Below are 210,095 nucleotides of genomic sequence, written 5' to 3' on the forward strand. Positions count from 1 at the left end.
GTTCCTTGCACATGCCAGTAAGGTGGATGAGGTAGTACACACATATAATCCTAACAGCTCAAGAGCTTAAGGCAGAAGGATCACAAATTTGAGGCCAGTCTCAGCAACTTAGTGAGACTATGCTGGGGATGTAGCTCAGTGGTAAAGTGCCCCTGGGTTCATCCCCAGTACCAAAAACAAAACAAAAAACATGCCAATAAACTCTGAGCTAGTAACAGACCCATAGCAATGCGCCAAGGAAGCAGGGCTGCTGCCCATAGAAAGGACAGTCCATGAGACTAGATGACTGCCTTCCATGCTGATGACCCTGATACACCATAGCATGAAGAAAAACCCCGGGTGGAATGAGATCATAATATGGGGCCTTCCTGGGATTGAGTTGTTGGGTTGACCTCTGCTGTGATTTGGATATGGTTTGAGTGTGTCCCCCCACAGATTCAAGTGTTGGAAGCTTGGTCCCTTGTGAGGTGTGGCCTAATGCAAGGTAATTAGGTCATTGGGGGTACTGCCCTCATAAGGGGATTAACATAGTCAGGCTTGGTGGCACACACAGGTAATCCCAGTGACATGGGAGGCAGAAGCAGGAGGATTGAAAGCTTGAGGCAAGCATGGGCAATTTTGTGAGACTCTGTCTCAAAAATAAAAACAGGGCTGAGGATGTAGCTCAGTGGTACAGTGCCCTTGAATTTAACCCCAAGTACTGGGGGGGGGGGGATTAGTGTGGTTCTCTTGGGACTCTGGTAAATTCCCACAAAAGCAGGTTATAGAGCTGGGCATGGTGGCACACACCTATAATACCAGAAATTCTGGAGACTGAGGCAGAAAGTTTGCAAGTTTGAGGCCAGCCTTAGCAACTTTGAGATAAAAGGATAAAAGGACTAGGGATGCATTTTGGTGTTAGAGCACCACTGGGTACAATCTTCAGTACTACTACAAAATATAAAAATAAAAAATGTTACCACATCCGTTTTGTTTTTAAGTGCTGGAGACAGAACCCAGGACTTTCCACAGCTAGGCAAGGGCTCTACCACTAAGCTATGTCTCCATCCCTCAATCATATTTGGGGTGGGGGTGGTTCTGGGGATTGAACCCAGGGGTGCTCTATCACTGAATATATCCCCAGCCCTTTTAATTTTTTTTATACTGAGACAGGGTCTGGCTAAGTTGCCCTTGAACCTGTGATCCTCCTGCCTTAGTCTCTTGAACCACTGGGATTATAGGGTTCTGCCACCACCCCCAGTTCCTCAATCACATTTTTTTTTATTTATTTATTAGTTATTGGCAGACACAACATCTTTGTTTGTATGTGGTGCTGGAGGATCGAACCCGGGCCGCACACATGCCAGGCGAGCGCGCTACCACTTGAGCCACATCCCCAGCCCTCAATCACATTTTTAAAAGTATTTTCACAACAACATCCAGACCAGTGTTTAGAAATTACTGGGTACCATAACCTAGTCAAGTTGGTACATAAAATGAACCATCTTAGGGAAGACTGGATTCCTCTTGATGACTCAACATTGAGAGCTTGAAATAAAAAGCTCATCTAAGTCTAGCACCTAAAAATATAAACTGCATCCTCCTCTGCTAAGATGAATAATTTTTCAGTAATATTTTCAGATCTTCCTTTTTTGGGGGGGTAGGTTATGGGTAATTTAACCCAGGGGTACTTAACCCTGAGCCACATCCACAGCCCTTTTTACTTCAACATAGTGTCTCAATAAATTGCTTATGGCCTCTCTAAATTGCTGAGACTAGCTTTGCAATCCTCCTGCCTCAGCCCCTGGACACTGGAATGACAGCCATGCGCCACAGCAACCAGCTCAGATCTTCCTGGAAACATAAAATCACTTTTTTATTAACCAATCATGCATGTATTTGTGAAACATATTGGCCTCGTGCACACACAAAAAAAAATGTTCCCTAAACTGACTATTAATATGTAAGGTTCAAGGGCAATTACTAAGGACTGAAACTGACTCATGTTAAATATATTCAGGAATATGTCAGAATCAACCCCACTATTAGGCATAATGATAATGCACTAAGAAAAACATTTTTAAAAAATGTTTGGTGCCCAAACAAGAAGTCGTCCTTCCAAAGCAGAAACTCAGGGCAATAGATTTCCCTCAACATGTAGTTGTAGTTTTAACACAACTCAGTAGAGAACTGGCATGTCACACTGTGTTTATGCTAAAGCACCCTATCCCACCACCCACAGGTGAGTTGAACTAGCTGGCCCAACAGTCATATATTTTGTAGCTGTTTTTTTAATGTTTTTTGGGTTCTGGGGACCAAACTCAGGGCCTTGTACATCCTGAGCACACACTCCACCAGTGAGCTTCCCCTAGCTGTAGGTGTTTTATCTTAATTCTACTATGTTTTATCTTACGTTGAATTTATTAAGCACTTCTAAGTCACTAGTTCTGATATGACACTTTGGGCCTTCATCAAGAGTAAGCAAAGCTGCTGGGGTTGTAGCTTGCCTAATATGTGTGAGGCACTAAGTTCAATCCTCAGCACTACATAAAAACAAAGGTACTGTGTCCATCTACAACTAAAGAAAAAAAAATTGTTTCCTAAAGTAAGTGAAGTTGAATGCAATGGTGCATACCTATAATCCCAGCAACTTGGGAGGCTGAGGCAGGAGAATCACAAGTTCCTAAAGCCATCCTCAGCAACTTATCAAGGTTCTTAGCAACTTAACAAGACCCTGTCTCAAAATATAAAAGAGGGCTGGTGTTGTCAGTGGTTAAACGCCCCTGGGTTCAATCCCTGATACCAAAAATAAATAAATAAAACCAAAAAAGTGAAATTTAGCTATGTATAAGAACACACAACTCGGCTGGGACTATAGCTCACTGGCAGAGCTCTTGCCTCACATGAGTGAGGCACTAGGTTCTATCCTTAGCACCACATAAAAATAAATGGAGGAGGGGGCGTGGGAGGAATGGAGGAACTTTGGATAGGGCAAAGGGATAGGAAAGATGGTGGAATGAGATAGACATCATTACCCTAGGTACATGTATAATGATACAAATGGTGTGACTACTTTGTGTACAACCAGAGAAATGTAAAATTGTGCTCCATTTGTGTACTATGAATTGAAATGCATTCTGCTGTCATGTATAACAAATTAGAACAAATACATAAAAGCATTCTGTCCATCTACAACTAAAAAAATTAAAAAAAAAACAACTGTAATTTTAGCTACTAAGGAGGCTAAAGCAGGAATATCACAAGGTCAAGAAGAAATGGGCAAATTAGCAAGACCATTTCTTAAAATAAAAAGTAAATTAAAAGGGCTGGGCTTGTAGCTCAATGGTAGAACACCCCTGGGTTCCATCCCTGGTCCTGAAAAATAAATAAAATTTTAAATTATATAATAAATATTTTATAAATAAAAATATACATAGTAAACATACACACACTTTGGCTAGACTTTATACATTTAGGCGTTTCACCAAAGAGTATAGACAGATGGCAAATAAGTACATGAAGTGATGTTCAGCATCATCAGCCACTGGGAAATGCAAATTAAACCACAATGAGTGGAGAGAGGTGGTCACACTGTACTCCTAGCTACTCAGGAGGCTGAAGCAGAATGATTGAAAATTCGAGGCCAGTCTCAGCAAGCTAGCAAGACCCTATCTTAAACGTAAAAACAGCCAGGCGGAGTGTTGCATGTCTGTAATCCCAACCCCTTGGGAGTCTGAGACAGGAGGATCGCAGGTCCAAAGCCAACCTCAGCAACTTAGTGAGACTCTGTCTCTAAATAAAATACAAAATAAGGCTGGGGACATGGCTCAGTGGTCGAGTGCCCCTCAGTTCAATCCCTGGTACCATAAATTAATTAATTAATTAAATTAGAAATTAAAAGTTCTGGGCTGGGGATGTGGCTCAAGTGGTATCGCGCTTGCCTAGCATGCGTGCGGCCCGGGTTCAATCCTCAGCACCACATACAAACAAAGATGTTGTGTCTGCCGAAAACTAAAATAAATATTAAAAATTCTCTCTTTCTGTCTGTCTCTCTCTCTCTCTCTTTAAAAAAAAAAAGTTCTGGGAATGTAGCTCAGCAGTTGAGTACTTGTCTGACATATACAAAGCCTTAGGTTTAAGCCACAGTACTGCAAATAAAAACAAAACACAATGAGCGATCATTATACACCTATCAGAATGACTAAAATAAACAATTTAGTTGAATGTGGTAGCACCAAACTATCCCCGCAATGTGAGAGGCAGAGGCAGAAGGATCACTTGAGTACAGGAGTTTGAGGCCAGTATGGGCAACATAGCAAGGCCCTGGCACCAAACCAAACCGAACAAACAAACAAATACAACAATGCCAAATACTGATAAGGATGTGGGAAAACTGGAACACAAATAGAATACATTGGGAGATTATAAAATGGTACAGCCACTCTGGAAAATACTCTAATACTTTCTGGAAAAAACTAAACCACAATTATAGCAGGATGCAACAATTGAACTCTTGGGCATTTATCCCAGAAAAAAGAAGGATTTTTTTTGTTTGTTTGTTTGTTTTTTGGTACCAAGGACTGAAGGCAGGGGTGCCTAACCACAGAGCCACTTCTCTAACCCTTTTGTTTTCTTTTGAGACAGGGCCTTGCTAGGTTGCTGAGGCTGGTCATGAACTTGTGATCCTCCTACCTCAGCCTCCAGAGGTGCTGGGTTTGTAGGCATTCATCACCACACCCAGCAGTAAAGGGAAAACTTTTTATTTTTTGGTGATGGTGCTAAGGATTGAACCCAGAGAGTTGAGCATGCAAGGCAAGCACTCTACCAACTGAGCTATGTCCCCAGCCCCAAAAAAGGAAAACTTAATGTTCACACAGAAACCTGCATATGAGGGCTGAGGTGATCACTCAGTGGTAAAGCACTTTCCTCACATGTGTGAGGCACTGGGTTCAATTGTCAGCACTGAGTGTAAATAAATGAATAAAATAAAGGTCCATCAACAACTAAAAAAAAATGTGCATATGAATACCCACAGCAGCTTTATCTGTAATATTCAAAGCCTGGAATGAGTCCAGGTATCCTTTAGTAGGTGAATGGTTCAACAAATCAAGAGCCATACATTCCATGGACTACCATTCCAAAATAAAAGGGAATATTGAGACACACCACCACCCAGGTAAATGAATTGCTGTGGAATTTTGCAGAGGGAAAAAACAAATAAACCCTAAAGGGTTACATACTATCTGACTACATCCATATAACATTTTTGAAATGGTAACATTTTCAAAACAAGACAGAGCAGGGCATGGTGGTGCAGGCCTGTGATCCCAGTAACTTGGGAGGCTGAGGCAGGAGGATCGTGAGTTCAAAGGCAATGAGGCCCTAAGCAACTTTGCAAGACCCTGTCTCAAATTTTAAAAAGAGGACCTAAATAGAATAAGTTATACTTTATGTAGGTATATTCTGCTAAAATACATTCTATTAGGGCTGGGGATGTGGCTCAAACGGTAGCGCACTCACCTAGCATGCGTGAGGCCCGGTTGGATCCTCAGCACCACATACAAACAAAGACGTTGTGTCTGCTGAGAACTAAAAAATAAATATTAAAATTCTCTCTCTCTCTCTCTCTCCCTCTCTCACTCTCTCTTTTAAAAAAAATAAATAAGGGCTGGGGTTGTGGCTCAGTGGTAGAGTGCTCGCCTAGCATTCATGAGGCCCTGGGTTCGATCCTCAGTAACCCGTAAATGTAAAATAAAGATGTTATGTCCACCTAAAACTTAAGAATAAATATTTAAAAAATAAAGAAAGAAAGAAAGAAAATACATTCTATTGTCATGTATAACTAAAAATATTTTTTAATTAAAATTTAAAAAAAGGGCTGGGGATGTGGATCAGTGGTTAAGAACCCTTGGGTTCAATCCTAGTAACAAAACAAAACAAAAGATAGAATAGGAATTGCCAAGAGGGAAATGGGTGTGGTTGTGAAAAGGTAGGAAAGTGATCTTTTTAAATTTTCCTATTATTTATTTACTTATTTTTCCTGGGAGTTGAATCCAACAGCACTGTACTATAGCCTGATCTCCAGTCCTTGTTAGTTTTTGAGACCAGATCTTGCTGATTTGCTTAGGACCTCGCTAAGTTACTGAGGCTGGCTTTGAAATTGTGATCCTTCTTGTCTCAGCCTCCATAATTGCTGGCATTACAGGCATGCACCACCATGCCTAAAAGGAGAGTGATTCTTGAGGGGTTGGGACAGTGGTATTTTGACTATGATGGTGAATATGCAAACCAATACAAATGGTTAGATTATAAAGAAGTTTACACGTACATACATATACAAATGAGAACAAGTAAAAATGAAAATATCTGAACAAGATCAGTGAATTATATCAGTGTCAATATTCTAACTCTAATACTATACTATCATTTTGCTAATGATCACCACTGTTGGCTTGAACAGATACATGAATATGTTATACATGGAAGAAGCACACACCTGTAATCCTAGCTTCTCAGGAGGTTAAGGCAAAAGGATCAAGTTTGAGGCCTGGGCAACTTAGCAGGAGCCTGTCTTAACATAAAATTTATAAAAATTAAAAAGGACTAAGGGTACTGGGTTTGTAGATCAGTGGTAGGGCAGTTGCCCAGCATGTGTGAGGCACTGGGTTCAGTCCTCAGCACTGCATAAAAATAAATAAGAAAAATGAAGGTATTATGCTATGTATAATTTTTAAAAAATTAAAGTAACATTAAAAATAAAAATAAATAAATAATGGGGAGGCTAGGGATGTGGTTCAGTGGTAAAGTGTCCCTGGGTTACATCCCCAGTACCAAAAAAAAAAAAAAAAAAAAAAGAAGCCACCCATGTGTCTATTAAGGATGACTAGATAAATTCCAAGTGGGAATACAACTCAGCATTAAAAAGGAAGGAAACCAAATGGGTTTTCTTCCATTGATACACAATTATTGTACATATTTATGGGGTACAATGTGATACTTCAACACATATAAAAACAGAGAGAACAAATCAGGTTAATTAACATATCTACCATCTCAAAAAGTTTATAATTTGGTGGGCATGGTAGTTCATGCTTGTAATCCCAGCAGGTCGAGAGGCTGAGACACAGGATCGAGAGTTCAAAGCCAGCCTCAGCAAAAGCAAGGTGCTAAGCAACTCAGTGAGACCCTGTCGCTAAAATACCAAATAGGGCTAGGGATGTGGCTCAGTGGTTGAGTGCCCCTGAGTTCAATCCTGGTAGCCCACCCCCAAAAAATGTTTATAATTTATTTTATTTGTTCTGGGAACATTCAAAATCCTTTCTTCTAGCTGTTTTGAAATATATAATAAGCTGCGGGAGCAGCTCAGTGGTAGAGCATGTGCTTAGTATGAACCAAATGGTAGGTTCAATTCCCAGGGCCAAACAAAACTAAACAGAAAAGAATGTAGCAGAGTATAAACTGAAAACACCTAGAAATGTAGCTTTTCTCCCATTCTGTATAGAGAAAATATTTAGGAGTTGTGTATGAGATTTGACCCACATTTCCTACATTATTTTCCCAAGGGTTGGGTCTGAGAGGATCTAAGGACAGGTTTTTTCCTTTCCCCCACATCTTTTTTTGGTACATTATAGATGCACATAATGGTGGGATTTGTTGTTACATATTTATATATGTATTCAACATAGCAATATAATTTGGTAATGCTAGGATTCTTTTTTTTGGGGGGGGTACTAGGAATTGAACTCAGAAGCACTCGATCACCGAGCCTCATCCCCAGCCCTATTTTGTATTTTATTTAGAGACAGGGTCTCGTTAAGTTGCTTTGCACCTCACCGTTGCTGAGGCTGGCTTTGAACTCACAATCCTCCTGTATCAGCCTCCTTAACCACTGGGATTAAAGGCGTGGGCCACCACCATCGTGCACAGTATAAGGCCAGGGCTCTTAACCTCAGTACTACTGATAACTGGGGACAGATAATTTGCTGTTGTAGGCTGTCCTGATCATTGTAGGATATTAAGCAGCCACACTGACCTCAACTCCTCAAAGGACAGAAACACCATCCCTCCTCCAAAAAAACCCATTGTGCTGTAGTTTGGATATAGTTTGAGTGTGTACCCAAAGGGTTCATGTATTGGATGTTTGATCCTTAGTGTGATATTAAGAGGTAGGGTTTAGGGCTGGGGTGGTGGCTCAGTGGTAGAGCACTTGCCCCACATATATGAAGCACTGGGTTTGATTCTCAGCACCACATATAAATAAATAAAATAAAATAAACGTCCATCAACAACTAAAAAAAATTTTTTTAAGAGGTGGAGCTTAGTGGGAGGCCCTTAAGTCATTGAGGTTGTGGCCTAGGAAGGGAGTAATGTGGTTTTCGTGGCTCCTCACAGAGTCCATGGTGTCACACTGTGGCTTTCTGTCTTGCTCATGTGATTTGTCCTTCTCCACTGTGAGATCCTCACCAGAGCTGAGGGGATGCTGACACTGTGCCCTTGGACCTCTAGAACTATGAGCTCAATAAACCTCTTTTCTTTATAAAGTTCCAAGTATTTCATTATAGTAATAAAAAGTGGACTGGTTCAGGTTGTGACAATCTCCACACATGACCGGAAATCCCCAGGAGGGCAAAATCACTCAATCATGATTTAAGTTACTTTCTAACCCTGCTACTACTTTACCCATTTCTGGGAAGGCCATAGCAAGAATGATTTGTCACCTAGCCCAGGGTTTGAATGGACCCACACTGATGGCAAACAGATCCTGAAGTAGGATCTGGGCATGATAGAACCCAGCGCTGTCCTACCCTCTCTCTCTGCCTCCTCTTTTGTCTCCCCTTGTACATTCTCCTTCCTTTGTCCCTCTGACCCCACTCTGAAGCACAAGTTAAGCAAGCCTGGATGGTTTCTGTGAAATTGTGGCAGAACAGGTTGTCCAATCCTGAACTAGAGTAACGAGAAGTTGTCTCTAGCTAAGCTGGGGTTCTGTAAACATCACCTTCAGATTTGCTCCCTTCAGAAAGGGGAACTCAGCCAGTCTGGGCTTCAGTGTTTCTGTTAGTCCCAGAAGAAGTTATCTTGTTCTGGGCTCATCTGGTTGTTTCTTTCCCCTGGGGCTGATCACCAAATTTTCTAATGACTTTACAGACACAAGATACACTTCTAAGAAGGCAGAAGCAACCTCCTAAAACTCATGTATATCTTCCACCTCACACCCTTAGGATGTTCACTATTAAAGGTAGAAAAGCCAGTGTCTGTGGTGTAGCTCCTCAGGAGGCAGGAGGATCACAAGATTGATATCATCCTGGGCAATTTAGTGAAACCCAGTCTCAAAATAGATAAAAAGGGCTAGGAAACATGGCTCTGTGAAAAAGCACTCCTGGATTCAGTCTCCAGTACCACAGGAAAAGAAAAAAGGGAAGGGAAAATAGAAAAGGGAATGAAAAGGAAAAGCCAGGTTCTGTAGCACATGCCTGTAATTCCAGTTACTTGGGAGGCTGAGGCTGGAGGATAGCAAATTTGAGGCCAGCCTGAACCATGTAGCAAGTCACTGTCTCAAAATTTAAAAAAAGAAAAAAAGTCCTAAACAGCAATCAATCCAGACCATTCTAATTTCCACTGTTGCTTAGGTCCTCACCACCAACCCCAGATGCCAACTGAGAGATGGTACTAACTTCCAAATGGACATAATCCACCCAAGATAATAAAAAATTGACTGTTTATCTGATCACCCTGGAAAATTTGGAAAACTCGTGTGTGTGTGTGTGTGTGTGTGTGTGTGTGTTTGTGTGTATGTGTTGGTTTTGTATTTATTTTTGTACTGGGGATTGAACCCAGGAGCATTATGAGCCATAACCAGTATTTTTGTTTTCTTTTTCTTTTTTCTTGAAGCAGGGCATCCTTAAATTGCTAAGGCTGGTTCCAAACTTGCGATCCTCCTGAGTAGGTTCTGAGTCACAGAGATTACAGTTGTGCACCATTGCACCCTTCTTGAGAATTTTCATCTGTCCAAGATCATGACATCAGTATTTATGGGCTGTTTCAAAATCGAGGGGATAGGGAGATCCCTATTAAGACATTCTCCTCCTTAGCCCTTTGAGGTCAGTTCCGGGTTCCATGTGACAGAATGGAGTTAAGACAGCACGTGTGGTCATCCCTGGCAGGACTGCTGTTTTTTCAACAGCTCAAAGACTTCTTTCCATGTAAGGATCATCTGCTGGTCCCTTTGTTGTGGTGGAATTGAATATCACAGAACTGCTTTTCAGACTCCCTTAGAAGCCCAGATCTAGATTTTTCTTTCAACTTAAAATTTCCAATAGAATGGAAAAACAAAAATATATGTATGCTTTCATGTATGTATATTATTATTATTATTATTATTATTATTATTATTGCAAAAACAGCATTTCTTGCTTCTAAAATCAGAGCTTCAATGCAGACACAGTGGTATGTGCTTGTGATACCAGCGACTTGGGAGGCTGCAGGAGGAGGGTCACAAGTTGGAGGCCAGCCTCAGCAATTTGGTGAGACCCTCGGCAACTTAGCAAGACCCCGTCTCAAAATAAAAAGGATTGGGGCTCAGCAACTCAGTGAGACCCTATTTCTAAATAAATATAAAGGGGATGTGTCTCAGTGGTTAAGTACTCCTGAGTTCAATCCTTGGTACAAAAAAAAGATTGGGGATGGTGGTCAATGGTAACATGCCCCTTAGTTCAATGCTCAGTACACCAAAAAAAAAAAAAAAAAAAAAAAAAAAGGTTTATTGTAAGTGGTCTTCACTTGCCATCTTCTCTCAGCAAATAGCTGCACCTGTGCATCTGGGTGTGTTAGGCCCAATCTGTGACCAAAGCCCAGTGCAGGTGTACAGTTCTATTACACATGGCCAGTGGCACGTGCATGTAAGTCTCTCATTTGGTCTTTGGGTTTCTGATTGTTTTTGTGGTGCTGGGGATGAAGCCCAGCACCTGTGCATGGTCCCCTGGGACACACCCACAGCTCCTTGTTCTGTCCCCTACATTTTTCTTGGTGCATAAAAGCTGTATATAATGAAGGGATTTGTTATTACATATTTATACATGCACACAATATAACAATAAAATTTAACCAATATCACTCTCCAACACTTCCACCCTCCCTCTCCTCCTTCCACTCCTTGAGTTCTTTGGGTTTCTATTTATTTATTTATTTTTAGTTTGTTGATGGACCTTTATTTATTTATATGTGGTGTTGAGAACCAAACCTAGCACTTGCTAGGCAAGTACACTACCACTGAGCTACAGCTCCAGCCCCTGGTTTTTTGTTTTTAAGAAAAAAGCCATGCCTCAAGGAGTTGAGATAGATAATCAGCAATGTGAGCATCACTGTCATCTCTGATGACGATATGTGACCATCTATTATACAACTTTGGAGACTTCTCTGTAGTCTCAAAAGAACGCTCAATTTAAAAATATTTTCTGGGGTTGGGGATGTGGCTCAAGTGGTAGCATGCCCGCCTGGCATACGTGCGGCCCAGGTTCGATCCTTAGAACCACATACAAAGATGTTGTGTCTGCCGAAAACTAAAAAATAAATATTAAAAAAATTCTCTCTCTCTTTAAAAAAAATAAAAATTAAAAAAAATATATATTTTCTGACTGCATGTTGTGGCACATGCCCATAATCCCAGATACTCAGGAGGCTGAGGCAGGAAGATTGCAAGTTCAAAGCAAGCTGTGGCAACTCAGTGTGATAACATAGGGAGGCCCTGTCTGAAAAAGCACCCTTGGGTTCAATGTACAAAACAAAGCAAAACAAAACCCGAAACCTGATCAGTATCTGTAAATATCTGCATTACAGTGCTTTGGTGCTGGCAATGATGAATACTGCTCAGGTGGCTGTGCATACCCATGTCTGAGGCTTCCTGAGGAACACTCCCTATACACTAGGAGAAAGTTCCATCTTCAGCTGGCAACAACTGCTCAACACATCACTGGGGAGCTGGAGTTGGGGCTCAGTGGTAGAGGGATGCCTGGCACGTGTGAGGTCCTGCGTTTAATCTTAAGTACCACATGCATATAAATAAATAAATAAAAGGTCCATTGACAACTTAAAAAAAATTAAAAATAACAACACATCACTGGACAGGGGATACATCCTCTTGAGGTAAGTCCCTCTGACTAGAGTGAGAAAGCATGTTTCCTAAATACTGATGTTTGGGTATGGTTTGAGTGTGTGCCCCCAAAGTTTCACATGTTGGAAGCTTGGTCTTCAGTGTGGTGATGCTGGGGGTGGTGGAGCTGGGGAGAGGTTGTTAGGTCATTGGGATGCTTACCTCAGAAGGGACTGTGGGATCCTATTTCCTTCTGGCTTCTGTCTTGGCATGTGATCTCTTTCTCTTGTACATACTTCCACCATGATGCAATTCAGCCAAGGAGGTCATAACCAAAGGATGAATTGATGGGGTCGCCTGATCCTGGATCTTGGCCTCAAAAACTGAGCTAAATAAACTTCTTTTATATCTTTTTAAATTTTATTTGGTAGTAGGGTATGAACCTATGGGCACTCTACAACTGAGCCTCATCCTCAGTGCCAACCCCCCCCCACACACACACATTTTCTGGAGACAGGGTCTCACTGAGTCACTTAGGGCCTCACTAAGTTGTTGAGGATGACATCAAACTTGTGATCCTCCTTCCCCAGTCTCCCAAGTTGCTGACATTACAGGCTTGTACCATGATGCCCAGCTAAATCTCTTTTCTTTATAAAGTCTTCAGCCTCAGGTATTTCATTACAGTAATGAGAAATGAACTTAATACACCAAGTGATTCCACTTTGTACTGAGTCCCCTGGTTTCTCATTCAACCAGGCCAAGCATGCCTGGGCAAGGGGCTGCCTGGCATTGCCCTCCTAGTAAATCAGGACTTAGGGCAGCTTTTTCTCCTTGGTGTCCGCACTCTCATCCCTATAGCTAAACAGTCCAGCTGGCATTTCAGTTAGCTTCTTTGGGACAAGTTGTTAGTCTAGACAAGCTCAATAAATGATGAAGTAAGAAAACTGTAGTCAATTTCAAAGAAACATCTAGTCATGAAACCCTGGTATTTACATCAAAGAAAATCAGTCCAATTTATCTTTTTCCCACAAATGTCTAGCTCAGAGCAAATACCAGATCAAGTCTAGATCAGCAAGAAATGGCTTACATTTGCCAGGCACGTTGGGATTACATACTGTAATCCCAGCAGCTTGGGAGGATAAGTTAGGAGGATTGCAAATTCAAAGCCAGCCTCCGAAACAGCAAGAAACTAAGCAACTCAGTGAGACTCTATCTTTACATAAAAATGAAAATAGGGGTGGGGATGTGGCTCAGTGGTCAAGTGTCCCTGAGTTCAATTCCGGGTAAACTCTCCCCCTACCACCACCAAAAAAGAAAGAAATGTCTTACATCTACCAGAGTAGAGAGAATGAGGGACTCTGTTGCCCTCTAGTGGTCACTACCTGCTACAGGCCCAGCTGGCTGTGCCCTTTAAGAGCCATCTGCCAAACCAATTCAGCTCCAAAGTAGTCGAGATGGCCTTTCATATGTGAATGGGTAAACAAACTGAAACATCCAGACAATGGAATATATTCCAAAATAAAAATAAATGAACAAGGGCTGGGGTTGTAGCTCAGTGGCAGAGCACTTGCCTCGCATGTATGAGGCACTGAGTGTGATCCTCAGCACCACATAAAAATAAATAAAATAAAGGTATTGTGTCCATCTACAACTAAAAAAATATTTTAAAAAAATGAACAATAGAGACACAAAAAGACATGGTGGAATCTTTTTTTTTTAATATACTTTTTTTTTAAAGAGAGAGAGAGAGAATTTTTTTAATATTTATTTTTTAGTTTTCGGCGGATACAACATCTTTCTTTGTATGTGGTGCTGAGGATCGAACCCGGGCCTCACACATGCCAGACGAGCGCGCTACCGCTTGAGCCACATCCCCAGCCCGACATGGTGGAATCTTAAATGCCATTTTGCTAAGTTCAAACAGCCAATCTGAAGTCTATGTGCTGTATAATTCCAACTATATGACATTCTGGAAAATGCAAACTATAGAGAGAATAAAATGACCAGTTTTTTTTTTTTTAAGAGATGAGAGAGAGAGAGACAGAGAGAGAGAGAGAGAGAGAGAGAGAGAGAGAGAGAGAGAGAGAGAGAGAGAGAATTTTAATATTTATTTATTTATTTTAGTTTTCGGCGGACACAACATCTTTGTATGCAGTGCTAAGGATCCAACCCAGGCCGCACGCATGCCAGGCGAGTGCACTACTGCTTGAGCCACATCCCCAGCCCCAGACCAGTTGTTTCTGAAGGGGACGGAGGGAAGTATTACTAGGGGGTACACAGAGAAGCTTAGGGCAGTGAAACTATTTTATACCCTACAGTCATGGATACCTAAAGTTATACATTTGGCAAAATCCAAATAATATACAACACAGAGATTGAACTCCAACAAATTTTGGACTTTGGTTGTGATGCTATGTCAATCAATACTGATTTATCAATTGTAACAAATATTCCACATATATTAATAGAGGAAACTAGGCTTGGGTGTAGTTCAGTAGTAGCATGAGCTCACTTGACTAGTATGCATTCAATCCACAGTACCAGCACCCAAAATAAGAGAAAGAGAGAGAGAGAGAGAGAGAGAGAGAAGGAAGAAGGAGGAGGAGGAGGAGGAGGAGGAAGAAGAGGAGGAGAAAGAAGAAAAGGAAGGCCTCGGTGGTAGAGGAGAGGAAGAAAAGAAATAGGGAAAATTGTGGGAACTGGGAAGGCAATATATGAGGATTCTGTATGGTTTTCTCAGTGTTTCATAAACCTTTGGGGGCTGGGGTTGAGGATCAGTGGTAAGCATGCTCACCTAGAGCATGCAGGGCCCTGGGTTTGATCCTCAGCACCACATAAAAATAAATAAATAAAATAAAGGGGGGGCTGGGAATGTGGCTCAGGCGGTAGCGCGCTCGCCTGGCATGCGTGCGGCCCAGGTTCGATCCTCAGCACCACATACCAACAAAGATGTTGTGTCCGCCGAGAACTAAAAAATAAATATTAAAAATTCTCTCTCTCTCTCTCTCTCTCTCTCTCTCTCTCTCTCTCTCTCTCTCACTCTCTTTAAAAAAAATAAAAAATTAAAAAAAAAAAAGATACATGTAGGGGAACTTTTGTAGATTATTAAAAGGGACATAAGAGGCTGGAGATGTAGCTCAGTGGCAGAGTATTTCCCCAGGTTATGTAAGGCCACGAGTTGGACCCCCAACATGGTTAAGAAAAAGAAGATTCTAGGGGTAAAATGATGTGATTTCTGATATTTGCTTTAAAGCACTCCAGTCAAGAAAATAAAAATTTAAAAAGGACAACATAAGCAAATGTGACAAAATTATAATAACTGTTTAATTGGGTGATCAGTATATGGGGATCAAACCCTATTAGAATTTTTCACACAAAAATGTTTTAGAATGTTAGCTACTCTCAAACCTTAAAGTCCTATTGCTCCTCCCTCATCATTCCTGTAGCTCCCAAATACAGTCCTTCCTCAGTATCCATAGGATTGGTCCCAGGACCCGGGAAGACACCAAATTCACTGAGGATGCTCAGGCTCTTCATAGAAAATGGTGTAATTTTTTTGCATAAAACCACACACCCTCCTGTAGACATTTTTTTTTTTCAATATTGGGAACTGAACCCAGGGACATTCTACCACTGAGCTACAACCCCAGCCCTTTTTATTTTGAGATAGAATCCACCAAGTTGCCCAGGTTGGCCTCAGCCTCCCAAGTAGCTAGAATTACAGAAATGTGCTACTGGACCCAAATTTTCCAAATATTTTTGATCCAAGGTTGCCTGAATCCACAGATGCAGAACCTGCAGATATAGAGGACAGCCTCTACCTGTCATGTGAGCAAACCTGGAAAATGACTGGCTGAGAATTATAAATCTAGTCATCACTGGAGGGTTTCAAATACTTGTTCACAAAATGCTTATGGGTGAAGAGCAGGTCTGGATGATCCTGCCATGCATATTCATGTGACCTGGCTGGGCACAAAGCAAGCAAGGCTAGCACTCGGACAGGCCCAGGGAGGTGCCTCAGGGACGGAATCTAAAGAGGATCTCCTTCTCAAGGGCACAACTGCCCTTGTACAACCCTGAGAAGTGCCTCCTTCACTCTTGTGCCCTAGGCACTGGACTGGCTTTATCCTAATTCCTGTCTTATTTGGTTGGGCACTTAACACAACTCAGAAAACTGGGGAACTGGATAAACTTTCAAGGCGAAGGTGAGCCTACCCCTCTGAGATATCTGGGAATAAAGGTCTATGTGGGGTGTCCTGTCCAAACAGAACCTCTCCCAGCCTTCTTTGCTTACCACTAATGGTACAGATTCCAGGGATGGAGGTGGCTCCTCCTTATAGCAGTGACTTCACAATCACATACCAATTTTAAAGTGTAGTAAATGGATACATACAGCAATTATAGCACACTTGCTCCCTGTTTCATAGGAATAAAAGCAATTTGGGGCTAGCCATTCCCAAAGAGGTTCCATCAGCAAGGCCAGCAAAAGCCAGCCAAACTCTTGAGTTTCTGGTGCCCTCTGCTGGTGTTTCCAATCACAACAATAGGGAAGAGATTTTTCCATAAAATATGCCCAGGACTGGCCTAGAAGTTTGAGATTAAAGCTAATCAAGAATAGGGCTGGGGGGCTGGAGATGTGGCTCAGCGGTAGCGCGCTCGCCTGGCATGCGTGTGACCCGGGTTCGATCCTCAGCACCACATACCAACAAAGATGTTGTGTCCGCCGAGAACTAAAAAATAAAAATATTAAAAATTCTCTCTCTCTCTCTCTCTCCTCTCTCACTCTCTCTAAAAAAAAAAAAAAAAAAGAATAGGGCTGGGGATGTGGCTCAAGTGGTAGCGCGCTCGCCTGGCATGCGTGCGGCCCGGGTTCGATCCTCAGCACCACATACAAACAAAGATGTTATGTCCGCCGAAAACTAAAAAATAAATATTAAAACTCTCAAAAAAAATAAAAAACAAAAGGGTGAAGTTTATGGTATGTAAATTAAAAAAAAAAAAAGCTAATCAAGAATAAATTTGGTGGGGCTGGGGTTGTAGCTGAGTGGTAGAGCGTTTACCTAGCACATGTGAGGCAATGGGTATGATCCTCAGTACCACATATAAAGATATTGTGTCCATCTACAACTAAAAAAATTAAATAGACAAACAAATAAATTTAGTGCCAGGTGCAGGGGTACACACCTGTAATCCCACCAGCTCAAGAAGCTCAGGTGGGAGGATCACCAGTTCAAAGCCAGCCTCACCAACTTAGTGAGGCCTTAAGCAATATAGGGAGATCCTTTGTCAAAATAAAAAGAGCTAGAGATGTAGCTCAGCAGTTAAGTGCCTCTGGGTTCAATCCCCATCACCAAAATACTTCTTTCCTTAGAGGCCACCAAGGTGCTCAGTCTTTCTAACGAAACTAAGGCCATGTTGGGGGTTGAGGCCCTCACACTTCATCTGGCAACCAGAACCACCCCCAGCAGCCAGCACCATGGCCTCTATCCCTGAGCTGGCTTGCATCTTCTCTGCCTTCATCCTACTTGATAATGAGGTAATTTTCACTGAGGATAAGATCAATGCCATCATTAAAGCAGCTGGTGTGGTGTAAATGTTCAAACTTTTGACCTGGTTATTTGCAAAGACCCAGGCCACTGTCAACACTGGGAGCCTCATTTGCAACAGAGACTGGTTGGCCAGCTCCAATAGCTGGTGTAACACCAGCAGGAAGTCCTGCCCATTCCTCCATTGCTGCCCCAGTTGAGAAATAGGAGAGAGAAGAATCCAGAGTCCAATAATGATGAAGGCTTTCATCTTTTTGACTAAAAATCTAGTAATATACAATAAAAACTGAACTTTGCTGATAGTAAAAACAAACAAAAAACCAAACAAACAAACCCCCCCACACACACAAAAAAAAAAGCTAATAAATTTTAAAGGACAGAGTGGTAGCTCAGTGGTAGAACACTTGCCTAGCATGTGTGAAGTCCTGGGTTCCATTCCCAGCACTGCATAAAAAAAAAATTTAAGAAAAGGGGAGAACTTGAAAATATTTATATATTAGATACAAGTCTCTTTGGGCCCTGAGAAACAAGCACACCTTGGCTCTACTGCTATGATATTTACTGAACCCGCCCTACAAGGGAAAGGCACAGCATGGACTCAAGAGCCATAATCTTTCTCACAATCAGGTGCAGCGGTACAAGTCTGTAATCCCAGCAGCATGGGTGGCTGAGCCCCGAGAATCACAAGTTTAAAGCCAGTCTCACCAACTGAGTGAGGCCCTGAGCAACTAAGACCCTGTCTCAAAAATAAATAAATAAATAAATAAATAAATAAATAAATAAATAAATAAAACAAAACGCTGGGGATGTGGCTCAGTGGTTAAGCACCCCTGGGTTCAATCCCTGGTACCAAAAAAGCAAAACCAAACACAGTTTCACATAGTCACATTGTATGTTCTGTGAATGCCTACAATGTACCAAATGCTTTCAAAGGATTTCCAATTTTTCTAATAATTCCACTTACAGATAAGGAGCCAGGATGGAGAAGTCACTTCATCCATCTGAAGTCACTGTATGGATTCAGTTTGACATGACTGCAGCCATCTTGAGTAATAATTGCGATGATTACCCCCGAGTAACCCCAGCAGGTTTTTCCTAGTTTCCCAGCAAACTATAAACAGACCAAATCATCAAAGTGATGTGTGGAGCTTTGCAACTTGGTGCTAGGAATGTACCTAACTCTTTTGATATTGGCTCAAGAAAAGCCAGATACACTCCAGCCAGGATGAAGTCATTTTTGTCCTGAACAATACATATGTTCCTCCTTCTAACCTAAGTTGGAGGCATCCACTTGGTCTTGCTACTGCCCACAACTATGCTTGTCAGTAAGTCCCCAATAAATTGCACTCTGTGCAATCCTGGATCTGTCTGCTTCTTTCTTTGGTCTTGACATCACTGAGTTATTCCAGAACATCACTTTACTACAAACCCTGAGATAGATTCAAATCTTCCCTTAAAGTCCACTTTTCCCTTACAAAAACACAAACAACATGTTCACTTTGTTATTCCAGTTTTGGGAGCAGGACTTAGACGAGTTAGTTTCTTTCCTTAGGCTAGTTAAAGGTTGAAGATTCAGGCTCCATTTGCTTTCCTTCCCCGTCAAGACCATACCAACTTGTATCAACAGTGTAAACATGTAGTACTCTGTTAACTTTCTCAACATTTGCTGAGGCCCACACTAGGCTGAGTCCGGGGATGCTAGGAGCTCATCACTGAACAGACCTAGATCTACCTTCAGGAAATAGTGTATAGCCCAAGATGCACAGCACCAAGCCCACCTAGTCCTGTGTCACATCTAACAGCTCCTCCTTTGATATGACTGGTGAAGGGGCCAAAATACAGCAGGACTCTCCTCTGAGAAAGGCAAACCCTTCAGCAAAAAACAAGTCACAAGGATTTCAGTCTGACCAAACTCCACAATTTCTATCCACAGATGAGTGTTCCTTGAGTTTGTGGCCATCCATTGCTCTCACCTTTGTATCTGCCTGAAGATTTTGGAGGCCTTCATGAAAGACACCCAAGTAGAAGTCAGAAATGGCATTTGATAATTGATTCAGGCAGGCAATGAAGGTGCACAAGACTCTTTCACAGAAAACACATCTCACTTTGGCCATCTCGAACTTGTGATCTTCCTGCCTCAGCCTCCTGAGTGGCTGGGATTATAGGTGTGTATAGCACCAGTGTGTCTTAAACCCTCTCCTGATGTTGGCTAATCTAATAAAGAATGCAGGGGTTTAAGTCCAGAGTCTGCCAAATTAACAGTGTAGGATTAGAATTTTGAATCATTTGTTTTTTTGTTTTCATTGCATCTTTCTTATTTATTTATTTCTGTATTCAAATTGTATATAAGGCAAGTGATGGCAGAATTCAATAATTTCTGGCAAAGAGGGCTGTGGGTATAGCTTAGTGGTACAGTGTCTGCCTAGCACGCATGAGGCTCTAAATTTAATCCCCAGTACCATACACAAAAATTCTGGCAAGATGTTGTTAGGAACAAAGATAATACTGTACCACAAATCTTAGGCTAAGTCACAGGATTGGCAGTTGTGCAGTTGGCCTGATGATGGACCTATCATACCCTTGGCAATAGTAACTTTGTATATACCACAACTTTTCTTCAGTAAAATGGAGATGCAGATACTCCTCTGACCCCAAAATAAGAATTTAAGAACTATTATGTGTTCAGTGCATCTACATTTTAAATGGTAGGTTCAAGTGCTAAAAATTAGAAGTGGCAAAACATACAAAAGCAAATATCACAAGGGCTGGAGGTGTAGCTCAGTGGTAGGGTGTGTGTGTAGCATGTGTGATGCCATTGGTTGATCCCCAGCACTACAAAAATAAAACAAAAACCAAAAACCCATAACAACAAAGACCACTGTTTCATCTCCTGGTTTTATTAACTAGCTACAGGCACCAAGGTGACAGAGGTAGTCACATTCCCCAATATTTTAGCTTAAGAGGTGTGATTATCATAACCTAGCTAAGTACCAACTATATAATTTAACTTATTCTTTTCCAAAGAATTCTGTTTTCAGGGTACCTGAAGTATGACATCAACAGGATTTACAATTAGATATAGATTTTGAGATTAGGACCTATTTTTCCTTCCAAGCCACTTCCAATCATTGTCAATACACATACGGTAAAACCAAGTTGTTTTTACAAAAACACGTCCCTTCCAAAACCAAACAGTCATACTAATATCAATATCCTCATTTAGTATTAGTTATGTAAAACAATACCATTTAAGGGAAACTGGGTAAAGAGTATTCAAAATGTATTATTTTGCCAATTTCTTGTGAGACTATAATTAGTGTTTTACTTTATTTTTGGTAATGGAGTTTGAATCCAGGGCCTCACTCACACTGCCAGTGCTCTACTACTGAGCAACATCTCCAGCCCTTTTTATTTGAATATGGTGTCATTAAGCTGCCCAGGCTGGTTTCAAACCTGCAATCTTCCTGCTTTAGTCTTTAGAGTAGCTCATGTTACAGGTGTGTACCACCACAGCTGGCTCAACGTATTTTAAAAATCTAAACAAAAATGTTATTCATAAAAAAACAAGAAGAGCTGGGCATGGTGGCACACGCCTGTAATCCCAGCAGCTTGGGAGGCTGAGACAGGAGAATCGTGAGTTCAAAGCCAGCCTCAGCAATGACAATTCACTATGCAACTCGGTAAGACCCTGTCTCTAAATAAAATACAAAATAGGGCTGGGGATGTGGCTCAGTGGCCAAGTGCCCCTGAGTTCAGTCCCCAGTACCCTGCCCCCAAAGAAAAAGAACAAGAGGAGGAAAACACACAAAGAAATAAAGCAAAATATGCATGCTCTTGGAAGAGAGTTTGGGAGTCACCAGACCAATGTAGTACCACTGTCAAGGGACTTGTGTCACACAGTGAAAAAGGATGAAGTATTTTTCTTTTGTTTTTGTGGCAGTGGGGATCAAACCTAGGGCTTTAGGGATGCCAGGGGCAAGTGCTTTACCACATGAGCTACTACATTCCCAGCCTAAAAAGACTTATGTAAAAGGCTCATTACTAGCTCTGGCAGTGAAAAACATTAGTCAACTCTGCTCTACCCAATTCCTAGACCAAAAAGACTGAACTAGCTTCACTAATAAGGAACAAAGAGATAGGGAGTATGGCTCTCCAAACTTGTTTTCAACAACAGCAGTTAGAGAACAGTGCATATAATTTACGTCTCACTCTCATCATTCCACAGTCTGCCAGGGCTCAGACCCCAGTCTGGCCTCACGCTCTTACTGGGTTTCATCTTGCGACCTGCGACTGCACTAGCGAGTCGGCCTGGCTCAGGACAAGCCTGTCCTTTTTCTCCTTTTGCAACACCTGCTCCTCCCAAAGCGCCTGGTCCACCTGATCGTCGGTGAGCACAACAGGCTTGTACTTCTCATCGAAGAGCCGCTCATTGGCCTCGGAGTGCAGCTGGTGGGGTCCGACCACGCGCAAATGTGCTGGCAGGTGCAGGAACTCGTCATCGTTGATGTCGCAGTCGCGCATCCGGGTGCTCAGTATCCACCAGTGGCCCACGAAGCCCACATCCAGGATTCGGCCGGGGAAGTCCACCCAGCGGGGCTGCAGATAGCGGCAGCGGGCCTGGTAGAGGCTGGCCTGGGAGTCGAAGGGCGCCTCGTACACGAGAGAACAGAACCCCAGATTCACATGGCGCAGACGACCGCGGCCCCGCAGCCAAAGGAGCCGCTGCAGGAAGCTTTCGGAATCGCGGTTGCGAGTGGCTGGCGCTAGCAGCAGGAGAGTCCCAGACGCATCGAGCAGCGCCTCCTCGAAGGCCTCCTCGCTCGGCGCCAGAGCGCAGCAGGCTGCGGCGCCGCCCAGCAGTCCCATGTACACTGCTGCGCGCCCCGGCCGAGCCCGCGCCGCAGCCACCGCGTCCCGGCAAGCCTCTGCGTAGTCCCGGAGCAGCGCGCGGGCCCAGTCGCCTGAGGGAAAAGAAACGCTGTCGGAGCCGTTCAGCCGCTGCGGGCACCCATCCCACTGCCTTCCTCCACTACTCACCCAGCCGCGCCCACACGCTTGGCTTCACCGCCACGGCAGCATTTCCAGCCTCAACGCCCCCTTCTCCTCGGCCACGGGACCAAAATCTCTTCAGAGCAGCAGTCGCCATCCTCTTCCGGCCTAGGGCCCTTAGTCCGAAGAGAAACACCTCATACCTGAAGTAAAAGGCTCCCCCTCACGGGGGAGTGGGGAGTAGGGTCTCTTCTGTGAGTTTCCGGACATGGCTTTCCACCGGAGGAGAATAGAAAACGGACCAGCACCGGATGTTGCTTTCTGATCCAAGCTGGGTTGATTCTGACGGGTAGGCATCCCGCGCAGGCGCAGAGAGCCCCGGCCACGCCGGCTAAGGTAGCTTCAGGTGAGGAGGGCGGGGTACCACTGAGGGACCGGGCGGCGAGCTTAAGTCCCGGTGGGTGTTGTTAGCCACGAGGCAGGCCTCGGGGCTGAGGAATAGGGTTTGGGAGGGGCGCGAGCCTGATCGGCCTCTGTCTTCAGAGCGGGATGCGGTGACGCCCCTGAACAACCATGGCAGCGGCTGACGGGTTGGTCTTCCACGGTGAGTGCGGACCCTACGTGGCGGGAACTTCTGCTCCCGCCCCTGGCCAGAAGCTCCCGTGCAGCTTCCATCTCTTACTTAACCCGAATCCCACGCGGCTGTGTACACTGACCCCAGACCGGAAACCTGCCTCAAGAATGAGCCCCATCCGCATTCGAACCGCGCTCCCGTCCTGAACTTAGACTCGGTATCCCGAGGCCCTGAGTCTGTCCGAGGACCAACCCTGAGTTGCATTCCCACGTTAGGAGTAAGGGAACAGTCTTACTTCCCATGCCCCGGAACTGAGGAAGTTGTGCCCTGTCTCGGGAGAGAGTTGAGGTTGCCGCTGTTATAACCTCAGCCCCCGCCATGAGCAGTGGACCATGCACAATTGCCTCAAAACGCGCCTTGTCCCATTTCTCCTTCTCCATAGAATTTGAGGAAGCTACTAATCTTCTGGCTGAGACCCCAGATGCAGCTACCACCAGCAAAAGTGATCAGCTGACCCCAAAAGGGCACGTAGTTGTGGCTGTCGGCTCTGGTGGCAGCTATGGAGTAGAGGAAGAGGTGGAGGAAGAGGGTGACAAGACAGCGGTGAGTCACCTAAGTCCCATTCCCTGACTCTGACCACCCCTGGCTGAGGTAGGGTGTAAGAGCAAGCACTGAAATCCCACACTCTGCAGCTTTTACAGGAGGAGAAGCCACAGCCGGGATTCTGGACATTCAGCTACTATCAGAGCTTTTTTGATGTGGATACCTCACAGGTGAGGCCTGGAAGCTGATGGGAGGGGCTCAGAATCATGCTGGCTGTTCAGCCAGTATCCACTGAGCACCAAGCTGAGCCAGAGTGCTGGTAACAGCTACATGGGAAAACAAGTGCTTCTACCCAGGCTAGTAAAAGGAATGGTGGTATTTTCTAAGGATTTTGGTGATGGGCTGTGGGAACAAAAAGGGGGGACCCCCCTACATGCACATGATCTGGTGAATAGGGAAAGGCCTCCAGGAGGAAGTGAGGAATTTGCTGAGACCTAACAGAGAAAGGAGGGTTACCCAGGAAGGGTGGATGGGAGCACAAATTATGTTCCAGACACAGGAAACAGTATATGCGAAGAGTAAAGGCGAGAGGAGTCATGAACAGTAGTAGAAACTACCTATCACTAAATCTGGTGGGAGAGTGTGAGATGGGGGACAGGCAGAAGGCAGATCACAGAGGACCTCATACGCTGTTTTTAGTTTTTTTGTGTTTACTGTTTTGTTTGAGATGGAGTCTGGTCTTGTTGCCCAGGTTGGCCCCAAACTCATGGGCTCAAGAGGGTCTCTTAGCTCAGCCTCCTGAGTAGCTGGGACTACTCATGTGCTAACTTGCCCAGCCATGAGCTGTGTTAAGGAGTTAGAGTTTGGGTTTTATTCTGAGGGTGTTGGGGAGTCAGAAGGGTCAGAGCAGGAGAGGAATGAGATGACCAGATGTGCACATGGATCAGGGCTCTAGACCAGGCTTTTTTTTTTTTTTTTTTTGCGGTCCGTGCTAGGGGGATACTTGGGATTGAACCCTGGAGTCCTGTACCACTTGTACCGCTTGAGCCACATCCCCAACCCTCCAGGATTCAATTTTAAAAAATAATTTAGGGCTGTGGATGTGGCTCAAGCGGTAGCGCGCTCGCCTGGCATGCGTGCGGCCTGGGTTCGATCCTCAGCACCACATATCAACAAAGATGTTGTGTCCGCCAAGAACTAAGAAAAAATGAATAAATGTTAAAATTCTCTCTCTCTCTCTGTCCCTCTCACTCTCTCTTTAAAAAAAAAAAATAATTTAAAAAAGGCTTAGAGGCGAGGGCAGGGAGTATAGCTGAGTTGGTAGAGTGCTTGTCTAGGATGCATAAGGCCCTGGGTTCAATCCTCAACACGCCCCCCCCCCCCCCCGCCAAAAAAAAAAGGCTTAGAGGGGCGAGCTGAGCTCTTTCAGGTTGGGCATGGAGAGAGGAGAAGAGAAGAGGTCATTGGGGAAAGAAACTCCCAAAGTACAGGAGGAACCCTGGGCAGCCTTCCATCCTGGACTGTGGCTTGTCTTTCAGGTCCTAGACCGGATCAAAGGCTCGCTCCTACCTTGGCCTGGCCACAACTTTGTACGGCACCATCTGCGAAACCGTCCAGATCTGTATGGTGAGTAAGTTTGTGCATTTGATTATTCATTCAGCACGTGTGGACCAAATGGCAGGTGTTGCTGTACAGCTGAGAACAAAGTAGTCACCAAGAGTGAAACTTGTGTTCTGTTTAGGGAGACAGAGACATAAGAGACGGTAGTGGATGATGGGGCTGAGAAGAGAAGGGAAGCAGTGTAGAGTGGAGGGTGATGCTGTTGTGTCTGTGTGGGTCAGAGAAGGTCTCTGAGGAAAGAGAATGAGCCTTATTGGCAAGTATTGGTCAGGGGTGGACAGATCTAGAGGAGGAGGGTCCCAGTAATGGCCCAAGCCTTAAGGTAGAGACATCCCTGCACTGGAGGGTTGCACTGTCACTGAAAACAAGTGAGCTGTTGGGATGTCACTGAAGTGCTGGGACAAGTGGCACAGGCTCCCATACTGTGGTGAGAAAGGATCTTAATGAGGTGTTCCTAGGTTCCCCTCTGGCCACATCAGGGGTAAGGTTGGAAGATAGGAGACCAGGCAGGAGACAGCTCATGGAGGCTGAGGACAGAGAGTGGTTGGTTCTGGGATGTGTTATAGAGGCAGAACCAACAGGATATTGCTGACAGACTAGTCAGGGTGGTGAGGGAAGCAAAGGGTACCCCCAAGGGTTTTGGCCTGGACCACCAGCATAGTTGCTGTGGGTGGATGGGAAAAGCTGGGCAGGTTGGAGGGGAAGGAGCAAGTTTGGGATGGAGATGGAGACACCTCAAAATGTCCACCTTGAAAAGTGAACATGTATGAGTATACAGTTTGGGACACTCTACCATCTGGGAATCATCAGTATAGAAATAACAGGGAACCCTGAGGCTGAACAAGACTATGCCAGGGGTGAACAGGGACATGGAGCAGGGCCAAGGACTGAGCCCTACCTGCTTTCCATTAATGGCTTTATCAGAGTTGAAAAAGTTGAGGAATTGCTGCCAGTGATGTGAGACAAGAGCTAGAGCACGGGGTTCTAGCCATATGGAGCCTTCCCAGGCAGAGAAGGATGAACTAAGAGGCAGCATTAAATCCAGCCACCAGAATGTCCCAACTGAGAGTCAAATGAGTGGCTGGGGTCCCCCTGACCTACCCAGCAATAGAGACAAGACACATTCACCCCCTCTGGGAGCATTGAGCCCGGGATTTGGACTATGACTTCCTCACAGGCCCTTTCTGGATCTGTGCCACCCTGGCCTTCGTCCTGGCAGTCACTGGCAACCTGACCCTGGTGCTGGCCCAGAGGAGGGACCCCTCTGTCCACTATAGCCCCCAATTTCACAAGGGTAAGTAGAGTGGATGGGCTCAGCTCCTGGCAGCCACAGGCCCCAGGTCATGAGAGGTAACTGCTGCCTTGCCTCCCAGTAACTGTGGCAGGTATCACCATCTATTGCTATGCGTGGCTTGTGCCGCTGGCGCTATGGGGTTTCCTGCGGTGGCGCAAGGGCATCCGGGAACGCATGGGACCTTACACTTTTCTAGAGACCGTGTGCATCTATGGCTACTCCCTCTTCGTCTTTATCCCCACTGTGGTGAGTATGGCCTGGTGATAGGTAGATGGTAGGAGCCAAAGGGATCATCTGGTACAGTCACTAACAGCCCCTGTCACCTCAGGTCCTGTGGCTCATCCCTGTGCCATGGCTGCAGTGGCTTTTTGGTGCACTGGCCTTGACCTTGTCAGCTGCTGGGCTGGTGTTCACCCTCTGGCCTGTTGTCCGTGAAGACACTAGACTGGTGGCTGCAGTGCTACTGTCCACTGTGGTGGTGCTCCATGCCCTCCTGGCCATGGGCTGTAAGGTATGGTTCCAATGGCCCCAGGCTGGGTTGTGGGGCAGGAGTGGGTTGCTTGCCTGCCTTTATCACTGACCCCAAGGGTCTCTTCAGCTGTACTTCTTCCAGCCGCTGCCTCCAGAACACGTTGCACCTCCATCTCAAGCCACATCTCTGCCCCCAAACATACTGCCGACACCCACCATGACCCGGTCCATGGCAACCTCCTAGGAAGGCCCATCCTATAGGTAAAGGACCATTTCTGCTTTGTCTGAGGGGGTACCTTCCCTTCTCTCTTGGGCTGCTTCTAGAAGTCTCTCTCTTTCAGGCAAAACCTGAAGGGACATGCCTGTCCTGTTCCTGGTGATGACTGAAGTCTCCCTCGACCGCTTGAGACCGCTCTGCTACTTTCCAGACTTTTCTTACAAAGCAAACACTTTTTATTTTCTATGCAAAGGTGATCCAGAGAATTCATATAAAGGTGGGGGAGGGGCAGCTGAGCAGGGAGCTTCCAAGGTGGCTCAGGCAACACAGCTGCAGGACAGGACTGGACTCCCAAGCCCTCCAGCCTGCCAGTGGGCCTTATGCTTTCCCTGACAGCTCTGCCAAGGACAGGAGGAAGGAGGGCAGCCTGGCTAGTGGGAAGCCCAGCCCTTCCCTGGGGACACAGAGTGGGTGTGAGGCCTAGCCTGAGCTCCAGCTTCTGAGGTTGGGGGTGCTAGGAACAAGGGGAGCAGAAGTAGAAGAAAATTGCCTGTGCTGAAACATACATTTCCTTGTTTATTTTGTTTTCTTTCTTTTTTGGAGGGAGAAGTCCCTTCAAGGTCCTTTCCCAGGATGGAGAAGGACCAAAATGCCATGGTGGTAGGGACTGGATTATCTATGAGTCTGGAGGGGAAATACACAGGCCTAATGTTAACTACAAGGGAAAAGGACGCCTTCTCTGACAGATCCTTGAGGTTTCTGTCTGTCCAAAGCAACCCACAATAACCTTCCCTCCAGGCTGCCTATTCCAGCTTTTGGTGGAGGCTGAAGGGGGACCTGCAGGAGCTCAGGGACAGAACAGCAGCAAGAGGCAGGGGCAGAGGACGGAGGGCCTTCAGACAGCTGGGGTGGGTTGTACATTCAAGTGTGAGGTGAACCCTTTGGTGGGGAGGGGCCTGAGGCCTGGCCCAGGGTTGCCCCCACCACTGAACCTCTGAGCCTGGGGAGAGGGGCTGCTGGCTGGGCCCGGCCGGCCGGGTTTCTCAGAGGGTCTGTGGATTGACACTGGTTCTTTTCGTAAAAAAATAAAATTAAAAAAAGCAGCATGTCACGCCCATGGTGACCATGGTGGCCTGGTAGTTGAAGGAGAGGTCCTGCCCAGCTGGGCTGCCTTCCCACTGGAGACAGGTGATGGGGGCAGGGGCTGGGGGCCTGGTGGGGCAGGGCAGCCTGGGCCATTGTGGCAGCTGCTTCCCTCCTCCTGCCCAACCAGGGTGCAGCTATTGGCCCCAACACGCCTGTTACAGCAGATGTCAAAGCCAGGTCAGAGTGAAGAGGGCTGGAGGGGGATAAAGGCTCCCCCGACATGATCTTGTGTAAAATGTGGCAGCGACACTCGCTCAGGGCCAAGGTGTGGGCAGGGTCAGGTAGGGTCAGCGGCAACATCGTGTAAAAAAAGTGTCCAAGTTCCCATAGCAAAGAGGGCTGTGACGGGGTGTTTGGGCTTCTCCAGTACAAGGGGACAGCCGCCCGGGCGAAGGTGCTGGGCGGGGGCTTCATTTGGTTTCCTGGTGCTGTCAGTCTGTCAGGGCAGAGTGCCTAGCTCCCGTAGTGCATGGTGTTGGTCGGGATGGACATGGGCGAGGCCATGGAGATGGCAGGACCACCCATGGTGAACTGGCTGTTGACTGCATAGTGGGCACTGGAGCCGCCGCCGCCGCCGCCGCCCTGGGCACCCGAGGAGCCTGTGGGGCAGGCAATAGGTACTGAGGGCCAGCTTGACCCCTGTGCCTACCCAGCTCCCCCAAAAGTGAGAGCACGCGTGCAGGTGAGGCAGCAGGTGGGCCACACTCCCATGCTAACGCGGCCCTGCCCGAGGGACCCCAGACCCCTCCACCCGCCATTACCTTGGACAATCCCCGTGCTCATTATGGAGCCCATCCGGGAGTGGGTGTGATTGACAATCCCTGTGTTGGCTGCGCAGCGACAGGGAGGAAGGAAGGAAGGAAGGGAGACAGCGTCACCACCCCTAGCCTGCCCAGCCCACTCACGCTTTCACAGCGGGTGTGGGAAGGGCAGATGCAGCAGTGACAGAGCCAGGCAGAGAGGAACAAACGAACGAATGAACGCAGGGCTTCAGCCAGGAGCCCCCAGGAGGAGGAAGAGGCAAGGATGGAGATAGTGGTGCTGAAAGACTAAGCACTGATCAACAGACTGGCCACCAGCCCTTCCCTGCTTCAGGGTGGTCCTGTTTGCCCCCTCCCCCAGCCATTCCCTGGACCCCAGGGGACACTTACCTAAAGGAATCAAGTTGTTGTGGCCCACACTGGAGCCGCCGGCAATAACACTGCTCAGGTCGTAGGCAGTTGGCATCCCTGTGCCCAGAGAGGGAGATATCAGGGGTAGGACACAGTGTCCCGGATGCCAGTGCTAGAGGCAGGCTTGGGAGCAGGAAGAGTCCAGGCAGGCCACCAAAGTCAGCAGCTATGTCAAGGGCATGGTGGACTTACCTGCCACAGCCATCCCGCTGCTAAGGTTGTAGGTGCTGCCTGTGTTCCACATGTTTTCAGAGGGAGAGGTGTAGTGCGAGCCAGGTGGGGGTGAGGGAGTCGTTCCTGTGTATCTGTGGCAGAGATGGACTGGTGGGCAGGGCTGAGGGACTGGGGGGCCCAGGGTACCCCCCACATAGGCAGAGGCCCTCTTACCTGAAGAAGGGGTTCTTTAGATCCAGGAGGTTACTGGATTTGGAGCCTGTCTGGTCCACCTGGGCCACAATACTGATGTCATAGCTCTGTCTATAGAGAAGTAGAGGAGGGCAGTTGTGAGGTGGCCAAGCTGACAGACCCCTGCACTCCCAGCCCTGGGCAGCAGGTCATACCTTTTGTTGGCAATAAGCAGACATGTCCCTGATAGTGTGTCCCCAGCCTTGGCAAAGAGTGGTGACTGGAATAGGCACCGGACCTGGTACCAGTGGGTCAGGGGTTCCGTTGGGGCAGTGGATAGCCACACGGTCATTCTGTCAAGCAGGAACAGGCATTTACTTGACTGGGTTGGTGCCACCACTTGGGTCATTGCTCTGTATCTGTACCTTGGGCTCTCCAAAAGTACCTGCCCCCTCTGATTGGTCCCTTGGGCCCCATAACCAAGACAGGCTGGAACTCCAGCAGCCTAGGCAAACACATGTGAGCTTAAACAAGTGCACAAGGGATCTGCAGCCATGGGGTGCCTTCTCACCGTGACATCTACATGCAGTGAGACAGACAAGGGCCCATGAGGGACAGGTACTCCGAACACAGGAGATATGCACCTCCCTCCCAAGGGTCTTTTGTTCAAAGACATGTTCTCACTGCCTTTTGAATGGGACAGAGGAACCTGAGGAGTTGTGTCCTACCCTCCCAGCCCCCAATGCAGCGACTGCACAGCCAGGTCTGGGGTGACCACAGCTGTAGGGAGCCCAGGGAGTGCGTTGGGGGGGTAGCATGGTCTACCCTGCTGAACTCACATAGAGCCGATGAAAGCAACGTCAAACCAGAAAGCCAGGCCGTGGACCAGCCCTGAATGCAGCATGTGGAATTTGAATGGGATTTCTATCCTGGAAGGTAAAGGACAGTGGTTTGCTGGGGAAGCCAAAATGAGCTGCAGGGGAAAAAAGGAGTGGCCAGGTAGAGAGGCTGGGATCCCCTGCCCACCTGCCCCAGGGCAACATAAAGTCAGCAAGAGCCAGTAGTGGCCCTGATCTTCAGTATGAGCCAGGCTTGGGGGAATGGGGTGTGGCTTCTGGTACCTGTGCAAATCTCCTTCTTTGGCTTCTAAGAAATTCACTGTGTACTTGACAGACTTGGCCATCAGGATCCGGATGTCAAATGTGTCCTGAGAAAGACCACAGGCATGACCTGGTTTCTACTGGAGGGACCAGGGAGAAAGGAGAGCCCCAATGCTTCTCCTAGTCTGGCCATAGCCTATAAGCCATTTGGCTAAAATGCCTGCCCTTCTTAGAGATGCTAGGGGAAGATGTACTGGCACAATACCATGGAGAGCAATTAGGTAACAGCTCTCAAAATGACAAGTGTCCACACACATTAAAGACTTGGCAGTTGCATTTCTGTGAATTTAGCCCATAAGCATACATGGATATGTACAAGCTACATGTATAACTATTTGTACTAGTGACACTGGAAACCATATAAAATAACAGATCATCCATAAATGATGAACAAGAATGAAGAGGGTCTTTGTGGCTAGTTGGGGAAAGATCTCCAAGATAAACCATTAAGCACTTAACAAAAAAAGTAAATTAGAGAACTGAGTGCGGACATCCACTCCTACCAAGAACTGAAGCAAATCCAAAGGAAAAAAAAATCAGTGTTTAAAGCCTCAGAGAGTAACCCCAACAGGCAGATATTTGGGGCCAAGATCCTAGAGACAAAGGAAATGTGTTGAGAGCCCATTTTTTAATTTTATTTTTTATTTTTGTGGTGTCAGGGATTGAACCCAGGGTCTTATGCATGCGAGGCAAGCACTCTACCAACTGAGCTACTCAGCCCTTGAGGGGAGCCCATTTTGGCCCATGCAAAACATCTAGGTCTTTCAGCCACCTGCAGGGAGGGGGAATGGGAGATCAGAGTAACCAAGTCAGCTAGGACTCAAGAAGGCATAAAAGCACAGGAAAATGCAAAAAAGGAGTGCATGTTGTGCTTGCAGTTTCACTTTGTGGCATTGGTCAATTCCTAAGCCATGTGTGGGGAGGAGATTATAGGCCAAGAATTCAACTAGAAAACCACTCCTAAGAGACTAAATAGGTCCATTAGAGAGTCCAGTATCAAGACTGCTGGAGAAGGGCTGGGTTGCAGCTCAGTGGTACAGCACTTGCCTAGCATGTGCGGGGCCCTGGATTCCATCCTGACACCACAAAAATAGAAACAATCCCCCAAACCAAAAATGGTCACTAAAGGCTAGTCCTAAAGCAGTGGTTCTCAAAGTGTAGTCCCATCCAGGGCACCCTTTAGCTTTGGGTCAAGGGTATTTTCTTTCTTTTTTTTTTTTTTAATATTTATTTATTTATTTATTTTTAGACAGACACAACATCTTTGTTTGTATGTGGTGTTGAGGATCGAACCCGGGCCGCACGCATGCCAGGCGAGCGCGCTACTGCTTGAGCCACATCCCCAGCCCCAAGGGTATTTTCTAATAATGCTAAAATGTTTTCTTTCTGCTCATATATGATGACAACAGGCTGAAGGTAGAAGCAGAGTCCAGATGCCTTCTATTAAGTCAGATACTAGATTTGCAAACTAAGATGCCATTATTTTCACTGAAGTTTTTTTTTGAAAATAGTCTCTTTTTAATAAAAATACTTTTATGTTAACATGGAATGGGCATATTAAATCAATTGGTTAGCACATTTTAAAATTTATGGGGTTTACTTTTTAATACTATTAGATAGTGAGGCAGAATACACATAAACAAAAGCTCTTGAGGATCTTCGATTTTTGTGGCTTCAAGAGGTCCTGAGATAGGGAAGCCAGAGAAGAGGTCAGCCAAACAGTCTACAAAGCAATTTCCAAATATCTCAGATTCATGATAGGACTGTGATTGATCTGTCCATACAGCTAACTGCCCAGAGGAAAACAAAAACTTGGAAGGAGAAACACCATCCAAAGCCACCTATTTTTCTTTCTGGCATTCAATGATCAGGCATATGAAGAGCCTGGACTAAAGAAACAGGACTCAAAACTAAGGGAACAAACACAGAAAACATACCTTTTTCCATATACTGAAATGATCATAGACTCATAATTAACATTTTAAAAAACTGAAAAGGGCTGGGGTGTAACAGCAGCTCAGTGGTAGAGCATTTGTCTACTATGCAGAAGGCCCTGGATTTAATTCCAGCACTATGTAAAAAATTTTTACAGAGAACTAAGATGACAATAAAAAATAATCCCACAGTGGGTGCAGCAGTGCACACCTGTAGTTCCAGCTACTTGTAACACAAAAACAAAACAAAATTTTTCACATTTTAGACCTGAAAAATTACAACTGAAATTAAGAATTAGAAAAGCAGATTAAACAGTGAAGAAAGGATTGCAGCTGGAAGATGAGTCAGTTAAATGAGCAAGTACAGCAGGGTACCCCTGTAATCCCAGAGACACAGTAGGCTGAGGCAAGAGAATTGCAAGTTTGAGGCCAGCATGGGCAACTTAAGGAGACCCTGTCTCAAAAAGTTAAAAAGGCTGGGTATGCTGGGGTGGCTCAGTGGTACAGCGCTTCCCTAGCATGTCTGAGGCACTGAGTTAGATCCTCAGCACCACATAAAAATAAATAAATCACATATTGTGTTCATCTACAAAGAAAAAAAAAAAGGCTGGGGATGTGGCTAGGCCCAATCTGTAGCACACACACATAAAGTAAAAGAATCACCTGAGACATGGCAAAGAGATCTACTGTACACATGATCAGAATCCCAAAGACAGACAGAATGTCAAAAAGATGCTGTCCAAGAATATCCCCCCAAAAAGTGAAAGACATTGAGGGGACAGAACAGTAAAATAAACTGTATGGAGGTCTGCATTAAATTAGATGTAAATGGTCTAACATTCTAATTAAAAAAAAAAAAATCAAGCTACATGCTGCTTCCTAGAAACTAAGGTTAAATAGAAAGGATACAAACAGGTTTAAAGTAGAAGAACAGAAAAAGTTATATTGTATAAAGATTAATCAAAAGAAAGCAAGTGTATCTGAACTGGTACTATCAGAGAAGTACTATCAGGGAAATAAAAACAAAAAACTTTAAGACAAGAAATAGTAATAGAGATAAAAAGAGAGATTTCATAATGACAAAAAGATCTATCCAACAGGAAGATAATAATCCTAAACTAGGGCTCATGCTAATTCACACTATTAGTTATGAACCTAACAACACAATGTCAAAATATATAAAGCAAAAATAAATATAATGAAATGGGGGGAAAAAAACCAATTCCACGATGTTATACATAGGAAATGCAGATTTAAAAAAAAAATCAGTATCAAGCTGGGTGTGGTGGTGCACACCTGTAATTCCATCTGCTGGAGAGGCTAAGGCAGGAGGATGACAAATTCAAGGCTAGTGAAAAAAAGTAATAATAGAGATTTACCAACATGATGACAAATGTGACCTAAGTGGCATGAGTATAACACTACTCAGCAAGTGATCAGCATACATTTTTTTCAAGTGCACATAGAACATTAACCAAGAGAGATCACATACTGGACTTAGAGCAAGTATCAGCCAATTTCAAAGGACGGAAATGTACATTGTATGTTTTCTGACCATAAAGAAATTAAGACAGAATAGTATTGTTGACTAAGCTATATTTTATGAGTGGAAAAAAGTTTCAAAAATGTAATTTAACATGCACATCTAGGTGTGAAGCCTTTGGAAGGACAAGAAGAAATAGTTTGCCTGCAGGAAGGGGAACTGCAGCTAGGAACAGATTAGGAGGCTTTTTTCTGTTATACTCTTTATTTCTGAACTATGGACCTATGTATCAATTTACAAATCTCAGCAAGTAAAATCCATCAGTATAAACCAGCTCACCAAGGATCAATTTACCAGTCCCCATGTCCTCTGCATGCTATGTACTGAGTGTGTCTGTAGCTTCAACATCTCTGAGAGTTCTGTGTTGGGCAGAAGTGAGCCTAAGAGAGGCAGTAGTACTACACAGCCTGGACAAGGCCTGATGATGAAGCCCATGCCCCACTCAGTCACTCCAGAGGGGCCATGCCCAGTAGTAATGCCATAGCATTCCGTGTCCCCTACTTACCACTACAGGCTGGCGGAAATATTCATCCACAGCAGCGCCTCGGAGGGCCGACAGGTCTACTCCGTGAAATGATGGCTGGTACCTGCAGAAAGCCCCCACCCCCACCGGCAAGGTCACCAGCAGCAGGAGAGGCAGGTGAGATAGCACTGCCTTCTCTCCCAGCTGGCCCTTGTCGAGCCCAAGCTCTTCAGGTCCTACTGAGGATGAGGAGAAAAAGAGGAGAGGTGGGGCCACCTGGGGGCTGGGGGTTATCCCCGAGCAGGCAGGCCGTGGGGCCCGGGCAGGACACCCAGGGCGCACTCACCAGAAGTTGGCCTTGGTGAACTGCTCCATGTAGAGCTGTTCATCCGTGAAGGGTGCGAGGTGGACGTCACCAATGGTGGGGAACATGTTTCCTGGGAGTGGGGGGCAGGGAGGGGTGCTGGTGTCAGGGTGGCACATCCCACAGGGCCAGGCAGAGCTTCCAAAGGGCCCCAAGAACCCCAACCCTGGCCTTTCCAGCTGCTTGTTCATTCATTCATGCATTCATGTGACACACAGTGTAGAGTGCCCACTCTGTCAGTGGCCACGGAGGAGTGCTTGACCTGTACCATCTCACTGCATCCAGACTGAGGGGTAGGAGGTTCTTTTCTTTTATACTCTTGATTTTTGAACCATGGATCTATGTATCAATTCAAAAATCACAATATGTAAAATCAGTAAATCAGCACACCAAGGATCAATCAATCTACTAACAGTTCACCTTTCCCAAATGCTTGTTGTGTGCTGAGTGCTGGGGAAGCCATTGGCCTGCACAAACCCTAAGAGGTAGATGGGCCTGTCCTTATGTCCCATTACTTGGGCTAGAGGACAGGAAAGGACCAGTCAGAGCCTCATAATGAGCAGGAGTGGCTGGGATGCAGCCAGCAGTGCCTCTCAGGCAGTCACATGCACACATGCTGAGTGTGCACAGCTGGCAGGGAAGTCAAGCAGGGTCACTCTGGCCAGAGTGAAGGTGGCCCCAGGTTGGGTCTAGGTTCAGCTTCATCCTCGCCACCAGTATTGCCCAGGCTCTGGCAGACACCAGGCAGACAGGGTGGACAACTTCGCCATCCTGGTTGGCATATGGCCCTCATCTGTGATTCAACAAACAGATGAGTCAGGACCAGCTGCAGGGAAAGCCAGGGTTCCAGAGGCTGTTCCTGCTCTGGGAGAACACCTGGCCTCCAGATGTGGGCTTCAGTCTACCCTTTCATGCAGGGGGAGGGAGGAAGGGAGGGATGAGTTGAGGTGCCTCCACATAGCCTCCAGCAGGCTAGCAATGCTCAGCAGGGGACAGAGGCCCACAGCTCTAGCTCATGGGCCATAGGCTAGACCACCTGCCCCAGAGGACTGAAGCGTCATGGGAAGGTGCCCTAGCCTGGAAGGCACCTCTGGCTCTTGCAGGCCAGTAAGCATATGGCTGGGGGAGGGTTGCCTATAATCCTCAAAAGAGGTTTTGTTGTTATTGTTGCAGTGGTAGGGGTGAAATCCATGCTATCACTGAGCTACAACCGTAGCTCAAAGGAGATTCCCTCCCCTTCCACCACCCCAGTACTAGAGATTGGAGCCCAGAACACTATACCACCGAGTTACATCCCTAGCCTTTTTATTTTTATTTTTAGACAGGGTCTCACTAAGTTTCCAAGGCTAGCCTTGAACTTAGAATTTCCTGCCTTATCTTCCTTAGTAGTTGGGATTATAGGTGTGTTCACAGCACCCACCAGCTTCAAAGAAGTTTCTGATGTGGATGGAAGGCCCATTTCTTTTTCTTCTTTTTCCTTTTTTTTTTTTTTTTGAGGGTGTGGGGGAGGGTAGTACCAGGGATTAAACCCAGGGGCACTCAACCACTGAGCGACATCCTCACCCTATTCTGTATTTTATTTACAGACAGGGTCTCATTGAGTTGTTAATTGCCTTGCCATTGCTGAGGCTGGCTTTGAACTCAAGAATCTAATGTCTGAGCCTCCCCGAGCTGCTGGTGTTACAGATATGCACCATGGCACTTGGCTTGGAAGGTTCATTTCTGTAGGCTGGCCCCTGGCCTCATGTTGAGCAGGGGAGTAGTTCCTTCTGCTGGGGCCTGTTCCCACCCCAATGCAAACTTGGCCACCAGCAGGGCAGAATGGAAGGAAAGTAGGACTGGGACAGTCACTGGGGCAGCCTGGAGTCCCACACTCACACCTGGGGCAGAAAACACAGCTGTTTTAGCTGCCTCTGGAAGTGGAACCCATGGCAGGCCCCAAGGAAGAGACTCAAGTAGGAATTTCCCCCTGCAAACCCACCAAGCCCTGCCCACAGGGCAGTCTGACTGCTTCCCATGCTCCATCCATGGCTGCTGCCCTGGCCAAGGCCCTTGCCTATGTTCTATACACTCCTGCACAACTCCCTGCCTGCTTTTTTATATGGAAACATTCAGACATGGATACCCAATAGAGAAATGGACACACACTTCAGATGCTCAGGGCAGTGAACAGAACCCAATACAGACAGGTTGATATAAAGAGCTGCCCAGTGACTCCGAAGCTTGTACACAGAGGCACGGACAGGCCAGTCCAGGAACACAGGTGATGACAGATGGGCTCACCAGAGAGCCACCTCCTCCACTCACTCCCAGGCAGGTGCCTACATGCCTTCATACATGTACACATGTACCCATTCATCCTCACTTGCACACATGCATGTCTGTTCACTTCCCAGGCTCTGAGGAGAGCAGGGCTTGTCAGGGCATCTGCCCAGAGGAATGTTTCCAGGCCTAGGACTGAAGCCCTTAGAGAACCACCAACTACAGGACCAAGTTACAGTCTGTGTGCCTGTCCCAACCCCTGCTCCCAGAAAGAAGTAGTCCTATTGTATAAGATGCAGGTGGTGGAGGTGCCAGACACTCTCAGGGAGCCCGAGGGGATCCCTCTAAGCCCAGTAGGGTTGGTGAGCAAGTGGATGCCTGGCTTTCTTTGGGACACAGGACTCCCAAAGCCTCAGTCAGCAGGGGCAAGATTGGGGTAGGAAGCAGGGCAAAGATCAAGATGCCCTACATCCTAGGCCACTGACACTGGCAAGCATGGAACTGAGCCATCTATGGGCAAACTGTATGGCAGCCTGGGAGCTTGACGGGGGGCAAAATACTTGGTTTGGTGGATACTACCCTGGTGTCTGTGCCAGAAAAGCCCCTGCATGGTGGCTGGCCATACAGTTCATAGCTGCAGGCACCTGGCCTGGCCCTGCTCTCCCTGTATGTAGGAGGAGACACTCACCGCTGGGCTTCAGGTACTTCTTGGCATGGAGGTAGCTCTCGAGCATGCGCTCATTAAAGAGCATGTAGCCCATGGGCTCTGAGATGATGATGTCCACTTGTTCAGGGAGGGAGACCTCCTCTACCTTGCCAGGTATGACAATGATACGGTCGGTCAGGTTGTTACTCTTCACCAAAACCTGTGGGCAGGCAGGCAGGCAGGAAGGGTCACTTGGGGTTCCCTGCACCTACCTGCCTAGTGCCCTCATTGGGTCCCTTCTCAAAGAAGGGCCTCTGTCCATATACAATTACCTAACGCCTCTCTGCCTCCTCTGTCAGCATCCTAACCACAGCAATGACCACTTAAGAGCTTACTGAAGCCCAGACCTCTCTTGGGGCTGCAGCATCCCTGGTCCTCCCCCATATGCTATGAACACAGGTGCTAGTGGGTGTAGAGATGTGGATGAGTCAACTTTGCAACAGCCATCAAAGCAGGAATTGGACATCCCCCAATCCAGTGACTCTAGCACCAGGAATTTGTCCTCTGGATACAATCATACATAGGAAGAGTGATGTGTGCTTAAAAGGGCTCAGTGTGACCACATTTATGATGAAAAGATGGGGAAGAGTCAACGGCCCAAGAGACCAAATGTGGGTTCCTATATAGCAGTCCGCCCACACACAGTGATGCTCTGCAGCTATACAAAAAGCAAGAACGTTAATTCCATAAGGACAAAAACAATTCCAGATCTACTCTAAAAGGTAAAGCAAGGAGCAAGGCGGTGATGTGTCTCCATTTGCACAAGAATTGGGTAGAAGTAGTAGAAACACATGCTTGCTTCCATCTCCACAGAACAGCTCTATAAGGATCTAGAAGGTATCTTTCTCTCCAGTGGGTAGAGGTTGGTACTCAACTAGAGTAGCCCATGAATGTGTCTCAGAAGTTCCACCAGGGTCTATGTGACTTCATGGCCCAGCCCCAGAAGCATGAAGCCATCCAGCCTCTGTAGGCCCCAAACCAGCCTTTGGCTGGATGACTAGTTTCATGGAGGAAAGACTACCTCAGGCCCAGCAAGCCCCTCCCATCTACAACCACCTGGTCTTAGGGACAAAGCACAGAAGAGATATATCCTCAGGTCCTCTGGACCCAGGGGTCAGGTCTCCTGAGAGTTCCTAGCAGGCAGAGATGAAGGCTAACCATGGGGTGTAACCAGGATACCAGGGGACACTGACCTCAGCATGCTGGGCCATGGTGCTCGCCTCCACTGCATAGATTTTCCTGGCTCCAGCTTGGGCAGCGAAAAATGACAGGATCCCAGAGCCACATCCAACATCAAGAACGATCTGAAGAAATGACACATGTCTGAGGTGGTGGACATGCGAGTCACTCTGACCTAATCGTATATTATAACGTACTGAAATGCAACGCTGCACCCACGAATATGCAATTACTATGTGTCACTTTAATTTTTTTTTTTGTACCAGGGATTAAACCCAGGGGCACTCAACCATTGAGCCACATCCCCAATCCTTTTTACTTTATTTGTTCTTGTTAGCTGTACAGGACAGTTGAATGTATTTTAATACTAAACATACATGGAATATACCTTCCCTTTCTTATGATTGTACATGAGGTGGAGTTACACTGGGCATGCATTCATAAATGAACGTAGGAAAGTGATATCCAATTCATTCTACTGTCTTATTATATTTTTTTTTAATATTTTAATTTTTTTAGTTGTAATGTACACAAATACCTTTATTTTATTTATTTATTTTTATGTGGTGCTGAAGATCAAACCCAGGGCCTCGCACATGCTAGGCAAGCGCTCTACCGCTGAGCCACAACCCCAGGCTCCTTATTATATTTTATCTTGAGAAAGGGTCTTGCTAAGTTGCTCAGACTAGCTTTCAACTTTTCATCCTCCTGCCTCAGCCTTCTGGGCTGGGGTTACAGGTATGTGCCACTGAGCCCAACTGAAATATATTTTTAAATATAGGCACAGGCCTATAATCCCAACTACCCAGAAGACTGAGGCAGGAGACTCACAAGTTCAAGGCCAGCCTGAGCAACTTAGAAAGACTCTGTCTTAAAAAAAAAAAAAAAGGAATAAAGAACAATCTGGTAAGAAGCAGAGGTTAGCTACTGGACGAAAGGTGCATGTCACCAGAACTCACTCCCTGTGTCCAGTCATGGGGCACAGAGAGGCACAGTTACCTGTTCGGAGATGTTGATGGGTAGAGCCAGAACTTACACCAGATCTGCCCTCAGTATGAGTATCTGCCCTTCACAGGCTCTGAGTACAAATGAAATTAGGGCTAAAGGTGGCTCAAGGAGCCATGGTCTAGGCTTCTGAGAGAAGACTCCAGAGGCTCCCACTCAGGGAGCCATCTAGGCCATGGACCTACTTACAGTCTATGTGCCTGTCCCAACCCCTAGGCTGTGAACCTCCCTGGAAACCTGGGCAGCACTAACAGTAACCTCTGAGACCTTTGCAGCCCTTGCAGGAAGGGAAGGGGCCTGGGAGTACTGGAGGTAGCATCTCCTGGCTCCATGCTGACTCCGACCCCAAGAAGCAGCCAGTTCATTGGTGGGGGCAGATCAAGTCCTGAGCGCTACAGCCCAATGGGTTCTCCCAATGTCCCACACACTGACTCTTGGCAGAGTCCATGCCAGGGTATTCTTGATTTTTGTGGCTGCTTCTGCCTGAGTAGAATGAGGACTTATGTTTCTGGGGTGATGTGTAAGTTTCCTGGGGAAAAATACACTTGGCATGATGATGGACCCAGAGAAAGTGCCCAGAGGAGAGCCTTGGTGCCTCCTGGAGCCCTGGAGGAACCGACAAATGGATCTCAGTCCTGGGAGAGTCAGAAGGGATATCACCAAAAAATGCATGGACTTTCAAGGCCCCAAGCACTGCTTTAGCACAGCTCAGGCCAGCAACTAGGAAAACACTCAGAATGGCTCATCGAGAAGCCAGCAAGGTCTGTGATGACTGCCCCATCAGGACGATTCCTTCCTGGGATCCAGGCCCAGTGTCCTAGGGCATGGCTGGCAATTTCAGGAGGCATGACAAAGATGCAGATGAGGCAGATCCACACAGACCCAGGAGGAAAGCATAAGACATGCTGAGGGGAAAACAAAGGCTTCCAACTGACTCAAAAGGGAACAAAGGGGCTGGGGCTGGGGCTGAGGCTCAGTGGTAGAGCGCCTGCCTAGCATGTGTGAGGCACTGGGTTTGATCCTCAGCACCATAAATAGATAGATAGATAGATAGATAGATAGATAGATAGATAGATAGATTATGTCCATCTACAACTAAAAAAAAGGGGAAAAAATGCTGGGTATGGGATGAGAAGAAAGCATGTTTCCACTGTGAAATACACAGGTGTTCTTCAACTAACGAAGGGGTTCTGTCCCTTTAAATGGGAAATGCATTTAATACACCTGTCCCACTATACATCCCAGCTTAGCCTACCTAACCTTAAATACTCAGAATACTTCTAAGTCTACAACTGGGCACAATCATCTAACACAAAGCCTATTTTATAACAAAGTATTGATGATCTCTTGTAGTTTATTGAATAATGTACTGGGGGAAAAAATGGTTGTAGCATAGTGGTAGATCACTCGCATAGCATGCACAAGGCCCTGCGTTCAAGCCCTAGCACTAGAGAAAAAAAAGGGCTGGGTGGGGGGGAGCTAGGAAAGTGACAAGATCAATCTCAATTAAATCTTTGTGCCTAAAGAGCACGTCCCAAGGAGTTCTAGGGACCTGAAGTGCAGCATGGTGGCATTAGTTAATGGACTGAACTGTGCACTTGGATCTGGCTCAGAAAGTAGATTGTACAGGTTTTCACTTGTGATATTTTGATATACACATCTTGGTTTTCATCCGAAGTTTCTGGCTTCTAATCCCTTTTTCCAGCAAGGCAGGCCATAAAATGAGAATTTCTCTTCCCTGTGGTGGGTCAAAGAACCTCTACTCTTCCCCAGTCTGTCTGCTCTGGAGCTAGCCCTAAAGAAACTGAACCACCCTTGTTCAACAATCAGTCATAAGACACTCCTCATTTCAGAGGGTCCAGACCTGTACCCTGGGGGGGAATAATGCTGACAGAGAGGCCAAGAAGAATCTAGACAGGACTGGCTGGGTTTCCGCAGCCAGTCTCTCAGCATTAGATATGCAATGAAGTCTCCACTAACATCCAGAAGGACTGGGTTCAGAAATCTTCTAGACAGTTGAACTCATGAGCTTCCTGGATCTTCCTACACACCTCACCCCATGAAGCTTTTCATTTGTATCTTCTGTAATCCTCTATACCACACCAACAAATGTGTTTCCCTGAGGTCTGTGATCGGCTCAAGAAGATTAACTGAACACTGAGTGAGAGCCTGATTTAGAGCCAGTCCCTCACAAACACAGGGAAATCCACCATGTGCTGTTAACTAGCAAACTGGCATTTAAGTGTGTGAGGAGGTACAGAGGGGTCTAAGGACTTAGCCCCCAACTTATGGGGTCTAAGGCTATCTCCTGGAAAGAGTGATACAAATGAACCGGAATAGAGGACACCCAGCTGGTATCTGCTGCACCAAAATGGCTAGCTTGCTGGTGGGGGAAACCCCCACCTTTAGAAGTCGTTTATGGTGTGAGAAAAACAACAACAAAAAAAGGCACTGTTTTTCTTACACATCACTATTCCTTTTTAAATTTTTTTTGTGTGTGTGGTTTAGATAGACAGAATATCTTTATTTTGTTTATTTTTATGTGATGCTGCTGAGGATTGAACCCAGTGCCTCATGCATGCTAGGCAAGCATTCTGCCACTGAGCTACAGCCCCAGGCCCACATCACTATTTTTAAAAAGTAACTAGGTGAGCAGCTCAGGAGGCTGAGACGGGAGGAACCCAAGTTCAAAACCAGCCTCAGCCTTGGTGAGGGACTAAGCAACTCGGTGAGACCCTATCTCTAAATAAAATACAACATAGGGCTGGGGATATGGATCAGTGGTTGAGTGGCTGAGCACCCCTTAGTTCATTCCCCAGTACCCCCATGCCAAAAAAAATTAACTAGGTGAGGTGATGGATGTTAATTAGCTTGACTATAGTCATTATTTTATAATCGGGTTTTTGTTTTTGTTTTTTGATACTGGGGATTGAACACGGGGGCACTTAACTATTGAGCCACATACCCAGCCCTTTTTTATATTTGAGTCAGGGTCTCACTAAGTTGCTGAGGCTGGCTTTGAACTTGTGATCCTCCTGTCTCAGACTCCCAAGATGATAGGATTAAGCGTGTGTGGAGGTGCAGAGGGGTCTAAGGACTTAGTCCCCAACTTATGGGGACTAAGCCACACCCAGCTATGGATATGTATCTTAAAACATCACTTTAGGTATATACAACTTTTCCCCCGTGTGCTGGGAATGAACTCAGAGCCTCACATATGCTAGGCAAGCACATATGCTAGGCAAGCACTCACCACTGAGCCACACCCCGGCCCAGCATATACAGTTTTATTTGTCAATCATACCTGAATAAAGGGGGAGGGGATAGAATGTTTTAAGCCATATCATTAAGCGATAAAGAAGTTTTCTAGCAGTAGGTAAATTACAATTTGAATTAAAAAGAAAAAAGGCTGAAATAATTCTAAAATACATGTTGATACATGTATGAGGAACATTTCAGAAGAACTCCTGTGTGTGTGTGGGGGGGGGTGGTCTTGGGGATTGAATCCAGGTGTCACTCTACCATGGGGCTACATCCCCAGCCCCTTTTCTTTTTTTTTTTTATCATTATTTTTTTTATTGTTAGTTGTACATGGACATAACACCTTTATTTTATTTATTTTTATGTGGTGTTGAGGATCGAATTCAGAGTCTCACATGTGCTAGGCAAGTGCTTTACCACTAAGCCACAACCCCAGCCCTTCTTTTTGATTTTGAGACAGGGTCTAAGTTGCCCAAGTTGGCCTTTAACTTGATATCCTCCTGCCTTAGCCTCCCAAGTCACTGGGATGACAGGTATATGCCACCACATCCAACTTGGAAAAAGAGACCGTAAACAGTTGGCAATGATTGTTTTGAAGGGAGATGATAGAGGCCTTTCATGCCAATACTGTACATATGTATTGTATTTATACATTTGATTTCACTTTTATAATAAAAAAAAAGTTTAAGATAAAATTAGTGAGCTAAAAATAATAAATAAAGAAAAATTAGAGGCAATATAAATAGGGAGGTGAGTCTAGGACCCGAGGAAACAGACATATGGAGAGGGAGACAGGCTACTGCTCCTCTCAGCCTCTCTAGGCACCCACCAGCCTCCCTTCTGATTCACACACTACCTCGCCCAGAGGAAGTAGAGGTCAGCAGCCACTCACCTTGTCCTTGAAGTCAGTGTGGTTCTGCAGGATTGCACGCTGGTAAGTGCCTGTCCGCACATAGTCCTGCATCATGTTCTGCTGCTGTGACAGGTAACCATAAAACTGGAATAGAGATACACCAATGACACAGGGCACATAGCATGATAGATGGTCAAGGCCCTGGCCAGCCTTGTGACAGAGTGACAGGCCCTTTCAGGCATAAACTTCCTCTAGGAGGCTGTATACCCTCAGCTGGCCTGGACCTGCTAATACCCGCCAGATGCTCCAGAAAGACGGGGAGGGGCCCAAAGGGAAGCCCCCAGGAAGGACACCATCACCATCACCATGGCAAAGGACACATTAGATGCCACCTAGACTTGGGAGCTACCCAGAAGACTGCAAGATGTGCCTGGGAGGGTTCTTTTTTTTTTTTTTTTTTAAAGAGAGAGTGAGAGAGGAGAGAGAGAGAGAGAGAGAGAGAGAATTTTTAACATTTATTTTTTAGTTCTCGGCGGACACAACATCTTTGTTGGTATGTGGTGCTGAGGATCGAACCCGGGCCGCACGCATGTCAGGCGAGCGCGCTACTGCTTGAGCCACATCCCCAGCCAGGAGGGTTCTGATATCAGGGGCCATGTGCCCCATCTTAGGGACTCCAAAGAAGAGGAGCAGGTGGAACAGAATGCTAGAGCTCAGAGTACCAGGCAGATGAGGTACAGTGTCTCTCTGTGAGACAACAGGAAGGCAGTGTGGCACCTGGGCAAGGCCTCAGGCTTTGGCATCAATCAGACCTGGCTTCTCATCTTGGCTCTGTGGCATAAGAATAACTTACTTAACCTCTCTGAGCCTCAGTTTTCTCATTTGTAAAATGGGGACAATAACAGCACTTACCTCCTCTAGTTGTTGGGAGGGTCTGAGTGTTTCTGGGCATGTATAGATACTTAGACTGGGAGCTGGGGTTGTGGCTCAGCAGTAGAGCACTCGTCTAGCATGTGCAGGGTGCTGGGTTCAATCCTCAACACCACATAAAAATAAATAAAATAAAGGCACTGTGTCCAACTACAACTAAAAAAATATTTAAAAAACAAAACAAACAAACAAACAAAAACCAACGATACTTAGACTGTGCCTTGATCACACAGAGGTTTTAGGACATTGCAAGCGTTCTATCATTATTCAAAACACCTGGGAACCTGGGGTTCACGCACACTCAGATCCTTCCAGCAATCCTCTCAGGCCTCACAGATGAGGAAACTGAGGTCCAGCAAACAGAGGATACCTGCCCAAGATTACATGGCCAGTAGGGGACAGAGCCAGTATGTGCACACTCATGGGCCTGCCCTGTGCTACATTGCTTCCCATGGTTCAGAAAGATAGGACAGGGCCACTCAGCAGAGGCGGCCTGGCCCAGAATGGGCGCCAACCTACCTGAAAGTACTGCACAGCTGAGGACTCCTCCGTCCGCTCGCTGAATACGGACCGTTCCAGGGTGTGCCCCCGGCAGGTTTTCAGGATGTTGTAGAAAGAACAGAAATCTGAAACGGGGAAGCTAAGTCACCAGGAGGTTGCAAACAACCCATCCCAGAAGGCTGTGCACTCAGCCATTTGAGGGGTTCTGAATGAGCCATGGCTGACTTTGTCAGGATGCATGACGTATTTTTTTTTGCATAGGAATTGAACCCAGTGGTGCTCTATCACTAAGCCACATTCCCAGCCTTTTTAATTTTTTTTAATTTTGAGACAGGGTCTTGCTAAGTTGCCTAAGCTGCCTTATTAAATTTACAATCTTCCTGCATCAGTCTTCCCCATTACTGGGATCACAGGTGTGTGCCACTCCACCTGGCTCCACCATCTGACTTTTGTACCTTGAACCTGTGTGATTTGATGATTTCTTTTCTACCTGAAAAATGTACAAGTGTAAAAGAAAAGAAGAGCCTGGCACAGGCACACACTCCTGGAATCTCAGGTTACTTGGGAGGCTAAAACAGGAGGATCACAAGTTAAAAGGCCAACTTGAGCAAGACCCTGTCTCAAAATAAAATATAAAAATGGCTGGGAATATAGCTCAGTGGTACAATGCTTGCCTAGCATGTATGAGGCCCTGGGTTTGATCCTCAGCACCACACACAAAATTAAAAAAAGAAAAAGGAGCAAGTCAACTAAAAATACCACTTGGTGACCACCATGAGGAGATGGCGGGGTTGCCAGCACCGAGAATGGGTCTGGGCATTTCCTATCAAGAAAGCAGCTTGGGGGTCTGGGGATGTGGCTCAAGCGGAAGCGCGCTCGCCTGTCATGCGTGCGGCCCGGGTTCAATCCTCAGTACCACATACCAACAACGATGTTGTGTCCACTGAGAACTAAAAAATAAATATTAAAAATTCTCTCTCTCTCAAAAAAAAAAAAAAAGAAAGCAGCTTGGTGAAGCTTTCAGAGTCATAGGCCACTCACCTCAGTGTCACATCTCCAGCAAGCAACCCCACATCCACCCAGGAGCTGATGGCAGTGTCTACATGTGGCAGTTGGCACAAGAGACACCACTTTGATACCCAATAAAGTAGATAAATTCCGTGGACCCATAGAAGCACAGTAGAGAACCTGTCACCACCCTCCCTCCCTGGGTGTGATGTTCTGTAGTCCTTTAAAATGAATTTATCAAGTGTAGTGGCAGAGCACTTGCCTAGCCTGCAAGAGGGCCTGGGTTCTAGCCCCAGTCCCATCTAAATAAATAAGTATATCTACAAACAAAAGTTATTGATATAGAAGTAGAAAAATTACCACTAAATTTTTTATGAGGTTTTTTTTTTTTTTTAAGAGAGAGTGAGAGAGGAGAGAGAGAGAGAGAGAGAGAGAGAGAATTTTTAATATTTATTTTTTAGTTCTCGGCAGACACAACATCTTTGTTGGTATGTGGTGCTGAGGATCGAACCCGGGCCGCACACATGCCAGGCGAGCGCGCTACCGCTTGAGCCACATCCCCAGCCCACCACTAAATTTTATCAAACAAAAAAATACAAGAGAGAACATATTTATAAAACATCTTTTTTTGGAGGTACTGGGATTGAACCCAGGAACACTTTACCACTGAACTATATAAATCCCCAGCCTTTTAAATTTTGATACAGGTCTCATTAAGTTGTAGATGCTGCCCTTGAACTAGCCATCCTCCTGCCTCAACTTCCCAAGTCACTGAAATTACAGGCATGCACCATTGTACTTGATTTATAAAACCATTTCTTACACGGGCTGGGGTTGTGACTCAGTGTGAGGTACTGCCAAGCATGTGTAAGGTACTGGGTTTGATCCTCAGCACCACATAAAAATAAATAAATAAACAAAATAAAGGTATTGGGTCCATCTACAACTAAAAATAAAATAAAATACAGCCAGGTGTGTGGCACATTCCTGAAATCCCAGCAGCTCATAAGGCTGAGGCAGGAGGATTGTGAGTTCAAAGCCAGCCTCAGCAACATAGCAAGGCCCTAAGCAACTTAGTGAGGCCCTAAGCAACTTAGTGAGACCTTGTCCAAAATAAAAAAGAAAAGGGCTTCATGGTTAAAATGCCCCTGAGTTCAATCCCTGGTACCAAAACAAACAAACAAATAAATAAATAAATAGGGGCTGGGAGTGGTAGCTCAGTGGTAGAGTGCTTGCCTCGCACGTGTGAGGTACTGAGTTCAATCCTCAGCAGCACATAAAAACAAATAAAAAAATAAAGATATTGGAATAAATAAATAAATAAATAGGGGCTGGGTGGTAAGCTTAGTGGTAGAGCACTTGCCTAGCATGTGTGAAGCACTGGGTTCAATTCTTAGAACCACATAAAAATAAATAAAATAAAGGTCCATCAACAACTAAACATATATGTTTAAAAAATAAAAATATTTTTTTAAAAATTAAATAAATGAAATACACAGTGTGAAGCTGGGCACAATGGTGCATCTTGTAGTCGCAGCTACTTAGGAGTCTTAGAGAAGAGGATCATTTGAGCCCAGGAGTTTGGGGCCAGCCAGGGCAACATAGTGAGACCCCAACTCCTAAAAAAGAACAACAACAAAAATAGTTTGGAAAGATGAGAAAATTCTGGAGACATAATAGTCATAGTTACACAACAATGTAAATGTACTGAATGCCGCTGACCTACATATTTAAAAAGGGTTAAAATGATCAATTTTTGTCATGTATATTTTACCACAATTTTAAAAATCCTAGCTAGAACTGAAAGAACCACTTTAGAATATAGTCATACAAGGGGACTGAGATGTAGCACCAAGCTGGAATTATTTTTGACAGTGGTGGAACACTGGCTGGGATGGACAGACCACTATTTCACTGGACTCCAGGCCCCCCACCCACCATGGCATAGACACGTACCGCTCGGTGTGGCGAACTGGATGAGAACACTGTTGCAGCCCAGGGTGATGATGAAGGACTGCTTGCCCACACGGCTGCACTCTGTCTCTCGGGACACTGAGCACTTAAACACACACACATCTTCATCTGCAAGAGAGAGAAGCTGGTATGAGCAACAACACCCTGTGGGCTTCCTTTGTTTGATTTTGTGTCCCTGCCACCTTCCCACTCTGTCTTCCCAACCTGGAAGTGCTGCCAGGTGCCCTGCCAGTCCAGCCCACAGTGAGGATGAGCTGGAATCAATCAGGAAGGAGAACATAGCCTGTGCCCTCCAGGACTGTGTCAAGTGGGAGAAAAAGCAGGCATCCACAGGGGAAGGGCCTGGGCGCCAAGGGAAGCATCCTGACCCCGTGAGGGCTGAGACAGGCAGACGGCCACTTGGCAAGGGCTCCTCCATGAGAAGACATAGTAAGGCACAACAAGAGCAAGGTTATGGGGTCATTAAAACCTGGCAGGGTGCCCTGGACTCAGCTGACCAAGAGAGCTTTCATTCAGATCCTCAGGGGTCACTGGCCTTCAATACCTTCACAGCCATCAGCCTGGAAATGCTCTGCCCACCCTGCTGAACCCTTTCAGGCTGTGGTATAGTCATTGTGGAGCCAGACCTCCTGGGTTTATGCCCCAGCCACACCTCTTAGTGTGATATGGGCAGGTCACTTAGCTTCTCAAAGCCTCAATTTTCTCATCTGTTAAATGGGGCTGATGGGGGTGGGGTTATTATGTGTCCTTAGAGGGTGCAGCACAGAGGAAGCACCACATTCCATGCCCATCAACACTGCTACCATTCTACAAATGAGCAGTGTGCCCCCTCCTTGGCCAAAGGATGAAACTCAGTGTCTTCAGGAGCAGAACTGAGCAATCGAATGACACTGTATTCCTGCCATGTTGTAGCAGGATAGCCAGTGTCTGTGTAGTTTTGTTCCATCACAAGGGGACAACAGAGTATGTCAGATCGTGGCACAGTCTGCAAGAGAACCAGTCTGGTATCCCCAAACAACCCATGTCAAGAGAGAGAAAAACTGCTGGGGGCTATTCCAGAGTGAAGGAGACACAAGAATGGAGGATAACAAATGCCAAGTGGATCCTGAACTGGGGCCTGATGAAAGGTTCTTTAAAAACCTATAGGTAACCAGGCACGGTGGCGCACGCTGAATCCCAGCAGCTCTGGAGGCTGAGACAGGAGGATCATGAGTTCAAAGCCAGCCTCAGCAACGAGGAGGTGCTAAGTAACTCAGTGAAATACTGTCTCTAATAAAATACAAAAATAGGGCTGGGGATGTGATTCTGTTGAGTGCCCCTGAGTTCAATTCCTGGTACCCACCCCTGCAAAAAAAAAAAAAACCTATAAACAACCATTGGGGAAATGCAAGCACGGACTGTATGTGCAACAGTCTGAAATTATCTGGATATGACAATGGCACTGTGGTTTTCAGAGGAATGCTCTTATTAGAAGATACATGCAGAAGTGTTTAGAGTGAATTTGTGTGATGTCTTGCCCCTTGCTTTCAAACGGCTCATCAATAATAACTAAATTTATAGAGTGCTGGTGTTGTCAAAGAAAATGTTTCCAAATGGGGTACAGTAGCACATTCCTGTAATCCCAGCTACAAGGGGGACTGAGGCAGGAAGATCACCAGGTTCAAGGCCAGCCCTGTGAGACCCTGTCTAAAATAAAACTAAAGGGGCTGGGAATGTGACCCAGTGTTAAAGTGGTTGTCTAGCACTAGTGAGGCCTTAGGTTTAATCCCTGGTATTGGGGAAAAAAATGTTTCTAATCACCCCCAGTAGCCAAAATAATGTTGAAAAACAATAACAAAGTTGCAGAATTAACACTTTTCAATTTCAAAACACACTACACAAAGGTACAGTAATCAGTGTACTACTTGCAAAAGAACACCTTCCACTTATGGCCAGTTGATTTTAGATCAAGATGCCAAGAACATTTAAAGGAGAAAGAAGTTTCATCAACAAAGGGTGCTCTGACAACAGGGTATCCACCACTTGGGAAAAAATGACACTGGATCCTTACCTCATGCCATACCAAAAACTAACAGGCTCAGGATTTATATCAGTATAGAGCACTTACCTAGCACATACAAGGCCCTGAGTTTGATTCCTAGCACTGGGGGTTAACAAAGAAAACCTCAAAATGCATCAATAACCTAAATATAAGAGCTAAAACTATTAACACTGTTAGAAAAAAAACACAGGAGTAAATCTTTTTTTTTTTTTTAAAGAACCTTATTTTTTTTTTAAAGAGAGAGGAGAGAGGGAGAGAGGGAGAGAGGGAGAGGGGGAGAGGGGGAGAGAGAGAGAGAGAGAGAGAGAGAGAAAGAATTTTTAAAATATTTATTTCTTTTTAGTATTTGGCGGACACAACATCTTTGTTGGTACGTGGTGCTGAGGATTGAACCCGGGCTGCACGCATGCCAAGCGAGCGCACTACCGCTTGAGCCACATCCTCAGCCCCAGGAGTAAATCTTCATGGCCTTCAATTTAGCAGTGGATTCCTGGGTATGAAACTGCTGTAGTTTGGACCTGGAAGCCCAAAGGCTCATTATATCTTTAAGGCTTGATCCCTAACGCAGTAATATTTATAGGCAGGGCTTTTGGGGAGTGAATGGATCACAAGGACTCTCATCTGATCAATGGATTAATCCATTGAGAGGTTAGTAATCGAATGAACTATAGGGAGGTGGCAGAAACTATAGAGGAAGGGGCCTAGTGGGAAGAAGGAGGTCACTGAGGGCATGTCCTTCCAGGGCATATCTTGTCCCCTTATTCTCTCTGCTTCCTGGCTGCCATGAAGTGAACGGCTTTCCTCCATCATGCCTCAGGCCCAAAGCAATGAAGCCAGATGACCCAGACTGAAACCTCTGAAAATATAAACCAAAATAAATCTTTCCTCCTTTATGTTGTTTTTCTCAGGTATTCTATGAAAATCACACACACACACACACACACACACACACACCCAAAAAAACCTAACACATAAATCAAAATGAAAGCAATGAAAGGAAATCAAAATGAGCAATGAAAGGAAAAGATGTAAATTGGATTATATCAAATTTACAAACACTTGGGTTCTGAGGGTATACAGCTTAGTGGTAGAACCCTTGCCTACCATATGTAAGGCCCTAGGTTTGATTCCCCAACACTACAAAACAAACAAACAAGCCAGGCACGGTGATGTGGCTCAGTGGCTCAGTAGTCAAGTGCCTGAGTTCAATCCACGGTACCAAAAAAAAAAAAAAAAAAAAAAAAAATACAAGCATATTATTCACAGTCACTTAAAGAATAAAATAGACTATAACTTGACCAAGTCTTGAGACCTGCTACAACCTGGAAGAATCTTAGAAATATTATGCTCAGTGAAAGAAGATCACAACAAGGTCACAACAAGGAAATTCATAGAGACAGAAAGCAGACTGGGGTTGCTAGGCACTGCAAGAAGGCAGGAATGGGGAGCAAGTGTTTAACGGGTGTGGGGTTTCCTTTTGGAGGAAAATGTTTGAAATGCATGAAAATGTTTGGCAGCTAGACACAGGTCACAGTTACACAACACTGTGAATACACTAAATGCCACTGAATTGTACACTTTAAAATGGTTTATTTTAGCCAGGTGTAGAGACAGAAGTCTGTAATCCCAGAGATTCCAGAGGCTGAAGCAGGAGGATTGCAAATTCAAACAGCCTGGGGTAACCTAGCAAGACCCTCAGCAATTTAGCAAGACTGCCTCAAAATGAAAAAACGTGTTGGAGATGTGTCACAGCTTTCCTGCCCCAGAGTTCAAGCCCCAGTACATAAACGAATTAAAGAAAAAAAAAAAAAAAAAAAAAAGAAAGCAAAGGAAGAAAGGGAGGGAGGGTTATGGGAGTTCTACTTCCATAGAAAAAGAGAAATGTTACCAATTGAAGATTCCAGATCTGTGACTGGACTCAAGAGCCTACAGGTACTCACAGGCCCTTGCTCTAGGTTGATGCTATGTAGCCTGAGCAATGGAAAGGGCTAGGAGGAGGGCTCCCCATACTCCGGGCCCTGCCACACTCCCTCCCATAAGCAGAATGGAAGAGGGTATGGATCAGCCACTGCCGGCTCTGGTCCCACTATAGCCACAGTAGACCCAAGACAAGGTGCTTCCAAATTCAGCTCTAAGTGGGTCCAAGGAAGGGATCTTGGCATGGTGCCTTATAAATGCCTCTCCTGAGGTGAAGATAAATCTCATCTGCCAGCTGTGCCTAGCTGACAGTAAGGAGACCCAGGGAGAGCCTCTGTTTATGAGGCAACCTGGCAACCTAACCGGTTGTCCTAGGTGCCCCTCTGCAACCTGGCGCCAGGCAGGTGACCACAGCACCTGCGGCTAAAGGACGCTTGGCTTTGGCCAGCAATAGGAGCTGGGCTTAGGCCAGGGAAGTCTGGACTGAGGGAGAGAGGACCTGTCTCCTCATAGCAGCAGCAGCTAAAGCCCATGCCAGCATTTCCTGACAAGTCACAGCTGGACCTCAAGCCAGTCTCTGACACACAAGAGGCACCAGGAAAATATCTGACAAACCAACACTCAACTGTGTCCCTCCCTGCTTTTTAAAATTTTAGTTGGGGAGGGGACTGGGGGATGGAGCTCAGTGGTACAGCACTTGCCAGGCGTGCTTGAGGTCTTGGGTTCAAGGTCACAGCACTGTAGGGGCGGGGTGACCTACCTTTAGGAGACACCTGAGCTCTTGAACTGGAAGTCAGGGTCCTACATGATTTGTCCCCTCGCTCACCCAGCCTCTCCCCACTGCACCCCTTCCCCAGGGCTCCACACAATCCTCCAGCTCCAAAAAGCCATATGAACAAGCTGCCCCTCCTTCTCCTTTTTTCTCCCTCCCTTGGCCAAAATGGACCCTCTGGACAACTGCATTCCTGGGCTGATACTCAGCCAATGGCCAAGGAACACCTGTGGCCAGAGAAGACCCCCCTGCCTCCTGGATGGGCCCCAGGGCAAAGACATCCTGCAAGGGCACCTCTCCTCCCCACAGGCTTTAGGGCCTGGAAGCTTTAGGGGTCTGGATCTGTCAGTGGAGTTAAGATACACACACACACACACACACACACACACACACACACACACACACCCCTAGGCTCTGTTCCTCAGGAAACTCCTGGTACACTGCAAGGTTGTCAACTGCCCTCCCACTGACTGGCCATTCAGCCATCACAGTGTGAAACATGGAAGGAACAGGGCCTCAAGGGCCCTAAAGTTGAAAAGGTCTTCTGTGTCAGCTTCTAGAAACCAATCCAGAAGGCCCCACAGTTGTCACACAAACTGGATTATTTGCACATGGGCTAGAGAGGTAGGGGCAATTAAGGGTGTTAGGGATGACTCAGTGGGATCTCTCAGGTGAGGTGGTTGTGCTGGGTTCCAGCCAACCACAACCAGGTCAGAGCCGGGATTTCTCTTCCCATAAATAAAAGGAGGGGGTGGGCCACAGCTGTGAAGAGGCCCTGTCTGGGCAGCCTCTCTAGGGAGGAATGGAAAAAGGAGCACGAGGAATCAAACCGGACTGAGGATGAATAATGCTGCAGCGCCCTCCCCCAAAGTCTGCCGTCCTACTCCTGGGTCTAGCCTGGCACTACTTGCTCATCTACCGCACAGCAGCCTGTCCTATTGAAGTTTTGGGGCCAAAATGGCAGGCGACAGCTCCATAAGGCAAGTACTGCTCAGGCAGATTCCTAATGAGTAGGAAAACCACCCCACCTTTAAGGCATCCTGTCTTGCTCCCCAGGAAGCAAGATCCCTGGTCCCATGTCATAAACACCCAATTTCTATCATGAGGCCTCAAGCCCCTTCACACCCCGCTGAGACTGAGATCTGGGGCTAAAAAACAAGTGACAATCCTTAGCAGAGGCCAGGCTCTGTTTAGCTTTTCATAGGGCCCCTTGTTTCCCCCTCACCTCACTAGAGTGCTTAGAAAGGTGAAGTCTCTTACTCAAGGTCATATACCAAGAGGGGGCTGAGGCTGTTGCTCAAGGGTCCCTGCTTCTAACCCCTGTGCCCTATGAGTTCTCTGTGCACCCTGGTGCAGGACTAGGCCAATGTTCCCTATAAAGGACCAGACAATAAATATTTTTGGCTTTGTGGGCAGTATGATCTCTGCTCCAGTGACTCAATTCTGCCTTGCGGCAGAAAATAAGTAAATGAGGGAACATGGCTATGTGCCAGTAAACAATCTACAAAACCATGCAAGGTCACCATGTCTGGAATTACAGGTGCAGAAACTAGGAGCTCCTTCACTTGTTCACCAGGCATTGGGCAAGAGGACATGCTTCCCATTCCCAGAGGAGTTAAGGATAGCCAGGTAGCAAAGTGACAAGTATCCCCAGGTGAGGGGCTCATGTGTACTATGAGAGCCTAAAGGTACACCTGACCCAGCCTGGGGAGCAGACTGAGCACAAATCCTCCAGTGAGAGGAAGGAGCATACGAAGGGTAGGAAAGGGGCACACTGGCCAGGGAGACCGCTGACAGGCCTCCACACAGGACAGGCTGATGTATGAGCAAGCTGCTGCGGGTCCCAGGAGGCTCTGGAGGGCTCCTGGACAAGAACCTAGCTGCTTCCTCAGGCATGAGCAGCCCCAGGAGTGTCCACATGCTGTGAGACAGGTGGAAGGTGTGGGGCTAGAGCTGGAGGGGCTAAAGCAGCTAGGCAGCTGGCAAGAGGGTAGCTCCCGCAGGACTCAGGCTGCTGCTCTGTACCCTGCAGGCCCTTTCCTTGTTGGCTCCCCAGGGCAGCACCATGGGATCCACCACAGAAGAATCTGGGAACCCTGAGATATAGGGGGCTCCATGGTTCAGAACTTTAAACACACACACACACACACCAAAAAAAAAAAAGCTAAAGAAAAAGGAAACAGTGGTTGTGGCTAACCGGAGGCCATTCACTGGCATGCCCTGGACCTGCCCCAGGGCTTGATACCCAGAAGGGCTTCAACAAACAAAGAGACCTGTCTTGGGGCACTTGGACCATATTGTGCAAGGGAACACGCCAAGCCCTAGTCATCTCCTGGTCCACCCTACAAGTCACACAGTATCTAACACAGCCCATTTGCTTGGCTCTCTCCTCTGTTTAACACCCCTCCTGCTAGTGCATTCCTATAGCCCCTGCTACTTGTGAGGCAGAGGTAAGAGGATCACTGCCCAGGAGACCAGCCTGGGCAACACAGTGAGATGCCATCTCCTAAACAAAAATGAGCCGGGCGTGGTGGTGCGTGCCTGCAATTCCCATGACTTGAGAGGCTGATGCAGGAAAATCCAAGTTTAAATCCAGCCACAGCAACTTAGCGAGGCCCTAAGCAACTTAGCAAGATTCTGTCTCAAAATAAAAAAGGACTGGGGATGTGGCTCAGTGGTTAAACACGGGGTTTTTTTTCGCTTTGATACCAAAGCAAACAAACAAATGAAAATCAAAACAAAAACACTCAAAAACAGTTCTCTATGGCTTTCCAGAGCCTTCCAGAACAAGTTCCAACCCCACACAGGGTCATACCCCCTGCCAGCGTCTGCAGCCTCAGTGCAGCGCCTTGTCCCTCCTGCAGTCACACTGGTTTTGCCACTCGCTCAGCACCCCCAGACCACTGGCAGAAGTTATTTCTAGCCTCTGAGGCTCCTTAGCCAGGAACACCCTCCCCTCTTCCCCTGCCTCTTTGGCACCTCCACCAAGAGGTGCTCCAGCACTTTCTGGATAAGCTCTAATTGCATGGTGACTCCTCATTTGATGCCTGCCTTGCCCATCCATACCTGACCAATCTGTGAAGTATGGACTCAGGCTCTGTACATGGCTAGGATGCTGATCTGAATGGTGTCCCCAGGCCCTGACTCTTCTCCTAAGCACAAGAGACAGAGGGTATGGAAGCCCAGGGACTCAAGTCCAAAGCCAGCCTGTCCCTGCCCACAAGTATGGCCTTAGCTGGGGGCCCCTCCACTACTAGGAGATGGTGGGCAGCAACAGAGCAATGCTCCCTGCTGTTCTGCCCTCCTTCCCTTCCTCCTTGTTTCTAGAAAGCAGTGAAAAAGTAAGGGTTGTCTGCACCCCAGGCTGGGCAGACCTGTGTCAGAGGGACCTAGCAGAAGGGGGACAGTTGGACAGACTGGAGTTAAAGCTTTTTCCTCCTGTGGAACCTTCCAACCTTGCACAAGACAGAGGATGTTGAGGATGAGACCGAAACACAGTCACCAGCTCAGGGGGAAACAAAAAGGCTACATCTCAAGCCTTTGCCTCTCTAGTGGGACACTATTACTGCCACCAAACAGAGGAATAATTACGGCTATTTATCTTGGCAGACCTGTGGGGGGAGAGACGTGAAAGGCTTGTCCAAATGTTAGGTCTTTTATTAAATCACCTCCTACTGCCAAAAAAACAGCCTGCATACCTTCCAGAGGAAAACATTCCACGGCGAAGGAGTAGGTGAGAAAAAGAAAGACCCCCACCCCTTCCCAACTGAAGACAGGTGCCTTCCTAAACTCACCCAGGCACACCCTGCTCCATGCCAAGGTGGGGACAGGGGCCCAGAGGTGAATATGAAGGCCAGGCCCTTCCTGAGAGCTGAGGGTGAGAGGCAGACAACTCTGCACACCAGTGAGAACACAGGGCAGCAGGAGCTGGTGGTAAGTGCTGGAAGGAAGCAAAACAGGCTGATGCATAGAGACAGTGTGAGAGTCACACTAGAGTAAAAGAGAGGAGACACTGGGAGTCCCCCTCCACCCCCACCACCACCCCTGCAGTGAAATTCTTGCTTCCAAACCAGTCAGCATCAGAAGCTTCCTCTGTCTCGCATGGTTTAACATCCCAGTGGCCAGAAGGAAGAGATCGCTCTGGGGTCATCCAGCAGGGATGGAGTTAGAGTGATGGCTTTTGGAAACTAAAAAGACCCTTCTCCAGCTATATGACCTTGGGCCTTAGTTTCCTCATCTGTCCAATGGCATCCTGACATATCCCAAGGGTGGGATGACAACCCACGTGGAAGGCCTGGCAGCCAGCCCAGTGCACTCTCCTGGAAATGCTCTAGGTCACAGCTGGCAGGCAGCAGAGCCTGGAGAACTGTGCTGGTGTGGGATTCCTAACCTCCTGCCTCCCCACCCCAGTTCTTGCCTCCACCGGGCCTCAGGAGCTCCCCTGGAAAACTGGGCATAAATTAAGGATGAAAATCCTCCCCTGCTTCTAGGATTCCACGATAATGGAGGTAGTAGTAATTGTAACAAGGGCTTAATAAATGGAATCAGTCACTATTACTGTCATCAGTGACAGATCAACGCCTATCTCAGCAAAAAATCCCAGCCACAGGAATCCTAACCCAGCCTAGCCTCACTCACCTGCCATAACCTAAGCTCCATTCTCTAGTGCTGTCCTTAGAGAAGATCCAGAGCAGCTGCTGCCACACTCTGTCCTTTCTAGTAGTATTTAAAGACCATGAAGTCACCCTGGGCTCCTATGGCCAGGCCCCACTCTCTGGGTGAATCCCAGCCCCTCCCCTTGGTCATGCAGACTTGGGGGCCCTGGTCTGGCACTGCTCCTGGTACACTGAAGCACCAAATCTGGGCAACTCTTCCAAGAGCAAGTGACCCCAAAATCCACCTACAGGGCTTGACCCTACAAGGCCCTACTTGTAAACATGAGGAAAGACTTACCTAGATATTATGAATAAGTCCAAAGCAGCAGGAAACTTAATATCCATTGAATGAATGAAGATGCAGCCAATTAAAAGAAGCAGGTTTCAATCTGTAGACACTGATGTTAAAGTGACCACTTGTATCATATGAGTAAAAATTAGGGTACTAGCAGAAGAGCTGGTCTAGAAACAATAAAATGACTTTAGGGACTGGCTCTGGGAAGGCAATAATCTTCCATCGCCCCCCCCCCCCATTGTTGAAATGTGCATAACTTCAAGCCAAGAGATTTATGCATGTGGGCCTAAAAAACCCAAGGGAAGCTGGCAGCAGTGTGCAGGGAAGATCACGTCACTCTCCAGTAAGCTGAATTTCTACCCTATACATAAAAAGATAACCAGACAAAAGGCAGTTGCCACAGCAGGAGAGGCCTGACATCCATTCCAGTCCACTCCAGAGTGGGCAGGCCTGACTCTGGACCCCAACCCACCCACCCTTTCAGACCCTGCCCAGGTGGGAAGAGCAGTGAGGACAGGCGTGGGCCTCTGCTGTGCCCCAGCTGGAGGAGGAAGGTCAGCTCTATCTTCTCTGCACAATATCTTCCAAAGAAAGCCCTGCACCCATGCCATGGCCCCCAGTCCCAGGGGATGTGATGGAGGTGAGGTAGCAGGCTGGACCACATCAGCTTGCCCCGGGGCAGCAGAGCTTTGGCTTGCATTCCAGGCAGCTGTCACCTGGGAAAGCCCTTCTCCTTTACTGCCAGGAAGACCAAGGCCAGGTGCAGTTACCAGAGCCTGGCTCTAGACTTAGTCAGACCCACATCTGAACCTAGGCTTGGCCACGTGCAAGCAAGGGCCCTTCCCCTCCCTAAGCCTCAGCTTTATTGTCTAGAAAAATAAAATGAAGCATGGCTCAGGCTGTTAGGATGGACACACCCTGTGCCCACAGGCACAAAGCAGGGTGGTGCTGGTACAAAACATAGGTCCCAGCCCCCATGTCCCCAAGGTGCTCTAGGGTGAGGCAGAGCAGGAACCCCAGAAAGAATTCTGAACACAAGTTCATGACAGGTCCAGTCCAGGCATCTGACCCTATTCCCCAAGTAGCCAACCCCAGACCCATCTGCCTGGAAGCCCCTCAAGAGTCAATCTTTTCAGCCAGGGAGTGGCCATCGGAACACATGGCTGAGCCTACAGCCAACAGAGAAATTGGTTTCCCATACCACCCACACCATTTGAGATCTTTGTGTGTGTGTGTGTGAGTGTGTGTGTGTTTTGCTAGGAATGGAAGCCAGATTGGACATGCTAAGCAAGTGCTCTACCACTGAACTATATTCCCAGGCACCCCCCCGCTCTTTTTATGGTGCTAGGGATTGAACCCAGGGCCTTGTGCATGCGAGGCAAATAATCAACCAACTGAGCTATATCCCCAACACTCTTCATTCTTCATTTTAAGTTTCATAGGTTACAACTTAAGTTTTCAGGTCATTTCAAAATGACCCCCTAAAGGTTGATCCTCAGCAGAGATGTGGGAAGTTAGAGTTGGAAAGTCCTCTTCATTCTCCATTCTCTACTCAGTGTTTTAATTCTATTTATTTATTAAATTTTTTGGATACTGGGGATTGAACCCAGGGGCACTTAATCACTGAGCCACATCCCCAGCCCCCTTTTATATTTTTATTTTTTTTAATATTTTATTTTTTAGTTGTAGATGGACGCAGTATCTTTTTTTTTAAGATATTGAGCATTTTTTTTAAAGAGAGAGAGAGAGAGAACTTTTTTTTAATATTTATTTTTTAGTTCTCGGCGGACACAACATCTTTGTTGGTATGTGGTGCTGAGGATCGAACCCGGGCCGCACACATGCCAGGCGAGCGCGCTACCGCTTGAGCCACATCCCAGCCCAGTATCTTTATTTTTTTTTTATGTGGTGCTGAGGATCGAACCTAGGGCCTTGCACGTGCTAGGCGAGCACTCCACAGTTGAGCCACAACCCCAGCCCCCCTTTTTTTATTTTGAGACAAGGTCTTGCTGAGTTTATGGCCTTGCTAAATTACTGGGGCTGGCCTCAAACTTGTGATCCTCCTGCCTCAACCTCCCAAGCTGCTGGGATTACAGGTGTGAGTCACCACACCCAGTGTGTTTCAATTCTGTTAAGTGGAAATGAGAAGCACAGAGGCTCTAGGCATATTGGCTTTTTTTTTTTTTTTTTTTGAGAGAGAGAGAGAGAGAGAGAGAGGGAGAGAGAATTTTTTAATATTTATTTTTTAGTTTTAGGCGGACACAACATCTTTGTTGGTATGTGGTGCTGAGGATCGAACCCGGGCCGCACACATGCCAGGCGAGCGCGCTACCACTTGAGCCACATCCCCAGCCTGGCATATTGGCTGTAACATGCTAAATAATCTGACAGCCCCAAAAGCCCACTCTCCAATATAGGGCTGGCAACTCAAAAGAGTTTAATCTATTTTAGGAGAATCCCCAAGAACATAAGTGTCCAGAAGAATGGCAACAATTCTGAAACCACTCAGAGACAGGACTTGGCCAAGAGGTAACCAATTGGGGATGGTGACATCTTCCTCCAGGGTTCCTGATAGCATCTCCATGGCCCCAGGCTGACCTATCCTCACCCCACCCCCACCAGGTCTGATTTCAAGACACTTCTGCAGGTGGCATGTGGAGAAAGGTCAAGTTGCCTCTGGGGTGACCATGGGATAGAGAAAACGTCCCTCACTGGGGACATCCAGACCTCACAAATCAGCTTTGGGAGGTCAGAGGCCTGGGGAAAACACTGGGCAGGAGGTTCCTAGCAAAGGGCTGGTCCAGAGGAGGTAAGGCCAGCCCTGCCTTCAAGGGTAAAGGCTTCTAGGCGGCCATGTGGAGACCCTAAACAGGAGTCTAATTGTGGGGTGTGTAGAAGAGCAACCCCAAGAATAGGACAAGACAAAGAAAGGACTTGGCTTTTCTGAAAAGAACACTAGGGGCAATTACATGCAAATGTCTCCCTGGCCATGCTAATCAGTTGCTGTGACTGGCCCCTGCTTTGTGGCTACAAAAGGGATGGCAGATGTGCCTGGGGAGCTCTGCAGCCCTTGCAAATGTGAAGCTTAGTGGATAATTATGAAAAAGGGGGGCAAGGCAACAAAACCAGCCTCCCCAGCCCCCTCACTCCACAGGCTGGCCTGTCCTTTCTTCTCGGCTGAGACTTTGAAGCTGTGATTTATAGAACACCAGGCAGTGGAGCGTGATCTGTGCAGAGTCTCATTGCAGGCACCAAATCACCCTCTGCGCTACCTTAGCCCCATTTTCAAGAGCAGCGAGGCTTGGGGACCCAGCAACTGGTCCAAGAGTAAACAAACTCTATCCCAGCCTCTGGAGTCAAAGGAGAATCTGGCTGGGAAGGCCACAGACACCATGTCCAGGATGGCAACGACACAGACCCCTGCCCTCCCCACTGCATGGAGGTAATTGAGCCTGCCTCGTAGGGTCACCATAGCCTGGGACACATGGCTGAGGTAGCAGTGCTTTGTGAGATCCTTAGCAGAGGGGCCATTTTCAGAGTCCCCAAAGACCAGGATAGAATGAGGCTGAAAGGGGAGCAGCAGGAGTACCCCAAACTGCACAGGGAAACCGGCTCTCAGAGTAGCAGCACACAGGCCACTCAGGGGCCTCCAGCTGAGGACCAGGGCCGGCTCCCAAGAGGCCAAACTACACAAGATAAGAGGACAGGCCAGGGCAGCTTTAGCAGGGAAGAGGCACGGGGGGAACTGGAGATGGGCAGGAAGAAGGTGCCAGCAGCTGAGGCCCACTCAAAGTTCCTGGCCAGGGCCCATGTTGGAAGAAAGACTTTTGACCATGGGCCCAGAAGAGAAACAGGATGTCCCAGGGCTGCGTAGCCATAGGAAGGGCCTCTGCCAGGCCTCTCAGGGTTCCCAGAGCCTCTCCGCCCCACCTCAGTTCCGAAACAGGATGTTTGAGTTAGGAGAGCCACGTCCTGCCCAGAGCCTCAGACTGCCTCACCAGATGTGACTCCAGATGTGGCACAGACAACAAGGTGCCAAGGCTGCCTGACCAGCCATGGAATCACCACACAGGAAAGCTGGGAGTTTAGTGAGTTTTTAGTGAGTTTCTAGGAGCCTTCCATGACCAATCCAGTGACAAAGGATAAGGACCAGAAGGGGAAAAGGAACAAGCCTCAGCTGAGACCTCCTCCAATCCAAGTGCTAACTTGACTTACATGGCTCTGACCTGAGGAGCATCAGACCCTGGGAGAGGCAGGGTGAGGGTTTGCAGGGCTGGTGGCTGAATAAGGCCTCCTTGGCCCAAACACTACCACCAAACCTTCAATGCCTCAGTTTCCTCATTTATAAAAATGAAGGGAGTGATCTGTGGCCACTGTGGCGCCCTGTGAAGACCTGCCAACTTTCAGAGATGTTATGATTGGACCAGTCGATAAATGAAAAGCACTTGGAACAGGGCCTGCAGGGCACTTTGGACATGCTTAACCATAGTAGGGACTGCAAGCGCTGATAAGCAGGGGCACAAGCATGGGGAAGGGGGAGTAGGAGCCAGGTGCCCTGTCCCCCTCACCCCAGGGCTCAGAAGCAGAGGACACAAGTCAGAAATCTGGAGGCTCCAGTCTGGGGTCAAAAGGACCTTTCACTTTCCCATATAGCTTCAGGAAGAATGTGTTGAATTCTCTGGAATGTGCCTCTTGGGTCCCTCAATATGCCTTTGATTAGTTATTCATGTGACAAGGGCATCCCTTTTTCACTAGAGCACTGATCAGCCAGGGCCCTTTAGCAGGCCCTGAGTCTCACCCACGCCTGTTGTCAAGCAGGCTGCTATACATAAAACCATTACACTCTGACATGAGTGAGGCACCCAGTGAAAAACGAACCCCACCTCCAAGAACACAATTAGCAGGAGGAGAGACCTGCCAACAATGTTAAAGAAAAACAGCCCAGACCGCTCCTGCCAAAACTGTGTGTAGTAATGAATCGCTTTAAAGAGACAGACAAAAAGATGGAATAAAAGGCAAAGGGGCTTTCAGGATCTGTGCAAGAGGCAAGGTGGGGGAGCACAGCCTCCCAAAACCAGTCTGGACCTGTTTTCAAGAATGGCCAGCCTGGCAGTAAGGGACAAATGGCCCATAGAGAAAGGAGCAGATGTGCGAAGGAGGGACTGCTCAAATAAACAAAAATTACCCAGAGAGTGAAGGACAAGCTGGCTTTGGGTGGCAGAACATGGGTTACACAGGTGACCACAGCTGTCGGATGCATCAAACAGGACACCTAAGGCCCAGACATGTGCCTGTGTTGCCTCAACAGCAATGAAAGAAGTAATAAAAGAAAAGAACCACCAGAGGAGGCCTGGAGCTCCTCGGAATCTCCAGGCCCAACTCCTCTAGGCTAAGTCTGCTTTCAATTTCCTTCATAAAACTGGTTATGGAGGAACAAAGGCGGGGGTGGAAGTCAGGGCCTCCAGATTCTTCAACTCAAGTCTGAGCTGGACAGTGTCAAAAGCACAGAGCAGGACCGAGGCTTCTGTGGGTAGACTGGAAGGATGCTGAGGGCCCTCTGCTGGTTCCTGGGGCTCTGGATCCAGGAGCAGTTTAGCCAGGTCCCCAAAAGAAGGTCTTAGGAGGATTTCCAAAGCCCCTCTGTACCCCTTGCAGCTCAGCTCTCCCTAGTCTTGGGGTTTAATGATCACCCTCACAGTTGAGCATTGCAGAAGCATTTCTCTTTCAGGCTTAGGAGTCAAATAATAATACCATCCATCACTTACTTACCGAACTAGTCACTAACCTCAGAAAAGCCTTCCACGTTACAAGAAGAAGCTGAAAGGAAAGGAAGCAGGGTGGCTCTGCAGCCTGTGTTCTCAGGCACCAGCAGCTTCTGGCCCAGAAAGGGAGAAGGCAAAGGCAAACCAGCCGGGGAAAGCCATTTTGGCCTGCCACAAAGGGGACCCAGGAGTGCAGTGGGATTGGAAACTGAGACGCCGCACAGTCCTGCTGCCACTCACTCAGTGGTCAGCTGCTGCCCCATCCCAGGAGTTTTCTTTGGTCAACTCTCTGGCCAGGCAGCCTCTCCCCAAGCCCTTCAATGCCATTCTCCACAGGGGACTCCCCAGGCCCCAGCAGGGAGGAGACGGAGTCCACATCTCTCTGTTCTCTAAAACTGGACTGGGCTGGGGTTGGACGCTGTGTCTGATTTTTGAGGGGCTGTGTCCAGTCACAGATGTCCACCCTGGCCAAAGCCACCTTCCACCAACAAGAAGGCTGAGGCACTCGTCCAGGACCACACCACTCAGAAAGGATGGAGGGCAGAGCCAGACTTAAGCCCGACCTCCACCATGGGTGTCACTTCCTCCCTGTCACTGTTGGAATGAAAGCCACTACACACTCTGCTGCCCTTGGCTATGCCAGGCCCGAAAGTTCACTCCCAGAGCAGGTCTTCCCACTGCCAGGGAAGTACAGCGTTCCAGACACTATTTTAAGCACTTGACTTCTGTCAGCTCACCGTTCCCAACAACCTCTAAAAGAGAAGCGTCAAGTTCCCCACTTTATAGCCAAGGAACCTGAGGCACAGAGTGGTCATGTGGATGGTGACAAGTGGAGTCAGGACTTGGTGGCTGGCCACAAGCCCCACTGTGCCTCCTGCTTTACTTATTCTTCTTTAGTGAGCTTAATGCCCCTTCCTGAGCAGGGAGGCCTTGTGACCAGCCCTCCCCTCAGATTTTATGTAGAGACCCTCCCCCAGCATCCTTAAAAATACCCAAGGCAGGGGCTGGGGTTGTGGCTCAGAGGTAGAGCATACGCCTTGCTCAAACTCAGTGAGGCACTGGGTTTGATCCTCAGCACCACATAAAAATAAAATAAAGGTATTGTGTTCCATCTACAACTTAAAAATATTAAAAAAAAAAAATACCCAAGGCACTAACCCTTTTGAGTGATGGCTGATTTAGTACCTGTGGCACCACATTCTCAGACCTGCAGGTATGGGACCACGTGTTTACCTCAGGTGTCACCATACCCCCAGCTTCTAAAACAGCAACTGACAGACAGCAGTTTCTGCGGACTGTCCGAAGCTGGATAAGTGGTGACCTCTGCACCAGAGACAGTGAGGCCACTCTCCAGGCCTACTTCCGGCTGAACGAATGAAAGGGCGAGTCTCCAGGCCCCAGGTGGGGGAAGGTTAGCCTCCCACCTCACTCCCTAGCTTCACAGGCCTCTCCCCAGCTGCCAGTTGGCTGGGCCCAGCCCCCACCGGGTCCTGCAGGATGGGGACTGCTATCGAGGTTGCCTGTGCCCTCTGGATCGGAAACCCAGTGTCTTCCCTTGGCTCTGACTCTCTCTGACTTTTTTCAGCACCTGGAACCGCTGGCCTCTCCTTCCTTTCAAGTCTTTTCCCCACATCTCCCAGGACACCCAGCCCCTTGCAGGGTCCCAACCTGTCCACTCACAGCACTTGCAGCTGACCAGCCAGGGCCGACTGAGTCACTCCTAGGGATGGTTCCTCCAGTGGTCGTCACCCTTTCTTTCTCAGGTCACAGATCCCTCTAAGAATCTGCTGGAGGGGCTGGGGTTGTGGCTCAGTGGCACACAAGAGGCCCTGGGTTCAAACCTCAGTACCACATAGAAATGAAATAAAGATATTATGTCCACCTACAACCAAAAAATAAATATTAAAAAAAAAAACTGGGGCTGGGGATGTGGCTCAAGCGGTAGCGCGCTCGCCTGGCATGCGTGCGGCCCGGGTTCGATCCTCAGCACCACATACCAACAAAGATGTTGTGTCCAAAGAAAAGAAACTGATGGAAACCAAGGGAGGCTCTGCCCAGAAAAATGGGCTAAGAACCCACAGTAACACCTAAACCCGTTTATGGGGTGCATACACAAACCCTGGCACACAAGGAGGGGTGGGTGCCTTAAATGTACTTTCTTCACACCATACCAGGAAGATGTTGCTGTGAACCCCTTTTCAGTCTGGGATGGAAAGAGAATCTCACAGGCTCATCTGAGGTCACAGTCACTGACACTTCACCTTTTACCCTGAAGCAAACAAACCTGTGATCAATTTCTAGGGACTCCTGAGCGGGGGTTGTGACTCAGTGGTGGTAGAGCATTTGCCTGGCATGGACAAGGCCCTGGGTTCCATTCCCAGCACCACAGAAAAATAATAAATAAAAAATATATAATTTTGAGGGGCTTATGTGAGCCCCCATGCACACCAGGGGCCATCTACAGACCAGATGCAGAATGCCAGCTCTGAGCGGCTGGAAGCCCCTCAGAAGCCTCAGTCCTCCGCCTGGGACAACTGGGCCTGTCCTTCCATCCAGCCCTCTCTCCTCAGTGGTGTTTCCCTGATGTCCTGGCAAACTCACCACCTCCCCAGGTTCTTGAGCAGATCCTAGAGGCAGAGCAGACTTCCCTGGAAAGAGCTACACATGCCTTCCAGAGTCCCCTAAGCTAGTCTCAGCTGGTACCTCCAAGTCATTGGTGAGTTTGAAAGGCCCTGCCTGTCCACCACATCCAGACCATGACATGGGAGCCCAGCACTTGATGCCTGTGCTGGCCACTCTCCACTCACAAATTCATATAAGGGCCCCCAAACCCCGGCAGGTTGTACACATCACAGTCCTTCACTTCCACAAGGGCCACTTTGTTTCAGATGACAACTCTTCTGGTTTTTAGAAAGATGATAATGTACAGGAAACTTATATTACTCTTCTGTAGTCTCTATAATACTCATAACCAAGCATGTCTTTTTAATAGAATGTATGACTCAGTGCCACTAAACTGGACACAGAAATTTATAAAAAAAGGCCCACATGGCAGCTCACAACAGAATATGCTGTCAAATAAGTAGTAAAAATAAGTTATATTTTCAGAACTTTTGAGTTTCCAAACTGCACATGAGGCTGTGGGCCTATGCAGGGACCAGATATGGGTAAAGAAGGAGAAGGGCCAAGAGGCCAGGACTTTGCAATCAGGGTGGGAAGCCAAGTCTACTTTACTGGAACTGCAGCGCAGTCTCAAACTCAGATGCCTAGAAAAAGGGGCTGGGGGCCTAAAGAGGTAAGAGACTTCTTTTTTTTTTTTGTACCAGGGATTGAACACAGTGGCACTTTACCACTGAACCACATCCCAGTCTTTTTTTTTTTTTTTTCCCAAAATTTTTTATTTTGAGACAACATCTTACTGAGTTGTTGAGGGTCTCCATAATTTGCTGAGGCTGGCCTCTAGCTTGCCATTCTCCTTCCTCAGCCTCCTGAGTCACTGGGGTTACAGGTGTGAGATGAGAGACATTTATCCACACTTGATGGAAACCTGGGTTCAAAAAACTGCTTCTTAGCCTGGTATAGTGGCACATGCCTGTAATCCCAGCTACTCAAGAGGCTGAGGCAGAAGAATTGCAAGTTCAAGACCGAGTCTGGGTAATTCAGTGAGAACCTGTCTTCAAATAAAAAGTTAAGGGGCTGGGGATGTGGCTCAAGCGGTAGCGCGCTCGCCTGGCATGCGTGTGGCTAGGGTTCGATCCTCAGCACTACATACCAACAAAGATGTTGTGTCCACCGAAAAACTAAAAAAAAAAAAAAAAAAAAAAAAAAAAAGAAAGGAACTGGGAATGAATTAGCATATTAAAAAAAAAGTTAAGAAGGCTGGGAGTGGGGTGTGGTTGTGCATGCCAGTAATCTCAGCAATTCAGAAGGCTAAGATAGGAGGATCATAAATTCAAGGCCAGCCTCAACAATTTAACAAGGCTCTATGCAACTCAGTGAGAGCCTATCTAAAAAAAAAAAAAAAAAACCGAAAAATAAGAAGAGCTAGGGATGTGGCTCAGTGGTTAAACACCCCTGAGTTCAGTCCCCAGTAGAAGTGGGGGGCGGGGATTTTAACTGCAAGGAACCCTGGGGCAGGTCATTTGTAACTCCTGCACAGGGTTTAAAGCTTTACAATCTAGTCCTTGAGGCCCCTTTTGTTCCAGAATACAATTCCTGAGCTCTGACCTGCTCTGAAGCAGGCTGAGGGGAGGCCGCTCTGCAGCCACATTCCGGGTCCATTCTCCAGCCTAGGAAGCTCCCACAGGCTTCTCTGCCCCTGCTCCTGTAGACCTGGTGTTTTGCTGCTAAAGCAATCTTCAGAAAAGACCCTTTTTGTCTCCTGAAGGGTACACATCTCCTGACCACACAGTGAAAGGCTTGTAAAAGGCAATTCTGGCCAGGTGCAGTGGCACACACCTGTAATCCCAGCCACTCTGAAGGCTGATGAAGAAAATCAAAAGTTCAAGATAACCTAGACAACTGAGTAAGATTCTGTCTCTAGAAAATAAAAACGGCCGAGAATGTAGCTCAGTGGAAGAGCACCCCTGGGTTCAATCCCCAGTACAAAAAAAAAAAGCAATTCTGAAGCAACCCCGTTTTCCCCTTTTGCTACTCCATTTCTTAAAGGGGACCCCCCTTTGTTTCAAGTTGTCCCTCCTCACCATGTACTTGAGCACCTTTCCATAAGCCAGAAATGTCCTGGCAAGGTCCACATCTTCCCATGGCAGCCAGGGCAACTCTGCCAGTTACGTTCTTCCTTTCCCACACAGCAAAAAGCAGCCCTGAATCTAGCTTAGCACATGGCTACTTGGGCTAAAGTCTACATTTCCCAGTCTCCTTTGCATACAACTGACATTCCAGTCCATGGGATGGAAGCAGAAGTGCCCTAAGCCATCTTTCAGAAACCTTCCTTAACAGACATTTGCACCCTTCCTCACTCATCCCTTCCTTTACCCTACTACTGGGAAACCAGAGTGTGAAGACTGGACTCCAGTAGCCATGCTGAACCATGAAGATAGACCTCACGCATGTTTCTTTCTTTCTTTCTTTTTTGGTACCAGAGATTGAACCCAGGGGCACTTAACCACTGAATCACATCCCTAGCCCTTTTTTTACTCTTTATTTTGAGACAGTATCTTGCTAAATTGCTGAGGCTGGCCTTAAACCTGTGATCCTCCTGCCTCAGCTTTCCCAAGCCACTGGGATTATAGGCATGCACCAGCAAGCTAGGCCAAGACCTCACTTTAGAAGTGGTAGCTATTAAGGGTCTGGGTCTGGGGACTTCTATACCATCCAGCCCTAGAGACTTGGGTACCTGCCAACCTTTGGATTTAAGCACGAGAGCACAAAAAATTAAATACCATCTTGTTTAAGCGCTGCTACTTTGGGTATCTGTTCCACACAGATAAACTGAATGCTGCTTATTTTTCCTTTCTGAAACACACACACACACACATACACACACACACAGTAGGGTGGGCATCTGGCAGCCCTGGACTTCAAAGCCAGCTCTGCTGCCAGCCCACCATGTCATTTCAGCTGGTCAAGCCCTTTTACCTGTTTTTCCACCAATAAAATGGGATTAGAATCAACTGATTCCCAGGACTTTTTAAGGACCAGTGCTAACATAAAGCAAGGGCCACAACCTGCAGGCCAACCAGCCCACATAATCCAGAAAGTGTGGTGCATTTGTGTTGAGCCATCAGGACACTTCACAATGAAAAGAAAGAAAGGATATCTGGTTTGTCTGACTGGGGCCATCTTCCCTACTGGCCCCCCTTCTCCTACCGGCCTCAATCTTTTATCCCAGGATTTGCCATCTTTTTCTGTCAAAAAGGGCCAACAAGTAAATATTTTAGGTTTTAAAGGATACCATGGTCTCGATTAAATATTCCTCTTTGTGGGTCGGCTTTTTTTTTTTAATTCAATGCTTCAAAACTATAAAAGCCTCTCCCAGCTCTGACTGTATAAAAATAGGCTGCAGACTACATTTGGCCCACAGGCCTGGATTTATACTGTCCTTTCCCTCGCTGCCCCCAAGGTCAAGCACTTGAGACTGTCTATACAAGTTTTTACACAGCCTGGTGCACAGTAAGTGCTCAATAAATGACAGCAGCGGTTAGCAACATATAGATACTACTGAAACCACAATGCCCTTCTGCTGTTACCAACTTTCTCAATTGTCAGTCCAACTTGACAATAAAGTGTCTTAAGGGCTGGGCACATAACAAACACCCCAGCTGTCAGAGGGGTCCCAAGTCACAAGGGCTCCTGGTTCTGTGGCAGCCAGCCTTTCTTCACCTTTTGACAAAAGGTTTTCCTCTGGGCTCTGCACACACTGGCATCCCCCCCCCCACCCGCCAAAACCGAAATTTAGTCCCTTTCAAAGTTTGTCTCCCCTGTCTCTTCTTAAAAACAAGCATCAGGGAGAGCACACAGCACTGGCCAAACTGACCTGTGCTGATCAAGAAAGAAAAACCAGGGCTGGGGATGTGGCTCAAGCGGTAGCGCGCTCGCCTGGCATGCATGCGACCCGGGTTCGATCCTCAGCACCACATACCAACAAAGATGTTGTGTCCGCCGAGAACTAAGAAATAAATATTAAAAACTCTCTCTCTCTCTCTCTCTCTCTCTCTCCTCTCTCACTCTCTTAAAAAAAAAAAAAAGTTAAAAAAAAAAAAAAGAAAGAAAAACCACACAGCTATCTCCTGAAAGGAAGCCGTGAAGCTGAGGGATTGAGAGTCTGACCTGCTCTCATCCCAGCCCGCCCCACCTCCTCTTCAGGAGAGCAGAGCTGCCTCCCAGAATGCCCAAGGCTGTGCCAGAACTTCCTCAAGACTCAGAAGGACCAACCAGAGGACCTCTACCTCTGCCCAGGGATAACGGTGTGGATTTAGTAGCTGCCTGCCATTTGGTCAATCCCATGGATAAAAGCCAGGGTGATCAAATGGCTAGAAGAGGCAGCGAGGGTTGCCTGGGGTTGAAGCAGGATGACCACAGCAGGATCTTCTGCAGCTGTCATCCTTCCCACCAGACAAGGTACAGGTGTCAAGAAACAGGGCCCACAAGTCTCTCTCCCAACACCAGGGGTATAAGACAGTTGGGCAGGCCTGCAGCATAAGGAGCTCTGTCCTAGAACAGCCAGGTCTTTCCTAGGCCACAACAATGCCATCACTCTCAATAACATCTATGAAAAACTTACTGTTTACTGAATGCTTGCTATACGCTGGACACCCTGCTTCACACACCCAATCAACTTCGCCCACTTTCCTGGGCCCCAAGTAGCATGATTCCCACTGCAGAGGAAACAGAGGCCACGCACAGATAAGTGTTGCTACAGGTGAGAAAACAGGCTCAGGGAGGTCAAATAGCTAGTTCAGAACCACACAGCTGACCAGAACCTGTCAGACTCCACTTTGAAGACCCTCCCTAGCACCCACAGAAGACTCTGGACCACCACAAATATTAAGGTAATGGAAGATTTGTGCCCTGGCCAATCCTGACTATTCCTCCCTATGTCCCCACCTACACAGATGCAATTCTGGGAGTCTAGAAGCACAAGTGGGTCACAGCATCTGTGAGGACAGGTCATTGTCAGTGCTCCTGATGCTTACTCTCTGGGACAAAACATTTAGGCCCCAGAAAGGTCCAGGTGGAAAAAGACTGAAGCCAGGAAAGGAAGTTCATCCCAAGAGAAGGCCCGAAGCTCCCAGCAGCCTGCTTCAACCTGGAGGCGTAGAGGGAGCTCCCCCTTGGCCCACCCAACTGCCACATCCCCCTCCCATACCCCAGACTGCCTGCAGTACCTCAGACTTCTCCCAGAGGATATGGGCCAGACCTACTCTCAAATGGGGTGCATGTAGCCACATACCCCAGCCCTGGGACCATATTCAGAGCATACTCAGAGCAGTTCCTCCCTATGCTCTTTTTTTTTTTTTTTTTTTTGAAGGAGAGAGAGAGAAGAGAGAATATTATTATTTATTTTTAAGTTTTTAGCGGACACAATATCTTTATTGTATGTGGTGCTGAGGATCGAACCCGGGCCGCACGCATGCCAGGCGAGCGCACTACCACTTGAGCCACATCCCCAGCCCCCCTCCCTATGCTCTTACTCTGTCCCCACTGTTCAGGCTATTTTACCCAGAGCAGCAGTCCAACCCCTCTAAGGCCACTGCCAGCCCCTAAGGGGAGGCAGGTACCACTGCCAAGGAAGGCTTCATTTATTAAGCAAAGGGCTACAACAGCCTGAACCATGAGGAAACTGTGACACAAAGTCCCACAGCTAGTAGTAAAGTGGCAGGGCACAAGATTAGCCTATACCGTATGACACAAGAAAGCGATGTCAAAGTCCTAATCCCCAGAATTAGGAGGGTGACCTTATTTGGAAACGGGGTCTTTGACCATATCATTAAGGATCTCAGGATGACACTGTCCTACATTTAATTTAATGCCAGGTATCATAAGAAAAGATGAGAGCCCAGAGAGAGATTGTGTAAAGACAGAGGCAGAGAGTGGAGTTTTGCTGCCACAAGCGAGCAGTGCCTGAGCCACTGGAAGCTGGAAAAGTGGAGAAAGCATTCTCCTGAGAACCTCCAGAGGGAGCGAGGCCCTGTTGACACCTTGATTTCAGACTTCTGGCCACAAACTAAGAAAGAACACTTTCTGTTTTGTTTTGTTTTGTTTGTAGCTGTTGATAGATCTTTTATTTTATTTATTCATATGCAGTGCTGAGAATCGAACCCAATGCTTCACACATGCCAGGCAAGTGTGCTACTGCTGAGCCCCAGCCCCAGCCCCAACACGTTCCTATTGTTTTAAGCCACCAAGTTTGTGTTCATTTGTTACGGCAGCCCTGGGAAATTATTACACCCAGCTCTGTCTGCCTCCAGAACCCATGTTTTTAACTCTCCACTAATGTTAATGTTACTAAAGTGTAAAGGGGAAGAAATTCTTTCTGACCCCTGAGAATATTATCTGGAATTGAGGATTTCCGTTTGAGAAATCTGGACTTTTTCCCTCTTTAAAGACATTTTGCTTATGGATTACCTCTCATAGAAGATTGCCTGTGTAACTCATGACACTTCAGGATTATCTTTTTTCTTTTTGGTTCCTTCTCTCTTTTTCCTGGGGTGCTGGGGTTCCAATGCAGGATCTCACACACGCCGATACCCCAGCCTACTTTCATGATTATCAACATCAAAAACACAAAATGTAAATACTCTTCTGAAATGAAATGCTAAGAACAAGGGAAAGTGTGGGGGTTATTTGAGAATTGCCTGTACTATGTTCCTAATAACTTTATAAACTTAAAAACTGTTCTAAATTTTCTTCTTAAAGTTTATTTGAGCAGTTGCAGTGGCACATGCCTATAATCCCGGCAACTCGGAAGGCTGAGGAAGGAAGACTCCAAGTTGGAGGCCAGCCTTGGCAACTTAGTTGGACCCTGTCTCAAAATAGTAAAGGGCTGGGTGTGTAGCTCAAGAGAGATAGAATGCCCCTGGGTTAAATCCCCAATACCACACACACACACACACACACACACACACACAACACACACACACACTCACAAGAAAAGAAAGAAGACCAAGCCTCCTGGAATTCTTTTCGAGTGTAAGGCCAGGGACACTAGCTTGAGAAACTGCTTATTAATGCTTGCCAAATGAATGGGCTTCCTTAGGATCTGAGATCCTGCTGAGCTTAGATGTCTGTCCTGAGCTCCCAACCCTTCTTCCCTCTCATCTAGTCCAAGAAGACCCTAGCTCCTCTCCAGTGTGACAAAAGGTGTCACACTTGGGTGACAGACACACTCCTTTAATCTATTTTCAAAGTCAAGGCGAAGGGAGAAGCCCATGTGAACCTACTGCTCCACACACTTCCCTTCAGAACACCCAGTTCCCAAAGTGGCAAAAAATTCCCACGGGGCCAAAGCTAGTAAAGGCCTTCTCCGCGGCTCCCTAGAGCATCAGTGCAAGAGATCCCATGAGACAAAGGCGAATGAAACAGAATAGCAAAATGTGAACGAGGAATCTGAGAGAAGAGAGGAGAAAAGAAAGAGTAACAAGAAAAAAGAAAAAGGATGAATTACAAAGACTAGGGCTGGGGGACGTCTTGGCAAGCACATTTGCGATTTTCCCCCTACTGAAATGTCAGTTTTGAAAGCAGCTTCTGAAAATGCAACTAGATTCTCACATCCCCAAAAAGGCGACAGCAGGCGCGTGGTGAAGGAGGTGGCTGTGTTACCTCTTACTTCTAAGCCTAACAGAAAGCGGCCCTCCCCTTCCACGTTTCCATCTAGAGCCCCTTCGGTGGCCCGCACCACCCTCACATGGGCCCTCTCCCCAGCTCTAGAAGTTTCCCACTCGGAGGGTCCTGGAAGCCAAGCCCTCCATAGAGGAGGCACCCCGTCCTCCTGGCCGCCCCAGACTGGGAATTACTTTTCAACTGTCCTTAGTGGTCCAGGGGGTCCCCTGAGATGGCCAGAGGCCGCCCACACCCCACCCTCCTCCCAGCCTGGGCGGCCACACCCGCTCCCGACACCCCCTCGCCCGGCTTCCTCCGAATACCCCTACCACTGTCTGTCCCCCACTTCCTGCCCACAGCCCCCTCCCAAATCTCAGGCCCCTCACTCCCCATTTCGCGCTTCCCTCTTTATTCGGGGCACCTCTCCCCTCTGGCCACCACGCACGCCTTCTTTTCTCTCTCTCTCTCTGTCCCTAGACGCCGGCTCTCCACACCCCCTCACTCCCAGCCCCGACTCAGCCCCCGGGACCCCCAGCCAGGTGCCCCCCAGGCTCAGGGCCTCTCCGGGGTCCCCAGACCCGCCAGCCTCGTGCACAACCCCGCGCACTGCGCGGCCCTCGGCCCAAGCCCGGGGCCCCCACTCACGGCTGTAGAGGGCGATGCCCGCCGCGTCCGGGCCGGCGCGCACCTCGAGGCGCAGCGCCTGCTGCTCCGCGTGCCGCTGGATCTCGCCGTTCGCGTCGCCTATGGTGAGGAGGCGGGCGCCGGGGAACACGGACACTGTCGCGCAGGGCCCCGCGCCTCCTGGGACCGCCGCCCCCGCGCCGCCCGCGCCCGGCCCCACCGCCGCAGCCGCCGCTGCCATCTTAGATCCGGCTCCAGGGCCTGCCGCCGCCGCCGCCACCGCCGTCGCGCCCGGGCCCAGGCCGCCGCCGCTGCCGCCGCCGCCGCCGCGCAGGCCGAGGCCGAGGCCGAGCCGGGCAGCGCCACCTGCCGGCCACGCCACGCCTCGCCGCCGCCGCCACCACCGCCGCCTCCGCGGCCCGGCCCCGTGGCACAGCGCCCCCTGCTGGAGGTCTTGGGCGCGGGGAACGAGAGAATACACCCGGGGGCGGGCCGGCCCCGCCCCGCGCGAACGGTCGCCGCTTTGTGAGGTGGCTCCGCCGCACAGGGACGGCGGGGACGGGAGCGTGCGTCAGGGGGCGGTGCACAGTCGCGCGGACACGCCTCTAGGAGATCTGGGCCCCGCCCCCAGGCCGGCGTGGCGCGAACGGCCGCGCTTTGTAAAGCGGTGCGATAACTCGGGGAGCGGGACAGAGCGTGCTTCACGGGGCGGCACCGGGTCGCGTGGACACGCCCCCAAGGACCTGGGCCCCGCCCCTACCCCGCGTCGCACGAACGGCCCCGCTTTGTAAGGAGGCGCTGATGCTAGGCGCGGGCGGGGACGGCACTTGGCCGCGCCGACACTCCCCGGCCCCGCCCCGTAGAAACGGCCGCCCTTTGTGAGGCGGCTCCCCTGCCTCAGGGATGTCAGGGGTGGGCTTGGAGCCTGGACGGCTCGGACACGCCCCTGGGTCCGCGCTCCACCCCTTGGTCCCGCTCGATTTAGGGTAGCGTCTCGCGGAGGCCAAGCCCAGCTGCCACCAGGGCCCGCCCTATCCCAGCCACGCTCCCCTCCCACTGAGACTCCGCGAGGCTCCTGGCTCTGCAGGGGAGCTGAGAGAAGGGCGTGGCCACGGCCTAGGGCACGCCCCCACCCCGTGGCCCGATCCCGGCTACCCTAATGGGAAAGCGGTTTGAGATGCTCCTGGGCCTCCACCTTTAACCTGAACTCCGTCATCAACTGCTCCTTTCTTTCCCATTATCTCTGCCCCGCCCACTGCCCCTTCCCCAGCCCTGGCCCGTCTCTCTTCTACACAAAACGTTCCTCCTCCTCTCCCTCCGGGCCTCGCCCTTTCCCTAGTGGTGGGTAGCGACTCCAACTGTGGCTGCTCCTGTCTGCATTGTTCTGGGGCTCATTCGTTTTAGAGGGCCCAGGAGCCGGCTTCCCCCTTCCGTAAGGATGGCCTTAGGCCTTAGCCTAAGCAACTCCATTTTAAAAACTCCACTTTGAAACCTGCAGTCTCACCAGGCACACCTAGGAGCCCTCTGATAATGATTATCAGACATAGCCCTGACATAAGTCACTTCTCCCCACCCAGACAAGCTCAGAGTGAAGTTTCTGTCACGCTGTCCTTGCCCTGATAAGGGAGAGAGGCAAGAAAATCAGGGTGGGGACCACCAGACCAGATGCTGTAACCCCAGGGCAAATGATGTCACTGAGAAATCCCATGGGAGCTGGTAGGGATTGAAAGGGTGGTCAGAAGCCCCAAATTTTAGTATAAAAAAGCAAATGAACAGACATTTAGCTAGCCGACACTGATGCCCTCGTGCTGAGAGCCTGATGAGAAACTGGACTGACATCCCAACTCTTCTCATCTTTTGCCTGATCCTCAGCATCTCCTTCACTGTTCTCAAACTCTACAGCCACATCTTGATGGTGAGAGCCACTTCTTCTCCCTAGGACCCTATCCTCAACTGGCTGTCAGCTCCACCCTAGGAGAGTCCTGCCTTGGGTCCTGACCTGATCAGGGCGGTGTGAGTGAGTGTGCATCTGCTAGACTTTTGATCTGACACTTGAGCTTAGCTGCAGATGGAGTGTCTGTCATGAGCCTGTCATGATTAAGTGTATTTGGTGTGCTTAGAATTAATCTAGAATTGTTTGCTGTGAATTGATTGTCTTTTGCATTAAGGATTGTCTTTTTTTTGCGTGTGTGTCGTGCTGGGAATTGAACCCAGGGCCTTGTGCATGCAAGGCAAGCACTCTGCCAACTGAGCTATAGCCCCAGCCCTGTTATTTTCTTGATTAAGAACCTATAGAATGAAATGGTGTTGAGTGATTTGAGTTGAGTGAATAAAGCATTGAAAAGGGCAGAAGCGCGTGGACATTCTTTATTTCTTCCCCTTGACTGCATAAGTTGTGACACCTTTTCTGGTCCTCATTTACACCTCCTTTTCCCCAATACCCCTTTACCCCTACACAACATCATTCTACCTCCTGTTCCCCCACAGTTGAAGGAACCTAGCAGGGGACAACCTTGTGTTGTTGTCCCCTCTCTTCCCAAACTCCCTCATAGGTCTCCTACACCATTCTGACTCAGTTCAGGGGTACCTTAAACATCATGGATTTGGGCATGCTACCACCCTCAGCTGTCCAAGAGTTGGATGCCGAAGGTCCCAGGTTTGAAGGATTACACACCAGAAAGACCTTGGGAACACCTCAACATGTGTTATAATTAATAACTTAGGCATGCCAAAAGGGGAACACACAGAACACCCCCCCAAACCTGAGCTCAAAAACCCAGTTGGGAAGTCAGGTACCTGAATCAGAGTGACTGAGAATGGAAGAACTGGGGTCACAGCGTGGAGAGTGTGGACCTCTTATGCCCAGCTGGAGGGCCAGAAGTAATCCAGACATCTTCCCTGATGGTCTTGAGAAGGAGGAATCCACAGAAGGGCTTCCTGCTTTGGGCTCAGCCTCCATGCCATTGCCTTCACCCCCTCTCCCACTCTTCTATGAGCAAGGTCCCAAGGCCAGAGGACCCCTTCATCTCTGTTCAACTCCCTGAGAAGGCAGCAGCCAGGGAACATAAACCCCTGTCACCCCTGAAGTAGCTGAAGGAACCTCAGGCCCCCGAAAGGCCCAGGCAGGTGGAGGGACAGGGCTGAATAGAAGTGTTCCCCAATCCTCAGCCTCACTGGCAGGCCCGGAAAGTGCTGAACTCTGGGGGCTCTGGTGAGGATGATGTGGAGGTGGGCCTCTTTCGGGGCCCACAATTGCCAGCGCAAGCATCTAGGGTGGCTGCTGGGTCTTCTTCTGAAGTCATTTTCTTGGTCCATGAAAGAAAAACATCAGAAGTGAGTGATTTGGAGCATCAGAATCTAGGATTCCCCCATGTTCTGAACCTGAGACTACTTCAGCCCATCAGGTCTCATGTCAGCTCTTCTACCTCTCTACACCTGAGCCTCAAGGACCTGCTCCTCCTGTCCTGGTCTTCTGTTCTCCAGGGTTCCTCCCTGCTGAGTAGAGGACCTGAGAGCAGGAGTCCAAATCCCAGTTCGGTCACTTCTTGGCAGTGTGAACTCTTTGCTTCAGTTTCCCCTTTTGAACGTGGAGAGAATGCTAGTACCCACCTTCTAGGGTTGCTATGAGACTTAAAGAAGTACAACAGATAAACAGTGGCTGACACCTCTAAGCTTTGTTAAAGGATGAACACATCCATTGCGGCTCTCCTTTGTTTCTCCCCTTCTGAGTACCTCAAGATCTTCAAGATCCACCCTCTTCCCTATCTTGAATACTTGAAATTCTAGTCAAGGACAAATGAACTTACTAGAACTAAAACCAAGTGGTTGAGAGCAGGTGGGTTCCAGCCCGCCTCTCCCTAGCTGGGAGACTACAGTAATGTCCAAGTCCAACCTCAGGGAACTTCTTTGTAAAAAGAAACTGTCAACCTCACTTAGCAGGCTGTTATAAAGTTGCATATCAGGCCCTCTGCAAGGTAACAGTAAAAACTAGAGTCAGCTACTTCGTAGTCATTTCAGCCAAAAGCACAGCTTTACAAAGCTTCAAAAAGAAACTAAAACTGACTGTGTTGGTGCAGCAGCCTGTAGTTTCAGCTACTCAGTTGGAGACAGGATGATCACAAGTTTTGAAGGCCAGCCTGAGCAACTGAGAGGGACCCTGTCTCAAAATAAAAAGAGCTGGGGATATAGCTTAATGGTAGAATAATCCTGGGTTCAATCCCAGTACGGCAAAAAAAAAAAAAAAAAAAAAAAAAAAAAAAAGCCATTTATATTACCTACCCTTAAATGACCATTTGAAGGGACCATTCTTTAAGCAGAGGCTTAAAGAATGACAGGCTAAAGTTCTGAGGTGGTCTCTCTGTGGTCCTTCATATTGCCTTAGAACAATGTGATGTATTTGGGGGTTCACTCTTGACTTACTCTTGTTTAATTTCAGGGACTTCACCTTTAGTGTCCCACTGTGGGTTTCCATGTAGGGGGAGGGTCAGAACCCCCTACTTCTCAAGAGGTGTCTACTCCCCTGTCACACAAAAAAGCTTTTTCTTTTCTTTTCTTTTCTTTTTTTTTTTTTTTTCAGTGTTAGGGATTGAACCCATGGCCTTGAGCATGGGAGGCAAGCACTCTACCAACTGAGCTATATCCTCAGCCCAAAAGCTTTTTAAAAAGGCTTTTCCACTGGGTGTGGTGGCACACGCCTGTCATCCCAGGGACTCAGGAGATGAGGCATGCAGGAGGATCTCAAGTTTGAGACCAACCTCAGCAACTTAGCAAAGCCCTAAAGACTTAGTGAGACCCTGTCTCAAAATAAAAACATTTAAAAAAAAAAAAAAAAGGCTGGGGATGTAGCTCAGTGGTTAAGTGACCTCGGGTTCAATCCCCAGCACCAAAAAAAAAAAAAAAAAGTGTGGGGGTATGTGCCCAGATGGCGTCCTGAACATTGCAGATTCTCATGGAGTTTTAGAGCCTGCCTGGCCTGCTGTGTTTGTCTTCATGGCTCAGGATTTGTTCTAGGAACTGAGACCTCAGAGAGCTTAACCAATCAGGGCCAAACCCCCCTCACCATCTGTATATCTGAGTCCTTATCTCTAGCATTGCCCTCTCTCCTGGCCTCCGTGCTCAGGCTCCACCTGCTCTCGGGCACCACCTGGTGCTGATGCGGTTGCAATATCGCAATACCGGTTCTTATCCCTCTCAGCCTGCCCTTCCCCAAGGCTTCCTCCTTCTCTTTTGGACCGTTCGTTTCCCATCACCAGGATCTACCATGTTGATTCTTCCACCTCTCTTGCCAACCCTCGGAACCAAACCACCACTCTTTCGTGGGCCTTGACCACGGTAGTTGCCTCGTTGCAAGCAGGTCCCCGAGCTCCAGCCGCCTGCCTGCCACAATCTGTTTGCCCGAAGGAACCACCAGAGGGCGCCTGTGCGCACCCGAATCCAGTCAGTACTCAGAACCCTCCAGGGCTCCCATTTTACCTGAGCAAAGTCAAAGTTCTGTAACATTCATGTGTCCAAATGGGACGTCTGAGGCCCCCTAGTGGAGCTCCCTCTGAACATTTCCTTGATCCGTGGAGTTCATGGGTCAGATATCGCAAATTCAGTTAATAATAATAATAAAGTTATAAGTGCCAAGACCACCCCCAAATTTAACTATGCAGAGGAGTCCTATAGAGCCAGTTTTGAATCCCAGCACTGGCACTGCGTAACAGGGGAGGAGCGACACCTGTTGAAAAGTAGGAGGTTCTGACCCTCCCCTACATGGAAACCCACAGTGGGACACTTAAGGTGAAGTCCCCGAAACTAAACAAGAGTAAGCCAAGAGCCAACCACAGAATACATCAGATTGTTTAAGGCGATATGAAGGACCACAGAGAGACCACCAAGTTACCTTGACTACTGTCACCATTCTGACACATTTTCCTAAATCCAAAGGGAGCACTGACCATGACAGTACACACCCCCATATGATAACCTTGTCCCTGGGAATTTCAGTCAATCCTGGGCTCACTGACAAACCCCACTTTGGGGATTCTATGCTTTTTCCTCACCCCAGAGCTCAGAGTCCAGGGTAGACCCAGGCTGAGGGTGGCCTCCACCTGACCAGGTAGGATGGTCAGCAGGAAAGGGGAACCAAAAACAGGGGCCACTCACCGTGGAGATGGCAAACAGGGAGTTATCGAAGGACATGTCTGAAAAAGAAAGGAAAACCAGGATTGGAGCCAGTTTTCACTGTGCACCGCCCTAATCCTCTCACCTCTGCTCACATTCCCCAGTTCAAAGTCTATGGAGGGGCAAGGGTAGGACCCATCTCCCAGCAACCTCTCCCACTCCCTTCCCACCCATTCTGCAAGTGAGCAGTGAATCTAAACTACATTTTGAACCATGCCTCTGTCCCCAAGCCTTCTGTCAACTCCCACCTTTCAGAAGGAGCACTTATCAGCCCACGCACTCCCCAGCCCACCCCCATTGCTAGATGGCCCTCCTTGTCACCCAGGTATGCCATGCTTCTCTTAAACACTCCTCTCTGCTTAAACATGGCTTCCTCCAGGGGCTGCCTGCCTTTTCCCAGTTGGCTCGGACAGGCCATCTGCTCTTTCCCCAATGGAGTCTGGGCTGTCTATCTTGGTCATCATAGTAGGCGCTCAATAAACGTGTCATGCAGTTAATCAAGCATAGAGAATGAAGTTTTCTGCGCTTGGGCCCCTTTCAGAGAGCATCGCACATCACAGACCAGCTGGTCCGCAGGGCAAGCAGGCCATTCACTGAAGACCCTCGGGACCCAGGCTTAGGCGGTCCTTCCCGGTGGAGCTGGCCATTTAGCAGTGGAAGCAAGCATCCAGAGATTACTTTTTTTTTTTTTTTCGGTGTTGGCAATGGAACCCAGGGCCTCTCGCAGGCTGGGTAAGCACTCTAGCATTGAAACTCAGACCCCGAAGATGATGTCATTGGGTTTCTACCAGGGGTAAGAACAACAAGGTAGTAGAGGCAGGTAAGTAGCAAGCACAGACCCTGTCTAGAGAGCCTGGTGACCAAGAGGAGGTGACTGAGACCCAGGAGATGGAGAATATTCTAGGCAGTGGGCGGAGCCAATGAAAGGCAGGCACCTGGGACCCGGAGAGAAAGTGAGAATCCAGGGAAAGGAGGGTGAGGGTGTGTTTTGACCCTAACAGGGAACAAACAGCTGCAGAAAAGGTTCAAGTCACCATAGCATTTTGAAGCAGTGACCTCATCCTGTGGAGGTCAGGAGCAAGGAGCACAGACCTGAGGTGGTGAAGTTAATCTGGGCCCAACAGGATTCCTGTTCTCTGCAAAGAGATTCAGAAGAAAGGTTGCCTCATGAGACAGGAGGCTTCTGGAAAGTCCTAGACCCAAACCAGGCACAATACTGGGTCTTTGACCCCCTGCCCATCTACACATCCTACCCACAAAGTGACAAAGCAGTTAATGCCCTGATTTCCAGAGCTATCACCCTGTGCAACAGTCCTTGGCTGTCAAGAACCAGGCCCACTTCTAGTGCAATTTGGCACTGCACAACCCCAGCGGGATCCAGAATAGCACAACAATTCCTGGCAGCTGACTGTAAGGGGAAGACTAAGCCATTTGCTCTCTGTGTGACTAAGCACTGAGCCTCTGTCCTCTCATCTGTAAAATGGGGTTATTCATTCTTCCTACTTCCAGGGCTGTGAGGATAAGGTGGGATCACTTCTAGCACAGTGCCCAACACCTAGTAGGTGCTTAACAAATACCACCTGTCTTTGTTCATCAACTCTCCCACCAGAGGGTGCTGTTTGCAATGGAAAGCCCACCCAGCCAAGGGAGTGCCCTTCTGATCCCAAACCATTCCATGAGGGTCCCTAGGGATGGTCTTACCGTTTTCTCTGTAAATTTTTTATTTTCACTGAAAAATAAATAAACAAGCATTTGTTAGATTATGGTTCTGATTGCACCAAACAAGTTTCTACACCCAAGAAATCTAAAACTCCTTTTTACCTTTGTAACCCAGTCTTGCCTCTCTGTGGCAAATTTGTGAAACTTACTGCTAACAAACACTTTTGTTTCTTTTTTCTAGATGGGGTCTCACGGTTGCCCGTATAGTCACCTCCAACTCACCATTCTCCTGCCTCAGTCTCCTGAGTAGCTGAGTCACATGTTCACCATGCCTGAATCCTTTTTTTTTTTTTTTTAAATTCTTCAATTACAATAGTAATGTATGTTGATAAAAACTTTAAGCAAAGGGCTGGGTCTGTGGCTCAGTGGAAGAGTGCTTGCCTAGAATGTGTGAGGCACTGGGTTCAATTCTCAGCACCACATATAGATAAATTAATAAAATAAAGGTGCATCGACATTTAAGAAAAATTTTAAAAAATAAAGAAAGAATAGGAAAATAAAGTATTTAAAAAAACTTCAAGCAAGGCACATCATGTGACATTGTTTTTCTTAAAAGAAATGGGGATGCACACCTTTAATTGAACTGATTTGGGAGGCTGAGGCAGAAGGATTTCAAGTTTGAGGCCAGCCTGGTCAACTTAGCAAGGACCTGTCTCAGAGTTATATATATATATATATATATATATACACACACATTTGGTACCAGGGACTGAATCTAGTGTTTAACCACTGAGCCACATCCCCAACCTTTTTAATATTATTTAGAGACAGGGTCTTGCTGAGTTGCTTAGGGCCTTAATAAGTTGTTGAGGCTGACTTTGAACTTGTGATTCTCCTGCCTCAGCCTCCTGAGCCACGGGTATGTGTGTGTATGTGTGTTTGAGTTGCTATAAATATATTTGAGTTTCAGTGGTTGCCAGGAGCTGAAGCTGGAGGTGGAGAGAATGGGAAATTATTGCTTAATGCGGATAGAGTTTCAGTTTGAGATGATGAAAAAGTTCTAGAGATGGATGGGGGTGATGGTTGCACAATAATGTGAATGTACTGAATTGCTATGGAGATTTTACCACAGTCAAAATATCATGGCTATGCGACTAGGTGCACATCTGTAAGCCCAGCAACTCAGAGGGCTGAGACAGGAGGATCACAAGTTTGAGGCCAACCTGGGCAATTGTTTATTTACTTATTAGTTGTCAATGGGCCTTTACTTTATTTTATTAATTTATTTATATGTGATGTTAAGCACTGAACCCAGTGCCTCACACGTGCTAGGCAGATGCTCTACCACTGAGCCACAACCCCAGCAGCCCCTGGACAACTTACTGATGTCTCTAAATAAAAGTCTAAATGGGGCTGAGGTAGTGGAACATCTCGGGGGTCAATCCCCAGTACATATGTACACTCAAGTTGTTCCAGTACCTGTGGGAATTGATTCCAGGAACCCCCAAAATATATTAAAATCCATGGATGCTCAGGTTCCTTATATAAAATGTGACTAGGTTATTCACACCCTCTGTAGACTTATTCTACATTTAAATTTTTTTTGTAGTTGTAGATGGACAGAATGCCTTTATTTTTTAATTATTATTATTTTTTTTTATGTGGTGCTGAGGATCGAACCCATTGCCTCATGCATGCTAGGCAAGTGTGCTGCCGTTGAGCTACAGCCCCGCCCTCATTTTACATTTTTATTTATTTTCGATACATCATAATTCTGTTTGCAGGTAACTGTTTGATCAGTCTCATTCCCCAGTTCCTTTCTTTTCCCTTTTTTCCTCTCTCCCCCTACCTGCTTGCTCGAATCTACTGATCTCCTTTTTATTATTACTATTATTATTTTAATTAGTGCATAAGAATTGCATACATATAAGTAGGATTCACTGTGGTATTTCATACATGGATGTAGCATAATTTGTAGATTTCATTCCCTGTACTTCCCCTTGTCCTCCCTTCCTCCCTCCCTCTTGATGATCTTACTCATACTCTACTGGTCTCCCTTCTATTTCTCCTACAGACTTCAAATCATCTCCAGATGCCTTATTTTCTATATTTTTTTTGGTACTGGGGATTAAACCCAGGGGCACTTAACTATTGAGACACATCCCAGTCCCTTATATTTGTAAATTTTGAGACAGGGTCTCACTCAGTTGCTTAGAGGCTTGCTAATTGCTGAGGCTGGTCTTGAACTTGCAATCCTCCTGCCTCAGCCTCCCAAGTCACTGGGATTATAGGCATGCACCAAAACCACACCTGGCTCTAGATGACTTACAATACCTAATAAAATGTATACACAATAAAAAGAATTGTTACACTGAGAATAATGACAAGAAAAAAGAGTCTGCACGTGTTCACAAAGATGCCAAATGTTCCCCTTTTGCAGTGCTGGGGATGGAGCCCAGGGCCCTGCACATGGAAAGCACCTGATCTGCGGTTGGGCTGCACCACTGCCCCTAAACACAAATTTTCCCTTCAAATCTTTTCAATCCATTATGGGTTGAGTCTGCAGATATGGAATCCAGGATATTGAATCTGTCGATAGGGAGGACCCATTGGACAAAGCCATTCTACATAAGGGACTTGAACATCCATGGTTTGGGGTATCCATAGAGGAACCTGGAAACAATCTCAAGAACAGTCGTGCATCGGTTTGCCCTGCTCACCACCAACATCTCTCCTATGGACAGTTCCTTCACTGCTAATTTGCAGAATTTAGACCTCCCCAAATGGCCTGTCTCTGTGCGTGTCTCTGTGCCATGTGCTTACGGGCACATACATGGGTATGTGCCCGTAAGCACATGGCACATTCAGAGTTGCCAGCCGGGGCCCTGTCTTCTTTAAGCACTCTCACCTCTCCTGACCACCACAGCCAAAGCAGCCAGACCAGTGAGGAGCAGGAGGGCTCCAGCCAGGCTCAGCGAGAGGGCCAGGATCCAGGTGGGCACTAGAGGAAACAGGAAGAGAGCAAGTGGGCAGGTCAGGAGCTCTCCAGGCTCTGTCATCTCTCCAGGCTACTTTGAGGTGCCAGCCCTCTGCAAGAGGACCTCCTCCAACCATGAGATTTGGGTGTAGCTGGACCCTGGGAATCAGCCAATTGGCATATATCTGGCCAATGCGCATTAGCATATTTCCTCCCCCTGTCCCTGTGATTGGTTCAGACCTGGAGTGTGGCCCAAGCCAAGACAATGAAAGGTAATCCTGGGATTTTGCAGGGCCACTGAGAGAAAAGGATTATTCCTTTGGCTTGTATTGTATCCCTCTGATTGGAGATTTCTCTGGGGCTTCTGGGCATGATTTCGCTACCATGATGTTGGGGACCTGCCTGAAAATAAACCTAGAACAAAGCCAAGTTGAGAGGTGGCAAATAATTCCTGACAACTTCAGGCTTCTGGATTCAGCCGCGCCTGAAGCCCTAATATGAACTGACTTCAGTTCAGTAAACCAACGAAATCTCCCTTGGTTTCTGAAGCCAGTGTGAGTCAGGTTTTCAGTTACTTGCCACCTGAAGAGCCCTGCTTGTCCTGGCTATGAAGGGGTCAGTTGACATCCACCCCAAGCCACACGGAGATTCACACAGAGGTCAGCGGCCTGGAAACAGAAGCCAAGTAAAAGACTCAGCTTCCCTCCTGGAAGAGAGAGAGGATCTCTTGAGGACCCTGGGAGAAGGTCCCCTGACCCCAGTGGAGGTCGGGAGCTGTGGAGCCGGGAGGGGAAGGAAAGATGTACCGGGGAGATTCCAACAGTGGTAGGCCTTGTCCATTCATTCACCTGGGTGGGAGGGCTGTTGTCACCTCCCCACTCTCAGACCACAAGGCTAAGGTGAGAAAAGGGAGCCTTTGACAGAGGAGCTTGAGGCCAGAAAGGACACAGAGAACCCTCTGTCATCACAGCTCGAAGACTGGCTGGTAACAAGTTCCTCTTTGCAGTGGGAAAGTCCTGGTGATGGTGGGATGGAGACACTCCCTCCTCCCTCTGCCCCCTCCCCTGCCCCCCAGTCTCCCCGCCCCTCCCCATCTCCCCGCGGGGTGGGGGGCTTGCTGGGAATTGAGCCTAGGGCTTGTGCATGCCAGGAAAACACTCTACCACTGAGCTACCTCCTTAGCCCCATCCCTTGGCCTCTTGATCCACAACCCGTGCCCAACCCCCTTTCCTGGAAAGACCACTCAGATGGAAAGCTGAAGTCCTTGCTGCAGCCCACTAAGCTCTACGTGATCCTTCTCACCACCTCTCTTCCCTCCTCTCCCCACACATTCTTCCTTGTTCACTGTACTTAAGCCATTCTGGGGTCCTCTGTGCTTCTCAAACACACAAGGTATGCTTCAGCCTCAGGGCCTTTGCACAGCCTATTTCCTCTTCTTGCTATACTCTTGCCATAGAAATCCACATGGCTGGCTCCTTCTCATCATTCAGATCTTTCTTTTCTTTTTTTCCAATATGGGGTCTCATGATATCACCTCACCTGGCCCCAAACTCCTCAATTGAAGTGATCCTCCTGCTTCAGCTTCCCAAGTAGCTGGAACTACAGGCAAGCCCTACCACAACCGACTTTATTCAGATCTTTTCTCCAAATAACCTCTTCAGACAGGTCCTCCTTGGTCACTCTACTCTCCCCTTAAAATGACACCTTCACCAGGCTGTGTATCATCCTTGGGCACTTCATTGGCACACTGAATATTTATTGGATCCTGGGTTTATCATCTGTCCCACCCCCTGGGAACATCTGTCGAAGGAGGTCAGGAACATTGTTTTGCTCCCTGCTGGACCTCCAGTGATACGGAGAGACTCTGATGCACAGTTGATGAGCAAATATGTTGGGTCCAGGAAGGGGAAGGTGTGCTGGACGGTGGAGATTTTTTTTTTTCACTGCTGAGCATGGAACGCAGGACTCCCGTGTGCTAGGCAGGTGCTCTGCCCCTGAGCTACTAGCACGGAGGCCCAAGGTCTGGAGTTTGAGGGGCTGCTGGCCTCCCAGCTCTGCTACCTGTGTGCCTTGGGCAAGTCCTTGTGCATCGTGTGCTTCTGTTTCTTATCTACAGAAAGAACAATCACTGCGCCCACCTTGGAGGGAAGCTATGAGAACAGACAGGGAAAGGTGAGTGACCCCTGGCCAGTGGTAGGCCTGGCCTTCCTGTGAAGACCTCCCAGGAGAGGGAACAGCATCTGCTGCAGCTGGGTGAGCCCAGGGGAGGGCTTACCTGGGAAGGAGACGTGCAGCGGCTGGCTGAGGTCCGACAGCTGGGGCTGGCTGTGCTCGCCCACCACACTGTACTGGCACCAGAATTTCCCTCCAGAAGCCGTGCCACCGCTGCTCAGGTTGAATGTGACCCCCAGCTGGTTGGCCGGGGCCTGCAGGAGCTGGACAATCTGTCCCTCTCGGTACAGCGTGAAATTCACCCCCAGGAAGTCCTTGGGGGCTGTGCATGAGATGTGGATGGGGTCCTCTTGGCTCTTTGGGTAGGGGGGCACCAAGAAGATGGCTGGTGCTGGGATGGCCAAGGAACCTGCAATGCAGGATCAGGGGAGGTGGCAGTGTGGGTGCATGGTTGGAGAGCACTGTGTGATCTCTAGCAAGCAGGTCACTTCTCTGGACCTTGTTTTGTTTTCATTTTGGTTCTGGTGCTGGGGACCCAACCCAGGCCTTGTGCATGCTTAGCCTGTACTCTACCACTGAGCTGTACCCCCAGGCCTTGGGCCTTGTTTTTTTGGGCACCAGGAGGCGGGCAATCTCTCCCCATTGCAATGTTCAGAGCACTGGGTGCCTGGCGCATCACGGGGGTCACAGTGGTTGAGTCTTTTGTAATGATGGCCTTGGTTATTATATAGTGTCCCAAGTACACTACTTCAATCAGCAATGCTACGCACCAGGCCCTGTTCAAGGTGTTGGGGACAAAGTAATGAAGGAGACAAATGAAGAGACATGCTCGTCTCAGGCAGCTGATGTTCTTTCAAAGAGACCAAGAGTTCTAGGCAATGGGAGAGTTGCTTGGGCTAGAGGGCTTCCTGGAAGAGGTGTCATGTGAGTTGAGTTGTAGCAATGAAAGAGTGGCATGAGCTGGGTGACAGCCTCGAAGGCCAAGGTAATGGTGAGGGCAAAGGCCCAGAGGATGGTTGGACATGGGGTGAGTTTAAGGGTTTAATGGGGGTACCATTCAGTGGTAGAGCACTTGCCTACCACACGCAAGGCCCTGGGTACTGTCCTTAGTGGAAGGAAGGAAGGAAGGAAGGAAGGAAGGAAGGAAGGAAGGAAGGAAGGAAGGAAGGAAAGGTGAGGAAGCGGGTGGCTGGGGGGGAGTTGAGCAAGGGAGAAAGCAGCAGCAAATGGGGGGAGGTCCCACCTTCTCCCCAGGGTGTGCCGAGGAGTGGGGCTGGACTGGGGCTCCTGCAGAGGAAGCCGCACCCAGGGAGGAGTTGCTCTCCAGCTGCCCACAGGCCCCCAAGCAGAGTGGCCCCCCATGGCCCCTGTGGCTAGTCTGCCCCCAGGCAGGCGCTCCTGCTGCCCCAACTCCTGCTGTCAAAGGCAGGAGCCTGTGGAGGCCAAGCGGGGGCGAGGCAGGGGCTATAGGCAGCTCTCTTGACTGGGACACGAGGAGGAGCCTAAGAAGAAAAGGCTGAGAGGTTTCTAAGGCTCTCAAGCAAATCAGTCCAGGATGAGCCTCCTCCAGCACCGCGGAGGAGCAACCTCACTTGGGATCTGTCCTCAGAGCAGTGACATGGGCAGGAGACGGGGGAGCAGGCTGGGGGTGCCGGAGGGGCCGTCAGACTCACCAGCTGCAAAAAGCAGGACAGTCCAAGGCATCTCTCCTCCCGCGTTTGGCCAGGAAATCTGGCTGGGACCAGAGGGTCCAGGGCTCCCCGCCAGCTCCTCCTGTGAGGCCAGAGCAGGGAAAGGAGAACCAGGGCTAATTCGGGCTGAATGTTTCCTCAGTGGCAGGAAGTTGCACACACACTCAGGCACTGAAAGGGACTCTCTCTTCTCCCCACCCCTTCCCTAAATGCACAGCACAGCGGACCCAGCCCTGTGCAGTTCTGTAGATTGGAGGGAGCGTGACTGAGATAGTGAGGAATTTGTTTTTTCCCTCCCTCCACCTAAGAGAACCCCCTTGCCCAAGGAAGGGTGGCAGCAGGGGCTACTTGGGAAACTCATGCCCAAGGTAGAAACCACAGCCCAAGCAATAGCAAGACGGAAATAAATGTGGGGTGCAATGTGGTAGGGCATGGTGGTTAGGGTTTGGCCTCTGACTGCAGGTGAGGGCTGACTTCTCTGAAGCTTCAGTTTGCTGCCCTGTCGGATGGGGCTAAGATGAGTGGACATCAGATTCAAAGAACTCATGGCATAAGACAATGCTAGGGGGCAGTGGGTGCTCCCAGTCGGCATCTACAGGGAGAAGGCTCTGGGCTTCACCAACCAGGGAAAAAGTAACATTTGTCTAGAATTGAGGAAATGGCATAGTTTGCAGGATTTATTGCCTCCTGTTTACAGCCCAGAAACTTCTAAGTTTCTGTCTTATGGGTAGATGTGCTTTGGTCTTGCTATATGTTTTTATTTAAGCCAAACAGCTCCAGCTCCACACTGAGAAGGAGGCAGCATATGGTCACCAAAAGACAAAAAAAAAACATTAGAATGGACTTTTTCCTATGGATACACAAAGCTCATCCCAGCCCCAGGGTATTTGCACTTGTTGTTTTCCTTACCACAATTCTCTCAACCAGGTGGAATACCACTTTTCCTTCAGGTCTCAGCTTAAATATCACTTCTAGAAAACCATTCCAAGCTCCTCTGGACTCTTCCCTTATTGAATTTTTCTATAGTGCCCTGTGATCTTTGTTTGTGCAATTGCATTTTTAAAATTAATTAATTAATTTATTTATTTTGTGTGTATGTTAGTTACTGGGGATTGAAACCGGGGATGCTATACACTGAGTTATATCCCAAGCCTTTCTTCTTCTTCTTCTTCTTTTTTTTTTTTTTTTGATACCAAGGACTGACCCCAGGGATGCTTAACCATTGAATCACTTTTTAATATTTTATCGATTTATCCCCAGCCCTTTAAAATAATTTAAATTGTATATGGACACAATACTTTTATTTTTATGTGGTCCTGAGGATCAAATCCCGTGCCTCACATACACTAGGCAAACTCTCTACCACTGAGCCATATCCCCAGCCCTTTTTTATACTTTATTTAGAGATAGCATCTCACTGAGTTGCTTAAGGCCTTGCTAAATTACTGAGGCTGGCTTAGAACTTTCAATCTTCCTGACTCGGCCTTCTTAGACCCTGGGGATTACAGGAGTACATCAAGGTGCCTGGCTTCTCTTCTTGATTGTCTTGCTAGGGGTTAATTTTGTTCTTCATTTCAAAGAACTAACTTTTGACTTTTTTCTCCCTCTATTTTCTATAATTTGGGGGGGGGGGCTTACCTTTAATCTCTTCTGCCTTTTACTTATCTTGTGTTTAACTGGCATATTCTTCTTTTTTTTTTTTTCAGAGAGAGAGAGAATTTTAATATTTATTTTTTAGTTTTTGGCGGACACAACATCTTTGTTGGTATGTGGTGCTGAGGATTGAACCCGGGCCGCATGCATGCCAGGTGGGTGCGCTACTGCTTGAGCCACATCCCCAGCCCACTGGCATATTCTTAATATGTAAGTTTAGGTTATTTGTCTTTTAACTTTTCTTTATGCTTTTCTAAATATTTTTTTAGTTGTAGATGGACACATGCCTTTATTTTATTTGTTATTATATTTTTTACAGTGCTGAGGGTAGAATCCAGTGCCCTACATGTGCAGAGTTGCTCTACAACTGAAACATAACCCCAGCCCTTAAAACTTTTCTTTGAACATTTTTTATTTTATTTATTTTTTTAAAGAGAGAGAGAGATAGAGAGAGAGAGAGAGAGAGAGAGAGAGAGAATCTTTTAATATTTATTTTTTAGTTTTCGGCGGACACAACATCTTTGTTGGTATGTGGTGCTGAGGATCGAATCCCGGCCACACGCATGCCAGGCGAGCGCGCTACCACTTGAGCCACATCCCCAGCCCCAACATTTTTGATTTTAGTACCAGAAACTGAACCCCAGGGTGCTTAACCACTGAGCCACATCCCCAACCCTTTTTTAAAAAAATTTTATTTTGAGACAGGGTCTAACTAAGTTGCTGAGACTGCCATTGAACTTGTGATCCTCCTGTCTCAGCTTCCAGAGCTACTGGGATAACAGACATGGGCCATTGCACCCAGATAAAAACTTTTGTTCTAAAGCATTTAAAGCTATACATTGCTCTCTAAAGCACTGCTTAACTTCACCTCACACATCTTTATATACTGTGCTTCGATGTCATTATTAAATATTCATGTTTCCTTTTTGAATTTTTCTATGACCCAAAGACTAATTGGGAGTACGCAGTTTACTTTTCAAACATTTGGGCTTTTTTGGTAGCTTGAATGTTAGTGATTTCTAATTCCTATGTGGTCAAAGAATATAATCCATATATTTCAATCCTTTGAAATTTATTAACACTTTTTAATGGTCTAGCAACCATATCTTGATTCACATTGGATGTGTAATAGAAATGAAACTGTATTCTGCAGTAATTTGGAGTAACATCAATTATTATTCCAATTATATCAGTTATCTGCAATTATCAATTACATCAGGCCACTGTGGGTCAAGAACATTCCTGAATTTGTTGACTTCATCCTGATTTTTTCTCTCTCTCTCTTTTTTTTTTTTTTTAGGTGTGGGGAGATACCAGAGATTGAACTCGGTACACTCAACCACTGAGCCACATTCCCAGCCCTTTTTTGTATTTTATAAGAGATAAGGTCTCACTAAATTGCTTAGCACCTTGATCTTGCTGAGGCTGACTTTGAACTCGACATCCTCCTGCCTCAGCCTCCCAAACTGCTGGGATTACAGGTGTGCACCACCCTGCCTGGCTATCCTGATTTCTTTAAAAAGTTTTCTTCCTCCAGGAGTGCAGAGTTACAGTCTGTGATGTCACCTGCAGTGTCTATAAAGCTTGGCACACAGTGAACCATAAATATTTCTCCATTGTCTGACCTAAAACTTGTAAATCACCCATTCAGTCCATTTGTTTTTGTGACTTTATGCTGGGTGCATAGAAGATGGAGTTAAGAAAGACTTCTCATTTACTTATTCCTCCAGCTATTTATCAAGGGTCACTAAAAGCCCAGAATTGTGCTGGGTGCCGGATATGTTGGGATAAGTGAAATAGCTCCTGTCCTCAAGGAGCTCAGAAGTCAGTGAGTCAGATAAGTGAGGACAGCTGGCTAGGGACATAGCTCAGTTGGTAGAGTGCTTGCCTCGCATGCACAAGGCCCTGGGTTCAGTCCCCAGCACCACCAAAAATGTAAGTGAGGAGCTGATGAAGTGGTATTGCAGTGATGGTGAGGGAAGCTCACTCCAGCTTCAGAAGGTTCAAGGGAGGCTTCTGGCAGGAAGGAAGGGAATTCTAAGTAGAGCAAGTATCATGCATGAAGGGACTTGGATGTATGTAAAGGCTTCATCCTGGGAGCAGTTCCTATGGGGCTGGAATCAGCAACCTGGCATTTTTAATTCATTTGACTCTTGATGGATGATGCCCTCAAAAACCACAGAGGAGTGGGGCTTGGTGGCGCACACCTGTAATCCCAGTGGCTTAGGAGGCTGAGGCAGAAGGATGGTGAGTTCAAAGCCAGCCTCAGCAAAAGTGAGGCGCTAAACAACTCAGTGAGACCCTGTCTCTAAATAAAATACAAAATAGGGCTGGGATATGGCTCAGAGGTCGAGTGTCCCTGGATTCAATCCCTGGTACAAAAAAAAAACAAAAAAAAACAAAAACAAAAACAAAAAAACTACTGAGGAGTCATGGGCAGAGTGAAGGAAAAACAGGGATGGTGAGGGAACCTCAGGCCAGGGGGCTGTTACCACCTGTGGAACAGGAATTATGGAAATTAGTTTCAGAGCGCTTCCTAGAGGCTTCCTTCTCTGCTAGCACTCAGATAATCCACCAAGGCCAAGCTCAACTGCAGGTATAAAGGGGTAAAGCTGTCCTTATGTGTGGCTGTCAGCATCCTGGGGCACAGAGAAATGCGGGGGGGGGGTGTGTGAAGGGAGAACAGTGACTGCCACACACTCACAGAATCCTTGGGTTTTATCTCTGGGGATCACTGACTTCTGGAAGCCAGCCTGCAAATTCCTCGAGGTTCTAAGAAACACAGCAGGCTATGACTCTAGGCCAACCCTACAAAGTGAAGAAGGACCCTTGATGTGGCTCTGATGGGCTGTTTCCATCTCTTAACTGATGACTTGTCTCACCCTGGGAACTTCCCAAGTGCCTTCTGACCTCAGGGTCCTGTTCTCTCCCTTCCATGTCAAACCTCATCTTAAATCCCACTTCCTCAGGTAAGCCCTACTTGATGCCATCCAGCCTAAATTACCAACCCCATCACCATGTACCACCCAGCTTTTACTTCTTGGTGCCCATGGCTACCTGAAATCATGTTAGTGCTAAACTTGCTTGTCTGTTTTTTGTCTCCAAACTAAGACATCGGCATCGTGAGGACATGGACAGTGCTGGTTTAATTCAGTGTGAGATGCTCAGCTAGTGTTGGTTGACTAATTGGGGAGGGGGAGAGTCTCTGTTTGTGTTTAGTCAAGGGGCATGAATTACCCATGTAGATCCTAGAGGTCAGCAGGAATGGAAGAGTATCTCCAAGGGCCCACCCCATCACAGAAACAGTAAGACAACAAAAATGCTTGGAATCAACTTTGTCCGAACTCTGAAAAACAAAAGTTTAGGTAAGCTAGGTGAACGTTCAATCAAGAAAAAGACAACTTGAATGTGACAGGAAAGCTTCACCCCGTCTCCTTCCCCTGCACAGCAGAGATCTTGAAGGGAGCAACCTATGTTCCCAGTATGAGGCCTACTGGGAAGAATCCCCATTCTTCAAGTAAAGTGTCAAGTAAAGTGTCTGACTCAGGTGTCTGTTGAACTCAGAGTGCATTCCTGGTTGAAAGAGTCGCTCAGTGGTAGAGTGCTTGCCTAGCACGTGCCAGGTCCTGAGTTCAATCCCCAACACACACACACACACACACACACACACACACACACACGAAAACAATGAACATGCATAAGAGACATGCGGTCAGGAAAAACCTAAGAGGCTAAACCCAGAAACTCAGGAGGCCGAGGGAGGAAAATTTCAAGTTCCAGGCCAGCCTGGGCAACATAGCAAAACACCGACTCAAAATAAAAAATAAAAAGGTTTGGGGATATATAGTTAGTGCCCCTGGATTCAATCCTCAGTATCTCGCATACATATATGCACACACAAACACACACAGACACACACATAAAAAAAGAAAGAAAAGGAAAGATAAAATAAAAAAAGAAAGAAAGAACAGATGAACCCAAAGGATCCTAAGAACTCATCTCTGGCTGATCTCTAGACCAACTGTGAACAAGAAGTGAAGGCTAAGATAGAGGCTAAATGCCCTTACTAATCACTGGAGTACTGCAGCACAGATTCACAAGGACTGAGAGTTTCTGTTTGTTCTTTCTTTTGTCTGCATAATAAACCAAAAAACTCTAGCAACTAACAACATCATAAGATTGGCAAGACATGAATAAATATTTCTCCAAAGAAGATACACAAATGACCAACACAGCCATGAAAAGATGCTCAACATCCTTAGTCATTAGGGAAACCAAAATTAGATCACTTACACCCATTAGGGTGATATAATAAAAATGAAACAGAAAATAACAAGTGTTGGTGAGGATGTGGAGAAATTTTGGAACCCTTAGATTCACAGAGTGGTTTTATTTCATTGAACAAACATTGTGGATTATTGAGTTTTTGAGATCATGTTCCAGGCAGGGCAGGGCCACAAAAGCCAGCAACCCCAGCAATTTGAGAGGTAGAAGCAGGAGGATCACAAGTTTAAGGCCAGTCTCAGCAATTTAATGAGACCCTGTCTTAAAATAAAAAATAAAAAGGGGGCTGGGTGAAGTGGTGCATGCCTGTAATCCCAGCAGTTTGGAGGCTGAGATAGGAGGATGGCGAGTTCAAAGCCAGACTCAGCAATTTAGCAAGGCCCTAAGCAACTCAATGACACTTTGTCTCTAAATAAAATACAAAAAAAAAAAAAAAAAAAAAAAAAGGGGCTGGGATGTGGCTCAGTGGCCCTGGGTTCAATCCCTAGTACCAAAAAAAAAAAAAAAATAAGAAATGAGGGCTGGGAATGTAGCTTAGTGGTAGAGCACTTGCCTAGCATGCTTAAGGCCCCTGGTTTCTATCCTAGTACTGAAAACAAACCAACAAACAAAACACATTTCAGGCCAGGTATGTTGGTGTGCACTGCAGTGACCAGTGACAGCTACTGGGAAGGGATAAGGTAGGACGATCTCTTGAGCCCAGGAGTTTGAAGGCATCCTTGGCAACATAGCTAGACCCTGAATCAATAAAATAATCATGTTCCAATCACATATATGTTAGAAGGAATGGAAAAATGTAGCTACTGTAGAATATACTTAGGTAGTTCTTCAAAAAGTTCAACATACAATTACCATATGACCCAGCAATTCCACTTCTAGAAAGAAGATACTAAAAAATACTTATACATATGTTCACAACAGCATTATTCACCACAGCCAAAAGATGACACAACCCCAATGTCCATCAATGAATGAATGGATACACATTATGGTATACGCATACTATGGCATATGGCTCAGCCATGAAAAAGAAACATGCTATGTGAAAGAAGCTAGATACAAATGGTCACATTTTATATGATTCAATTTCTATGGACTTTCTAGAGTAGGTTAAATCCATAGAGGTAGAGGTGGTTGCCAGGGGCTGGGGTGAGGAGGAATGAGGAATAAGCACTTAAAGGACGTGGGGATTCTTCTTGATGAAATATACATCTTTTTTGGTGTGGGGATTGGATCCTGGCATGATTCCACTGAGATACATACTATTTTTGATTTTGAGATGTAGTCTCACTAAAGTGCTGAGGCTGGCCTCCTACATGCTTTTTTCCTCGGTCAGCCTCCTGAGACTGGGATTACAGGCATGCACCACTGCACCTGGGTATGATGAAAATATTTTGGAACTACATAGAAGTGACAGTTACACAACACGGTGAATCTATTAAATACCACTGAATGTTCTCTTTAAAGTGGCTAATCTAATGTAATGTGAAGTGATGCTGGGGATTGAACCCAGGGCCTTTTGCATGTGAGGCAAGCACTCTACCAACTGAACTATATCCCCAGCCCTGAATTTTAGTGCATTTTTAAAGAATCCATTAAATAAAATAAAAAACAGGAATTACCTACTCTCTGCTGCTACTTTAAAATGTATAAGCAGTGCATCTAAATAAAAGAAAAAAATCTTGGCACTGAGAAAAGGAATAGTGTGTATATAAACTTTGACATTACAAATTGATGCTACTTCCTCATATTCCCCACATACAGGAAAGAGCTGACAACATCTAGCTTTACTTGAAGAGTAATTATCACCAGCTGCCAATCTCTTTCAGTCAGTCCATCATGGAAGACTAAAGATTTCCATTTAAACATCGTTGGTTTTTTTTTTTTTTTTTTTTTGAAACCAAGGGTGCTTTCCCACTGAGCCACATCCCCATTTTTTAAAAAATATTTATTTTTTAGTTGTAGTTGGACACAATATCTTTATCTTATTTATTTTTACCTGGTGCTGAGGATCGAACTCAGGGGTCCTGCTTGCGAGGCGAGCGCTCTACCACTGAACCACAACCCAACACTATCCCAAACCTTTTTGAGAGGATGCCTCATTAAGTTGCTTACAGCCTCCCTAAATTGCTGAGGCTGGCTTTTAAACTCAAGATCCTCCTGCTGGGATTACAGGTGTACGCTACCACACCTGGTGTTGAAAATATTTTATCAGCTGAGGCTGGCTTTGAACTAGTAATCCTCCTGCTTCAGCCTCCGGAGTCACTGGGATTTCAGGTGTGTGCCAGCATGCTTGGCTAACATTTTCTTCATATATTTAGAGGTAGATTCCGTTTGGCCTGATGACTTCCTTGGTGGCCTCCAGATTCTCTAAAGCCAGGCTGAAAGCGGTTAAACGACAGGCTGCTCAATGGAGGACAATAAACCAGGAACCAAGTAAAAATTATTCACTAGCTTAAAATTTGCCAAGCACTATAATGCAAAATAAGCACTTGGCAAGCACCATCTCTGTCCCCACAGCAGCCCAATGGGACAGCTATTATTCACAGCTGGGGTTATCATTACCCCCCTTTTGCAGACAAGAAAACTGAGGTTTAGCAGGTCGATCGCCTTAAGTGAAGGGTGGAGTGAGGTTTGAATTAGGCAATCTGGCTCCCAGGCCCATACTTTCACCTCTTCTCACCATGGCTGTGGTTTTCCTGACCCAGAGCCTTGAGTTTATGTGCGGGTCCTGTAGTTAAGACCCATGGGATGCAAACTGAAGCCACGTCGACTTGAAGCAAGGAAAGCCAAGCGCTCATTATGGTCAAACCTCCAACCTCCTTTCACTGAATTCTCACAGCCCTTCTAAGGGTTGGGCGCATCATAACCCCCAATTTAAAGACAAAATTGAAAGTTATGGCCTAAGGTGCAAACAGAATGGGAAGTGGGGCGTCAAATCTCGGGGGAGGCGGCCCATACTTAGTAACCAACAATAACATTAGAGGCTCAATAGTGAAGCCTCTATGCCCAGCCGCAACGAAGATAAGCGAGCCCTACGGGTCGCGCGCAGGAACATGTCAAGCAACCCGGGTCCGCTCTGTTCAGACTAGACTGACCAACGGTCGCGGCGCCGTGTACTCTGGGAAAACCTCAGCAAGGCGCTTTAGAAGGACCCGGGCCACCTCTACCTTAGTTGTCTTAACTAAGGCCTGCGAAATATGTGCCATCATGGCGCTTAGTTTTGTTATTCCCCATCCCGAACGACTGAGTCTACAGTTTTAGGCCTTTCAGAAAAAAAGTCTCTCGGTTGAGTCTTTTCACTCGCATATGGCATTTATCCGGACAGCTCCTCTCTCAGGGGGTCCTTCCCAGTTCCCTCAGCAGCTGTCAGTCAACACTAAGTGGCTACCAATGAGCTCCGCGAAGTAGCAGAGTGGGCAGGGCTATCCCTTAAAGGAGCCGTGACCCGTTTGCAGACCAGAGGGTGACCCGGATGATGGCGGCCGGCTCGGCCCTATTCCTGGCCCTGTGGCTGCTATTGCCGCCAGTGGGGGTGGGAGGGGCAGGGCCCCCACCGATCCAGGACGGTGAGTTCACGTTCTTGTTGCCTGCGGGGAGGAAGCAGTGCTTCTACCAGTCCGCGCCGGCCAATGCAAGCCTCGAGGCCGAGTACCAGGTAGAGGGTCCCGGACCCTGGAACTAGTGGGGGCCAGGGGAAGGGGGCGTGGCCAAGCAGCCAGGCAAGGCGTGCATTAAATCGGGAAGCGGGAGGAGCCATTGCATGACGCGGGGGCGGGGCTAGGAAGCGCTTAGCCGGACAGCGTGGCGCGTGGGAGCGGAAGGGGTGGGGATAATGAAGAAGGTGGGGCTACGGTGAGACTGCTGAGGGGGCGGGGCCAATAGGAAGTAAAGGAAGGCATTCAGGGCCGGACCGTCGCGAGTGGGCGTGGCCATATTATATGTAGACTAAAATAAAGGGAGTGGTCAACGTGAGGGTTTCTCGGGAGATTGATTTAAAGGAAAGCAAGGCCCTGGCATCTCAGTTGGAGCAGTGCCAAGTAAAGCCGGCGAGGTAAACATCGATCAAGGACTTTTGACGGGTATGGCCTGATGAAAAAATCCACCCTGAGGCTGTCAAATCAGTGAGGACTACGGCAGGGCAAAGGGTGCAGCTAGAGGGGCAGTTGGGAGGCACGACCCGCTTGTAGGTATAGGTGTCAGCACTCAGGCCCTCGGTGGTCTATGTGCATCTGGGCAGGTTGATTCAGCCGGGAACGTGAGTTGTAGGTGCCCTTGGTGTACTCCTATTCTACCCATTCTTACCTGCCCCTTAGGTGATCGGAGGTGCTGGGCTGGATGTGGATTTCACGCTGGAGAGCCCTCAGGGTGTGCTGTTGGTCAGCGAGTCCCGAAAGGCTGACGGGGTGCACACGTGAGTTAAGTCTTGCTCCCTGCCTGGGTTCAGTTACAGCCCTGCCCCTCCGTAGGGGCCTCGGGTTACTGCCCTACCTGCCCTAGAGTCCCTCTTGCTGGCACTAATGGTCGCGTCTGTGTGTCTGTCTGCCCAGTGTGGAGCCTACAGAGGCGGGGGACTACAAGCTGTGCTTTGACAACTCCTTCAGCACCATCTCCGAAAAGCTGGTGTTCTTCGAGCTCATCTTTGACAGCTTGCAAGACGATGAGGAGGTAGAGGGCTGGGCAGAGGCTGTGGAGCCAGAGGAGATGCTGGATGTCAAAATGGAGGACATCAAGGTGCGACCAGGCTGAGCTGGGCTGCGTTTTTTGGCATTTATCAGCAGAGTATTCTACTCTTTCTTGATTTGACTGGTGTCTCCCTCTTGGCCTGACTCTGACTCACCTACATAGTGCTGCCCCACCTTAATATTTTAACTTAATGTCAGTTTAAATAATAGCTCATTTCTACGAGTAAATGCTGTTCTAAGGCTAAATAATGCATAGTTATGTCACAAATAACTCATATATCAAGTCTCCAAACCACCTCATGAATTAGGGGCTGTGCTGTCTCCCCATATTATAGGTAGTAAAACTGAGACACAAAATGGTCAAGTAGCTCATACAAGACCACACAACTAGCCACTGTGAGAGCTGGCATTTGAACCCAGGCAGTGTGACTTCAATAATCTTTTTCCTTTTTGATATTGGAGATTGAGCCCAGGGGTGCTCTATCACTGAACTACGTCCCCAGCCCATTTTATTTTTTAAGATGGGATCTCCCTATGTTGCCGAGACTGGCAAGTTGAACTTGCAGTTTTCCTTCCTCAGCCTCCCAAACTTCTGGGATTACAGGAGTGTGACACTGTACCTGGGTGCAGCAAATATTCTGTTAATCACTAGTAAATATGTTCCATATACTTGTATCTAGACATTCAACTTTTTTTCTTTTTCTTTTCTTTTTATTTTTTGGTACTGGGAGTCCAACTGAGGATCTTAAGCATGCTAAGAAGGCACTCTACCACTGAGCCTTCTTCCATTGCCCTACAAATTCAACTTCCACAGTAATGCTGAGGTTAATAGAAGAGTGAACAGAGCTGGATGTGGTGGCATGTGCTTGTAATTTCAGCTACTTGAGGCTGATGCAACAGGATTGCAAGTTTGAGACCAGCCTCAGCAATTTTGCAAGACCCTGTCTCAAAATAAAAATGGCTGGGGATGTAGCTCAAAGTAGAGCACTCTTGAATTCAGTCTCCAATACCAAAGGTGGGGGCAGTGCAGAGAGTGAACTGAGGCCTTTAGGTTATTTAACTTGCTTATAGTCACACAGCCAGTGAGGGGCAGAGTGAGGATTCAGACTTAGGCAGTCTGGCCAAGTTGTGTGTCCCCAGTTCTCTTTCTTGCCCAACATGGCCTTGCTCTTTTCCTCATTTTATTGGAGGCCTGACTCTGTCCCTCACTCTGCAGGAATCCATCGAGATCATGAGGACCCGGCTGGAGCGCAGCATCCAGATGCTCACACTGCTGCGGGCCTTTGAGGCTCGGGACCGCAACCTGCAGGAAGGCAACCTGGAGCGGGTCAACTTCTGGTCAGCTGTCAATGTAGCAGTGCTGTTGCTGGTGGCCGTGCTGCAAGTCTGCACGCTCAAGCGCTTCTTCCAGGACAAGCACCCGGTACCCACGTAGCCCCTGCCCTGGAGGACAAACTGGAAAAAAGGGGCAGCCAGTGTGAATTGGGGTTTTTTCCCCATGTAGTTTCCTGCAGGAGGGGAGGCTGTGCAGTGAGCACCACAAGTGTGGCCCTGTGCATCTCCTTTCCTGGGTTGTGCAGAGAGCACCGCTGGCTTGCAAACCTGGGCCCCCCAAAGGGGCAGTTCAGCGTCTGCTTCTACTTTCCTGGAAATTGTGCATGGTGGGTGACGCAGCATTGGAATGCAACCCTTGGATTTCCTGGCCCTGCCTCCTGTAAATGTGCCTTAGCTCAAGTCTTCCAGCCTGCATCAGCACTACCCAGAGTGGGACAGGCCCAGGAAGCCAACTTCCCCGAGCCCCCATCTGGGCTCCCCAAGCCAGCTTGTGGTGGGAGGGTGCCTGCTACTTGTGGGACCCTAAGCCTTAGTTTTTCTCCTAGGCTGGGGGCGTCCTGCTCATGTCAGGGGTTGAAAAGGAGACAGGGCTGCAGATTTCTTGCCAGGATAGTCACTTTATTTGACAGGAAGAGGCCCTGGCCCCTCGGCCCAGCGGGGGGCCTGCTGAGTGTGAGGTCTGGTAACAGAACTCCAGGAGAGGGTCTGCAGGACCACCCACCCCTCCCTGTGCAAGGGGCCCAGACAAGGCTGAGGGGTGGTCTGGCCAAAGCCTGTGCAGGAGCCCCAAGGAACAAAGGGTGGTCCGGCCTGCATACTGGAGTCAATAAATTATGGTCAGAAAATCTCACAGAGCCTGGTGACTGGGGCTCAGGGACACCAGCTGGGACAGACCTGCCCCCAAGAGGGCAGCCAGGCAGGCGGGAGGGATCTCCCACGAAGCTCAGAAGAAAGGTCGGGCGGGAGCCGATGGAGGTGGTCGCCTGGGCACAAAAGAAAAATCAGAAAGCAAAGTTTAACTGTGTCCCGGGCTGGGCAAAAAGGCCTGGGTCCCCCAAGAGGGCAAGAGAGGGAGAAGAGGGACCTGGAGGGGTCAGACCATGCAGGGTCTGGGTAGCAGCTGGGATTCCTGTTCTACCTCAGCACTGGGTCACCTGCAGCAGCCAGGCGTGGGGCTGGGGGCTTGGGGGTGAGCGGGGAGTATCTGTTCTGATTCTGGGGTACTGAGGAAGGTGAAAGCTCTCCCTTGGTGTCAGGCTTCCTCCAGAAAATATGACTGCCCAAGAGCAGAGCAGAGCAGAGCAGAGCCCCTGCTAGGTGAGGTTTCAGGGCTCCTCATGGAAGGGAAAGGGGTCCCGGTGAGAGGCCCAGGAGAGGCTAGGCTACAACCTCAGCCTGAACACCGACACAAAAGGCCCACACAGCAGCCACCAGAAGGTTCTTCCCTTTATTTTAGTTTATTAATAGGATACAGAGTGCAGGCACTTACAGTGGTCAAACCCAGAAAGGAGTGAGCAAGAAGTTCTGCTCTGAGAGAGGTGCCTGGGGCCCGCCTGGTAGGAGGAGGCCTGACGGGAGCTGAGAGACTCCCAAAGCCTCCACAACCCACACAGAGCCCAAGCCCCCCTGAGGGTCCCAGAAGAAGGAGGGCACCCAGAGAGGAAAGAGTGAGGCTGGCCTGGGCTGAGAGTTCCAGGCCTGCTGAAGGCACCTCTGGCAGCCAAGCCCCGGCTGGGCTCAGGCTGGGCTCAGGCTGTGGTTAATATGGCCTAGGAAGGAATATGTACAACTTGGGCCCGGTGGGCAGTCCTGCGCCCACCGGGCCTGGCTTCTGCTGGGGAACTCCCAGTGAGAGAGGTGGAAATACTCCTTGTCCCACAAGGACTAGGGGATACAGATGCCCTTGGCACCCCGGCTTCCAGAAAGCCTGTTCCTATATGAATATCTCCGGCCAGAGAAGCTCCTGGCAGAGTCCCTGCTACCACAGCCGGGATCCCTCATTCGAGTTGGTATCCAAGGTGGTTACTCCTGCTGCCACCCTGAGACCCTACCCCGCAAAGTGCAGTGCCCTGGAACCCCCTTGCCTGGGGCTCCGGGGCCCCTTCATTCTAGTGTCCAGTCCAGAATGGGGGCCAGGCCAGCCCGGGACTGGGGCCAAGTTTAGGGAGGAAGAGGCAGGGGTTGCCCACGGGAGCCTGGTCCCAGAATAGGGGCAGGAGGGCCAGGGGCAGCAGAGGGGCCCAGACCACCGAAGCTCCTGCACCGCGGGTACGTGAGGACCCCCGAGGAAATGCCCCCTGTGTGGCCTAGTCGAGCAGGGAGGGCTCGGCTGGGCGGATAATGGTGGGCCGGCTGGGCGCAGCAGGGGGTCTTCTGCTGCAAAGAGAATAAAGACAGATGGGAAGGGGGAGAGGGTAGTGAGGCTAGAAGCAGGGCAACTATTGAGGACCCAGCCCACCCCAGCCCAGCCCACCCCAAGGTGTTCCCAGTAATGGGTACACCATAGACTGCTCAAGTACCAGGAGGGAGTTGACAAATCCTGGCATTTGTCTGTTGGTGTCATAGTCACTGGCTTGCTGTGTGACCCTGGGCATGTCCCCTGCCCTCCCTGGATCTCAGGTTCTTCACAGAAGTGGGAAGAACAGAGCTGGCCCACAGGGTGGGTGGGGGTGAGTGAAGCCTGCAATGGCTGGCGCGGGCATTTGTCCTCAGTAGGGAAACAGAGGTAAATGGTATTCACAGGCACCCAGGGCAAGGGGTGCCAAGCTACATGGTGGCCCGCTACTTAGGTCTAAAGGACGAGCCAAGAGCTCTGGAGTCACCCTGATTCTACCACTCTGACTCTGGGCAAAGGACTTGGCCTCTCTGGGCCTTCATTCCCCAGGATGGTGACAATTCTTCCACTCCCTGCTTAGAGCATGGCAGAAGATCTTTAGGAGGGAGGGAGTCAGATTCGAGAAGAGACCCCAGTGCGCAGGCTGGGGGCTCTACATGATAGGTAGCCAGCGGGGTCCAACCTTACCTGGGCACTCCAGGGGGTATCCCAGGGGGAATCCGTGCTGGCCGAGATGGGATCTGAGGTGGGGCTGAGAAGGGATCATTGTTGGCAAACACACTCTGAGGTCCAGGCCGAGATGGAATGGGGGGCGCTGAGAAGGAGCCTGCGACCCCCACAGGCACGGGAATCAAAGGTGGCCCTGGTGTGGGACCTCTCACTGCAGGGGGCCGGCCTGGCGGGTGCACGCTTGACACAGGTCGGCGCTGTGGAGTGGGGCTGTGAAGGAATGGGGAGAGGCTGTGAGGTGAAGTGGGGAGGTGTGAGCATCGGCCATGACAGTGTGGCACTGGGGGCCCAAACTCTGGGGGCTTCTGGCCACAGAGGCATCAAAGGTATAGGGAGATTCTCTGCCCTTCCCTAGACCTGCTCAGCAATGACTCTTCCCACCCACAGCTGGAGCCATGCCCCGGCGTTGCCTCCCCTCTGCCACCAAGGGCTCCGGCTTCCCTGATGTTATGCCTACACCCTAAAGGGCATTTACCACTTAGCAGCTCCCACTTGGACCCCCCGTGGCCTCTGAGCCACCCTCGTAGCCAAAGACCCTTCTAGAATCCAGTTGTACTGCCTCCAGATGCTGCAGAACCAGCAAGCCCCTACGTGGGCTCCCTGCTGAGCCTGGGCACCCATTTCTCCCCAGACCTGGAATCTGGGTTCTCTTTCTAAGGAACTCTGTGGTGCTGTAAGGTCTCAGCAGAGCAACTATCTTTCCTGTGTCCCTGCCTGGTATCCCCAAACCCCATGCAGATAGGTATTGGTTCTACTAACAGCTCTGCTGGTGGGGTATGCTGGTTAGGACCCCCCCGCCCCCCCCCCCCCGCCTGCCTGTTTTCTTCTCTGTCCCAGGAGGCTAACCCCTATGGCCAGCATCACCCAGACCTCTTTCTCTCAGAAGGGCTTAACTAATAGAAAGCACCAGAAGGCAGAAAATCAGGAAAATGAGGAGTCAGGATTATATACATGCAGCTTCTACCCACTCCAGCCCTGACTGGCACCTTGAACCCACCTCTTCCCTTGTTTCTTCGGGCAGGACAGCAGCTCAGCCCTGGGTGTTGTGCCATCTAGGGTTGGGCCCCTTCACCCTTCCTACCCTTTCGTTGTGCCCCATTTCCTGCCAGGACCCTGAAGGATATGTGGATGGACCTGGGCACCCACAAGCAGCAGCTTCTGCTGCATGCAGGGGAAGAGTCTCCCAGACCTGTGGCTGCTGGTGCTCTGGAGCCAAGTATCGTCAACAGGTGGGGGCACGGGAGTGGACACAGTGCTGGTACTGATGTCCCCAATAATGTTGAGTGCCTCTTTGAGTGCATGGTACATGCGCAGCATGTCGTCCCGCCGCTGGGCCTGGTCGGCTGACTCTTCCATAAGGCTGCTCTGGTCTGCTGACGAGTATAGGTAGGCCAGCAGCTCGTGGTGAATGAAGGCCTTCGTCTGGAGACAAAGGTTGGGAGGTCATCACCCCAGCCAAGAACTCAGTGGCTCACCATGACTGAAAACCACCCTTTACCTAGAACAGAGATTCCTTTGGCTTTTTCCCCCCTTTTGCTTTCTGCAGTATTAGAAATTGAAACCAACACAAGCTGGGCAAACACTCTACCATTGGGCTGTATCCCCAGACCTTTTTGAGACTGGGTCTCACTAAGTTGTCCAGGCTGGCTTTGAACTTGTGACCCTCATGCTTAGCTAGGATTACAGGCATGCACCATGTGCTTAGCCTGGTTTTTCCTTTACACTGGAGTGCATAGCTGGAAGTGTGTCTGGTAAGCTTTCTATCCAGCTGTCTGCCGAGTCTCTCAGGGGTGCTTTCAAAATGCTCTTCCCACCTTCACAAGATTCTTGTTCAATTTATTTCTATTATTATTATTTTTTTGAAGTCCTGGGGGATGGAACCCAGGGCCTCATGCATGCTAGGCAAGTGCTCTACCACTGAATCATACCCCAAACCCTTATTGTAGTATCTTATCCCTCTGTATCTTTTCTCTCATCATACCTTTTCTTTGCATTTTTTTAATCAATTTTTTGTAGTTGTAGATGGACAGTATGCCTTTATTTTATCTGTTTATTTTTATGTGGTGCCAAGGATTGAACACAGTCCCTCACATATGCTAGATAAGTGCTCCACCACTGAGCTCCATCCCCAGCCCTTCTTCCTAGTACCTTATGCCTTTATCGATATCTTTTCTCCCATTATATCTTTTAATTGCTTTTCTTTAAACACTACCAGTTTTTGTTTATTAATTTTATACTTGTTCGAGGGTAGGACAAATTTAGGTAAGGTGGGAGTATTCAGGCCACAGACTTCTTAGAGATGGGAATACAGGGTTTAGACAAAGCGCGCAAGCGCAGTGTTAGCTCCAATTACCTGATTAAATGGAACCAGGAGCCCAGTGTGGCCTGCAATCCAGGTTCCAATGTTATGACTCATTCTAATTTGAATTTTGCACTCACGTTGTTGATCATGAGGTGCATGATGGTCTTTGGCATGAGGTCGCGGATGGACTTGTTGATGATGGCCACGTAGGAGTCTACCAGGTTGCGAATGGTCTCCACCTGCCGCTCCAGCTGCGGGTCCATGGAGAAGGTGTTCTCCTGAGCCCCATCCTCATTCTCTGCCTGCAAAAGGGAGCAGAGGTGGTGGGGGGTGACTAAGGCCTGAGGTGATTGTAGTGAGTTGCCTTTCTTTGGGTACTGCTTGCCATGTACCACCAATATCCAAACACCCCTGGTTGTCAGGGGCCCTGACATCCTGTAGGTCCTTTCCGCCCCCAGATCCTTTCCCCTAGTTGTGGTAACAACGTATTTGGAGACCAAATGCATCCATGCTCATTCCACCTCAAGGATGGGAAGAGAGAAGAGGACCACGCAGATGGGACCCAAGTCCATGGAGATCCTTGACTGTAGCAGCTTCAGTTGAAAACTTTTGGGATTCTGATGACAAGCTGATCCCATCTCTGCTTTTCTTGCTTAAGTGGGCGTCAGCTACACACCTTCAGAGAATCCTTGTACACAAGGTCTAGTAATGACCTGCCTCCTTCCTCTCCCAGATGGGTCAGCTCATCATAAGGAGTGTTGGGTGGGTAGGGCAGGGCGGCTCCTCACCTGATCCTTCTCAGGGTAGACCCCAGCACGTAGGAATGAAGCCTTCCAGCTGTCCACATCTTCCTGGGAATCACAGGCTAGCTCGATCTGCCGCAAATCCTTATAGACATTCCTGGGGCAGGAGGAAGGGGCATGTAGCTTGACCCTGCCCATGGACTTGACTGACCTCTAAAAGGTGTGAGCTCTGGGGTCTCTCTGCCTGAGCAGGGACTCAAACCTGACCTGGGCTCCAGCATGGCTTCACCACCTTCCTCCTTGATGCTGAGGGGTCACTGTGAGTTAGTGTGTCCAGCACGTAAACGGGACCAGGCATAGAGCACAGGCCCAGGGAGGGCCTGGTGGAGCAGTACCTCTGGCTTTGGATTTTGTTGCCAACTCTTTTCCTGGGAACTTCCCGTACCCTTCATTTGAGTTCTCCTGTGGGAGCCAAAAGCTGTCAAAAAGCCCCAAAGTGGGCATGTGTGTCATAACACCTACCTTTGGGTTGGGAAGCTCCCAATGAGGAAGCCTACAGAGGTAACTTCCACCAGAACTTTCTGTGACAGTGGATTTTTTTTTTTTGTACCAGGAATTGAACCCAGGGGTGCTTAGCCACTGAGTCACATCCCCAGCCCTTTTAATTTCGAGAAAGCACCTTGCTAAGTTGCTGAGGCTGGCTTTGAAGTTGCAATCCTCCCACCTCTGCCTCCCGACTGCTGGGATTACAGGTGTGCGCCACCACGCCCGTCAGTGGGAATGTTCTGTACTGTCCGTCCAATGTGGCAGCCTAAGGTGCAGGCAGCTTCTATAAAATGCCTTTTTTTTTAAAATAAATATTTTTTAGTTGTAGTTGACACAATACCTTTATTTTATTTATACGTGGTGCTGAGGATCGAACCCAGGGCTTCGCACATGCCAGGTGAGCGTTCTACCACTGAGCCATAATCCCAGCCCTAAAATGCCTTTTTTAATTTTTATTTTTTGCAGTGCTGGGGATCGAATCCAAAAACTCATCTACTGTAGGTAAGTCTCTATCACTGAGCTCAACACCCTGACTCTGCCCCACCAAGGAGGCTTCTGAACACTAAGAATGGGGCCAGAGCGACCACAGGAATGAATTTTTCATTTCATTTCATCCTTTGCATGTAAATAACTGCCAGTGGCCATTGCACATCAGAGGTCTAGCATGTATGTGGTTGAGTCCCAGGAGTGGGTACAATGGGAACTCCAAGGACAGTACCAAGACGCCTGGCAAGGCTTGTGCAAGTTGGTGGTAGAAGCAGAGCACCAAGGACTTGAGAAGCAAGACAGGAGGGACTGTGTTTTTCAAGTGCTCTATGGGTCAGAAACTTCGGTGTCACATGGCACACATGCCAGCCTGTTCCACAAACAGTTAGGGCTGAGGCAGCAAGTGACCCTAAAGTTCTCAAGTGAGTGCTGGCCCTGAGGTCAGCCATGGCTCCATCACAGAGCTCTGACCAACCAGCGTGGGCAAGTGGTTGCCCTGAAAGAGTCTGGAGGGAGTCAGAGGGAAGGGGCGGGTCTTTGTGGCTCTTCTCCTGTCTGCTGCTTTACAATGGCTGGAGTTTGGGTGGCCCTCTTGGACACAGAGATGGGAGCCATGCATCCAGGAAGTCTGGGAAACAAGAAGTGGGGTCTGGGCCCCAATACCTAGAGCTGCCTCTCTTCCCTTTAGACTTAATTTCTGTAACTACACAAGGAAATGTTTATCTTGTTTCTATTACTATTCTGGGTGCCTTGGTTCCAGTCTTAAAAGATACTTCTGGTAACACTGTCACCCCTGTCCAGGGAGGCGCAGGGCTCCCAGGCAGGATGGCTGCCTTGTCTCTTGCGGCCAGGAAGGTGAATCTAAAAGGTTTTGGGCCCTGGCTGCTGGCCAAGCTGGGTCTCAGAGGTGCAGGCCAGCTAGCCCAGGACAGAACTTTTCTTTCAGAAAACAGGAGACAGCTGGAGCGGGTGGGATGAGCAGTGGGGCGATGGTGCTGGGGCCAGCAGGGAGGACACCAGGGCCCACTGGCTGGTCACACAGAAACACCAGGCCTTTGCTAATAGCTGCTCCCCTACTCAGGTAGGTCCTAAGAGCTTCCTGGGTCCTCCCTCATCTCTGTCTTCCCTTGAAGGGGGACTCATATGCTTTCAGGACTGTTTTCTTTCTCCTGTTCTTCCCTTTTTGTGGAACTAGGATGAAATCCAGGGCCAGGCACACACTAGGCAAGCGCTCTAGCACCAAGCTACGCCCCCGGCTGACTTGATTTTAGGACTCTGAATCCCATCCGTGTAGCAGCAACTCCCCAGTTCACATCTCTGCCTGAGACTCATTCCTGGACACCACGTTTTGCATCTCCCTCGCCTCCCACTTACTCTGAAGGTGTCTCCCAGGCCTCTCCCTCAGCAAGGTCCCAGCTGAGCTGCTGACCAAGCCCAAACCTGCCCTACCTCACTGCCCGCTTTAGCCCTTAGCAGCAGCTGAGGCCCAAGTCCCCAGGCTTGCCATCAGTGTCTCGCTCATGCCTGTCCAAGAGGATTTCATCAGCTCTACTTCTACCTGGAATCTGCTCCTTCCTCCTCCACATCCTTGGCTCCATTACCTCCCACCTGGCCCCACCCCGCCCCAGGTTCTCTCCTTGCCCACCCACCAAGGGTTGCCCCACAACTACCAGAGGGCGCCGGTGAGGACCACAGCCGGTTCCCTGTGGTCCCTCTGCTCCCCACGCCTTCGCTGACTCACCTCATCCCCATCTCTGACCAGAGGTCTTCCCTGACTACTCCTCAGAAACACCCGGTGTTTTTTCTGTTTCTCACCCTACTTCCTTTCTGGAAGGAAAGGAAGGGACTGCTGGGAGCAAGCACTCAGTGCACGCTGTTGAAAGACTAGGAACGAGGCCATTTGTCTGCATCCCAGGCCTCCCAGGCCCTGCGGACCCCTTACCTCTGCTCTGTGTTGAAGATGGCAAAGACGTGCTTGTTGGACATGAAACCTTTTTCCACATCACGGATTTTGAGGTTGTCCAGGGGCAGCATGTACTTCTTCTCCTTTTCCTGAGGGCAGAGGGGACAGGAGTCATTCTGGGATGTCCAGCAACATGAGGAAGTTTAAGCCAGAATGCTCGGCCAGGGCTACTGCCAGCATGTGGCACTTCCCATGCTCCTGACTTTATGTGAATTAACTCATCTGCCAGAGCTCTCCCCCTTACTCTCTCCTTCTGACACTCAGGACATTCCAAGGGGGTTCCCTCCCCAGGACCTTTGCCTCTATGCCAATGGCCTTGAACTATGAGGGTTTCTTTTGTCTACCTCAAGTCTTTATGCAGAAGGGACCCTCATGGGCTGACCCTACCCCACACCCCCATGAGCCTTGCTTTTAGTGACCCACGTGATAGCTTGTATGTCACCTGGGCTGGCTCAGTAGTTCCTGGAGGACGGATGCCCATCTATTTTGTTCAGTGAGGACATGAAGAACCCACCCCCCCAACCCCCAGTGAGTGAATGGAAGCACTTCCCAAAGGGCCTAGCAGTGAGCTATCATGATGATCCCATTTTACAGGGAGAGAGACTGAGGCACAGAGGGGCAGGCAGAGGTGGGGGCAGGTTGGGTTCTACATGCTTCACATGATCCCAGAGCTGGAAATCTGATGCCTGGGCGTCATCCGTGGTTTGTTGTTGTTTGGATTGGTACTGGGGTTGAACCCACTAAGCCACATTCCCAGCCCCTTTTATTTTGAGACAGGGTCTCACTAAGTCACCCAGGTTGGCCTTGAACTTGTGATCTCGTTGCCTCAGCCTACCGAGTGGCTGGGATTACAGGCATGCATTTCATGCCTGGTTGTCAGTTGGTTTGTAAGGGTGGCCCCCTTCAGGGAGTGCCCACCAAGTGTCGGGCATGGCAGTTCCATAGGCTGCTGGGGAGGAAGCTCAGAGGTGTGACCCTCCGCCTGCAAGTCACAGCTGGAGGTGGCACCATAACACCTGTATAACCCACAAATATCGACTACGCAGTTACTCTGTGCCCAACACGGGACTGAGCCCCTTCAGTGGTGTCACTTGCTGCTGTATTGGGTTGGAACCCAGGGCCTGTGTATGCTAGGCAAGCGCTCTACCACTGCACCCCACCCGGCCCCTGAACCAATCTTCTATAGCAGGGAACCAAAGCAGTCAGGGTCCCTGATTCCCACATGCATGTGACCCACAGCAGCACAGAGGTCCCAGTGACCAAGGCCATGTGCTGTTCATCTATCAGCTCGTGGAACCTTCTCCTTCAATCTCCTTAGGATGACACTGTGCTCAGTGAGGAAAGCTGGCTGTCAGGGGCACACAGCAGGTGGTGTGGGCCACTGTGGGACTTCACGAGCCATGTCCACCTGACACACAGCTGGGTTCTCTCTGCGGTTCTCCTTTCTTCAGCACTCAGATGTCTTTAGAAACTTTTTGTCACATGTCCTGTCTCCATATTGTTGAAAAGCCCCAGAATGAAGTTCTGAATTCAAGAGCAGCCACAGAGATGGAAGGGAAGGGAGCTAGGGGCTGCCCCTCAGGCAGAGAGTCAGGACTTAGGTGGGGCTGGCCGCAAGGGGGCCTGGCTGAGGCCAAGTGCCATCTCTACCCCTTCCTGACTGTGTGCCCTTGAACACGTCTCTTCTCTCGCCTGTGCCATGGTTTCCCCATTTGTCAACGGAAGCACTTGAGTTCCATACTCATGACAGGAAGTGAGGATTGCTGACATGGCAAAGCCCTAGTGGCATGCCCACTGAGGCTCCAGGGGTTTTCTGCTGGTAGGACTGGCTCCAGGGCCAGCCCCCAGGGTTCTGGGCAAGGATTCAGGGCACAGCACAGACAGAGGGGCCTACTGGCCACGAGACAGGAGGACACTGAGAGCCCAGGGGAAAGACAGTATCCAAGAAAGTCTGTCAAGGGCTACTGCAGACAAAACAGGGCACACAGGGCCCAGGGCCTTCCGCCTTCTTGGGGAAGGGCTTAGGGCTTTAGAGGGGGCCAGGGTTGGGGCCTTCCTGGAGGTTTGTGGAAGGGCCTCTGTGACCCCTGCCCCATCTTGTCATAAGGCAGGAAGCTCCCAGCCACCAGCCAGGCCAAGCAACTGAGTCAGAGGCCTTCCTGGCTCCTAGCGAGACACCACATCTGGAACTGTTTATAGTGTGATTCCGCCCAGAACTCGGTGGCTGCCTTCCTGCGACTGCCAGCACATGCGCGTGCGCACACACAAACGCACGCACACACACACACATACACACACACAGAACACAGGCACACACAGACATAGAGGAGTGCTGGCACCCCTCCCCCACCCCAGAGATCTGCGCACAGGCCACCGACCCAACCCTCCCTCCCACCAACCTCCTCCCCCACCCCCTCCTTTGGATTTCCTGAAAACCCACAACTTTCTCCAGATGTGAGCCGGCTGCAGCCTTGCCACGTCAGAAGAGACGACAGAGCAGTCTGTCGCAGGAGGAGCCGTGGCTTTCTCGCCTGTTCAGAGGAGCAGAGGCATGGCCTCGCGTGGTGGCCCTGCCATTGCCGTGCTGGGGGCCCAAGGGATGAATAGCCGGCCCCGCCATCCCAGTGTTCAGACTAGTGTTCAGGAGGCTCTGGATGTGTACAGTAGTCTGCACATTGGTTAGGCTGGGCTTGGGCAAGCGGCTCTTCAGGATGGCCCCCGCCGGTCCCTTAAACTTATTGCCACCCCCAGAGTGAGGCACACCTTGAGGTAAGTGTCACCTTCCACAGTCCTGTTTCCCACTGGGTTGGAGACTTAACTGAAGATTCTGGAGCAAAGAAGAAGGGTCTGGGGGGAGACGAGGTGCTGGATAAAGGCCAAGGGAGCACTGGGCTTGGGGGTCTCTAGCTGGATTGTTCCCCTCTCTCCCCTTCCGCTGTTAATGTCTCCTCATTTATTTGGGAAATAAAGAAATTCTGACATCTTGCCTCTCACCAAAGCTTTTCTACAAAAGTGGCCTGGCCCTTGGGGGTGACTGCTAGGATCCCCAATGTGGGCAGTGGTGCAGGGAGGGGGTAGTACTTTGTGCCTGTCCCTTCTGGTCTTAGACTGCTTTGTGTCTGGGGCACACACAGGGCCCCTTTCACGGGTCTAGCTGGTTCTCATTACCACCAGCGCCTGACCCTCCTCCCAACCCTGCCCCTGCTTCCAGTCTGGGGCCTCCAGGGAGGGTAGGAGGCTCCTGCTTAAAATGCCCCCCAACGAGGGAAAATCAAAGGGCCCTTCCTCAAGGTACAGAAGAGGAGCTCGTAAACTTGGACTTGCAGCGCGGCCACACGGTGACCTGCCCAGTCTAGGCTCCGACCCAGCAGCCGCACCGTGGCACCCTGCCCGGGGCCTGGTCTTTCCATGGGCAGAACCCAGAAGATCCGCACACCCCCAAGACAATGGAGGGCAGGGGCCAGCCCCGGTTGACTTTTTTCTGTTGTGCAGTGCTGGAGATGGGACTCCAACGCCTTGCCGTCTCGGCCGCTCCAGCCTGGTCCTGCCCTGGGGGACCAAAGACCCTAGACAGCTGACATTCCACAGAGCAGACTGGGTTTCAGACTGGTGGCAAAAAGAGGGGGGGGGGGAATATAAAAGGGCCGTCCCCACCCCCTCACCCGGCCATTTTGAGGAGTGATGGATCCCATAGCCTCTGGAGCTGCTTATTCTACTACTTCTCCGTCTTTTTTTTTTTTTTTTTTTGCAGTATTGGTGATCAAACCCAGGGGTGCTTTACCACTAAGCTACATCGCTAGCCTTTTTCATTTTCAGACAAGGTCATACTAAGTTGCCCATGCTGGCCTCAAACTTGTGACCCTCCTGACTCAGTCTCTCCAGTAGCTGGGATTACAGGCTTGCACCACCACGCCTGGCCAGACCCATGGTTTCTTGAGGAATGGATGGCAGGGGGCGGCGGTGGGGGTGGGTGGAGGGAGGCCAGACCACACCCAGTCTTGACCTGCTTCTACATGTCAACCTTGTCAGGCTTGCTGGGCCTGGAGTTCTGGAGGGTTCCAGGTATACCCCAGAAATTCTTGTGGTAGCTCTATCGACCCCACCACCCTGGGATTAGAACAGTCCCCAACAGGGTCCCTCAGGGGGCACAGGGCTCTGAAGGCTCCAGGAACTGTCCAGGGCTGAGTGTGTAAGCCTCGTGTGAAGAGGGATGACCACCTTTCACACCAATACCTTCCCCTGCAGTAACTGTATCCAGCCTGAGCTACGGGGGAGTGGCTTGAACACAGGGGCAGCTGTCCCTCAGGTCAGCTGGCATGTGCTCACAGACGGTCATAGGCCAGGGGTGTCCACCACACAGGGACACATCTCTGCACTGTGCTAAGGGGGCAAGTCACTATTCAGAGTCTCAATTTTCCCAACTGGCATTTGAGGGGTGACAGTGCCATGCCTAAGGCAGGCCTGAGACTTTGCTGAGGAAAGGGAGGAGGGTGCCTTGTGTGGGGACTCAGTGACTTCTCCTAGCCCTGGAACTGCCACAGGGAGGGGGCTGCATAAATGTGCAGGCCCTCCCACTGCTGCTTCTGGGCCAGCCGGGGCCCTCAAGGAGGCTCCAACTGCCTCCTCTCTAAGGTTGACTGGAAGGACACAAGGCTGGGCCCAGGCCAGCCTGTCCCCGAGAGACCCCCAGAGTAGTGCGTTTCCATTCGGCCTCCTCCCACTCTAGAAGTGATCAGAGAAGCCTGGCTTCATCATGGAGGACACCTGGTGTGCTGTCATTGCTGTGCCATCCCAGGGACCACGGGCACTGGCTAGCTGGCTTTGTATCGCAGTGAAGCACTAGGGCAGTGAATGCTAGTCCACGCCATGATCTGGAGCTGGGCCCCAGCATGATCCTAAGAAAAACACCCTCAAAGACTCTGGTTCCCCCTCTGTGAATTGGGGGGTGTTCCCTCATGCAGAATGGCTGGAAGACTAACCTGAGGCGACCACCAGGACAAATCACCAAGAACATGCTAAGAGCCAGGTCCTGCATTTGGCTTAGAACCAGGATTACCCCTCGGACTCCCATAGCCCCAGAGAAAGCAGGCCATGGCCTTCACTTTATAGATAGGAAGACAAGACATAAAGGGGTGAGAATACCTGCTCACGATCCTGGTAGAACACTAGGCATCAAACTCTGGTTCTCATGTTCTTCTTAGGGTGATGAACTGTCAGCTAGGTGCCCAGTTGCCACAGAGGAGCCTTGTGAACAGACTGCTGCCTAGGAGCCCACAAACGGAGCCAGCATTCCCCTCATCTCCCTCTTCTTTTTTTTAGGTACATGGGATTGAACCCAGGAGTGCTTAACCACTGAACCATATTACCAAGCTTTTTTTTTTTTTTTTTTTTTTTTTTTTGAGACAGGGGTCTTGCTAAGTTGCTCAGGGCCTCACTAAGTTGTTGAGGCTGGCTTTGAGCTTGTGATCCTCCTGCACCACTGGGATTACAGGTGTGCACCACCATATTCAACTCTTCTTTCCCTTCTTGGGGCTGCTAGAAGCCATGTGATGATGAACATGGGGACAGTCTTGGAAAGCAAGGAGGAGCCATGTGTTAAGGTGGACATTCTGGCAGCAGGGGCACACCAAGCTCACAGACACATGACCAAGAAACAGATTTCTGAATTTCTGCATGCCTTCATTGGGACCTCTGTTACAGACCTAAATTAATAACCTGCTTAAAGCAATCTTGGCTGAGTTTATGGAGAGAAACTGCATCCCTTATGGTTGGCCCAAGTAACTGGGAAGAAGTGGCTTCACTCCCCACCTGCTAAACTGTGGTTGTCATTATGCTGACAGGATCAAGAAATGGGTCAGCCAGGAGTGGAGGGTGGGCAAGCACAGAGCAGAAGTGGCCTGGGTGGCAGTGCCTGTCTGATCTGTTCAGAAGACGGTCTGCTGGGCCAGGGCTGAGCTGGCTCTTAGCTCACTGCCCACAGGTCCACCAAGTGCGTAGTTTCAAGCCAAATGGATGAGCTCCCCGGTAGGATTCCACATGCAACATTGTTCCCTGCAGTTCTTACTCCCACAGTCCCCAGAGGCCTCTCCATCTCCTTCTCACAATGACACGAATGTGCATACTGTTCAAAAGGCACTTATTATGGATACGCACCACACAGGGGGAAGGGACCATTCTATCTCACTTCACAGGTAAGGAAACCAAGGCCTGGAGGGCCTGGCCAAGCCCATGGGTGACAAAACCCACATTCCAGGAGCCTGGCCGTGCACTTGAGTTCCCAACCCTTAGCTGTGGCCCCTCTCATGAGAGTTATGGTGCTCAGGCCTAGGGTCCATTTCCAGCCTCCTGGCAGCTCTTCACCTCCTGAAGAGCTTCCTGTGGGAACTGACTGCCATCAGGCTCGACCTCACAGGGGACAGCAAGGGGCTGGGTTATGATGAGACATGCCCAGCACACCAAGCCTACCCTCTAGAACCTTCCCCAAATGAACAGTGAATGAGCGAGTGAATGGATGGCTGCTGCCTAGAGGGAGCATGTGTGGGCGTACCCACCCACAACCCCCATCACCCAGCCCTTGCCACCGGCCACTCACCTCCTCATCCTTGTACCAGGATAGTGACTCGGCTGTCAGCACAAACCAGTACTCCTTGGAGCCACCCTTCATCAGACTGATGTTATTGATGGTCAGCCAGCCCCTGCGGATCACCTGGGGGGGAGGACATGGCTTAGCGGGGAACAGTGTTCCATCACCCTGGCTACCCCCCAGCACAGCAGCCAGCACCCTCACCCCACAGCAAAGGCAGGAAGCTGGGGACCATGGCAGAGACACCTCTAGCCCTAAGCCAGGAACCCAACTCCATCTCACCCCAAGCACTCCCAGTTGGAAACCCAGCAGGGTGCCCAGGCAGGTGGGCAGACAGACAGGACAGTAACTCGATGGCTCAAGTGCTGATAGGGAACCAGGACCCTGTGAGGCCCTCTGTGCTTGTGGCTAACTTGGTTAACCAGGAGGCAAAATGCACGCCCACCTGGTAGAAAGAGGCCCAGGGGGAAATCTGGGGCTTGTGTTCAAGGCAGGGGCACATGGAAGGTGACATCTTCTTTAGGTGAGAAAAGGTAACCAGGGGTGCCCTCAGCGTCACCCCTCATGCCCTCTGGCAGGTGGCTGTCACTGGAGGACTGCAGGAGCCCACGCCATGGAATGACTCTCACTCCACTCCAATGACTGCTACCCTTACTACTGGCTCATCTGTGCCCAGGTCACTAGGGTTGGGAGGACATTTCTTCCTAGAGGGCTGGTGACAGTCTGGAGCACAGAGGAACCTCCTCAGGGACTCTACAAGGACTATCAGGTGGCTTTAAGCCCAGCAATTGCAGTTTTCTCTGCATGGCATCTCAGGGCCCTGGGATTTCTGGCTGTCACTGTCATCGAGTGCAGAGAAGACCCCAGGCCTGCTTAGAGACTTACCTGATGGCTAAATGCAGGCAGCCTAGGGGGCTGGCCACGTTGTTATGCTCCCATGATCCCTGGGACATGGAGGTAGGTACATGTGGACCAGAGCCCCCCTGCCCCCCACTGAACTGGGAACCCCAGGCAGTGAAAGCACATGGAGGCACAGACAGGGCTGCCTGGGGCCAAGACAGCAACAGACAGGCCAAGCTCTAGAGGGTGGGCTGCACATGGCCATGACAGCTGGAAGGGCTGGTACTGGGTACTCCCAGGGCAGCACTAGGCAGGAGAACCTGAGATGGGCTCTCTAGGGATGAGTTTGGGGCCCGGAAACCTTCCTGGTAGGCAGCTTTCAGAAAGGGCTTCACTGTGCCTACTGGACCTCCCTCCAGGGTACCAAATTTTAACAGGGCCACCAGCCCATGGCCCCTGCCCATGATTGCATATTGTCTTCCAGCTGCAGGTGGCAAGGAAGGCAGAGTGGCCACTGAAAGCCCAGGCACCCTGTACCATGCTGAAGTCCCTGCCCAGGCTGGGGACAGCATAAAGTTGCCACTTGGCACCCTTTGTTAAGGTCAAGGGTATAGACTTATCACTTGCTGGGATGAGAAAGAGATCTCAGGACCCCTGCAGCCATCAGGAACATAGGCCAGCAGGCCAAACAAGGTCATGATAGTCTCCCTGACAAGAGGGTGACCATCATCCTAATTTTTCCAAGATGTCCTGATTTTAGCATGGAAGGATATCTCAGTGTTCTGGAATGTGCTCAATCCCAGACTCACTGGGATAGTTGTTGCGCTGTTAGCAAAAGCTGGTCTCCAGAAAGACCGCGGACAAGGCCAAACTGCACAGGACCCAGAAGGGACCCCGTGGTTCTAACAATATGGCCCAGCCCTGAGTGGCTTTCTATGGCGGCCATGTTCTGCTCCTTCATCTACCCAAGGGCAGACAGAGGGGTTGCCTCACCCAGGTGTAGGCCAGGGGTTGGCACAGATTAAGAGCATAGTAGGCTTAGGTTTAGTCATGGAATGAAAATAGGGATCCAGGCTGTCCTTGCTCCCCAAAAGAAGAAATCCTGCATGGTGTGGTCTCTGCTCTCCTGGGAGAGAGCTTGCTCCAACCATCCCTCTGTGGCCTGGGCTGCCTACTTCCCACCTGAGGCTAGGGGAGGCCGGAGCCCACAGACTGTGCTTTAGGGGCATGGCCATGGGCGGGGCCCTTCCCAGAGCACACCCTTGAGGAACAGCATACCCAGGCCTTGGAGTAGGAGGCTGGGGAGTGCGGGCTGGCAAAAGCCCTGAGGCACCTTCCCTTCAGGCGACCTAGAGAGCTGCCTCCATGAGTGCTCAGAAGGGTCAGAGCCTAAATCCCTCTCTAGTGAGCTGTGGGCAGACACACACGGTGATCCAAAGAAAGGGAATGCCAAGGGGCCATCCCCAGGGGACTGGGCTCATAAGAAAGTGGGAGTGGTACGGGGCAGGGAGACAGGAGAGACAGGTAGGGCTCCTGAGGTCCAGGGTGCACAACTGACAGGCAGGTAGGCGCACAGAGAGGTAGGCAGGGCCAGCCAGGGGCAGCAGGCAAGCAGCAGTGCAGCTGGGGTCAGCGGGCAGGCTAGGCCAGCCTTCTCTCTTGAGTCAGGGTCCCAGGCAGGGGTGGAAACCATGGCTGGGACACCCAGAGGCCACAGCCATACTCAAGGCTTTATGGCCAGGGTTGTAGAATCTGATAGGAAAAGAATAATGACTAAACATCTGGGATGTGGGGAGGAGGAAAGCAGGCATGTGCCTGAACTGTTTGGGGAGGAAAAATTTCAAGTTCAAAGGAACTTGGTGAGGGGAGGGGTGTGTGGCAAGAGGGAACCACAGGCCTAAAGCCAATCTCTTCCCCAAAACATCCTCCCCACGGGTCCAGGCTTTTGCTTTGGCTCTATCTTTATTTTATCTTCTAGGAACCCAGGCACATCAAAGCCCTGAGATAGCATTGTCTCAGTTACTGATCCTGGGGTTACTGGAAGATTTCTGCAGAGGGCTGGCAGTGGGAGAATGTCCTGGAGAAGGGGGCCTCTATTAAGGCTAGAGCAGTGCTCTCTGAGGTTCAGACTGAGGCTTAGGCCAGCTGCCCGCAGTGAGTGCTTGAATTGGACTCAGCTCTCAGACGCAAGTGGCCTCTGCCCACTCCTGGGCTGGGCTGAGCCACTCAAGGGCTTGAGCAAGGGGAGGAGGCGTTACCTACAGCAGGGATGGCAAATACAATCCACCTTGCCCAGAGCACTGTGGTGAGATTTCTGAGAATGGCAGGAACAGGTACTAGGATTGATTATTGATGTCTGTCCCAGGCAAAGGATAAGGAAAGGGGGCATGTGGAACAACACAGTTTCATTATCTGCTACAGAGGCTGGAGGCTAGTGGCAGCAATCCAGGAAACACACCCTGAATGATTAGACATGTCTGCCATGGATACAGAAGCAGGATTATATGAAGAAATTTTAAAAGCCCTCATCAGTTAGTCACATCGGTCACGGAATGGGGAGTGGTGGTATATGTATTAGGATACAAGGTCAGGACTGATTAGCAATGTCTGCCATTGGCACATGATGGAGGAAAGGTAAATGGGGAAGAGGGCTGAATCAATTAGCCATGCCTGCCATGAGCACAGGAGAGGAAATTTCTGCATATGGAAAAACATGCTCTGGTCAGTAAGTGATGTCTGCGCTGGAGGCAGAAAGAGGAGTGACAGCAGCAATAAAAAATTTCAGTAGGGCTTGAGGAGACTCTTCCACAGCCAGGGAAGTGGAGCAGAGGCAGGGATAGTATACAAGCTGATTATTTGCCATCCCTGATCTATAGGACCCTAGGTGAACCCGCCAGGTATCAGCTGGAGAGGTGGGCTTCTGACAAAGGTGGTGGTCAGGTTAGTGTTTCTGTGAGGGCAACTGACACCCAGGACAATGCAAAGTCCAATGACAACTGTGACGTGCGATTTCCAGGTTAGCTCTATTTTTAGTTTTTTTTTTTTGGGGGGGGTTATTTTGTGGGGAAGGGAACGTTACAGGGTGGGCGGGATCTCCACCGATACTAGGTTCTCTAATGTTTGCTACCACACTAAGCAGGTACTTACCAAGATCTCCCCCTTTGAGAATGCAAAGTTAGGGTTGTGGGTAAATCAAGGAAGAGCAGGCAGAGGAAAAGAGACGAAAGGGACATGAGGGGACAGAGAAAAAGCAGGAAAAAGCACAATAATGGGAGAAGAGAGGAGCAGGGAAAAAAACAGCAAAAGAAAAAAATTACATGCTATTAATTATATTCATGGTGTTAATATTTAATTCATTATCATCTCTCAAAATGAAAAAGCAACAATGTACATATTACCTATGGCAAGCAGCAAAAAAAAAAAAAAATCATGCAGAGGTTACATTCTTTTTTTTCATCAACTCTATAATCGTGCAAGATAAACAGCAGAGCCCCCGCCCCCATCCCCACCCCCACCTCAGCCTGATGTGGAAAAGGTGGGGACAAGTGGCAGAAACTTTACAAAGACAATATTTTCTTAAAAAAAAAAAAAAAAAACAAAAAAAACCCCAAAAACAAACAAACAAAAACCCCACCTAATATTGGTATTTATAAAGCCATTGCGAGACCTCTAGCTGGGACAAGTTATTAAGGCTCAGGGTCTGTCTGGGTATGGGATTCAAACCACCCCAGACTTCTCTGAGATGCCTGTGACAATGTAGCCTCCATGGTTCTCACCAACAGGTCCCCAATCCTTGGGGCAGGAGATGGGAATTCAATTTGCTTATAGACACCTTGGGTGATGGTTGTGTCACCCCATCTCGAGGGCCAGGCTTTAATCTTGGCCTTAGATATCAAATAGGACAGCACCCCCTGCATGTGAAATCTGCCCCTTGTGGTCCTACCAAAGCTTCGGCACTCAGACTGTTTTCGGAAACACTGATATCTAAGTGGACTTCGGAGGCTAACAGAGTGGATGGTCTGGTGCTTAGGGGTGAGCTCCTGGCAGGGCAGTTCATGTGTCAAGTGCCATTACTGGGCTTTGGTCATCTCTTGCACCCTCCCCCACCCCCATGGTGGAATGGTGACTGCAGCCTGGTGAAGCTACCTGGTTGGGGATGGCTCTCTTCTTATTCAGCTGTGTGCTCCTCTGCTGGGCACTGAAATCAAAGCAGAGAAAGTACATGTGGATGAGATGCCAGGAGGGTCATAAGGAGCAAGAGGCCCTGATTGCCCAGGTGGGGTTCTTTCCCTGGGGAACCAACTGACCAGCCATGGACAGAGGAAGACAGATGCTCTCTGCATGCCACCCAGGAAAAACAGCTGGGGCCCACAGATAAAGAAAGCACATGTGGCTGAACTAATGCTTCTAGACCCCGATCTCACTACCCCCAAAGTGCCAGTTTTTTTCACAAGATCCTGGAACTTCTAAGAGAGGACAGGAGAAGCTGGAGTGCCAGGTAGCTGGGAGGCAGGCAGGAGGTAACTACAGGGGTACTTCTGCACCAGGATGGTTGAGGGTCAGACACTTGAGGTTTCTCCCTATACTCTCTCTTCCCATTCCTAACACCAATACCAGGTTGTAAGCAGCACTAACCACAAAGCAATCCAGCCCTGGGGGTCAGACTGTGGGATAGCTGCTGGCTATGAAAATGGCACTAGTCTCTGATTGCTCCTGACCCAAGTCAGAGGACATTTAAATTCAATTGGGAACCCTATTTGTCTATAGTTGCTGATCTCCTTTCTCTTCTTCCTGCCTTCTTTTTTTTTTTTCCTTTCTTCTTCTTTTTTTTTTTTTTTTTTTTGGTGGTGCTGGGGATTGAACCCAGGGCCTTGTGCATGTGAGGCAAGAACTCTACCAACTGAGCTATATCCCCAGCCCTCTTTCTTCTTTTTAATGGTACTAGGAATTGAACTCAGACTCCGACACTGGGCCACTGCCCAATCCCTTTTTTATTTTGAGGCAGAATCTCGCTAAATTACCCAGGCTGGCCTCCAACTTGCAATCCTCTTGCCCCAGTCTCCCAAGCAGCTGGGATTACAGGCATGTGCCACCATGCCCAGCTTCTTTTCTTCTCTATCCATCCTATCTCTGGTTACTTCATATAGGTACAGAAGGCCACTGTATTTTATGTGTGCACCTACTCAACCCCCTTTCTAATATATTTGCCATTCAAATAATCATACTACCACCTGCAAACAATTTACATCTCCATCATATTTTCTTTTCTTATCTCATTGCTTTAGCTGGAAGTTTGAGAATAATATCAAAAAGCAAACCAGCTTGGTTTCATTCCTTTACCTCTGGGGTTTTGTCTTATGGTTTAAGTTGACTGATGGATAAGGCAGAACGAGTGTTTGTGTATGTACAGGAAGTTTCTAGTTCTAAATCAGTAAAGGCTGGAGTATTAAGAATGAAGACAGAATGTTAGTGAACAATTTTCCTAGTGTTCTATGTGATTACCACAGGCCATTTACTATGAGCTGTTTGTAACATTTGTAGGACAGAAAGGAGTGTGACCAATGGCATCTGAGGGAGGTGAGAAGGAGCACAGACAACACTCACAGCAAGGGTGGGTGGCAAGAGGTCCCAGATGTGCTACCCCCTAAAGGCTTCCACCCTTCCTCAAACAGCCCATGTGGTGGGCCCTCGCCCTTGCTGGACCCAATCAGAGATTTCCAGGTACCAAATTCCAGATTCTTCCCTGCATCCTATAGGGTCCTCTTGGTGAGGGGTGTGGCCACCAGCTCCTGTCACTTCCACCTTGTCTTGGTTGTCCCCTGCTCTGTTTCTTGGCCTTCCTTCCCTGGGGCCCTGCCTGTCACCTGCTGTCATGACTTTCTCAGGAATGTCTCTCCAGTCCTCACTCTCCTTTCCCTTAGCCCCTTGCCTATTCTCCTTTTCTAGTCTTTCCTTTCTGTCACGTCTTGACCGATGACTCCATCTTCCTAGGCTGGGAGCTCCGAAAGGGAGGGGCTATAGCTGCCTCACTCACTGACCTTATCCAAAGACCCTGAACTGGCCCCATCTCTGAGACAGTGCTCCACTGCTATTCAGTGGACCTCTGGGATATCCCCCTGGGCCTTAGGGCCACCCAGCCAAGGCGTCCCCATTCACACACCAGGGAAAAGGCACACAGCAGGCAATACCCACCCGGTGACCAGCTGCTCAGTATAGTAACAGCTGGGGTAAGTGGGAAGGCCCCGGAATCCAGAGGAAAGAGTGGAGTGGTCAAAGGAAAAACAGGAGAGATTGTGAGAAGGAACTGTGGATGAAGTGTGAGAAGCAGAGACGTCAAAGTGAGGAAAACAGAAGCAAACCAAAGAGAGGGACCAGCGTTTTCTCCCCCGCACACCTGGTGGCAGGGAGAATGGGTGGGAGGGCTGTCTCAGGGCTGAAGGCTGTCTGTCTCAGGCTCTGAGAACTGCACCTAAGCACAGCTCACATCTGGGGCTCCCCAGGCCACCCCCTGTGGGGACAGCCCAGACGGGGCCCTCAGCTTCCTGGGCTTCGGGAGGAGCAACTGATCATTCATTCAGTCAATCCACTCATCTCCCACCCACCCAGCACAGAACATAACCTCCATCCACTTTGTCCAGTTCATTGGTACATTTTCTACCAAAGACCTACACTGTCCAAGTCTTAGCACCAGGAGGTCCTCCTTAAGGAAGCCTCCAGGACTCCAAGGCCAGTCCCCAAAGTCACCCTTGGGACTTTTGGGACCCTCAGAGTCCCCACCTGGCCCCGATCATCCTGCATGCTAACTGCAAGGGTACAAGCCTGTGCTTGCCAGGGCCTTCCTTGGGGGTGGGGACCTGGCCTGTGCTTACATGCTGCTCTATCACTAGATCTGGCACAAGAAAGAACCAGCAGTATCTGCTAAATTGGTACAAGGAAGCTGGTGCCTGGTGGAATGGAACAATCCAAGTGATGTACAAGCTTGTCAAGGGGACCCAGAGGTAATGGAATCAGGGAGGTGACACCCAAGATCATACCATTTTTGTCTAAGACTTGCCTAAATCAAAACCTGTCCCACATCTGAGTGCCATGAGATTCTGGTTTTAAACCTCCAACATGCCCAGAAGTCACACACACCCCAAACAGCACATCTCACAGAGACCCTCTGAAGTTCAGAGCCTGTAGGAGGCTCTGGCTGTGAAATAGCCAGGTTTGAAACAAGCCACACACTGGTCCACAAAGGCTCTGAGAGTTCTCTGAAGAGAGGAGCACTGCAGTTAGCCAGCCCCACCCCTGAATCTGACCAAGGACTATCTTTTTATTTCATAAAACTAGCTACTGGGATGCCCACAGAGAACATGTTGGGTGGGGACACTGGGTCAGGGCCCACAAACTCTCTAATGGCTCTGTGCTTAACCAGGGACCCCCTATGACAGAGACCCTCTGGCTCCTCCCTCTTGAGGGAACCTAACTCCTCCCTAGGGCCGCCCCACCAGACACTGTCCCCAAAAGTACATACTTGGCAAATCCAATAAAGTCTTCATGGTTCGTGTTGATGTAGGACTGCTCGATGTCTATCAGAAGAAGAATCTGGGAGAAAGCGGAAATCTGTGGGTATAAAGCCCAGCCAAGAAGGAAGGGGCAGCAGCAGGAGCACTTCATGCACCCTGTCAGCAGAAGGCCCAGAACCACACAGCCTCCCAGGCGAGAGCCAGGATGGGTGGGGCTGGGGGCCCATAAGCACACAGAGGGGACAGGGTACTTCCATGGTCAGGATCACACACACAAGCAAGACTGGGCTAAACTGGGCAAAGTGGGATATGCTGTAATCCCAGTAACTTGGGAGGCTGAGGCAGGAGGATCACAAGCTCAATGCCAGCCTCAGCAATTTAGTGAGACCCTGCCTCAAAATAAAAAAAGAACTGGGGTTGTAGCTTGGTGGTAAAGTCCTCAGGGTTCTAACCCTGGTAACAGGAAAAGGAAAAAAAGAAAGAAAGAAAAATGACTGCACTAAAAGGGAACAGTGCCAGGCAGCCCAGTGGACCACTGAAGCTGGAGTCCATTCCGACTCTAAGTAGCCCTCGACCCTGGATCTTTTATTACTAAGCTGTGGAATGTGATTAACGGGAGACTCTACTGCACAGGGTTCAATGTTTTCTTTTTTCTTTGCAGTGCTAGTGATGCAACCCTGGGCCCTGCACATGCTCAGCATGAGCTCGACCACTCAGCTTTGCCCCAGCCAGGTTTCCAGCATTTACAGTGCATCAAATCTTTAGCACCCAATGCATTATAAATGCTACATTCAAACTAAGGAGCTTACACACACATACACATGTGTGGTGGGTGTATAAGTGTGCATATATTCTATTGTAATACACACCGAATGAATAAAAAAAAAAAACAGGTAAAAAGGTAATAGCTAATTTTGAGTAAATAGTATAGACTCTTGTTCTATTTTTGAAATTTTCCCTAATGAAATTACTTCCAAATAAAATGTTAAAACCAAAAAAGAAAACAACGAAAACTGCAAAGATAAACTGGCTAAGTGAGAACATTAAAATAAGATACACACACAAAGGCACCCACACATGTGCACACGTCTGCACACACACTTCAGGAAGGATGCAGTCTCAGACACTGGATGGCACCTGCAAATGCATCACACAATGCAAATTCCCCGCAACAATCCCTGTTTGGCCAGGATGAAGGTGCTTGATGGGAGCACAGGCTCAGAAAGCTCTTTGGCCCAATTCCCATTAAGACCAGGCCAAGAGGCTGGGGAGGAGGAGCTCTCGTGCCCCCAACCAGGCTCCCACTGATCCCTGGCCAGTCACTTTCCCTCTGTGTGCCTTGGAGTTCTCAAAGATAAAATGGGACCTTGGAGGTTGTTGGAGAATGCCGAGGGGTGCTCTGTCCAAGAGACTCCTGAGGGCTGGTTTTGTAAAGCCCAAATGATCACCCCAGAACTCTCGGACCAGAGCTCTCTGGCATTGTCAACTGTGGGGCACCAGGGGCTCTGTACATTTGCAAGGGACAGCAGCATTTCTGCCAACAATGACAAAATGAATTGGAATCTCCCAGGCTTTTGATAAAACTTCCCGGCTCCAGAAGCTACGAGGCAATGAGGCAACAGTGGACAGGCTCACAGAGGAAACGACTGGTCCAGTGGGAACCAGGGGAAGCCCTCCAGGACAAATGAGCCACGTTCTTCCCCAGTGAAGACCAGAACAGGGGGACTGTTCTAAATAAAACAAGACACAAGCAAATGCAACACATATGTTCATCTTGGACCTGGATTTAACAGTTGCTATAAAGCCACAAAAAAGGACAATTAAGGAACAGTGACAACTCACATGTGGAGTCACCTGTGACTCCTGGGGCTCAGCAGGTGACAGATGAGACTGCTACAGAGGAGGGAGGCTATATGGGGTTATGCCCCACTCTCCACCATGGCACCCCAGCTGCCCTCTGGTGAGCACATGGATAGCAGGAGCTGTGCTCCATCCACAGGGACTGCTGCTCAGCACCAACAGCCGCGAGCTCCCAGTATGTGCGACAAGCACCACCAGGAACCCAACGTGCACGGTGCTGGGTCAGGGAAGCCCAGTCACCAGGACAGGTGCTATAGGAGCCCAAACAAAAATCTGCAGGAACAGGGAGGAACTGGGGAGAGATGGGCCTGGGGGTGGAACAGTCTCCCACAGAGGGGCACAAGGGTGGGAACCTGCGGGGAGGTCACAGAACCATAAGATATAATTTGGAATTGTTTTTAAAATAGTGCTGGGGATCAAACGTGTATGAGGCAAGCAGCCTACCAGCGAGCCACATCCTCAGCCCACCCACCACGCTAAATCTTGATTAGTGCTCTATGCATTTGTCAGAACTTACAGAACCTACACTCAAAACTGATGACATAAAATTTATACCTGGAAAATAAGACAAAGTGCCAATACCTGGTCCTTGGTTCTCCCCTCTCGCTCCCGGATGTAAGTGGTGACAATTCGCTCTGTCTCCTCTCGCAATCGCGGGTAAGAGCTGAGCTAGGGAACAAGCAGAGGGCTCGTGTTGGTGGGGTCCTAGTGGTCTGACCAGGGAGAAACATGAACCACACAAGTGGAAAATGCAAGGGGAGTGACATGGGGGGCCAAGTCCCCACTCTGTTCCCATCTCACAGCTGCTCCAGCTGGGAGACAAGAACAGGACAGTGGGCAGGGGGCAGAGTGGAGAGAGGGAGAGGGTGCGCATGCATGCACCAGGAGCCGCTTTGTGAGCCAGAGATTGGTAGGTGAAAGGTGGCAGAGAAAGCGAATGGCATGGATTTGCCACTCAAGGTTCCAGCAGGCCCCTCCTGCACAGCGCTGGGTGACAAGACCATGGAGGTGCTTGCCAAGTTTGTGAGTGTCTAGCACCTCCTCTAGGATAACGAGGGCAGCATCTGGGCCATCCACCTCGGAGGGACCCCCTTGCCAGACACCATTCCTCACTGTTGCATTTCTGGCACCCACTGGGCTAACACCCCAGGGCCCCTCACCTTTGTCTGCAGCAGTGACTGAACCAAACCACACTTGTGTGGGAGTCACACCTTTCGTGGTTTGGGTGAAATCCACAAGTTGGGGAAAATGGATTGGTTGGTCAAACTGCCCCTGAAAACCTCTCAAACACCGTATAATCTAAAGGCGTGTGGGTCTACAAGTTGACAATATGTTTCAGAGCTTTGGTGATAGCTGGGAAACCACTCTTCTCCAAGGGTCGCAGGGATAGGCACTGCTTTGTAAAAGCAATGCATCTGATGATGTCAAAGGCCTCCAGCCCCCACAGTACCTGAAACTGCAAAGGTGGGATGTGTTTGTGACCCAACTCCCACAGCTGCCCATGCAAAGTTGAGATATCAACAGGTGATAACTGGTCCACAGAAGGGGATTCCTACCGAGGCAGAATTTTCCAGATGCTTGGGTTGAGACAAACAAATGGAAGGGATAAGATGGGGGACAAATGCGGAGGCGATAAGAACAAAACCTGTTACCTTCTCAGCACACTTTTTAATGACTGTGGCCAGTTCTGAGACCACGAGATCAACACACTTCAAACTTGGCTCTTTGAGTTTTACAATCTGTTTTTTCACAATGGCTTCAAAGGCCATGTCCGGGGTGAAGAGCCCCGTCCTGGGTCATGCGGAAGGTGGGACGAAGTAGAAAGACACCCAGGGATAGTGCAGGCCACACACACAAGACAGGAGACAGAGAGAGAGAAGAAACGAGAATCAGCTGGTTAGTACGTGCATGGAGGGCCTGTGCCCACATTTGCCCCGGAAGCTGCTTCAGATCACAGAGGCTTGGAGGCGAAGGGAGGGGAGGGCTGGTCTGGCATTTAATTATGGAGGTGCTATGGATCACCATGATCTGGGAACAGCTATGATGGGTGGAGGCCTTGAATGGTCACATTCATGACGAAGGGTTCTAGGATGATAATCAGCAACCCAAGCAGGTTTGGTTTCCCCCTTTTCCAATTGAAGGAGCTTAAGAAGCAAATGGGGGCTTTTCCAGACTAAGAACAAAGATATCAAGCAGAAATTCCCTGCCAACCCAGAGCGTTGAGGACATCATGGTCGCACAAGCACAGACTGCCCGCTGGGAAGCATTTGAGTGGCTTGGCCAAAGCGTGCTGCCCTGGGAAACAGGCCCCTCTGGGAGCCCGACACGTCCTGCTGAGTGGAGGCAGCCGCCTGTGAAAGCTGGCACCCAGCTACTTGTGATCAGATGGGCTGAGGACAGGCTGGGTAGGGGGTGGGGTACGTGGCATGGGGTGCAGGGGAGCTGGCGGGGGGCACTTGGGAGATCAGGAGGCTTTATCAAGCTGGGCACTAAGCATTTGTTATGTTGTTGGCATCTGGGCCTTTCCCAGCACCATGGGGAAACAGGAGGAGTTGGCTCCAGAGAAGCCAGAGGATACTGGGCATTTGTCACGAAGGGGTGACAGTCAAATAGATTCAGGGGCTTGGCCTCCAGCAGCTGACGTGGGGTCCCTCTCTGCTTCCCAGAAGGCAGCAAAGCAACAGCCCAGTGAAGCCCCAATTCCACCAGATACATGCTAGGCTTGGTATCAGGGCCCCAGGGAGGCCTGTCCACATGTCTGGCCAGTTCTGGAGGCCTGACACCCCCCCAGTGGGCCCTGGCTGACATGGTCCCATCCCTTCCTCTGGATAGAGGTCAAGTTCTTGGAAATTTAGGTAACTTAGGGGATGACCAACACTGGGGGCCTGATACCAAACTCCCATACCCGGGTTTCCACAAGGCCAGGAGTCACCCTGCCAGGGATCCAATACCTTACTGGTACACTGCCTAACTGTATTGATTAGCTCCTGGATAACCAGGTCGACACATTTCAGACAGGGCTCTTTCAGCTTGACGACCTGCTTTTTCACAATGGCCTCGAACGCCAAGTCCGGGGTGAAGAGCCCAGTCCTAAAACCATCCGTACCCGGGGGGCAGGGGAGATAAGTCAGAGAGAAACAAAGCATGATCAGAAATTTCCTAAGTACTGGCTGGGTCCCCAAGGAAGAAGAAGGTTACATCAAATCTGGGGATCAGATGCCTGAGTCCACAGTGGGGAAACCCAAGGTGACCCGAGGACCCAATGGCAATAAAGGCTGGATAATTGGAAAGACTACCTTTGTTAGAATAAGAAGGGGACCCAAGACTCTCATGAGGGACCTTCGATGGGGATAAATTTGAGATTTCTATGAACCCGACTCAAGTCTGCCCTACCCTGCCCCAGACCATCTGCGGTAAGCTCTCTTAGTTTACCAGTGACTAAGGCTCAACCAATCAGCTGTGTCTAACCCTGGGGCCATGCTATGCACGGTGGCCTGCAAAAGATTCAGGAAGGACTGAAACATGCCCCCCTTCAAAGCATCCAAAAGGACAGGCTTACAGCTCTTGAAAATCACCCAAGAGCCTCACAATTGGGGTGCCCAGAGGTTTGGGAAGCCCAACTGGCTAGAGGGTGTCACTGTGGAGGGGAAGGAAACTTGCCTGACTCCATGAATGTTCTTAATGGCATAGCTGATCTCTCGTCTTAAGTCTTTCTCATCAAACTCCATCTGAGAAGAGATAAGCCAAACAAATGAAAGGAGGTCCCTGGGGTACCCCAGCACAGGTGTGTACTTGGGGAAGGTGATTTCCTAGCACAGTTGTATTCATAAGACAAATTATTTAATTCAAGAATAAAAATTTAAAAATTATAACCCAGTTTCAGCAAAGATGTTCTAAAACGAACACTCTCACATGGTCTGTATAATCTCTTCAAAACATTCCTATACTTCACTTACTAGTTCCAATACTCTAGAAATTCATCTTAAGGAATTAAGAAAGATTTAGCAACATGCACAGAACTTTTCAGTAGCTGCCGAAAAGTGTAAATAGAACCTAAATGATCAAAAATGGGAGACAGATTAAGTACATGATGGGACAGACATAAAACAGGATATTATTTTGCCACTAACAATTTGTTATATGTTGATAACTAGTTTAGGAAGATGGTTACTGCATGAAAAATGCATGTCACAAAGAGGCATAATTTGTTTTTTGATTACAAAATAGATATGTATATACAATATGGATAAGGACACATGCTGTGTTTGTGGCAGGCTTACCCATCTGCACAGAAATAATTCAGAAAATATGCCTAGCTAAGTGTTAATAGGCCTTGTCTGTGGCTATTAGGATTATGGGTGTTTCTCTCCGTTTATTGAAAAGCATTTTATTAATTTTTTAAAAAATGTTATATGCTCATTATAAAAAATGTAAAGTGTCCAATAAATCACCAAAAAAGGAAGGGAAAGAGGAAAGAAGGATCCCAAATCCCAGGCTCCAGAGCTGACATTTTCAAGAACATCTTGGCAGATCTGTCCATACAGATGTAGTCCTAGACATTTACATACAATTTCACACAGAAGGCTGTTATTATGCCATGTACATATACACCGTATCTACAGGCTCCACAACTGGTTCTACCTTTAACAACGTGTTGAGGACATTTTTCCTTGTAAGTTCACCTCCATTTTCTGTCGTCTCTTGGTATCCACAGTGGATGACTCTAGGATCCTCCCCCAATACACCACATCTAGGGATGCTCAAGTCCTTTATATATACTATGCCATGGGTGTAATATTTGCATAGAACCTATGCATATCTTTCCACATTTCTAGATGATTTATAATACCTAACACAAAGTAAATGCTATGTAAATAGCTACACTGTTTTGCACAGGGAATAATGACAAGAAAATTCTATAGTGTTCAGTACAGATGTTTTTTTCTTTTCTAATATTTTCGATCTGCAGTTGGTTAAACCTGTGAATGTGAAACACATGAACTTGGAGGGCTGACAGAATTATCAATGTAAACAAATGGGATTTAAATATAATTTTGCCCCGAACTCCTAAGCTGACCACTGGGGGAAGAAAGCCCATGGGGATGCCTCCTCTGGGCCATGGTCTACCCACAGACATTATGGCCAGAAAGACCAGAGTCAAGGCCAAGAGGGAGGGTGCCTGGCTAGAGATGGGGCCCATCTCCGGGGTGCTACCTTCACCAGCTCAAAGGGAAAGCGCTCATGGAAGATGCGATTGATTCGGGCGCCCCCTGAGAGCTCCAGCGTGTCCACTTGGTCTCCTGAGCCCTCGATTCTTTTCTCAAAGTCCACCCCAAATTGCTGGACCATCCTATGAAGAAAAAGAAAACACAAATGTCAAGGCAGAGGTGTCTGCATGGCTCTAGAATTATGTTCCCAGTTGAACCATGATGTACTTGCTTGCTTCATTTTTAGCAGCAAAATATAGGCTTATACTAAAACAAATCAACAAAATACAAGAGCTGCTGAGGGCAAACGTTTGCAAAGCCTCTTGCGATTATCCTCCCACTGAACCTGAGGGGGTCAATTATTTTTCTTAGTTTCCAGATGAAGATCTGACATCACAGCTACTCAACCTCTACCCGAGGCTCAACTTGACTTGGCAGATGGTGGTGTAAAAAGGTAGCCCCTCTGGGGCTGGGGCTGTAGCTCAGTGCTAGAGCACTTGCCTAGCATGTGTGAGGCACTGGGTTCGATTCTCAGCACCACATATAAATAAGTAAATAAATAAAATAAAAGTCCATCAATAACTAAAACTAAAAGAAAAAAAATTAATAATAATATAAAAAAGGTAGCCCCTTCAGCAACTCAGGTGGCTACACAGGTTCCCTTTCCAGCCTGTTCAGGTGGGGTCTGTACCACTGATGAGTGCTGAGGCTTGGACAGGCAAAGTTGTCCCCTGCACCTCAGTTTTTCATGTGCAAAGTGGTGGATAGGAACAACATCTACCTCACACTGTCACTGTTGAGAACTGAAGGCATTTGTGCACTTCATCAACTTCAAAAAGTCGCTGACCCTAAAATACATAGTTATTCTGTGCACTCACTCACAAAAAAGAAAAATGCTTCCAACTAATAGTAATTCACCTCAGACTCCCAGTGCCAGAAGTTAACTGGCCATCCTCCTGCCTCAGCCTCTCCAGTAGTTGGGATTACAGGTGTACACTGCCATGCTCAGCTTTTTTTTTTTTAAATATATATTTATTTTTTAGTTGAACACAATATCTTCATAATATTTATTTATTTTTACGTGGTGCTGAGGATCGAACCCAGGGCCTCGCACATGCTAGGCGGGCGCTCTACCGCTGAGCCACCACCCGAGCCCCATGCTCAGCTTTTTACCATATGTTTTGCTACGTATTAATTTTCTGTCCTATTCCTTCCCTTTCCCGCTTCCTGCACACCCTGGGGAGAGGGATGGGCACCTGCCCTATTCACTGCCACACCATGGTGCTTAGGATAAGGTCTGGCACACAGGTGGTTCTCAACAAGTACTTGCTGAATGAATGAACATACAACAAGGTCAAATGGGCACCCAGCCCGGGGATGCTGTGGGAAGGTGGGAGGGAAAGGAGAGGCACATACTGGAGCAGGGCTTTGGTTTTCCGAGTGGGGTCATCGGGACGGAAATTCTTATACTCCTCTACCTCCTTCTCTAGGGATAGCAGCTGACTTTGCAGCTTGCTGCGTAGGGCTGGCAGTGACTCCCGGATGTGGTTGGTCAGTTGCTGCAAGAGAAGGGCAGACATCAGGGAGGTCATTGTGGGCAGGAAACCAGGAAGGTGCAGGCCCTGTTTTCCCCATGGAGGGCCAATGCCACCTGAGACCAGCACACTCCTCAGCCTCAAGTAAAAGCAACAGAAAAAGTATCCAGCAATGGACATGCTTACGCCCAGGCTAAAAGAGGGGCCACGACTGAGTGATCACCCTGCCATAGGGCACTGGGTGGTCAATGAGGCAGTCACACCACGGAAGACACACAGATGCTGACAAAGAGGCAAAGAGGGCAGGAGGCCTGCTGACCCGGGACATCCGCCTCGGTACCACTCAGTGAGAAGTTTGCGCGGCCCTGCAGAGCCCACTGCCCAGAGGACCGACAGTGACAATCCCGCAAACTTAGGTGGAAAAGATATCCTGAGAAGAACACAATGCACATACGACGGGCTCCCTGCTGTGAAAGAAAGGCAGCACCTGCATTTGCCTCAACACAAGTTTCTGAAGAAACTAACACGGAAGACGGTGGATTGGAGCATACAGAGGGCTGGCCGGAGGATGGCCTTCTCAGTGCTCCCTTTTGCTTTACTGTTCTGCTTTAGTTAATTTATTTTTTGTGGTGCCTAGAATGGGGCCCAGGACCTCCCGCACGCCAGTGCCTTACCGCTGAACTACACCCCCAGCCCCTTATTCTGCTTTTGAACTGTATGAATCTGATATCTGTTAATCTCCGAAAGGGAGGTTCATGGCAGAAAAAAGACAGGGAATGACCCACAAGATGTGCTGTTTGACAGAAAACTAGATATGGAATGGGGGTAAGCTACTGCCATCTTGGGCAGGGGAAAAAGGGCTAGGGATGTAGCTCAGTGCAGGGCACTTGCTCAGCACACACAGGCCCTGAGTTCCATCCCCCACCTAATGGGAAAAAAAATGGTAAGGAAGAGGGGGTAAAGGAGGAGGAAGAGGAAGAAGGGAAGGAAGGTGGGGTGCAGTGGCACACACCTGCAATCCAGCTACTCAGTAGGCCAAGGCTGAGGGATCATAAGTCACGAGGCCAGCCTGGGCAATTAAGCAAAATCCTATCTCAAACAAAGGGGGTAGGGGTGCTGGGGATGTAACTCAGTAGGACAGCACCCCTGGATTCAATTCCCCAGTAACCCCCCCCAAAAAAAGAGAAGGGAAAATAGGGAGAAAAGTAAAAAGGAGAAAAGAAGGAAAGGAAGGGAGGGAGGGGAAGAGGGAGGAAAGGACGAGGAGGAAGCAGTGGAGTCGGGGAGGGGAAGGAGGGATATACAGTGTAGACATGTCCCTCTCTTCAGGCCCTAGAAGAAAACACAGGAAGCGATGACAAAGGTCACCTCTGGAAAAGGCATCCATTACAGGAAAGGAAGAAATGGGACAGTCACTATGGGGATGGATGACCTTTTTTCCCCCTAATACAAAATAAAGGAAAAAAAATGAATGAAAAAAACAAAAACCATAAAATCAGCCACTACCCAAAAAGTGAACACCAGAATTCTGCTGCCACCTGTCCTCTAATAGAAGAGAATTTTCTAAGTATCTATCAAGCTAGAAAAGAGGCATAAAGAAGCCTCTCATCTGTGGTGTGGCTCTAATAGGCCACCCCGGAGTTCTCTGTAAGCAGGGGTCCCTGCCTCCATGACCCAGCCCACAGGCCCCTCTCTATGGGAGCTGAGAGTCTCAAATGGTGGGGATTGATGCTTGGGGCTCCGCAGACCTTTACTCCCATCTGAGATCCTACAGTATTTAACTTGGGGAAACACTGTCCCAGAAAGTCACCAATGTGAAAGGGGCCAACCCTTCCTGACTCCTAAGGGGCCTCTGGGCCACTCACCCATGGGCCCCCGGGAGGCCTTAGCCAGCTGCAGTGGAGGTTTCCTTCCTTTTTTCTGCCTCCTCCCCTCTGCCGAGGCCTGCCTACTTCCGGTCCTGGAGGGCCTCTCCCAAGGGAGGCTGACTTCCCTCTTCCCTCCCCTGAGCTGCCTGCTCTGTGTTACCTCTGGCCCCCACCCCAGCCCAAGTTAACACTTGATCATCCATTTACCTGGTGGCTTGCTCCCTGGCCCACCACTAAAAATAAGCCTTCCCTGATCTCCAGTACCACACATACATACACACAGAGGGACAAGAAGAAAGCCCTCCGGGTGGACAGGATCTGTTCTCACAGTGCCACTGGGTCCCCAGTTTGTGCATGAAGGTATGACCTTCAGATTGCCGTTCTGAGGCCATCATCCTGAAAGCTGCCAGAAAGCAGGAAGCACTTTGAGAAGTCCCCATTCTCCCTTTCTTATCATAAACAATGCCTGCAGTCAGGGATCCCTACTCCATCTGCTCTCCTTTGTCCCATACTATCTCCAGGAGATCTGTCCCTGTAGTAAAGAGCCCTTCTTTACTCTTTGCTGTAGCTGCTTAGTTCCCAAAAGCTGGCCCCTGATCTGCTCAACCACAGGGACAGCTGAGAGGGCAACACTGTCTGGGAAAACCAGGAAATCAGTGAAGGCCAGGCCAGGTACAGGCTATCACCTGTTTCTACACAACGCCACAGCAGGGAGTCTACCCCCCAGGGAAACGTGCACATCTATACATCTATAAAATGATACAAACTATAGCTGTTTATTGACCAGGAAGATTAGAAACCATCTCAAGCGCTTGAGAAAAAAAATATATAAGCCTGTTGAGCAGATCAGGGCCCAGTTCTGGGAGTAAGGAAGGGTCCTTAACTATCGGGATGGCGCTCCCCAAGGTAAGTGTGGAGCAGAAAAAAAGCAAGGCAGCAGGAATCCCTGACTATCATGGTTATGGTAAGGGAGAAGAGGGACTTCTCACAGTTCTTTCTGTTTTCATGGACTTAAAAAAAATTCAGGCAGGGTAATGATGGTGGAGCCCATGGAAGGAAAGTTTTCACTGTATACATTTCAATACTATTTTTGTTTATGAACCCTAGGAATACACTACCTCAAAAAGAGGGATGGGAAAACAATCCAGTTCCAGGGTGGCTGCTGCCATGTATCAGTATACTGCATGCAGCATCTGTGCTGTGCACTGAACACACATGGCCCTGCTGATTCCAGATGCCAGCCCTAGGAAGCAGGCACAGTGACCATTCTCAATCGGTGGACCCAAGAGGAGAGAACCTTGGAAAAGCTGGGCCGGGACCACACATCTGAGGCTGGGCTGGGTTTTGGAACCTCGAGGTTCAGACTGCAGAGTCTTCCTACTTAGCTGCAGTCAGGTACTGAAGGCCACCTGGTTTTGCTTTAGTCCAGGCAACCTTAATCCAGGTCACCAACTCCAGAATTGCATGCAAAGTTCTGAGCCTTTGGCTAAATTACAATGGCAATTAAAAAAACAAAAAATAATGGCAATATTAAAAAGTCAAATACCAACTGATTGAACCAACCCAATCCTATCAGGTTCCATATTAAAAGCACTCATTATGGAGTAATAATGTGGATTGAACCCATTTTACTAAAAAAACCCTGCTGGTTTAGACTGAAGGTGGTACAAGTATGGACAGTGGCTGTTGTGCAGTGTGCAGACTGTCCCACTGTACACAGAGACCCCAAATCCTCATGGTACCTGATTCAGGGTCTTCTGCAGGTGTGGGGTGCCCATGCGATCAGCCATGTGCCGGTAGGCTGGGTGGGAGAGGAAGAACTTCCTCTCCGCTGCCAGTGCTGCGCGGATGTCCTTCTTGCCCTCAATGTCCTTCTGGCTGCGGTTCACCACACCAATGTAGCCTGTGGGAAGACACAGTAAGGATACGGCCTTGGTCAGGAGCACTAAGGTGCCCGGGGATCTACTATGGACATCAAATGGGCAGGGCCAGGTTTGGGTGTAGAGATGGACGTGCGGAGACTGGGACTCATGGGTCAACACACGATACTCAGAAACAACTGACAGTGCAACGCAGCAGAAAGCGGTATGGAAAAGCAACATGAATGTTTGGAGGAACGACAACTCATATCCAGTCTGTGAGACAGATGCCAGAAAAAAGCCAAAGACAGTTACAAGGCAATCAGAAGGCAGCTAAATCTTGCTAGACATTAAAAGCTACTACAGGGCCGAGATGATAGGGCACAGCGGCAGAACACTTACTAGCATGCAAGAAGCCCTGGGTTCCATTCCCACCACCCCAAAAAACAAAGCAAAGAAACACAGAGACAAAAACAAACAGACACCACCACCACAACTACAAAGCTACTATATTTTCAATATCTGGCATACTGGGACCTTATGCATAGAGAGATGAAAGGCACCAAATAGAAAATCCAAAACACCATTAGAAGCAGATGGGAACTGAAGATTTCAAAATTGGTGGCATAAAAGCTTTGCCAAAATTATTTGGCAAAGAAAAAACTCTGGGTTCTGCTGGCAAAGAATCAACATTGGGTGCCTACCAAAATGAACTTTCAAGGGATCACAGATCCCCACAGAAAACTAGAAAAAACTTGAAGAAAACATGAGTGATTTAAAAAAAAAAAAAAAAAAAGATTGCATTTGTTTTCTGGAATGAAACACAAGAAAATAGTTAAAAGTAATCAGGTGAGAGAGCTGGAGGTGTGGCTTAGTGGAATCAGGAGATTATCTCCTCAATTTGTTGCTTTCAGTATCATTTTCAACTTTTCCAATGGTAAAAAAAACTTTCAGAATAAAAATGCTAGTCTGGAAAAAGATATACAATATTTGAAAATAAAGAAACCTGGCGAGAAGAGGGGCAAGGGATGGCATTCAAAAAGGCAGAACATGGGCTAGTGCAGGGGCACACACCTGTAATCCCAGCAACTTGGGAGCCTGAGGCAGGATGGCAAGTTCAAGGCCAGCCTAGGTAACTTAGCCAGACCCTGTATCAAAGTAAAAAATAAAAAGGGCTGGAGATGTAGCTCAGTGGTAGAGTGCCCTGGGTTCAATCCCTAGTACTATGAACAAACAAAAAGTCAGAACATGGGAGGACACATTGAGCCCAGAACGTTGGGGTCCAGATGAGGAACCCTATCTTTTTAAATGAATGAACACACAGATTAAAAAAATAATAATAAGGAAAAAAGGAATATATTAAAAAGAAAAAAAGAGTGGGGATAAAGCTCAGTGGTAGAGCACTTGCAAGGCCCTGGGTTCAATCACCAGCAGAGCCCCTACCCCCAACAGAAAAGAGAGAGAGAGAGAGAGAGAGAGAGAGAGAGAGAGGAAAAAAAAAAGAAAGAAAGAAACCCAGAACAGCCAGGACTCCCTGAATCCAGGCAGGAGGCACTCAGCACTAAGGGTATACAGATGGGTATCATGAAAAATAAAGAACTTTAACTAGCTATTTGGGAGGCTGAGGCAGGAAGATCACAAGTTTGAGGCCAGCCTCAGCATCTTAGCAAGACCTGTCTCAAAAATAAAATAAAAAAACAAAAAGGGCTGGGGATGTAGCTCAGTAGAAGTGAGCGCCCCTGGGTTCAATTTTCAGTACCACAAAAACAAAAACAAAAAGAACATCACCTAGTAGTAGACACAGATAGAGTTGTTGCTATTAATTGTTATCAACATAATTAAAACTGGAAAGGTAATGGCAAAAGGTCCAAAGTGACAAATGTCTTGTACTCATACTCCATGAGTGGTATATAGAACACCAGTGGTGGGGGTTGTACATGTTTCTCTTGGGGAGAGGAGTAGTGCCTGCCATTTACATTGCTAAGACTTGTGTAGACAGGATGGCTCCTGTCCTCTTCATAACCTGTCATTATGTCCATTTTATAGATGGAGAAACTGAGGCATGCCAACATGAAGTCATAGTAGGTGAACCAAACTCTGAACCTAGAACCCTGTCAAGCCATACTCAATACTGTACATGTATCAGAATACAGAGGGAAATATCAGGGTGGGGCAGACAGAGGTCATTTGGCTTGGACTTCGGTTCCTTTAAAGGTACTAGAATTGCAAATGTCTTGTAAACCAGGAATAAGGATCCAGTGGGAAGGACTTTTATTTTGTGGTGCTAGGGGATGAAACTCAGGGCCTCCTGCACAATACCCTCAGATCTCAGGGGAAGGAGTTCTGAAGCCACATGGAGAGGGAAGAAACTGAGAAAGAGAGAGCCTGAGATCACGAGACAATATGGGAGCAGGCCCATGCGAGTTGTCGTCCATGACAACAGAAGAAGGAGTTATGTGGTCATTAGTGAGGAATGAGGTACACAAGGTCCATGCCATTGGATTCTTAGCTCAGCTAGTGCCCATAGATGCTGAGCACACCCCTGATCCTAGAGTTAAGGGGGAGGCTCAAGACCATTCCAGGGAGCTCAGGGCAGAGTGGCTGGTCAAGGGTGTGGGGCTGGCTTCCTCTTAGCCCCAGCACTTCCTCCCTCAACGCTGGCTGGTAGCTGACTCACTTCTCAGACCCTGATCCTCACAGCCAAGTGGGTTTTTAGATTTGGCCTCTGACCATGCTCCCTTCTGATTTGGGGCCATCTCACTACTCAGTGTCTCAGCAGTGCTAGGGGAAGGTGACAACTGAAGTGTGAATACTTTCCCAGGTCCTTCCTAGTCATCAAGGCAGGAACCCCCTGGAGCAAAAGAAAAGGTCTAAGTGATGCCAACAGGGATGAAGACCAGAATATGCCCACAGCTGAGAGCAGATCCTAGAGAGAAGGATGTTCTTAAAAATCAAATAGCCAGGGCTGGGGTTGTGGCCAGTGGCAGAGGGCTTGCCTAGCATGTGTGAGGCGCTGGGTTAGATTCTCAGCACCACAAACCAATAAATAAAATAAAGGTCCATTGACAACTAAAAAAAAATATTAAAAAGAAAAATCAAATAGCCAGACATTGTGCCATGGTGAAAATCAGGAAGAGGCCTCAGTGTCCAACAAGTAGGGATAATGTGATGGCCTTTGGGCCCTGTGTAAGGAATTCCCTGAGACATCCTGAAGTCACATTGAAGACTATTGACCTGTTATGGTGAAATGTTTGAAATGTAAAAGAGGGTCACCGTAGCATGGTGCTGAAGGGCTAGGGCCTCAAAAACTATGTTTGCTACACCCTAGCTCTAGGAGCTGGGTGAAGGGATTTAGTCCCCCAGTGCTTCAGTTTCTTCTATAAAATGGGGATGAGAACAGAATAAACCACCTGATTGAGTTGCTATCAGGATTCAATGAGTTCTCACATACTGAGTTTAGAGTAGTGGCTGGTACATATACATACTCAATAAATGTTTGCTATTCTCATGTTTTTTGGCTTATTGTTTTTGCTAAGATAAATGTTATATTTTGGCAACATTCTCACAAAATGGCTGACAGATGTTAGTATTAACATATGTTGTGTGAAGATACTCATCTTTTTATTCTCATCTTTTGAAAATAAAATATTTATAACACCAAGAGTAAACCTTAATGTAAACTATGGATTTGAGGTGATGATGTGTCAATGGAAGTTCACAAATTATAATGAAGGCACCTCTCTGCCACAGGATGTTGATAGCAGGGGCACATAGAAACTTTGGAAAAAATCTTTGTACTTTCCCCTTAGTTTGGCTGTGAGTCTAACACTTTAAAAAATCTTGAGGCTGGGGTTGTAGCTCAGTGGTAGAGTTCTTGCCTGGCATGTGTGAGGCACTGGGTCTGATCCTCAGCACCACATAAAAATAAATATATAAACAAACAAAGAAAATAAAGGTATTATGTGTATCTACAACCAAAAATATTTTTAAAATCTTAAAACTGAAAAAAAATATGTATTAAAATGCTGAGGCTGGGCTGGGGTTGTGGCTCAGTGGTAGAGAGCTTGCTCTGGGTTCAATTCTCAGCACCACATATAAAAAAATAAAATAAAGTCCATTGACAACTAAACAAACAAACAACAGCAACAACAAAATGCTGAGGCTACTCCTGTGAGAGAATACCCAACCCTGAACTTGAACCTGAAGATAATCAGGCTTCTATCTGGATCTAATTACCAGCTGATAGGGAATGACAACTGGTCAAATTCCAAATGTGGGATGTGATCTAGTTTCTTCTTCAAATAAACGGTATAGAAAAAGAAAAGGGATGAGAAGTATTATTTGAAAAGAAATGCGCATATTTATGTATAAAATGATATAATGTCTAGGACTTGCTTTAAAAATCCCCCAGGAAGAAAATAACAATAGTTGACAACGACATTCAGGAGATTTAAAATTAATTGTGATACCCACTGAAGCTGGGCAACAGGTCCACAGGACTACCAAAACTTTCCTACTCTTTGGTACGTTGTATGTTCATAATAGAAAGTAATTTCAAAAATTAATAAGATGGGGGGATGAAACTCAGTGGTAGAATGCTCCTAGTATATGCTGGGCCCTGCTTCTATTTCTGGCAAGGCAAGCAAACAAATGAACAATAAAATAAAATAAATTAGTAATAGCACAAAGAGCTGGGGGTGTAGCTCAGTAGTAGAGTATGTGCTTTAGTATGAACAATGCCCTGGACTCCCAACACCAAAAAAAAAAAAAAAAAAAGTTTCAAACTTTAGAGAATTGTTTGGAAAGATAGCCACAAAGTATTACTTCTGTCTGGGGAAGTAGGGCTGTGGGTGAGATTAGTTTCCTCTTTCTGTATACATGTTTACTAATAATGTTCCAAAAAGGAGCAGGTGTTCATTGTGTAACTGAAAAATCAAAGTATAAAAATCAGAAGAAAAAGACACAAACACAACCCAGCCCATTCTCCCTGCCCCTCGAGCACCCAATGGCTTCCCAAGTCCACACTCCCCACTCTGAGGTCTCAGCCCCTGTCCCCAGCCACACCTCTTCTCAGTGGCAGCAGCTTGTTCTCCAGGACATCCCTGGCATCTGTGCCTTCGTCCATCAGGTCGAGTTTGGTGATAACACCAATGGTCCGCAGGCCTGAAAAAGCACAGAGATCAGAAGGCACCATGAGGAAGGAACAAGGCTGGTGGCCCCGGGCCACCTGGGGTCCAATTCACCCTGCCACTGTCAGGTCATATGGTAACAAACCATGTTAACTGTCTGGACCCCAGTATCTCAAGTATCAAATGAAGACAGTTACAAGTTCTGATCTCAGAGGGTAATCCACAGGATAAACCTGGCACATTCAAAAAGTCAATATATAAAAAGTGGCTGCCGCCACTACCACCACCACCACCACGGTCACTCGTATTAGCAACAGAACCTGCTGCTTCAGGGTCTACAGGGAACCTCATGGCAACTTGAGTTATCCCCAGTCAATTTCTATGCAGTTTCAATGCTGTGCTCTGAGTTGTATATAAGTCCCAACATCACACTTGTACCTGAAGCAACTGTTTCCAGGGTTTCCTCTCAACTGAATGGCAAAGTGCCACTCTGGGGCCCACCCCATCAAATACCTCCTCTCCCCTACTCAGCCAAAATCAAGGACCTCCTCATAGCATAGCTTCACACCTGCACATCAAATGCCCATGCAGGGCTTGAGCTCAGGGCTGTGCTAGCTGTGTGTGCACACTTACGTGTGTCACATGTGTGAGACACACACAGGGGACAGACAGAAGCCCAGGGAAATCACTGGTAAGTGCCAACTTGGGCATTGACGGGGTGAAAGCCATGTTTCCTTCCCTCCCTCATTCCCTCCCTTCCTTCCTCCCTTCCTTCCTTTCTTTCAAAACAGGGCCTCACTCTGTTGCCCAGGCTGGTCTCAAACTCACAATCCTCCTGCCTCTGCCTCCCGAGTGGCTGGGATTGCAGGCGCACACCACTGCACCTGGCCAATAGTTTAATTTTAAAACGCACGTTTATGGGTAAAAACGACTCTGGAAAGATATTTACCAAATGTAGCCAGCCGTATCTCTGCAGGGGGAGGGGAGCTGTCACTTTCTGAGTTCTCTATTTTTCCATGGTGACTTTTATTTTTGGGTAATAATCACGAATGCTTTCGAAGACAGAAAAAAATGTTAAGGCCAGCATCGGGTTCACAAATGGCACTTAACTGTACTGATGCCCATTTTTGCACCACCTGATTAACCCTTTTTCATAACCATACCCATTTCATGTGAAGACAGCAGAGGACAAGACTGGCGTTGACAGGGAGGCAGGGGCAGCCTCTCCCAAGAAAGTGTGCCCATGTGCCCTGGAGGGGAGTAGCAGGCACAGCCTCCTCATCAGCAGCACAGAAGTGCTCAGTTGATAGCCCTGAACATTTTTTTAAATAAAAACTTTATTTTAGGGGCTGGGGATGTGGCTCAAGCGGAAGCGCGCTCGCCTGGCATGTGTGCGGCCCGGGTTCGATCCTCAGCACCACATACCAACAAAGATGTTGTGTCCGCCGAGAACTAAAAAATAAATATTAAAATTCTTTCTCTCTCTCTCTTTTAAAAAACAAAACAAAACAACAACAACAACAACAACAAAAAAAAACAACTTTATTTTACAGTGCTAGGGATGAAACCCAGGGTCTCAGGCATGATAGGCAAATGTTCTCCCACCAAGCCACACCCCCAGCACTAGATTTTGAGGAGCTTTCAGTCACATACAAGACTGACTGACCCCTGGGCCTAACCCTTGACTAGGTAGCATGAGCTACAAGCCTGCCTGGCCTTGACAACTCCCCCCGCTCCTTACTGGTACCCAACTTCCTCCAAACTACTCAGAACCCTGGAAGTCGGAAGGCATCACACAAAATGCATTTCCATTTGTGTCCTACGTGGTTAAAATTCCAAGACTCTCAGAATAAACCACAGCCCCCTATAGCAGCTCTCAAGGCCTTGTTCAACTTGTATCTCCTTCCACCTTTTACCTTTTAGCTCACTCTGCCTAAGCCACACAGGGTCTCCTTGCTGCATCGTGAATACCCCAGAACTCAAATTAACCCCTTCCCCACTCCAGCTATTAGTACCCACTGTCCAATTTTCTGGATTTTTTTCTCTGCTCATCTTTTTATCATTCTGGTCTTGCTCAAATCTCACCTCCACAGGGGTCCCTGACCATTCAATCCTGGCCACTCTCTAAAATACGTTCTCCCCAACACTTGCCATTACCTGCAAGGATCTTGCATGCTTGTTCCTGGTTATTTTTCTATACTCTCAATGGAATATCAGTATCTCAGGAGCCTGCTGATTTGTTCCCTGCTCCATCCCCCAGTCTGCATTCCTGAGCCTGGCCCATAGCAGGTGCTTAACTAACACTCAGTGGCCATTTGAAAAGTTTGATTTTGCAAGCCTCTGGCCAGGAATACCACAGTCTCCACTACCCCATATGACCCCAAGTTCCTTCAGTAACTTGTTACTCTTTTACTTTACCTGCCTGGCTCTAAAGCAGTTTATGGAGATTATCTATAGACCTCAAAGCCACTCTATGGGTTGGGATTAATGTTCCAGTTTTGACAGAGTGAAACCAAACCTTGGGAAGATAAGTAACTTCTAAAGATGGGATCTGGAATTGCATCTGTGTCCTGTGAGGGCTGGTGCTGGAGTTTGAATTTTATTTAATTTATTTATTTAGATGCCAATGGATCTTCATTTTATTTATTGATTTGTGGTGCTGAGGATCGAACACGGTGCCTCACACATGCTAGACAAGCGCTCTGCCACAGAGCCACCACCCCAGCCCCTGGAGTTTGAATTTTAAATGCGCCCCCAAAGGATGATGTGTTAAAGGATTGCTCCCCAGTGTGGCAACAATGGGTGGAATCTGAGAGGTGGAAACCTAGGGGGAGGTTTTAGGGGCATGCCCTTGAAGAAAATTATGGGATCCTGATCCCTTCCTTTTTCTTTCGTTTTTGCTCCCTGACTATGAGGTAAGTGGTTTTGCTCCATGAATGTGCTGTCGTGTGATGCCTTACCGCAGACCCCAAAGCAATGGGGCCAACCAATCACACTGGAACCTCCAAAACTGTGAGCAAAAACAAACCTTTTCTCTTCATAAGTTGATTATCTCCAGTATTTGTTGAAGTAACAGAAAGAAGACTAACATAGTTGAATCGTTCCCACTCCCCTAAGTTACGCTCCTGCACTAGCAAAGCAGGCAGCATCATGTCCAAGGAGGGACACACAACGGCCCCACCGTGGGCCCTCAGGAGACACCCACCACCATCACAAGTCCTGTCAGGGAACACTGAGAATTTCACAGGAGGTCTTTTCCTAAAGGGACATGTGCTAAGAGAATGCTAGGACTTAGAATCCAGGGTTCTAGGCAAGTCTTAATACTGGGACGTGATGAAGGCGCTGCTGCCTGGTTACCTTGAGGGTCAACTTCCTTGGCCAGCTTAAGAGCATCTGAGTTGGCCAAGTCCATGTTGGCAGGTGTGACAGCAAGGATCAGGCTGCTCTCCCGACTGATGAATTGCAGGATCATGTCTTTGATCTGGTACTCAATGTCTGGGGGCTGGTCCCCCACAGGCACCTTGGTGATGCCTGGGAGGTCAATAAGGGTTAAGTTCAACACTGGAAAGGAAATCAGAGGTAAAAGTGGTCAGAACCTGCAAAAGGCAAAGCATACATAGCCCTAAGATCTAGGTGACATCCCTAATTTCCTGGAGGGGGTCAGACTTTGGATGACTCCTAGACACTCCAACTGGACCACACCCCTTTTTAAAACATGGTGCTAGGGATGGAATGCAGGGCCTTGTGCATCCTAGTCAGGCTCTATCTCTGAGCCACACCCAACCCCAACTGTACTTTTTATCCAGTAACCTTCCTAGGATTCCACTCTACCCTCTACCTACTCCATTCCAGTGACATAGATGTTTAAATCAGGATGTTTACAGCTACAAACTGGAATTCATAAGTGGCTAAATTCCAGCCCATTTGTCCACCCATTCAGCCAATACCAAAGAACTATAAGAAACATACTATGAGATGTATTCACACACAAAAAAGAGGCACAAATGATTTCTATAGTATGCTATGATTTCAGGAAAATTGATGATATGCACATATATGATACATATATGTACATATTCACAACTGCATGTGCATTGTCATTTGACGAACATGAAATATATTTGTAACATTGATGGAAAAGCAAGGTAGCTTTTTGCCACATACTGTTTGATGTTTTTTTTTTTTTTTTTTATGGTACTGGGAATGGAACCCAGGGCCTTGCACATGCTAAGCAAGTGCTCTACTGCTGAGCAATATTCCCACCCTCTCAGGTAATTTTTAAATTCCCACGCCATATATAGTCATCATTAATTCAAAAATAAATACATTTTAGAATTTATCACCAGGAACCCATCTCAAGAAAAATATGTTGAGATGGTCCCCAAAGGACATTTGCTATCACAATCCAGGCCTCTGGGCCAACAGCAACATATAGCAGCAGGCTGATGTTTTAATTCAGAGTTTTAAAATGAGGACATCTGCAAATAAGTCTGGTTTCTGGTGTCCCTTATGGAATAGGAGAGGCAGCAAGGATGATGCCCTGATTAAAGTAGAGAGCTACACTTTGCCCCAGTCCTCACTACTCCCAGCAATCTTCCTGGTATGTGGGGGTTTTTTAGAGCTGTGTGTTTATGAAGAAAAAAGGAAGCATAATCTTTGTGAGTAGGTAGATCTCCCCATGACTGGGGGACAGCCAGCATTCTTCTGCTCTCATGTGTGGGGGTCTCATTCTGAGCTGCCTACCATGTGGCGAGTAGACGCGCAGGTTGATGGGCACTGGGGAGATGCCTTTGTTGGTCCCCGTGACCCTGTCGGTCTCTGCTTCGATCTCCTGCCGGACTTCATCAAAGTCTGTAAACTTTTTGGACTTGCAGTGCAAAAACTCTGCATATTCTGAAAAAGGAAGAGAGATACTCAATATGAGAAAGAAAAGCCATCTTGTCAAGGGTAGAGAATAGAAAGACTTTTGGAATGAGTGCTTTTTCGAACAGGGGAAGAAACAGTTACAATCACTCTAGGAATTTGGGGAGCAAGAGATTCATTCTTATGACCAGTGGGGCTCCTATAGACAGAGCCCCTTTTCAGACCTGGAGATTCCACAAGAAATAACAGGTGGAGTATCTCTTATCCAAAATGCTCAAGGCTAGACATGTTTCAGATCTGGGGATTTTTCAGATTCTGGAATATTCATGCATACATAGTGAACCATCTTAGGCATGGGACCCAAGTCTAAATGTGAAACTCATTTGTTTCATATATACCCAAGACGCATGCCTAAAGGTGATTTTACACAGTATTTTAAGTGTCCCCCTGTACTGACTGCAACCATCCATGAGGTCAGATGTAAAAATTCAACATTTGGGTGTCATGTCAGCACTCAGAAAAGAAAAAGTTCTTATTTTGAAGCATTTCAGGTCCTGTATTTTTCAATCAGGGATGTTCAAATTGTACTGGCAGACTCAGTATGTAATAGATGTTCTCACACAGCATTTTTTGAAGAGGCAGGGGACTGAACTCAGGATTTAACTCAGCTTTATCCAAAGCTATATCCTCAGCCCATTTTTATTTTTTATTTCGAGGCAGGGTCTCATTAAGTTGCCTAGGCTGGCCTTGAACTTGCCATCCTCCAGCCTTAGCCTCCTAAGTCACTGAGATTACAAGCATATGCCACCCAGCTCCCATAGTATTTGTCCTTCCCCAGGGGAACCAGAGTATCCCTGCTGGCCTTGCCAAAGCCATCTTGATGTCCCTCCTTCCCCTCCTATATGTTCAAGAGGAACCCCACCTGGATATAAATGACTCAAAAGAATTGCTTTCTGGGCAGGATCTCAAGCAGATGTAGGAGCTCGGGGTGTCTGAAAGACACATTGGTAATGAGAACAAGAGGAACAAATAAGTAACTAATGTGGCAGTGTGGGTCCTGAATAAGGGAATCCAGTCTTAAAGCACAGAGATGGGACAGGCAAACAGAAAAACTGATCAGTCAGTTGTGATGGCATACACGGGTAATACCAGCAACTTGGGAGGCTGAGGCAGGATTCTAAGTTCAAGTCTAACCTTGACAACTTAAGGAGACCCTACCTCCAAATAAAAAATAAAAGTGGACTGGGGATGTAGCTGAGTGGTAAAGTGCCCCTGGGCTTACTCCTCAGTGCCAAAATAATAAAAATAAAAATAAAAATAAAAAGGTTGGGGAGGTGGCTCAGCAGTAGAGCATCCCTGGGTTCAATCCCCAGTACTGCATGAAATAATAAAAATAACGAACACATTCATGGTAGAATGTAGATGCTGAACACAAAGGCGTTCGTTATACAATTTTTGCACTTTTCCAGATATCTGAATTTTCACAGTAAAATTCTGGGAGGTAGGGACCATCAAGTTCAGAGATCATAGCTTCTGCAGTGATGCTGAAAAGTCAAAGGAAGCAAGTCACACGGGCCACTGGGCTGGAGAACGGGCCCAGGGAAGAAATGCAAAGATGTGCACTGGCATGGCATTTCTGAGTTAACAACTGGAAACATCCAAGACGTCCACCAGGAGGAGACCTGGCTGCATGAATAGCATTGCCATCAAGAAGCTGCCTCGGGCTGGAGCTGGGGCTCAGTGGCTGAGCACTTGCGTAGCATGTGTGAGGCACTGGGTTCTATCCTCAGCACCACATTAAAAAATAAGTAAAATAAGGGCATTCTGTCCATTTACAACTACAAAAAAAAAAAAAAAGAAAGAAAGAAAGAAAAAAAAAAAAGAAGCAGCTGCCTCAACTGAAAAGACCAAGAGGGAGCCCAGAGATGCAGAAAGCCTGCACTGTTGGAGTGCCACTATCCAGAGGTATAAGGTGGCCAAAAGAAAAGTTCTTTTCCATCACTAAAACCTAACTGACTGTGCCAACCTCCAACCTTCATTCACTCCGGTCAGGCCCTACTCTCTCTGAGTCTCACAGTAGGTAGGCATCTCCATGACCCCCATTTCAAAGATTGGAAAGCTGAGGCCCAGATGAGTGAAATGACTTTGGACAAAGCTCAGTGGTAGAGACAGGACTTGGAACCCAGACAGCCTGGTGGGGTTCATGACTCTTAAGCCAGAGGGCCTCCATGAAGCCTCTGGAAGGATCTTACTTCTCAGCTTCTGCTGCAGGGTCAGTGGGCCTCAGTGGACCCAGATTCACGTTTTGCACAAGCACTGGCCACCCAGGAGCAGGGCAATAAGGATGCCAGCTAGAGGATTCAGGATCCCTTCCCCCACCCCACCCAGGCTATCAGCTGACCCAGTTCCCAAGGACAGTCACACTCTGGCCCTCCACAGGGATAAGAGGAAACACTTGGCTACTCTTCCTGTAGCAGCCACTAAAAATGTAATATCCCCCAACCCCCACAGAACCTCAGTTCTCTTCCAGTTTCAGGCCCTGGCTTGGCCCCCGAGAGAGGCCACTCTCCTTTAAGGAGTGCAAGGGATATGGGACACAAGAGAGGCTGAAAACCAGGACATAGGTCCTCTCCCCTGCCGGGCGCGGTGTCTGGAAAGCCTGGCCTCACTTCCTCCTCCTTCAGGTCCTCCCTACCAGTCGTTTCTTCCAGGCAGACTTCCCTGAATCCTGCATCTTGGCCTCCTTCCCTATCTGAACTCATCAGTCTGCATTCTGTTTATGTGGCCCACCAGCTGTGGCACCTCAGAAACCAGTATGCACTGAAGTTATTAGCTTAGTATGCAGTAGAGCGCCCCCCCCCCCAAGGCTGTCTCCTGATTTGTAAACTGGGCATTACAATAGGGCTTCTATGAAGTCTTGAGGAATCAACACCTGTATACAAAAAGGAACAGCCACCACTGCTGCCATGCGAGTGGGCAAAGAACCCCATGGCACAATATGGCAGGAACAGTGATGGGGGCCAAGGGCTCTGCATTTCCCTGATCTAAACAAGAGGGAGTCAAAAGAGGGAAGTGAGGGTTGGGGATATAGCTCAGTTGGTAGATTGCTTGCCTCTCATGCACAAGGCCCTGGGTTCAATCCCCAGTGACACACACACACACACACACACACACACACACACACACACACACAAAGGCAAATGAAGTCAAATAGCATCCCATCTCCTCCTGCAGGTCCTAATACAAATGTCCCCCTTCTCAAATGTGGTCAAATGCTGGCAATGATTTAGTTAACGACCCACTGACTCAAATATATGTCAGAGGCACTGGATGCAGTGGTACACAGTTGTAATCCTAGCTATTTGAGAGGCTGAGGAAGGAGGATTACAAGTTTGAGACCAGTCTGGGCAACTTAGCAAGACCCTGTCTCAAAATGAAAATAAAAGGGGCTGGGTGGAGCTCAGTGGTGAAGCACTTGTCTAGCATATGTGAGGCCCTTGGTGGGAGTACTGGATGGGAGGGGGATGGGAGAATGGATGGACAGGTAGACACATAGAAAGAATGAACTCAGAGACCTTAAGACTGACTTGTCCCCAGCTGCCAAGGTCAAGCCATAAGCCACTGCCAGCACTGCCCATCCTAGTCCCTGCTGCTGGGCTGCACTCCTCACTCATTCCCTGGTTCCAGTACTCCAGGTAATAAAGCCAGTTCCTCTGGCTCCTGGGCTAATGGTGTGGCCTTTCAACAGTGACACATCCCCTATTAGCAGCAGTGTATTCTCCCCTCTGCCTGCTGTGCTCTCAGCCAGGCTGGTGCCTCTAGAAGGCTCTTAGCTCCATAGGCCCCAGCCCAGGGCCTGGCACACAGCAGGAACGACGGAAGAAATAAGACCCTGGCCCCGAAGCCGGGCTACCAAACCAGCCATCCTCATCCACTGCTGGGCTTCCTGATAGTGGCCAAATGGTGAGCTTGGTGGATGCCCTCGTGATTTTCTTCTAGACTGAGGTTCTGCTCTCCTTCCAGGCCTATCTACCTCCACAGAAGCTGGAATTCAAGAGCAAAGGGCTTGGGCTGGGGATGTGGCTCAAGCGGTAGCGCGCTCGCCTGGCATGCATGCGGCCTGGGTTCGATCCTCAGCACCACATACAAAGATGTTGTGTCTGCCGAAAACTAAAAAATAAATATTAAAAAATTCTCTCTCTCTCTCTCCTCTCTCTCTCTTAAAAAAAAAAAAAAAAAAAAAAAAAAAAAGAGCAAAGGGCTTTGCACTCCCCAGCATCTGATTATGTAATAGCTGCTTACGAAACATGTATGAGCCCATCTATTACAAAGCATCAGATGCTCTGGCCCAGGAGGATATCATCACTGTGATCCCCCAATGGATTCCCACTCTTTGCAGCAGCCCATCTCCACCTGGGACACAAGGAAGTAGCCCTTTGACTGAGATCAATGTCCCTCAAGGATTTCCACTGGGGCTCTCTTGTTTTAAAGGATCTAAAAGAAGGCCACAGGTAATCAGAGGATGGCCTCCCTATCCTAAAGACACACCTGGACACATGTCCAGTAGTATTTCCTTGAAGTCATAAAGGTCAGAGTTCTGCTGAGAAATCTACATTAAGTGGGGTCCTCAGGTACCCCAATAGGACTTGGAAGAAAAGTGTGAGGTGGAAGTGCTTTGGCACTATGAAGCTCCATAGCCTAACCACACCCAGCCCAGGCTTTCGGTCCTTCATTCAGTGCCTCAGTTTCCCTACAATGCAAAGCCAGCATAGAATCCAAAGCCGTTACTAGCGTTATGAGAATGTAATCAAATCTGGGTGTGGGTGCACGGGAAGCCCGCTGGTAGCTTTTTTTTAGGTGTCAAGACAGTCTTAGGGGAACTCAACAAACTGTCTCATGGTCTGAGCACGTTGCACAGAGGGGCTCTGCCTCTGCACAGAGGGGAGCTTGCCATCCTCCCCCACTCCCATCCAAGCAAAGAACAAAACCACCAGGCTGGTTCCTGACAGAAGAAAGACAAGATCTGCCTTCCTTCGATCTGGCATTGTGATAGGCATGCTTGGGCATGAGTGACTCAGGGCTCAGACACACTTGGGAGACCCTGAGTACCCTACAGTCAAACAGGATCCGTTTATGCAGAACTTTCTAGAGACTTTAGCCACCCAAGACAGGGTACAGCACATAGCACTTCCAATCCCACTTGGCCCTTGAACTCCCTTTGAGATAAGTGGGCAACATCTCCCAATAGAGGACACACTGCAAATGTAAGCTGACATCCCAACAGTCCCCAATCTGAGCCATGCTAGCTCCAGGCCATTTCCTCTTAGAGAAAAGAGCACCCAGAGACCTGCATACTTAGTCTCTTGTTGGAGACCCACCGAGGACTCAGTCTTCAACCTGACCCACACTGATGGAAACTGTCACACTTAAGGATAGTGTCACACTTAAGCCCAGGCACAGTGGCATACACCTGTAATCCCAGAAATCCAGAAGGCCAAAGCGGAAGGATACTTAGCAAGATCCTGTCCCAAAAGAAAAAATAAAAAGGGTTGGGACTATAGCTCAGTGGTAGGGCACCCTTAGGTTCAATCCCCAATATCAAAGGAAAAAAAGGAGGAAAAGGAAGGAAGGAAGAGAAGGAAGGACGGAAGGAAAGGAGGGAGGGAGGAAGGAAGGATAGACAGATGGGCAGGCAGGTTTACCATGGCCAGGAAAAGTGTTAAAATGCTGGGGGAGTCGGGGAGTGCATGGCCCAGGAAGAAAGTGTAGCTAAAGAGTGGCTGACAACCCCAGCTATTTTTTTTTTTTTTTTTGAGATGGGGTCTTGAACTCCTGTGCTCAGCCTACCTAGTAGCTGGAGCTACACGTGTCATCATGCCTGGTTTAGCCCACTTTCCACTGGAAAAGAAGGGGCACACAGAGGTCCTCATAGCACCCAAGACACAGCCCATGCCTGGTGCCTGGCCTGGGCCCTGTGTTGGGCACAAGGGAAGAGTAGGAAACAAGGATCAGCATGAAGGCCTGGGGCACTGACACCACAGCAGGGAGAAACCAAGGCGAACACAAAAGAACAGGATGGTGCCACAGGATGCAAGGATGGGGACTAAGGCAGCAAGTAGCCAGGATGGAGGAGGGGTGAGGGTCACCTAGCAGAAGGGAAAATCTAGGCAGGGTACTCCAGGCAGAGAGCACAGTGAGCACAAAGGCCTAGAGGTGGAGAACAAATGAGCCTGAGGTCAGGAGGGAGACTGCAGGGCAGCCACAGACCAGGAGGGGCTGTTAGACCAGAAGGGACAGGTCAAAGCCACAAAGCCTTGAGGAGGAGGCTGGATTTTATTCTGAGGCCAATGGGAAGCCTGGGAGTCAAATCCTAACATCTCTTCTCTGACTTCTGTGAGGACAGACCAAAGTCAAAGTCAAGACCGGGGCAGGGAGCTCAGCAGGCCATGTCACCCACATTACATTCCACACAGAAGAGTCCCTAGCACGCAGAGTTTATGAGGCTCAAGGGTAATTCCCAGTGAAGGCAGGTTCACCCATGGACCACTAAAATCCTGCTGGCTGCGGTCCTGGGTAATTTTTAAACTTCACTGGTTAAAAGTAATGGTTCACTGGGACCAGACTGAACAAGAAACCTGCAACCTTGGGAGTTTCAGGAGTCACACAGAAGGACCCAGAGCCAGCTTCAGGGGCCATGTCTTTGCATTTTGGACCCCACAGGAAGACACAGAGAGGCCACGGCCAAGTAAAGACATGAGGGAGGCACACTGTCACCCACTTATACTTGAGGGAACTGCAGTACAGAAAGGAAAGCTGCCTGCTCAAGTCCCTGGCTAGTAAGCATGTGAACAGCTTGGCTCTGGAGCTCAGCCCCCAGAACTTCACCTCTAGGAGCAACACAGCCCTGCGGAGCCCCCTCAGCACCCCACAGAGTCCCACAGGGTGCACATCTCCTCCCTCCTACTATTAGTATCTTGTTTCCCCCAGCCCAGGCTCCTCTTACATCTGATGCCTGGCCTGGAGGCCCCTCCAGGCTGCCCTTCACCACCAAAGCACTGCCTGGGCTGGCTCCATCACCACTCACCTGGTGCCATGCTGTCCCTCCCCCAGAGAAATGAGCCATACTCTTTCCATCCCACTGCCACCCTGGCTCCGGCAGCCTGAATCCCTTACCATGCCTTCTTGGTCATGTCCCACCTGCCTCCTGGACCCACCCTCACCTCACAGCCTCCCACCCCAGCTTTGCACATGCCGCTGCCCCTCCTAGAATGTTCTCCTTGGGCCTCTGCCCCTGAGTATATCCGAATCCCACTGGTGGGTTTTGGATATACACTGGAAGGCTATGTCCCAACACCAGCATTCCCAGAGGGCCCTCTCCTTAGAAAGTAATTGGACAACCTCCCCCAATATATTTTCTACCTACTCAGTGATAAGGGAGCCACCCCTCAACCTGCCATGAAGACTGGCAGTGACTTTCAATGCAGGAAGCTGACCTGCTTTCTAATGCCACCCTAAGACACACTGGCAACAGGCACAAAACCTCAGCCACCAGGGTAGCAGAGCGCAGCAAGGTCTGGTGTGTGCCAACATTAGGTAAAGACAGACAAGATCCTGAACGGGGGCCCACCCCAGGAACCAGGATGGGAACCTGGACAGTCCCAGCTCCTAGTCCCCATCCACCAGTGCAGGCTTTCCAGTGCCACTAGGAGCCAGCAGCAGCAGCAGCAGTAACGGCAGAAACATACCCTGGAAACACATGGAAAATGCTTATCTTCACCCCAGCACCCCAACTTGTTGAATGGGAAACAGAGACCCTGTGTAGGACAAACCTCCTAGGGACTTGGTTCAGGGCTAACATCTGAAACCAGCAGCTCTGCCACTGCACTGGACTAGCACAGCTGTCTGGGTGCCCGATCCAGAAGCAGCAGTCCACTGGCCCACCTGTGACCTATACCCCAGGGTGCAGCTCAGAAAGAGGAAGAGCTGGGCCAATCTCCTGCCACCTCCCATTGGAGCTTCACACCCCATGCTGGGCAAAGCAGAGTCAAGGGAGAAAGGTGAGAAGGTCCAGCCAGGAGCCGGGTCCCAGGTGGGATTTTGATATGCCTAGGTGAGAATCCCAGATCTGCCACTCACTAGAAAGGCAGATAAACTGGCTAAGCCTCAGTTTCCCTGACTGTAAAACCAGCCATAGAAGACATTTGGGGCTTATTGGCAACTTGTGAGTATGCACTGCGCCTCAGACAACAGGCAGCAATGACTCCTTCTCTTGGGCCTGGTTCTGTGATGACACAGGAAAGTGTCCTCATTGCACAGAAGTGTCCTGAGGCATCTCGGGTTGAAGTGTGCTCATGATTTTGAAAGGATTCAGCACAAACATGTTAGAAAGGATCTATGACACCAGGGACCTGGTCGCAGTTGAGGACTCTGGGGGTGTGGGTATTCACTGAACTGTTTTTCAACTTCCCTATATGTGGGATATGTGAATTCAAACCCAAATGACAGCCCAGAACCCAGGATTCCACCCGCAGCCCCAGCTCTTCCTGGGCACCATAGTATACCTGTTTTTGAGAAGATGAGCTGCAGAATGAGAGGCCTCCGGGTGACGATTCCTGATCCTCGGGGAAGGAAGTCTCTGTGAGAGAACAAAGGAACAGAAATGACTCACATGTCAGGCTGAAGGGGCAGGAAGTGTGACTGCAACCAGTGGAGCAACTTTTGCAAACTTTGGCAAAGACACCAATCTCTGGAGAACACTCTGATCTTAGAGGGTCCTGAGGTCAAAGGGGCAGAGGAGGGACCAAAGGCCATGAGGATAGACCTCTTTCCCTCTGGCAGGCTATGTCCCAACACCAGCATTCCCAGAGGGCCCTCTCCTTAGAAAGTAATTGGACAACCTCCCCCAATATATTTTCTACCTATTTTAAGTTACTACAGTGCCACAAGTACGATAAAAAGGCAAAATAAAAGTAGTTGACAGCAAATTATATTGCATGTCCAAAAAAATTAAATCTAAGCCAGGTTTAATGATGCATGTCTGTAACCCCAGTGACTTGAGAGGCTAAGGCAGGAGGATTGCAAGTTAGAGGCCAGCCTGGGTAACTTAGCAAAGCCCTGCCTCAAAATAAAATTAAAAGAATGGAAAGTGAGCTGGGCGTAGTGGTGCACGCCTGCAATCCCACAGCTTGGGAGGCTGAGGAAGGAGGATTTCGAGTTCAAAGCCAGCCTCAGCAACTTAGTGAGACACCAAGCAACTCAGTGAGACCCTGTCTCTAAATTAAATACAAAAAAAAAAAAGGGGCAGCCGAGGATGTGGCTCAGTAATTAAATGCCCCTGAGTTCAATCCCTGGTACCAAAAAAAATTTTTTTTAAATAAAAATTAAAAAAGGAGGGGCTGGGGATGTGGCTCAAGCGGTAGCGCGCTCGCCTGGCATGCGTGCGGCCCGGGTTCGATCCTCAGCACCACATACCAACAAAGATGTTGTGTCTGCCAATAACTAAAAAATAAATATTAAAAAAAAAATGTGGGAGAGGCATTTAATAAAAGCTTAAAAAAAAATTAAAAAAGGAAAGCGAGAATGCAAGCGGTTCCTTAGGAAAGACTCACACGCTTAGAGGATATTAAAGCAGGTGAAAGCCTCTTATTTTACATGAAAAAGGTTTTAGGTGCAGGAAATTTTTCTTTTTTTCTTTTTGTATCAGGGATTGAATTCTGGGGCACTCAACCACTGAACCACATCCCCAGCCCCATTTTGTATTTTATTTAGAGAGAGGCTTTCACTGAGTTGCTTAGTGCCTTGCCCGTTGCTGACGCTGGCTTTGAACTCAAGATCCTCCTGCCTCAGCCTCCTGAGCCACTGAGATTACAGGTGTGTGCCACTGCGCCCAGCTAGGCACAGGGAATTTTAAACAAGATTTGTACCTAGAAGACTGTCCAAAATTCATACAGGACACAGGATAATCAGTGCTGGGCGTGTATATCCCACACATGGCAAGACAGACACCAGATCCCAGTTCTCCACCAGATGTAGACCAAATGCCATTAATACTATGCCCTCCCTAGCAAGGAGGTGCCCTCCCCAGGTTGGAAAGCCCTAGATTGGGATCCTGGAGGGTTCCAAAGGAGAGTGCTGGTTCTAAGCCTAGACAGAGGTCAGAATCCTAAACCAGTGTACAGAAGGTGAGTGGAGAGGTACATTGCCAAGCAAGGTGCATGGTGAGCTGTGAATCTGTCAGCCTGTGGCCATCCCAGCATGCTATGCAGCACCTCTTTTTCCTGGATGCAGGAACATGGCAGTGACCACATGACCTGCATCCTTATGGGGATCTCCACAGGCATCAGAGTTCTGGAAGCACCCATGAAGACACAGTTAACTAGCAGCAGAACCAGGCACTGAAGTTCCAGATAGACTCAGCAGGGGTGATGTTGAAGGGGGGGGTTGGGAGTAACAATGAAGAAGCTGCTCACTACTGGTGGGGATTGATGATAACAGATGTCATGTTGTGGGGGACTGTTTTGGTTTTGTGGCACTAGAGATTGAAGCCAGAGTCTCACGTGCTAGGCAAGTGCTCTGTCATGGGACTATACCCTTAGCCCCTTAAGTTTTATTTATTTTTTAATTTTTAATTTTTTAATTTTTTTCTTTAGTTGTAGATGCACACAATACGTTTTATATACTTATTTTTACGTGGTCCTGAGGATGGAACCCAGCGCCTCACGTGGGTTAGGCAAGTGCTCTTCCACTGAGCTACAGCCCCAGCCTTTTAGTTTTCTTTTGAGACAGGGTCTCACCCAGTTGTGCAGGCTGACCTCAAATCTGTCATTCTCCTGCCTCAGCTTTCTGGTTTGCCGGGAACGTACCACCATACTCAGCCCAAATGTCAGCTTTTTAAACACCGGTTGTAAGGAGAAGAAAATACCCCAAGGAAACATGCCAGCTCTGTACCTCATCCCCTGCAGCCTTACGGCACAAAGTCAGCTCTACATACCCTGGGTACTAGGGGTTATGGTGTCCTACTCCTGAGGATGACAGAGCCCAAAGACCCTGCCTGCCCTGCCCTGAGCACTCTACACTGCATGCCCCACTTCATGCGACACACTGAGTAGTCCTCTACTCCCGGGAGTCCTCATTTGGCCAGTGAGGAGACTGAGCCAGATCCTGTACCTCAGCCAAGGTCCTCTGCTCAGGGGTGACTCTAGGGCTGGGGGCTGGGCTGGTCAAACAGGACTCTCTGAGAAGGTGGAACGAGGGTCAAGACACATACAGCCCTGGTGTGGAGGGGCAGTGTGACAGAAAGAGCCAGGAGGCCACTGTGGGTCATCAGAACTCAACACTAGCTCTTCACCACGGTCTCCCCCTCACAGTGGACACAGGGACATTAGACTCTTCAGAGGACACTGTAGGTCTGCTGAGGAGACTCAGCCTGGAGGCTATCACATGTAGCCCTGGTCCAGGCCTTCCTGGGGCCTCACGAAGACGCAAATGCAGGACACAAGAGACAGGAATGGGAGGGACCCTGTATATAGGCGGCATCTCAGAAACCATGGGTGCTAACACCGTTACTAGTAGAAGCAATGACAGTGTGCCACTTCACAAGAGTCCCCAATTCCACTACACCCCCTTTGATGACTGGTTTTTTCCTTTGTCAATGGATCTTCATTTTATTTATTTATATGTGGTGCTGAGAATCAAACACAGTGCCTTGCACGTGCCAGGCGAGTGCTCTACCGCGGAGCCACCACCCCAGCCCCTGTTGACTGTTTTCTAATCACAGAAGAGGAATGCTCAATGGCTAGACAACTCGAGGACAGTGTGTAAGGACAGTCACCAACATCGGTGCAGTGCCTCTGTCCTATCCAGCGAGACCGAAATTCATCCATTCTCATTGCCAAACCGTGTCCTGCTACATGGATGAAGCACGGTGTGTTCATCCTTTCATCAGCTGACAGAGATGACCGGGGTCTTCCCAGTCTGGGGCTGTAACAAAGAGAGCTGCTCTGGATATTCCTATACACATCTTTTGAAGACATATGCCCTTGTTTCTCCAGCTGAGTCATAGGGCAGATTTGAACTTCAACTGGCAAAACAAGTCTCTGGTGATAGGAATCAGAGCACTAGAGGGTTTCCTTTAGGGGGACTGGCTGTAAGGGGAATAAGGGAACTTTCTGGTTTGATGAAAACATCTTAAATCTTGATCTATTCAGTGATCCTCAGGTTCTACTCAGTTATATTAAAAACATCAAGGTGTGCACTTAAAATTTGTGATTTAGGGCTGGGGTTGTGGCTTAGCAGTAAAGTATTCACCTAGCACGTGCGAGGCCCTGAGTTTGATCCTCAGCACCACATATAAATAATTAAAATACAGGTCCAACTACAACTAAAAAATAAATATCTAAAAAAAAGTTGTGAATTAGCTGGGCATGGTGGTACACACCTGTAATCCCAGTGGCTCGGGAGGCTGAGGCAGGAGGATGGCGAGTTCAAAGCCAGCCTCAGCAACAGTGAGGCGCTAAGCAACTCAGTGAGACCCTGTCTTTAAATAAAATACAAAATAGGGCTTGGAATGTGACTCAATAGTCAAGTGACCCCAAGTCCCCAATCCCCACTACCAAAAAAAAAAAAAAAAATTATACGATAAAAGTCTAAGTTAAATCTCAGAAAAAGGGCTCACTGGCCTGGGGATGTGCTCAGCCTATGTGAGGCCCTGGATTCCATTCCCAGCTTCAAAAAACAAGAAGAGCTGGAGTTGTGGCTCAGTGGTAGAGTGCTTTCCTAGCACATGTGAGGCACTGGGTTCCATCCTCATCACCATATAAATACTAAATAAGTAAAATAAAGGCATTGTGTCCATCTACAACTAAAAAATACATACACATATAAGACGGTGGGACTGAGGCTGTGGCTCATTGGTGGGGTGCTTGCCTTGCATACTCAAGGTCCTGGGTTCCATCTCTAGCACGAAAACAACAAAAAGAAAACCAAAAAGTCATAAACATAAAATCCAGGAAGACACAGCTTATGAAGATTGAGACCTGGAAGTAGAGAGCTACCACTCCACTAGTCCTTGAACTCGTTAGCTTCACAATTAGAAGAAAAGCTCACATCTGAGCAGCTCGAAAGCCCAGTGGGGGTAGGGAGCACTAGTTAAATAATGACAGCCCATCCGTGGCACTGTGCAGCCACCACATAAAAAGGAAAAGTCTTTTATCTCCTGACACGGAACTTCCTTCTGGATATACTAAGTGAATAGACGTCTGCACTTTGTGACTAAAGAAAACAAAACACAATAGAGCCTCAGGAGCAGGGTGCTGTCAGGAGCCCGGCACTGCATGTTCTCAAACATCTTTGAACTGCACATCATACACATACATTACTGCTTCCAAAAACCACTTGAAATTTTTTAAGGCCTGGGGATGTGGCTCAGTGGTAAAGTACTTGGCTACTTGGCTAGCATAGATGAGGTCCTGGGTTCAATCCCTAACACTGCAAAAAAAAAAAATTAACATATATTTTTTAATTTGTACCAGGGATTAAACCCAGAAGTGCTTCATCACTGGGCTACATCCCAGCCCTCTGTATTTTTTATTTTGAGATAGGGTCTTGTTAAGTTGTTAAGATGGCCTTGAACTTATGATCCTCATGCTTCAGCCTCCCCAGTCATTGGGATTATAGGTAATATACCATTGCACACAGCTAAAAAAATTACTTAAAAAAAAAATATATAAGGGGAGCCGAGTGCATTGGTGCACGCCTGTAATCCCAGCAGCTTGGGAGGCTGAGGTAGGAGGATCTTGAGTTCAAAGCCAGCCTCAGCAACTTAGCGAGGCCCTAAGCAACTCAGTGTTGTCTTTAAATAAAATATAAAAAGGGCTGGGGATGTGGCTCATTGGTTCAGTGCCTCTGAGTTTAATCCCCGGTACAAAAGAAAAAAAAAAAGAGGAACTAACAGTCATGGAGCGCTCACTGTATGCCAGGCAAGGGGCTGAGAATTTTGCAACGGATTAGCCAGTTCGATCATGGCGACATAGTGACATGGGTTTGCTGGCTTCACCTTGAGAGTCTGGAGGTTCCAGCAGGGAGAACACAGCTGCTCCCTCTATATAGTCTACCATACTCTTGACTAAAGAACTGCCTTCCAGGGGCTGGGATTATGGCTCAGCAGTAGAGCACTCGCCTAGCACAGACAGGACCCGGGTTCGATTCTCAGCACCACATAAAAATAGAGGCATTGTGTTGTGTCCATCTACACCTAAAAAAATAAATATTAAAAAACAAACAAAAAGAATAGCCTTCCATGGGAAGGTGGTCTCCTGTGACTGAAGAGCAATGCACTGGAGTGGTCAAAGAAGAAAGGGACACCTGGCAGCCAGATCAGACCAATCAGCCCTGGTAATCAATGGGCAGCTAGATCACCCTCACATCCTGCTGGTCCATCTTAAAAAGCAACTTAGGTCCAGAGGTTGGGTGCCTGTCAAAGTCACACAACACACAGGATGCTGGGAATGTACATGGGACCCCATGGTCCTCTGACCACCAGCCAGCTGGCCTCTCAATGTGAACATAGGATACAAAAGCCACACAACTCTCCAGCCAGGACAAGACTGCAAACCACTGGAGTTTACTTGTGTCCTGTCCTGTGACTGTGCTTTGGGCATATCTGAGGCACCAGGCACCGTGAGGACAATGGTAACACCCCAGATGCCACCAGCATTCATCATAGACAAGGGACAATCAGAGCCTCAGAAGAACAGGCGGTGGGTGTGATGCCCAAGAGAGGCTCTGGCCATCACAGGAGAAGGAGCTTTCTGGGACTGAGGCCTTGGTGGCCAGTGGGAAGGACAAGGGGAGGGCACAGCCTGAGTGCGAAGGGCAGCAAAACCCACCTTAGCCTGGACAACCCCCCAATCTCCCAGGGGTTCAGTGAGGAGGGACCTAGTCCAAAGGGTTTCCTGGACACCGTGGTAGGAACCTTCTCAGGGCCTTCTGGGAACACCTTCTAAGCAGCTGTGCCCAGAACACTGTCTGTCTACTTAGCTGGAAATGGAAATGACTTTCAATTCAAGCCTCATCTGCCTCCTCCTCCCTGATCCCACCCATATCCCATAGGTCACTGAGTCCCTCCTGGTCAATGAAAGCCACCCTTCCCCTGTCCTCTCTCTTCATTGCTGCTACAGTGCGCCCAGGCTACCCTATATTCCAGACCCATCTTAGTTACCTCTGTGCCACGTGACCTTGGACCAACTTTCAGGCCTCTCTGGTCTGGGTTTCCTGGAATATAAGACAGAGTAACTGGGCCAATCTCTGAGGGCTCTGGCTCCACGGACACCTGGTCAGAAAGGCGCCTCTCACCTCATCCATACTTCTAACTCCCCTCCCCATCTCCTTCTCTTCCTCATTTCTCTGCATATGCTAACATTCTAAATGTCACTGGACTGCTTCTTACTGTGCATGCCCACAGCCCACATCAGTTCCCCAGGGCAGGATCTCCTGTGCTGGGTCCCCAGGCCTAGGACAGGGCTGCACACAGTAGCTCAATTAAGTGCTAACTATTATATCATTTCTCTACCTGGCCTCTAATCTACTGGCCCATCCCCCACCACCACGATTATCTTTCTAAAACAAAGATCTCCAAGACTCTTTCCTGTAGAAGCCAAGTGCCCAGTTCCAGGAATGTAGAGGTCCTCCAGCCACACCTCCTCCACCCGACCTCTAGGATCTCTCTGGCACTTTGGCCTTCCAAGTCTTTGCAGGGGTTGCTCCCCCTGCCAGGAAACCTACACAGGCCCTCCAACCTAGCCATGGTCAGAGGCTACAGCTTAGGCCTGTCCCTCACCAAAAGCCCTGCTAACAAGGCCTTTGAGGAAGCGAGTCCTGCTGCAGGTAGGACTTCTACACCACAGCTGCTCATTAAATGTCTGTCGAATGACCGTGGCCTGTGGAGCCCTGGGCAGTTTTGTGTGCCTCTCTGGGCATTGGTTTGACCATGTATGGGATGAAAGGGTGTCCCCTGCCCTCTCTGCTAGCTGTAGGACCTGAAAAATCACTTCACACCACCGGAGCTTGTTTCCGAATTCTCAACTGGGCTATCTCCCCCTGGAAGGTGATGAGGACGCCTGGTAGGGGACAGGGAGGGAAGGGTGTGGTCGGGGTGGTACCCCTTGTCAGATGAGAAGGCCAGACTATTTATTTATAGTCTTGAACAGAGCACAAGGTCCCACCAGGAGCCCTTTGACTTCTAGCCCCATGAGGGTGGAGACAGCTATGTGCAGGAACAATGGAGGCTGAAAACCACGGCCTTCTCAGGCAACAGGAAACAAACAGATAACCAACAGAGGATGAGTCAGCAGGAAGGCCCAAGCCACCTGTCACCTGAGCAGGCTGGTGCTGGCAGGGCAGCCAGCAAGGCCCCAGGCTGGTGTCCTTCCTCGGGGTCATACACTAGTGGGGTTATTCACAGCTTCTCACAGCCCGAGATGGCTTGGCAGGACTCAAGAAATACCACAGCCAGACCTTTGCACAGGGCCACAAGGAGTCCCTCAGCAGGTGTACCACATTCCAGGGTCCTGGTCAGCAGTGCTGCCACTGGGCTGCTCCAACCCCTTCTCAGGCAACCCCAAAGAAAAGATGGCAGAACCAATACCTCCACTTCATAGATGGGCAGACTGACGCCCTGCATTTTAGTTCCTGCCCAGGCCACACGAAGAGGAGGGAACGGAGCCCTGACAGGAATGCAGGGGAGACACCAGGAGGCTGATCCGGCCAGCCACCCTGGATCCTCCTTGTGCTTTTGCTAGAGCAAAAGTTGAGCCACGGACCAGCTCATGGTGCTACTCTTGTGCCCAACTCACCGGGCTCCTCTGAACTCCTAACAGTGACAACTGGGCACTTGATGTGGATGCTTCAGGTGTCCCGTGCCTAGCCCACTCTCAGCATTTCCAGGCAGGTGCCATAGTGTCCTGGCATGGCCCCCACTCAAGTCCGACCAGGGTTTCTTCCTACCCCTCACTCCTCACATCTGCTGGCGACACCTCCAAATCAAGCCAGAATCAGCACAATTCTTCCACATCAACACCACGGGTTGCTTGGTCTCATTATTACTTGTCGGGGCCTTTCTTCTACACCCTGTCACTCCTCACAGGAGCCAGAGGTACCTGTGAGCACTAAGTCAGGGCACATCTCTTCTTTGTTAAGGCATCCCAGGGCCATGTCTCCCTGGAAGGTGACAATAGTTCCCATTTCTTTCAGGGGAAAAGCCCAAATTCTCCACCCAACCCCGCACAACCTGCATTGTCCCCTCCCTCCATGCCCTCCTCCTCCTCCTCCTCCTCTGTCCCTTGCTTGCTCTGCTAGGTCAAGCAGGCTTCCTCCATGATCCCCAAACATACTAGGCCCAATGCCATCTCAGGGCTTGTGCACAGGTTGCTTTTTTGGACTGGAACCCTCTTCCTGCAGCACTCACAGAGCAGGCTGGCAGCTCCCAGTTCAACTGCCAACTCCTCCTAGTTGTCACCTCCTCCTAGTCCATCCCTGTCTTCATTCTACCTGCCCATTCCAGTGCAGCCTCATGGGTACGGGATTCTGTGGCCGGATGGATCTTAGCTCTCCCCCCCGCCCTGAGCCAGGCACCAAGCAGGTACAATATGTTGGTAAAATGAAGGATCAAGTTTGCCGTTTCACAGAGCAGCAGACTGAGGGTCAGACAGTGGTAGAGGCCCCTGCCTGCTTGGCCTCCACAAGCTCACTCCTGGCACTGTTCCACCATCACATGCCCAGCCCAGCAGCTCCTCCCTGCGCAGGAATCCTGCAGCTTCCAGAGCCCCACCCTTGGCCCTCAGGCTTTACTGTCACCTCCTCTGTGGTCTCATCTGAGGGACAAGCCAGGGTAGCAACAAAAGCAAGAAGCAGCCCACTAGAATCCAGGAACTACCATATCCTTTTGGATAATCTGGACAGGTCGGGCCACAAAGATGTGGTTTCCTCATTGGTTAAATAGGAATGATGCCACCTACCTCAGAGGGGTATGGGAAGTTTGCAGAGTTCTTACCCTGGTACCAAAGAGAGGGAAGTTGTTCATAAAATCAAAGTAAAACTCAAGGGCTGTGGCTGAGGCTCAGTGGTAGAGCACTCGCCTAGCATGCATGAGGCACTGGGTTCGATCCTCAGCACCACATAAATGTAAAATAAAGGTATTAGATCCACCTACAACTAAAAAACGTATATAAAAAACAAACAAAAAAAGCAAAACTCAATAAGAAACAAGATCATGTTTCTTCTCTGCTCAACCTTTAAAGGCTTCCCCAAGGCCTCTAAGGCCCTCAGCCCCATCTTCCTCTTGCTCACTCCCTCTAGCACATTGGTGGTCAAGGAACAGCTGGAAGGCCAAACACATTCCTGCCTCAGGGCCTCTGCATGAGCTGAATGACCTTCTCATCCAAGGGAAGAACAACCCTACACCTGACAATCCCAGCTTCCTCTGCTCACTCAAGCTCAGCTACGATGTTATCTCCCCAAAAAGGCCTGGCTGACCCTACTGACCCTAATCCCATGTCACCGTTTTTGTTTTGTTTTATAGATAGATTTCACTAGGTTGCCCAGACTGGTGTCAAACTTGTTGTCCTCCTGCCTCAGCCTCCTGAACTGCTTGGGATCACAGGCGCGCGCCACTAAACCTGGCCAGCCTCTTTGGATCTCTACCCAGTACCCTTCAGGAGACAGCACTTTTCTGCTTTATCTATTTATTGATCAGCACCTTGATGGAAGGGCTGTGAGATGTGCTCCTCTCCTTCGGGGCCCATAATGATGCTGGCACTGCCTGCATGGGACTGCAAGGTCGGCCAACTGCCTGCGGCAGTGCTTTTCAGAGGAAAAACCATTCATGACCTAAATGTCCAGCAGCAGGGAACTGGCTAAATCGATCTTGGGAACTCGTCTGGGAAGCAATCCAGACTGCAGGGCTGAAAGCAAAGTGTGAAGTGCAGACCAGATTCAATATGCCGGAAGCTGTCTGCCATCTGGGGCTTTGGGGTACGTCCATATTTCTTGCTCTGTGGAGGCTTGATGGAGTTCATCTGTGAAATGGGAATGGTGAAGTATCTGTTTCATATGGGCTCCACTGTGACACAAATCTCAGTCTTTTATGACTCTTTATAACTTTTTATAATTTTTATAACAGGCAAATATTTAATTGTCCATTGGACTGAGAAGCCCCAAAGCAACTGGTTAACCAGGCAGTGTCTGCAAGCGTGATGGGAAAACTGCTGGCATTTTGGGATCCTGGGCTCTCAACTCTGCTTCCTGGAGGTCTCTTTGATGTTGTCCTAACTGCTCTATACTCAGCAGATGGCCCAAGCCTGCCATGTGCCAGCTGGGTGACCTTGGAGGAGAATTTTTCACATCCTGGACCAGTTGTCCTCCTCTGTGAAATGGGGTGCAGTGAGGAGCGGGGAGGCAAGGCAGGTACTGGAGCAAAGTGAGTGTTCACTGCATCTCTGCAGTCCTGCAAGTGGCCACACATGATCCTAAGTTCTGTACAAATCACCACCCTGAGGGCCCAAACGAACCCCTATCAGGATTCTGGTAACATGCAGGAAGCAAGACAGGCAGCGTCCCAGCCCACCCAGAGAACTCCAGAACCATCCTCCTTGCAGGTGCCTTCCTCTGGCAGGAGAGTAGACAAGGATATCCCAGCACCTTTCCAGCCATACCCAAGGGACTATCCAAGCAGACCTGGTCCATAGTGTCACAAGGGAGAGGATAGCCTCATCTCTGTTCCTTGGGTCATCCCTTTCCCACAGCCCACTGCCCATCTCTAAGCAAATCCTGCTGCCCTGGCTTCAGTGCATCCGGGATGCATGCCCTGCTCATCTACTCTGTCCCAACATCCCTAAGCCAAGGCCCCTCAGTCAGCACAACACTTCTTCCATGTGGCCCAAGCTCAGCCCAGAGCTTTCCAAACTGCAAGTTGGATCATAATGCACATGTACTTAAAACCCAATCATGTTTGTCTCACTCAAGACAAAATCCAGTCCCTTCCTTTGGCCTGCATTACTACTGTGGTCACCTCCCTACTATTCCTTGCTTACTTTCTTGCCTCAAAAACACTGGAACTCTAGGGACAGGGCACATTCCTCCTGGGGACCTTGCAATGAGTGAGCCTTCCGACTTATTCCTTGCCTGGGCAGTTCAGCCACCAGTTGCCTGCATAGAACCCTTCACATGTTGGACCTTGGCTCGGTGACACCTCCAGGACCAGACTGTCCTCTCACCTGCATGATCTTGTTTCTCAATCCAGCCTTTACCCTTCCTTTATATCTTCCAGTCCCCCACTAAGCTGTCCCACAGGGGCATGGCATCTTGTCTGCTTTGTTCACAACCATGTCCCCAGCACCCAGCACAGTGCCTGGCTCACAGCAGAGTGGCTGACATCTCCAGGGTACAAATGACATGCAGGAGCTATGGGGAGCTTGGGGACATGGACTTTTCTCTCCCCCTCACAGGACTCTTACTAATCCCATTGTGCCCTGGAAAAATGGTGGCTAGAGCAGTTTAATCACCCAGAACAAAGCCACAGTGCTAAGAGCTGCCCTCCTGACCACGGAGGGCCAACCCAGCCTGCCCTGCTCTTGTCCCCATCTACCAGGAACCATCCAGTCACCACACAGCATGTCTGGGAGCAAATTTGGAAAGATAACTGAAGTCCGAACATGAGAAAGCCAGCCCTGGCCTCCTTGTGGGGACGCTTGGAGCACAGATGCCATACCCAGGGGTCGGCTGCCTCATGGCTCAACCAACAGCCTCACCACGCGACTGGCACGAGGGTTGTCATTTTCCCTCTCCTTGGTGCCTACATACAAAAAATGGGAACAGTAACAGCACCCAGCCTACAAGCTGTCATTAGGCCTAGAAGGCTGAGACACTTGAAGCCTGGTGCTCAGTACTGTAGGGTCCTACTGCATAGGGTTAGTTGACAAGGGTGACAGAGTGGGGGGATGTTAACCACTAGTGCCACTACAACAGGGACAGACCCTTCTCTCTGGTACCCCCACAAGAACCATGGGGTAGCCTTCCCCGGTAGGCCTAGCAACATCATCCTAAATCCACTTCCTTTCCAACATGGCCTCCCACTTTAGAGGATCAACCCTGAGCACAACAGATACACATGTCTGGAGACCTTGCAGGCTGTTAGGAGGGAAAAATTTGGAAACAACCTGGAAATGCCTGTCGGAAAATGACTGTACTTAGCAGACTGGGTGGGACAAAGGACTACTACCCAATCATTAAACAGAATAGGGGAAGCAGGGCACAGTGGTGCATGCCTGTAATGCCAGCAACTCAGGAGGCTGAGGCAGGAGGATCGCATGTTCAAAGCAACCACAAGGCACTAAGCAACTCGGTGAGACCCTGTCTCTAAAGAAAATACAAAATAGGGCTGGGGATGTGGCTCAGTGGTTGAGTGCCCGAGTTCAATTCTCAGTAACCCCCCCCCCCAAAAAAAAGAAAAAAATGGGGGCCTGTGGTTGTAGCTCAGTGGTAGAGCACTTGCCTAGCACATGTAAGGCATTAGTTTGATCCTCAGCACTGCCTAAAAATAAATAAATAAAGGTACTGAAATTACAATAACATTAAAAAAAAAAAAAGACTGGGGAATGTCAGGCACAAACCTATAATCTTAGCTACTAGGAAGGATGAGATAGAAGGATCACAAATTCAAGTCAGCATGGGCAATTTAGCAAGGCCCTGCCTCTAAATAAAATAAAAAGGACTGGGGAAGTAATTCAGTGACAGAGTGCTTGCCTAGCATGTGTGAAACCCTGGGTTCAATCCTTAGTAGTGCAAAAAATAACAGACAAAACAAAATGAAAAAAAAAACAAGGAAATAGAAAATATGAACAAGACTATGAACCAACACGAACTAAGTCATGTATGATACACTCTACCCAACAACAGAAAAATACATATTCTTATCAAGCACACGTAGAACATTCTCTACTACAGACCCCAAGCCACAGAGTGAGACTCAATAAATATGAAAGAACTGAAATGAAAGTACATTTTCTAATTATAACAGAATAAAATTAGTAATCAATAACAAAAATATCAACAAATAAATTGACATTAACATACTGCTAAATATTCAAAGAATCAAAACAGAAATAAGGAAGCCAGATGCAGTAGTGTATGCCTGTGATTCCAGCTAATGGGGAGGTTGAGGCAGGAGGATTGCAAGTTGGAGGCCAGCTTCAGCAACTTAACAAGTCTCTGTCTCAAAACAAAAAATAGAAAAGGCTGAGGACATAGCTCAGAGGTAGAGTACACCTAGGTTCAATCCCCAGTACCAAAAAAACAAAAAAGGAAGGAAGGAAAAGACATGAAGGAAATTGGGAAACACTCTGAAAATAAAATCTAACATATCAAAACACAGGACCTAGCAGGGCGCAAGTGGCATACGCCTATAATTCCAGAGGCTCAGGAGGTTGAGGTAGGAGGATCACAAGTTCAAAGCCAGCCTCAGCAATCTAGCAAGACCCTAAGCAACTCAGCGGGAACTTGTCTCAAAATAAAAAATAAAAAGGGCTGGGGATGTGGTTCAGTTGCTAATCATCCCTGGATTCAATCCACAGTATTAAAAAAAAAAAAAAACAGTAAGCTCTAGCTGGGCACAGGGACACGTGTCTATAGTCCCAGCAACTTGGGAAGCTGAGGTAAAAGGAACACTTTTAGCCCAGCCTGGACTATGAAGCAAAATCCTATCTCAAAAAACCACAGGATACAGCTAAAGTAGTGCTTAGAGGGAAATAGATGAATCTAAGTACTGTACAAAAAAGGGGGCCGGGGTTGTGGCTCAGTGGTAAAGTGCTTGCCTAGCATGCATGAGGCACTGGGTTCGATCCCCGATATCACATTAAACAAACAAACAAAAAAATAAGATGAAAGTATTGGGCCTGGGGATGTGGCTCAAGCGGCGCACTCGCCTCGCATGCGTGCGGCCCGGGTTCAATCCTCAGCACCACATACCAACAAAGATGTGTGTCCGCCGAAAAAAAAAACTAAAAATAAATATTAAAATTCTCTCTCTCTTCTAAAAAAAAAAAAAACAAAACAAAACAAAAAAGGAAGAATGATTTCAAAATAATGACTTAATCTTCAATTTAAGATTCTAGAAAAAGAGAAGCAAATCAAACCCAAAGTGAAAAGAAAAAAGAAATTGATAAAGATTTAAAAGAGATAAATGAAATGGAAAATAGAAAAACAATTTTTAAAAAATTTTTATGCGGTGCTAAGGATCTAAGTCAATGCCTCACACATGCTAGGCAAGTGCTCTACCACTGAGCCACAGCCCCAGACCAGAAAAACAATCTTTAAAAAAAAATCAAAAACAGCCAGGTGCGGGCTGGGGATGTGGCTCAAGTGGTAACGTGCTCCCCTGGCATGCGTGCGGCCCGGGTTCGATCCTCAGCACCACATACCAACAAAGATGTTGTGTCCACCAAAAATTAAAATTCTCTCTCTCTCTCAAAAAAAAAAAAAAAAAAACCAGCCAGGTGCAGTGGCACATGCCTGTAATCCCAATGACTGAGGCAGGAGGATCACAAGTTCAAACCTAGCCTCTACAACTTAGTGAGGCCCCATCTCAAAATAAAAAGTAAAATGGTCTCGAAATGTAGCTCAGTGATAAAGCACCCCTGAATTAAATCCCCTGTACAAAAAAAAAAAAGGATAATCAGAAAATCACAATAGACTGATAAGGAACAAGAAGTTGTTTTTTGACTAGTGTTCAAAAAACTTGCCAAGAAGAAAAGCCCAGGACTAAAAACTTTCACTGGTGAATTCTAACAAACATTTAAAGAAGAATTATCACCGATTCCTCACAAACTCTTCCCAAATAGTGAAAGATGAGGAAGGACTTCCTGCCTCATTCCGTGAGGCCAGCATTATCCTGATACCAAGGCCAGCCAAAAACATCTCAAGAAAACAACAGACAATATCTCTTATGGATATACCAAACACAAAAAAATACCTTAACAAAGTAATAACTAAATTCAGTAACATATAAAAGGATTATATATCATGGCCAATTGGGATTTATCCTAGGAATGAAATGGTGGTCCAAAATATTTAAATCAATAAACAATACACCACACTAACAGAGTCAAGGACAAAAGCTATCTGGTCATCTCAAGAGACACAGAAAAAGCATTAGACAAAATCTACCACACCCTGGGCTGCGGTGGTGGCTCAGTGGTAGAGCACCTGCCTAACCCATGTTCGAGGCACTGGGTTCAATTCTCAGCACTGCATAAAAATAAATAACTAGATACAGAAGTGCATTTCTTCAATCCAAACTTCAACATAAAACCCACAGTTATGCCATGCTTGGGGGTGAAATAATGAAAGATTTCCCCATCCACTCTGGTTACTTCTTTTTTTTTTTTTTTTTTTTGGCAGTACAAGGGATTGAACCCAGGGATGTTTTGCCACTGAGATACATCCCAGATCTTTTTTTTTTTAAACTACATGGAGTATAATTTATTCTAATTAGGATCCCATTCTTGTGATTGTACATGACATGGAGTTTCACTGGTCATGTATTCATACATAAACATAGGAAAGCTACGTCCAATTCATCCTACTGCCTTTCCTATTCCCATCTTCTCTCTCAGCAAACCCCCAGCTCTTCTCACTTTTTTATTTTGAGGCAGGGTCTCCCTAAATTGCCAAGGCTACCCTTGAACTTGCAATAATCCTCCTGCCTCAGCATCCCAAATCACTAGGGTTCTACAGACATGTGCCACAACATTTGGCATTACTCTAGTTACTTCAACACTGTTCTAGAGGTTCTAGGCAGAGCAATTACCTAAGAAAAAGAAATAAAAGGCATCCAGTTTGGAAAGGAGAAGGAAAACAATTTACGGATGACATGATCATGTCTACATAAAATCCTAAGGAAGCTACAGGAAAAAATAAGGAAGAAAAGAAAATTGACAACTACTAGAAATAATGAGTTTAGTAAGGTTGCCAAAAACAAGATCAATATACAAAAAAAAAAAATCAGCTATGTTATTTATATACTGACAATGAATAATCTGGAAATGAAATTAAGAAAATAATTTCACTTAAAATAACATCATAAAGAGCCAGGTGCAGTGGCAATGGTGCACACCTGTAATCCCAGCAGCCCAGAAGGCAAAAATTCACAGCCAGCCTCAGCAACTTAGTGAGGCCCTAAGCAATTTAGTGAGACCCTTTCTTAAAATAAAAATTAAAAAGGGGGCTGGGATTGTGGCTCAGTGGCAGAGTGCTTGCCTCACATGTATGAGGCACTGGGTTCAATCCTCAGCATCACATAAAAAATAAATAAATAAATAAATAAGTAAATGTGCTGTGTCCATCTACAACTAAAAAATATATTAAAAAATAATAATAACAGCTAGGGTTATGGCTCAGTGGTAGAGCGCTCACCTAGCATGCTTGAGGCAGTGAGTTTGATTCTTAGCACCACATAAATATAGAATAAAGATATTGTGTCCACTTAAAATGTAAAAATAAATAAATAAATAAAATAGTTGGGCTGGGGTTATGGCTCAGAGGTAGAGCACTCACCTAGCACATGAGTGGTCCTGGGTTCGATCTTCAGCACCAAATAAATAAACAGACGGGTAGATAAACAAATAAAATACTTAAGAGTTCCAGCTGGGCTGGGGCTATAGCTCAGTTGGTAGAATGCTTGCTTTGCATGCATAAGGCCCTGGGTTCAATCCCCAGCAACACACACATACATACATACACACACACACATACACACACACACATACATACACACACACACACACACACACACACACACACACACGAGTTCCAGCTACTTGGGAGGCTGAGGTAGGGGAAACACAAGTCCAAGAACAGCCTGGGCAACTTAGCAAAATCCTGTCTCAAAATAAAGTAAAAAGGGGGGCTCGGGTGGTGGCTCAGCAGTAGAGCGCTTGCCTAGCACGTGCAAGGCCCTGGGTTTGATCCTCAGCACCACATAAAAATAAATAAAATAAAGGTACTGTGTCCATCTACAAATAAAAAATATATCTAAAATTTTTTTTTAAAATAAAGTAAAAAGTGGGGGCTGGGGCTGTAGCTCTGTGGCAGAGTGCTTGACTAACACATGAGAGGCACTGGGTTCAACCCCTAGCACCACATAAAAATAAATAAAATAAAGACATGCTGTCCATCTACAACTACAAAAAAAAAAAAATTCTTTTAAATAAATAAAGTAAAAAGGGCTGAGTGTAGCTCAGTGGTATAGCACTTGCCTTATATATAACCTATAGAAAAAAAAATCTGACTCAGATATTCAAAGACTTATCTATTACAATAAAGTGAGGACAAAAAGATTAAAAGGAAACAAACATACACACAAACAAAGAAAAGGTAAAAAAATAAAATTTAACAAAAGAAGTACAAATTTTTATAAGAAAAAAACTAAAAATAAAAATGTTGTAAGAAATTAAATACTTATTTATAATGAAGAGAAAATAAATTTCTGTTGTTTACTAAAAACAACAACAACAAAAAAAAAACAGAAAAGAAAAAAGAAAAAAAGAAAGACCTAAACAAATAGAATTTTTTAAAAATCTTGTGTTCATGGAGTGGAAGACTTCATATGATTCCTATTTTCTTAGGTGTGCTAGGAATCAAACTGAGGGCCTCACACATGCTAGTTAAGTGGTCTACCACTGAGCTACATCTCAAAATTTCATTTTATTAAGACAGTGATACTTCTCAAATTGATGTAAGGAATCAATGAAATCCCCAACAAAATACCAATGACATCTACAATAACTGATATGCTGACCCTAAGATTCATATGGAATGAAAGTGACCTAAACATCCAAAACTGGCTTGAAAAAGACAAAGTTAGAGAATTCACACTTTCTAATTTGAAAACTTACTAAAATTTACAGTAATCAAGACAGTGTGGTACTGGCATAAAGGAAGATATATAGATCAAAGGAACAGAATTGACAGTCAGTTCAGAAATATATTCTTGCACTTATGACCAACTGATATTCAACCAAAGGTGCTATGATCACTCAATAAAGAAAGAATAAGTCTTTTCAACCAATGGAGTTGGGACAATTAAATATTCATGCAAAAAAATTAAAAAGCTGTTCTCTTACCTCACATTATATAAATGAAGTATTTCGAAATGGATCAGATACCTAAATGTAACAGCTGAAACTATAAAAGATTTTAAATGAAAATATAGGAGTAGCTGGTAACATACACCTGCAAACCCAATGACTCAAGAGGCAGAGGAAGGAGGATGCCAGGTTCTAGACTAGCCTCAGAAACAGCGAAGCCCTAAGCAACTTAGTAAGACCCCATCACAAAAAAATAAAATAAAAAGTGTTAAGGGTGTAGGGCTGGGGATATAGCTCAGTTGGTAAAGTGCTTGCCTTGCATGCACAAGGCTGTGGGTTCAATCCCCAGCACCATTAAAAAAAAAGAAAAGTGTTAAGGTTGTAGCTCAGTGGTAAAAGCACTCCTCAGTCCAATCCTCAGGATCATTAAAAAAGAAAAAAAAAAAAAAAGAAAAAGGCTATATAAAGAGCTTTTACAAATGCCTTAAAATGGGTCTGAAAAGGGCTGAGGATGTGGCTCAAGCGGTAGCGCACTCGCCTGGCATGCGTGCGGCCCGGGTTCGATCCTCAGCACCACATACCAACAAAGATGTTGTGTCTGCCGAGAACTAAAAAATAAATATTTTAAAAAAAAAGGATCTGAAAAGACATTTCTCCAAAGAAAATACACAAATAAAGCGTATGAGAAACTCAACATTAGTCATAAAGTACTGAGATAAATACTACTTACTTCACACCCACTAAGAGGCTAAATGCAAAGACAATCACAAGTGTTAACAGGGATATGGGGAAACTGGAATGCTGACACTGCTGGTAAGAATGTAAATTAATGCAGTCACATGGAAAAATAGTAATGGCTATTTCTTAAAAAGCTGAACATAAGAGTTACCACATGGTATAGCAATTCTGCTCCTAGGTTTGTGCCCAAGAGAAATATGTCTACACAAAATATTTGTATGCAAACATTCATAATATCATTATTCCTGATAGTCAAAAGGTAGAAAGGAACCAAATGTCGATGAAGGGATGAATGGATAAACAAAACGGGTCACAGCCATACAATGGAATATTAGGACCCAAGAAAGGAAGGAAGGACTGATACTTGCTACACCATGTTAGAATCCTGAAAACATTTTTAGTGAAAGAAGCCAGAAGAAAGAAGCTGGGTGACTGTAATCCCAGTGGCTTTCGAGGCTGAGGCAGGAAGATGGCAAATTAAAAGCCAGCCTCAGTGAGACCCTGTCTCTGCATAGGGCTAGGGATGTGGCTCAGTGGTTGAGTGCCACCGAGTTCAATACCTGGTAGCCCCCCCCCACACCAGACACTAAAATTCACATGTTGTATGATTCCACTTACATGAAATACCAGAATAGGCAAATTCAGAGACAGAAAAAATATTAGAGGTTGTCAGGAGCCAGGGCTAGGAGTGACTGCTGCTTAATGGGTGTGGCATTCGGGGGAGATGAAATGTTCTGAAATTGGATAGTGGTGGTGTGACTGAACTCTAAGGACTGTATAGCATACTTTGAAATGATGAATTTCATGGTACGTGGTTTATACTTCAATAAAAATATGTAACAGCTTTGCATGGTGGCACATATCCCAGCACATTCAAGGGAGAGATAAAGAAAGAAGAGGGGAGGGGAACGAATTACAAGAGAAAAGGAAACAATAAGCACAGGGACTCCCTAGGTGCCAGCAAAATCCTCTTTAACATAAAAACTCATGCCGGGCATAGTGGCACATGCCTGTAATCCCAGCAACTTGGGAGGCTGAAGCAGGAGGATCAAAAGCCAGGCTCAGCAAAAGTGAGGTGCTAAGCAACTCAGTGAGACCCTGTCTCTAAATAAAATCCAAAAAAAAATAGGGCTAGAGACGTGGCTCAGTGGCCAAGTACCCCTGAGTTCAATCCCCAGTACCTCTGCCCCCCCAAAAAAAGATAAAAACTCACCACTGACCCACACAAACACTCCCAGGAAGACCCTGAACTGTCAAAGCCTCCCCTCCCCTCTGTGGCCCCTATCCGAGCTTCCACTTCTTTGTGATGTGTCTCCCCCACCTGGCCTAGCTTGATGAAGTGGCAATTGGGACAGTTTAGTCCCAGCTGGGTGGTAGCCCAGGTCAGAGTTTAGCAGAGCAGGGCCGGCCACCTTTGTTGAGTAAGTCTTATGCAGTGATTGATACGTAGACTAATCATAAGTTTACCCAGAAAGAGAGATGGGTTTCCTGATTACCTATGACACAGTAAGACTAGGGCACAACCAGGAAGAAGGCCCCACCATCGGGCACTCACCCTCCTTCTCATGGGTGGAGATGAACAATGGGCCAAACAAATAGGTAGGGCAGAGATATGATAAGTGTTTAAAAAAAAAGAGAGAGAGCAAGGGGACAGAGTGACAGGGTAGGACATTTTAGAGAGAGGCCAGGGAAGGCCTCTTGAAGAGGAGACATTTAAGCAGAAGCCTCATGATGCTGACAAAATGAGCCTAGGGCTACCTAAGTGGAAGAGCAGTTTAGGTGGAGGAAAAGCACATGCAAAGGCCCTGAGGTGGGATGGAGCCTGACATGTTTGAGGACTGGCAGGAGCCCAGCTGGCTGGAGAACAAACCAGGGAGGTGGGGGGGAGGCAGGAACAGTGGTGATGAGATATGGGGATTGGTAAGGAGACCACATGAGCCTTGTGGGCTGCAGTATACTTTTAGTTTTTGTCCCTAGGGAGCTGGGAACCAACAAGGGTTCTGAGCAGAAGGGGGTACTCAGGCCTCTGAATTCACAGTATTTGCAGATTCATCCAACATCAGATCAAAAATATGTGAAAAAAAAAACTGCATCTGTAATGAACATGTACAGACTTTTTTCCTCATCATTATTCCATGAGCAGCAACAGGTATTTTCATAGCATTTGCATTGTATTAGGTATTCTAATTAACGTAGAAATGACTTAAAGTATCTGGAAGGATGTGTATAGATTCTATGCAAATACTATATCATTTTTTAAAAAGGACTTGAACATCAGAGGATTTTGGTATCAGTGGGGATCCTAGAACCAATCCCCTGTGCATACCCAGAGACAACTGGGGTTGTTTTTATGGTGGTGCTGGATCTTGAACTGAGGGCCCCATATGTGCTAGACAACTGCTCTACCACTGAGCAACATCTCTCTTAAGAATTTTTATTTTGAGACAAGGTCATGCTAAGTTACACAGGCTGGCTTCAAACTTGTGGTCCTCCTGCTTCAGCCACCCAAGTAGCTGGTATTACAGGTGTGTGCCACCATGCCTGGCCCACAGTTGTGTTCTTAACAGGCCCCCTCTCTCCACTGTATGGCAAACAGCCCAGAGGGGTGAGAGTCGGAAGTCAAAAGGTACAAGACTCAAGCACGGGTGGACAGTGACAGTGAATGGAACAAAACAGTAATAAAAACAATAACGAAACTCTCCGTGTATAAGATCTTTTATTTGTAGAAAACAAGATGATTCTAAAATACATATTCAAAGGAACTAGACTAGCCAAAGCAACTCAGAACAGAGGACTCGCACAGCCTGATTTCAGGACTAACCATAAAGCTACAGTAATAAAAAAACGTGGTTTTGGCAAATGGACAAATGTACAGATCTATGTTAGAGAAGAATGCCCAGAAAGGACCCACACAAACCTGGCCAACTGATTTCTGACAGAGGCAGCTCAATGGAGAAAGGATGGTCTTTTAAAATAAACAGAGGAATTGGACATTCCTATGCAAAATAAAGCCAAACAAAAATAAAATTTCAACCTACACCTCATAACTCATACAAAAATTAAATTAGGGGTTAGGGATGTGGCTCAGTGATAAAGCACTTGCTTGGGGATGTGGTGGGGCAGCATGGGAAGAACAGAGGCACTTTAAGATAGGGCAAAGGGGAATGCAAGGAAGGGGGGGCAGTGGGGTTGAAAAGACGGTGGAACGAGAAGGACATCATTACCCTAAGTACATGTATGAAGAGGCGAATGGTGGGACTCTACTTTGTGTACAACAAGACACATGAACAATTTTGCTCTATATGTGTACTATGAATTGAAATGCATTCTGCTGTCATAACAAATCAGAATAATTAAAAAAAAAAAGGCACTTGCTGAGCATAAAAGAGGTCCAGGATTCCATTCCAGCACCATGCACACACACAAAAAACCCAGACCAAAGCAGTGGTGCACACCTGTCGCTAATCTGGAGGCTGAAGCTGGAGAATCACAGTTCAGGTTCAGCCTCAGCAATTTAGCAAGACCCTAAATATAAAAACTAAAATGGCAAGGGGTGGAACTCAGTGTTAGCATGCTACTGGGCTCAATCTCTAATACCACAAAAATAAAAATGAAAGCCCTAACTAATTAGAACAAATAAAGACATGTAAAACACAATAAAAATAAATTAAAAATAAATAAATAAAAGAAAGCCTGCCCAGAGCTCCCTGGCAGCCTGTGCCAGTCAGTGCCACCAAGTGATGCCACCAAGGCAGATGCTATAGAAGCTGGGCTTCCGTCTGACTGGCTTCCGCCCAGACGACAGGGAGCTCAGTGTTGCAAAACCAAAAGACATACCAACCCAAACCACAGGAAGACTCCCTCAGCTGAGCCGGTAGCTCGTGCTATCCAGCCACAGTCCCCTGATTTTGATTGATGGGTTCCTAGTACTCCATTGCCCTCAGGTAGAAAAAACAGTCCTAAGGCACAGTTCTATAGGGTACAAATTTTAGGCCCCAGGGCCATCTGGGGGGGGGGGTCTGAGGCCAGGAGATTGCCACCCTCTCTCGGGACAGAAGACAGGCCCCAGGGTCAGGATAGATGGGGCTGTGTCGCCAGTCTATGCCAGTCTACCTTGGGCGTTTCCTCTGGGGCTGGCCTGGTTGTACCAGGGTGTATCACCCAGAGGGCAAGTGTCACCCCAGCAGGAACTGCTGCTGCCTACTCAGCTCATCTGCCAGCCTTGCAGCTCTGAAAGACTCTTATCACTGGAAAAATGTGTCATAGGTCAGGGTCTCTAGGGTGCCTCCCCCTTCCTCTGGACACAGGGGGTGTCACTAGGGTCCTGAGCATCTGCTGGCCTCTTGTCCACACCTGTGGATCCATAGTGTGTTCAGGGTGACCCAAAGGAGGTCTCCTGTTACAAAGACAGCAGGGGGCCCACACTTCCAGGGCCACCTGGCTCCCAGACGGGAAGCAGGAGTTAAGAGGTGATGGCCCACTAGTATGGGACCCTGCTCAGCCCAATCTTACCACCAAAGAAGCCATTCAGCAGAGATACCACTGGCACCCTAACTTAGGATTGTAGCCATTTTTCCCCTTAGCCCTATCATTGTTATTATTCTTTGTATCAAAAGGGGCAAGGCTCAGTCCTCCCTGCAAGGAAGATGCCTTTGCCTCAGGATCCACCCACCCCAGGGAGACTGTGAGTCCTAAAAGGCAAGTCTCAAGGCTGTCGTCTAGCTCCCCTGCTCAATAAATGTACATTTATTCATTCAACAAATACATAAGCTCCTACAACATGCCAGGACAGCAAGGGATGAGCAGACCAAAACCCCTGTCCTTGAGGAGCAGATGTTCTGGGAGACCTGGGACAGCAAGCAAACATGCACTGAATAGCTGCAGAGCTGCAAAGCACTCTAAAAAAACCCCACCAGGCAGCCAGCCTGAGAATGGTGGGGGCTTTCCACCAGCCAGGCAAAGGGGATGCCTCTCAGACCTGAGATCTGCATAGGGACTGAGGAGGGCAGAGCAAGTCACAGAGAAATAGGGACAAAGGAAATGCAGATGATGGGAACAGAGTGTGCCTGAGGGTCCTGGAGATGGCAGGTCATTTTGGTGGAGGGTGAGCGAGGAGAGAGGAGAGTTGAGGGCGGGGAGATGAAGGGGTGTGGTTATGGGAGGTCTTGGGTTTGCTTTGAGTGAGGTGGGAGCCATGGAGGGCTCAAAGCAGAGGAGGGATGTAGTATCTTTTCAGGATGTAATGTGGACACTGATGTGGGATATGAGGATACTGTGGAGGGCTCTCTAACCTGGTCCAGACCCACTCATCCAATCCCAGCAGTGAGGCTGCCACAGCCAGGGTGAGGGCCAGCACTGGCCATCTACCCTTCCATATCCTCCCCTACATGTCCAAGTGCATTCTAAATTGGGCCCATGTGACCAAAACTAGTGCCCGGCACATGGAAAATGTGCCAAAGACATGAACCCAGATCAGAGGAAAAGGAAAGCTGGAAAATCCAATAAAACCAGGGGTGAATTACAGGCCACCATGTCAGGGGGCAAGGCCACCAAGGCCCAGGCTCTGGGCACACTAAAATGACAGCATCCATGGACAAACTCAATGCCTCAGTTTCCTCATTGATAAATGTGGGATCAAGCACCAGTCCCATAGTGGGCAAGGCACCTGTACCAAGGCCCAGAGTAGACCATGGCACATTAAGGATCCTGCTGTCTCTCACTGGGATGGACAATCAAGGTGACGCCCCAATGCTGTCCCATCCCTGCCTCTATTCCTTACCCCTTGGGGTAGTCAGAATGCTCTAAGCTGCAGTTACAAACATGCCAATACAGAAACATCTCTACAGAGTGTCCTTTGTTTGGAAAACTAATTGTCGAATGATATAAGCAGGATGATCCCAGTTCAAGAAAACATGCCAAAAAAGACCCAACCCCAAAAATGCTGCATATTTTCTACAGAACCAGCAAATACATAAAAAGACCAGAGGGAGCAGGCCCTAAATACACCAGAGACTGGGCCCGGTGGCACACGCCTATAATCCCAGCAGCTCGGGAGGCAGAGGATCACAAGCTCAAAGCCAGTCTCAGCAACTTAGTGACCCCTGAGCATCTTAGCAAGACCCTGTCTCAAAATAAAAAATAAAACAGGCTAGAGGGGCTGGGGATGGGGCTCACTGGTTAACACCCCTGGGCTCAATCCCTGGTACCAAATAGATAGACAGATCGACCAAAAGACAGACCTCAGACCGAACCGACCAACTGACCAGAGGATCTGGCAGGATAGACTCCAAACTGGCAATGGTTTTCTTACACAGCTGGGAGGAAGGGACAGGGTAGGTGGTGTGCTCTTCCTCATCTGTGATGGTTTCCCTTTTTACAAGAATGCTGTCTTCATGCTCAACTTGCATAATTAAATTTAGGCAAAGCAGGCATCTCATGGGTGGTTTCCTGACCCTCACGTGCCCACTAGTTCACTGCCAATCTACAGTGTGCAAGCAGCAGGCCAGGAGTGTGCAGGGACCTCAGAGCCTGCTGTTCCCTCTGCCTAGGGGCTGTTTCCAAGTCTTTCAAGAGCTGATTCAACTGCAGTACCCCCACCTAACGGCCCCCTCTAAAGCTACCCCGGCTACCTTCTCATTCCCCGAGTCCCCACGATCTTCAAACAGTTCTTCATTTACCTATTCCCCTGTTTTTCAGTCCATTTTAGTCCCTGTTGGGTCCCCAGCACCTGGCTCAGAATAGGTACTGCCAGTTAGACACACAGCTGATGACCTTAAAGGATCCAGAAAAGCTGGGTGCAGTGGCACATGTCCACAATTGCAGTTAGGAGGCTGAGGCAGGAAGATCACAAACTCAAAGTCTTCCCGGGCAACTTGGTAAAATAAGTTGTCACAAAAATTAAAAGGTAGGGGGGCTGGGATTGTGGCTCAGTGGCAGAGCACCTGCCTCACATGTATGATGCACTGGGTTTGATCTTCAGCACCACATGAAAATAAATAAATAAAATAAAGGTATTGTGTCCATCTACAACTAAAAAAAATTTTTTAAATTAGAAAATTAAGAATAAATAATAAAAAGGTCTGGAGTGTAGGTCAGTGAGGGGACAAAAGGATCCTGAGACCCCAAAGCTGCTCCATTCTGTGACCTCAGCCCCATCTTCAGTCACAAATGCCATGTCTACCACTCAGCCCAGCTCCCAAGACAAGCCCACACCTGCCCATTCCCACTGTCCCCAATAAGAGTTCAGGAGGACACAGACCTGGTCACACCCCAGCCTCTCTGCTCCTCCCTATGGGACTTCAGGCCAGTCCTTTGGCTCTAGCCTCAGTTTCCCTCCCTCTAAAGCAGTGATCCTAAAAGTGCAGCTGTCTTGTCAGGGGTGCTGGGACCACATAATCAGATTTTAATTTTAAGTCTCCAGGCAGGACATCTCTACAAATGTCAGGTATTATGTCACAAACATCCAAGAGTAGATGAAACCAAAATGGTCACCCAGCCCCTGGTTCAAGCTGAGGGTGCTCCCACAGGGGAAATTCCCCATCACCCAGCAAGGCCCCAGTTGCCAAATACCAACAGGAACCTAAAATGTACCCGGAAACAGGAGTCTTTTCTCTCCTGTGCCATTTTGTTTGGAGGCTTGGCAATTTTTTTCTTTTATTCAGATTGCAGCTAATGCCCTATAAATATCTCATTATTGGCTTGCAATTCTCCAAAGCTTTGGCACAATAAGGGCCTAATTACAGCATGCAGTTGGTTTTACCCCAGTAAATTAGGGTTTAGCGGGTGCTCCCATTTTTTCAGCAGTTGGGGAACCTATAATTTCAGCATTCACATTTAAATTGGGCAAAAGTTGGCAGCTGCTGCTCTCAGACAAATGCAAATGCAGAAAGAAATGTGGGTATCCATTCGGTAACCAATTCCTTCTTTCCCAGCTCAAAAAGCTCTAGAACTATCCAGAAGGTCATCCTCCAGGCTCCCTCAAAATGACCCAGCTTGTTACCAGGGAATTTCAATATCCTGTACATAGGTAGGGCCATGTTCAGTTCAGTTCCTCCCTGGGCAAAAAGCTCTAACAACCCCACTTGGGAGAGCCCAGAGCTAAGCTCTAGAGATATTTGTCTTTCTAGTTATAAAAGTAAACCCCCAATGAGTAAAAGCAAATCAAACTATCATGGGAGGTAAACCACGTCAGGGGTTAGAGTGCAGTACAACTTTCCAGGCTTTTTATATCAAAAATACAACTGTTTTAAACAAGACTGTGCTGAATACAGTGGTGCACATCTGTAATCCCAGCAACTGGGGAGTCTGAGGCTGGAGGATCCCAAGTCTGAAGCCAGCCTCAGCAACTGAGCAAGACCTTATCTCAAAAAATGAAAAGGGCTAGGGATGCAGCTCAGTGTTACAGCGCCCCAGGTTCAATCTCTAGGACTTCTAAAATGTAGACGTATACACATACATACATAAACAAACAAGAGGGGACCACGCTGCCCATGATATACAAGTCTTCTACAGCTTTCTGGGTCATTAAGTATTCTTCTAGATCATTCTCAGTGTATTTCATAGTCAGTTGTCTGGACACACTGTTTGGCCAAATCCCCTATTGTTGGGTGTTTCAGCTCCCAAATTCCCACCATCAGACACAAAATGGGTGTAAATAATGTTCACAGCCAAATATTTGTTTGCAGCCATGATTCCCACTTAGAAACAAACCAGGAACAGCCTCCAGCTGGCACGTCAGGATCTGAGGAACGGGATGTGCTTTCTTATGTGTGAGCATCTCACAGGTCCTGGTCACAGCTGCACCCACCAAGAGTTTTAACACTACCTGGCCTAATGGGCACTCAGTTCAAGTATGTGCTAAAATGAGGAGTTTCTGATATTAACAAAGTAATGATGAGTTTCTTCTCTTTAAGGAAAAAAAAATGAACACTGATCATCAGAGCCCTGATCCAGGCTAAAGGCAGACAGCACTCAAGACCAAGATGGCAAAAGAACCCTGTCTTATGTTTCACAAGGATTAGTTCATTTGATTCTCAGGCAACTCCCAGAAGACAGAAAGCATCATGATTCTATTTTTCAGATGAGGAAACCATGGCCCAGACAAACGAGATCACTCATACGGTGTGTGGCAACACCAGGAGAGCCACACTCCTAGACACCTCTGGCCTCCACCCATTCGAGATGGCCAAGGTACTAGAGACCACCTGGGCAAGGATATGGCCTTTTCAAAATGCAATTTGGTTTTCACCAAAAGAAAGGTCAATGGAAATAACTGCCATTGGGGCTGGAGTTGTGGCTCAGGGGTAAAGTGCTCACCTGGCATGTGTGAGGCACTGGGTTCTATCCTTAGCACCACATAAGGGTAAAATAAAGATATTGTGTCCACTTATAACTAAAAAATAAATGTTTAAAAAAAAAGAAAAAGAAATAACCACCAGAGTTTCCAAGTGGCTTTGAACACCTAGGATCCACTAAGGAACAAACCAGTCCAGGAGGTGGGTCATGTGCGCCAATAGCCATCTGGCATACATTTGTCCAGCACTCACCAAGGCACAGGCAGCAGCCCGGTGGCTCATCCACATCCCCGGAGGAACACATTACCATGACGAAATGTTAATGTAGCTGGAGATGGTGGAGTCCCACAGACAGCTGTTTCTTGTTAAACGAAAAAGGGCAGAGGGCCTCTACATACAGAAAAATCTACTCTAATAAAATCAAGGGAAAGCTGAAAATCAGAGAGCACCCTCAAGCTTGCTTGGGACCAGGTTCAGAGAGAGAGGAACAATGACAGGGGCCACTTTTCCTCTGTTCAGATCCCTCCCTGCTCCCAAGGCTCAAAATGGCCAGCAACACCACCCCGATTCCTCTTTGACCTTGTCTCTCACTACACTGGCCTCCAGGTACCATCTTACCTCAGGGCCTTTGCACTGACTGTTCCCACAACCTGGGATGCTCTTGCCTCAATCTCCACAAGCTCTTTTCCTTACCTCCTTCAAGTCTCTACTCAAATGTCACTTGACTCCCCGATTTACAGTATAACTCCCCCACACACTATGATCTCTCCTTTATCCATTTTTTCATAAGTGTTATCACCTTCTACCACAGTTTCTCCTTTATCTGCTCCCTGCTGGAAGGTCAGCTCCCCCAGCCAGGAGTTTTGGTATCTATCTCAGGGCCATGTACCCAGGCACACAGAAAAATCACTCCAAAGTGTTAAAAACATTCTTCAATGAAGACCTTTTGTTTTAAGTACTTTCTCTGTGCTAACTCCAAGCATTCTAAAATGTCTCATCTAATCTCTCAACTCTTAAGAATTTTCACCTTATTATAACTCCCATTTTAAAGAGGAGTTCAGTTCCTCACATAAGGACTCAGTCTGCAGTGAGGGCTGGCACCCTGAGGTGGAATAGACCAGCCCCCTTCCTCACTGAGGGAACTGAGGCTCAGAGAGGTAATAGATGCATGAAGCCCAGCCCAGCTGACCCACCCACTGGAGGCCCCACCTTCCTCCTGCTCCTCATTAGAAGAAAAAAATTCTGCTGGGCATGGTGGTGCACACCTGTAATCCCAGCAACTCAGGAGGCTAAACAGGGAGGAGTCCAAGTTTGAGAAAGAAAAGAAAAAGAAAAAAATGCCCAGTCCATCCTTCTTGCCAGCTCCTTGCAAGGCTCTGGGTTTAATCCCTGGTGCCAAAAAAAGGGGGGGGGGCGTCCCCAAAGGCCTATAGATCTATCTGCAAGTGCAGAGCAGAAAAGCCAAGGATCTCAAACTCCAATGTAGCCTGATGGGGTAGGAACTGCTGGTTCTGAAACTCAAAGAGCTAGAACTACACCAGATGCAGGCCCCGCAGAGTGAGGTAGTAATGAGAGTGACTGGAGCCATGGGTAGAGAACCAAAGGAATTAATCATTAACTTAACCAGGCTCCAAGGGAGGATCCAGTTATCACCCCTATTTTTTTTTAAACTGGGAGGGAGCCCAGGACCTTCCACAGGCAAAGCACACACTGTACCACAGCTACACCCCAACCCTATCACCCTCATGAGAAAAGGAACCCAGAAAGCCAAATCCATTCAGCAAAGTTACACAGTCAAACATGGTGGATCCCAGGACCTGTGCACTACATCACAAACCTCTATAAAGATGTGGGGGTTTTTTCTAGCACCACAGGAATCTAAATTTAATGTGAAATCTACATTTATTTTATTTTTTTTAAGAGAGAGTGAGAGAGAGAGAGAGAGAGAGAGAGAGAGAGAGAGAGAGAGAGAGAGAGAGAGAATTTTAATATTTATTTTTTAGTTCTCGGCGGACACAACATCTTTGTTGGTATGTGGTGCTGAGGATCGAACCCGGGCCGCACACATGCCAGGCGAGCGCACTACCACTTGAGCCACATCCCCAGCCCCGTGAAATCTACATTTAAAATGTTGGCACCTCTCAGCTCCCAGGGCCAGTGATCTGCAACCCCTGGTACAGTCCTGAGCTAAGGGGGCCACTCTCAGAAAATCCACAAAGAGGAAGCAAAGAAACAAAGCAGCTGTGCTGACCCACTAGGTGCTGGCCTAGCCACAGGCCCTTGACTCGCTTTCACTCATTCCTTAAGCCTGCCAGGATGCCCACTGTATATGCACAGCACACTCGAGGAAAGAAACAGGTTCAGCTCAGTTGGGCCAAATTCATGAGAGGAATTAGGGAGTGTAATTCAAAGTGTGGCCCACCTTCAGCAGCCTCCTAGCAGGGCTTTGTAGTTGAGAGGCCTTACCCACATTCCAGAAATAGAAGAATTTAAGCTCTCTTTGAGTACTGTACCCAAGAAAAGGTCTTTTTACAACTTAGATTTTCAGGCACTGAATTAATGATCTTAACTGCTGATGTCTACATTGCAGGATTCTGGGAAGACAATGCCATGGGAGCCACCTCAGCAGTCATGGTGAGCACCAGGTTGGAGGGACAAGGAGAGGTGGGTGTAAGGAGGCACGGCAAGGAGTAGAGGGACTGAAGGAGGTGGGGAAGGGTCAGAGACTTGAGCCCCCAACCCAGAATCCCAATCCCTCTTTGAACAGCTTCAAGCAAGAGTGCATGGCTCAGCTCTCCAAGCCTCAGTTTCCTGCTCTGTAAAATGGGGACCACTGCAGTGCCACCCTCATAAAGCTTAAGTGAAGTTCAATTAAAAAATTAATTTAAAAAAATGAAGTTCAGCCAGGCACAGTGGCAAACACCTGTAATCCCAGCAGCTCAGGAGGCTGAGGCAGGAGAATCCCAAGTTCAAAGCCAGCCTCAGCAATTCAGCAAGGCCCTAAGTAATTTAGCAAAACCCTGTTTCAAAATTAAAGAAAAAAAAAAGAAGTCCAATACAAAATTTAAAAGCATTTTAATTCTAGTTCAATTTTGCCATTAATATAAAAGGAATCAGCTAAGTAAGTAATAGCCCCATCCATGGAGACCTACTATATACCAGGCATTACACTAAGTAAGCACTTTTTTTTTGAGACAGAGTCTCACTATGTTGCCCAGGCTGGTCTGAGCTCCCAGGCTCAAGGGATCTTCCTACCTCAGCCTCCCAAATTAGTAGGAACTACAAATTAGCACACCTACTAGCCAGCTAAAACAAACTCTTTTTTCTCCCCCGGTGCTGTGGCTCAAACCCAGGGTCTCATACACACTGAGCAAGCACTCTACTACAGAGCCATATCTCCAGCTCTTAAAGCAAGGGCTTTCAGGGCTGGGGATATAGCTCAGTTGGAAGACTGCTTGCCTTGCATGCACAAGGCCGTGAGTTCAATCCCCAGCACCAAAAAAAAAAAAAAAAAAAAGCAAGGGCTTTCAATGCACTATACACTGTATCCTTGCCACATTCTTTTTGAAGAACCATAATCCAATTTTTTGGGGGGGAGGGAGATTTGGGAAGTGAATGAATGAGAACAGTGCTTGCTGCCACCAAGTTGCTGACTCTCAATTTCTTGATATATGGTAAGATGGACTAATACCGTCAGCCACAGCAGAGCAGTATGCAGAGGTGAACTCCTCAATCCCAAAAGATGGAGAAGGAAAAGTCCCCCTTTCCTCTCAGTCCGTCACCAGTCCCTCAACTTGGATCATTTAAGACTTGGAGGAGCTAAACCACTTGTGCAAAGTCACAAGGCAAATGAAAAAGAGTTCTGAAGATGCCCACTGGAAGCCTGGGCAGGAAGGAAGACAGCTATGCAGAAGGGTCCCACAGCCCAGTCTGAATTTCAACTGCCCCCAACTCCACACCTTTCTGCCACAGTAGACAGTGCCAGAGACAAAGTAGCAAAGGAGGAAATTCTGGCTGCTGTGAGAAAAATCCCAGGACTCTCAGAAGGCAGGGCAGGCCTGAGTGCTGTCAGGCTCTGCTGTGCAAGAGCCTGGTGGCCTTGGATGGATAGCAAGTCCTTCCTGAACCTCCCAGTTCATCTCTAAGGAGGTGACAAAAAACCTTCTTGCCACTTGCTCATTGCTGGGATTCAAAACACAGAACCAAGGAGGAGCTTAGCCTGAGACCTGCTGGATAAATTCTATCCCTTAAGACTGATAACAACAATAATAACAATAATTATGAAGACGATGACAGCAATGAGGATGTTATCACTTGGCAGGCACACCATCACAAATGAAGTACTTCCTGGAATGCAGAAGTGGACGCCCATGTGAGAAACAGAAGGATAAGAAGGGAGGGGAAAGGGGTAAATTGACATCCCTTGGTGTCAGCAAGCACTGTTCTCATTCATTCACTTCCCAAATCCCAAGACTGGAATTTGCCCACTGGACAAGTAGAACAAACTGAGGCTTCTCGGGGCTGCTCAGTTATTGCTTCTTTGGCTTGATCAGGCAAGTAGCCTATTCCCAGAGGCCCCTAAATTGCAAGCTTTGGCTTGGGGGTTGGCCCCTGTGTGCAAGGGTAGGCCCCAGAATGCACTGACATGGGCCAGGAAAAATCCCTAGAGAAAGTTCCCTACAGGGTCCTATATCCATTTGAGAGAGGAAAGAGTTCAATTCTCACCCTTCAGCTCTTCTCTGCTCCACCCTCCTGTCAGCCCCTTCCAGAGGGGTCGAGCCAGAGAGTCAGGAGCTGCCAAGGAAGTAATGAGTAGACACCAGGGCAGATAGGATTCAATGGCAAAAGAGGAGCCAGCAGACACAAAGTTGAAAAGTCAGCCTTGAAGAACCAGACAAGAGACTCCATGGAGAATCCAGTCCGTAAGACAGTGGAGGGCAGCTAGGGTAATCGGGAGGAATTGATAACTGTTAGTCTGCAAGGGACACAGATGGGCAGACGAACGGCGGAGATCATTCTGTATAGCTAGCCAGATAGTGGGCGGGGGCAGGGGGGAATGAGGGGTATGCTGCTAGATGGGTCTGGACAGATGGACAGCCAAATGGTGGTATTAGAGAGGCATGCCCAGAACAGAAAGACAGCCAACCAGACAACAGGGGCTGCCCCTGATAAATGAACCGCCAGTGAGACCGCAGGGGTCTCCCTGATAAATATCTAAGTGGCAGGTTTCATCCCTGATGGAAGGACAGATGAGCAGGAGGATCTATCCCCGATCACAGGCAACCAGGTGGCAGAAGTGACCTACAAAAAGTGGGACCAGATAACACTGCGGGGGTCTACCGCACTCCTTGTTCGACGATACCCAGCCCATGCGACCACCCCTGGGTCTGCACCCCAGCCCCTGCAGGGAACCCTCTGCCCAGGCGTCCCACAGGGACCGCCTCCTTGTCCCAGTCGCGGGTACGCAAACGCCGCAGTTACGCCGGCGGCGCAGGGAGCGCCATTCCCGGTACGCCCTCCGCGCCCTAGGCCGCCGCCCTCCCGCAGTCCCCGCCGCGCTCGCTCACCGACCCACGAAGTTCTCGAGTACTGAGCTCTTGCCGGCGCTCTGGCCGCCCACCACAGCGATCTGCGGCAGGTCCAGGTGGCAGCTCTGGCCGATGGAGCTGAAGGCGTCCTGCAGCTTGTTGACCAGCGGAATCAGCTCTTCCATTCCGCGGTTGCCCATGGCGCCGGCGGCCCCGGCCCGAGCGCCCGGCGCTCCGCGCCCACCCCCGACCCTTAACGACCCGGCCCCGCGGCGTCGGTGGCCGTTGCTCCCTGCCGGCCCGGGTCTCGGCGCGACGCCCGCTCCCGGCTCGGCCTCACGGTCGCCGCCTCATCCGGTTCTCAGGCGACATCCGACCTGAGCGACCTCCCGCCCCGGCCTGTGGGCTGCTCCCAAAGCACTTGTGTTGCAGCCGATTGGTCAGAACCGCTATCACTCCTGCACTTGAGCCAATGGAGGCGAGGCACGGACTTAAGGCTATGTAGGCCTTCCCCCTAGGGAACGTCACGCAAGCTCATTGGATGAAAGAAGTGTCGCTGGTGTCCAAAGGCCAATGGGAGCAGAAAACGAGTTGTCAAAGCAGCGGGGCGGTGTCTCTGGAAACTACACGTCGGATCCGCCCAGTAGGGAGATCTGCGTCTTATTGGTAGGCAAACACGCCAGTCGTGAAAGCTGACCAATGATGTTAGGAACCGATCCTAAAACATTGATTTGTCTCTTGACACTACCTACTTCCCTATAAATTTCCCATTGGCTTATATAAATACCACTTCGCAATTCCCGCCAATAAGAGAAAAAAGGGTGGGCTTTAACATCCGAATCTTGACTCTGATTGAAGACTGTATCTGTCAGTTGAAGTAACTCCGTTCTTACCAGTGATGTTCGTGTTACAGTCCTTCTGAAGGGGAGGGTAAGATCCACCGTACTTGCCGTGGGGTGACACCTCGTGGTAGTAACCAGTGATTGTCACTTGAGTGCCGGGGTCTTGAGAAAACTACAAGTCCCACGATGCCTCACGGCTCCCAGCCCGCAAGTCAGCTTTCGGAGTAGGGTCCCTACTCGCTTTGAAGATGAGTCAGACGACACTATTGCTTCCTAGGGAGAGGTCATAGTCACGCCTTTGCAAATATGGTGCCTCCCCCCATCTGCGAGTGTCCCATCTTAATGCGTTTAGTCCATCACGGATCTGAGAACTCAATGAAACAACAGGATCCTTTCCCTAATGCAAAGCCGCTGTTTTTCAGACAAAGGTGGGGATTCTGGAAACTGTAACTCTAGGCCCAAAGTGATTTTATTCCTCTGGGCATACGTGGGCCAGAAAACAGGGAATTCAGTGTGTTAATAGGAGCAACACAGAATGCAGAAGGGGATTGACACACGAGTGGGTACACGGACATGCAGAAACAGTGGGAAGGAGGATGACAGGTCTCAAAAATGGGCAAAAAAATTATTCACACCTAACTTTTTTTTTTTCCCTTTTGAGGTAATAAAGAGCCTTTTACTCTCCAAAACTGAAAACAAATAAGTGTGAGGGAGAGAGAACAACCAATAAGGTTTGGTATTGCAGACGTGATTCCAACTGCAGAAACTAGAAACTCCCTGTCCATTCAAGGAGTTGGTTGAATAATAATATGCAGAAACTGTAAAAAAAAATAAGAAAAAATAAAAAGAAAGAAAAAAAGAGAAAAGATTAGGAAGCTCTTTATGTACTGGCCTATACAAAATTTGAGGATACTAAGGTGAGGAGGAATAAAATTCAGAACTGCATTGTACAGGATTCTGACTTTAGAGAAAAACAATATACATACATGGAAATTTTCTGGAATGCATAAATTAATACAAATAGTTTCACTATTGAGTTGCTCCTCACAACTTTTTCAGTTTTAAAAACCTAACTTAAAAACACCAGCTCTGTAACAGCTCATATTTGGGTTAGATCATGGGCCACTTTGTTAACTGTGTGATCCTATGGCCTACATGTTTCTGATTTCCCCAAAACTCATGTTGAAACCGAACCCCAATGTGATGGTATTTGGAGGAAAGAACTGATTAGATCATAAGAGCAGAGACCTTTTAAATGTAATTAGTGCCCATATAAGAGACCCCAGGAAGCTACTTTGTCCCTTATACCATGTGAGAACACTTTGATAGTCATCCATCTAAGAACCAGGAAGCAAATCCTCACCAAACACCAAATCTGCTAGCATCATGATCTTTCCAGCCTTCAAAACAATGATGAATAAATTCCTGTGCTTTCTAAGCCACCCAGTTCATGTCTGAACAGTCACTGATAGTAACCAAATAGCTTCATAGCTCTGAACCTCAATTTCCTCATCTATAAAATGGGAACATACCTGTATCTTGCATCATAACTTTGCAAGAATTAAATACACATGACAACACTTTAGTGATAGTATGTGTGTATGTGCCTAGCTTGCCAGAGGCCCTGGGTTCCATTCCCAGGATGGCCCCCAGAAAAGAAAACATGCCATAGCGTAAAAATGTTAGATCACATGTATTACCACATCATTTACTGACAGCTACACTGTGTCACATGTCAATTGAAACTAAAAGCCAGGCATGGTGGCACATGCCTGTAATCCTAGCTACTTGAAAGGCTGAGAAAGGAGAACCACAAGTTCTAAGCAGCCTAAGCAAGTTAGTGAGACCCTGTCTCAAAATACAATTTAAAAGGGCAGCGCTGGGGATGTAGCTCAGGGGTGCAGCACTTGCCTGACATATGTGAGGCCCTCAGTTGAATTAAGAGTCAAGACTAGCCAGGTGCCATGGCACACACCTGTAATCCCACCAGCTCGGGAGGCTGAGGCAGGAGGCTTTCGAGTTCAAAGCCAGCCTCAGCAACTCAGTGAGACACTTAGAAATTCAACAAGACCCTGTCTCTAAATAAAATACAAAAAGGGCTGGGGATGTGGCCCAGTGGTTAAGTGCCCCTAGGTTCAATCCCCGGTACCCCCCCACACTTAAAAAAAAAAAAAGAGTCAAAGGCTGGGGCTGTAGCTCAGTGGTAGAGCACTTGCCTAGCAAGGCACTGGGTTCAATCCTCAGCACCACATAAAAATAAACAAAGCTACTGTGTCCATCTCCAAATAAATAAATAAATAAGAGTGAAGACAAAAAGCAGAATCAAACTGCCATTTCCTTGACGGTGACCTTAGGTAAGCTATTTCCTCTCCCTGGGCCTGTTTCTTTACCTGTCAACAGACGGACAAGAGTGATCACCTCCAGAGTCGTTGGAAAGCCTGGACCACAGGAAAAAGGATGTAGCTCCCACCCTGAGACCACATCCTACATGCTGGGCTGTGCCAAGTGGTTTCCAGTTACCAGCTGCTGCCATGGTTCCTTTTTTTTCCCCTCCCCCCTGCACTGCTGGGGATGGAACCCAGGGATTCCTGCATGCTAAGCATGGTCACTACCACTGAGCCAATGTGGTCACTTCTTACTCTCAGTGGGAGGGGTGGACAATCCAACTGCAGTAATGCTCAGACTGGGAAGGTAATGGGGACAGGCCACCTCCCAAAAGAAAACAGACACACACTACGTTAGAATTTTTAAAAGCTTAAAAAATCCTTCAGTATCTTCCAGCCCCAACCTCCATTTCCCTTGGCCAGGTCAGCCCAGTGTTATTCCCACAGAGGCCAGGGCTTCGGTGGCCCAGGTGGGACAAAGGGTGTGGTCCCCATACATGGTGCTCATGAAGTTCCTCACGAAGTCAGGGAAGCGCTTCTCCACGATACTGGTGCGCATGGCACTCATCAGCTGCAGCTGCAGGAAGGGAGCATCAGCATGGGCCAGGGGCACCCAGGAGACCTCCCCCTGCCCTCACCCACCCCCAGGTATAGGCCACCTGGTAGGCGATATTGTGGACAGTGAGGTGGTGCAGGGCGGCTGTGTTGTCACTGTGCAGTAGAGCGTGCAGGAAGGCCCGGCTGTGCCTGTAGGTCAGCAGGGGGTGGCTGAACAGAGCCCAGCTTTCCCCACCTCCAGCCCCCAACTACATCACCTACTTCTTGCAAGTGGGGCAGGTGCACTCGGGGTCTATGGGGCCAAAGTCCTTCTCATACTGCTTCTTCTTCAACTGCAGGTTGCCTGTGGGCACCAGGGCAGAGCCAAAGCGCTGGGGACCAAGAATGGCAGTGGAAGGCAGGTCACAAGGTCTGAATCCTTCCTGGTCCCTCTCCCGCTTCCTTCTTCCCCCATCTCCCTCCCTGCCAGTACCCTGCCCATCTGTCAGCTCCCTGCCCAGGGCCTCACCGCTGTCCTTGTGGGATAAACACAGTCGAACATGTCACATCCAAGAGCCACGCAGACCACCAAATCGGTAGCATAGCTGCGGGTAGGGGGGCAGCCATGGAGGGAGTAAGAGAGAGCCTGAAGCCCTTACATGGGCTTCCCAGGCCCCTATCCCACCCCTAGCTGGGCCACATTGTCTCAAAACCATCCCCTGGGGGCAGTCATGACCTCCTTAGTTCCCCCACAGCAGGGCTGTATCCTTCCCCCATGTCTTCTACAAGCGAGGGAAAGGGTGCTCAGGAACCTGCTCCCCATAGGCAGGATTCTGTCTCTTCTCACCCCAACATACCCAACGCCCATCAGGTAGCGGGGCTTGTCCTTCGGCAGCCTGGAGGTGCTCAGTGCCACCATCTTCCAAAACTGGGCCTTGCTCTCACCACCACTCAGGCCTCCGATAGCGAAGCCTGGCACGTCCCTTTTGGTCATCTCTGAGGGTACAGATGGTCCTCAATTCACAATGATTTCTGAATTTTCCATTTTACAAAGATGCAAAAGCATACCCATACAATCATCATGTTTTCTACCTTCAGGGCTGTATTCAATAAATAACATGAGAACATCATATAAAGACAGGCTTTTTGTCAAATGATTTTGCCCAACCTTAGGCTAACACACGTCCTGAGCACATTTAAGGTTGCCTAAGCTGAGCTACAATGTTCACTAAAGCAAATGTATTAAGTTAATTTCAACTTACAATGTTTTCAAGTTATGCTGGTATAACCCCATCATTGAGCTGAAGAATAGGGTAAGGTAAAGGGTGACCAGACAAAAAGGAAATGTACCTCACATCCTTGTCCCCAGGAAAGACCTTGTCCAGATATCCATAAGACAGAGAGAAGGAGGGGGAGATATAACACACAGGAGGATGCTGACTCTGAGTGCCCTACATGCAAGACCCTCTACTTAATTCTCAGGAGAAGCCCATGACCCACACTTCCATGGCTGAAACCTTTGGAGTCAGATGAGTTTATGAGTTCAGAATTTTCTAGATTTGAGAATATGTAAACATTCCATATGCTGAGTAAGATCCTGGCATCCAACCCTGTAACATTTCTACAATTTAAAATACATGAATTCTGGAAGGCCACCAACTGAATGGCAAATTCCAAAGCATGCTAGATTTTAGAATTGGGTCTTGAACCTCTAAAATGACTAATGTTTAGTGACCTTTATCCCTCAGTTTCTAAAAAAGTTTGGTTCCACAGGGGTCCTGTGGATACCACAACCCAAGGATGCTAAAATCCCTCATATCAAATGGTATAGTACTTGCATAGAACCTATGTACATCCTCTTATAGACTGACTTTCTTTATTTTGGTACCAGGGATTTTACCAAGAGAGGCCTAACAGAGCCACACCCCCAGCCCTCTTTATTGTTTATTTTGAGACAAGGTCTCACTAAATTACTTAGGACCTCACTAAGTTGTTGAGGCTGGCTTCAAACTAGTGATCTCCTACCTCAGCCTCCCAAGCTGCTGGGATTATAAGCATGCGCCACCATGCCCAGCCCTCTCTAGATGACTTATAATACCTAATACAATATAAATGCTATGTATTTGTTGTTATATGGTACTCTGTAGGAAATAATGAAAAGAAAAATATCTGTACATGTTTAGTACTGATAAAATTTGGGGCTGGGGGGTACTAGGAATTGAACCCAACAACATTTTACCATGGAGCTATGTACCAGTTTTGTTTTGCTTTGTTTTCAGAAAGAGTCTTGCTAAGTTGCTGAGGGTCTCACTAAATTACTGAGGCTTGTGAGCTTTCTGCCTCCACCACCTGAGTATTGTTGGGTTTATAGGCATGCACCACTGCATCTGACTCAGATGCAAATTTTTTTTTCCCACATATTTTCAGACCATGATTGGTAAAGTCTACAGTTATAGAACCCAAGGGAAAGGAGGTGCAAATATAGCATCAATCAACTCATCATTGACAGATAAGGAAACTAAGCCTTCACAGCTTAAACCATTAGCCCAGGCTGTATATGCCAAAAACTGGATATTACCTACAACCGGCCTCCAAGCCCATGTATGTCTCAGACCCCAACTACCCAGTTCAACCTAGTGAGGCCATACCATTGATGAAGCAGGTGCTATCTGGAGCCGGATTTCTTTTTTTTTTTTTTTTTTGGTACTGGGGGTTGAACCCAGGGGCGCTTCACCACTGAGCCACATGCCCAGGGTATGAGACAGGGTCTTACTAAGTTACTGACCCATTTAAAGCCTCACTAAATTGCTGAGGCCAGGAATGGGAGAGGGGCCCAAAAGGCTGCATATGACTTCATGTTCTGCTGCAGGTGAGCCTTGGAACAACACTTTGAGCACTTTGGTGCTTGTCAAGCTACTGGTGGCCAAGAAACGAATTTGTTTAAGGGATATCAGCCCTGTTGTTTTTTTCTTTTTAACATTTTTTTTTAGTTGAAGATGGACACAATATCCTTGTTTCCTTTATTTATTTTTAACGTGGTACTGAGGATGTGAGATAAGTGCTCAACCACTAAGCTACAACCCCAGACCTCAGCCCTGTTTTTTGTTTTTCATTTTTTAACGAAAGAGAACAGAAAACACCAGAAAGCATCACGTGTATAAAAGTAATGCTTTCAGAAAGGCTTGGTTTCCATTTTCATAAACATCCATATACACTGAACCATGACATGAGCTGAATCTCTCACTGTGGGTCTCTGTTCAAAAGACTTACTGGACCAGGAATGGGGGAAGAGGAGGTCTGAGGACAACAATGACCTCTTCAGCACCTGCTAATAGGTAGGACAATTTGAACAGACTTTCCCATTCAATCCTCACCTCCACTCCAAGATAACTGGGATTCAGTTTCCATTTTACAGAGGAAGAGAGGCTCAGAGAGATGGAAATGCTGGCCCAGGAGCACACAGCCTCAAGGCAAAAGATCAAGGGATTCAGATGGACAGAAATGAATGCCCAGAAGTTTGCTCAGAACACCTCACTGACTTTGCTCACCTTCCCCTCTGCCCCTGATTTTAACTCCATGGTCACAATCTTCTCATTTTTTCCTTGAGCAAGTACTCCAGCCTCCCAATGGGTCTCCAACTCCAGCCTCCCAATGGGTCTCCAATTCCCTACCCCCCCCCATAAATTTTTCTATGATGTCCCTTGGCTCTGGCCACCCTCCTGCTCAGCACCTTCCCAGCACCTCAGTGTCCCCAGGTCTCCACCACTGAGTAATGCCCCAAGCCTAGCCCCTGACTCCTGACCCCGTGTATCCTACTATCTCAGGCAGCAGCAACACACTAGAGCAGTTAATGTTGTAAGTTCTGCCCAAAGCCTGGGTCCAAACCTCAGCTCTAAAATATCCAAGCTGTGAGGCCTCGAACAAGTGACATACACTTATAGGTCTCTATCTCAGTTTTCCTATCAGTATCCTTGGAAGCCTGGCAGGCTTTATCTTACAGTATTGTTATGAAGACTCAAAAGGTCAATCTCTGACCAGCATTTGGCATGGTGCCTGATGAATACCCAAACTCCACTAGTTACTGGAATTACTCCCATTCTCAAATACATTCTATTGCACACTGCCTCAGGGTCTTTGCCTTGTTCCTTCTACCCAGAACACCCTTTGACCCATTAACAATCACTGCAGGAGCAGCACTGTATGCCAGGCCTGTGTGAGGGCCTCAGCAAGGGACAAGCCCTGGTCCTGCCAGCATGTTGTTCTACCTTCAAGGCAAGTGGCCCGCAGATCCGCATCCAGCCCACCCTGGATGATGGCGAACAGGTTCTGCTTGTCCGGTTGCCGATGGGCTGCAATGCACCGGTCCAGCCAGCGGATTGACCTGTAAGAGGGCTCTGGTCACGAGCCCTAGGGGCCTGAAAAAGGGTAGCAAGGCAGGGCTGTAGGACCCAGGGCCCCTCCAAGACACACATGCACACACACCTGTACATGGCTTCTTCCACACGTGGACCTGTCACAGTGCTGCTGACCACGTCGTCTAGCTGCATGATGATGTCCGAGCCTGAGGTAAGACAGGGCAAGTCACTGGGCCTAATCTACACCTGAAGGAAAGACATGTCCTTACCTTTGAAGACAAGAAGAATCCAAAAGGTTTTTCCAAGTTCCCCTCAGCTTATTATAATTAGATGACACACCATTTGTCCTACCTCATACTGAGGTAGAATAAAAGGAATAAGAAATAGGTAGAGGGCTAGGGATATAACTCAGTTGGTAGAGTGCTTGTCTCGAATGCATAAGGCCCTGGGTTCAATCCCCCAGAACCAAAAAAAAAAAAAAGAAAGAAAGAAAGAGATAGATAGAAAGGAAACCAGGCATAGTGGTACACAACTGTAGTCCTAGCAATCCAGGAGGCTAGGGCAAGAGGATTACCAAGTTCAAAGCCAGCCTGAGCAACTTAGTGAGACCTTAGCTCAAAATATAAAATAAAAAAGTCTGGGGATGGAGCTCAGTAGGAGAGTACTATTAGGTTCGATCCCCAATACAAAAATAAAAAGAAAGGAGGCATAAAGAGGGACAAGGAAATAAAATTTTAATTTATGGTGCATGACTATAATACCAGTGACTCAGGAAACTGAGGCAGGAGGATTGAAAGTTTGAGACCAATATATTTCATAATGCACTAATAAAAAAAAATGTGGCAGGGCTGGGGGTGTGGCTCAAGCGGTAGCGCGCTCGCCTGGCGTGCGTGCGGCCCGGGTTCGATCCTCAGCACCACATACCAACAAAGATGTTGTGTCCGCCGAGAACTAAAAAATAAATATTAAAAAATTCTCTCTCTCTCCTCTCTCACTCTCTCTTTAAAAAAAAAAAAAAAATGTGGCAGAGGGGAGAAAGTTAGTTTGAGGTCAATCTCAGCAACTTAGTGAAGCCATATGCAACTCAGTGAGATCCTGTCTCAAAATAAACAATACAAAGGGCTGGGCATGTAGCTCAGAGGTTAAGTGGCCTTGGGTTCAATCCTCAGTACCAAAAAAAAAAAAAAACAAAAACAAAAAAAAACCTGCATACTTTTCTAGGCCTAACACTCCCTAAGCCAGCCAGCCTCTTTCTCAGGCCTATTACTCCCAAATTCCTGGGAATTTGTAAATCTGCCTGTGTACTATTAATTAACCTCCCCTCATAAATGAATTAAGTAAAGAGAGAAATGATTTTTGAGAATCCTACAATTTAAGAGACTTCTCAGTGCTATGTACATAGCCTGAGGATTCTGAGATTATCCAGGCCACAATGAGTCATCTTGAGATCACCAGATTGATATTGTTCCTACAAACTTTCCTCTACCCACCCCTCACCCACTTTACTTTAAAAGCTTTCAAGATGGCCCACATTCTATTTTGAACGTGTATTCCTTGCTTTATCCCAAAAGGCCTCTCTCTTGAGACTACTGGCATTTTACCTTGAATGTGTACCTACTTTCCTAAATCAACCTCTATGTCTCTGGTGCAGGGTGAAATTCTTTTCCATCAGTTAAGCCAAGAACCCCACTGTTCTAAGTCCAATTATCCTTTCTCTCAGGGGATCCTTGGATCTTCTTTAGAGACACCTCTTCTCCAGTGAAAACACTGCTTCATAACTATCACTTCATCATCAAACCCAGCATAAAATACACATGATTTAGGGTTGGGAGTGTAGCTCTGTGGTACAGCACATGCCTGGCATGCCCAAAGCTCTGAATTCCACCCCCAACACCATAAAAAATACAAAGAGAGAAAAAAAGAAAGATTGACAAATACGAATTGTCCTTAAGAAAGAACTGAGGATAGAGCTGGGATTGTGGCTCAGTACCACATATGTAAGGCACTGGGTTCAATCCTCAGCACCACATAAAAAAAGTAAATAAACAAAATAAAAGTATGAAAAAAAAAAAGAATTGAGGATATTGATGCAATCAAGGGGCCAGAAGCCTCTGGTATCTCCTCTTTTCGTCACCAGGATTTCAAAAGATATTTGTCTAGATAATTGGTTATTGAGAAATAATAGCAATGATGATAATAAAAATTATTACATATCAGGCACTGTTCTAAGAGATTTACCGACATTACTTCATTTATTCTTGTCAATGATCCTACCAAAACCGCGCTACCATATTTGACTTGCAATAAGTGAAGCTCAGGGAGGGGGAGTGATTTCCCCCAAAACCACACAATGCCTAAGGGGCATGACCCTCCGGACTTCCATCCCCTACAGACTTAAAGGGGCAGTTCTAGAGGTTCCACTCACCCAGTGCGTTCTGAATTTCCACGGACTTCTCCGGGCTCAAAAGGGTCTCATCACCATCATAGGGGGAGCGAAAGCGGACGCCCTCCTCTGTCACCTCAGACAGGGACACTAGGGACACCATCTGGAAGCCACCACTGTCCTGGAGGGCACCCCACCCAGAGCTGTCATGGTGTGGAGACGGCGGCCTCCTCACCACAGAGAAGCTAAGACATTTAGTGGGCTCCCAACCCCAACCCCACTCCACTCACTGTCAGCAGATTGTGGGGCCAATTCATGAAGCCGTGGAGACCTTCGGCTTTCTTGATCAGCTCAGGGCCCTGCAGTGAGAGAAGAAAGTACCAGGTTACTGGTGAGCACAATTCTAGGGGCCCGTAATGGGGACAGAGCTGCCCGCTTCAATCCCCGCAGCTCTCCCAAGCCCAGCACAAGGCCTGGGCGACCCAGGGTACTCAATACACATTTATCGATTGACTTTTGGAGCCATGCCCAGACCTTGAGGCCTCACCACCACCCCAACGCTCCCCACAGCCCTCCCAGAGCACAGTTCACCAACCGGTCTCAAACCCAGATGATAGGTGTTGCCCAAGCAGATGCGGCAGCCCAGGGCGTCCAGCTGCTCGGCTGTGATACCCTTCATGGTGGCCTGAGTGCCCACTGGCATGAACACTGGAGTGGCCACCGGTCCGTGCGGCAGCCGCAGTTCGCCCGCCCGAGCCCTGGAGCGACTGCATTCGGCCACCAGACGCATGATTCGCGGAGTCGCCTCCAGGGAAACCGGGGTAGCTGCTCCCGCCATCTTGACTACCGGAACCACGTGGGACGTGGAACCTGGTGGGCGGCGCCATATTTGCTACGATCACGTGACGCTCAGAGCTGGAGAATCCCCGAGAGTGTCTGGGAACCATGGCAACCGAAGTCTGAGCGCGTCTTAGCAGGATTCCTGAACGCTCCCTCCCGGAGCGCTCTAATGCAAAGAATTAAATTTTTCTAGGTTCAAATTCCATTCGGGAGACTTTTCTCTCTACAATCAAAGCCTCTCAGTGCCGTAATATTGTCCTGCACGAAATGTAGCCAATTCGGCTTAAGGGCCTTGTACAGATTGAGGATCGGGTCGTCTGGTGCACACCTCTAGTCCCAGCAACGCTGGGGGGTGAGGCAGGAGGGTTATGAGTTCGAGCCCAGGATAAACAGTTCAGCGAGACTCTCAGCAATTTGGTGAAACCCTCAGCCACTTAGCAAGACCCTATGCTAAAATAGATAAATACTTACATACATACATAGGATGGAGTTGTTGCTCAGTGATAAAGCACCCCTGGGTTCAATACCAGCCTGCCTCCCCCCCCCAAAAAAAAAAAAAAGCCAACGTGTGTGTGTGTGTGTGTGTCTGTGTGTGTGTCTGTGTAAAATTTTTAAATGCTGGAGATGTAGTTCAGTGGTAAAGTGCCCTTTGCTTCAATATGGGGGGGGGCAGGGGGAGGAATACAGACACACACGTATACACACACACATATATAATGAGAAGAACAGTTATACTATAACTCTTTACCCAATGCCTGGCTCCGATACTTTTCATCTCCTCACTCCTTTGACTCAATAACTTAGATCCAGGCCTAGCACACAATAAGTGCTCAGTAAACATTAGTTCCTTCAATAAAGGAAGAATCCTAGTTTTTTGTTTTGTTTTGTTTTGTTTTTGGTGTTGTTGTTGTTTGCTTTTTTGGCGGAGGAGGGGTTTACTGGGGATTGAACCCAGGGGCTCTTAACCAGTGAGCTACAAGCTCCTCCGCTTTTTATATTTTATTTAGAACAGGGTGTCACTGAGTTGCTTAGGGCCTTGCTAAATTGCTCAGGCCGGATTTTAATTCGCTATTCTCCTACGTCAGCCTCTCGAGCCGCTGGAATTATAGGCGTGCGTCACTGAAGAATCCTAGATTTAAGACAGGGGAGTCTGCTGAGGCCACTAACCTGTCCACATATGGGTTTGTTCAATTAGTGCATACAAGTGTATACATGTACGTACACAAACACACAGGCTTATATGTATATCCCCACTGTGCCTTTCTTCATGCAGCTCAGGAGTGAGGGGGGGCTGAGTCACAGATTTACTGTATGCTGGTTGTTTTCCATTAATAATAATAGCATAATATTACAGAATATCTAATAATCCTTACTGTTAGAAATGCAGCTGTGGCCAGCTGTGGCCAGCAGGGGGCGCCATTGATCTAAAACACTTTCACTGATATGGCAAATATCCTAAACTGGGCTGCTTTGGGCAAGATTGCTCTGTGGAAGCCTCAGGCCTGTTACATTGTAATAAAGGCTAGTGATGTTAGGTTCTGAAGGCAGTGGAGAGATTTCATTGAGATCACACCTGAAAAATGCCCATCAAGGTGGTTCAGTTCATGACCTTTGCACTTGCTGTTGGCTTTGACAATTCATCCCCTCTGAATTACCCAAAAACCTATGGGCTTATATTTTTCACTGTGTTTGCTCTTCCTAGGAAAATTCTAAAACCACTACACAATCTCAAGACCACTCTACCCTAGCCGGGAATAGAGGTGCATGCCTATAATCCCAATGACTCAGGAGCCTGAGGCAGGAAGATCACAAATTTAAGCCTAGCTTGGACAACTTAATGAAGTCCTATATAAAAATAAAATAAAATAAAGCAGGAGTGGCTGAGGATGTGGCTCAGTGGTAGAGTCCTTGCCTAACATGCATAAGGCCCAGGATTCAGTCCCGACAAGCACCACAAAAAGGGGAGGACTGAGGAGGTAGCTCATGGTAAAGTGTCCCTGGGTTCAATTTCCCGCACCAAAAAGTAGTAAATAAATAAATAAACACTCCATCCTCCATCACTATATATCACTTATAACTGATATGCCTTGTGAGATTTCTCTACACATTGGCAATGCCCAAATTAATTAATTTATTTTGGCAGTACTGGTGATAGAATCAGGGATGCTCTACTATAAAGCTACATCACTAATCTTTTATTTTTTTATTTTGTTTTGTTTTTAGTTGTAGATGGGCACAATACATTTTTTTAATTTATTTTGATGATGCTGGGGATTGGACCCAGGACCTTGTGTCTGCAAAGCAAGCACTGTACCAACTGAGCTACATCCTCAGCCCTTGTTTTATTTTTATTTTTTGGAGGTACTAGGGATTGAACTCAAGGGCACTCAACCACTGAGCTACAACCCCAGACCCTTTTTTTTTTTTTCTCTCACACACACAGACCTATACATAAACATGTGTGGATACATAGCCATTCTCCATGGTGCTCCAATGTGAGGGATGTTGAGTCTTGGACATAGTGTGTGATGGTTGTGCTCCATTAATAATAATGTTATTATTAACATATAATATCACATAATATATAATAAACATTATTGTTTGACATGTAGGTTTTGCTAAGTGGCTCAGGCTGGGCAATCCTCCTACCAGAGCCTCTGGAGTTGCTGGGATTGTATGTATATGCTTCCACACTCAGCTCTCAATTCATGTTTTCCTTCTAGTACCGTGAAACTTTTGCACTCTGTGATTTTTTTTACTTTTTTACTTTTTGTATTTTTGTTCATGCTCTATTAATTTAAGTGGTATATAACAAATTATATTAGCCCATAGCTTTACCATGATCCCAAACAACATAAGTCTCCTAAACAATTTAACTCAGAACTCAGACTTGTTCATCCTGTGTTGATTATTTTTTTGGGGGGGTGGTACTGGTGACTGAACTCAGGGGCACTTGGCCACTGAGCCACATCCCCAGACCTATTTTTTATTTTATTTAGAGACAGGGTCTCACTGAGTTGCTTAGCATCTCACCATGGCTGAGACTGGCATTGAACTCTCTCTCAATTCTCCTGCCTCAGCCTCTGGAGCCACTGGGATTACTGGCATGTGCCACTGTGCCCAGCCTGATTAACTATTTTTTAAAAATTTTTATTAGTTATTGATGGACCTTTATTTATTTGTTTATATGTGGTGCTGAGAACCAAACCCAGTGCCCCACACATGCCAAGGCAAGCACTCTACCACTGAGCCACAACCCCAGCCCCCTGATTAACTTTTTTTTTTTCTTTTGCAGTGCTGGGGATTGGACCCAGAGCCTAGTGCATGCTAAACACACATCACTGAGCCGAAAATCCAGCCCCTAAATGGTTGTTCTTTAATAATTTCACTAGTTTTTTGGAGCTTGAGTCCCTGAAGCACCTTGTACTATCAAACAAAAATTAATCCTTTTAGGGCTGGGGTTGTGGCTTAGCTCACCCAATGTGTACGAGGCCCTAGGTTCGATCCTCAGCACCACATAAAAGTAAATAAATAAAACAAAGGTATTGTGTCCAACTATAACAAAAAACTAAATATTAAAATAATAATAATAATAATAATGGAAAGATAAGGAGGAAATAACATTAGAGTTGGACCTAATCCAATATGAAATATCCATAAATTCGGAAACAGACGTATAAACTACATTCCTAAATCTCAACCTCTGTTTGGGTGGGGTCACACTAGTAATCTCCTGAGGCAGGAGGACCCACCGTGAGTTCAAATCCAGCCTCAGCAACTGTGAGGACTAGGCAACTCAGTGAGAACCCGTCTCTAAATAAAATACAAAATAGGGCTGGGGATGTTGCTCAGTGATCAAATGCCCCTGAGTACACGCTCCTCCCCCCAAAAAGGACTCAACCTCCCAAGTAGGTGGAATTATAGACTTATGCCACTGCACCCTGCTTAAGAGGTCTATTTTAAGTCAAGTATCCAGAGCGTGGTTAATTGAGTAGTTTTAGATTTGAATTAATGCCTGAAAGGAAGGGGCAGGAGTCATTCCAAGTCCTAAGAAAGCTTTGCAGGCAGCGGAGGCAGAGTCAATCCCAGAGATAAGAACGTGCCAATATTGTTTGAAGTGCGGGGAGGAGGTCAGTGTGGCTGGAAAGATTGAAGGAGAAGGCAGAGACGTGACCACTGGTGGTTATGAAGGGCCTAAGGATCTGCAGCTAGGACTTGAGTTTACGGGAGGGTGGAACATTCTTAGTGGATAAAGGAGCGTAATGAGCTTTATCACCAAGAGGTAAAGCAAAGGGTACGAAGGAAGGGCAACTGGAGGCTCGGTGACATCCTGCCTTAAGGTATTGGCGCAGCTCAGCTGGAAGGGATTGGGGGCACCCTGAGTACTCCCTTGAGGCGCTAAGATCGCGCCTTCAGCACAACGGACAGCGCCGCGGCCTTGGCCTGGAGAACTAGAAAGCGGTCTTCCTGGGGGCGGAGCCTATGAAACCGTCCTACAGGAGCCAGCGAGCTCCCAGAACAGGGCACACCTATGGAGCAGGTTCTGCAAGTGTCCTATTAGGAATCGCGTACTCTATAGCACAGAGCACTCTTTGTGGCCGATTGGACGTGGCGCTCTACGTCGCGAGACCCGTGGAAGTGTTATATTAGAAAAGGGTTTAACCACTATGCCCACCGTACCGGGGGCGGAGTTTTCAACTTATATTAAAATAATTTGGTGGGTGTTCTGTGAAAAAGCTGAATTCATTGAGCTGACTACCCTGGGGTTGCTGTGTGCGATATTCGGGGCGGAGCTTGTTGATTGGGTAAGGAAGGGGCAGTAAGTGTGGGGAGACTTCGGGGCACATCAGAAGTTCAGAGGGGTGGTGTTCTCAGAAGCTGGACCTGAAGAGAGTTTTGCGCACTTGGCCAAGAAGCCTGTGCATAACCACTAGGTGCGGTGAGAAAATATTTGGGACTCTCAGCCCAACTCTGCCCGTTTGGGGACGCTGCGGCTGTGGATGGAAAGCTCCCAATCTGGGGACTAGGTGATTGGTGCTGAGATCTGGAACTGAGATAGGCAAGAGCTGTATTTCTGTGCAGAGGGGAGAATGGGAGATTTCTGGCAGAGAACTGGTTGTTTGAACACATCTAACTTTGAAATAGGGGTCCTTGAAACCCTGGACTTGGCCTGGAGGGGTGACTGGGGAACATGGAGGGCACACATTTACTCTGGCTTATCTAAATGGGATTAGAGGTATAAGTCTACAAAGTCCAGGTGTCACACAGGTTCAACTCTTGGAAGACACTGGGAAGAGATTTGGGATTCAGACCATGGTGGCCACTGCTGACAATCCTCCTTGTCTCTCAGGAAAGAGAGAAGGATCCTGACATCTGGGTACCTCTGGGACATGCAGTTTTTAAACCTTTGCATCTCAAAAACAATTCCCTCACCAAGTGCAGGGAACCTTTTGGTTTAGTCCTCAGCACTGACACCTGCTCCCCTCCCTGCCCCCACCCCAAAAGCAAAACAAACCTCAGTTCAAGTATTCTAGAACCCAAACTTCTGCTGGCCTTGCGACCTCCTTCCTCACTTCACCTACTGAACAACAGAATGATAAGAGGTTTTCTGGGCTAGGGTTATGACTCAGTGGTAGAGTGCTCACCTCCATATGAAAGGGACTGGGTTCAATCCTCCACCACATCAAAGTAAAATAAAGGTATTGTGTCCATCTACAACTAAAATATATACATAGTTTTTCTTTTCAGTACTGGGGATTGAACCCAGGTCTACCCTTTTATGAAGACAGTCTGACAATGTTGCCCAGGATAACCTTGAACTTGTCATTCTCGCATCTCCTAAGTAGCTGATTACAGGTATGTGTGCCACCAAACCCAGCCCAAAGGATTATTCTGAAGCAAAGCTGGACTAGCTTTTTCCAGGTTCAGAATCCTTGTGTGCTTCAGGGATTTTATAAGGGTTGGTTGGAACCCTCTGCTTATGCACTCCCCTCTCCACTAACCTCCAGCCACACTTCTCACCTCCCCTTCCTCTTGCATTTTAAAATCCTTCACCTGCTGAACTGCAGCTCCTTCAAGTTCATTCCCACCTGCCAAATGAATTTTTGTGCATGCTGCTCCCTCTTCACCAGAGGGAAGACTGGACATTCCTAGACATTTCCTGACCAGCAGGGACAGGGCCTTCTTGGGGCCTCCAAGCTCCATTAGGCAAGGACCAGGCTCACCATTTTATTCCTAGCTCCCAGCACAGGACATAACATGTAAGTGCCACCCAATAGACACATGATAAGTGAATGAAGCAATAAACACATGAAGTCTCTCTTTATTCTGGGATGGATTAGTGAGAATCTGAGCCTCCGGTAAGGTTGTTGCCCAAATTTTTTTCCAGAAGTCTCAGGCATGTAAAGTGCATGGCCAGTGTGGAGCTAACACCAAGACTGAAATGCAGACAAACACCCCAGCTGCAGTGACCAGGTACACAGCCTTATGAATTGCACAAGAATGGTCAACATTCAAGAAGTATACCTTCCTGCCAGAGTAGAGGGAGATCAGGCAGCCAAGTGGTAGCCCCCAAATAGAAAAAAACAGTCCTGGTGGCACTGCTTAACCAGGAAGTGGAAATGCTGGGTCCTTCATTGAGGCTGATATCCCCCTTCATTTCTAATCATCAATTTCCAATACTTTTCCAGAACCCAAGGACCAGTCCAAATTCCCTAAGGCCCTGCCATTCCCCAAAATGTCATTTCAGTCAGCCACTCCTGTCTTCATATGATCCTTTTCCTTTCCCCCAGCAGCATCTAGAGCTGAGCCGACTGGGGTAGTGTGCACCAGGTGCCCCATCCCTGACACCAGCTCACACCAAGTACCCCATCCTGATCAAATCCACGAAGAGCAGTAGGAAACCTACTTGATCTCTTGGTGATCTCTGCTGGTGATTCAAAATGTTGTACACCAATCACCTGAACCATGTTGCACAAGAAGTCTCTCCATCTTACGCTAATTCTTGCCTATATTATGCTGGACCCAAGAAGAACTTCCCCAGATCAGCTTCCTGGAATTGCAGGATCACCAGCTGGATGGCTCACTCAGCTCCAGATAGGGGACACCAGCACCAGGACTTCTCTGGGCTCAACTTAACAGCTTTGTCTTCCTGAAGCCAGTTTCTAGTTTGACAGATCCTGAGGGCTGGGATACTGCCACTGGTCAAATGTGTCACCCTCATCATCAGTGAGATTCCCCCAATGGAATCAGGATACCAAGGGCACTGTGCTCTCCGATTGTCTTTGGGATAGGTTTGCTGCAATTTCTGGGGTGTGGGTGGGTATGATTCCTTCCCTCTTGATAGGTCTGTATTCAGAAACTTGAACATGGTGGTTGTTGCTGACTGAGAATCAACTGGAAAAGAAAACCCTTGTGTTGAGGATATAGGTGCTTGACTGGTTTAGTGGGGCCTGGCAGGTAAGGCCAGGATAAGTCCCTCCCCGTGGGTTTCTGAGCAATGCAGACAACCTCCACTCCAAGTTCTCTGCTCAAAGCGCCGATGAGTGTCTTCTTGTCCCAGCCCTGGATGGGACTGGGAGAGGCAGATCATGGACACAGCATTGTGTCTCTCC

At 48.0% G+C, this 210,095-nt stretch overlaps 7 protein-coding genes and 2 non-coding genes across 28 annotated transcripts; 2 read left to right on the top strand and 7 right to left on the bottom strand.

Moving 5' to 3' along the window:
- Nucleotides 1–20,486: 20,486 nt before the first annotated feature.
- Nucleotides 20,487–22,861, bottom strand: Timm29 (translocase of inner mitochondrial membrane 29). Its single transcript, XM_026399603.2, has 2 exons — nucleotides 22,648–22,861; nucleotides 20,487–22,571 (listed from the first exon to the last, which is right to left on the bottom strand). The coding sequence occupies exons 1-2, from the start codon at nucleotides 22,754–22,756 to the stop codon at nucleotides 21,883–21,885; spliced, it is 798 nt and encodes a 265-aa protein (XP_026255388.1). The 5' UTR covers nucleotides 22,757–22,861; the 3' UTR covers nucleotides 20,487–21,882.
- Nucleotides 22,862–22,918: 57 nt separating this feature from the next.
- Yipf2 (Yip1 domain family member 2) lies at nucleotides 22,919–27,529 on the top strand. 4 transcript variants are annotated; one of them, XM_026399599.2, is made up of 10 exons: nucleotides 22,919–23,005; nucleotides 23,143–23,203; nucleotides 23,616–23,776; nucleotides 23,866–23,946; nucleotides 25,255–25,342; nucleotides 26,514–26,630; nucleotides 26,710–26,876; nucleotides 26,959–27,141; nucleotides 27,229–27,362; nucleotides 27,443–27,529. In XM_026399599.2, the coding sequence occupies exons 2-9, from the start codon at nucleotides 23,173–23,175 to the stop codon at nucleotides 27,343–27,345; spliced, it is 945 nt and encodes a 314-aa protein (XP_026255384.1). In that variant the 5' UTR covers nucleotides 22,919–23,005; nucleotides 23,143–23,172; the 3' UTR covers nucleotides 27,346–27,362; nucleotides 27,443–27,529. The 4 variants fall into 4 exon arrangements, with proteins under 4 accessions (XP_026255384.1, XP_026255387.1, XP_026255386.1 ...); XM_026399602.2 differs by having other exon boundaries at nucleotides 26,827–26,876; XM_026399601.2 differs by having other exon boundaries at nucleotides 22,919–22,995.
- Carm1 (coactivator associated arginine methyltransferase 1) lies at nucleotides 27,459–75,712 on the bottom strand. Of its 3 annotated transcripts, none has more exons than XM_026399598.2 (16): nucleotides 75,493–75,712; nucleotides 49,107–49,232; nucleotides 46,161–46,267; nucleotides 44,751–44,855; nucleotides 39,607–39,717; nucleotides 38,396–38,573; nucleotides 35,428–35,518; nucleotides 35,124–35,205; nucleotides 31,103–31,188; nucleotides 30,821–30,910; nucleotides 30,197–30,334; nucleotides 30,024–30,113; nucleotides 29,829–29,941; nucleotides 29,616–29,693; nucleotides 29,226–29,294; nucleotides 27,459–29,063 (listed from the first exon to the last, which is right to left on the bottom strand). In XM_026399598.2, exons 1-16 carry the CDS (start codon nucleotides 75,710–75,712, stop codon nucleotides 28,918–28,920), a joined length of 1,830 nt encoding a protein of 609 aa, XP_026255383.1. In that variant the 3' UTR covers nucleotides 27,459–28,917. The 3 variants fall into 3 exon arrangements, with proteins under 3 accessions (XP_026255383.1, XP_077652507.1, XP_077652508.1); XM_077796381.1 differs by lacking the exon at nucleotides 75,493–75,712 and adding an exon at nucleotides 71,810–71,827 and having other exon boundaries at nucleotides 27,462–29,063; XM_077796382.1 differs by lacking the exon at nucleotides 75,493–75,712 and adding an exon at nucleotides 57,649–57,666 and having other exon boundaries at nucleotides 27,462–29,063.
- Nucleotides 75,713–77,985: 2,273 nt separating this feature from the next.
- On the bottom strand, nucleotides 77,986–90,216 carry C3H19orf38 (chromosome 3 C19orf38 homolog). The gene is made up of 7 exons (XM_026399829.2): nucleotides 90,118–90,216; nucleotides 88,548–88,853; nucleotides 86,204–86,296; nucleotides 83,338–83,365; nucleotides 82,729–82,772; nucleotides 81,619–81,656; nucleotides 77,986–78,776 (listed from the first exon to the last, which is right to left on the bottom strand). Exons 1-7 carry the CDS (start codon nucleotides 90,146–90,148, stop codon nucleotides 78,642–78,644), a joined length of 675 nt encoding a protein of 224 aa, XP_026255614.1. The 5' UTR covers nucleotides 90,149–90,216; the 3' UTR covers nucleotides 77,986–78,641.
- A 7,344-nt stretch (nucleotides 90,217–97,560) lies between these two features.
- Trnav-cac (transfer RNA valine (anticodon CAC)) lies at nucleotides 97,561–97,633 on the bottom strand. The gene has a single exon. It is a non-coding gene; the product is annotated as a tRNA-Val (tRNA).
- A 1,892-nt stretch (nucleotides 97,634–99,525) lies between these two features.
- On the top strand, nucleotides 99,526–102,942 carry Tmed1 (transmembrane p24 trafficking protein 1). The gene is made up of 4 exons (XM_026399777.2): nucleotides 99,526–99,730; nucleotides 100,389–100,486; nucleotides 100,623–100,806; nucleotides 101,974–102,942. Exons 1-4 carry the CDS (start codon nucleotides 99,548–99,550, stop codon nucleotides 102,190–102,192), a joined length of 684 nt encoding a protein of 227 aa, XP_026255562.2. The 5' UTR covers nucleotides 99,526–99,547; the 3' UTR covers nucleotides 102,193–102,942.
- Nucleotides 102,943–102,993: 51 nt separating this feature from the next.
- Nucleotides 102,994–191,486, bottom strand: Dnm2 (dynamin 2). 14 transcript variants are annotated; one of them, XM_026399765.2, is made up of 22 exons: nucleotides 191,181–191,486; nucleotides 157,010–157,083; nucleotides 148,329–148,478; nucleotides 146,943–147,146; nucleotides 143,521–143,619; nucleotides 138,340–138,500; nucleotides 134,611–134,753; nucleotides 133,202–133,337; nucleotides 131,648–131,715; nucleotides 130,939–131,077; nucleotides 128,570–128,656; nucleotides 126,136–126,206; nucleotides 124,812–124,841; nucleotides 122,766–122,817; nucleotides 121,767–121,778; nucleotides 117,789–117,902; nucleotides 111,176–111,285; nucleotides 108,247–108,358; nucleotides 107,596–107,760; nucleotides 106,346–106,578; nucleotides 105,115–105,366; nucleotides 102,994–103,075 (listed from the first exon to the last, which is right to left on the bottom strand). In XM_026399765.2, exons 1-22 carry the CDS (start codon nucleotides 191,339–191,341, stop codon nucleotides 103,036–103,038), a joined length of 2,613 nt encoding a protein of 870 aa, XP_026255550.1. In that variant the 5' UTR covers nucleotides 191,342–191,486; the 3' UTR covers nucleotides 102,994–103,035. The 14 variants fall into 14 exon arrangements, with proteins under 14 accessions (XP_026255550.1, XP_026255558.1, XP_026255561.1 ...); XM_026399761.2 differs by lacking the exons at nucleotides 102,994–103,075; nucleotides 130,939–131,077 and adding exons at nucleotides 103,123–104,468; nucleotides 129,640–129,778; XM_026399762.2 differs by lacking the exon at nucleotides 102,994–103,075 and adding an exon at nucleotides 103,125–104,465.
- On the bottom strand, nucleotides 123,462–123,534 carry Trnav-cac (transfer RNA valine (anticodon CAC)). Its single transcript has one exon. It is a non-coding gene; the product is annotated as a tRNA-Val (tRNA).
- A 2,922-nt stretch (nucleotides 191,487–194,408) lies between the features above and the next one.
- Nucleotides 194,409–202,486, bottom strand: Qtrt1 (queuine tRNA-ribosyltransferase catalytic subunit 1). Of its 2 annotated transcripts, XM_026399722.2 has the most exons (11): nucleotides 202,238–202,486; nucleotides 201,933–202,001; nucleotides 201,685–201,823; nucleotides 199,387–199,465; nucleotides 199,170–199,285; nucleotides 198,279–198,368; nucleotides 195,762–195,900; nucleotides 195,434–195,509; nucleotides 195,187–195,296; nucleotides 195,027–195,114; nucleotides 194,409–194,944 (listed from the first exon to the last, which is right to left on the bottom strand). In XM_026399722.2, the coding sequence occupies exons 1-11, from the start codon at nucleotides 202,478–202,480 to the stop codon at nucleotides 194,792–194,794; spliced, it is 1,302 nt and encodes a 433-aa protein (XP_026255507.1). In that variant the 5' UTR covers nucleotides 202,481–202,486; the 3' UTR covers nucleotides 194,409–194,791. The 2 variants fall into 2 exon arrangements, with proteins under 2 accessions (XP_026255507.1, XP_026255508.1); XM_026399723.2 differs by lacking the exon at nucleotides 198,279–198,368 and having other exon boundaries at nucleotides 194,411–194,944.
- Nucleotides 202,487–210,095: the final 7,609 nt, after the last annotated feature.

The sequence above is a fragment of the Urocitellus parryii genome, chromosome 3, assembly GCF_045843805.1.
Source record: "Urocitellus parryii isolate mUroPar1 chromosome 3, mUroPar1.hap1, whole genome shotgun sequence".
In the NCBI taxonomy this organism is placed as follows: domain Eukaryota; kingdom Metazoa; phylum Chordata; class Mammalia; order Rodentia; family Sciuridae; genus Urocitellus; species Urocitellus parryii.

Coding starts and splice junctions, on each gene's coding strand:
- C3H19orf38 (XM_026399829.2), bottom strand. CDS start 90,148: ATGCCTTGGACTGTCCTGCTTTTTGCAGCTG. Junction 88,854..90,117: donor TGTCCTGCTTTTTGCAGCTG/GTGAGTCTGACG, acceptor CCTGCATTGCAG/GTTCCTTGGCCATCCCAGCA. Junction 83,366..86,203: donor GGCTGTGGTGGTCAGGAGAG/GTGAGAGTGCTT, acceptor TTTATTTTTCAG/TGAAAATAAAAAATTTACAG.
- Carm1 (XM_026399598.2), bottom strand. CDS start 75,712: ATGGCAGCGGCGGCTGCGGCGGTGGGGCCGGGCGCGGGCGGCGCGGGG. Junction 35,519..38,395: donor GAAGTACCTGAAGCCCAGCG/GTGAGTGTCTCC, acceptor CCCCACTCCCAG/GAAACATGTTCCCCACCATT. Junction 29,942..30,023: donor CTAAAGAACCCCTTCTTCAG/GTAAGAGGGCCT, acceptor TCTCTGCCACAG/ATACACAGGAACGACTCCCT.
- Dnm2 (XM_026399761.2), bottom strand. CDS start 191,341: ATGGGCAACCGCGGAATGGAAGAGCTGATTCCGCTGGTCAACAAGCTG. Junction 129,779..131,647: donor AAGAACATTCATGGAGTCAG/GCAAGTTTCCTT, acceptor CGCATGACCCAG/GACGGGGCTCTTCACCCCGG. Junction 105,367..106,345: donor CAGAGCACCAGCAGCCACAG/GTCTGGGAGACT, acceptor ATTCCTTCACAG/CCCCACTCCACAGCGCCGAC.
- Tmed1 (XM_026399777.2), top strand. CDS start 99,548: ATGATGGCGGCCGGCTCGGCCCTATTCCTGGCCCTGTGGCTGCTATTG. Junction 99,731..100,388: donor GCCTCGAGGCCGAGTACCAG/GTAGAGGGTCCC, acceptor CCTGCCCCTTAG/GTGATCGGAGGTGCTGGGCT. Junction 100,807..101,973: donor TCAAAATGGAGGACATCAAG/GTGCGACCAGGC, acceptor CTCACTCTGCAG/GAATCCATCGAGATCATGAG.
- Yipf2 (XM_026399599.2), top strand. CDS start 23,173: ATGGCAGCGGCTGACGGGTTGGTCTTCCACG. Junction 25,343..26,513: donor AAACCGTCCAGATCTGTATG/GTGAGTAAGTTT, acceptor ACTTCCTCACAG/GCCCTTTCTGGATCTGTGCC. Junction 26,877..26,958: donor TCGTCTTTATCCCCACTGTG/GTGAGTATGGCC, acceptor CTGTCACCTCAG/GTCCTGTGGCTCATCCCTGT.
- Timm29 (XM_026399603.2), bottom strand. CDS start 22,756: ATGGCGACTGCTGCTCTGAAGAGATTTTGGTCCCGTGGCCGAGGAGAA. Junction 22,572..22,647: donor AAGCGTGTGGGCGCGGCTGG/GTGAGTAGTGGA, acceptor CTTTTCCCTCAG/GCGACTGGGCCCGCGCGCTG.
- Qtrt1 (XM_026399722.2), bottom strand. CDS start 202,480: ATGGCGGGAGCAGCTACCCCGGTTTCCCTGGAGGCGACTCCGCGAATC. Junction 198,369..199,169: donor GCGGGCCACTTGCCTTGAAG/GTAGAACAACAT, acceptor TTTTGCCTTGAG/GCTGTGTGCTCCTGGGCCAG. Junction 195,901..198,278: donor CCAGTTATCTTGGAGTGGAG/GTGAGGATTGAA, acceptor CTGTACCCTCAG/AGATGACCAAAAGGGACGTG.